Genomic DNA, 288,358 nt, shown 5'->3' on the forward strand with positions numbered 1-288,358 from the left:
TTAGATACATTAACTGTCTATACAACAAAATATGTTTGGCTTGTATATTTATAAAAATTAAACTAGCTAAACTTTGTGTGGACCATAAATAAAAGTTGTTGGCACAGTGAGTCCTGACGAATTCAGGCCTGCTAACGCTTTTTGTCTCCAAAATGTTGATCTGATCTAGTGACAATTTACTGTTTTTATGTCACACACACACGGGCTTTACATATAAGTGGTCTAATAGAGATACATATATAAATATACACAGAAAACTATAGAAAAGGGCAAGTACACATTCTTTAGTATTTTCATACAAGCCCATGCCTGCAGGTGATTTTTTTTTACAATTTTAATTTTTAATTTTAATATGCGTCTTTCCGGCATTACAAAGTGCACACAGAGTTGCATAAAAGTTTACATTGTCACTATCTGCTTGTGTAACAGTGTAAATGATTTTGGGATGGCTGAAGACACTACTGAGTTTTAAATCAATTTCTTGATAATAAATACAGTTCATACGCACATACAGTTTGTGTGGGTACACTGTAGTCTGCGACATGTAGGTAGTTTTCTTGAACATTTGGTGGATAACAATACAATGAGTGCAATGTATCAGGGGCCCCCAAACATGTCTCCATCAAGCATGGAAGAGGTAATGTTATTGTTGCATTTATGCTGTTGTAAGGGTTCAGCCCTCTTCTAAAGTTACTCAATATATATATGAGATGGCCAGATGGTATAAACCATAAAAAAGTGATGTTTAACTATTAAATGTGCCCTCTCCTATTTTAGGACAGATTTGCTGTGTAGCCATGGACACCATAAAGTATATTCACTATTTTACAGCATACTTTTATGTTAGGCTGTGTTTTTGTATTAATATTGTTTACATCTCATTTGGGCTGTATTTTTTCCCCTTGCATTGCACATAAATATAATAAAAATGAATGTCTGTCTATCCTCTATAGACTCCCACACGCCTGAACCATTTGACCCCAATTTGGCACACAGATACATTGGTTGCCTGGACAGGTTACATCGAAGGTCCTGTCCTTGCCAAATGTACAGGAGAGGAGAGGGATGGGAAAGAGCGTCCCATAAAAATTATTGGGGGACTCTCCACACTGCACACACAGGTGACATAATTAGAGTTGCATTAGCCTCAGCCAGAGCTACAGAGACATGAATGTGCAGATCCAAAGAATCACAGTCACAGATATGACAGCCAGGCCTGCTGGGAGCTCACGAGGAGCGGGTTGGGGAAGAACACACCCATAAAAATAAATGGTAGAATGTTCTGGAGATCAGATTTTATCTCACAAAGATGATGTCAGTGTCTGACCAAACCCGACTCCCCCCCCCCCCCCCCCCCCACACACACACACAATAATGGTAGTTGGGAAGGTATACTGAACCCTTAGCAACCAAGCAAGCAATAGGCTTACTACTTTCATTTTCAAAGGAAGCTGGAATCTGATTGGTTGCTAGAGGCGGCTGCCTCAAACCAGATCCATGTAAATAAATGGTAGATTGTTCTGGAGATCAGATTTTACCTCACAAAGATTATGTCAGTATCTGACCACACCGCCCTCCTCACACACACACACACACACACACACACAATAATGGTAATTGGGAAGGTATACTGAAGCAATCAATATGATCACTACTTCTATGTACATAAGTTAATTTACATAAAAAGTGCAGAATGATCGGTGTATATAGGACTCCTGGCGATTTCCCCATAAACAAAAAAAAAACAAAAAAAACTAGGGCATAGATTCGCCTCCTTGGCACCCTTGAAACAAATCTAATTAACACATTGACACATTATATCCGGTCAGAGCTAGGTATATTTTCTAGTAGTTGTATATTTTAGGGATATTAGGCCCCGATATTAGGCAGTGATTCTGGGCGCAACTCCCCCGTGCAGATTTGGCGATGAATCCTGCCTTCTATTGGATACAATGGGAAGGCACGCGCCTCCGCTCTCTGCGCCTCTCTGCTCAAAGAATGGACATGTCAATGCTGTAAAGTAAAGAAGGGATAGGCATAGACTAATGATGCTCAGTGGTTAACTATGGGACCAAATATTTAGAGTTTAATATCCCAAAAATGTATCCTCACATGTGTCCCTAAGTTGTGGCTTTATGTTTTACAGCAGCTCTCAGAAAGGTCCTATTACACCAACAGATTTATGACAAATTTCTTAAGCCAAACCCAGGAATAGATTTGAAAAGAGGAGAAATCGCAATCTTTCCTTTATGGCCAGTTCTCTGTTTATAGTCTGTTCCTGGTTTTGGTTGCAAAAATCTGTCAGATAAATCTGTTGGTGTAATAGGGCCTTAATTCAATCTGATAATGTGGTTCTTTGATCAGAGAGGACTGTGCACCAATGTCTTATAGATTTGTATACATTGCATGCAGGAAGTTTTACAAGGAAAACCCCCATCTCCTGCACCTACGTCATCAAACAGGTTCATATGTACTAACTGATCGCTCATTCGTAATAAAGTTTGTACTAAAGGAATTTGTACTAAAATCTCAAATATTTCTGACTAGTCTCACTTTTTATACTAATAGCGTTGTAATTAGAGATGAGCTAACGGGTTTGGGTTCGAGTTGATCCGAACCCGAACGTTCGGTATTTGATTAGCTGGGGCTTCTGAACTTGGATAAAGCTCTAAGGTTGTCTGGAAAACATGGATACAGCCAATGACTATATCCATGATTTCCACATAGCCTTAGGGATTTATCCAAGTTCAGCAGCCGGTCCCCGCTGCCCGGCTGCTTCCTGGTGTCTGACGCAGGCTTCAGACGTGACGTTTCAAATCCGCTCAGCCAGTCAGTGACGGAGGTGGGCCGCCATTGCCCTCAGCCACCTCCTAACTCTTACAATGCTATGGCACTCCATTTTTGCAGGAGAATGGAGTACGTAACCAACATTACCAAAATTGTGGATCACCATAAAGGGGTAGTTCCAGGGGCGTAACTACCACTGTAGCAGCCATGGCCTTCTCCAACGATACACTGGAGAAACTGTTATCATTGACTGCAGCACAAGTTGGCTGAGCAGGCCTCCCAGAATCTGCAAATGTCCCTTTAACTGAAAGCACTGCAGTTATGGCTACACTTCAGAGCTTAGTGGTCAGTCGGGAGGGGGCCCAATCACAAGTTAGGGGCCCAGCCATTTCTAGTTACACCACTGGGTAGTTCACAAAAAAAAGTAATCAATTGGTGCCAGAAAGGGCCAGATTTTTACTTATGAACTACTGTATGTCCTGCATGAAGTGGTGTATTCTGTCCAGTCTGACACAGTGCTCTCTTCTGCCAACTCTGTCTGTTGTCAGAACAGCAGCAAATTCCCATAGAAAAGCTCTCCTGCTCTCCATACTGTAAAGAATACAACTTCCTGTAGGACATACAGCAGCTTATAAGTACTTGAAGAGTTGAGATTTTTTTATAAGTAAAATACAAATGTCTGCCACCAGCTGATCTGAAAGAAATTTTCTTTTGGGTGTACCACCCCTTTAACTATGACCTGTAATGTGGATCCACAAATTATTGGTGGACTGCGAGCGTCAATTGTGAACAAAAAATACCAAAAAACTACTGAACATGTGAATAAAGCCTTAGCCTCACAGGCTTCTGTAGATGGTGAACCCAGGGGCCATGAGGCCTCTGGCTGCCACGGCAACTGGTATGTATGTCAAGGGTTTAAATCGAAGGTACAGTCCCTTTAAGTATTGCCTATTTATAGAACGGTGCTGGTGCGGGGAAGCCGATGCCGCGGTCCTTGTTTTGAACCGCGGCCCGGTTCCAGTGTAAAATCGATGGAATCACAGAGGGCCTGGGGATTTCCTCCCACTGCCGTGTGCAACCCATAGATGTACATATATTACCACAAGGTGGATTTGGAGACAAGAGGGATGAAAACAGCAGCTAACGGCTCCTCTTCCTCATACAGTACAGCCACACACAGTCTGTATAGTAGCCTGCACCACATTAGGCAGATTATATATAAATTACTAAACGAGATGGAAGAGAGCTGGGATCTCCTTGTGTATTTTTTTTCATACAAGACACCTACATGAGGTGTAAAGCCTTGCCTGCCAGATATACACAGCACCATGTGCACACGGGGAGCTCTGGGACAGGAGGGGCTCGGAGGAAACACGGCACTCGGCGGCTCCTCCTCTCTGTTTACATCAGGGCTGAATTTTATCTGCGCAACATGAGCTGGAATGCGGACATAGAGCCGTGCTCTGCACTGCGAGTGTCAGCGTGTGGCAGCTCTCCTCACGGCACACACAGGACCGAACCCACAGCTCTCCTCACACCACACAGGACCGAACCCACAGCTCTCCTCACACCACACAGGACCGAACCCACAGCTCTCCTCACACCACACAGGACCGAACCCACAGCTCTCCTCACGGCACACAGGACCGAACCCACAGCTCTCCTCACACCACACAGGACCGAACCCACAGCTCTCCTCACACCACACAGGACCGAACCCACAGCTCTCCTCACACCACACAGGACCGAACCCACAGCTCTCCTCACACCACACAGGACCGAACCCACAGCTCTCCTCACACCACACAGGACCGAACCCACAGCTCTCCTCACACCACACACAGGACCGAACCCACAGCTCTCCTCACGGCACACAGGACCGAACCCACAGCTCTCCTCACACCACACAGGACCGAACCCACAGCTCTCCTCACACCACACAGGACCGAACCCACAGCTCTCCTCACACCACACAGGACCGAACCCACAGCTCTCCTCACGGCACACACACACAGGACCGAACCCACAGCTCTCCTCACACCAAACAGGACCGAACCCACAGCTCTCCTCACACCACACACACAGGACCGAACCCACAGCTCTCCTCACACCACACACAGGACAGAACCCACAGCTCTCCTCACACCACATATAGGACCGGAGCCACAGCTCTCCTCACATTACACACTGCCCCGAGCCAACAGCTCCCACATCACACACAGGACCGAGCCCACTGCTCCCACATCACACGGAACGGCTGTAAACACAGACTGACGTCAGAGGCTCCATTCTACATGCGTATAGCGGGGAGCACCAGCACACGCCTCCCCAGCAGCCTGTAGTCCCCAGCACCATACACCATTCCTCCCGCTGCAGCCTGTAGTCCCCAGCACCATACACCATTCCTCCCGCTGCACCCTGTAGTCCCCAGCACCATACACCATTCATCCCGCTGCACCCTGTAGTCCCCAGCACCATACACCATACCTCCTGCTGGCTACAGCGCTGACCTTGGTGTAGAGGGAAGCCATGAGTTAAGGGGCGTGTGCCCTGTGTGTAAACATCAAGTGGAAAGTTGCGCAAAGCTGCCTCAGGAGCGGCCAGCAGTGCGCCAGGACTTTCCCTGCATGTCACCCTATGTCCTCTGGGTGTAGGAGCGGTGGGGATACGTATCTGCTCTCCTCAGGAGGATACAGCACAGCTACGCAGTATCACGGCACCGAGGCACAGACCACGGCATGGCTCTATGGATAGGTGTCCCTGTTATATCACGCTATATCCCCTCCGTCACAGATATACACAGCTATATACCGTACACATCATACAGCTCAGCTAACTCGTGGACAACAAAAGGGGGGCGTGGTCGCACGCCCAGGGCTCAGTCTGCATTGTGCGACAGCAAACAAATGACGCGTCCTAATAATTGTATCCGACTATGTATTATTATTACCATCATCATCATCATCAGTCCCTCAGCCCACTGCCCAGCAGCCTGCCATAGTCACAGAGAAAAGCCCAGGCAGGTGGCCATGACTCACCATGAAGGATGAGGGGAGCCGCAGCCTCTTCTCCAGGGCTCCCGTCTCCATAGTGCCCTGCTGCCATGGGTGTGCCAGGGAATGTGACCAGAGCAGTTGGTGGCAGAGGTGAGCACTGCAGGTGGCTGCTGCTGCTGCTGCTTCCTCCTCCATGTGTTGTGCTTGGAGTGGCTGCTCCTCCCTCCTGTGTTGCTCTCCTTGCTGGATGTGGATCGTGCTGCTTCTCCCTCTGCCGTCCAATAGCGCGCGGCGCTGCCCCGCTCCCTCCATCACAGCGGCCGGGAGAGCGCTGCCCCGCTCCCTCCATCACAGCGGCCGGGAGAGCGCTGCCCCGCTCCCTCCATCACAGCGGCCGGGAGAGCGCTGCCCCGCTCCCTCCATCACAGCGGCCGGGAGAGCGCTGCCCCGCTCCCTCCATCACAGCGGCCGGGAGAGCGCTGCACAGCTGGGACTGACTGGGCGCTGACTGCTGTCACTTCTGCTTTTCAGCGTAGAGAAAGTTCTGCTTCCACGCCAGCCCCCTCATAGTGAAGTTGTATGTACGCAGTGTAGTCAGTGCCGAGCTGCGCCATGTCCTGCCCTCCGAACCCTCCTCACATCCAGACCCTGGGGAGGACGTGCCAGGGCTGGGACTGCTGCAGAGCTCGCTCCTCTTCCCTCTGTAGCCCAGGTCTCCTCTCTGCCTCCCTCTCTGATGTGGTTACATTATATCATGTCCATCATGTGACGCCACAAGCAGCTCTCAATGGAAACTTAAAGGGGCCCCACGTGACTGCAGAAACAGCAAACAGGATACGCAGCAAACCCTGCCAGCATCAGCACCCTCCTCATCATCATCACCAGGAACAGTCATCCCTGCATCATCATCACCACCATCATCATCACCATCCCATATCAGGAAACCTGCTCAGCATCATAAAGCGGCCGCTGCTGCTATAACCTACAGGATGACCATGCAGTAACTTGTTAGCCTGCAATCACACCTATTTTGTATCTTTCCATGCAGTTATTAGGCTGTGTACTAGAACAGCATGGTCAGGATCATGACTCAGCATTAGGTTTGGACTAGGAATAGCTTGGTTTCAGGCTCCGCTTGTAGATGTTAGTTTGTCCTTTAACATACAACCACACTAAAAGGAATTTAAAAGCAATGTCTTAGTGAAATTATAGTTTTTACTTTTTAATAAATTAGCAAATTTTTTTTTAGAATTCTGTTCTCACATTCTCATTATATCATTTTATGGTATTGGGTGCAGAAAAAAGGCCATAAACATATCAACATATGTAAAAAAAAAATAAAAAAATGTATGAGGAATTTCCAATACATTCTTTATATATGTACACAGCAGCCTGACAATGACGGGTGAGGAGATCTGGTGGAGACAGGCGCTGATGGACAAATGCAAATCCGCACATGCTACTTTTGCAATATGGACTAATACCGGAATGCGACATAAATGTTATATAATGTAACATTTAACTCTTTGAGGACCAGGCATAAAATGACCCAGTGGACCGCGCAAATTTTGATCTTCGTGTTTTTGTTTTTCCCTCTTCCCCTTCTATGAGCTCTAGCACTTTCAGTTTTCTATCTACAGGGCCATGTAAGAGATTGTTTTTTACAGGAATAGTTGTACTTTCATTTTACCATAACATGTATGACGGAATTCCAAAATTATTATTTATGAAGATTAGAGATGAGCGAACTGGGTTCGGGTTCGAGTCAATCCGAACCCGAACTTTCGGTATTTGATTAGCGGGGGCTGCTGAAGTTGGATAAAGCTCTAAGGTTGTCTGAAAAACATGGATACAGCCAATGACTATATCCATGTTTTCCACATAGCCTTAGGGCTTTATCCAAGTTCAGCAGCCACCGCTAATCAAATGCCGAAAGTTCGGGTTTGGATTGACTCGAGCATGCTCCAGGTTCACTCATCTCTAATGAAGATATAAATAGGTGAAATTGTAAAAAAGAATGCAATATGGTAACGTTTGGGGGGTTCCTGTGTCTACGTAATGCACTATATGGTAAAAGTGACATGATACCATTAGTCTATAGGTCAGCCCGAACACAACCATATGCAGGTTTACACAGATTGTCTAATGTTATATATATATATTTTTTAATGAAATCCCTTTTTTTGGCAATTAGTTATTAATAAAATGGGCCTATTGTTACGGTTATAACGGTTTTATTTTTTCACCTAAGGGGCTGTATGGGGCGTCATTTTTTCCACCATGATCTCTAGTTTTAAAAAATACCGTATGTGTGAAGATCGGACGTTTTGATCACTTTTTAATAATTTTTTTTATATATAATGTAACATAAAATCGGTAATCCGCGCACTTTTTCCCCTCTTTTTGTGTACGCCGTTCGCAATGACCCTTGTTATATTTTAATAGATCGGACAATTACGCACGCTATGGTATATTATATGTTTATTTATTTTTATATGTTTTATTTATATAATGGGAAAGGGGGGTGATTTAAAATTTTATTGGGGGAGGGGCTTTGGGGTAGTGTATTGGTGTTTTTACCTTTTTTTTTTTTACACATTTGAAGTCCCTTTGGGGGACTTCTACATACACTAGTGTGATTATTCACACTGATCACTGCTATGCCATAGGCATTGCATTGATCAGTGTGATAGGCGATCTGCTCATTGAGCCTGCCTGTGCAGGCTCAGTGAGCAGATCGCCGATCGGACCGCACGGAGGAAGGTAAGAGACCTCCAGCGGTCCGATACAGCGATCGGGACCCCCGCTGTCACACTGCGGGGGTTCCGATTGGTAAGTGACAGGGGACTCCCCCTGTCACACTTAAACACCGCGCCGCAATCGCAGCATTTAAGGAGTTAATGACATGCTGCAGCGTGATCGCTGCAGCCTGTCATTAGCGGTGAGGTGCCGGCTGCTCACTGCAGCCGGCCCCCACCTCCTATGAAGCGCGCTCCGCTCCGGAGTGCGCTTCATAGCAGGGGAAACATCCAGGACGTACAGTTAAGTCCAGGGTCGTCTGGTGACAGACTTTCATGACATAACTGTACGTCCAGGGTCGTCTAGGGGTTAATAAATTCCTGCTATTGGCAACATTTATATCACATTCCAATATTGATCCACTTTGTAGCAGTACTGCATATAGACACATATAGTCGCCAATTTTACCAATTTTTTCCATAATTATTCAGAAGGAATAATTAAAGGGGTATTCTCGGCTGCCAAAATGATCTCTCTTCACGCTCCTGGTCAGTTTGTACTTCCTGCTTTGGCTGGAGGGCGGGCACCTCCACAATCATTGGTTGTTGTAGCCAGCAGCACCGTGCTCCTCTGCTCTGCTATTCTGTGTTCAGCTCTGCTATGCTAAAGTCCTTTCCATGGGGCTTGGATGTGTGGAGATTAATTACTGTAAATAAGGTGCCCTGGCAGGAAAGCTGTTCTCACTTTAGAGCAGTGAGGCAGCAAGACATCAGCCCGGCTGATAACACAGAGGGGTGCTCAGGGACCTAGACAGCAGCTGTAAACATATCAGACAGTTTGGAGTGCCTAGCACAGCTAGAAGGTAACTAGAGCCAATTGCAAAGTTTCATAATTTTTAATGACCTACTGTTTTACAGAAATACAGAAAAAGAGTATAGCACAATGAGTTCATGGTGAACCCAAGTACTTATGTAAAAAGACATGTTAGTAAGGTAGCATGACCCATGGATGCAGATTGCTGCTAAATGGCAAGTGCCAAAGCTGAGTGCTGACACCTGAGCTAGGTTAGTATGTCAGTATTCTTTTATATTACAAATAGATACTTGCAGGGGGCAGGGATGCCTACTAGAGATGACCGAGTACAAAAATGCTCGGGTGCTCGATACTCGAGACAAATATTTTCCGATGCTCTGGTGCTCGTTTCGAGTAACGAACCCCTTTGAAGTCAGTGGAAAACTCGAGAATTTTTGCAGGGGACCAAAGCTCTGCGTGAAGGTTGCGTGAAAACCTGGAAACCTCAGAAAATGATGGAAACAACACAGAAATGGACAGGAAACAGCAGGGGCAGCATGCACAGTGAGGATAGGTATAGCTGAACTACAGATCCCAGCCTTGGCCGTATTTACCACTAGGCACCCGTGGTCCGGTGCCTAGGGCAGCACCTTGCAGGGGGACAGCGCCAGGGAGCAGGGGGAAGGAAACAACTTTTTTTTTGTTTATAATTTTTGAGTCTCCCACTTCCCGTTCAAACTTGCCAGTAAATCTGGTGTCTTTTGGAGGGGGGTGGGTGGGGGTTATGGTGGAATAGTTCAGGTCGTGAGCTATTACCTACCAATCTACCAATCCTGTGGTGATAATTTCTTCACGCAATATGCAGACAACTCTAATCATTTATTCACACACACATTTCAGACAATGTTTCTGCATTTAGAGAAATGCATGTGGCCAAAACCACGCTCCTCCATGCTTCTCAAATGGGGTGTCCTCAGGTTTAGTGCTTAGGGCAGCAGAAGCTGTTAATACAGCTCTGATCCCAGCCAGCCAAGAGAATGTCAGCAACAGGAAAAATTGACTACTGAAATCAGATTTGAGGGTAGTTGTATAGAGTATGTCTGTAACTGGTGCTGTTTTTTTTTTTTAAGGCACCCGTTGCACAGGACACTGCAAAGTGAGGATAGGTATAGCTGAACTACAGATTCCAGCCAGCCAAGAGAATGTCAGCAACAGGATAAATTGACTACTGACAGCTGCACTACAAGTCCAAGCCAGCAGCCAGGAGTATAAAAAAAAATATGTTTTAAAAATATTAAGCTAGAAAGACTGTTGGGTTCTGTCGGATTCCTGGCTAGCCACACACTTATTCCCTGCCTAACACTCTTCCTGACAGACAGCAGCTCTCTCCCTATGCTCATCCTGCCTGCGTCTGAAGCGAGCATTGCGGGACCTGATTCTTATATGCCCAGGTCATCAGATCTGGCCAGCTAATCACTGCTATCGACATGTAGGGTTCCCACATGATGCGAAAGACTCTCCTGCATGATGATTGGCTGAAAAAAAAGCAAAACATGCAGGAAGAGGAAGATGCCATTGTCTCGAGTATCGCGAGATGCTCGTCTGAGTAACAAGCACCATTGAGTACCCTAATGCTCGAACGAGTACCAAGCTTGTATCAATAATGCATCCATGAAGGGGAATACACACAGGGGTAGCAGGGTGGGGGTGGATTACTACAGGGATTCATATATGGGGAAGGATTACCTACAGAAAGAATACCAATTTACCGGGGGGAGGGCTACCTACAGGAGGCTGCACAGAGGGGGCCTACCTTCTACATGGGGGACATAGAGGCACCTAACTTCTTTATGGGACATAGCGAGAATGCACAGAGAGGGCCTAACTACTATATGGGGGGCATAGAGGGGCCTATATTACATGGGTGCACAGAGATTATCTGTTTTATATGGAAGCACAGAGGGTCATTATACTATATGAAGGTACAGAGGGGCCTTGTCTACTATTTGAAAGCACATATTGAGCATAATTGCTTATTTGGGAACACAGAGGGGCACTGATACTGTGTGAAGCAATACAGCAATACACATAGGAAGTTTGTGTAGAGATGAAGATAACGCTGGAGCAAAGGAGCCTAAAATGTTTATTTGGCAGATCCTGTGAAGACGAGTCATGAAAGTAAAGAACTTCAATTAGAAAAAACATCACCAGCATAGAAGACACCCCCTGTAAGTTACTGGATATAACTGTACTATAATCACTTCCAAGGTCTGCAGAACCTGTGTACAGCTGCATCTACTTCTATATTGTCACTGCTGGGGGGGACTCCCCGCCTGGCCGCCACTCTCCCCCCACACATACCGGCTCCCGATGCATCCTGGTGTCCGCACTAACCGTCCTCTCCCGCACGTGCTGGCCAGAAAGCATCGGGAGCCGGTGTGTGTGTGTGGGGAGAGCGGTGGCCAGGCGGGGAGTCAGCCCTGGGATAGAGGGGAGGTTCCCTGGATCCCGAAAGGAGGAGGAGGGAGGAGCGCTCCTGTGTGATGAGCGGCTCCCCCCTGCGCCCGGCGACAGGCAAGTGATAGCCATAACCCAGCTACTACTCCCATCACCTGCTCATACTATGAGCAGATGATGGGAGCAGTAGTTCAGTGTATATAGTCATAATTAATGTACATTAGAAATTTGTATAACTTTCCATAAGTAATAACATATCAAAAATTTATTTTGGCCGGACTTCTCCTTTAATTAAACATTGGTGTAGACATGTACATTCCTTCATTGCAATAGTGTTCTGTAATAACAAAGTCCTAACACAGAACAATTGCCCCCCAATTGTTGGTGAGGCACAGCTGGGTAGACAGTTTTCACAATAGTGATTATAAGCTTCACAGTCCTTTCCCTGGCTGCAATATTCATTGCAATTCATTGAATTGTTGTTGTGGTACACCATATTTTCAGTGCAACAGTACTCCAGTAAAACTGCAATATGTGTGAGCACAGTCTTAGCAACTCAGTTAGTACTTATTTAATGTTATGCAGAGTTTAGGAAACAAAGGAAAGGTGAACTGTGCAAAGTTGCATGGATGCCGTTCATAGACGGTGAAGCCCAAGTAGCATCTTGGTCTATTGGGTGAGGCTCCAGTAGAGGAAGATTTAGAAGACCTACTTTAGAGGTCTTGTTTAGATATGGAGTCAGATCTGTTTTGGTAGCTTAGGTTTAGTGGTGGTTGTGGGGATACAAAATTAATTAGGCAGTTGGTTTTAATGTTCTGGTTTGTAACGAAGCAGCCGTGTGGCGCTGTCATTACAGTGTGACGCATATGCATACAGTTCCTCCACTCCGTCCATTACAGGCATTCCACTGTGCAGAACACGGAACATGTGAATGCAGCCTTATTGGTGTATTTTTTGTACAATTTGCCTGTCCTTTAATTTAATCCATATTTTTATTTTGATACTAACATGTCAAGAACAGAGTTAAAGGTCCAAACTGCAACTTCATGTGGCTTTTACATATTGAGTTAAAGGGAACCTGTCACCCCCCGTGCCGGGGTGACAGGCTTCCGACCCCCCGGTAGAGCCCCATATACTCACCTAATCCCGCCGGGTCCCGCTTCTGTAGGTGGTCGGGTGACGGAGATCTCAGCCGCTGCAGCCCGGCGCGCGCGCTGAGAGATGAATCCAACGCTCATAGAGAATGACGGAGCGCTGGACTCTCCTGTCATTCTCTATGGGTGTTGGACTCATCTCTCAGCGCGCGCGCCGGGCTGCAGCAGCTGAGATCTCCGTCACCCGACCACCTACAGAAGCGGGACCCGGCGGGATTAGGTAAGTATGTGGGGCTCTAACGGGGGGTCAGGAGCCTGTCACCCCGGCACGGGGGGTGACAGGTTCCCTTTAAACATATTAAATAAATGTCTTAAAGGGGTACTCCGGCAAAAATCTTTTTCTTTTAAATGAACTGGTTTCAGAAAGTTATATAGATTTGTAATTTACTCCTATTTAAGTCTCCCCATATTTATCAGCTGCCAGGGGCGTAGCTAATGTCTCTTGGGCCCTGGTGCAAGAGGTCAACTTGGGGCCCCCCCTTCCTCGATGCTATTGGTATATATATCTCAAGACCAATATTACCAATAATACCTGTATATAGGAAATATCACCATACATATTACCGCCATACTGTTACTAACCAAATCCTGTATACTGAGATCAATATTGCCAATAATATCATTATACAAGGGGCAAATATTATATAGTCATATAGAGGTAGCCCCAGCTCTACACAGGCTCTATACACTATATACATTACCGTGCAGTTATATCAAGTGACTCACAGAGGACGTCTTCTCTGATTGGAGTTCTTTCCTTTTCATCTTCTTCATCTGCCCTGGGCCGTTATGAGAACTTCTCCGAGCCACGAATCCACAGAATCTGCCAGACAGACATATTAGGCTCCTCACTCTGGCACCATCCTCATCTCTCTACAAACTGCACATCTGTATTGGCCCCTTTACACCTTCATTAAGTGGGTAGGCTGACTCTATGTGACCCCCCTTATAGTATATGCCCCCCCCTCTGTGTGGTCCACTATAGTACATGCCCTATTGTATACACCCCCGTGTAATCCCCCTTATAGATGCCCCCCCCCCCCCGTGTTATACTGCTACCCCTTTTATCCCCCTGCCCCTCATCATCATACTACAACCACCTCCATCATAATACTACTACCCCTTCATCCTCCTGCCCCTCCATCATCATACTACCCATTTCATCCTCCTGCTCCTCCATCTTTATATTACTACCCCCTTCATCCTCCTCCATCATCATACTAATACCCCTTCATCATCCTCCTGCCCTTTCATCATCATACCACTACACCCTTCATCATCCTCTTGTTCCTTCATCATCATACCACTACACCACTCATTATCCTCTTGTTCCTTCATCATCATACCACTACACCCCTCATCATCCTCTTGTTCCTTCATCATACCACTACACCCCTCATCATCCTCTTGTTCCTTCATCATCACATCACTACACCCTTCGCCATCCTCTTGTTCCTTCATCATACCACTACACCCTTTGTCATCCTCTTGTTCCTTCATCATACCACTACACCCTTTGTCATCCTCTTGTTCCTTCATCATACCACTACACCCTTTGTCAGCCTCTTGTTCCTTCATCATCATACCACTACACCCTTTGTCATCCTCTTGTTCCTTCATCATCATACCACTACACCCTTCATCATCTTGTTCCTTCATCATCATACCACTACACCCTTCGTCATCCTCTTGTTCCTTCATCATCATACCACTACACCCTTTGTCATCCTCTTGTTCCTTCAGCATCATACCACTACACCCTTCATCATCCTCTTGTTCCTTCAGCATCATACTACTACATCCTTCATCATCCTCTTGTTCCTTCAGCATCATACCACTACACCCCTCATCATCCTTTTGTTCCTTCAGCATCATACCACTACACCCCTCATCATCCTCTTGTTCCTTTATCATCATACCATTACACCCTTCATCATCCTTCATCATACCACTACACCCCTCATCATCCTCTTGTTCCTTAATACCACTACACCCCTCATCATCCTCTTGTTCCTTCATCATACCACTACACCCATCATCTGTATTCAAAACAAAAAACGCTATATTCACCTGTATGGTTTCCCAGCACTCCTGTCCCTGCTTGCATGAACAATGCCACCCATGCTGGCGGGGGCGGGGCCTCCCGGAACATGGTTTTGCCGGGGCTGTCTCTTCTTAAGCGGGACAGTCATGGCAAAACTATGCAGCACACACACCAGTGAGACGCTCCCTGCTCCGGAAGTACTTCCCCGGCGCACACAGACCTCACTGGTGTGTGTGCTGCCGGGGACAGAGCCAGGGAGCTGCAAGTCAGCCGGGGCCCGTCCCAGCCTCCCTCTTGTGATCGCAAGCAAAACATTGCTTGCGGTCACAAGAGGGAGTGGGAGGACGGCAGTGCAGTGGCAAGGGGGGGCCTCGCGGGCCCCCCCTTTGTAGCGGCCCGGTCGCCACTGTTAGCTGCTGTATGTCCTGCAGGCAGTGGTGTTTTGTTTTCAGTCTACCACATTGCTCTCTGCTGATATCTCTGTCCGAGACAGGAACTGTCCAGAGCAGAAGAGGTTTTCTGTGGAAATTTCCTACTTCTCTGGACAGTAACTGTCTTGTACAGGGGTGGCAGCAGAGAGCACTGTGTCAGACTGAGAAGAAGTCAACACTTCCTGTAGGACATACACCAGCTGATAAGTCCAAGACTTGAGATTTTTAACCCCTTAACGACATGGGGCGTACATTTATGTCCCTGCAGCCTGGGCCTTGGCGCAAGAGGGCGTAAATATACTCCCCGCCGGGGTACCAAGCTATGGAGCGAGCTCAGGAGCTAAGTTTGCTTCATAGTGGGTGAGGACCAGCTGCTATCAGCAGCCAGGCTCTTATCCTCAATGGCGGGCCACCATTAACCCCTTAAATGCCACAGCAATTAAGTGTAAGTGACAGGAGCATCTCCTGTCAATTACCGTTTGAAGCCCCGCAGCCAGCGTGACTGGGGGGGTCCCAATCGCACTGCCTGACTGCCGGAGGTATACTGCTTACTTCCATGCAGTCTGATTTTCTGATCTGCCACGGGCTACAGGCAGGCTCTATCAGAAGATCGCAGATAACACTGATCCCTGCTATGCTATGGCATAGCAGGGATCCGTGTTAGCAATTAGAGATGAGCGAACCTGGAGCATGCTCGAGTCGATCCGAACCCGAACTTTCGGCATTTGATTAGCGGTGGCTGCTGAACTTGGTTCACTCATCTCTATTTAGCAATCTAATGTAGTAATGTAAAAGTCCACTAAGGGGACTTAAAAAGTGTAAAAAAAAATAAAAAATCAATAAAAGTTTTAAAAAACATCCCAAAGCCCCTCCCCCAAAAAGTGAAAATCACCCCCCCTTCCCATTTTATACATAAAACACATAAATTTATAAAGTTAATTAAAATATTATATACCGTAGAGTGTGTAATTGTCCGATCTATTAAAATAAAGCATGGGGTATGGGGTAGTGATTTCTGACAGCCTTAAAATGAGTCAAAAGTGCAACCAGGCGGTGGGGAAAGCAAATCATATGCTGGGCTGTATAGCTAGAGGTATAACCAGTAGGAAGAGTGAGTATGTGATCCCGCTGTTTAGAGCTCTAGCGAGACCACATCTGGAATACTGTGTCCAGTTCTGGAGACCTCACCTACAAAAGGATATTGATATAATAGAACGGGTCCAAAGTCGGGCTACAAAAATGGTGGAGGGTGTCAGGCATAAAACAAATCAGGAAAGACTTAAGGATTGGAATCTGTATAGTCTGGAGGAAAGAAGGGAAAGGGGGGACATGATTGAAACCTTTAAGTATGTTAAAGGGCTAAATAAGATTCAGGAGAAATGTTTTTAGTAAAAAAAAAAAAAAAACTGAACTCAAGAACAAGAGTACACAGTGAGAGGTTAGTTGGGGGAAAGGTCAGAAGCAACGTGAGAAAAGAGTAGTAGATACTTGGAACAAACTTCCAGCAAATGTTCCATGCCTGGGATAAACATATATCCAAGATAATAAGAAGGGGAATACTAAAAGGGCAGACTAGATGGACCCAGCGGTCTTTTTCTGCCGACATTCTTCTATGTTTCCAATAAAATGGCCGCCATTTTAACGTAGTGAGAACATAGCAAAAAGATTAATAGAGGCTGTCCAGAACAACTTACTCTGCACTAAATGGGCCTAACTCCACTGAATACAATCTGTTTTGATTGTAAATTCCCACATTGTTTTGGAGAGGAAAAGTTCAGTGTATTTTGGAAATTTCCCTAGTACATCTTATTGTTATAGTCTATAAGTTTTTATTGCTGTACAGAAATGTAGAGCAAAGTTGGAAGGATTAATAATTCTTTAAATACCTTAGAAGCATTACATGACAAAGATCTGACAGTGTACGGGTATGTTCACACAACATACCCGTACAAAAAAATACATCTGTAAAAGTGTTGAATGAACGTACCCTAGAGCATTTTGTAAATGCATTAAAGATAATGCAAGCCACTAAGCTTTTTTGGGCTATGTTCACACACCAAAAAAATGACACCTGTTTTTATTGGACAGCAGTGATTTTATGGCAAATAGCATCTGTTATTTGGTAACAACGGCCATTATTTGCTGTTAAATGATGGATGTCTAAAAAAAAAGGCTGCCATTTTGTTGGCGTGTGAACATAACCAAGTCTATGTTCAGGACAGCTGTCATTTTATCACCTAAAGACCAATAACAATTGGCAGCCACAAATAATGGTCATGAACATTATTTGCAGTTGTCATTACCAATAGACAGCCATCTTTTGGTGCTACAATGACTGCCATCCAGAAAGACAGCCATCATTTTCTAGTTGTGTCAACATAGCCCTAAGGTATTGCCCAATGTGATAAAATTATTTTAGGGTGGGTTCACACAGGGCGACTCCCAGTGGAAATCTCGATGCGAGTTTTACAGCGAGATCCACTACGAGGTAAGGTCCTGGCAGGTCCCTGTGAATACATACTAGCAGCGGCCTGAAAGACCGATGCGAGTAAGTAATTCACCCGCCCCCTTAACCCCGACTGCCGCTGTCTGTATACATTATCTTTCTCCTCACTGCATGGGGTCCCGGCTTCCTGCTCCTTTGCCCAGCCAATCAGTGTGTTGCCCAGCTGCAGCCACTAATTGGCTGGGCAGGAGAGCAGGAAGCCGGTACCCCGTGCAGTGAGGAGACAGGTAGTGTAGACAGCGGCAGCAGATTAAGGGCTCCATTTGTCCCTTGTGCCGGACCCCCTCTGCCGCGTCATAAGCTGGTCAGCCGCGATTGGCTGAGCATAACTGTGCTCAGCCAATCGCGGCTGAGCACAGTTATGACGCGGCAGAGGGGGGCCGGCACGAGAGACAGATGGAGCGGTTTGGCCGGCCGCCCGAAGATGACATCATTGTCCCAAGATGGCGGATGGGGGTCGACACGAATCAGGTGAGTATAGTGTATCACACTTCCGGGTCTGGCGTGGGTGGGGGGGGGACACGGGGAAGGGGGCCATTCACTAACATAACATACATTACAAAGTTGTATAACTTTGTAATGTGTGTTTTTTTGTGAATAATTGTTTAGCGCTGCACTAGCCCTTTAAGAGGCGGGTGAATTATATACTCGCAGCGGTCTTTCAGACTACAACGTATTCAGACTACTATGTATTCACAGGGACCTGCCAGGACCTCACCTCGTAGCGGATCTCCCTACAAAATTTGCAGTGAGATTTTCGCTGCAAGTCACCCTGTGTGAACCCACCCTAAATCACCTGATGATCTAAAAATGACGGATAATGTGCCACTTTTTTCTAACACAAAACCTCAATATAATGGGGGCTAGAAACACAAACACAACTGGTGTAAAGTAGAAATGTCATAGTTGCCCCTAGCAACCAGATTCCACTTTTCATTCCTCACAGATTCTTTGAAATATGAAAGGTGGAATCTGATTGGTTGCTAGGGGCAACTGAGACAATTCTACTTTACACCTGTTTGATAAATCTCCCCAAAATGTGCAGCGATAACTAATCAGCAATTTTCATTGATTAAAGGGGTGTAATGCTGTTTGTGGCCATTTGAAGTCTATGCTGTGGCATCCATTTCATATTTTGACCAAACTTTCACTGTTGCATTAACTTATATATCAAGTTACACATTATACTAAAACTTTGTTATTTTGTTAAAAGACTGAGCTATATTCTTATAGATTAGTATGGCCTTTCTTATCTAGTTATTTGACAAACCTTCTGGTATTAATTGAAATCTGGAATCAACTTTTTGAAGGTTGTTCCTTGTCGCAAGTTGGAACTTAGTTATCATGTTAATTGCTTGTCTACTTCATCTGAATTCTTGGAGCTGACCACTCTACAGCAGAAGATGCAATAGACTAATAATATCTGTATACTAAGTTTATACAACATAAGTATAATGTCCCTTTGGTGTTGTGTTGTGTGATATGCTGAGGGGTTGTATTGCTGGGTGGCGTAGTGCAACCTTAGGGCTCACCTTCTGAAACTTTCCTGTCACGGTGGGGTCCGAGGGTGCTGGGGCCCCTGTCCTCTTCAGCATACACACAGGGACATATAATTTTTAATAAGATTCTTCACACAATAGCAGTGAAAGTATATTAAGACTTTACTTGAAGGATAACCATGTACAATCCAATACAGGGGCATCTGATGATGGCAAACTGTTGGCTTGATCAGAGTCCTTTGCTTCAGGGGGAGGGATACCTGGGTTACTATAGCTTAGACTTAGACTGGATAAATAGGGTTTCAAGTAGACAGACCTGTTCCAGGGACTTTGCGGTTTTCCAGCCTTTATAAGGTACACTACCGTTCAAAAGTTTGGGATCACATTGAAATGTCCTTATTTTTGGAGGAAAAGCACTGTACTTTTCAATGAAGATAACTTTAAACTAGTCCTAACTTTAAACAAATACACTCTATACATTTCTAATGTGGTAAATGATTATTCTATCTGCAAATGTCTGGTTTTTGGTGCAATATCTACATAGGTGTATAGAGGCCCATTTCCAGCAACTACCACTCCAGTGTTCTAATGGTACAATGTGTTTTCTCATTGGCTCAGAAGGCTAATTGATGATTAGAAAACCCTTGTGCAATCATGTTCACACACCTGAAAACAGTCTAGCTCGTTACAGAAGCTACAAAACTGACCTTCCTTTGAGCAGATTGTGTTTCTGGAGCATCACATTTGTGGGGTCAATTAAACGCTCAAAATGGCCAGAAAAAGAGAACTTTCATCTGAAACTCGACAGTCTATACTTGTTCTTAGAAATGAAGGCTATTCCATGCAGGAAATTGCTAAGAAATTGAAGATTTCCTACAACGGTGTGTACTACTCCCTTCAGAGGGCAGCACAAACAGGCTCTAACCAGAGTAGAAAAATAGGTTGCACAACTAAGCAAGAAGATAAGCACATTAGAGTCTCTAGTTTGAGAAACAGACGCCTCACAGGTCCCCAACTGGCATCTTCATTAAATAGTACCCACAAAACACCAGTGTCAACATCTACAGTGAAGAGGCGGCTGTGGGATTTGGGCTTCAGGACAGAGTGGCAAAGAAAAAGCCATATCTGAGACTGGCCAATAAAAGAAAAAGATTAAGATGGGCAAAAGAACACAGACATTGGACAGAGGAAGACTGTAAAAAAGTGTTGTGGACGGATGAATACAAGTTTGAGGTGTTTGGATCACAAAGAAGAACGTTTGTGAGACGCAGAACAAATGAAAAGATGCTGGAAGATTGCCTGACGCCATCTGTTAAGCATGGTGGAGGTAATGTGATGGTCTGGGGTTGCTTTGGTGCTGGTAAGGTGGGAGATTTGTACAGGGTAAAAGGGATTCTGAATAAGGAAGGCTATCACTCAATTTTGCAACGCCATGCCATACCCAGTGGACAGCACTTGATTGGAGCCAATTTCATCCAACAACAGGACAATAACCCTAAACACACCTCCAAATTGTGCAAGAACTATTTACAGCAGAAGCAGGCAGCTGGTATTCTATCGGTAATGGAGTGGCCAGCGCAGTCACCAGATCTGAACCCCATTGAGCTGTTGTGGGAGCAGCTTGACCGTATGGTACGCCAGAAGTGCCCATCCAACCAATCCAACTTGTGGGAGCTGCTTCTAGAAGCGTGGGTGCAATTTCTCCAGCTTACCTCAACAGATTAATAGCTAGAATGCCAAAGGTGTGCAGTGCTGTAATTGCTGGAAAAGACGGATTATTTGACGAAAGCAAAGTTTGATGTAAAAACAATGTTATTTCAAATACAAATCATTATTTCTAACCTTGTCAATGTCTTGACTCTATTTTCGATTCATTTCATAACGTATGGTGGTGAATAAGTGTGACTTTTCATGGAAAACACAAAATTGTGTGGGTGACCCTAAACTTTTGAACGGTAGTGTACGTGTGAATAGGTACTTGAAGTTACTGAAGAGACTTGACGCTGTCAATGCTCGCTATTAGGGATAGTCCGAACCCGAACCTTCGGTAATGATTCCCGCTGTCTGCCCGCTCCGTGGAGCGGGCAGATCCAGCGGGAGGACCGCATGGAAAAATGGGATACAGCCATAGCCATAGGCTGTATCCAAGTTTTCCAGGCGTTACTAGCGCTGTATCCACCCGCTCCATGGAGCGGGCAGACAGCGGGAATCTGCTGCCGAGCGTTCGGGTTCATACGAACCCCAACCTTGGCAGGTTCGGACCATTCCTACTCGCTATCATGTAGGAGGAAGACGCATGGACACACTGACTTGGAAGTCAGGAAGATGTGGATGGTAAATGGGAGACCCTCTACCACTTCATCAATCTGACAGCAGGCACTAATAAATACAGAGGATGTCCTGCTGAGACTTAGAAGACACGTATTAGTCCTTATGGCTGACTGGAAACAGGTTAGGGGGTTGAAGATGGAGTCTGACAGGATTACTGAGGTGACGTAGGGTGGTTAGATGTGACTCTGGCAATGCCAAACTAACAACTGTCACTGATAAGACCGCACAGCCCTTCTGGGTAAAAGGTGGGCGGAGTTAGCTTTCCCCTGGCCAATCACTGTGTGATATTGTGATAGGTTGTAGGGGAGGAGCACTGATCAAGCTCAACACTTGTCTGATTAGAGATTAATACATAACAACATATTGAATAAATATATGACAGAAAACACTATCTGTATAAGAGAGTTAGGAAAAAGCAGCAAATACATAGGTCCCAATACAGACTGTCTAAGGTTGCCAATAGCAACAATACATCTCCAGACGCCTGACAATAAATACCTTTCTGGGCCATTACATAAGGGTGTTCAAGCCATTTTTTTTAGGTATAAAAAGTTGGAGCAGATCAGTGGAAGACAAAAGCATTCTGTACCTGTGTACAGGGATGCTCACGAGGTGTTGGTTGCCAGGGGTGCTCCGTTTTGCGCCAAATATGCTTCCACTAGTGATGATGATGTTTGGACAGATGATGGTTACGCTCCTAGTGATGGTATTCTATGTAGCTATGCAAAAGTGTTCGCAGTATCAGTCCATGTTAACATGGCGTAAAACACCGGCCGTTCTGTGACCCAGCCAGTGTTACAGAAGATAATCCTGGCCAATACCGCATTACTGGCCGGATGATCTTCCTTTCTGCTGACTTCGGATTCACTGCTGCACACAATGGAGTATGCTGCCGGAGCCACTGCTACAGTGAAAGGAGCCAACTGTTTCCGTCCCTTTCACTGTATGCTGAGGGTGCTAGGGTGCTGAACAGCTGATTTTGGGGGGGAGCTAGGTGTTGCCCCCTTTCCCATTTTATTTATAAAACACCTAAAAATAAAAAAACATATTATATATTGCAGTGTGCATAACTGTCTGATTTAATAAAATATAACAATGGTGTTACCGTACGGTGAACGGCATAAATGAAAAAAGCGGCAGAATTGCAGATTTTTTGTTACATTATATATCATTAAAAATAATAAAAAGAGATCAAAACATCCCACAAATATGGTATCAATGCAAATTAAAGATCAAGGCACAAAACAAACAGCTATGTTGGTTGAAAAATAAAAGTACTATGGCTTGTAAAAGGCGAGGAGGGAAGAACAAAATAGCAAAAAAAAAAAATATATAAAAAATGGTGCCGTCCTTAACCCCTTAAGGACCGGGCCTGAAATGGCCTTAAAGACCGGAGCAAATTTTATGAATTTGACCAGTGTCACTTTATTCATTAATAACTTCGGGATGCTTTTACCTATCCGGCTGATTCTGAGATTGTTTTCTCGTGACATATTGTACTTCACATTTCTTGTAAATTGGAGTCGATACTTATAACGAATCTTTATGAAAAAACCCAAAATAGCGTGAAAAATTGTGAAAAAATGCATTTTTCCAACTTTAAAACTTTTCTGCTTATACAGAAAATGGTTATACCACATAAATTATATATTAAATAGCATTAGCAACATGTCTACTTTATGTTGGCGGCATTTATTAAACTATATTTCATTATTTTTAGACAATAGGAAGCTTAAAACATTAGCAGCAAATTTCCAAATTTTCAGTAAATTTCAAAATCAGATATTTTTAGGGAACTGTTCAGGTATAAGAAAGTGTATTTGAGGGGACTGTGTGTTAGAAAGCCTCACGAAGCACCCCATTTCAGAAACTGCACCCCCTAAACTCTGCAAAAGCACATCCAGAAAGTTTTTTAACCCTTTAGGGGAGTCACAGAAATAAAAGCTAAGTGTGTAAGAAATTTGAAAATTTTAATTTTCTGTGCAGAGATTTTATTGTAATCCAATATTTTTCATAATTATAAACCTATTACCAGAGAAATGCACCCCAATATTGATTGCCCCGTTTCTGCAGTTTATAGAAATACCCCATATGTGGCCCTATTGCGCTATTTGACGCAACCACAAGCCTCAGATATAAGGGAGCGCCTAGTGAATTTCAATGGCTCCGTTATTTTTGGTCATTTTTGACTGTACCACTTCAGGTTGGCAGAGGCTCTGGGGTGCCAAAACCTAAAAAACACCCCTAAAGGGACACCATTTAGAAAACTACACCCCTCAAGGAATGTAACAAGGGGTGCGGTGAGCATCTGGACCCCACAGGTGCTTCACAGATTTTCCAAACAATATGGCTTGAAAAAAGACTAAAGTATTTTTTACACTAAAATGTTGTTCTAGTCTTCAATTTTTCATTTTCACAAAGGGATAAAAGGAAAAAAAAAACACAAAACATGTAGCGCAGTTTCTCCCGAGTACGGAAATACCCCACATGTGGACATAAAGTGCCAAGCGGGCGCAGGACGAGCCTCCAAAGGGAAGGAGCGCCAATTGGCTTTTGGAAGCTGGATTTCACTGGAATGGATTTCAAGGGCCATGTCGCATTTACAGAGCCCTCGTGCTGCCAAGACACTGGAAACCCCCCACAAGTGACCCCATTCTGGAAACTACACCCCTCAAGGAATCTTACAAGGGGTGCAGTGAGCATATGGACCCCACTGGTGACGGGCACAAATGTGGAAAAATGTGACGTGAAAGTGAAAATTTTCATTTTTTCACTTTCATGGCACAAATTTGTGCCCGTCATCCAGGGGTCCATATCCTCACTGCACCCCTTGTTAGATTCCTTGAGGGGTGTAGTTTCCAGAATGGGGTCACTTGTGGGGGGTTTACAGTGTTTTGGCAGCACAAGGGCTCTGTAAATGCGACATGGCGTTCATCATCCATTCTAGCCAAATCCAACCTCTAAAATCCAAATGGCGCTCCTTCCCTTCGGAGGCTTGCCCTGCACCCACATGGCGCTATATGTCCAGATGTGGGGTATTTACGGACTCGGGGGAAATTGCTCTACACATTTTGTGTTTTTTTTTCTCTTTTAACCCCTTGTGTGAATGATAAATTCAAGGCTAGACCAACATTATAGTGTAAAAAATTTAATATTTCATTTTCACGCCACATTGTTCCACATTTGTGCCCGTCACCAGTGGGGTCCATATGCTGACTACACCCCTTGTTACATTCCTTGAGGGGTGTAGTTTCCATAATAGGGTCACTTGTGGGGGGTTTAACTGTCTTGGCAACACAGGGGCCTTTTGAATGCAACATGGCCCCTCGAAATCCATTCCATCCAAATCCAGCCTTCAAAAACCAAATGGCGCACCTTCCCTTTGGAGGCTTACCCTGCACCCGCATGGCGCTTTATGTCCACATGTGGGGTATTTCCGTACTCAGGGGAAATTGCTCTACACATTGTGTTTTTTTTTATCTTTTAACCCCTTGTGAAAATGAAAAAATCAAGACAAGATCAATGATTTAGAGTAAAAATTAAAAAAAAATTACACTAAATGTTGGTCTAGCCTTGATTTTTTTCCATTTCCACAAGGGGTTAAAAAAGAAAATGAACACAAAACGTGTAGGGTAGTTTCCCCTGAGTACGAAAATACCCCACATGTGGACATAATTTGCCATATGGGCACAGGGCAAGTCACCAAAAGGACAGAGCGCCATTTAGAGGCTGGAATGGGGGATGGAGGCCATGTCGCAATTACAAAGCTCCTGTGCTGCCAGAACAGTAGAAACCCCCGACAAGTGACCCCATTCTGGAAACTACACCCCATAAGGAATCTAACAAGGGGTGCAGTGAGCATATGGACCCCACTAGTGATGGGCACATGTGTAGAACATGTGCCGTGAAAATAAAAAATACCATTTTTTTCATTTTCACGTCCCAAATGTGGCCGTCACCAGGGGGCCATATACCCGCTGCCCCCCTTGTTAGATTCCTTATGGGGTGTAGTTTCCAGAATGGGGTCACTTGTGGGGGGTTTCTACTGTCCTGGCCGCACAGAGGCTTTGTAATTGCATCATGGCATCCTCTAATGGGAATGGCGGCCATACCTATTTAGCTGGGGAAAAGGGACAATTCTAATTTATTTGGGGGTATTAGGCCAATTATTAGTTTATAAGGTTGAAAATGACAGGTGTCCATCAAATTCAACCTGTGTTGATCCAGAGGAAGGCAAAAACCCCTCGTGAGGCAGACGACAGTAGCCTCATCACAGGGGAAAAATTCCTTCCCGACTCCATAATGGCGATCAGAATAATCCCTGGATCAACGTGATCCCTGAAATAGGAATAAGGGACAGAATTTAGATAATGTAGAACCCCAGTGACGTGTGGTACGCCTTGGAGCGATCCAGTATACAGAGGCCGGGGTGATCAGGACAGGTGGCACACTGGTAAATGGCGTCCTTCCTGATCCCCCTGTTACACCACACTCTGCACTTCTTCTGGGGTCTCCCTTTCTCCAGTGTGGGGGACGTCGCCTGGAAAATGTTGTCCTGGTGCGATACGGGGTCCTTCATATCCAGAAGCGCTGGGTCCGCTCCATGGCTGCTAAATATTAGGGCTTTATTACTACTTCTGATATGTTCGGATCGTGCCGCAAGCTACAGTAGCTCGGGCAGCGAGGGACCGGAAGAGGGGGTGCTGGTATAAAAGTTATCCCCGTACAGGTGGTGACCTTTATCCAGCAGTGGGAAGATCAGTTCCCGGACGATGTCCCCACTAACTCCGAGGATGGGGGGGGGGGAGTGGGCATCTGGGGGCTGGATTCGGGTGTCCCTTCCTTCATACACTCTAAGGGTACGTGCACACTGCGGAATCGCGAAGGATAACCCTTTGTGCATTCCGCAGTTGGCACCCGCCGGCGGACTGATGCAGGCGCACGTCTCCGTCCGTGTCGTAGACTCCATTCTATGCACGGGCGGATTCCGCTCTGCGTCCAACGTGTTGATGGAATGACGGATAATGGAATCCGCCCATGCATAGGATAGAGTCTATGACACGGGTGGAGACACGCGCCCGCATCAGTCCGCCGGCGGGTGCCAGCTGCGGAATGCACGAAGGGTTATCCTTTGCCATTCCGCAGTGTGCACGTACCCTGGATCTGTAAGTGTACCCTGAGGTACTCTCACAGAGTTTGTAGAATTTCACGCCATACCGTCATCTCTTATTGGGACGGTACTGGCGGAAAAGACGTGTCTGGGGGGCAGCGTACGCTACGCTACTCCCAGACACGTCACTGGATGATGAGGAGGATGAGGATGAATGGAGGAACAAAGGACCCCCCATTCATCCTCACTGGCTGTTTCGGTGTCGGAGGCAATAATAATGTATGCGTCCGATACCGAAAACTCCCTGGGGGCCATCTTTATATGGGGATTGGTATATGGGGTATGTAGTGGTGTAGTGTAAAACTTTATTCAATGTAGTGTGGTGTAATGTAGTGTTTTTTTACGTGTTTTTTACAGTAAGTATACAAAAAAAACCTACGCCAAAAATGGTGTTGCTGATGAATGCCGCACTTATGTTCGGCACTTATCAGCAGACCGTGGCAGTAGGATATAAAAAAAAACCACCCTACGCCAAAAAGGAGGAGTTGCTGATTAGCAGCGCACTTTCGTGCGATGCTGATCAACACTCAGCGGCGATAGGGTGCGGAAAATAGGAAAAAAAAAAATTGGGAAAAAATTTTTTTTTTTTACTACATTCTGAACATCCCTGTAGTGGCTGATACGTGTATTACACTTAGCAGCCGCTAGGGGGCAGCAGAGCGCAAGATCCGAAAATAGACGACGCTGGAGCCGGAAAAATACGAAAAAAGACGACGCTGGAGCCGGAAACAGACGATCGGGACTCACGGAAGAAGCCGAAGTCCCGACAAGATGAAGAGGACGCTGGGAACCCGGAAGACGCCGATCAGGACCCCGGGACAGGTGAGTAATGTACAAATACCTGCTCCGGACCCCTCAGCTACCTAGCTGAGGGGTCCGGAGCAGGTATTTATTACTTGTGGGGACTTTGATCGCCGTTCACGGCGATCGGGACGGTGGTACCGTGACCACCATTACTTTTTACAGTAATGGCGGTCGGTGCCGTCCTCGGACAGCACCGACCGCCATTTTTTTCCGGGTCATCGGGCCACCGATGGCCCGGAAAGGTTCCGATCGCCGCTATGGGCTTATCAGCCAATAGCGGCGATCGTCGGCATGGGGGGGGTTAACAACCCTCCATGCCGACAGGGAGAGATGGCCTGCTATGTATTATAGCAGGCTATCTCCCCCAATCGGGACCCGGCCGGCCGCGGCGCCCGTTTAAAGGGCTGACGTACCGGTACGTCATGGGTCCTTAAGTGACAGTGATCCATGACGTGCCGGTACGTCATGGGTCCTTAAGAGGTTAAAGCGTAACTGTCATTTCAGGGTAATTTTTTTTAAAACATTAAATATCAATAGTACAAGCGATTTTAAGAAACTTTGTAATAGGTTTTATAAACCAAAAGAGTTTTCTTCTGTAGTGAAAAAGCAATCTCCCAGCCTCCCCCCTCACATCAAATGAAGCAGGATTTCTGTCTCCATTATGTGGCTATGGAGAGGGGAGGGGCTGTTAGGAGTGACTGAGCACGGAGGATTTCTGCAAAGCACAACACCCTGCAATCTTCTCTCAGTAAGTTCATAGATAAGCACTGACCTTTCTGACACCTGAATTTAGCGTTTTAGGTGCCCAGAGAGTCTACAAACAGCTGACCTTCATGTCACCTCTTCCTGCTCCCTCATCTCCCTCGGCCCCTCCCCCCTTCATAGGCTTACAATGGAGACAGCAGAACCCGTCTTCACTGGCTTCTCTGTAATGAAGACGTGTTTGCCTGATAATGCACAGATAAGAAGTCAGGGGGGGGGAGGCTGGGAGATTGCTTCTTGAGTACAGAAGGAGGCTTTTTTGGCTGATGAAACCTATTACAGAGTTTCTTAAAATCGCTTATACTACTGATTTCTGCAATAAAAAAAAATATGACAGTTACGCTTTAAGGCCAAGATCCAATGTGTCCTTAAAGGGTTAAAAAAAAAACCAAGCAGATATACAGCATGGAAAATAGGGCGAGGGGACTGCTCCCCTAATGAACACAGCAGAAAATAACTAGTCCACAGTATTTTTTTTATTTTTTTCTATTAGCCAAATGGAAAAACAACGGCCGTTCTTACAGCCAGAATTTATGAACATGCTCATTATTTTGAGCCGTTAGAACCAATTAACAACGGCCGTTCACATAGTTGTTGTTACAGCCTGGAAACATAGTCTCACAGACGAAAAGGCACCACCGTTGGTCTAATACCATTAAAATAACTTTTATTAAATACCATCTAAAAGAGGGATACACCTCACAACAATTACACATATATTCATAACTGTAGTATAAGTATGAAAAGTGCTATACATATAGAGCAGGGAGGTGGTATTGAGATCTAAGACAGATGTTGGTAGGTGGAAGGGAGGACACAGGTAAAGTGGGCCCTGTTCTCCTGAATATAGTCTCTCCCTACCTTTTGGGGTACCCACCTCCTTAACAGGGTGGCCCCAACCACGGTGACAGTCCCTGCTCTGTTAACGTGCCCAGGAAAACAAAATAAACGGACAAACACAGAATGATAATGTGTTGTGACACATGTAATGTGTAACATAAATATATACAAATATACCAAGACGTGTGGATATCACATCTACTATACCACAATTACGCTTTTAAATAGAATATAAACAATTCCTTATATAAACTTGTTCCTATACAAAGACGTGTGGATATCACATCTACTATACCACAATTACGCTTTTAAATAGAATATAAACAATTCCTTATATAAACTTGTTCCTATACAAAGACGTGTGGATATCACATCTACTATACCACAATTATGCTTTTAAATAGAATACAAACAATTCCTTATATAAACTTGTTCCAACGCGTTTCCCCTGAGAGATACCCCAGGTTCATCAGGGAACATATCTTAAATCGTGCTATGGTAAAGCATTGGCAGCGTACTCGGTATACACACGCTTTAAGTTGAAAGCGAAACCTCAACAAGGTGCAGATACACTGATATAGTGATAAATACGTCAGCCCTTATAGCAGTATAACGCGCCACATCAAGTCCCTATCAACCATGTATAAGAGCCATACTAGATGGGGCCCCCTTACGTTGCAATCCAAAATAGCTGCAACCTTAACTAGAAACTGCATGTAGACAATAGACCAATATTAATAGATATATGTCTATAACGATAAACAGATAACTTAGCTGTAGCAGTTATTTGGAGTATCTGGATAGGTGTCCAGTAGTCAACTCCAAGGGTCATAGATGAGACCTGTGGCGGCTGACTATGTTGGTACACATGTTGACCACATGTACCAACATAGTCAGCCGCCAAAGGTCTCATCTATGACCCTTGGAGTTGACTACTGGACACCTATCCAGATACTCCAAATAACTGCTACAGCTAAGTTATCTGTTTATCGTTATAGACATATATCTATTAATATTGGTCTATTGTCTACATGCAGTTTCTAGTTAAGGTTGCAGCTATTTTGGATTGCAACGTAAGGGGGCCCCATCTAGTATGGCTCTTATACATGGTTGATAGGGACTTGATGTGGCGCGTTATACTGCTATAAGGGCTGACGTATTTATCACTATATCAGTGTATCTGCACCTTGTTGAGGTTTCGCTTTCAACTTAAAGCGTGTGTATACCGAGTACGCTGCCAATGCTTTACCATAGCACGATTTAAGATATGTTCCCTGATGAACCTGGGGTATCTCTCAGGGGAAACGCGTTGGAACAAGTTTATATAAGGAATTGTTTGTATTCTATTTAAAAGCATAATAGTGGTATAGTAGATGTGATATCCACACGTCTTTGTATAGGAACAAGTTTATATAAGGAATTGTTTATATTCTATTTAAAAGCGTAATTGTGGTATAGTAGATGTGATATCCACACGTCTTGGTATATTTGTATATATTTATGTTACACATTACATGTGTCACAACACATTATCATTCTGTGTTTGTCCGTTTATTTTGTTTTCCTGGGCACGTTAACAGAGCAGGGACTGTCACCGTGGTTGGGGCCACCCTGTTAAGGAGGTGGGTACCCCAAAAGGTAGGGAGAGACTATATTCAGGAGAACAGGGCCCACTTTACCTGTGTCCTCCCTTCCACCTACCAACATCTGTCTTAGATCTCAATACCACCTCCCTGCTCTATATGTATAGCACTTTTCATACTTATACTACAGTTATGAATATATGTGTAATTGTTGTGAGGCGTATCCCTCTTTTAGATGGTATTTAATAAAAGTTATTTTAATGGTATTAGACCAACGGTGGTGCCTTTTCGTCTGTGAGACTATAATAGTACATACCACTGGGTCGACCCTACCGTAGGTAACAGACCTATAGATTCTTCTGTGTTTTGGAATATTCTTCAGCCTGGAAACATAGCCTGAGGCTATGTTCACACACCGTACTTTTCAATTAAACCTCTTAAGGACACATGACGTACCGGCACGTCATGTGTCCACAAGAGGTGTTCAGAGCGGGGCCGCGCTCTGAACCGCCGCGATCCCAGGTGCCGCGTGTAGCCTGGGGTCGCGGCTATTAGTGGGCACGGTCTGATCGCCATGCCCGCTAATTAAGTAATCGGAGGCAGCTGTCAAATCAAAGTTGACAGCTGCATCCGATCACTTGTATGCAGCCGTCCCTGGTGTCTAGTGGCGGAGATCGCCCCCCCCCCCCCGGACGTTGTCCCGGAGGAGCGATCTCCGTGTCTTTTACCTGCCGGGGTCCGCTCCAAGATAGCACTGACCCCGGCTCGGCACTTGGTTGTTTTCGGCTGCAGCAGCCGAAAGCAATCAAGTGCCTATCTAATCGATCTATGCTGTATAAATATATACAGCATAGATCAATGAGAGATCTGAGTGCATATACTAGAAGTCCCCCAGGGGGACTAACCCCAGGGGGGCTTCTAGTATATGTGTAAAAAAAAAAAAAAAAAAGAAGTGTTGTTGTTAATAAAAAGCCCCCTCCCCTAATAAAAGTTGAAATCACCCCCCTTTCCCCATGTTATAAATAAAAAATAAATAAATAAACAAACAAACATGTTTGGTATCGCTGTGTGCGTAATCGCCCAAACTATTAATCACATTCCTGATCTCGCATGGTAAACGGCGTAAGCGCAAAAAAATCCCAAAATGCAAAATTGCGCATTTTTGGTCACATCAAATCCAGAAAAAATGTAATTAAAAGCGATCAAAAAGTCGTATATGCCCAATCAAGGTACCGATAGAAAGTAAACATCATTGCGCAAAAAATGACACCTAAAACAGCCTCATAGACCAAAGGATAAAAGTGCTATAAGCCTGGGAATGGAGCGATTTTAAGGAACGTATATTTGTTAATAATGGTTTGAATTTTTTACAGGCCATCAGATAAAAAAAAAGTTATACATGTTATATATCGTTTTAATCGTAACGACTTGATGAACATAAATAACAAGTCAGTTTTACCCCAGGGCGAATATTTATGCAAAAATTCAGCCTGTCATTGCAAAGTACAATTAGTGATGCAAAAAATAAGGGCTCATGTGGGTCTCTAGGTGGAAAAATGCAAGTGCTATGGCCTTTTAAACACAAGGAGGAAAAAACGAAAACGCAAAATTTAAAATTGGCTCCGTCCTTAAGAGGTTAAAAAACTCTGTTGCTTTCGATTTACACAAAGGCCATTCTTTTCATAAAGAAATTAATTCCATTAAAGTCAATGCAAACAACCGCAGTTGTTTTATACAATGTATTGAACAACGTCCATTGTTTGCTATGGCCATCGAAATAATGATCATATCAATTATGCAATTTGCGCTTAAAACAACAGCCGTTGTTTCATACTCAAAACAACTGACATTTCTTTAAGTACCAAATAACAGCCGTTGTTAACAGCGTGTGAACATAGCCTAAAAGTAAATAAAGTGGTATTTACATCAGTGGGTTGACAGCTCTCGAACGTCTGTATGCCATATACTATTTGTGTCCTTAGTTGAAACCAGGATGAGAACAGGGGTGAGTCACTGCAGAATCTGAATCACAATGATCTATTTTAGTAAATGTGTTCATATTAATATTACAAGTGATAGCAATAGAACATACTGTATATAAGGGAAAGGATGACATTTGATCTTTTGCTGACATCACTGCAGGATTTAGAGGAAATAATAGTTACATTAGCTGTATGAATACAGGCAGTAGGGACATAAAAAGGATGAGAACATCACACAGCCAGTGTAGTAAAGTTTTATTCTTTATTCTCCAATATTACATGTTTCATGGAGTAAGAGCTCCTTCATTTAACCACTTATCAGCTTTCCGCGAGTCCTTTACAGTTTTACCCAACCCGCACTCAGGCTGATCACAGGGGGCTCTGCACTGAAACCCCCTGCAATCAATCAACAGTCTGGTCCCAACTGTTTATCCCTTTATATATGCTGCGGTCTCTATAGAGACATGTAAAGAGTAATGTAAGGAGAGAATGACACAGGGAGGGAACTCTGTCTGTCATTCTTTGGCGCTGCAGCAGCAGGATCCCAGCTATAATACACAGCCGGGATCTTGCTATGACTTGTATGCAATGTTTTATTTAGTCCACACAAAAAGAAAAGGTTACGTTTTGGTGGGTGCAACCACCTTACTTGATAAAGGTGGTTGTACCAACTAAATGTCACTTTTTCATTTTGTGTGGACTAAATATAATACTACAAAAAACTTTCCTAAATGTGCAAGGTAATGTGAGCAAGTAAGGGGGCATTCACATTATCCATGATTCCAGTCCGGAATCACGGAACTTCCAACATCATGGTTTATTATTATGGCGAGAGTGCCTAACCAATTTAGATCTTCAGAGTACAGTACTGAAACAGCCATAAATATTTTTGGTTTTACATCATATTTTATGGAAAATGAAGTGCTTCCTTACAAAGTATAATTGGTGTTGCAAAAAATAAGACCTCAAATGGGCCTAAAGGTGAAAAAAGTTAAAGCAGTATGGCCTTTTAAACATGACGAAGAAAAAAGTGCAACAGCAAAAAGTGACTCCGTCAATAAGGGGTTAAAACGGTTAAGCCATGTTCACACAGCGTATCTTTTAAATAAATCACATGTCAATTCTTTGAGCGGATCGTAGATTGTGCTTGAGAAATCACATTGAATCAATGGGACAGGTGAAACTTCAATTCGCATCTGCAGCTTTGCAACAATCTTGCCTTTCTTTTGCAACAATTTAAGTGAAAAAAACTATTGGGGTAATAAATTTTCTAAATGGAAAATAAATTAAATACCTTGAGAGGTGCATTTTTTTAAAATGGGGTGATTAATGGGGTGTCTAGCATAAAGGCCCCTGAAATTCACTTTAGTATTTATCTGGTCCCTAAAAAATCTTGACATTTTTAAATTATAGTGGTGGGCTTGGAAGCAGGGTGGCATATGCCCCCCAGGCCAGTTCCCCAAGTGCATTTAATGGCAGCCATTATCAGGGCTGTCTCTATAACTGGGAGGCGCTGCTGGACCTCACTGCTCAGGGGGCACAATTATTTACTCTGCTTAGCAGATGATATTTCCCTCCCCCCCCCCCAAGGTCAGTAGAGAGACAGAAGAGAGGGACCTGCTCCATGCCCAAATTAGGTATGAGTATGAGGTTTTGTTTTCTTTTCATGTTGGAGCACAGCAGGGGACATTTAGTTTGGGGGCACAGCACAGATGACATTATTACTCTGTGGGCACATGGGCACAGCAGTGCAGGTGGCATTATTACTATGGGGGCACGGCAGGGGACATTACTACTATGGGGCACAGCAGTGCAGGGGGCATTATTACTATGGGGTGGACATTATTACTATGGGGCACAGCAGTGCAGGGGACAGAATTACTATGGGGGGCACAGCAGTGCAGGGGACATTATTACTATGCTGGCACAGCACAGGGGGCATTATTCCTATGGGGCAAATCAGTACAGGGGGCATAATTACTATAGGGGCACAGCAGTGCAGCAGGGAACATTATTACTTTGGGGGCACAGCAGTGTAGGGGACATTATTGTTATGGGGGGCACAGAAGGGGGCATTATTACTATATGGGGCACAGGGAACATTATTACTATATGGAGGGCACATCACACAATATTATAACTATATGGTACACAGCAGGGGGCTTTATTACTATATGGGGGCACAGCAGGAGGAATTATTACTATATGGATAAGCACAGCATGGGATCCTACATACAGTGGGCAACCCACTTACTTACTCATTTTACTGCGCATGACACCCAAAAGTGGAATTACTACTGTTTGGGACCTTATGGATAGAGTGTGGAAAGCGTGGAGCCTAAGATGTTTGTCTGGTAGGCTCTCTAGACATAAAATGTAGCTAAAAGAAATCATCATGCAGAGGAAAATGGAAAGAGAACATCTCAGATCAAAGAAGACATCACCTGTGTGTCACTGAATAACTTTTTTTTTTGTTAAAGGGGTAGTGCGGCGCTAAAAAATTTTTCACAGAATAACACACATTACAAAGTTATACAACTTTGTAATGTATGTTATGTCTGTGAATCGCCCCCTTCCCCGTGTCCCACCACCCCCGCCCGTGTACCCGGAAGTGTGTGGTGCATTATACATTACCTGATCCGTTGTATAACTTTGTAATGTGTGTTATTCTGTGAATAATTTTTTAGCGCCGCACTACCTCTTTAAGTGTAGAACATTATTTGTCAGGGATGCCTAAGGTAAAAAAAAAAATAGGAAACATGTCAAAAGTTATTGATCAATGCAAGCCTCACTGCTCATCAGATGATATAGCTGTGTCATCCACTCACTATCTGGCAGCTCTAAACTCAACATTTCCCATAGACTTCTATAGAGACTATTGACAGACTGCGCTGCTGGCCAGGAAGGGATCATACTGTCTTTATCTCTCCCTGGCTATATATTCTGATAAGCAGTGAGACCTGTTCTTACCTGCACTGATTAATAACTTTTGACATGTTTGCTGACATGACTGCAGTGTCCTGCTTCTGTACGAGACATTGGAGGACCGGAAGCTGCAAGAGGCAAGTCTGGGAGCAGTGATGCTATGCTATGAGGGCACAGGGACAGGTAAGTATAGATTCTTCTTTATGCCCCCCCTACCGGCTCAGAAATGTTAGGTCGGCCAGAGTTCTCCTTTCAGTACATGTGAACATACCCTGACGTTTGGCAGCGACTCATGGGCCATTGCTGTGTGCTTGCCCCTCAGGCTAAGATTTGCCAGCCTGCCCCTGTGAAATTATCCTGAAAATATTAAAAATTGCTGCTAAATTTCTAAAATCTGTGACATTCTAACAAAGTGAAAGAATGTTAAATAAATGATGCTAAAGTACACATACTGTAAATGTAAATTAATACCTAATTTATGAGGCACAAACATCTTTCTTACAAGTGGATAATTTTAAACTTAGAAAATTGTTCATTTATTTTTACAAAAAAACGTTGAACATATCAACCAAAATTTACCACTAACATAAAATCACAAAATAATTGATCAATGAAGTTCTTGTGCCAGTAAAAACTGTCCCTGTTCTGAAAGGGTTAAAGATGTCCTAACATGTCATCTTATTACTGGCGTTATGACATCCTCTAATTCTGTAATGTCTTGAGCTGAGAGAGATGACATAATTGCTGACCAGAAATGCTAGAGAATAATTTAGCTTGTTATATCTTCCAGGAACACAATTAGTTTGTATTTTTGTATTTGAAGGCTATTTTTATATGCTTTATTTAGTTTAATCACACAAATAAATATTTGAATGGTCCATTTGGCATTGATATTCAAGAAATTCTGTAATAAAGTAACTATATATATATATATATATATATTTTTTTTTTTTTTTTTTTTTCACTGCCTCTTGTTCTGCTTCGTATTCATTAATACAACGGCAGGGCTATCTAAGCCCTGCAGTTCCTGCACTTTGCTCAGATCAAGTGCTGCTGCACAGCGCAATACAGAGCTCTCTGGAGTACTCCTTTAACATGGTTACCTGATAGGAGACCCCATCATACCCCTGAGGCTAGAGATTCCATGAAAGTACCCTCTGCTGAGGACAGAGTGCCAAGGGTCCAGAATGTGATTCTATCACTATAAAGTTTAAATAGCTAAACTTTCAATAGTTTTCGTTCAATAACAGTGAACAGAAACTTTGTTTCCAAGTTAATGTGGTTCATGTGTGTGCAGCAAGCTTCATACAATCCAAGCTCAAAGACATTTAATAATGGAAAGTATTTCCTATTTAAATGTAAAACTTTTTCCAATCAGTTTTTCTATAGTTATGCAGTATAAGTTATAAGCAATTTTGGTTTTACTTCTGTAAAATTAAGTTTTACTGTTAGTTTCAGTTTATTTTAATGAGGTAAAAGACTATACTGGTCTATTATTAAGTCCAAAAGTATTATACTCAACTAAATAGTTAACTATTCGTTTTAACCATTATTGGGACCTTGAAATATAATCTGGATATCAAGATCATTTCTATTATTACGTTTTAAAGTATTACTAATGATTATAATAAAAAGATGGAAAGATGACTGAATGGCTCAATTTACAATTCATAAAAAACACCATCAAACCTTGTTATTCATAACTATAAGGCTGGGTTCACACTACCTTTTTGAAATCCGTTTTTTTTTTTTTGTGCATCCGTTTTGATCCGTTTTTTTCCATTGACTTCCATTGTATAAAAATCTGATATTACTGTCGCTCTTTATATTCCTGGTGGGCTTAGCAAATGATGCTCCGGTGTTCCCCTGAGTGATGTGTAGCTGCAGGGCCAGTGAACGCACTAAAACATCATCATGTCATTTCTGAAGTACCTATAAAAATATCCACCAGAAAATTACATGTTGGTGGCCCAATGGACATCACTAAACAAGTGTTAGGGATGCCTTCTCCTTCTCATCCATAGCAAGGATACAAGAGCCTCCATGGCCTACATTATAGTTCAAATGTAAATTATCACTATAAATATATATTATAAATCTATATAAATGCATATTGATATACAACCAGAAATGTTTTCTAATTCTCATGCTTGGGGAGCTGAAAGAACTGCTGTTGCATCAACTCTATCCGCTAGATTGTTAGGAAAGCATACCTCCAAACTTTTTGGACGGCCAAAGAGGGACACTTGTAGTTCACTCTAGAAAAATATTACAGACATTTTCCTGTAGTAACATAACAGGGCCTCCCATGTGCTACTTAATAACCCTTTAATGATGGAGCCAGTTTTCAGTTTTGCGCTTTAGTTTTTTCCTCCTCGTGTTTAAAAGGCCATAGCGCTTGCATATTTTCACCTACAGACCTGCAGGAGCCCTTATTTTTTGCAACACCAATTATACTTTGCAATTACAGACTTCATTCTTTCATAAAATATGCTGCAAAATCAGAAAAAAATGTGCAGTGAAATTGAAAAAAAGGTGCAATTCTTTTTATTTTAAGGGGTTTCGTGTTTACATCATTTGCCCTATGGTAAAACTTGTTATCTATGTTCCTCAAGTCAGTACGATTACAACGATATGTAACTTCTATAACTTTTATTTTATGGCTTTTAAAAAATTAAAACCTTTTTAAAAAAAAACTAAATGTTTTTAAAATTGCTCTATTCCCATCCTTATAACGCTTTTATTGTTTGGCCTATGGGGCTATATGAGGTCTAATTTTTTGCGCCATGATCTGTTCTTTCTTTCGGTACCTTGTTTGCATCTATGCGACTTTTTGATCACTTTTTATAAAATTTTTTCTGGATTTCATGTAAACAAAAATGCACAATTTTGCACTTTGGCGGGTTTGTGCACTTATGCCGTTTACCGTGAAAGATTAGGAATGTAATAATTTAATACTTAAGGCGATTACGCACGCAGCGATACAAAATATGTTAATTTATTTATATATTTATATTTTATTTATAAAGCGGGAAAAGGGGGTTATTTAAACTTATAAGGGGAAGGGATTTTTTTTTTATTAATAAAAACACTTTTATTTTCACATACAGTAATAAGAAGCCCATAATAACACTTTTATTTTCACATACAGTAATAAGAAGCCCAGTAATATACACAGCCCATGAGATCAATGCTGTGTATATAGTAGCGCAATGATCCATCAGATCAGTGCTCTTTTACTCTGGTCTGCAGCAGACCAGATACACTGATTGCAGAGCCGAGATCAGAGTCATTCAGACGCTAAGCCCGACCGGCTCAGTAGAAGGGATCTCCCCTCTGCGATCGCATTGCGGGGGGGCGGGAGATCCCCCCACTAGACACCAGGGATAGGGGAGCAAAAACTATTTAAATGCAGCTGTCAGCCTTGACAGCTGCATTTTAATAGTTAATTAGCTGGAAGCGTCAATCGGCCACGCTGGCTAATTCCTGCGGTTCTTGGGTTGCACATAGCAAGCCGGGACCGCGGTCTGCAGAGAGGGCTCACACCAGGAGCGCTCTCTGTTTACCCTTAACGGCGCATGACAGGTATACTCCTCATGCATGATTAAGAGAATAATGACAAAAATATAACACTAGGTAAATATTTACCTTTTTTTAACCCCGCTCAATCATGTGAGATAGCAACTAAACTATTGTAACACACAGCAAGTAAAAGATGATTAGGAGAAACTATTGGCCTAAATTTATCCAATCTGTCAAGGAACTCGGTGACTGGCCCAACATCATTCATGCAGTTATCAAGCTCCTGCATAAACAACACAGGCCTAATTTCATCTTTGTGCACAACAATGCCCCAGCTCTTCGAGATTGCATCATTAGACAATGGCTGCTGGAGACTAGGGTACCTCAAATGGAGTGGCCTGCACTCCAGACCTGAATCCAGCCTAAGTAGAGACTTGGAACTCTTTATCCTAGAACCTCAATGACCTGAGGGCCGCCCTTCAAGAAGAGTGAAATGCCATGCCCCAGCAGACAGTAAATCAACTTGTGAAAAGCATGAGACGCTGATGTCAAGCTGTCACTGTTGTTGGCTTTTGTTTTAATAGTTTGAGATGAGGCAATCTCATTGCATTCTTCTACATAAATGCCCTATTTTCATGATATAATATCACTTCAGCATTAATGTTTTACATTTTCTATAAATTTCACCCACAAAATGATAGTTGGATAGTTGATTGTTTACTGGGGAAAACTTATTTACCCCTTCAAGACAGAACCCTTTGATGCACAAAAGTCCGGGTCAAATTAATGCAATGTTTCTCCGCCTTCTAAGAGCCATAACGCTTTTATTTTTCCACCTACAGGGCTGGTTGTGGTGTAATTTTTTGCGCCATGATCTCTAGTTTTTATTAATATCATATTGGTGTAACAAAAAATTTGGATCCCTTTTTATTAATTTTTTTCTGATATATAATTTATTAAAATCAGCATTCCTGGTGTGTGTGTGTTTTTTTTTTCCATTTACGCCGTTCACCGTACGGGAACAATAATGTTATATTTTAACCCCTTCAAGACCGAGCCTATTTGCACCTAAAAGACCAGGCTCATTTTTCAAAATCTGACCTGTCTCACTTTATGCGCTTATAGCTCAGTGATGCTTTAACGTATGCTAGCGATTCTGAGATTGTTTTTTCGTCACATATGGCACTTTATATTAGTGGCAAAATTTGGTCACTACTTTGTGTGTTTTTTGTGAAAAACATCAAAATATCATGAAAAATTGAAAAAATAAGCATTTTATGAACTTTGAAATTCTCTGCTTCTAAAAAAAGAAAGTTGTATTAAATAAATTAGTAACTAAGTCACATTACCAATATGTCCTCTTTATTCTGGCTTCATTTCATAAACATATTTTACTTTTTTAGGGTGTTACGGGGGTTAGAAATGTATCAGCAAATTACCACATTTTCGTGAAAGTTTCCAAAACTGATTTTTTTTAGGGACCAGTTCTTATTTTAAGTTGATTTAGGAGGTTTGTATACTGGAAACCCCCATAAGTGACCCCATTTTGGAAACTAGACACCTTAAAGAATTAATCTAGGGGTATAATGAGCATTTTAACCCTACAGGGGCTGGAGGAAAGTATTCACCATTAGGCTGTAAAAAAATGAAAAATTAAAATTTTCCAATAATATATACATTTAGATTAAAGTTTCTCATTTTCAAAAGGAACATGAGAGAAAAAGCACCCCAAAATTTGTAACACATGTTCTCTTGAGTACTACGGTACCCCATATGTGGGCGTAAACCACTGCATGGGCACACAGCGGGGCTCAGAAGGGAAGGAGCGCCAATTAGCTTTTCCATTGCAGATTTTGCTGAAGAAGTTTCCGAGCGCCAGGTGCATTTGCAGTGCCCCTGTAGTGTCAGCAGAGAGAAAAAAACCCATAAGTCACCCCATTTTGGAAAGTACACCCCTCAAAGAATTCATCTTGGGGTAGGATGAGCAATTTGACCCCACAGGTGTTAGAGGAAAGTATTCAAAATTAGACAGTAAAAATGAAAAACTCAAATTTTTTCCAATAATATGTTCCTTTAGTTTGAAATTTTTCAATTTCACGAGGAACAAGAGAAAAAAAGTACCCCAAAATTTGTAACGCAGGTTCTCATGAAAACAACGGTACCTCATATGTGAGCATAAACCACTGCATGGGCACACAGCGGGGCTCAGAAGGGAAGGAGCGCCAATTAGCTTTTTCAATGCAGATTTTGCTGAAGAAGTTTCTGAGCGCCAGGTGTGTTTGCAGAGCCCCTGTAGTGCCAGCGGAGTAAAATCTCGCCATAAGTCACCCCATTTTGGAAAGTGCACCCCTCAAAGAATTCATTTTGGGGTGTGGTGAGCATTTTGACCCCACAGGTATTAGAGGAAAGTATTCAAAAGTAGACAGTAAAAATGAAAAACTCGAATTTTTCCAATAATATGTTCCTTTAGTTGGAAATTTCTCAATTTCACGAGGAACAGTAGAGAAAATCCACCCCAAAATCTGTAACGCAGGTTCTCCTGAGTAGAACGGTACCCCATATGTGGGCATAAACCACTGTATGGGCACACAGCCAGGCTCAGAAGGGAAGGAGCGCCAATTAGCATTTTCTCTGCAGATTTTTCTGAAGAAATTTCTGAGCACCAGGTGCATTTGCAGCGCCCCTGTAGTGTCTACAGAATAGAATCCCCCCAAAAATCACCCCATTTCGGAAAGTACACCCCTCAAAGAATTCATATTGGGGTAGGATGAGCATTTTGGCCCCACAGGTATTAGAGGAAAGTATTCAAAATTGGCCAGTAAAAATGAAAAACTTGAATTTTTCCAATAATATGTTGGTTTAGTTTGAAATTTCTAAATTTCACAAGGAACAGGATAAAAAATGTACCCCAAAATCTGTAACGCAGGTTCTCCTGAGTACAACGGTACCCCATATGTGGGCATAAACCACTGTATGGGCACACAGCAGGGCTCAGAAGGGAAGGAGCGCCAATTTGCTGGAGCAAAACCGCAGCTAGTAACAGTTATTAGAATAGCGCAGTTACTAAAATACAATAAAAAAAATTAGATTACAGGTAATGTGGGGTGGTTACGGACAGTCTGGGGTGGTTCCGGGTAATCTAGAGGTGGTTACGGGCAGTTTGAGGTGGTTACGGGCAGTCTGAGGTGGTTACGGGCAGTCTGAGGTGGTTACGGGCAGTCTGGGGTGGTTACGGGTAATCTGGGGTGGTTACGGGTAATCTAGAGGTGGTTTCGGGCAGTCTGAGGTGGTTACGGGCAGTCTGGGGTGGTTACGGGCAGTCTGAGGTGGTTACGGGTAATCTGGGGTGGTTATGGATAATCTGGGGTGGATACGGTCAACATGGGGTGGTCACAGGCAACCTGCTGTGGTTACGGCAACCTGGGGTGGTTACAGGCAACCTGGTGTGGTTAGAGGCAACCTGGTGTGGTTAGAGGCAACCTGGGGTGGTTAGAGGCAACCTGGGGTGGTTATGGGCAACGTGGGGTGAATACGGACAACCTGCTGTGGTTACAGACAATCTGGTATGGTTACAGGCAACCTGCTGTGGTTACGGACAATCTGGGGTGGTTGCGGACAATCTGGGGTGGTTACAGGCAACCTGCTGTGGTTACAGGCAACCTGCTGTGGTTACGGATAAACTGAAGTGCTAATAGGTAATCTGAGGTGGGTACCTGTAATCTGGCGTGGTTACGGGCAATCAGGAGGGGGTCACTGGCAATTTGGGGTGGTTAGAGGCAAGGTGCATTGTTCAGAGGCAAGGTGCGGTGGTCAGATGCAAGGTGCGGTGGTCATAGGCGATGTGCGGTGGTCATAGGCGACGTGCAGTGGTCAGAGGCAAGGTGCGGTGGTCATAGGCGACGTGCGGTGGTCATAGGCGACATGCGGTGGTCAGAGGCGACGTGCGGTGGTCAGAGGCGACGTGCGGTGGTCAGAGGCGACGTACGGTGGTCAGAGGCGACGTGCGGTGGTTGCGTGCAATCTGGGGGGTTACATGTAATCTGGCATGATTACAGGCAATCTGGGGTGGTTATGCCCAACCTGCGGTGGTTATGCCCAACCTGCGGTGGTTAGGGGCAACCTGGAGGGGTTACAGACAATCTAGAATTGTTACGGATAGAGTGAAGTGCTTATAGCTAATCTGGGGTGGTTACATGTAATTTGGGGTGGTTACAGGCAATCTGGGGTGATTACGGACAATCTGGAGGGGGTCACTGGCAACGTGTGGTGGTTACGGGCAACGTGCGGTGGTTACGGGCAACGTGCGGTGGTTATGGGCAACGTGCGGTGGTTATGGGCAACGTGCGGTGGTTACGGGTAATCTGGGGGGTTACGTGCAATCTGACGTGATTACGGACAACCTGGGGTGGTTACGGGCAACGTGCGGTGGTTACGGGCAACCTGCGGTGGTTACGGGTAATCTGGGGGGGGGTTAGGGGTAATTTGGGAGTAAACTGTAATTATTACTATAATAAAAAGTGTGTGTTTTATTTTTTTGTATGTTTGTCACTTTTTGTACTTTGCACATTCATTTTCACTGTATTACTATGATTACTGTGATATTTTCTATCACAGTAATCATAGTTCAGTGACAGAGACCAAATTGGTCTCTGTCACTTTAAATTTTCAGAGCTGGCTGCTTCTGGCGCGCATGCGCACATCAGAAGCAGTCAGGACGTCGAGGAGGAAGGAGCTCCGTCGGTTCCGGTGAGTATATGGGGAAGGGGGGGTGACTGGGGGACGGGGGTGACAGGGGGGGTGACAGGGGGGGTGGGGGGCGACTTGGGGGGTGGGGGGACATCACTTTTTATCCCCTGTCACCAATCATTCATGGTGACAGGGGATAAAAAGTGCCGGCGGCACATGGCACAAGCGATCAGCGGTATATAGTATATACCGCTGATCGCTTGTACCAGGACCCCACAGGGGGGGTCCCGATGACTGCCCCATGCTCTCCGCTACCTCCGGTGGCGGAGAGCATGGGGCTTTCATTCATTTTTCTTGCTTGATCACTGTGAACAGACATTAGTCTGTTCACAGTGATCGCGGCGGCCATCTTGGATCCGATGGCCGCTGCGGGAGGGGGGGTTAGTGACTGGGGCACTAGGGGGCTGATCTGGGGTCTGATTTTTACTTATTTCATCTCCCCCCACCGTGGATTCACGGTGGGGGGAGATGAAATACAGCGGCGGCACCGGCCCATTAGTGATCGCCGTTTCGGCGGTCACTAAGGGGTTAATGGGGGTCAGCTGCGGAATCGCAGCTGATCCTCATTATCTCCGGTGCTGTACACAGATGAGAGCGGGATCGCTGTCCCTGCAGCGATCCCGTTCTCATCACAAAGCCCCTGTCAGTCAGGAACGTATATGTACATTCCTACTGCACGGGGCATGTGCAATAGGAACGTATATATACAGATGGCTGACGTGAAGGGGTTAATAGATCGGATAATTCCGCATGCTACAATATGTAATATGTTTATTTTTTAATATTTTTATTTTTAATAATGGACAATGGGGTATTTTAAAATTTTATTGGGAGGGGGTTTATAAGGGTTTTTTAATACTTTGAAAAACGTTTTTATTACACTTTTTTAACACTTTTTATCACTGTAAAACATGCAATCAATTGATTGCATGTACTGATCTATGCTATGCCATAGCCTGTGGGCACACGCGATCAGGACCCCGCGGCATGGCTGCAGGGGTCCCGATCACTCAGTGACAGAAGCTATAGATTGCAGTGTTTAAGGGGTTAATGAGACGCAGCTGCGGGATCGCATCTGCCTCTCATTACTTACGGCCCAGGACACATTGATGTGTGCGGGACCGCTCTCACTGCAGCGGTCCCTCAAACATCAGAAGCCCCTCAGTCAGGAACGTATATATACATTCCTACTGCATGGGGTATGTGCAGTAGGAACGTATATATACATGTTACTGACGGGAAGGGATAAAGGATTCAGTAACAGTTCATTAATGGTCACAGACAAATCTATGTTATCCCCAAGGACTGTCAAACCTTTTCTTGACCTGGGTCTAATGATGTTTCAGAATCTTTGAAAGGACCCCTATAAAAGGCCCATATATCCCAAATGCAGCATACAGCAAGCACATTAACAAAACTCCCTTGTGCACATGAGCTTTTAAAATGCAGAAAGCGGTTTATGACCTTTTGCTCTTGTCTGCTCTTCTAAATTGTAAAATGGTTATCATAATTTTAGTTTTACTATATAACTTGCTATTGGGCGTGTACCTAAAAATAAATTAGCAAAAAAAATTGATAAGTTTAAATAAAACTGTGAATATATAGGGACTTAACTCCTGAACCTCTGAGGTGGAAAGATTCCATTACTGAATTTAGTTTGCTAAAGTGATATGAATAAAGGAAGAGACCAGGAAAAGGGATTTATGAGAAGTGAATAAATGTGTCCTTTGCTGAAAGCATAGCTATAAAAAAGGAAATCACTTGGGAACAATTCTTTCCCACCTCTTTGACACCTTGTGCTTGAGAGAAGTAGCTGCCAGTAGTGATGCTGAGAGACAAAGCAAAGAGAACAGCACAGTATTTGTAGATGCAGAAAACAGAAAACAAGACCAGAAAACAAGGCAAGCATCTCACAGATATAGGTGTAATGAGGCAGAGGACCACAACAAAACTACAGGACTTCAGTGTAAAAAATTTACCTACCACAAAACTGCTCATTAGCTTTATACCGCTGTCAAATAAAAACTAGAACTATAAACTATAAGAAGTTAAAATATAATTTTCTTATTAATTTAGATCCTATACATGGGGGTTGGCAGAGCTTTACTTTCTAGCATCTAGCACCTCTTAATAAGTCCAGGAAACCTAAAGCCATCAGGCTGTTACTGAAGACCAGCATGTGAAACACTGTTACTAAATTGACCCTGTAGATGTTATGCCCATGCCTGTTTGGACCTCGGCTCCTGGTATACACTCGAGACTGCACTCCTAGTCATGAGTTTGTATACTATATCTTATTTGTTAGTTGTGATAGTATTATTTGTATCATGAATCATTCTTCTTGGTCACTAGACCGAAATTGAACTGCCGTTTACTTATTTTCTGTAAGCATAATTCCTTTGTTATATATATATATATATATATATATATATATTAATACCTCGGTTTTCGAACGCTTTGGAATTCGAACTGCTTGGTATTCGAACTAAAATTTACCCAGAAGTAGTGTTTGGAATTCGAACTTTGCTCGGTTTTCGAACGTTTTTGCGAGCATGGATGGTGGGTTGTACCTGGCAAGTTAAGCAGTGGTGAGGCTTCACATATAGTACAGTGCTGTATAAGACTGCTGGAGTGCATATACAGTGCAGTACTATCACAGGCAGTGCACCACCATCTCCCATACATTACAGTGCTTGGATGGGGGGGGGGACGCTATACAGTAAAGGATGGGTGAGGAGTTGATGACCACTGTACTATAATTGCTGGTTCTGATGAACATTTCTTATGTTTAATGTCCTGTACAGTATAGTGGTGTTCTGTACTGTAGTGATTATACTGAGCACTTATCAGTGTAATAAATGAGTGTTGTAGGTAATTATTGGAGGCTGCTGGAACCAATTAATCACATTTACATTATTTCCTATGGGAAGACATTGCTTGGTTTTAAAACTGCTTGGTTCTCAAACTGCCTTCCGGAACCAATTAAGTTCGAGAACCGAGGTACCACTGTGTGTGTATGTATGTATATATATATATATATATATATATATATATATATATACACTCACCGGCCACTTTATTAGGTACACCTGTCCAAATGCACGTTACCACTTAATTTATAATCAGCCATCCACATGGCGGCAACTCAGTGCATTTAGGCATGTAGACATGGTCAAGACAATCTCCTACAGTTCAAACCGAGCATCAGTATGGGGAAGAAAGGTGATTTGAGTGCCTTTGAACGTGACATGGTTGTTGGTGCCAGAAGGGCTGGTCTGAGTATTTCAGAAACTGCTGATCTACTGTGATTTTCACGCACAACCATCTCTAGGGTTTACAGAGAATGGTCCGAAAAAGAAAAAACATCCAGTGAGCGGCAGTCCTGTGGGCGGAAATGCCTTGTTGATGCCAGAGGTCAGAGGAGAATGGGCAGACTGGTTCGAGCTGATAGAAAGGCAACAGTGACTCAAATAGCCAACCGTTACAACCAAGGTAGGCAGAAGAGCATCTCTGAACGCACAGTACGTCGAACTTTGAGGCAGATGGGCTACAGCAGCAGAAGACCACACCGGGTGCCACTCCTTTCAGCTAAGAACAGGAAACTGAGGCTACAATTTGCACAAGCTCATCGAAATTGGACATTAGAAGATTGGAAAAACGTTGCCTGGTCTGATGAGTCTCGATTTCTGCTGCGACATTCGGATGGTAGGGTCAGAATTTGGCGTCAACAACATGAAAGCATGGGTCCATCCTGCCTTGTATCAACGGTTCAGGCTGGTGGTTGTGGTGTCATGGTGTGGGGAATATTTTCTTGGCACTCTTTGGGGCCCTTGGTACCAATTGAGCATCGTTGCAACGCCACAGCCTACCTGAGTATTGTTGCTGACCATGTCCATCCCTTTATGACCACAATGTACCCAACATCTGATGGCTACTTTCAGCAGGATAATGCGCCATGTCATAAAGCTAGAATCATCTCAGACTGGTTTCTTAAACATGACAATGAGTTCACTATACTCAAATGGCCTCCACAGTCACCAGATCTCAATCCAATAGAGCATCTTTGGGATGTGGTGGAACGGGAGATTCGCATCATGGATGTGCAGCCGACAAATCTGCGGCAACTGTGTGATGCCATCATGTCAATATGGACCAAAATCTCTGAGGAATGCTTCCAGCACCTTGTTGAATCTATGCCACGAAGAATTGAGGCAGTTCTGAAGGCAAAAGGGGGTCCAACCCGTTACTAGCATGGTGTACCTAATAAAGTGGCCGGTGAGTGTATATATATATATATATATATATATATATATATATATATATATATATATATATAGTATGTAATACCATTTACTTTATGTGGGATTAATAAAATTTAGTATTTTTAGCAATATTTGTTGACTCCAGTTTTTGGTGTGAATAGGACTTTACAGGTACCTAACACTAAATATTTCAGTTTAGTCTTCTGTTTCTGCTTTGGAAACTCTACATTGCCCTGATGTGCTGGAAACAAATGTCATGGCATTTTGATAATGCAACTGCCTAGATTAAGATCACTGCTGAGACCCTGACCGATCAAAACTTGGGTGACCATTCAAAAGAACTGTGTGTAAGTTGATACGTTGCATTGCTTTGTACTGGATTATGTGAATAAAAACTTTATTGATTAATGCAATTGCTGCAGAACCACTTTGTATTGTATGTCTAGTGCTCACATCGGAGATTGTGAGCCTTCCAGCATGTATCCACCCTATACTTTAGTTATTGTGAATCAAGTTTCAGGTGCTGTTAGATCACCTTTTGTTATGACCCTGTGACATGTCAAAAGTATTTTTGTATGACAAGACTCATTTACAGCTAAGACATCATAAAAAAAAAACACAAGCAAAAAAGTTTTCTTGTTTGATCCATAGATTAAAAGTATCACCAAAAGTACCACATTAAAAGTAGTGTGCTTTCTGGGGAAGAACGTGAAGCATGCATTGGGGTGTAGAGTGCACTGCTTTATGACATGCATAAGGGTATTGCTTCATAATAGTGGGTTTAGGTTTTAATATTATAGGGTCCTTAGATATGTTGCACTGTTGCTCCAACATATTTATTGCAGGCTTGCAACTATATTAAAGGGACTAATGCTGTGTTTACACAGAACGATTATCGTTCGAATTTTTGCAATAATGATTGCATTTGAGTAAACACAGCAAACGATCAAGCGATGAGCGAGAAATCATTCATTTTGATCTTTCAACATGTTGTCAAATCGTCGTTCGTCGTTCGCTAAAAATTTGCAGATGGCTTAGTGGAAACAGTCTTTCAAAGATTCACTCTATGTGAAAGATGGGCTTTTCTAACAATTTACATGCTGATCGTTACTAAAACAAAACTGTTGCTTCAAAATCGTGAAACGATCAATTGGGCGAATTATCGCTTTGTGTAAACGCAGCATAAATAAAATTCATTGTTCTGTGCAGCTGTTTGGAGATATATTCCAGAATAACGAGGACTCTGAGAACCACACACTAGTCCTCTCCACTATGCGACTTTGCTATTCACAGGTTAAGGGATAAGTACTTGACCGAAGGTGGTCTGCCACTCCATTCTGATGGGAGACTTGGATCAGTCTTTATATAGGAATATATCTGCATTGCATCTTCATTTTACTGCTATTTCATAAAGATACTTGGTCTCCTTGGAGAATGCCAGTTTCTTCTTGCTATATACCTGGCCTGCTGCAGTTTCCCCATCTTCACCTACAATTTCAGACAGCATAGTGCTGGCGGGTACCCAGTACACCTCAAGATCAGTGTATGCCCTCATTGTACACAACATCAGGGATGAGCAAGGGAAGAGGATGAATGGGAGGTCATTAGAAGACATTGACATCGCATCACTTATGACATCATTGTGTAATTCATGCAGGTTTAAAAGTTTTTGTAAATTGAAACTTAATTTTGCTGGAATAAATAAGTGTATCATCCCAGACATCATTTTTATAGCACTGAGGCCCCAACCATTGCCTATGTACACAGGCAGATTAATAAACTTGCATATATAATGCCGCATGTTATATAGTCTGTGGTCAACTGGCAAACTTAGAAAGCTAAGCTGCTCTTTGACCTGCTCAGCATCATTATAAAATATAAATGAACCTTGTCCATGGGGGAAACATTTGTAATTGCATGCATGACTTTTAAACTTTACTTCCACTAGCTGAAGGAGATTTATATGCAATGTACAGTCTGCAAATGGCATTTCAGTAGAAAACAATCAGTGCCCATAATTCCATGAATTTTATTTCTAGTAAATGTTAAACCAGAACATAGTGTTCTCAATTATTATACTTCAGGATACTAATTATAGTACTTAGCAGGTCAACATAAATTCTTTGTCAATACCTGTAAAATTAGCATTTTTATGTTGCATTTAGAGAAATGTATTAGTTGACAGAAATTTACCTAAATTTAACCATTTGTGAATTTTAAGCTAATCACTTCTAAAATCATAGGCAGACAATGATGTTTGCATTTTTTTTTAACTGCTAATCTCAGAAGTCAATGCTGGTTAGGATACATAGGAAGACTGTCATTAGGACTGGCATACTTGTATGCCAGTCATAAGTAAAGCCCTGCCCCCTTTTTCCTGGCTGGATTTACTAAGAGGCATACTCGTCTTAGCAAAGCTGGCCGGCCCTGCACCCAGAACAAGCTGTGCACAATAAATCTACACATGCTTCCAGGGGATGTAGCTTCGTATCATGATTTATGCCTAATAAGGCATGGGAGGAAACCACATCTCATCCCTGCCTTACCCTTGTCGAGCCGCCCCTGCCCGCCCATCAGGAAAGCGAGGGATACGTCAGGCATACGGCAGGGAGAAGGGGTGAATCTGTACCTTCTCCATTGCGTATGCCAGTGACGCAACAATAGTAAATGTCCCCCATAGAGTGTGCCAATTGTTTTTTTTTAATATCCAGATTTTCTAATTGCAGCCCATAGTTACCAGTCGGGTTACTATAATGCTCATGTTTCCTATTCAACAAGCAAAAAAAATTTTTAGAAAAAAAAACAAAAAAACATGAAATAGTACTTCTTATGTTACACAATTTTACAAAACTAAAGAAACCCAACATTTGAAATTATGTGCTGTGTCTCATATCACATACAAACATACAGTCAACACAATTTTTCATGGGATGGGATAAAAAATGGGGGAAAAAAGTCCTCATTTTTTCTTTAGGGTCCACTAATGGTTTTGGCTTAAAACAAGCATCAGAAACTGCACCAAACTGTACTGTGTGAACAAGACCTCAAAGAGTTTCCCTTTAAGGCTATGCTCACACAATGTACGAACAATGGATGGTGTAGTGAGTACCAAAAAATGGTAATTATTGCACTGAAAATTGCATTGAATTCAATGCAGAACGTCTGGACATGTCAATTATTTCCACTGCCGTACCAAACAACGGCAGATGTTCAATGCATTGTGAGAAAAATGGCCGGCACAGACAATATTTAGACATATTTAGACTATGTTCACACTACGTATCTTTCCGGCCGTAGTGCGAACCGCGAATATACGCACGTAGTTTTGAGGTTGATGCGTTCGCTTGAAAGTATACGATATACGGCCGCCCAATGCAAACTACGTATGAGCTTACTGCCGGATACAGTGCTGTAAAAAATGAACAAGACCATTGTTTGAGGACGGAAATGTTCCAACTCACGGCCGTGGATTTCCTTGCGGTCCCGTACGGAGTACTTATTTCAGCCAAATTGAACGTGATTTTTAGATCCAAAAGGTTCTGTGTGTTTTATTGGGCTGGACGAAGATTTCCAAGTAAATGACCTGTTTCAGATCGCTTCGAAACAAACTAGGGAAGCATAACTCTACTACGGGCGTATGTTCGCGGTTTCGCCGCATGTTCGTAATCCGGCCGCATGTCTATTTTTTCCACGGCCGTACTTTCAGCCGCACATGTACGGCTGCATACGAACTATGGCCGGACTCATACGTAGTGTAAAGATAGCCTTAAAGTGTCACTGTCGTTATAGCTTTCAAAATCTAAATCAACAGTATATGTGATATAAAGCAAGTTTGCAATTTACATTTATTATTTTTATTTTTCGTTATCATGCTGTAAAACAAAGCTGAACTTGGTATCCAGGTCTAGTCTCCTAAAGGCAGATTTTAGTCTTGTGCTGGTTGAAAAAAAAGAGACTAAACTTGCTTTATATCACATCTACTGTTCATTTAGATATTAAAAGTTATAACGTCAGTGACACTTCAACCCTTTGAGGACCAGGCCCAAAATGACCCAGTGGACCGCGCAAATTTAGATTTTTGTGTTTTCATTTTTTCCTCCTCCCCTTTCCTCCTCCCCTTTCAGTTTTCTATCTACAAGGCCATGTAAGTGCTTGTTTGTACTTTGTAATGGCATCTTTTATTCTACCATAACATGTATGATGGAACCCCAAAAATATTATTTATGAAGATATAAATTGGTGAAATCGTAAAAAAGAATGCAATATGGTAACTTTTGGGGGGTTCCTGTTAGAGATGAGCGAACCGGGTTCGGGTTCGAGTCGATCCGAACCCGAACTTTCGGTATTTGATTAGTGGGGGCTGCTGAACTTGGATAAAGCCCTAAGGTTGTCTGGAAAACATGGATACAGCCAATGACTATATCCATGATTTCCACATAGCCTTAGGGCTTTATCCAAGTTCAGCAGCCACCGCTAATCAAATGCCAAAAGTTCGGGTTCGGATCAACTCGAGCATGCTCGAGGTTTGCTCATCTCTAGTTCCTGTGTCTACGTAATGCACTATACGGTAAAAGCGACATGATACCATTATTCTATAGGTCAGCCCGAACACAACCATATGCAGGTTTACACAGATTTTCTAATGTTATATATATTTTTTTTTAATAAAATTCTTTTTTTTGGCAATTAACTATTAATAAAATGGGCCTATTGTGACGCTTATAATGGTTTTATTTTTCCACCTACAGGGCTGTATGGGGTGTCATTTTTTCAGCCATGATTTTTAGTAGGGATGGTCCGAACCCTCCGAGGTTCGGGTTCGTATGAGCCCGAACGCTCGGCATCAGATTCCCGCTGTCTGCCCGCTCCGTGGAGCGGGTGGATACAGTGGGAGGACCGCCTGGAAAACTGGGATACAGCCTATGGCTATGGCTGTAACCCAGTTTTCCAGGCAGTCCTCCTGCTGGATCCGCCCGCTGCATGGAGCGGGCAGACAGCGGGAATCGTTACCGAGAATCGTACGAACCCGAACCGAACTCTGTTTGGACCATCCCTAATTTTTAGTTTTTATTAATACCATATTTGTGAAGCTCGGACGTTTTGATCACTTTTTATTAATTTTTTTTTTATATATAATGTAACATAAAATCAGTAATCCTGTAACTTTTTCCCCTCTTTTCGTGTACGCCGTTTGCGATGGCACTTGTTTTATTTTAATAGATTGGACAATTATGCACACTACGGTATATTATATGTTTATTTATTTATTTTTATATGTTTTATTTATACAATGGGAAGGGGGGGGGTGATTTAAACTTTTGTTGGGGGAGGGGCTTTGGGGTAGTGTAATAATGATTTAAACTTTTTTTTTTGTTTTACACATTTTAAGTCCCCCTGGGGGACTTTTACATATATTACTTTGATTTCATACACTGATCATTGCTGTGCCATAGGCGATCGGACTGCACGGAGGCAGGTGAGAGACCTCTGGCGGTCCGATACAATGATCGGTACGTGACAGGGGACTGCCCCTGTCACTTACACTTAGACGATGCGGTCGCTCTGCGATTTAAGGGTTTAATGGCACGCTGCAGCGCGATCGCTGCAGTCTGTCATTAATGGTGAGGTGCCGGCTACTCACTGCAGCCGGCCCCCACCTCCTACGAAAAGCACTCTGCTCCTGAGCGTGCTTCATAGAAAAGGGCGTACCAATATGCCCAGGGTCGTCTGGGCACATAGTATACACTCCGGCCAGGATCCCTAGCGGCACCGCAAGAAACTGATGCGCATGGATACGCCCGCATCAGAACTCAGCAAGGCTAAAGACCGGTCCGGTCTGCTGCGAATCCAGTATGTGTGAAGGTTCCCTTACAAGATGTTTTTGCCCATATTAATCCTAATTAATTTGACGTATATTACGTCATGGCGCCACTAGGGTACTTCAGAGAGGGGCCACGCCACGACCCTGCTCTGAACTGCAGCGCTCCCGGTTGCTTTTAGTAGCCAGGGGCCGCGGCTATTAGTGGGTCCGAGCCAGGACAGTTAAATGCAGCTGTCAAACATGGCATGAAATTGAAGCAACATTATTCCCTGCCTTGTAAGAGCCATAGGGGTTTTACTTTTCCACCTACAGGGCTAGTTGGGGTGTCATTTTTTGTACCATGATCTCTAGTTTTTATTAATATCATATTGGTGTAAGAGAAAAATTTTAAATTTTATTTTTTAAATATAATTTTAAAAAAATCAGTAATCCTAGTGTTTTTTTTTTGCTTTTCATTTATGCCGTTCGCCGTGCCTAAACAATATTGTTACATTTTAATAGATTGGACATTTCCGCACGCTATATTTTGTAATAGGTTTATTTTTTTATATATTATTATTTGTATAATGGAAACAGGGGTAATAAATGTTTATTGGGGCATTTTTATTAGTGTTTTTTTTAACCCTTTCATGCCAACAATATGTATATTTAAGTCAGCTGACATGAAGGGGTGAATTGAGCATGCTCAGTAGCTGAGTCCATTCCACGGACATCGAGAGTTGGTTACTATGTTAAGGAGACCCCCGGAGCTAATGACTGACATTGGCGATCCCACCAGTAGCAGTGATTTAACCCTTTTAGTGCTGCCTTGTAATCAGTGGCGTAACTACCGTGGTCGCGGGGGTCGCCGCCGCGACCGGGCCCGCCACAAAGGGGGCCCTCCCGATCAATCACTCTTGTGACCGCAAGCATTGTTTTGCTTGCGGTCACAAGAGTCCGACTCCGTCTTCCCCCGGCTGCTGCACGGCTGCCGGGGGTGTCGCGTCTTATCCCCGGCAGCGCATGCATCCCAGAGCTCCCTGCGCGCCTTGGGCCCTGACTTCCGGTTCCGGCGCGCATCTGGGGATGCGCGCGCTGCCGGGGATAAGACGCGACATCCCCGGCAGCTGCGCAGCAGCCGGGGACAGACCGAAGGAGTGAGGATCAACGTGGGAGCGCGTTGTCAGGTGAGTTAAGTTTTGTTTTGTTTTTTATCAGGGTGGGGGGAAAGAGGGGGGCATCTATGAGGGTGGGGGGAAAGGGGACCATCTATAAGGGAGGAGGGGGGGTGAAGGGGACCATCTATAACGGAGGAGGGGGGGGGGGTGAAGGGGACCATCTATAAGGGAGGGGGGTGAAGGGGACCATCTATAAGGGAGGGGGGGGGAAGGAGACCATCTATAAGGGAGGGGGGAGAGGGGGCCATCTATAAGGGAGGGGGGGGAGAGGGGGCCATCTATAAGGGAGGGGGGGAGAGGGGGCCATCTATAAGGGAGGGGGGGAGAGGGTGCCATCTATAAGGGAGGGGGGGAGAGGGGGCCATCTATAAGGGAGGGGGGAGAGGGGGCCATCTATAAGGGAGGGTGAGGGGAGAGGGGGCCATCTATCAAGGAGGGGGGAGAGGGGGCCATCCATAAGGGAGGGTGAGGAGAGAGGGGGCCATCTATAAGGGAGGTTGGGGGGTGAAGGGGACCATCTATAAGGGAGGGGGGGTGAAGGGGACCATCTATAAGGGAGGGGGGGGAAGGGGACCATCTATAAGGGAGGGGGGAGAGGGGGCCATTTATCAAGGAGGGGGGAGAGGGGGCCATCCATAAGGGAGGGTGAGGAGAGAGGGGGCCATCCATAAGGGAGGGTGAGGAGAGAGGGGGCCATCTATAAGGGAGGGGGTAGAGGGGGCCATCTATATGGAGGGGGGAGAGGAGGCCATCTATAAGGGAGGGTGGGGGGAGAGGGGGCCATCTATAAGGAGGGCAACATGGGGGGAGAGGGGCCATCTATTTGGGGGGGGGGCAACATAGGGGGAGAGGGAATACACAGAGGGGGGCATATATTATTAGGGGGTCACACTAAATGAGGGTGTAAAGGGGCCAATACAAATGTGCAGTATGTATATAGATGAGGATGGTGCCAGACTGAGGAGACTAATATGTCTGTCTGGCAGATTCTGTGGATTCGTGGCTCGGAGAAGTTCTCATAACGGCCCAGGGCAGATGGAGAAGAAGATGAAAAGGGAAGAACTCCGATCAGAAAAGACGTCTCCTGTGAGTCACCTGATATAACTGAACTGTAATGTATATGGTGTATAGAGCCTGTGTAGAGCTGGGGCCACCTCTATATGACTGGATGAGGTGATTTAGTATACTGGATTTGGACAGTAACAATATGGTGGTGATGGTAGTGGTTGTGGTGTGGCAGTAATGTTTCCTTCCTATATACTGGTATTACTGGTAATATTGGTCTCAGTATACAGGATTTGGTCAGTAACAGTATGGCGGTAATATGTACGGTGATAATACTCTTCTTCCAATATGCTGGTGTTATTGGTAATATCTGTCTTGGTGTGTGTGTATGTATATATATATATATATATATATATATATATATATATATACACCAATAGCATCACTTGGTCGTGAAAGGAGGGGGGGGGGGGGCCCCAAGTTGGCCTCTCGCACCAGGGCCCAGGAGACATTAGCTACGCCCCTGCTTGTAATGCAATCATAGCATTGAATGAATTAAATGACAGGTGCCACACCTGTCAGATGTCTGTTCTGCACCCCTGCAACATGATTGTGGGGTGCTGATGGGTTACTTAGCAAGCAGAGTGTCTATACTTACCTTCCAATGCTGCCAAAGAGTTCCTCCTGGTTGAAGCACTCAGCTTCAACCTGTTAAATTTAGCCAATTAATGTATATTGCAAAAATTCTTATCATGATCTAAGCAAACTAACACTAAATTGTCCAAATATGTTATAGTTGCGCTTTAAATACATAGAATATAGACTGACATGAGGTGAAGTAGCATCTCTCCTCTCCATATTACAGAGAGCAGCAGCACTGCCTCGCCACTGTAGATCTTTACAATACAATAATAACAACAACATTGTTCCTTTATTTATATAGCTCCAACTTATTCTGCAGTGCTGTACACAAATTGTAGTCACCCATATTAGTCTGTGTCCCCAATGCTTTTGAGTGTCACCCACAACATGGCTATTAGCTCCTGCTATCCTCATGTCATGCTGCCGCTGTTGCACACAAGCAGAGTGGTCAGGTGACTGAGCCTGAGAACACAATAAAACAATAAAAAAACAAAATGTGTGTACACAACAGACAACACCCATTGAAGTCAATGCATTGCTAGTTTATTAAAAAATCCTGGAAAACCCCTTAAGGGGAAAAAAAAAATAACCTGTGTAATGAACATTAATAGAAGGACACTGTTAAGACATAGAGGTTCTCAAAGTCAGGGGGCATTTACATGTTCTGTGAAAATGGTCTGAGCACGGCACATGTGCTACGGGCTTGAATCACACACCTCCTGGCATCATGTATCATTATGATGCCTGGAGCTCTGAAACTGTATAAATGTTCACGCTACTGTACAGATACAGTTGCACAGCTATGTCAGTACAGTAGGGGACATTTAAACTGTTTCGGAGTTCCCGGCTTCATAATGATCCATGTTGCCGGGAGGTCAGTGATTCTGGTGTATAGCACATCTTCTGTGCGTGGACCATATACACTGAACATGTAAATTGTTTTGGTTAGTACTTACATAGAAATATCTATACTTGTTGCAAAATGTATACAAAAACATTGGTACATACTATGGGAAGGATATAAAAAGAACCCTGAATTTCAAATGCATCCTATTGTGTAATTTCACAGACTTCCCAATCTAAAGGTCCCAATACACCTTATACTTTTGTTGGCCGAACCCACTGCTTGTGGCTAAGGTCTATAGGGCTCTCCCAAATTACCACTGACAGTGGTTCAGGGGGTTTACAGGGCATGTTGCACCCAGACCTTCAACCTAATTCTACAGCAGGATGTTGGGTTCTCTAAGATGTTGAAAGATGGAGGGCATTTTGTAGCTAGGAAACCTCCCACCTTAGCCACCTTCCTGTTACCCTGCCTGTTTATCAGTACAGTAGCCAGAAAACCTCTGTGGTTGGCACAAACTGGGTCAGGTTAGGGCTTTGTACATGTGCTTGTAATATTTTGTCACCCAGCTACAGCTTTATCTCTAAAGCCGTGGGTGGTGTGTTTCGAATGAAACAAAACATACTTTGCCCCATGTAGTGTATCTTGTGACCTGTAAAGCTCCTTTCACACTGCTTTCTTGTGGTCTGTTTGACTGATCTGTTTAATGGAAAAAACGGATGTCTTTGTGTGCATCTATTTGGATTAGTTTTTCAGATAAAAACACATTTTGTTTAGCAGACACAAAAACATGGTCAACTGACCCGTTTTGATCAATGGACAAACGCATACGTTTTTGTAATTTTCAGTATGCTACATGCACATCCTGCTTGCTGAAGGTGAGCATCCGGATTTTAGCTTAGCCTTGCGTGGCTCCTAGAATGTTTCTGCAGTATCTTCTTTTTGCTATAGTCCACCAGGGGGCATCATTAGCAATGTCAGTTCAAGGTATAGAGAAAGTGGCACCTTCTCCTAGGGGCGTCGATCTTGTGAAAAGATTCTTACAAGAGAAGCTTTTTAGATTTGCCAGTTAGAAACCACAGTGCCAAAAGGATTAAATAGGAGATGGGATCCTATACTTCATTAATAAATCTACAATCTGTTACCCTGTCTACTGCATTCTGTTCAGAGTTATTCTGCTACCTACCTTTGTTTTCAACAATCCAGTTTACATGTTATTATGGGGATGTAATGTTTGCTTTAGTAATTATGTTTATCTTTTTATATGGAGCTATACATTGTCATGACTGGAGATCAGCTGACTAGTCTCTTACCAGCTGACTGGTCGATCATACCTTTTTATATCTTGATGTTACCAACTGACTATAGCCATGACTAAGGACTGGAATGGTCTGAAAGGTGTATGTGTCAGCAGGGCCGTATTTACCACTAGGAACCCGTGGTCAGGTGCCTAGGGCAGCACCTTGCAGGGGGGCAGCACCAGGGAGCAGGAAACTTTTTTTTTTTTCTTTTTTTTTTATGGTCAGGTCTGGTATGGCTGTGTGATGACTGGCTCTAATCATTGATTCAATGTGGAAATTTGTTTGTGTTTTAAGCAGTTGAAAAACATGAAAAACGCGATTCAGGCAATGTAGAGAAATGCATGTGGCCGAAATCACTCCCCAAGATGGGGCATCTTCAGGTTTAATGCCTAGGGCAGCAGCTGTTAATATGGCCCTGGGTGTCAGGGGTCTAACGTAGTCTGTTTTTATTCTCTGCTCTTATGGGTCATCAATGAACTGTGCTGATTTTATTTGGATTGGAGAGAGACGCTGGACTTCTCACCTTAATCACTCACCCTACACAATTAGAAAGAAATGCACGGACCTTCCTTTGTCCATGTTTCTTATGCTGAGACTAGTCACATGGAGCGTGATTTGTGATCACATGGATCACATTCAAATTAAATGACTTTTTGTGATGAATGTAAATTTTCTCTTTTAATTCTGTGTTGCGGAAATGTTGGTATATATATGAGAATATTAAATTAATTTTACCGTTTTTCTTAGACATAACTCATTATAACACTTACGGATACGTTTGGACAAATGTAAACATTTAAGCAACGGGTTTTAGCCTACAGAGTGGAGCACCAGCTTTTTACCTTATAAAACCTTACTTTCATAGAGTTTATACTTAGATACTCTCCTGTTCCCATGCCAACACAGAAAAGACTATTGAGAACAGTGAAAAGAAACATGCATTTTTATTGGTCACAGAGAAGAAAGCAAATAAGGACAATAAGGCATAAAGGGCTTCACCAACATTATTTTTCACATATTTAGAGAGTAATCCTTCTTTCTGACGAGAGGCAACTGGCAGGAAATACAAGTAGCAGAACTGAAGCTGTAGTATGTAGTTGGGGGTTAAAAGACATTTGGTAAACTAGCCAGCGTCATTTCAACGTCAGACTTCTATTTCAGTGCAGTTACATTAATCTGTTACTCATTTGTCTATCACCCAGATGACACTCACACTACTTCCAGTAACCTGAGATTGTGATTTGTAAGAACAGTGTTGCTCATAGCTCCTTATGAATTATGGGAACTCACAAGTATATTGTCTGACTCAGTGTGTGTTTAGCAGGTTAACAGTTGCTTCAGACTTAGAACAGCCTTGTTCTGAGCTTTTATTTCCACTGAACTTCATTCCATTGCCAAATAGATGTAAAAACTCAGCTCTTCTCATTTCCATTCCCTTGATGTTTACTGTAGTTTTTATATTATTTTCATTTCCACAGAATTTAAGTAGGATTAATTTAGCACTTGTAATCAGACTCTCCTGCCGGTGTCTTGACTCAGACTGTATAACTTATTGCTATACTTTGTTGCCAGAAGCTAGGATAATATTGCAGTGATTTACGGTCAATGGACAAAGCTTACAATCATGTACGTCATTTGCTTCATTCCTATGGGAAAAGAAAATCACAAATAAGATGCTACTTCCTGTAAAAAGTTGTAATCAGAAACAGTGTATGGCTATTTACATCTCTATGAAAATATATGTGGTCCTGATTTTATAACAATTCTGACATACAGTATGAAAGAAATTAACTACTGAAGCAAAACAGGAGACATAAATAATAATACGTAAGGATTGAAAAACTATCACTGATCCCGGTCGCTATTCACCATGTGTCCTTCCTCTCATTGGTCAAAAATATGGACTCTTTTTTGCATGCAAAAATAATAAACTTTCGTTTTTTTTCTTTTTGAAACAAATCTTGCAATCTAGTTTACTATTTCACTGGCAGGAGAGTTATTTGAATTTTATTCCCATATTTGTGGTTACAAATGCACCCCAAAAAACCCTGAAATGGTCACCAACAGCTTAGCAGATAATGTAGGGAACATTGGGCAGCTTTTGGTGGAGAAAATAGGGGCAGGTGGAAACCCAGCCAAGGACATACATAATACTGTGATGGCAAATAGCTACACCTGACTAATGGTCCTAAAGTAACCTATGTTGTTTTGCAGTATCACTCAAATTTTTCAAAAATGATTGGGTTGACTTTATAGTAAAATTGTTCAGTGTACAGTATTAGTAACTGTACTCACAGCACTTACTGACAGCAGCTCCCTGTGTACGTCATAGAGCTATTATCAGACTCCCCTCCTCCAGGCTGGGCTGTCCTCTATAGGAATATAGATGGTCAGGGGTGGACACCGGGGGAGGGGCATGGTCACGTAATCCTCCATGTCGGCCATCTTATGGACAGACTCACCACAGAGCAGGACAGCACAGCCTGGAGGAAGGGAACCTTTTTTTAGCTCTATGAGACACACAGGGAGCTGCTGTCAGTAAGTGCAGTGAGTACACTTACTGTACTAATACTGTACACTGAACTTTATTATAAAGTGACCAACCCCTTTAACAAATTCTGTCTGCAGTATGTAAAACCATAAGTACTAACCAATTCATACAAGGAACACTCCACACCTATCCTTTTGGAAATGCTCTGACCCCTCTTAATTGAGCCTTTGTAACACCTCCCCCTTCTGACAAAACATAAATTTTAAGAACTGACTGTATATATCCCATCTAATGACAGGGGCCATTGTCATGGGATAATCAATGTTAAATGTTATTCACTTTACCTGTCACTGGTTTTAATGATATGGCTGATAAGTGTATATACATTTATGTGTGTACACTATATAGACAAAAGTATTTAGACACATACCCATTACAAGAGCTTTTAGGACATGCCATTCTAAATCCATAGGCATTAATATGTCACTAGCCTCCCTTTTCATTTATAACAGCTTCCATTCTTCTGGGAAGACTGTCTTTAAGTTCCCGCTACAAGACCACCAGGTGAGGGTTTTTTCTGCCATTTAAATGCCGCTGTTAGGGTCTATTTACACAGAAAGATTATCTGCCAAAGATTTGAAGCCAAAGCCAGAAACAGACTATAAACAGAGATCAGGTCATAAAGGAAAGCCTGAGATTTTTCCTCTTTTCAAACCCATTCCTGGCTTTGGCTTCAAATCTTTGGCAGATAATCTTTCTGTGTAAAAGGACCCTTATGCTGCATTTACACAGGCAGATTTATCTTACAGATTTTGGAACCCAAAGCCAGGAATGGATTTAAAAAGAGGGGAAATCTCAGTCTTTCCTATATGACCCGTTCCCTGTTTATAGTCTGTTCCTAGCTTTGGCTTCAAAAATCTGTCAGATAAATCTGCCTGTGTAAACGCACCATTAGTTTTGACAGCACCATTTAAATGGTTAATTAGCCAGGTGTGCCAGCTAATGTGGTGTGACAAAACAAAGGAATTCTGGTATTTAGTATTTGTTCTTTGTTTATGACATTCCCATAAAGGATTGATAACATATTTTAATAGTAAAGATGATTTTGCACACAGCAATACAAAATAAGTAGAAAAATTTGACCTTTTATCAAAGAAGGGTTTATTTAAATATTCTTAAACACATTTTATTGTTTGTTTTTTTAAATAATAAATTACATTTTATTTTGACTTTTTAAGTCCCCCTAGGGAACATTCATAAACAATCATTAGATCTCTAACGGTGCGTTTACACAGACAGATTTATCTGACAGATTCTTGAAGCCAAAGCCAGGAACAGATTATAACCAGGGAACAAATAATAAAGAAAAGGCTGACATTTCTCCTCTTCTCAAATCCATTCCTGACTTTGGCTTTAAAAATCTGTCAGATAAATCTGTCTCTGTAAACGCACCATAAGGGTCCATTTACACAGAAATATTATCTGACAGCTAATCTACCAAAGATTTGAAGCCAAAGCCAGGAATGGATTTTAAAAGAGGAGAAATCTCAGGCTTTCCTTTATGACCTCATCTCTGTTTATAGTCTCTTTCAGGCTTTGGCTTCAAATCTTTGGCAGATAATCTGTCAGATAATCTTTCTGTGTAAATAGACCCTAATGCTGGGTTTATACGGAACGATTATCGTTCGAATTTGCACGATAACGATCGAATTCGAACGATAATCGTACGTGTAAACGCAGCGAACGACGAGCGAGAAATCGTTAATTTTGATCTTTTATCTTTTTATCGACGATCGTTCCGTGTAAACAGTTGTCGCACGAAAGTCCAGCCGCTCGCAGCCTGGCCCCCCGCTCATCCGCAGCAGCCTGCGCCGGGTCGATTGCCACCCCCGCCACCCAGATCGCCACCCCCGCTCTGATGCCCCCCCGCCGCCCCGATCACCCCCCGCACCACTACGATCGCGCCCGCCTCCCCGGACACGAGCATACGTTACCTGCTCCGAGTAGCAGGTCTTCGAAATCCCTGTCTCCCCTCTTCAGCGCATTGATTGGCTGAAGAGATGAGCCGGGAATTTCAAGCCCGCCCCCCCGCTCATCCGCAGCCACCTGCACCGGGTCGATCGCCACCCCCGCCGCCGCTCTGATCGTCACCCCCGCCGCCACGGCCACAAGCATACGTTACCTGCTCCGCGTAGCAGGTCTTCAAAATCCCCGGCTCCCCTCTTCAGCGCATTGATTGGCTGAAGAGATGAGCCGGGAATTTCAAACGGCTCCTCTTCAGCCAATCAGTGCTCCTCTTCAGCACTGATTGGCCTTTTGAAATTCCCGGCTCCCCTCTTCAGCCAATCAGTGCTGCCATGCATTGATTGGCTGAAGAGGAGAGCCGGGAATTTCAAACGGCTCCTCTTCAGCCAATCAGTGCTGCCGTGCATTGATTGGCTGAAGAGGGGAGTCGGGAATTTCAAACGGCTCCTCTTCAGTCAATCAGTGCTGAAGAGGAGCACTGATTGGCTGAAGAGGAGCCGTTTGAAATTCCCGGCTCTCCTCTTCAGCCAATCAATGCGCTGAAGAGGGGAGCCGGGAATTTCAAACGGCACCTCTTCAGCCAATCAGTGCTGAAGAGGAGCACTGATTGGCTGAAGAGAAGCCGTTTGAAATTCCCGCCTCTCCTCTTCAGCCAATCAATGTGCTGAAGAGGGGAGTCGGGGATTTCGAAGACCTCGGAGCGGCAGTGGGGCAATGGCGGCGGCGGCAATCGGAGCCGCGGGGGTGGCGACTGGGGCGGCGCAGGGGGCTGCGGTTGAGCGGGGGGTTGGTTAGGCTGCGGGCGGGCGGGCCGGGCTGGCCGAGCTGCGGGCGGGCGGGTCGGGCATGCGGGCGCGCAATCGCAAAACGATTTTTCCGCACGATATATCGTACCGTCTAAACGCTGATCGTTATGAAAAAAAAATTCGTTACTCCGACATCGTTAATCGTACGATCGGGCCAATTAGCGTTTCGTGTAAACCCAGCATTACACTGATCCATGAAATGTTATGGCAGAGTGGTGGTTGCTAACCTAGACAATGATAGGTGAACAACAGGAGGGAAAGATCAGCATGTCTGTTGAAGGAGGCAAGTTTGCGAAATGAATGTATTTGCAAACATATTTAAAGAAGAAGTTCGGTGAAAATTTTTATTAAAGTATTGCCCCCCAAAAGTTAAACAAATGACCAATATACACTCATTACGGGAAATGCACATGAAGTGTTTTTTCCCTGCACTTACTACTGCATCACGGCTTCACTTCCTGGATAAAAGGATGATGTCACGACCCAACTCCCAGAGCTGTGCGGGCTGTGGCTGCAGGAGAGGATGATGGCTGGGGGACACTGAGGGACACAGGGCACTGTAGGGACACTGAGCATCCCTCTGCCATCATCCTCTCCAGCAGCCACAGCCCATACAGCTGTGGGAGTCGGGTCGAGACATCACCATTTTATCCAGGAGGTGAAGCCTTGATGCAGTAGTAAGTGCAGGGAAAAAAAGCACTTTATAAGCATTTCCCGTAATAAGTGTATATTGGTGATTTGTATAAGTTTTGGGGGGGGCAATTTTTATTAAAAATTTTTATCAGACTTCTCCTTTAACTTGATGTGTCCGAAAGTTTAACTAAGGTACTTGAGATGGAAATACCCATTTAACTTGATGAACCCTACTGAAGTGATAGTGTACCCAAATGCCCTCCCCCTCAAACCGCTGGTACTGTCTATTTGATGAGTAAGGGTCCTATTACACAGAGCGATTTTTGACGATTAACGATTAACGATAAACGATCGCAAACGAGATTGTTTATCGTTAACCTGAAATCGTTCACCATATTACACAGAACAATAATCGTTAGTCACGATCATTACTACGATCATTATTGCGATCGTTTACTCCTCCTGATCCCAGCAAAACAATGGGCAATGTGCAATTACACTGAATGATAAGTGAAAATATGCGGAACTTGAGCGAACAAATGTGGAATTACAGCGAACGATTAACGAAAATTTTAGGTTCAACGATCGACGACATATGAACTATTTTACGATCGTTGCAAGCAATTACACAGAACGATTATCGTTTAAGTACTAACGATTTTTCTCACAATAATCGTCCCATGTAATAGGGCCCTAAGACCTTCCCGTTCATGTCTGTTGTCCACCCAAAGAATTGACATGTCGGCAGATTGAGCTTGAGAATATCTTTGTCAATGGGACAGGCTGAACTTCAAGAAGAGTCCGTCGCCTGGCTTCCGCTTGAAATTAGAGTGTATTCTATAGCGTAAACATAAAAGATAATTTTTACCCTAACCAAGGAATTGGGACATTTTATAAGACATGGCCTGGAAGGACTTACTTTTATCAAACATACAGTACCAGTGGTGGGGGAGGCATAGGGCTTGGTGGATGCAGTACCGCTTTAATTTTATTACTTGAAATAGGAATACAGTTCTCCAGCCGCCGTACGTTCACTCACCGTCGCTAGTCCTTTAGGCCTAGCCTCATGGAGTAGCTTGTGTCTTCTCTGCATGTAGTATGGATCCGGCCACTCGAGGGGGTGCGCGCGCATCAGGAGTATCTTAAGAAGACACTCCCCTTAGGGATATACGGCATGTGACACAGTGGAGTCATGTGCACTGTTTCTGACAAGTGGATTAGGCATAATCTAGGGTCTCCTACTGTAATGAAGGGTCAATGATGAGTTGTGCCTCAGCGTTTGTACCTCACTCTTGCACTCCTCACCACTCTTCCCTCCTCTTCATGAATAATCCTGAATAATAATGAGCCTCCTGCTCGCTCAGCTGTCAGCCAGTGTTTCTGATTGCAGGTCAGTCCTCTGTAGGCAGTTTATGTTCTTAAGGATGTGATATTTTATATGTTTATTGCAGCCATTACAATATGGCGCTGACCTTCTAAACAAGTAGAGATATTTACATTCCTTACAGCTTACGTTAGTAACACGAGTGCTACGTAACTAACTCCTTTTGTACCACAGCGAATAAAGTACTGACACGGGCCTTAGTAGAAGTACACCCCCCCCCAGGGTATATAAACTGGCTACCATCTTTGAATAAAGGAGATCCACCTTAACCATCAATGTGTCAGGGTGTTTGATTCTCAATGGGCACTATAAACTTATAACTTGTAATTTAGAGCAGACAGTCAATATGACAGCACTCTTTATGTGCATCCATAACAATGTCTGAAAGAAACACTCAGATATAATCAAATCTCTGAGCCCAAATGCCAAATTGATAGGTGTGCGCGCAAAATGATCGTCGCCCGCTAGTCCACATCCCAGCACCGGCATGAAATAAAGTTGTTTCTATTTTTGCATGAATGTATGGTGAGTGTCACACTTTTCTACTTTGAGGGTACCTTCACACCTACCGGATCCACAGCGGATGTCACTTCTGCGGATTCGAAGCGAGAACCGCTGCGGATCCGGTATCAAATCACCCCTATGATAGCACATATTCGCAGCGGGATTGACATCCCGCTGTGAATATGTGCTCTGACTCCCTGGTGCCCGCAGCCCCGCCGTCGCATCCCTGGCGCATCCCCCCCATCCCGGCCACATCCCCCCATCAGCCCACCCCCAGCCCGCCGACGCCCGCATCCCGCCGCCAAGAGCATACAGTACCTGCTCGGTGGCGTGGCTGCAGTGAGGCTGCCGGCTCAGATCAGCTGAGCGGGACCGGAGCCGGGAGCCTCACTGCAGCCGTTCCACCGAGCAGGTAATGTATGCTCTCGGCGGCGGGCCGGAGATGGGCTGATGGGGGGATGTGGCCGGGATGGGGGTGATGTGCCGCCGCCGGGGATGGGGGATGCGACGGCGGGGCTGCGGGCACCAGTGAGTTAAAGCACATATTTACAGCGGGATGTCAATCCCGCTGCGAATATGTGCTATCATAGCGAATATGTGCTATATATGTTTTTTTATTTTCCCATTATTGTATTAAAAAAAACTAAACAAATTTGGCCCTGATTGGGAATTCTTTGGACTTTTAAGAATGATAAAATAATAAAAATAAATAAATACCATATTTTCCGGCGTATAAGACGACCCCTAACTTTTCCAGTTAAAATAGAGAGTTTGGCATATACTAGACGTATAAGACTACCCCTCCTCCAACACAAACCCAATTAATAAAAAACAACAGACAGCAGTGAGATCTGAGAGGCAGAGAAGGAGGTACAGTAATACCAGTAGGATACAAGGGCAGGCCAGACAGGTGAAAGAGGTGTGTTTTTCTGGGCACAGCGCCACTCTACCATATCTCTTTTTTCCATACCCTGGACACCTGCAGCTTGCTCTGCCCTTCATACGGTCGCAACATACGGCGGGGATGCAGCCGTTTTTTAGCTCTTTCCGCGTACACGGGGACCATAGAGTCTCCAGTCCGGTTCCAACGTTTGTCAGCACCTACCCTATAAAACGACACCCGGCGTATAAGACGACCCCTTACTTTTGAGAAGATTTTCCTGGGTTAAAAAGTAGTGTTATACGCAGGAAAATACTGTATTTATATTTTATTTCCATGAGGAGAATCGAACCAAAGAAAGAACTGCTGGTGGTCTCTAGACAGGAGAGTTACCCCTAAACCACAGCTCCAACACAGGCTTCACCCTTTCTAACTAAATGCATGTGAGAAATAGTTTTTCAGTTGTTTGTTTTTTTCTTATAAATAAGGTCCTTAAATTGATAGAACAGAAAATATATTGATGAGTAACATTTTTAAAAATGACTAAGGGAAAACTGACTGACTTAAAAATTCTAATATATCCTTTTCTTAAAAGGATATTCCAAACTTTGTTTAAGATTAAGGGCTCGTTCACACAGAGCAAAAGCAGCAGAATTTCTGCGCTGAATCAGCGCTGAAATTTCAGTCGTTAAAATAGGTGCAGAGCTAATTTCCACTGTGTTGAATGGAAATTCTGCTCTGCAGTTCACACGGTGGAATTTCCGCACTGAACTAATCCGCTTTCCGCCAGAAGAATGAACATGTTCATTCTTCCGCTAGCGGAAGCCGATATAAATCAATGGGGCTCTGATTTTCTGTTTCAGCGCTGAATACGGGCGTATTCAGCGCGGAATACAAGCGTAATACAAGCGGAAATTCCGCGCTGAATCAGCACGGAAATGGGGAGAAAAGGGGGGGAGGAGGAATCTAGTATATATTCTGGTATAGTCTAGTTTACTCGACAAATACTCGCTGAATTTCAGCGCTGAATGCATGCCTCGAGTATTCCGCGCTGAATTTTTCAAGAGCTGATTACGAGCTGAACACTTTCCTAGCGGAATACGCAGGGATTCTGCTTACATTCTGCTCGGAATTCAGCGTCAGTTGATTTCAGGCGGAAATATTTCCTTGCGTAATCCGCCCCTTTTGCTCTGTGTGAGCGTAGCCTAAAAAAAAGGATGCTACAAGGGCGGAGGAAATAATAAAAATATATACTTTCCTATCCTTGGTCCCTGATCACTGGCCAAGATGGGCCATTGCTTGACTGAGGTATCATTGTAAGTGCAGGGGTTCTGCCACTAAGTGAAAAAGTCAGTGATCCTTTCTCCTCTTTCACTTCTAATAACTTGGCCACGCTTTGCTTGGAACCCTCAAATTTAGGCATAGACATTCAAAACACTTCAGCAGTAAGTGCCTGTGTTGAGAAATAGTAGAACAGAGAGGACTTTTGAAACTATTAATAATATTGAAGTTATATGACATGAAGCCCTTACAAAACGTAAGGTGAACTATCTGAGGGTACAACACTATGTGGTCACACATCTGTATATTGATGTTGAGAAAAATTATTTCTTAAACCCTGTTCAACCGTTAGTGCTTGACGCATACAGTGCACTGAACAGCTAAGTCATAATCTTTTACCTCTTGCCAGCCTCTAAAAGCTACTTACAGAACTGAAATTATAGACCACACTTAATATACAGTATATTGAGCTCAGAGAGCATGTGAGTTTGCATCACTTAGGTTTCTTGGAACTAACAGCAGGAAAAATATATAAAATAGGAAGTTCATTTAGGGATATGACACACGAACACTGTGTAAAGTACAGATCCAAACTATGAAACAAAGCATTTTGCGTTCAAGTGTAAAGGGAGCCACAGGGCAACAAACCTATCAGTAGTGGACATAGGGCTGGGTGATTAATCAAATTAATTCGATTAATTCGCCCAGAATTTGAGAATCGATTAGATTTTTTGGGAAAATCAAAAATCGATTTTCTAAAAAAAATCATTAGATGCGGGCGCGCGGGCTGCTCGCATCCTCCAGCTACTGAAACAGCCTGAGGAGCGAGAGCGCCCAGCAGCCTATGCAGAGCGCCCAGCAGCGTCCTATGTCACCGCCGCTGACCCGCCCCCATAGCCGGACGTATACGCGCGTTCGCTCCCGGCCGCACATGGAGGTCCCCGGAGGAGGCTGCAGATACTGAAGCATCGGGTGATAGTGTCGCTGCGGTTACTGGAGCTGTACAGCAGCGACACTATCACCCGATGCTTCAGTATCTGCAGCCTCCTCCGGGGACCTCCATGTGCGGCCGGGAGGTGATATTCATCCCGCTATGGAAGCGGGTCCGCTGCGGGGAATATGTGCGGGCGGGAGGAGAGCGCAAGTGCCGGTGGTGTGCGCCAGTGCAGAGCGGGTACACCAGGTATGTTCCCTCCTGCCCCGATCAGCCCCATGCTCCCGCCGATCTGCCCTGTGCTCCCCCAGGTCTGCCCTATTCTCCCCCCGATCTGCCCCATTCATGCTCCCCCCAGTGCGCCCCATGCATGCTCCCCCCTCAGTGCCCCATGCATGCTCCCCCCTCCCCCCAGTGTGCCCCATTCCCCCCCCCCCCAGTCTGCCCCATGCTCCCCCCAGTCACCAAGGTTTTATGGGGCCCCATGTTCTTAGCTATGTCCCTGACCCTCATCTGTTTCTGTACTACTACTACTACTACACCCCTCATCTTTACCTGTACTACTACTACTACTACAACACCCCTCATCTTTACCTGTATTACTACTACTACTACACCCCTCATCTTTACCTGTACTACTACTACTACTACTGCACCCCTCATCTGTTCCTGTACTACTACTACACTCCTCATCTATACCTGTACTACTACACCCCTTATCCACTATACCTCCACTACTACTCCCTACCTAGATGGAGGAACAAAGAACATGTCTTATACTATATAAGGGGCACAGAGTACATAGGACACATATTTGGGAAACTACTTATATGGGGCACAGAGGGGGATTGTCTACTACATAGGGGCACAGGAGGAGTGCTGTTACAGTGGAAAGCAATATAGTTGTCTCAAACATCATTAAAATAGTATCTGACGCTTCAGGGAGAAAAATGTTCTGTTTATTAGCAAAAAGAAAAAAAATCGAGATTTAAATCGAGAATCGTCGAAAATGTAAAAACAAACAAACAAACAAAAAAAAAAACGAGATTTTTTTTTTTTTTTTTGCCATATCACCCAGCCCTAAGTGGACAAATACAAAAAAAAAATTCTATTATGTCTCTTCATTTACTGCAGATGGACACAGAAGTGTAATCTTTAGGAGCCCATGAGGAGGTCACCTGACTTGATATTTGCCTGACCTCCAGTGGCGTAGCTACCATGAAGGCAGGGAAGGCAGTTGCTATGGGGCCCTGCACTGCAGGGGGCCCGCCTGGCCTGTCTCCCCTGTCTTCAAGGTAGCTACGCTACTGATGGTTAAGCACCCTGCCAGAGACGCAGAAGGGAGCGTCTGCAATCCCCTCTGAAACACCTCCGCACCTCCCCCTGACACAGGCTCAGAGCGTCCTGCACCAGTGTCCCCCTCTCCACAAGTGGAACAGTCCCGGCATGTTCCGCTAAGCCCCGCCCCCGTTGCGGCAAGCCCCGCCCCCAGCGCCCACCGCGGGTGGGATATTCGCTCATCGCACATGGCCTGAGGAGGAGACACAGCGGGAAGATGGTAACTATCACTGCCAGCTGGAAGTCACCAGCTTCCCTGGCATCCTGTATAATGGGGGTCACTCAGGCTCAGCTTCCCTGGCATCCTGTATAATGGGGGTCACTCAGGCTCAGCTTCCCTGGCATCCTGTATAATGGGGGACACTCAGGCTCAGCTTCCCTGGCATCCTGTATAATGGGGGTCACTCAGGCTCAGCTTCCCTGGCATCCTGTATAATGGGGGACACTCAGGCTCAGCTTCCCTGGCATCCTGTATAATGGGGGTCACTCAGGCTCAGCTTCCCTGGCATCCTGTATAATGGGGGTCACTCAGGCTCAGCTTCCCTGGCATCCTGTATAATGGGGGACACTCAGGCTCAGCTTCCCTGGCATCCTGTATAATGGGGGTCACTCAGGCTCAGCTTTCCTGGCATCCTGTATAATGGGGGTCACTCAGGCTCAGCTTCCCTGGCATCCTGTATAATGGGGGTCACTCAGGCTCAGCTTCCCTGGCATCCTGTATAATGGGGGTCACTCAGGCTCAGCTTTCCTGGCATCCTGTATAATGGGGGTCACTCAAGCTCAGCTTCCCTGGCATCCTGTATAATGGGGGTCACTCAGGCTCAGCTTCCCTGGCATCCTGTATAATGGGGGTCACTCAGGCTCAGCTTCCCTGGCATCCTGTATAATGGGGGTCACTCAGGCTCAGCTTCCCTGGCATCCTGTATAATGAGGTCACTCAGGCTCAGCTTCCCTGGCATCCTGTATAATGGGGGTCACTCAGGCTCAGCTTCCCTGGCATCCTGTATAATGGGGGTCACTCAGGCTCAGCTTCCCTGGCATCCTGTATAATGAGGTCACTCAGGCTCAGCTTCCCTGGCATCCTGTATAATGGGGGTCACTCAGGCTCAGCTTCCCTGGCATCCTGTATAATTGGGGTCACTCAGGCTCAGCTTCCCTGGCATCCTGTATAATTGGGGTCACTCAGGCTCAGCTTCCCTGGCATCCTGTATAATTGGGGTCACTCAGGCTCAGCTTCCCTGGCATCCTGTATAATGGGGGTCACTCAGTCTCAGCTTCCCTGGCATCCTGTATAATGGGGGTCACTCAGGCTCAGCTTCCCTGGCATCCTGTAAAATGGGGTCACCTGCTTCCCTTGCATCCTGTATAATGGGGTCACTCAGCTTCCCTGGCATCCTGTATAATGGGGTCAGTCAGTCTCCCTGCTATCCTGTATAATGGGGTCAGTCAGCCTCCCTGGTATCCGGTATAATGGGGTCATCCCGCTTCCCTAGCATCTTGTATAGTAGTCAGTATAATGGAGGTCACCCCCTGGACTCAGAGCTGCCCCAACCAGCAAGGACTCCAAACGGCCTGCTACCACTCACCCCCCCCCCCCACCCCACCCCAGGGCACAGCGTCTCAGAGATGCCAAATGCAGGGGGACAGCTCCATATCGCTGGTATAGGTAATATGTTGGGGGGCCCCATACACTTTTTTGCTATGGGGCCCCATGAATTCTAGTTACGCCCCTGCTGACCTCTATAGTCAAGAGGCAATTACACGTTCTCTGCACGGTCCGTAAATACAGACAATATGCTAAGGACTGGAATTTAGAGCTCCCGGCATCATATTTCATGATGATGTCAGGAGCTCAGAAACAGTTTAAATCTTTGCTTCTGCACAGACATAGCTGCGTAGCTGTATCAGCAGAGTAGCGCAAATATTTTCAAACAGTTTCAAAGCTCCTGACATCATTACGGATCATGATGCTGAAAGCTCAGAACCTCATTCCGCAGCACATTGTCCGTATTTATGGAAAGTGTGAATGCCCCTTTATCAGGGCCGTATTTACCACTAGGCACCCGTGGTCCAGTGCCTAGGGCAGCACCTTGCAGGCGGGCAGTGGAAAGGAAAACATAAATTACTAACCAGTAATTGCTTCTCCTCGAAGCCCATGACGGCACCCATGGAGAGGTCCACCTCCCGCTCCTCTGGACAGGAAACAGTTCACTGGATCCATAAAAAAAAGAGACCGCCCCTTCATCGCCAGTTCGTCATCAAGGAATCTTAGGAGCATATCTAAATCTTCTTTTAGAAAATAAAGTATATATATATATATATATATATATATATATATATATATATATATATATATATATATAAGCCAGCAAAATTACCGCAGCACTCCGTAGGTCGTTTTCAAACCGTGAACTTTATTGCTCCCACAAAGTGCATTTAGCAACGTTTCAGCTCAATCGGTATGAGCCTTTCTCAAGCTGTGCAGACCCCCGGTCCGCAAGGGTATCTACTGCAGGCACCAACCACATAGGATTTCTGGAGTGCTGCGTCCACTCTACGCTCTTTATATATATATATATATATATATATATATATATATATATATTCTTTTTTTTTCTATATAGAAGTGCTCTTTTTTTTTTTTTTTAATTAACAAAAATACTGCTTAATATCATATAATACATCTTATAAGAATATGTTAATACAAGGTCTCACTAGCCAGTGTAAGACCATTATATCCAATATATTAGGGAGGGTGTTAGGCGGGTGTCGTCATGGGCTTCGAGGAAAAGCAATTACCGGTTAGTAATTTATGTTTTCCCTCTCGCCCTATGACAACACCCATGGAGACTAGAATAGGAATTACGCCTAGGGTGGGACCACTGCTTGCAATACCCTTTTCCCAAAGATTAAGTCCTCTTGAGAGGATAGTTGGAGCCTATAGTGCTTAAAAAAGGTATGGGGGAGCTCCATGTAGCGGCTCTGCATATCTGCTCAATAGATACTGAGGCTCTCTCCGCCCAGGATGTGGCTACTGATCGGGTGGAGTGAGCCCTGAACCCTGGCGGGACTTCGATACCTGCGGCTAAGCTAGATAGGCAGAAGAAATGGTGTTCTTAATCCACTTAGCTATCACCTGGGCAGATGCAGCCTTCCCTCTATTCTTTCCCTGAAAGAGTATTAAAAGATTATTGGAAAGTCTCCACTGTTCTGTACTCTGTAAATAGTGGATAAAACATCTCCTGACATCTAAACAGTGAAACCTAGACTCCCCCTCATTAGAGGGGTTGGGACAGAATGAGGGGAGTACCACTTCCTGGGATCTGTGGAAATTAGAAACCACCTTGGGAAGGAAGGCTGGGTCTGGAGATAGTATCACCCTATCCTCTCTAATGGACATATAGGGTTGCTGAATGGAGAAGGCTGATATTTCTCCTACCCTCCTGGCAGAGGTAATAGCTAGAAGGAAGGCTAACGTCTGAGAGATAGTCTTAATGGAGAGATCTGATAAGGGTTCGAATAGAGGTTCTGTTAACTGGGAAGAGAACTAGATTCAAATCCCACGGTGGGAGTTTAGGCTTGATGGAAGGGAAGATTCTATCTGCCGCCTTCATGAACCTCCTAACCCAGGGATGTTCCACCAGCTTAAAGTCAAAGAGAGAGCTGAGAGCTGAAATCTGGACCCTAATAGTACTAAGCCTTAACCTCTTATTTAGACCTTCCTGTAGGAAATCTAGTACTACTGGGATATCTGGTGGAACTAATACCTTAATGGGTTTATTAACAAACCTACAAAATGATCTCCAAGTTCTAAGATATATTTCTGATGTGACTCTCTTTTTACTGGCTAGGAGGGTGGTGATGACCTGTTCTGAAAGCCCCCTATCTATGAGGATCTGCCTCTCAATAATCATGCTGTCAGGTGGAGGTTCTTGACTTCCGGATGGTAAATCGGACCCTGACTGAGTAGATCAGTTGTCTCTGGCAGTACCCAGGGATCTGTAACGGACATGACCCTTAACCAAGAGAACCACACCCTCCTGGGCCAGAATGACGCTATCATGATAACCAGAGCTTTGTCCTGCCTGACCTTCCTGAGAACTCTGGGGATCATCCTGAACGGAGGGAAGGCATACAGGAGTCCCTGATTCCAAGGATGAGCTAGCGCATCTATCCCTATTGGGTTGTCTGATGGACTCAGGGAGAAGAACCTCTCTACCTTCTTGTTCGCTTTGGAAGCGAAGAGATCTATTACTGGATGACCCCATCTGGCACAGATCTGTTGAAACACCTCTACTGACAAGCTGCACTACCCCTGGTTTAGCTGGTGTCTGCTCAGGTAGTCTGCCTTTATATTCTCTGAACCCTTTAGATGTAGTGCTGTAAGGGAGTAAAGATGAGGTTCTACCAGTCTGAAGATGAAGTGAGCGACTCTCATAAGTTCTCTCGATCTTGTGCCCCCTTGGTGATTTATGTACGCTACTACCGATGAGTTGTCTGACTGTATTTTTACATGTCTGTCTCTTAGGAGGGATAGGGCCTGGGATAGGGACATGAAGACTGCTCTTAGCTCTCTGAGGTTCTGAGACAAGGCAGCTTCCTCTGGCTTCCATAACCCCTGGAGTATGATGTTGTTGTGTGGGCTCCCCAGCCCCGAGGGCTGGCATTGGTAGTTAGGATGACTTCGTCTGAGCGTATCCAGAGAACCCCCTTTTCCAGATTTTCTCTCTGGGTCCACCAACTTAGGGAACATACTGTCTGTGGAGAGAGAACACATGCCCCTATTCCACGGGTCGTTTAGAGGAGCAAACGAGCGCTCTCAGCGCTCGTTTGTTCCTCGTTCCCCGCTCGCTGCCGCCGCTATTCAACGCGGCTGCAGCGAGCGGGTGAGTGCGGGAGGGGGCGGCTGGGAGCTGCAGGGGGGCTGCCCGGGGGATCGCTGATCGTCCAGGCAGCCCATAGGATATAGCAGCGTCTGCTGCCGATGCTCGTATTCAACGGAGCGACGGCAGCAGATCGCTGCTATATCAGTCGCTTGTTTTTCAACATGTTGAAAAACAAGCGACTGCAACGATCAGCCGACATGAACGATGTCGGCTGATCGTTGCACTCTATTCCACCGGATGATTATCGTCCGTAGCGGCTGATATCGGCCGAATACGAACGATAATCGTTCCATGGAATAGGGCCTTAAGGAGTCTGTAGATCTATCCCACTGAGAAAGGATCTGTGTCTGCAGTGCTCGGGAATGATACTGGGCTCAGGGGACTGCGGGAATGCAGGAGGTCATCAGACCTAGAATCGACATAGCCTCTCTGAGTGTAGTGCTCTGACTGTACATGAGGTGTTCTATTCTAGTCAGTAACTGAGTCACTTTACTAGGAAGTAGGAAACATTTCTGAACCCGAGAGTCTAGGAGAATACCTAAGAATTGGCAGGTGTGAGAAGGAGTCTTGACTGATTTATCCTCATTTATCTCCCATCCTAGCTTTTTAAAGCTGATTTCCACCTGTGCGACTTGAGTTTGTAAGATCTCAGGAAAATCAGCCACCAGGAGAAAATCATCTAAGTATGGAACAATGATGATATCCTGTTCCCTTACATGTGCCATCACCTCTGCTATAACCTTTGTGAAGATTCTGGGGGCCTGTGAAATACCGAAAGGCATGGCTCTGAACTGTAAGTGGAGGAAGGAGCCCTTGAACCAAACCGCAACCCTGAGGAATCTCTGGTGTTCTGGGTGAACTGGGATGTGATAGTACAGGGTCACCATGGAGCAATCTCTAGAAAGATTCAGAATGGCTGAGGATATGGATTCCATTCTGAATCTTTCATAGGTAAGGGATTTGTTGAGAGGTTTTTAATTAATTATGGTACGAAAAGTACCATTTGGTTTCCTGACCAGGAAGAGAGTGCAGTAAAAGCCTGCTACCTTCTCCTCCGCCGGTACAGCGACCAATACCTGCTTATCCAAGAGAGATTGCACTTCAAGTTCCATGGCCTGTTGACGCTCTGGATCCCGGAATTGAGTGGTGACAAATCTATTGCCTGGAGGGGACACAAAAGAAATTTTCAAACCATAAACTTTATTGTATTCAAAATATTCTTGCTGGCCGATATCTTATCCCACTCCTGACTATATAGAGAAAGGCGACCACCCACCGGGGCCTGGCGTCATTGGGGATTGGGCTTCTTGGCAGAATCAGCAGTGTTGAACAAAAGACCTTTACTTTTTCTAGAGGTCCTCCATTCCCTTCTACCTGAAGAGCCTCCCCACTGACCACCCCTACCTCTGCCCCTATAATTACTTTTGGGAGGTTGGGGTACAACTGGAAACCCTTTCTATCGGAAGCCTTTTCAAGGACTGCATCAAGGGTGGAACCGAAGAGAAATTCACCCTCCCAGGGTACGGCACATAGCTTTGCCTTAGAGGTAATGTCCCCTTTCCAGTCCCTGAGCCAAACTGTATGCCTTGCAGAGTTGGATAAGGCAGCAAATTTGGCATTTAGTTTTAGGGTATCTGCTGAGGCCTCCGATAGGAATTTAGCTCCCTGACTAATATTGAAGATAGTAGCCAATAAGTCTTCCTTAGGGGCATCGTCTTTAATCTTTGTGGTCAGTTCATCGATCCAAATGTCCATAGACCTGGCTACAGATGTGGCCACAACAAGAGGCAGCCGCTGCTTCCCAAGCTTTTTTAAGGTAGACCTCTGCTCTTTTGTCCATAGGATCCTTTAGAGTAGCAGAGTCATCAAACGGTAATACCCCTCTCTTAGAAATTTTCGCTAAGGGTGCATCAACTTTAGGGGCTCTATCCCAGACAGCTATCTCCCCCTCACTGAAGGGATATCTACGTTTCATTGCCCTCGGCACAAAAAACTTTTTGTCTGGGTTACTCCATTCTCGTTTGATTAGGTCTTTAATAGTATGGTGAATAGGGAATACCTTTTTCGATCTTGTACGGTCCTGGACACAGGACTATCCTCTAACTCCATAGTGCGTCTAACTGCACTAACTAGTGGATCAACCTCATCTATATTGGAAGCAGAAGGTTCAGATTGCTGGGATTCAATATCAACTTCAGCTACTTCACCAAAGTCCTCTGTCTCGGGCATCGGATCCTCCTCATTCGCCTCATTACTAGGGCCAGGTAGAGGTTCAGACCTGGACGATTCTCCTGTCTCCACGGGGACTGTGAGGGAAGGGATGATTTGATTTCTCCCCTAATAAGCTCCTTAATGTCCTTCATAAAAGATGGTGTTTCTTCTTCAAGAAATCTATTGCGACAGGAGCTACATAATGTCTTATTGTGACTACTGAGCTTCCTGTCACACACCAGACACTCTCTGGTCTTAGTACGGGAAGTCCTAGGTGCCAGGTTAGTCTCAGAAGGGGCTTCAGGGTTATCTGCGCGCTCCTCCATTGGAAGTGGGTATATCTGCAGAGTATCAGCCAAAGTGTGCTGTATGCAGAGATTGGCAGCTGGAGAACGTGCTGAGAAATGCAGAGTGCACAGCAATAAGCCTGCTGGAATACCTGCTCAGCGTGGACGCCATCCTCGATGAACTGCTGGGCCCTTTTAAATCCGGCGCCAAGGAATGGCTGGCTCCTCCCCCTCCGCCGCGCGCACAGCACACCCTCTGCGAGACCGGAAGCTCCTGGGAGCGCTCACCTAACAGGCCTAGGCCTGTGGTCCGGAAGGGCACGGCCCCACCGGAACCCCTCCCCGGAAATGGCCGAAGCATCCGCCTGATGTTAGACGCATGTGACGTCACTACGTACACGCGGACGCACGCGTCCCACAACCCGGAAGTTACTTGCACCGGGGACCACATGCCTGCGGGAGGACGCCGCCAGCAATCCGGGGAGCCAGGGAAGGTCTGGAGTAACACCGGTTGCCCCATTCCCTTCTTCTTATGTTGGATCCTTTGGAGAGGTGGGAGAACCACCTCCTGCTCCAAAGGACAGGAAACAGAACTGGCGATGAAGGTGCGGTCTCTTCTTTTATGGATCCAGTGAACTGTTTCCTGTCCAGAGAAGCGGGAGGTGGACCTCTCCATGGGTGCCGTCATAGGGCGAGAGGGAAACAACTTTTTTGTTTTTGATTTTTTTTTTAGTCTTCCACCACCCATTCAGACTTGCCAGTAAATGTGGTGTCTCTTTGAAGGAAGGGTGGGGGGGGGGGGGGGGGGGGGGGGAGTATGGTTGTTAAAGATCAGGCCTGGTACGGCAGTGTTATCTGGTATGGCATAGCGATATTATTAAGTCACATTATGGCGGTATTGGTCAGGTCTGGTATGATGGTGTTATCCAATCAAATTATGGCGGTGTTGGTCAGGTCTGGTGTGCTGGTGGTAAACGTGATGCTTGGAGCTATTACCTACCAATCCTGTGGTAAGAATTCCTTCAGACAATATGCAGACGGCTCTAATCACTGATTAAATGTAGAAATTTGTTTATGTCTTAAAGGGGTTATCCAGTGCTACAAAAACATGGCCACTTTTCCCCCTACTGTTGTCTCCAGGTCAGGTGCGGTTTGCAATTAAGTTCCATTTACTTCAATGGAACCGAGTTTCAAAACCCCACCCAAGCTGGAGACACACTTAGCAGCATGTGACGTGGATGCCACTGCAAGGGGTTAATCTATTTCCACTCACTCAATCTTGCACTCCCCTACCCTTCAGGTGGCAAATTGAGCATAAATAACACCCCAACACAGTCCCAGCACCTTAAAACACACAACATTTGCAATCCAGGCTGCAGGGCTCCTCTTGCGGTCTTCCTCTCCCCGGGCCCTGCATGCTCCAGCTTAAGAGCAGCCTGTCTCAGCTGACAGGCCACTCAGCCAATCACTGGCCGCGGCGGTCCTGGCCAGTGATTGGCTGAGTGGCCTGTCAGCAAGAGGAGCCTTGCAGCCTGGATAGGTAATGTTAATCGTCAGTCGCTGGCCGTGCATTGCTATTACACGTATTACAATTATAGGTGCAAGCCTATATCAACGATCAGCTGATGATCGTTGTCATCGGCTGATCGTTGTATTTATTCCACGGAGCGATAATCAGCCGAATCGGGCCGATTCGGCTGATTATCACTCCGTGGAATAGGCCCCTAAGACTGATCAGATATCAATATGATGTTCAGAAACTAAAAAATCCTAATGCTAATTGCAGTGTGAAGATGGTGCATCTTCAGGTATAGAGCCTAGTGCTCATCGGTTGGTAATACGGCCCTGCCCTTTATAGAGAGCAATACAAGTTATATCTGCATTAATGGTCCTCTATGTAGGTAATACAATAAACATTAAAGAACAGTCATTTCAACAGACAATCCTTTGATAACTGCTGGCACTGTAAAAGGATTTATTAATGGACCTTAAAGGGATAGTGTCAGTTTTTATTTTTTCTTTAAATGTAATTATAAAAAATAAGTGGTTTGGTATTTTTTATTTTTCCTGTACTATCAATGTTTTAAAACACTGTAATGCTGGCCACAGGGGGCTGCCATGTTGAATAGCATCTGTGTATAGTGTCTTTGCACAACACTTACACAGATGCTGTACGGCACACACAAATCATTGAAGTGAACGGGACGGAGTCCGTCCCGTTCACCTACAATGTGTTTCATTAGCCGCTGCTGCCTCCCTCCTGTATGGCGCTTCTCTCTGTCTGTATGCCGCTTCTCTCCCCATCTGTATGCTGCTTCTCCCTCCTGTATGTATGCCGCTTCTCCCATCTGTATGTATGCAGCTTCTCCCTCCTGTATGTATGCCGCTTCTCTCCCCCATCTGTATGCCGCTTCTCCCTCCTGTATACCGCTGCTGCCTCCCTCCTGTATGTATGCCGCTTCTCTCCCCCATCTGTATGCTGCCTCTCTCCTCCCTCCTGTATGTCGCTTCTCTCCACCATCTGTATGCCGCTTCTCCCTCCTGTATGTATGCCGCTTCTCTCCCCCATCTGTATGCTGCCTCTCTCCTCCCTCCTGTATGTCGCTTCTCTCCACCATCTGTATGCCGCTTCTCCCTCCTGTATGTATGCCGCTTCTCTCCCCCATCTGTATGCCGCTTCTCTCCTGTCTGTATGCCACTTCTCTCTCCTGTCTGTATGCCGCTTCTCCCTCCCTCCTGTATGCCCCTTCTCCCTCCTGAATGTATGCCTCTTCTCCCTCCTGTATGTATGCCGCTTCTCCCTCGTGTATGTATGCCGCTTCTCCCTCGTGTATGTATGCCGCTTCTCCCTCGTGTATGTATGCCGCTTCTCCCTCGTGTATGTATGCCGCTTCTCCCTCGTGTATGTATGCCGCTTCTCCTTCCTGTCTGTATGCCGCTTCTCTCTCCTCTCTGTAGGCCGCTTCTCCCTCCCTCCTGTATGCATGCCGCTTCTCTCCCCCATCTGTATACCGCTTCTCCCTCCTGTATGTGCGATGCCCTGGCCCCTGGGGGCCACTTCCGCAGTACTGATGTTATGAGCGGGCAATGACCGGGGCAGCTGCAGGGGTTATACTTGTCACGGTATAGGCCTGAGGGTGGCACAGCTGTAGGGCCGGTCTGTGGAATCTGTGGGTGATGATGGGCATGCGATTCTTCGCTGCACTTAGTCAGGGGACACCAATGCCAGGGTTCAGTAACAGCGGTTTTATTATAGATGAGGTAACTAGTAGCAACAGTTCTGTCCGGATGCAACCGGGTATATAGCAGGCTTTGACAAATAAAGCAGGAGTGGTGCTGCATAGGCTGTGAGAATACGTGCCGGATGATGGGAGTAGGAGTATGAGAGAAATAGCGTTGCTGGGTGGATTAGCTTGAGAATAATACTTGCTGTGAATCCTTGTAGCGATGATGAGAGATAACAGAATGACACCCAGATGAGAGAGAAAACTCCGGACACTTGAGCAGGCAGATACAGCCGAAGACTTGAACACAGCAGAGCACTCGATCCACACTTCTAGTGGTGAAGTGGGAGCTGCAAAGAAGAAGTCCAACTCCTTTGAGGTAGGAGAGGGACGACACACACCCTCCTTGCTCGGGAGCAGGGGGAAGACTAACTTGTTAGGAGGAAGTGGGAGGTCGCATGGTTGCTCCTGGCCAGAGCTAGTCGGCCATTGGAGGAACCATGGTTACAGGGCACTGGCATGGTCACGTGATCAACAGCCTTGCATACCACTGTACAATGTAATAATACACAGGAATACATGAGAATGCACATTACCAGAGAATACTAGGGGAAAACCAGCAGCAGTTGCAGTGCAAACACTCACCAGAACAGGCATGGACACAGCAATAGAAATGGCCATAATAGGAGTAGTAGTCCTTGCTTTCTGGGACACTGCATACCTCCCTAGCAAGTTTGAGCCGACCTCGGCGAATCTAGAAGGCAGCAGACATGAATAGACTGGACAATCAAACAACAGGAATGAATGATGAGAGTGAGTGTGATGAGGTGTGTGTTTCCCACACCCAAAGCACAGGTGAGAAGAGAGAGAGAATGAGAAACCCTAGTGGCAGGACTTCACCTAGGGGTGCCTAACGTACTCTGGCGACCAGGTAGCTAGTGCGTGAACCATCTGACGTGTAAGCCAGGACAACTTAACTGCTGGAGGGTGACCCTCCATATTCCAGGCAGTTAGACAGTAGGTTTTCTGTTAAATGTGTTACCCTACTGGAGGAGAACGTGAAGACCTGTGTAGTGCCTTGGCGTGTCTGTGTGAAGTGACTTGGACACCTGAAAGAGAAAAGAACAAAATAATAAAAGCAAACATACATTATCCAATAGGCCAAACACACAAAAAGATATCCAAGGTGCAATATGTATGGACCAGTGTGAATGTTAAGTATGACTATGTGTAGCAACTACTATGTTGGGACAAGACGGAGGTGAACAGACACTGGAAACAAAAAGGAAGGGAAACACAAAAGACAACAAATACTGCGAGGTCTTGAGGAGAACTGGCTCACATGAATCTGAATGAAACCTGAGAGAAATCTGAATGGAAATCTGAGAAAAATCTGCATACAGACTGGCTCAACAAAATCTTTCCAGCTATAGATATGATAATAATACACAATAATGAGACTGGATGAGAAAATACACTCCTACATAAACTGAACTTTCTCTGAGGTATATATGAACGGACTTCTCTTACTCAGAGGAGGAGCTATCTGTCTTAGACACTGGAAAATATACTGTTTTACAAAAGAGGCGCTCTACTCTGAGGCAATCTATGTAACCTTGTGCTTACTCAGAGGAGGAAATACAAAGACTTCGATAACACTGGAATGTAATAGTATAAAAAGTGCAATAATGAAATAAGTGCAATAATACCCTGTGTGGAACACACAATCACAGGAAAGTGCATTAGGAAGGAATGGGTTAAGTGTCTCTGTTAGGTAGAGTCTCTTTTAGGCAATTGGAACATCGTCCATTTAAAAGGCTCTGGGACAGGCACTAGAGAACCTTTTGTTATTGTAAGTGTCCATCAGCTCATGGCTGGTTAGTACAGGGAACTTGATCAGGAGGACCAGGCACGAACCTTAAACGTTGCAGGAACTGAAACAAAACAGTTAAACAACAAAACAGTTTAAGGGCTCTGGTCTCTGTTATTGGGAAGAGGCAGGAGGAACCTCATTAGGCCCCTTCTTTTTCTCCTGCTTCTTCTTCTCCCATGGGTAGTAGAAGCGTGGAGGGCCTGGAGCAGCAGCATCGCTGGGTGCAGTAGTGACCACAACACTAGGGGTTACCGTGGTGACAGGAGAAATGATGGGGGCCACATGATAGGTAACCGTAGTGGCGGAGCAGGCAGCTTTAGCCACAGCAGCAGGAGCAGAAGAGCAGGCTGCAGTGGTAGTGGATCCACCAGCTCCGTAGGCAGCTTTTAGGGAGCCTAGGGGCTTAAAGTCTTGCCAGTCCTCGTCTCAGTCTTCCGAAGGAGTTGGCAGAAAGGGCCTCTGTACAGCCTTTTTAGGCCTGGTCACAGCTGCAGCCCAGGGACCTTTTTGACCCCCACCAGGGAATATTCCACAATTTCCCCAGGGGTAAGGTTATTCATGTAGCCCGACTGGTACTCCCTCATAACAGCCCGGCGATTGACTAATACCAGGAGGCCGGTGTAGGAGTCCATTACTAAGCCATAACCCCGCTTCTTATCGAACTTAGTGACGGTGCCCCTCCTTCTCTCCAGGGGGGCCTCATCCGGCCGGGGTTGCTCCAGCTTGCGAATGAAGAGCCGCTCAGATGCAGCATCCGACTCCACGTAAGGAGTGTAAGGGTGATCCCACAGAGGAGCATATACGGGATAGGGCACCCGCTGCGGTGGTGGCCTTGCAGGCCGGCTTGGTTGGAGTGGGTGTTGCTGGCCACGGCGGCGGTAGCTGTAGCGGCAGTCGCCCTGGTGTCGGCAGCTTCAGTCGCCGGAGGCAGTGCGGCAAGAGCCTGGCGAATCTCCTCGACTAACTTCACTATCCTGGGCTCGTCCCGGAATACCCAGGGGTGGCGAGCCGCACTCTGGGGGTCGCCATAGGCCGGGAACTTTGGAGGCCCTAGCCGGATTCCCCTCTTTAGGGCTGGGGGCCGAGGCTACTGGAGCCGGGTCACTCACATGCTGGATGCTCTCAGGTAACACGGATCCGCCGGTGGAGAAGGCCAGGTCGGACTCGCTGGAACGGCCGGGCTCCGGGGAAGGACTGGTGTCGGGTGATGGTCCTCCGTCCGGGTCAGCACAGAGTGGAGTGGAAGCCCAGGTGGAACCTATGTCGTCCGACGCAACGGAGCCCCAGCTGGAGTCGCTGTCTGGAGGTAGCGGAACTAGCAGACACACTGGATCGATCGCTGGCAGAGATACGGAGGGCTCCAGCGGCACCGGTGCGGCAGGTACACAATCCTTGTAGGACGCCATCTTGCCACGCTCTGGCCGGAACTTGTAGCAGGAAGGGGAGGAGCGCCAGGCTGGAGGATCAGGTTCCAGAATGTGCCCAGCAACAGTGACTTCATCCAGCCCAGGCAGCCAATCAGGAGCAGTCAATGGAAAGTCTATGGCACCGGGCGATTCCCGCGCTTTGGCAGCATGGCTGTTAACCCCCTCCTCACCGGGGTATGGGGCAGCCAGAAATTGAAGAAGACGGCGGCCATCTTGTGTACAGTTCAGGGCCCGAAACACTTCAATCAACCCCATAGCAATCAGCAAAGTCTCTAGGGGGTTTCAGTACAGTTCTGGGGGCGCTGACAGTTGGCACAACAGTTTGTATCCTGTTCGTGACGCCAAAAATGCGATGCCCTGGCCCCTGGGGGCCACTTCCGCAGTGCTGATGTTATGAGCGGGCAATGACCGGGGCAGCTGCAGGGGTTATACACGGTATAGGCCTGAGGGCGGCACAGCTGTAGGGCCGGTCTGTGGAATCTGCAGGTGATGATGGGCATGCGATTCTTCGCTGCACTTAGTCAGGGCACCAGTAAGTGGACACCAATGCCAGGGTTCAGTAACAGCGGTTTTATTATAGATGAGGTAACTAGTAGCAACAGTTCTGTCCGGATGCAACCGGGTATATAGCAGGCTTTGACAAATAAAGCAGGAGTGGTGCTGCATAGGCTGTGAGAATACGTGCCGGATGATGGGAGAAGGAGTATGAGAGAAATAGCGTTGCTGGGTGGATTAGCTTGAGAATAAGACTTGCTGTGAATCCTTGTAGCGATGATGAGAGATAACAGAATGACACCCAGATGAGAGAGAAGACTCCGGACACTTGAGCAGGCAGATACAGCCGAAGACTTGAACACAGCAGAGCACTCGATCCACACTTCTAGTGGTGAAGTGGGAGCTGCAAAGAAGAAGTTCAACTTCTCTGAGGTAGGAGAGGGACGACACACACCCTCCTTGCTCGGGAGCAGGGGGAAGACTAACTTGTTAGGAGGAAGTGGGAGGTCGCTTGGTTGCTCCTGGCCAGAGCTAGTCGGCCATTGGAGGAACCATGGTTACAGGGCACTGGCACGGTCACGTGATCAACAGCCTTGCATACCACTGTACAATGTAATAATACACAGGAATACATGAGAATACACATGAGAATGCACATTACCAGAGAATACTAGGGGAAAACCAGCAGCAGTTGAAGTGCAAACACTCACCAGAACAGGCATGCACACAGCAATAGAAATGGCCATAATAGGAGTAGTAGTCCTTGCGTTCTGGGACACTGCATATGTATGCCGCTTCTCCCATCTGTATGTATGCCGCTTCTCTCCCCCATCTGTATGCCGCCTCTCTCCTCCATCTGTATGGCGCTTCTCCCTCCTTCCTGTATACCGCTGCTGCCTCTCTTCTTTCTGTATGCCGCTTCTCCCACCCTCCTGTATGCCGCTTCTCTCCCCCATCTGTATGCCGCTTCTCTCCTCCATCTGTATGCCGCTTCTCCCTCCCTCCTGTATGTCTCTTCTCTCCCCCATCTGTATGCCGCTTCTCCCTCCCTACTGTATGCCGCTTCTCCCTCCCTCCTGTATGTCGCTTCTCTCCCCCATCTGTATGCCGCTTCTCCCTCCAGTATGTATGCCGCTTCTCTCTCCCATCTGTATGCCGCCTCTCTCCCCCATCTGTATGCCGCTTCTCTCTCCTGTCTGTATGCTGCTTCTCCCTCCTTCCTGTATGCCGCTTCTCCCATCTGTATGTATGCCGCTTCTCCCTCCCTCCTGTATGCCGCTTCTCCCTCCTGTATGTATGCTGCTTCTCCCTCCTGTCTGTATGCCGCTTCTCTTCCCCATCTGTATGCCGCTTCTCCCTCCCTCCGGCATGCCACTTCTCCCTCTCTCTCCCCCATCTGTATGCCGCTTCTCCCTCCTGTATAACGCTGCTGCCTCCCTTCTGTATGTATGCCGCTTCTCTCCCCCATCTGTATGCCGCTTCTCCCATCTGTATGTATGCTGCTTCTCCCTCCTGTATACCGCTGCTGCCTCCCTCCTGTATGTATGCCGCTTCTCTCCCCCATCTGTATGCTGCCTCTCTCCTCCCTCCTGTATGTCGCTTCTCTCCACCATCTGTATGCCGCTTCTCCCTCCTGTATGCCGCTTCTCTCCCCCATCTGTATGCGGCCTCTCTCCCCCATCTGTATGCCGCTTCTCCCTCCCTCCTGTATGCCGCTTCTCTCCCCCATCTGTATGCCGCTTCTCCCTCCCTCCTGTATGCCGCTTCTCCCTCCTGTCTGTATGCCGCTTCTCCCTCCTGTCTGTATGTCGCTTCTCCCTCCCTCTCCCCCATCTGTATGCGGCTTCTCCCTCCCTCCTGTATGCCGCTTCTCCTTCCTGTCTGTATGCCGCTTCTCCCTCTCTCTCCCCATCTGTATGCCACTTCTCCCTCCTGTATGCCGCTTCTCTCCCCCATCTGTATGCCGCTTCTCGCTCCTGTCTGTATGCCGCTTCTCCCTCTCTCTCCCCCATCTGTATGCCGCTTCTCCCTCCCTCCTGTATGCCGCTTCTCCCTCCTGTATGCCGCTTCTCCTTCCTGTATGCCGCTTCTCCTTCCTGTATGTATGCCGCTTCACCTTCCTGTATGTATGCCGCTTCTCCCTCTCTCTCCTCCATCTGTATGCCGCTTCTCCCTCCTGTATGCCGCTTCTCTCCCCCATCTATATGCCGCTTCTCCCTCCTTCCTGTATGCTGCTTCTCCCTCCTGTATGTATGCTGCTTCTCCCTCCCTCCTGTATGCCGCTTCTCGCTCCTGTCTGTATGCCGCTTCTCCCTCCCTCCTGTATGCCGCTTCTCCCTCCTGTATGTCGCTTCTCTCCCCCATCTGTATGCCGCCTCTTTCCCCCATCTGTATGCCGCTTCTCCCTCCCTCCTGTATGCCGCTTCTCTCCCCCATCTGTATGCCGCTTCTCCCTCCCTCCTGTATGCCGCTTCTCCCTCCTGTATGTATGCCGCTTCTCTCCCCCATCTGTATGCCGCCTCTCTCCTTCTGTATGCCGCTTCTCTCTCCTGTCTGTATGCCGCTTCTCCCATCTGTATGTATGCCGCTTCTCCCTCCCTCCTGTATACCGCTTCTCCCTCCTGTATGTATGCCGCTTCTCCCTCCTGTATGTATGCCGCTTCTCCCTCCTGTCGGTATGCCGCTTCTCTCCCCCATCTGTATGCCGCTTCTCCCTCCCGTATCCCGCTTCTTCCTCTCTCTCCCCCATCTGTATGCCGCTTCTCCCATCTTTATGTATGCTGCTTCTCCCTCCTGTATACCGCTGCTGCCTCCCTCCTGTATGTATGCCGCTTCTCTCCCCCATCTGTATGCCGCCTCTCTCCTCCCTCCTGTATGTCGCTTCTCTCCACCATCTGTATGCCGCTTCTCCCTCCTGTATGCAGCTTCTCTCCCCCATCTGTATGCCGCTTCTCCCTCCCTCCTTTATGCCGCTTCTCCCTCCTGTCTGTATGCCACTTCTCCCTCCCTCCTATATGCCGCTTCTTCCTCTCTCTCCCCCATCTGTATGCCGCTTCTCCCATCTGTATGTATGCCACTTCTGCCTCCTGTATACCGCTGCTGCCTCCCTCCTGTATGTCGCTTCTCTCCCCATCTGTATGCCGCCTCTCTCCTCCATCTGTATCCCATTTCTCCCTCTTTCCTGTATGTCGCTTCTCTCCCCCATCTGTATGCCGCTTCTCTCCCCCATCTGTATGCCGCTTCTCCCTCCTGTATGCCGCTTCTTTTCCCGTCTGTATGCCGCTTCTCTCCCCGTCTGTATGCCGCTTCTCTCCCCGTCTGTATGCCGCTTCTCTCCCCCTGTCTGTATTCCGCTTCTCTCATCCTGTATGTATGCCGCTTCTCTCCTCCTGTATGTATGCCGCTTCTCCCTCCTGTATGTATGCCACTTCTCCCTCCTGTATGTATGCCACTTCTCCCTCCTGTATGTATGCCGCTTCTCTCCCCCATCTGTATGCCGCTTCTCTCTCCTGTCTGTATGCCGCTTCTCCCTCCCTCCTGTATGCCGCTTCTTCCATCTGTATGTATGCCGCTTCTCCCTCCTGTATGTATACCACTTCTCCCTCCTGTATGTATGCCGCTTCTCCCTCCTGTATGTATGCCGCTTCTCCCTCCTGTATGTATGCCGCTTCTCCCTCCTGTCTGTATGTCGCTTCTCCCTCCCTCTCCCCCATCTGTATGCGGCTTCTCCCTCCCTCCTGTATGCCGCTTCTCCTTCCTGTCTGTATGCCGCTTCTCCCTCTCTCTCCCCATCTGTATGCCACTTCTCCCTCCTGTATGCCGCTTCTCTCCCCCATCTGTATGCCGCTTCTCGCTCCTGTCTGTATGCCGCTTCTCCCTCTCTCTCCCCCATCTGTATGCCGCTTCTCCCTCCCTCCTGTATGCCGCTTCTCCCTCCTGTATGCCGCTTCTCCTTCCTGTATGCCGCTTCTCCTTCCTGTATGTATGCCGCTTCACCTTCCTGTATGTATGCCGCTTCTCCCTCTCTCTCCTCCATCTGTATGCCGCTTCTCCCTCCTGTATGCCGCTTCTCTCCCCCATCTATATGCCGCTTCTCCCTCCTTCCTGTATGCTGCTTCTCCCTCCTGTATGTATGCTGCTTCTCCCTCCCTCCTGTATGCCGCTTCTCGCTCCTGTCTGTATGCCGCTTCTCCCTCCCTCCTGTATGCCGCTTCTCCCTCCTGTATGTCGCTTCTCTCCCCCATCTGTATGCCGCCTCTTTCCCCCATCTGTATGCCGCTTCTCCCTCCCTCCTGTATGCCGCTTCTCTCCCCCATCTGTATGCCGCTTCTCCCTCCCTCCTGTATGCCGCTTCTCCCTCCTGTATGTATGCCGCTTCTCTCCCCCATCTGTATGCCGCCTCTCTCCTTCTGTATGCCGCTTCTCTCTCCTGTCTGTATGCCGCTTCTCCCATCTGTATGTATGCCGCTTCTCCCTCCCTCCTGTATACCGCTTCTCCCTCCTGTATGTATGCCGCTTCTCCCTCCTGTATGTATGCCGCTTCTCCCTCCTGTCGGTATGCCGCTTCTCTCCCCCATCTGTATGCCGCTTCTCCCTCCCGTATCCCGCTTCTTCCTCTCTCTCCCCCATCTGTATGCCGCTTCTCCCATCTTTATGTATGCTGCTTCTCCCTCCTGTATACCGCTGCTGCCTCCCTCCTGTATGTATGCCGCTTCTCTCCCCCATCTGTATGCCGCCTCTCTCCTCCCTCCTGTATGTCGCTTCTCTCCACCATCTGTATGCCGCTTCTCCCTCCTGTATGCAGCTTCTCTCCCCCATCTGTATGCCGCTTCTCCCTCCCTCCTTTATGCCGCTTCTCCCTCCTGTCTGTATGCCACTTCTCCCTCCCTCCTATATGCCGCTTCTTCCTCTCTCTCCCCCATCTGTATGCCGCTTCTCCCATCTGTATGTATGCCACTTCTGCCTCCTGTATACCGCTGCTGCCTCCCTCCTGTATGTCGCTTCTCTCCCCATCTGTATGCCGCCTCTCTCCTCCATCTGTATCCCATTTCTCCCTCTTTCCTGTATGTCGCTTCTCTCCCCCATCTGTATGCCGCTTCTCTCCCCCATCTGTATGCCGCTTCTCCCTCCTGTATGCCGCTTCTTTTCCCGTCTGTATGCCGCTTCTCTCCCCGTCTGTATGCCGCTTCTCTCCCCGTCTGTATGCCGCTTCTCTCCCCCTGTCTGTATTCCGCTTCTCTCATCCTGTATGTATGCCGCTTCTCTCCTCCTGTATGTATGCCGCTTCTCCCTCCTGTATGTATGCCACTTCTCCCTCCTGTATGTATGCCACTTCTCCCTCCTGTATGTATGCCGCTTCTCTCCCCCATCTGTATGCCGCTTCTCTCTCCTGTCTGTATGCCGCTTCTCCCTCCCTCCTGTATGCCGCTTCTTCCATCTGTATGTATGCCGCTTCTCCCTCCTGTATGTATACCACTTCTCCCTCCTGTATGTATGCCGCTTCTCCCTCCTGTATGTATGCCGCTTCTCCCTCCTGTATGTATGCCGCTTCTCCCTCCTGTATGTATGCCGCTTCTCCCTCCTGTATGTATGCCGCTTCTCCCTCCTGTATGTATGCCGCTTCTCCCTCCTGTATGTATGCCGCTTCTCCCTCCTGTATGTATGCCGCTTCTCCCTCCTGTCTGTATGCAGCTTCTCCCTTCTGTCTGTATGCCGCTTCTCCCTCACTCTCCCCCATCTGTATGCTGCTTCTCCCATCTGTATGTATGCCACTTCTCCCTCCTGTATACCGCTGCTGCCTCCCTCCTCTGTATGCCGCCTCTCTCCTGTATGTCGCTTCTCTCCACCATCTGTATGCCGCTTCTCCCTCCTGTATTTATGCCGCTTCTCCCTCCCATCTGTATGCCGCGTCTCTCCCCCATCTGTATGCCGCTTCTCCCTCCCTCCTGTATGCCGCTTCTCTCCCCCATCTGTATGCCGCTTTTCCCTCCCTCCTGTATGCCGCGTCTCTCCCCCATCTGTATGCCGCTTTTCCCTCCCTCCTGTATGCCGCTTCTTCCATCTGTATGTATGCCGCTTCTCCCTCCTGTATGTATACCACTTCTCCCTCCTGTATGTATGCCGCTTCTCCCTCCTGTATGTATGCCGCTTCTCCCTCCTGTATGTATGCCGCTTCTCCCTCCTGTCTGTATGCAGCTTCTCCCTCACTCTCCCCCATCTGTATGCTGCTTCTCCCATCTGTATGTATGCCACTTCTCCCTCCTGTATACCGCTGCTGCCTCCCTCCTGTATGTATGCCGCTTCTCTCCCCCATCTGTATGCCGCCTCTCTCCTCCCTCCTGTATGCCGCGTCTCTCCCCCATCTGTATGCCGCTTCTCCCTCCCTCCTGTATGCCGCTTCTCTCCCCCATCTGTATGCCGCTTCTCCCTCCCTCCTGTATGCCGCTTCTCCCTCCTGTCTGTATGCCGCTTCTCCCTCTCCCCCATCTGTATGTATGCCACTTCTCCCTCCTGTATACCGCTACTGCATGTATGCCTCTTCTCTCCATCTGTATGCCGCCTCTCTCCTCCATCTGTATGCCACTTCTCCCTCTCTCCTGTATGTAGGCCGCTTTTCCTTCCCTCCTGTATGTATGCAGCTTCTCCCTCCCTCCTGTATGCCGCTTCTCCCTCCCTCCTGTATGCCACTTCTTCCTCCCGTCTGTATGCCGCTTCTTCCTCCCGTCTGTATGCCGCTTCTCTCCTCCTGTGTGTATGCCGCTTCTCTCCTACTGTCTGTATTCCGCTTCTCTCCTCCTGTCTGTATTCCGCTTCTCTCTCTCTCTCCCCCATCTGTATGTATGCCACTTCTCCCTCCTGTATACCGCTGCTGCATGTATGCCGCTTCTCTCCCCCATCTGTATGCCGCCTCTCTCCTCCATCTGTATGCCACTTCTCCCTCTTTCCTGTATGCCGCTTCTCTCCCCATCTGTATGCCGCCTCTTTCCCCCATCTGTATGCCGCTTCTCCCTCTCTCCTGTATGTAGGCCGCTTTTCCTTCCCTCCTGTATGTATGCCGCTTCTCCCTCTCTCTCCCCCATCTGTATGTATGCCACTTCTCTCCCCCATCTGTATGCCGCCTCTCTCCTCCATCTGTATGCCACTTCTCCCTCTTTCCTGTATGCCGCTTCTCTCCCCATCTGTATGCCGCCTCTTTCCCCCATCTGTATGCCGCTTCTCCCTCTCTCCTGTATGTAGGCCGCTTTTCCTTCCCTCCTGTATGTATGCCGCTTCCCCCTTCCTCCTGTATGCCGCTTCTCTCCCCCATCTGTATGCCGCTTCTCCCTCCCTCCTGTATTCAGCTTCTCCCTCGCTCCTGTATTCCGCTTCTCTCCCCCCATCTGTATGCCGCTTCTCCCTCCCTCCTGTATGCCGCTTCTCCCTCCCTCCTGTATGCCGCTTCTTCCTCCCGTCTGTATGCCGCTTCTCTCCCTGTCTGTATGCCGCTTCTCTCCCTGTCTGTATGCCGCTTCTCTCCTCCTGTCTGTATGCCGCTTCTCTCCTCCTGTCTGTATGCCGCTTCTCTCCTCCTGTCTGTATGCCGCTTCTCTCCTCCTGTCTGTATGCCGCTTCTCTCCTCCTGTCTGTATTCCGCTTCTCTCTCCTTTCTGTATGCCGCTTCTCCCTCCTGTCTGTATGCAGCTTCTCCCTCCTGTCTGTATACTGCTGCTGTACCCTGCCTATGTGCCCCTGCCCCCTCCCTTGCTCTGTGCTCCTGCTGTCCCCCACCTATGTCCCTGCTCTCCCCTGTCTATGTGCCCCTGCCCCCTCCTACTTGCTATGTGCTCCTGCTGTCCCCCACCTATGTCCCTGCTATCCCCTGTCTATGTGCCCCTGCCCCCTCCCCCCTTGCTATGTGCTCCTGCTGTCCCCCACCTGTGTCCCTGCTGCCCCCTGCCTATGTGCCCCTGCCCCCTTCCCCCCCTGGCTATGTGCTCCTGCCCCCCTCTCCCCCCCTTGCTATGTGCTCCTGCCCCCCTCTCCCCCCCTTGCTATGTGCTCCTACCCCCCCCCCTTGCTATGTGCTCCTGCCCCCCCCTCCCCCCCTTGCTATGTGCTCCTGCCCCCCCTCCCCCCCTTGCTATGTGCTCCTGCCCCCCCTCCCCCCATGTGCTCCTGCCCCCCCTCCCCCCCTTGCTATGTGCTCCTGCCCCCCCTCGCTATGTGCTCCTACCCCCCTTGCTATGTGCTCCTACCCCCCTCCTCCCCTTGCTATGTGCTCCTGCCACCCTCCCCCCCTTGCTATGTGCTCCTGCCCCCCTTGCTATGTGCTCCTGCCCCCTCCCCCCTCTTGCTATGTGCTCCTGCCCCCCCCTTGCTATGTGCTCCTGCTGTCCCCCACCTATATGTCCCTGCTCCCCCCTGTCTATGTGCCGCTGCTCCCTCAGTGGGAGTCTTAAGGCCCTATTCCACGGAACGAATGTTGTTCGTATTCGGACGATATCGGCCGCTACGAACGATAATCGTCCCGTGGAATAGAGTGCAACGATCAGCCGACATCGTTCATGTCGGCTGATCGTTGCAGTCGCTTGTTTTTCAACATGTTGAAAAACAAGCGACTGATACAGCAACGATCTGCTGCTGTCGCTCCGTTGAATAGGAGCATCGGCAGCAGACGCTGCTGTATCCTATGGGCTGCCCGGGCTATCAGCGATCCTCCAAGCAGCCCCCCCCCCCCCCCCGCAGCTCGTCGCCGCCCCTCCCGCACTCACCCGATCGCTGCAGCCGCACTGAATAGCAGCAGCAAGCGGGGAACGAGGAGCAAACGAGCGCTGAGAGCGCTCGTTTGCTCCTCTTAACGACCGGTGGAATAGGGGCATTATACAGTGCAGGATACAGGGGATCTGTGTTATCACCTGAGCTCCTGCAGCTGTAAATCATCAGATACCAGTGCAGCAGCTGCCCGATCAGAGCACTCAGTTTGGTCCTAGTTCTCTGCCCTGTACTCAGTTATTTTGGGGTCACAGTCACATGAGCCGAGTACAGGGCAGGGAACTAAGCCAGACTGTGAGTGTTCTGATCGTGCAGCTGCTGCACTGGTATCTGACGATTTACAGCTGCAGGAGGAGCTAAGGTAATAACACAGATCCCTTATATCCATCGTAAAGCAACTGCTGATGGTTTGTTTGGTGTATTCCCCTATAGTTATATAATCACTGTGAAGTATATTGCATGTGTATGCTGGGAGTTTTTGTCAGGTCCCAGACAGATAAGGTACCAGTACATACATGTATTATCCTCCACAGTGATTATATAACTATAGAGGAATACACCAAACTATCAGCTCCCAGGACAGGAGTTACTGCTATCCAGAACTATTGGCAACTATTTGTTTCACTGTAATTGATACATCTGTACAGGCAGCAAATATTGTAACCAGTCACTGACTGCAGCAAACTACAGTCACTTATTACAGTCAGCAGCTCTTGTTTCACTGAGGTGGCTGCATATAGGAGAGCAAAGGGTCTCTCCTACTCCTATCTCCTATTTATTATCTATCTCTCTATCTCGTTCAGATAATACTCCACGGCAACTCCGATACGTGTCAAACGTGATTCAAATTTATTCCCTCTTGTGATACATCAAATAAATAGTGCAGCACAGCAAATACAGGATGCGACATTTCAACCGTCTTTTTCAAGCCTGGGAGACCGTTGAAACGACGCATCCTGTATTTGCTGTGCTGCACTATTTATTTGATGTATCACAAGATGGAATAAATTTGAATCACGTTTGACACGTATTGGAGTTGCCGTGGAGTATTATCCGAACTGTATTAGTTTGGTCCATGGTCGGGACCTATCTACTGGCACCCACACATCTTGAAAGTAGTGCTGCTTTTCGATATAGTGAAGCTATCTATCTATCTATCTATCTATCTATCTATCTATCCTCTACCTGTGTAATGTGTGACACTGCTGATACCAGAGAGCAATAGCCTGTACTCTCCTGTATATATATTTACTCCTACCTGTGTAATGTGTGACACTGCTGATGCCAGAGAGCAATAGCCTGTACTCTCCTGTATGTGTATATATATATATATATATATATATATATATATATATATATATATATATATATATATATGTATATATCCCCTACCTGTGTAATGTGTGACACCAGAGAGCAATAGCCTGTACTCTCCTGTATGTGTGTATATACCTCCTCTACCCGTGTAATGTGTGACACTGAGGTGTAGTATGAAGGGCTAGGGAGACTTGTTGTAGGTGTACTTCTATGCAGACAACAACAAAATGGCGCTGCCCAGCAGTACACATATCACCTTTCCACTCTTTGTTCCCTTGTGAAGAGAGGAGGGAGGTGATGATGTCACAGCAGTTGAGCAGAGTCTGCCTTTTTTTTCAGCACAGCCGTATTTCAGGTTACTTTTACCAGCAGTTTTTCTAGGGGCCATCACTGGGAAATATGAAAAATTAGATAATGAATTTTTCCTATTTCTTTACATGTAAAAAAAATAAAATAAAAACACACTTATAAATTAACAAAAAAAATAAATTAAATTTTATCATTTTCAATTTTTTTTTTAACTTTGTGACACATTCCCTTTAAGGGCTGATGGTTGCAACCCACGCAGCTTTGTTGGTACTGTAGCACTAAGATTTAAACTGATGCATATAATTGGATCTGAGCGGATTGATATATATGTTTAAGGGAAAAGGTTCTGTATAACTTGTAATTTATTGATTAATATCTCTTATCTTTCCATACTAAAGAGCCCAGTCCATTGAGTGACACTGTCCACTGGACTCCTTAGAGGGGTTAACCAGCGCTACAAAAACATGGCCACTTTCTTTCAGAGACAGACCCACTCTTGGGCGGGGTTTTGCTGCTCAGTTCCATTGAAGTGAATGGAGCTTAATTGCAAACTGCACCTGCACTGGAAACAAGAGGTCATGTTTTTGTAGCACTGGATAACCCCTTTAACGCAAATGTACCATTAGAATTAGTGATGTACCTAATGTACCATTAGGAGTTTTTTCACTACCTTGTTGGCGCAGTCGAGTGCACCGGACCCTTTTCTGTACCGGAGGCCTGGCGCCCCCAGTGTAACAATATCCCCTCCCCTTGGTGGTGCGGCCATGCTTGATTCTAATGGAGGTACATTACGGAGGGAAGAGGATATTGTTACACTGGGGTGCCTGGCCTGCCTCAGTGCTTAAAGAGGATGTACCACCTGGTGCATCCTTTTTAACCTGAACCGACAGATCGATCGGCGCCGGCACGCGGCTCCATTCATTCTAAGCGAGCCGCGTCATACAGGGGAGGGAATTCCCTCCCACTGGCGGCGGCCCGGCCGACCTCCAGTGCTTCAGCACCGGCCGGTACTGCTGGATGGAACGGCGCCGTACACGGGAACCAGACGGCGGTCCGAAAAACAGACCACGGCACCGGCTTCCCCGTGCCGGCGCCGATCGATCCGTCGGTTCAGGTTAAAGAGGATGTACCGGGTGGTACATCCTCTTTAAAGCGAACCGCTGCACAAAATAAATGGTGCCGATTGCGGGAAGAGTTTTGAAAAAAAGGACTGCACCGCTGGGATCCCCACGCCACCAAAATTTTTTTCTACTGCTTCTAATGGTACATTTGCTTTAACCCCTTAGTGACCGCCATGCTGCCTTTTAACGGCGATCACTAATGGTCTTTATTCCGATGCGAACGCCTTTTAACGGTGTACGCATCGGAATGAATTGCCGCCCGGAATGAATTGCCCCATCCCCCCCCCCCGGTAACTGCCTGGAGCAGAAGTTTCTCCGCTCCGGGCAGTTTGACCCGTTAAATGCCGCTGTCAAAGCATGACAGCGGCACCTAACAAGTCGGACGGCGCCGTGGGTCACTTACGCAATCGCGATGTCCTACGGTGCCATCCGGTGTCCTGGTGGTCTCCATGGTGATCCGGGGTCCTAATGAAGGCCCCCGGGGTCACCATGGAGATGCCTCATCCTGACAGGGGTGGCCGTGGCTATTGCTTGTCAGCATGAGGCATGATACAATACATTGCAGAACATTAGGTACTGCAATGTATTGTATCAGTGATCAAAGTATTTTACACTAGTGTACAGTAATGTACACTAGTGTAAAAGTAAAAAAGTGAAAAAAAGTGTGCACCAAACACAACACAGCCCCCCCAATAATAAAAATGCATTACATTCCCTATACCCAATAAAACATCACATAAAAGTGATCAAAAACACAAATCCTATACATATTTGTTATCCTTACGTCCGTAACGACCCAATCTATAAAACTATATCAACAATTATACCGCACAACACACGCTGTAAAAAAATAAAAAAAAACAGTACAAGAATAGCTGTATTTTATCAATTCACATTAGAAAATACGTCATAAAAGAGATCAAAAAGTCATATACTTATAAAACTTGGTACAATAGAAACTACAGATCTTCCCGCAAAAAATAAGCCCAAAACCAGCTCTGTCACGCAAAAGATAAGAACGCTATGGATCTTGCAATGTGGCGACAGTTTTTGTGGGTTTTTGCTAGGAAGATGGTTTCTATTGCGCCAAAGTGGTAATTGTTAAAAAAAAACTACACAAATGTGGTATCGCCGTAACCCTAGTGACCCAGAGAATACATGTATTATGTTATTAGTGACCGCCGATACGGATTTTTACGTCGATCACTAATGGGCTCTATTCTGCTGCCATCAGCTCTTTATGGCGATGGCAGAATAGTGCAGCGGCGCCGGTAATGCCCGCAGCCCCCTCCTCTCAGCTACCGGAGCTGAGGGGTTGGGGCAGAGTGTGGGCTCAGTCCCGGCCAGTCCCCTCACCGGCGATCGCTGTTATTACCAGTATAGCGGCGGCCACCGGTAACTGACATTGACAGTGCAGCTGAACGCTTTCATCTCTTCTCACCGTGAATCCACGGTGAGAGGAGATGAAAACATGTCCCCCCCCCCCTGTCCACAGAATTAACCCTAGTGACCTGGTCACTGACCCTCCCCTCCCTGGGCAGCCATCTGATCCAAGATAGCCACCGCCATCACTGTGAACAGACTCTGTTCACAGTGATGGATTCCTAAAAATGATCAAAGCTCCATTCTCTCCACCACCCACAGAGAGCATGGAGCAATAATCGGTGACCACCCGGTGTGGTCCCAGTACAAGTGATCAGCGGTATATACTATATACCGCTGATCGCTTGTTCCAAATGGTGCCGGCACTTTTTTACCCGTCACCAAAGTCAAGTGCCCCGGATTAGCTGTAACCACCCCAGATTACCCGTAACCACCCCAGATTACCTGTAACCACCCCAGATTGCCCCTCACCCCCCCAGATTGCCCGTAACCATCGCAGACAGCCCGTAACCACAGATGATTGCCCGTAACCACCACAGATTGCCACAGACTGCCCGTAGCTACCCCAAATTGCCTATAACCACCCCAGATTGCTCGCAACCTCCCCAGATTGCACGTCGCCTGCCCAGATTGCCCGTAACCACCACAGATTGCCTGTAACCACCCCAGATTGCCCGTCGCCTCCCCAGATTGCCCGTAACCACCACAGATTGTCCGTAACGACCACAGATTGCTCGCAGCCACCACAGATTGCCCGTCGCCACCACAGATTGCCCATTGCCACCACAGATTGCCCGTCGCCACCACAGATAGCCAGTGAATACCACCAGATTGCCCGTCACCACCTCCAGATAGCCAGTGAACACCCCCAGATAGACAGTAAACACCTCCAGATTGCCCGTAACCACCCCAGATTGCCCGTAACCACCCCAGATTGAGAAATTTCAAACTAAACGAACAAATTATTGGAAAAATTCTTTTGAATACTTTCCTCTAATACCTGTGGGGTCAAAATGGTCACCACACCCCAAGATGTATTCTTTGAAGGCTGCACTTTCCTAAATGGGGTGACTTTTGGGGGGGGGGGGTTATTCTGATGACACTACAGGGGCGCTGCAAATGCACCTGGCGCTCAGAAACTTCTTCAGCAAAATCTGAACTGGAAATGCTAATAGGCACTCCTTCCCTTCAGTCCCGCTGTGTGCCCATACAGTGGTTTACGCCCACATATGGGGTACCATTGTACTCAGGAGAACCTGCGTTACAAAATTTGGGGTGCATTTTCTCTCATGTTGCTTATGAAAATGAGATACTTTAATCTTAACAAATATATTATTGGAAAATTTCTATTTTCCATTTTTTTCTGGCCTAATTGTGAATACTTTCCTCCAGCCCCTGTAGGGTTAAAATGCTCATTATACCCCTAGATAAATTCTTTATGGTGTCTAGTTTCCAAAATGGGGTCACTTATGGGGGTTTACAATATACAAGCCTCCTAAATCAACTTAAACAAAGAACTGGTGCCTAAAAAAAAAATCAGTTTTGGAAATTTCATGAAAATTTCATAATTTGCTGATACATTTCTAAGCCCCGTAACACCCTAAAAAAGTGAAATATGTTTACGAAATGAAGCCAGAATAAAGAGGACATATTGATAATGTGACTTACTAACTAATTTTCGTCATGTGACTTTCTTTTTTTAGAAGCAAAGAATTTCAAAATTCGTAAAGTGCAAATTTTTCATGATATTTTGATGTCTTTCACACAAAAACACACAAGACAGTGACCAAATTTTGCCCCTAACATAAAGTACCATATGTTCCGAAAAAACAATCTCAGAATCACTAGCATATGTTAAAGCATCACTGAGCTATAAGCGCATAAAGTGAGACAGGTCAGATTTTGAAAAATGAGCCTGGTCATTAAAGAGGTAGTGCGGCGCTAATAAAATATTCACAGAATAACACACATTACAAAGTTATACAACTTTGTAATGTATGTTATGTCTGTGAATCGCCCCCTTCCCCGTGTCCCCCCCCCCCCCGCCCGTGTACGTGGAAGTGTGTGGTGCATTATACATTACCTGATTCTTGTCAATGCCGTCCGCCATCTTGTGCCAAACGTCATCTTCGGACGGACGAATCGCTGCCACTGTCCCCCCTCCACCACGTCACAACTGTGCTCAGCCGCGATTGGAAGAGCACAGTTATGCTCAGCCAATCGCAGCTGAGCGGCTGATGACGCGGCCGCGTAACTTTGTAATGTGTGTTATTCTGTGAATAATTTTTTAGCACCGCACTACCCCTTTAAGGTCCAACTAGGCTTGGTCTCTAAGGGGTTAATGCAGAATGATCCATGATTTCAAGCAGTGTGTTACAAGTTGTACTGAAACTTTCCCACAAAGATATACTGTATATCAATCTGCTCAGCTCCTTCTTCTCTATAACATGATGCTGATAGCTTAGTTACTATTTTTATGGTGACAGGTTTCCTTTAACTCTTTGAGGACCAGGCCCAAAATGACCCAGTGGACCGCGCAAATTTTGATCTTAGTGTTTCCGTTTTTCCCTCCTCCCCTTCTAAGAGCTCTAGCACTTTCAGTTTTTTATCTACAGGCCATGTAAGGGCTTATTTGTTACAGGAATAGTTGTACTTTGTAATGGCGTCTTTCATTTTACCATAACATGTATGATGGAATTCCAAATATATTATTTATGAAGATATAAATTGGTGAAATCGCAAAAAAGAATGCAATATGGTAACGTTTGGGGGGTTCCTGTGTCTACGTTATGCACTATATGGTAACAGCGACATGATACAATTATTCTATAGGTCAGTCCGAACACAACCATATGCAGGTTACACAGATTCTCTAATGTTATATATGTATTTTTTAATGAAATCCTTTTTTTTGGCAATTAATTATAAATAAAATGGGACTATTGTGACGCTTATAACGGTTTTATTTTTTCACCTACGGGGCTGGATGGGGTGTCATTTTTTCCGCCATGATCTCTAGTTTTTATTAATACCATATTTGTGAAGATCGGACGTTTTGATCACTTTTTATTAATTTTTTTATATATATAATGTAACATAAAATCGGTAATCCGCGCACTTTTTCCCCTCTTTTCGTGTACGCCGTTTACCGTTCGCAATGACACTTGTTATATTTTAATAGATCGGACAATTACGCACGCTACGGTATATTATATGTTTATCTATTTATTTATTTTTATATGTTTTATTTATATAATAGGATAGGGGGGTGATTTCAACTTTTATTGGGGGAGGGGTTTTGGGGTAGTGTGTTAGTGTTTTTAACTTTTTTTTTTTACACTTTTGAAGCCCCTTTGGGGGACTTTTACATACATTACTTGGATTTCTACACTGATGAATGCTATGCCTATGGCATATCAGTGATCAGTGTTATCGGCGCTCTGCTCATTGAGCCTGCCTGTGCAGGCTTAGAGTAGCAGAGCGCCGATCGGACCGCATGGAGGCAGGTAAGAGACCTCCAGCAGTCCGTTTTACCGATCGGGACCCCCGCAGTCACACTGCGGGGGTCCCGATCGGTAAGTGACAGGGGACTCCCCCTGTCACTTACACTTAAACGCCGCGGTCGCGCCGCGATCGCGGCGTTTAAGGGGTTAATGACACGCGGCAGCGCGATCGCGGCAGCGTGTCATTGCCGGTGAGGTCCCGGCTGCTCACTGCAGCCGGCCCCCACCTCCTATGAAGCGCGCTCCGCTCCGGAGCGCGCTTCATAGCGGGAATAACACCCAGGGCGTACAGTTACGCCCTAGGTCGTCTGGGGACAGACTTCCATGGCGTAACTATACGCCCTGGGTCGTCTAAGGGTTAAAGGGGTTGGCCACTTTATAGCAAAATAGGTCAGTACAAAGTATTAGTAAGTGTGCTCACTGTATATACTGACAGCAGCTCCCTGTGTACCTCATGGAGCTAATATCAGACTCCCCTCCTCCAGACTTGGCTGCCCTGCTCTGTTTTTTTTTTATAGTCCATAAAATGGCTGGCATGGAGGAGCATGTGACATGCCTTGTCCCCTGTCACCTCCATAGACATATGGTGGACAGTGGTGGACAGTGGGGGGAGGGGCAAGGTCACATGCTCCTCCATGTCAGCCATTTTATGGACTAAAAAAAACAGAGCAGGGCAGCCCAGCCTGGAGGGGAGTCTGATATTAGCTCTATGAAGTACACAGGGAGCTGCTGTCAGTAAGTACAGTGAGTACAGGTACTAATACTGTACACTGAGAAATTTTACTATAAAGTGGCCAACCCCTTTAAGTATTCCTTACTCACTGTACTGTAATTCATTTTAAAAGTTTGAACTGCCACAGCCGCATGGCTGCATCAGGACAGGGCCATTCAAATGAATGGATCCACAGTCTGTCTGCAATTGCTGACAGAAATTACAGACATGTGACTATATCCTTAGGATATGTTCCCACAACTACTGTCTATTGTCCGTCTTTTTGGACAGCCATCATTTTGAGACGAAAATATGTCAGTAATAAGCATAATATGGACATATTTCTCAAAATGATGGATGTCCAAAAAGATGGCCGTAGGGCACCCAGAAAAAGACATTGTGGGAACACAGCCTAAAGGCCCTATTCCACGGAACAATTCTCGTCCGTTATGGCCAATAATCGTTCCGTGGAATAGAAGGCAACGATCAGTCGACATTGTTTATGTCGGCTGATCGTTTCCTCGTTTGTCTTTTAAACATTTTGAAGACAAACGACTGTGATAGCAGCAATCTGCTGCCGTCGCTCCGTGGAATATGAGCCGCAGCGGCAGACAGCCACTATCTTCTATGGGCTGCCCGGACGATGTAGCGACCACCCTGGCAGCCCCCCTGCAGCTCCTCCCGCACTCACGGTAACGAGGAGCAAATGAGCGCTTGTAAGCCCCTATAACACGGGGCGATGCTGACAGCGCTTGCTTGCTCCTCGTTGCCCGCTCGCTGTCACCGCTATTTCACGCGGCAGCAGCAAGCAGGGAGTATGGGGGGGGGGGGTGTTAGGGTGCGGGGAGGCTGCCCAGATGATTGCTAGATCGTTCGGGCAGCCCATAGCATATGACAGCGGTCTGCTGCTGCCGCTCCTATTCCACGGAGTGACGGCAGCGGATCATTGCTGTATGAGTTGTTTGTCTTTCAACATGTTGAAAGACAAATGACTGCAACCATTAGCCGACATCGTTCATGTCGGCTGATCGTTGCCTTCTATTACACGGAACAATTATCGGCCAATAATCGTTCCATGTAATAGGGCCTTAACTTGCAGGGGGAGCAGTGGCGCTCAGGGCCCGGCGGCCTCCAGCTCAAAAACGGAGTGTGAGTGGGCCTGGAGCTGCAAGCTGCTCCTCCTGCAGGTCAGAGTGCCCCCTGCTACATCCACACAACACAAGGTCCTGTGGTGTGTACAGGGGTGTATCGGTATTGCTATCACACACACAAATGAATATCACTACAACTACTACTCCATTTATCTACTTCTGCCCCCTTCATCTACTATACCTCTATTACTACACCTCTACTACTACACACATTATTAATACTAAAAAAAAATAATAATTGAGAATTAAATAGAGATAATTATGGCCATATCGCCCATCCCTACCTTCCCCTTAGATTTCATATGTTACACAGTGAAGTACATAAAATAAATACACAGGATGGGGTCATATAACTAGTAATAATAGTTAACTAAAACAATTTTAATAAATAATGTAAAAGGGTTTTATTTGTGCTGAATCAGAACGAGGCTTGGCATACCTGGTAGTGGAGCAATTTACAGTCATAGCGAGGATTGGAACACATGCATTAGTAGTATAGTCATAGTGAGGCTTGGAATACATGAAGAGTAGCAATGGAGGCGGTGCCCGAACACAGCATGTTCATATGTTGATCTGGTTACTATCCATATAGGAACAATGTAGTATAATAGGAATATGAGTACAAGAATACAAAATTAAATACATTGCAGTGGTAATAAATTGGGTCCACTACATATGTACTTAGTAGAAAAAAGTATAATATATGGAGTAGAAGCAATGCAAAAAGAGAGAAAACTAACAAATTTAGCAGAAATATGAACAGATGAAACATATAATAGCTAATCCCTTTCTAACCACATATAGTAAGTGGTGCACTGACATAGACAGGGTTTAGGCATGCCACAATATGTAACAAGATATTGCTGGAGGAGAAACTGTAATGGTTAACCCCTTAATTCCACTTTTGACGTTAAAGAGGATGTACCACCAGGTACATCCTCTTTAACCTGAACCCACGGATCGAACGGCGCCGGCACGGGGAAGCAGATGCCGCGGTCCGTTTTCAGTACCGAGGCCCGGTTCCCGTGCACGGCGCCATTCTATGCACCAGAACCAGCCGGTGCTCAAGCACTGGAGGTAGGCCGGCCCGCCCCCAGTGGGAGGGAATTCTCTCCCCTCCATGACGCGGCTCCCTTAGAATGAATGGAGCCGCGTCATACAGGGGAGGGAATTCCCTCCTACTGGGGCGGGCGGTCCTACCTCCAGTGCTTGAGCACCGGCCGGTTCTGGTGCATAGAACGGTGCCGTGCACGGGAACCGGGCCTCGGTCCGGAAAACGGACCGTGGCACCGCCTTTCCCGTGTCGGCGCCACGTAACTTATCCAAGTCCTCCTATGAATGTTTTCTCCTGACAAAATATACCTCATGTTAGTGGTAAATTTTGCTTGATACATTAACCCTTTCTTCGCTAAAAAATCTGAAGTATCATAAAGTTGAACAATCTGCTGCATTGTTCTAGTGTTAACATTTTCTGCATGTAACTAAAATAGCCGCACAACACAAATGAAATAAACATTCACATTTACAATAGGTCTACTGAATTTAGGCATAATTTGGTAAAGGTCCTTTTACATTTTAGGATCTTATAGGTACAGATGAGCAGAATTACAGTAAGTGCTGAGTGCCTTACACTTGGCATTTGACTCCGGTGGCAGAAGATGATACAAGCTACAGCCCTAGGACTGCATGGAAAGTGTGGTAAGAGCTGCACAGCAGTATTTTCACGTACATGTATGTGGGATTGCACTAGTGTGTAGCAACATCAGATGTACACGTATGTGAATTTGGGTCAAGGTTAAAAGACCTTCCCTATAAGACTCGAAGGGGATGGGTGTTTGGAGCTAACTAATCCAATATCCATGATATGAAAGCCGGTTGTCTTGAAACACTGTGGAGGAATCCATAAGAAACCCTGTCATAGTCCTCATTGATTCTGTTCTTGAGTGTCTGGATTGTGCAGCCTACAGGTAGATCACACATTCAGATTCAAAGTTAATATATAATGTGATGCAGAAAACATCATTAGTGGTGTTATATATAAAATTTGTATAATAGTGAGGCAACACAAGAGTTTTGGCTGCATTTGAAGCTTTCAAGTTTGCTTGGCACAAGAATATTCTGTTGAGATATTTAAGGGGGGGTTATAGTGCTGTGGTTGGTTGTAATGGGCAACAACAGACCATATTCCTCCACATTACAGGACCAGCAATGTGGATGAGAATTGTGAAATATCTACACAATGAACATTTTTCTGACTGAAATCCACCTGTGGTGCACATATTATAGTCCTGTCAAACTGCAGACCTATCAAACTGTGAAGGTTCGGCAACCTTCTCTGAACCCGAACACTTGGCTACTGATTCCCTGTGGCTGAAGAAGTTGGATGCCACCTTAGGGCTGCCAGGAAAACATGGATACAGCCTATATCCCCTATTAAACTGGGCCATCAGAGGGAACAAGTGAGCATCGACCTGTCAGGTCAGCATTCGCTTGCTCCTCGCTCCCAGCGCTATTACACGCACCAACAGCGAGCGGGTAAGTGCGGAGGGGCTCCATAGGTGATAGCGGCAGCAGATCATTGTCTTTCGTTTTTCAGCATGATGAAAGATGTTAAAAGACAATAATCAGCTGACACTATGCATGTTTGCTGATCGTTGCCTTTTATTACACAAAGAGATTATCGGCTGTAATGGCCGATAATCCGCCAAATACTTCCGATAATCACTTTGTGTAATAGGGCCTTATGACTCCCAGAAAATTAAACCAAACAGTTTGACAGGTCCACTCAACACTAGACATGTCAAGAATTTACATTTAAGAGCCAGTTCGCATGGAGTAAATTCGTCGAAATCCCACCTGCTTCAATGTGACACTTTCCCTATGGGAGCGCCGCGGCTGTCTGCTCAAAGAATTGACATGACAGCAGATTTGACATCAATGTAACTAAGTAACTGAACACAGCATCAAATCTGATGTGGATCCTCTACGTGTGAACGCACCCTAAGGCTATGTTCCCACACAGTATATTTGGTCAGTATTTTTCAACCAAAACCAGGAGCGGATTGAAAAACACAGAAAGGCTATGTTCACACACTGTTGGAATTGAGTGGATGGCTGCCATTTAAAGAGGTACTCCGGGCAGGGGTTATTTTTAGGGTATGGCCGGGGAAGGGGTGGAAATAGAGGCCGCCGGTCACTTACCTCCCCGGTTCCAGCGCCAGGTACCGGATTGCATGACGTCTCAAGGCAGCTCAGCAATTCAGCGCTCGTAGCGGGGTCCCGCCTCAGCTGCTGAATGGCTGAGCTGCCTTGAGACGTCATGCAATCCGGTACCTGGCGCTGGAACCGGGGAGGTAAGTGACCGGCGGCCTCTATTTCCACCCCTTCCCCGGCCATACCCTAAAAATAACCCCTGCCCGGAGTACCTCTTTAATGACAAGTAATTACCGTTATTTTAAAACAATGGCCGTTCTTTACCATTATATGACGCCCATCCACTAAATTTCAACAGTATGTGAACAGAGACTTTCTGTGTTTTCAATCCACTCCTGGTTTTGGTTAAAAAATACTGAGCACAAATCCTGTGTGGGAACATAGCCTCACAAAGTGTTTTCTTCTGCAAGTAATCGGTGGATTTACTCTAAAGTCAATGGAAAGTATCCCCAATGGATCTGCTCTGCAGGACAATTTCCCTGCAGATTTCGTGTGGATTTTCCACCAGAGGGAAAGCAGTGTATCCAGCAGACGTGAAGATGTAGTACCCGCCGGGATGAGCTGAAGCCTGACCAGCGCCACCTAGCTCACCTTGTTGATGGACAGGGCAGATGCCACCCAATGTGCCCACCTCAGGTGCCTGGCAGGAATCTGTAGTGAGATGGTGGTCAGTCACGTCATGCTCCCTGTGTAGATGATGAGCGCCGGTCACCGTGCCTGAGCCCCGTACACACACGGGGTAATATCGCTACCTTACCTACAGCCACCGTGTACCGGCGGGACTGGGAGCTGCTGCCGCCACCTCACGTACTGTCCGGTACGGGGCAGTGTCAACATCTCCCCTCATGCTCACCTCGTGTGTCATCTGTCACGCAGCCCGCCCACCGGTGTCTGTGTCTTTAAGAGCCGAGCCCCGCCCCCTGTCTTCCTGCTGACAAGATGGCGGCGGAGAGCAGAGTGCTGTCTTATACCGTGTACAAGTGGAGCTCCTTCTCCTCCAGTTATCTTCCGGAGTGAGTAGTCAGGGCTCTGGGCACGGCGCTTCCCTGCCGGCTGGGTGGCAGTGTGTTGCCGGCGGCCGTTTCTCTTTCCCGGAGTGGCGTGCGGAGGCCTGCTGCTGGATGTGGGACTGACACTTGTGACACCCGGGCTGCTCGGCCACCGCGCTCCCCGCCTGCTGCGCTCTATGTGGCGGGCAGGAGGAGGAGAGCGCACTGGCTTCTGGTGCAGTTATATGCGCGGGACGTGTCCTCTGTAGGTCAGAGCCTCTGCAGTACTGCCCCGGCCACTGGGGGCGCTAGAGGGGAGTGTCATGTATCATCAGCCCTGCTCGGCGTGCTAAAGGGCTGAGTACTGGGCACAATGGCGGCCGTGTAATATACTGGCTTGCTGGCGGCTTCACTACTTCTACTGACTTTGTGTCCCGTTCTTAGGACCGATTATTGGAGTTTATTAGCTGGTAATGCTGTGAGCTGCTTATATCAGGTGTGAGTGGAGGCAGTCAGCAGCAGCATAACCCACTGTGCTTGGCCAGCTCAGCTGCTTACCTAGGCTCCTATTACACACACACATACCTGACAGAAGCCAGGAATAGATTTGAAAAGAGGAGATATCTCAGTCTTCCTTTATGACTTGTTCTCTGGCTTTGGCTTCAATGATCTGTCAGATTGCTGTCAGAAAAATCTGTGTGTGTAATAGGGCCTTGAGGATGTATGCCATCATTGTGTGTTCAAGCACTTCAGGTTACCTTTAGGGTATGTTCACTAGGGTACTATTACACGAAACAATAATCGGCCCTATACGGCCAATTATCGCTCAGTGTAATAAACACAACGGTCAGCCAATGACCACGATCATCATTGATATAGGTTGAACCTATAATTGTTGGGTGCTGGCCGTGCATTGCTATGTGTAATAGCGGTGCGCGGCTGACTATATGTAAAGTGCATACATTACCTGTCTAGGCTACTCTGCTCCGCTTCTCCCTGGGTCCCGCGTGCTCCAGCTTCAGAGCAGCCTGTCTGAGCTGAAATGCCGCTCAGCCAATCACAGGCCGGGACCACCGCTGCCATTGATTGGCTGAGCGCAAGAGGAACCCTGCAGCATGGACAGGTAATGTATACACTTTAAGCAAGGTCTGCAAGGACATCGGTAACAATGTCCATGCAGCCCTTGTTAAACGATTATTGGGCCGTGTAATAGGCCCAGTAAACGAGCGCCGATTTAGCAGATCAGCACTCGTTTACAGTTATTATCGGGCCCCCATCAGGCCATGTAATAACACCCTTAGGGGTGTCAGAGCTGAAAATCTAATGGCAGTAAATTTTCTGGAAAAACTGTGGACTCCCGCCATCGCTCCCTGCACTGGCTCTGATACAGGAGTGCTCAGTAGTAGTCATTGTGTAACATTTGCTGCTGCTAGTTGTATTCATAACTCCAAGAAAATCTGCTTATGGTACATTTATGTTGTGACAATTTTTTTAAATATCTGAGTGTACACCAACAGAATGACGTTATAGAAAATTGATTGAATCATCCAGCAGCGTACAAGTAATGTAACATACAGTAAATGTTAACATTGGAAATAATATAGAGACCCCTTCCCCTTTAATAAAGCCAGACAGTCCCCAGAACAGGTTGACATTTATGTCCCTGTAGTTTCCCTAAGTGCCACATTAGTAAGTAGCATTGCATCTCTGGGAAGACTATAGCTGAACTTGTATCCACAGGTGGACATTGGCAGCTGGGCATACTTTAGTGACTGGAAATCATTGGTTTTGAATGTGGATTAGGTCATTCTTCCTTTTAAATCTATATGTTCAAATGTACCATTATTGCTTCATATTTTACATGTGAATTTGTACAGGGAAATTCCATGTATTGCCGTACAATATGTATGGTCAAGATTTAGGAAAAAAGAACTTTCTGCATGGAAATCGATTTTCATTTTTTTTTTTTTTTTTACCCATTGAATTCAGTAGGAAAGAGAAGAACACTCGCCAAGCCTAGTGCATCCACAGCAAAATCTACAAGTCCAGATAAAAGTTTATGCTTAGTTCTATCTATAATAAATGCTGTACATACCTGATCTCCTGTGCCCTTGTGGTGAAACTTTTCTGGTCCCCTCACACACTCTGTACACTTGCGATGACGTGTTTATGTATGGCCACATCATTGCTGGAACCCAGGTATACAGAGACTGGCAGGGAACCAGGGAAGTGTTGCCACAGGGTTTTTTTATTTTTTTTATTTGACAGTTCAGGTACTCAAAGCAGGATTTTTCTCACCAAACATGATTTAGGGTGCGTTCACGCCTACAGAATCCGCAGCAGATTTTTCTCACCAAACATGATTTAGGGTACGTTCACACTTACCGGATCCGCAGCTGATTTTCTGCTGCGGATCCGCAGCTGATTTCATTTAAATAACTGAACACAGCATCAAATCTGCACCATCAAATCTGCTGCAGATCTGCTGCGAATCCTGTAGGTGTGAACGCACCTTTAGGGTGCCTTCACACCTACCGACTCGCAGCGTTAATAATAGGCTAGGTCCTGGCAGATCACTGTCAGTACATACACGCAGCGGTCTGAATGACCGCTTCGTGTATGTAAATCTGCCGGACGCTTGACCCCTTCTTATGCCGGCCGCCTCCCGCTCCGCTTTGTATACATACCTCCTCGCTTCACGGGGTCCCGGCGTCCTGCTCTCGCGCCCGGCCAATCAGTGTGATGCCCTGGTAAGGAAACGTGCTGGTAGATCAGCCAGCACGCTTCCTAACCATCCCCTAACCTGTCCCCTCCGTCCCCTGTACATAGAGCCTGCAAAGTTAGTTTATTAGTCTCCCGGGCTCTATACAAATTACCATGTAAGTAGTCACGGTAGGCGGGTGGCTTCTTCAAGTAGTCACCGTGGGCGGGTGTCTTCTTCAAGTAGTCCGTGTCCTGGGCCGGCTCCGGCGCTGTAATCACGCCCCTCTGGGCGTGTGTAGAAAGCGCCGCATGGTGACGTGATTAGGGGGGGCCGGCATTGCACGTCGGCCTGGCCGACGTCTTTACTAAGCTGCGCATGCACAGTGCAGCCGGAGAAGACGCCGCGGCCCTGCGCGGCGTAGTACAGCAGCGGCTTCACCCACAGTACTGCGCATGCGCAGCTTAGTAAAGACGTCGGCCAGGCCGACGTGCAATGCCGCCCCCCCCCCCTAATGACGTCACCATGGGGCGCTTTCTACACACGCCCAGAGGGGTGTGATTACAGCGCCGGAGCCGGCCCAGGACACGGACTACTTGAAGAAGCCGCCCGCCCACCGTGACTACTTACATGGTAATTTGCATAGAGCCCGGGAGACTAATAAACTAACTTTGCGGGCTTTATGTACAGGGGACGGAGGGGACAGGGGGATGGTTAGGAAGTGTGCTGGCTGATCTACCAGCACGTTTCCTTAACTTTATAGCCAATTTTTGTGTGATTGGTTCCCTTTAAGCGGCCGGCAGATTTACATACACGCAGCGGTCGTTCAGACCGCTGCATGTATGTACTGACAGTGATCTGCCAGGACCTAGCCGACTCGCTGCGAGTCGGTAGGTGTGAAGGCACCCTTAGGGTACAAACCCACTTGACGTATTTGCTGCGTGAATCAGTCTTAAAAATAAGCAGGCAAAACTCAGGTTGGCTTTATACAATTGCTCTGCGTTAAAATACGCAATTGCGTATTTTTGAAGCGTGAAGCTACATGCGTTTTTTGCACAGGTTGTTAACAACTGATGCTTTGCTAACAACAAGCTTCACGCTTCAAAAATACGCAATTGCGTATTTTAACGCAGAACAATCGTATAAAGCCAACCTGCGTTTTGCCTGCTTATTTTTAAGACTGATTCACGCAGCAAATACGTCAAGTGGGTTTGTACCCTTATGGTGCGTTCACACCTACAGGATCTGCAGCTGATTTTCTGCAGCAGATTTCATTTAAATAACTGAACACAGCATCAAATCTGCTGCAGATCTGCTGCAGATCCTGTAGGTGTGAACGCACCCTTAATGTGGATTTGTTGTGCAGATTTTCTGCTGAAATTTTGTGGTAAATCCATTTGTTGATATGCAAAACAAGAGTCCGTGGAGCCTCAGTTACGAGTCTCAAAACACGGGATAGCCAGATATCTCTAGCCTGTTGCCAACGGGGTGCCTCCATGATGGGGAGAGCACCACACCACCCTGATAAATAACCCCTTAAGTCCCACTCGGTTGCGAGTATTGGAACATAGACAGGGAAACAACAGGGTGGCCCCTTTTGTCAATGTCTAACTCAAGGTGCGAGTATTGCGATCATGACAAGGGCTTGCAAAGGCAGGCTTCCACCCACAGACAGCCGTTTCGGGGTTTTTGCCCCTCGTCAGTGTGGGGTAGGATTCTGGCTAGTTGGGGCAATAAAAATCAACCAACAAAACACAGTAATCACTGAACTCAAGGAGAACAGTGAAAAAAAATTCCAATGAAGTACTCAATCAAGAGTCTCCACTGATGCCCCCAAAAATTTAAATATGCAAAACAAGAGTCCGTGGAGCCTCAGTTACGAGTCTCAAAACACGGGATAGCCAGATATCTCTAGCCTGTTGCCAACGGGGTGCCTCCATGATGGGGAGAGCACCACACCACCCTGATAAATAACCCCTTAAGTCCCACTCGGTTGCGAGTATTTTTCACTGTTCTCCTTGAGTTCAGTGATTACTGTGTTTTGTTGGTTGATTTTTATTGCCCCAACTAGCCAGAATCCTACCCCACACTGACGAGGGGCAAAAACCCCGAAACGGCTGTCTGTGGGTGGAAGCCTGCCTTTGCAAGCCCTTGTCATGATCGCAATACTCGCACCTTGAGTTAGACATTGACAAAAGGGGCCACCCTGTTGTTTCCCTGTCTATGTTCCAATACTCGCAACCGAGTGGGACTTAAGGGGTTATTTATCAGGGTGGTGTGGTGCTCTCCCCATCATGGAGGCACCCCGTTGGCAACAGGCTAGAGATATCTGGCTATCCCGTGTTTTGAGACTCGTAACTGAGGCTCCACGGACTCTTGTTTTGCATATTTAAATTTTGGGGGGCATCAGTGGAGACTCTTGATTGAGTACTTCATTGGAATTTTTTTTCACTGTTCTCCTTGAGTTCAGTGATTACTGTGTTTTGTTGGTTAAATCCATTTGTTGAACTCAATGAAAAATGGCTGGCAATTTACATTCAGTAAAATCTTACAATTTTATTTTCCATTCATTTTTACAAAAACTTTTTTGTAACTTTTTCCACTTTGTTTGACTGTTTTCATTGCAAAAATACCCCACTAGTATCCAAATTGCATAAAAGCATTTGCTGTAGTAAAACTGAAAGAGATCACTAGAGGAAAAAGAAAACACAGGTTTATTTCATGTACCCAGGTACCCTGGTCATTAGGTCAGCAGAGAACAGGGCTTGGGGTCTTTAAAGGGCAACTCCAGCCAGTACTTACAGTAGCTGCTGTATGTCATAGACATAAATATGTAGGACATACAGCTGCTGAGGTTGCCCTTTAAGGCTATGTTCACAATGTGTCCTGCTGTGACTGTCTAAGGTATTTTGATGGCCTTCTCCAATGTAAGATTTTGTTGTATATCAATAATGGATGCAGCTAAGGGTGCGTTTACACAGAAAGATTTATCTGACAGAATTTGGAAGCCAAAGCCAGGAATGGATTTGAAAAGAGGATAGATCCCAGTCTTTCCTTTATGACCTGATCCCTGTTTATAGTCTGTACCTGGTTTTGGCTTCAAAGATCTGTCAGATAAATCTGTCTGTGTAAACGCACCATTAGTGATGTCCATAGATACATTCAGTGCATGCACCAGGAAAGCTCTTACTTCAAGAACTTATTGGAGATAAGCTATTAAAAACTGCAGTGTTCCCGTGCACAGCAAATATTCTATAAACCCTTTGAACTCTTTTGCTGTCAGGACAATGTTTGGCCAACAGCTACTTTGGATGCACCAAATCTACTAAAATAACTGCACTAGATGATCAAGTGTGAAACTTGTCAGTCTGCATGCTTCTTTCTTCACAAAATGATTAGAACTGGAGAGACTAAAAGGATTCTATGATCTAAATGCAATTGAGTCAGTGAAAAAAACATAAGGTAATGATAACATGATAAATGTTTGTGAGACACCTTGGGTTCAATGGGGCTGGGTGACACTGTACTGCTGCACTAGTCCATGTTTTTAGAAGTAGCCTTGTCCCTTTCCTTTGGGCTTCTTAATATTTTCAGAGTACACCAATGTTTCTTAGTATAACGCTCTGTGCATGCAGTGTTCAAGCCTTTACAGTAGCATACTTTTGCATTGGGCCCAACTGTTTATAAAATATATATATATATTAAGGTGGCCCTTTATATAGGAAAGTGTAGTCCTGTGTTTTCATATGCAGTTAAATAATAAGACTGGCTTTTGGTATGTGAATAAAATTACCATTACCATTAAAAAGAAGCAGCAAAGTGGCTGAGATTTCCAAAATCTCAAGCTCACACTTGAAAAAATCCACAAAAATATTCTATTAAGCGGGTAAGTTTAAATCCATAGGTATTATGGAACCTGTTGTGGATTTGAAATACTTTGGGCATCTACTAAAACTGTCTAATCTTTAGAGGAACACTCTACAAATGGGCGGTTTAATAAATCTTGTGCATATGTTGACTTTCAGGTTTCCTTTAGGGTATAAACCCACACACCGTATAAGCAGCGTATTTACTGCTGCGATACGCAGCAAATACGCAGCAAACACGCAGCAGATTAGATCTAAATAACTGAACACAGCATCAAATCTGCCCCATCAAATCTGCTGCGTATTTGCTGCGTATCTGCTGTGTATACGGTGTGTGGGTTTGTACCCTAAAAGATTAAAATCAATCATTAGTTTCATGCTGCTTGAATGAGGGGCAGCAAGCACAGGGGTAGGCTCCCTTATCACAGTGATTTACCCACCGCTGCTGTTATAACTTTGTTCGGTAAAGGGGCTTTGAGCCTTTGAGAAGGTTTCTCCACCCTTGCTGGCCCTATTGATCTGTGTCTCCCTATACACAGATAGGAAGAGATCTATTAGTCAAGCCACCAGCGACTGTCCTGAAGCCCCATTTCCTCTGAAGTTATAGCTCTGATTATTCTGAAATGGCACAGCTGTTCAAAGCAAATCATATATGATTGTAGTAAGGGAGCCTGACCTCCTTTAACACCTTACTGCTCTGTGCCCTACATGCACAGCACATGAGTGGTGGGGCGTTGCGACACAACCCGAGCTAGTCATACCTGGGGAGTACTGGCTGCTATTGGCCAGCACTCACCGTTAATGACCGATGGTGGTCGTTTACCCACTTAAATGCTGTGATTAATAGCTTCACTGAAAAATCACAGTCCTGTACTCAGTCGACACCTCTGCAACACTATTATGGGATGGTGTTCTGTAGAGGTGCCTTTACACAGAGAGGTTTATCTGCCAAAGCCAGGAATGGAATTAAGAAAAAGGAGAAATCTCAATCTTTCCTTTATGACCTGTTTATTGTCTTTTCCTTGGCTTCACAAATCTGTCTGATAAATCTGTGTAAAGGCGCCCTTAATGTGGCAGTATGTATATGCGCTCCAAAATCCAAGTAAAGAGGAACACAGTAGAGAGCATGCTACATTTATACAAAGCATGTGCATGCTTACTTTAAGGGTAACGTCACGCGTACCAGATTCGCAGCGGATTTCACGCTGCGAGTTTGCCGTGAAATCCGCTGCAAATCATGGTAGTGTGAAGTTCAACGGGGTTACATACCCGCAGTGGAATTAACATTCCGCTGCAAGTATTTAACCTGGCCCCTTTAACCCCGCAGCCCTGGCCCGGATCATACATTACCTGCTCGGCACCACGGCTGTGTGTGAGGCTCCTTGCTCCCTTTGGTCCCGCTCAGCCATTCAGTGCTGCCGTGCACTGATTGGCTGAACAGGACAGACGGGAGCTAGGAGTCTCACATGCAGCCCTGATGATGAGCAGGTAATGTATGCTGCGGGGGGTTAAAGGGGCCGGGTTACATAATTTTCATTCCGCTGTGGGTATGTAACCATATTGACTTTCACTATACCAGGATTCACAGCGGATTTCGCTGCAAACTCACATGAAATCCACAGCGAATATGGTATGTGTGAAGCTACCCTAAATTGCTACTCCTATTTTAACACAGTTAGGCCGTGTTCCCACAGAGTAAGACACCGGCCGTTCTGTGACCCGGACGGGTCACTGAACGTCCGGTATCAGAGAAGATCATCCCAAATTCAGTGGCAGTGAAGATCATCCGGCCGGTACTACAGTACCAGACGGATGATCTTCACTGCCACTGAATTCGGATGCGGGCACATCCGTGCACACCCGCATCTGAATTCCCTGTTGCACACAATGTGTGCAATGATAGGTTTTCTGCAGCCGCTATTCAGTGGATAGCAGCCGCAGAAAACTGACATGTCTGTTTCTTGTGGCGCTCCTAGGAATCCTGGCCGAAGTGTATAGCGGCAGCACTACGTAAGTTCCATAGTAATCACAGCCGTTGTTACAATGGCAGTGATTATTACAAAACTTACGTAGTGTGAACATAGCCTTATACTTTAACCCCTTAAGGTCAAAGCCAATTTTCGTTTCAGCGCTTTTGCTTTTTCCATTTTATGTTTAAAAGTCCATAGCGCTTGCATTTTTTCACCTAGAGACTTATATGAGCGCTTATTTTTTGCGAAACCAATTGTACTTTGCAATTACAGGCATAATTTTTCCATAAAATATGTTGTGAAACCGGAAAAAAATCATTTGCGCTGTCAAATTGAAAAAAACGAATTTGTTTTGATTTCGGGGAGTTTTGTATTTACGCCGTTCGCCCTATGGTAAAACTGACTTGTTATGCATGTTCCTCAAGTCGTTACGATTACAACGATATATAACATGTATAACTTATATTGTATCTGATGGCCTGTAAAAAATTCAAACCATTGTTAACAAATATATGTCACTTAAAATCGCTCCATTCCCAGGCTTATAGCGATTTTATCCTTTGGTCTATGGGGCTGTGTGAGGTGTCAGTTTTTGTGCCATGATGTGTTCTTTCTATCGGTACCTTGATTGCGCATATACGACTTTTTGATCGCTTTTTATTACATTTTTTCTGGATTTGATGCGACCAAAAATGCGCAATTTTGCACTTTGGGATTTTTTTGCGCTTACGCCGTTTACCGTGCGAGATCAGGAATGTGATTAATTAATAGTTCGGGTGATTACGTGTGCGGTGATACTAAATATGTTTATTAATTTATTTATTTATTAATTTATATTTATAAAATGGGAAAAGGGGGGTGATTTGGACTTTTATTAGGGGAGGGGATTTTTTATTAATAAACACTTTTTTACTTTTTTTTTTTTTACATACACTAGAAGCCCCCCTGGGGGGCTTGTATATACATAGCACTGATCTCTCATAGAGATCAATGCTGTGTATATACACAGCAAAGATCCATTAGATCGGTCATAGATTGCTATGCTATGCCACAGCAACCTATTGCCGAGCCGGGATCAGCGTCATTCCGACGCTGAGGCCCGGAACGGGCAGAAGAACGGATCTCCCCCCCGCGATCGCATCGCGGGGGGGGGGGAGATCCGTGCCACTAGACACCAGGGATGCACGGAGGGAAGCACTTCAATGCAGCTGTCAGGTTTGACAGCTGCATTGAAGGGCTTAATTAGCCGGCGCGGCAACGGGACCCGCGCCGGCTAATAGAGGCACTGCCCGGCTGCAGATTGCAGCCGGGATCGGTGCCGTTCAGAGCGGGGTCCCGGCGGGACCCCGCTCTGAACACGCCCTGCGGCACCATGACGTATCAGATCCATCAAAGCAAATACATTAATTTAGCAAACTTGCCTCCTTCTGATATGCTGCTTTTTACGTGCTGTTGTTGACACCTTGTTACCTATTTTACAGACCACCACTCCACTCTAAAAACAGTAGTCTGTTTGGTATACATATAGCTATAGTATATATATAATTATGAAACACGAACTGGAGAGAGTGGAACGGCTGCACATCCCATCTATGGCTGATACTAATGCCGCTAGGCCTATATTAAAAATCAACACCAGAGTGTCTGTATATGAATTGATCAAGCCATATTGCCCCGTGTACCACCGCGCAGGTCCTCTGGTCCGCACGGGTCCCTACGCTAACTCCACACCGTGTCGGTCAGCGACCGCCAACCCCGCAAAGCGTGCACATGCAGGGAAGGGAGGCCATGGAACGGCCCTGCAACCCCAATGTCACAGGACCAGACCCAAAAAGCCCCACCAAAACCCAGCCAGCACCACCGGCGGGGAAGGCTGCCCCCAAACGACACAAGTATGGATATGGTACTACACTTACCATTGCTGCTCTCACAGAATGGGGAAGACATAGGGTCTAGACATGTGAGCACAGACATATCCTGCTAATTTTGGTCATGTGGGTCTTATAAAGGAGTGCTAGCTGTTCAGAGAGGGAGAACTGTGAAACACGAACTGGAGAGAGTGGAACGGCTGCACATCCCATCTATGGCTGATACTAATGCCGCTAGGCCTATATTAAAAATCAACACCAGAGTGTCTGTATATGAATTGATCAAGCCATATTGCCCCGTGTGCACGCCTGCGGGGTTGGTGGCCACTGACTGGCACGGTGTGGACTTAGTGTAGGGACCCATGTGTATCAGATACCGGCACGAGGTACATGGGGCAGTATGGCTTGATCAATTCATACACAAAATTCTGATGTGTTTTTTATTTTAGCCTAGCGGCACTAGTATCATCCATAGGTGTGAGGTGCAGCACTCTGTTTCTTCCCTGAACCGCATATATATAATTATATTATACAGTGTATATATCTATACGCTTACTTTATAGCTATATATACTCCAGCCAGACTACTGTTTTTAGAGCAGAGTGGTGGTCTGTAACCTAGACAACGTGCTGTGAACAATGGGAGGAAAGGAGGTGCATATTGGGATAAGGAAGCAAGTTTGCTTAAAAAAAAGCAATAAAATTACAGAAATCCTTAAAGGACAACTCAAACAGGACCTGCCAAAAAAAAAAAAAAAGACACACACACTCACTCCATACTCGCCATCCCTCCGCTGACGATCGCCACTCAAATTGCCCGCTGTTCGTGTCTTATCACCTCCAGACGCCGTCCTGCTATCTCCCATATTTCTGGGTTCACAGGAGAGAAGAGGCTGCCGGGTGGGGGTGGGAGGGGGGACGGAAAGTGAGGGAAGGGGGCCAGACCGCTTATTTACACATTACAAAGTTATATAACTTTGTAATGTGTGTTAAATAAGCTTAAAAAAAAATTGTGGGAGTTGTCCTTTAACTCGACAAGTCCTGCTAGCATAACTGTTAGTTGAGATGAGAATACCCCTGTTAATTAGGGGTTCTTTATGGTTTTACTGCCTGGATCTACCATGGAATCTTCTGGTTGTGTAGTCGACCAGTATGACCCTGAATGTCGTGCTGAGTCTGAACACGAGCCCTTTACAATGCAGTGTTCCAAAGCACATAAACATCTGAAATGTCGTGTGTTTTTTTTAAGTCTTCCTTTGTGTAAAAGGCAAAAAAAAGCAGGCCATGCATTTTCAAAAACCTTCCCCAAGTAATATGTATTCTTTTATATAAATGTGACATTTTCCTGACAAATTCCCTTTACCAGAACTGGCAGTAACCCAGACTTGACCTTGTCTGAAAGAACAAGCGTTAGATGAACTGCTTTGCCTTTACAGGTAAATAGGCTTTGCAAACAGGAAAGATTCCAAAGTTTATTTGCAGGTGGTGCTTACTTTTGTCACTTGTCACTGTGATGATAAAACTAGCCTACTGGAAATAACTGGAGTCCATATATTGTAGTGATGCTTTGTACAGTCTATATTATGATGTAGCTTCCAGCTTGTACTGTACTTTGAATGAAAGCGATATAATAGCCTAATGCAATCACTTACATCTAGTTACATAGTTAATACGGTTGAAAAAAGACACATGTCCATCAAGTTCAACCAAGGAGGGGATGGATACAGGGAAGGGGGAGGGGTGATAGGTTCTATCCATATGCATTTATATTATTTTGCTCTAAGAACTTGTCTAGCCCCGTTTTGAAGCCATCTACTGTATTTGCTGTGACCAGATCCTGTGGTAGACTGTTCCACAGATTCACAGTTCTCATGGTAAAGAAGGCTTGTCGCCTCCGGAGATTGAACCTTTTTTTCTCCAGGCGGAGGCAGTGCCCTCTTGTACTTTGAGGGGGTTTTACCTGGAACATCTTTTCCCCATATTTCTTGTAGGGGCCATTTATATATTTAAATAAATTAATCATATCTCCCCTTAAACGTCTCTTCTCCAGACTAAACAAATGTAATTCTTTTAATCTCTTCTCATAACTAAGATGCTCCATTCCCCTTATTAGTTTAGTTGCCCGTCTTTGTACCCTCTCCAGCTCTAGAACATCCTTTTTATGAATTTGTGCCAGTAACAAATGCATAGTAACTTTTAGTGCAGTTTAAAATAGAAATGCAATGATTTTAAAAATGTCTTTTATAGAATTGTTTAGATATTTAGAGAAGATCTTTGACAAATTTTTTTAAACTTGTATAGCGTAGGATAGAGAGAGTAATTTAGACTCTAGTTTGAGTTTTTGTATCACACTTTGTTAGAATTGATGGTTTTCTGTCAGCCAATAGCAGAGAGGCAGTGTTCATTCTTTGAGGGCAGAGCAGACGCACAAGACAAACCTGATTGAAGCAATAGGATAGGCAGAATGACAGGTGGAGTCCGCTGCGTATACTCTGCTTGTAAATTCCGCCACTTTTACTCAGTGTGCACGGGCCCTTAGCTGGGAGGTTTAATCACTGCAGCCAATCATTCTTTGGATTCATTCTCACTTCTGGACTCTGGGGAATAAATGATCTATTCAACAGAAACATAGAAGATTGTTGGCATAAAAAGACCACTGGTTCTGTCTAGTCTGCCCGTTTAGTATTTCCCTTCTTATTATGCTAGGATAGATGTATTTGTCTCAGGCAGGTTTACATTCTGCCTGAGACAAATGAAGTTTAGATATCAGAAAATGACAGCATTTTTTGAGGCATGGGGTACATACAAGGGAACAGGAAGGTCAGAATTTAGTGGAGAGGGGTCTCATAACTGCCAGGAGGAATCTGATAGGTCCTGATGTAACCTTTATATTTCACAGGAAGATCTTCTTCTCGAACAGACTGATATCCTTGCTACAAATCGCTCTTAAAGGAGTATTCCAGCCCCCCAAAATAGAAAGGTTTTATAAGCAGCAGATACTTGCCTCTCTGATGTTCTATATGTTTTTTCTTACCTTTTCCAGTCCAGTCTTACCCGTCTTTTTGCCCTTTCGTCTTCACTCTCCACTGTCAGACTACATTTCCCTGCAGTCTTTGCGGTGTGCATTCCATGTGCGCATCACACATGGGTCATTGCTTAGTGAAGGGACGGTTCCTAGACCATGCCCCTTATGCTGTGGGTATAGCGAAGGATGTTGCTAAACCACGCCCCTCACTATACCCTCAGCATAAGGGGCATGGTCTAGGAACCGTCCCTTTACTATGCAAGGCCCCTTGTGTGATGCAGACATGGAATGCACACCGCAAAGACTGCAGGAAAATGTAGCCTTCTGTTCACAAAGCCAGGCACGGTGGAGGGCATGTGACCTCCGTCTCCTGCAAAGGGGAGTGGAGGTGCAACGGAGGGAGTAGGAGACTAGGAGGGTCACTTCCCAGTCATTTTCCTCCTCTCCTATTGATAAGTTTATTACCATCTCGGAGGAACACAGCCGGACTGGTAATAACTCTGTCACAAAGTAATGTAACTTGTCATTTACTTTGTAATTGTATTACAATTGTATTATCTTATTTGACCGGAATACCCCTCTAACTGGTGGTGTGACCGGATCACATGAAACAGTAACAATAAAAGACTCAAAATGTATGGATGCAGCAAAGCTGGGATAAAAAAAAAATATGCTGCTAGAATATTACTCATGTGTTGGCATTATTCCGAAAGAATTTGCTAATCACATTATGCAAAAACAAGTTTGTATACATTGGCATACTGAAAGGTGAAAAGGTATGCTGATGCATGATGCAGCTGACTGTAGCCTGCCAGTGTAGTTTGGGCCATTTGAGGTTTTGTTTTGACTGTTTGTTGTGATTGGTTGGGTCGTCTCTATTTTAATGGTATATGAAGAGGACCTGTCACTAGGTTAACAGAAGGGAATCAGGAGTCTAACCTCACTTCCTCCTGTCTTGCATAAAAACCTTTTGTGCCTTTAACAGATATCTCAGTAAAGCGCCTTTCCCTGAAAATTGTTTTCTTAGTCTCATTCACAGGGGTGGTGCTAATTTTGCTCTAAAGTAGCGTTGCTTTTTCTAATCTTGGATAACCCCTTTAAGATAGAATTATGACTTACTGATAATTTTGTGTTCACCATGCCCACCATGACAGCATTTATTTCCGTTTTACTTACTGAGGTGGTTCCTGGAGAGGTGTTACTGTTTCTCTCTAGGGTGAATCTTCGCTGTTGTCTTTTGGTGGGCTTAAGAAAACGAAATTCTTTTTAGCCAAACTTGGAATCAATGCAAAGAAAAACTGTAATGTTTGTTGTTTTTTCTTTCTTAACCTTGAACACGCTAGAATTTTTCCGAACAGTGTGGCATTTGATTACTGGTGGCTAAAGGGTTGAATGCATCCCTAAGGCTGTAAACACTGATCCAAAAGCCTTTCAGGAGTTTCCTGGCTATAAAAACGGAAAAGTAAAAAATAAAAAGGGGGGGGGGGGGGAGGAAACTCACCTGCTGCAGGTCGCAGCATTGTCCTCCTCAGGCTTACTCCTCAGTCTTGACACTGACACTGCCCAATTAACGTCACTTGTGCTCTGCAATGCTGGAGGGAAGGTAGCGGCCTCTTGTGTCCAGATGTTACATAGTTAATACGGTTGAAAAAAGACACATGTCCATCAAGTTCAACCAAGGAGGGGATGGATACAGGGAAAGGGGGAGGGGTGATAGGTTCTATACATATGCATTTATATTATTTTGGTCTAAGAACTTGTCTAGGCCGGTTTTGAAGCCCTCTACTGTATTTGCTGTGACCAGATCCTGCGGTAGACTGTTCCACAGATTCACAGTTCTCATGGTAAAGAAGGTTTGTCGCCTCCGGAGATTGAACAGTTTTGTCTTGAGGCGGAGGCAGTGCCCTCTTGTCCTTTGAGGGGGATTTACCTGGAACATCTTTCCCCGTATTTCTTGTAGGGGCCATTTATATATTTAAATTAATCATATCTCCCCTTCAATGTCTCTTCTCCAGACTAAACAAATGTAATTCTTTTAATCTCTCCTCATAACTAAGATGCTCCATTCACCTATTAGTTTAGTTGCCCGTCTTTGTACCCTCTCCAGCTCTAGAACATCCTTTTTATGAATCGGGTTCCAAAACTGGACGGCATACTCCAGATGAGGCCGCACCAAAGCTTTATAAAGCGGTAATATTATATCTCTGTCCCGTGAGTCCATGCCTGTTTTAATGCATGGCAATATCCTGCTGGCTTTAGAAGCAGCTGACTGACATTGTGTACTGTTCTGTAGTCTATTATCTACAAGTACACCCAGATCCTTCTCCATCAGCGACTCCCAGAGTAATTCCCCCCAGGACATATGATGCATGCGGGTTATTAGTACCCAGGTGCATAACTTTACATTTATCCACATTGAACCTCATTTGCCAAGTGGACGCCCAAACACTGTGTGTCTAAGTCATCCTGTAACATCTGCATATCCTCCATAGACTGTACTGTACTACAAAGCTTGGTGTCATCTGCAAAGATAGAAACATTGCTGTTAATTCCATTCTCAATATCATTAATAAACAAGTTAAACAGAAGAGGGCCCAGTACTGACCCTTGGGGTACACCACTTATTACCGGGGACCATTCGGAGTAGGAATCATTGACCACCACTCTCTGGGTACGATTATTAAGCCAGTTTTCAATCCAGTTACACATTAAATTTTTCAAACCAATAGACTTTAACTTACCCATCAGACGTCCATGAGGAACTGTGTTAAACGCTTTTGCAAAATCCAGGTACACGATACCCACAGCCGCGCCACCATCCAGGCTTCTACTCACCTCTTCATAGAAACATATTAGGTTGGTTTGACAGCTTCTGTCCTTTGTAAAACCATTCTGGTTATCACTTATAATACTATTAGCCACTACATATTCCTGGATGTAGTCCCTTATAAGACCCTCAAATAGTTTCCCCACAATGGACGTTAAGCTTACAGGTCTATAGTTACCTGGGGAAGTTTCAGAGCCCTTTTTGAAGATCGGCATTACATTTGCCTTATGCCAGTCCCTCAGCACAATACCAGTAAGCAAGGAATCACGGAATATTTCATACAAGGGTAGTGAAATTACAGAACTGAATTCCCTAAGAACTCTGGGGTGTAATCCATCGGGCCCTGGAGCTTTGGTTACATTGAGTTTATTTAATTTATCTTGGACCATATCTATAGTAAACTAGTTCAGTACATTACATGTGTTAGCAGCACTGGCCCCACCCACCTCAGTACTGGCCCCACCCACAACAGCTCCATCCTCTTCTTTTGTATATACAGAACTGAAGAACCCATTAAGTAACTCAGCTTTCTCCTGATCCCCAGTTATTAACTCCCCGTCACCATTATTTAGGGGTCCTACATGCTCTGACCTTGGTTTTTTTTGCATTAATGTATTTTGAGAATTTTTTGGGGTTTCTTTTGCTGTCTATAGCTACCTGCCTTTCATTGTGAATTTTTGCTGCTTTTATTAAATTTTTACAGGTTTTGTTGACTTATTTGTAATGTTTAAATGCTACAGCTGACCCCTCTGATTTGTATTTTTTGAATGCCCCTTTTTTCTCATTTATAGCCCCTCTAACCTCGGTTGTAAGCCATGTAGGATTGGATTTTAACCGTTTATATTTGTTACCCATAGGAATATATTTGGCAGTACAGTTATTTAATGTGGATTTGAAGATTTCCCATTTATTAGCTGCATCAGTATGTGACAGCAGCCGCTCCCAGTCTATGCCCTGAAGTTCAGCCCTTAACCCAGGAAAATTGGCCCTTTTAAAATTAAGAGTTTTTGCCCTCCCAACATGTTTTTCTGTTCTACACTTTAAGCTAAAAGTCACTATATTGTGGTCACTATTACCCAGGTGTTCATGGACAGTGACATCCCCAACCAGCTCAGCGTTGTTAGAAATAACCAGATCCAACAAGGCATCACTTCTAGTTGGCTCCTCCACAAACTGGCCCAGAAAATTATTCTGCAGGAGGTTAAGAAATTCCCTCCCCTTTGTGGTTTTAGCTGAACCGTGACCCCAATCTATATCTGGGTAGTTGAAGTCACCTATTACCACTACTGTCCCCTCCCGGGCAGCCCACTCTATTTGTCTATTCAACTGACCATCTATCCCCTCAGTAATGTTGGGGGGTCTATAGATTACACCAAGAATAGTTTTTTCACTCTTTACCTCCTTCTGTAGTTCTACCCACAATGCTTCCACATCATCAGTCATCGGCCACTATTGCATCTTTTACACTCACTTTAATTTCATTTCTGACATACAGACATACTCCTCCTCCCCTTCTGCTCACCCTGTCCCTTCTGAACAACACAAATCTCTGAATATTGATAGCCCAGTCATGTGAGGAGTCCAGCCATGTCTGTCACACCAACCACATCAATGGACTCCTCCAGAACCAAGGCCTCCAGCTCCCCCATCTTGCTGGCTAGACTCCTGGCATTAGTAACCATACACTTTATATTACCATCGAGTTTAACCGCTTCATTATAAGAAATAGGATTTATTACTGTGCTGTGGCTACAATCATCCTCACAATCAGATGGATCTCCCTATCCACTGCTCTTATTCTCCCCCTACAGGACCCTTCTCCTCCCTCCTCAATGTTCTGTCCCTCCTCTAACCTATCCGCAATAGGTATAATGCTCTCTGACCACAAGATTGACTGACTGGTCAATCACAGCACCGCATATAATTATGCACTCCTGATTAGGAGCATGTACAGTTAAAGGGCCAGTACTCAGTGGCACATGCCCGGCTGTTAGTACTGCCCATTCTATGCATCTGGAATTTCAGACAGATTCTAGATGTGCATCTGGAGCTGTCCAGAAATTCTGGATGTCCCCATAGGGTTCTATAGAGTGTCCGCCCCAGAAAATATAGAACTTCTTATTTGTCCAGAATTCTGGCATGGACCATTTAGGAAAAATCCTGTAAGGGTATTCATGACCAATAGAACCCTATGGGTCTGGATATCTGCCTGGATTTCCTGATAAGTGAGCTTGAGGTTTGTACTTTAATTTCTGGCATTTTTCCAGTAAAAAGGCCATGTGTGATACTACACTGAGAAAGATATACCTTGTGTTTGTAGAAACAGACCGAAGAGTCTGCAAGCCTTGGTTAAGAAATATGAAAATTTTACCTACCAAGCATTACAGTGCTTGGGGTCAGAGTAGAGGTAACCCATTTTCTGCCACTTTATGACAAGTTATGTAAGCTATGGTAGAAAATGTAAGGGTTCACACAGAGTAAATACGGCGGAATTCCGCGGCGGAGGAACCCACCGAGCTCCGTGTCCTGCAGTGAGTGAGTGAGAGGGCAGCAGAGGAGGAGTGCACGGTCTCCCATAGACAGGCAATGACAAACTTGAGACAGACTGGATTCTGTGGCTGAAAGTTCCGCCGCAGAATTTCGCCTGTTACTCATTGTGAACATACTCTTAGTAAATAAGTCTGGACCCATGTTCACGGGGTGCTCCATAAATTTGCCAGTTGTGGGCATAAAAACCCCAATTGATCAGGTCATCACTGTCTGTCATATGAGTGTGTATATACTGGCCTTCCCATTCTCCCTTGAAGGCAGATATTGGAGAAGAGAAGGATCGAGTTGTTGGATTTTTAAGGAGAAGTCTGGTGATTGCTAAAATTCTGAGCGGCCACCTGATGGACTGCCCGCTCAGCCATTCAGTGACTGGAGTGGCCTCCCGCCCCAGTCACTGACTGGTTTAGTGGCCAGTCCATCAGCCGAGAGAGACATTTTTCCCCCCAGTCGTGACGTCATCACAACTTTGGGTAAAATCATTTCCATCGGGGGCCCCGCAGCCCCTTCCGCCGCTCACCACGGGCACGAAGAGAGAGGTAAGTGCCTACTTGCAACCAGTTTCCCCCTACCGAATGCAGAATTTTTGCAATCGACAGACTTCTCCTTTTAATATCAACAGTTCTTTTGACCTGTAGGGACATAAGCTGCTGCCATAGGTGTCTAACAGAATTGTTAACCACTCTCCCCCTTGGCCAAGCATCAGAAGAGACCTAGTTCATCTGACTGTGATCTTATGTGTTTGGCCAGCTCATTGTAATATTGCCTGTGATGTGTAAAGATCATATATTGAATGTATACTGTATGTTGAGCATAGAATTTTGTCTATTAGAATTAACCAATAACCATAAGGGTGTGAGAACAGTGTGTTGTACTTTTTCTGCCTGTAACATTGAGATGAATACAGAAAAGTGAACTCTGAGTGGGAGCTGTCTTGAGTGGGAGTTTCAGAATCTCATATATATATATATATATATATATATATATATATATATATATATATATATATATATATAGTGTGTGTGTTTATTATTATTATTATTATTTCTTTTTAATATGGATCATTGGAGTCCAACCTATGATCTTCCAGCTGTTGCAAAACTACAATTACCATCAAGTCTTGATGTCTGGACAGCCAAAGCTTTGACAGCAACAGCTAAAGGGTAGCAGGTTGGGCACCACTGATAGTGTCAGAAAAAGACGTTCAGGGTTATTGGTCAGACCCTGTAGAATGATTGGGGGGGAGAGGACTGTGTTGTCATGTGCTCCTCCCCCTGCTATCTATCTGTGGGAGCAGATGTGTCCCATAGACTTTCATTATGGTGTTGTCTCCTTACGCGACTAAGAACTGGGAGAGAATGCACTGAGCCTGACTTCTCCTGCCTCTTTCCCCAGATCTGTTGTGATCTGAGCACTCAGACCCTGACCGACATGTCAACACTTTTCTGGTCACAGTGCCTCTTCAAAGTATTTTAACAATAGGTATTCTTCTAATGACACATTCCCTTTAACGTAATTCTGTTTTTATTTTATAGAAACATTTTAGTAGACAAACCGAATGATCAGTCTTCACGGTGGTCTTCAGAGAGCAACTACCCTCCTCAGGTAAGTCTTTACAGAGCAAAAATGCACAGAGATTATTTTGTCCTTATTATTGTAACAGTCTCTCCTGGCATTAGACTCCTTAAGCTGTGGATTCAGTTTTGACTTTTATGTCGTCATGTGGTAATGCATCAATAAGCATGTTGTAAACGTTGAAGGGGTAGTTCACAAAAAAAACTTCAAATTAACTGGTACCACAAAGTGTCAGAGACTTGTAATTTACTTCTTTTAAAAGAAAATCTCAAGGCTTCCAGTATGTCCTGCAGGGAGTGGTATGTTCTTTCCATTCTGGAAAGCAGGAGAGGTTTTCTATGGGCATTTGCTGCTGTTCTGGACAGTTCCTGACTTAGGCAGAGGTGGCAGCAGAGAGCATTTTGTCAGACTGGACATTCTACCTGTTTGGCATTCACTTGTGGTCGTGGACAGCCAAAGATTGTTAGGTCTAAAAGGACCAGAAGCCTAAACCTGTGCAAGAAGCAAAATTGTCTGTATTGCAGACTCAAATCAAAGTAGACATAGTCATGTTTTTATTTCTTCTCCTTACAGTTTTTGATTTTGAAAGTTGAAAGGCCAGCTATTGTACAAAGCATCACATTTGGAAAATATGAGAAGACTCATGTCTGTAATTTAAAGAAGTTTAAAGTCTTTGGTGGAATGAATGAAGAAAATATGACAGAGCTTCTGTCCAGGTAAGGAAGATGACAAATAATGCCATGTATTCAAGATTCCCAACGCTTGCAAGGTAGAATATTTGCTATTTATTCAGTGAAGCATTTCATCTACTGCAAACAAAAACTTGTTTCAGCCAAGTAACCTCCATCCATAGATGAAGGCCACTTAGCCAAAAAGCCAAAAATATAATCGAGTGTTAAGCCCCTATTACACAGGGCGACGAGAGGGAGCAAGCAATTGCCGACCTGTTAGGTCAGCGCTTGCTGCCAGAGCTATTAGACGCCGACAGCGAGTGGGTACGAGCGGAGGGCTACCCAGGTGATCGCTAAATCGTCCTGGCAGCCCATAGAAGATATTGGCTCCTATTCCACGGAGCAATGCCAGCATATGGCTGCTATCCTGATCGTTGATTTTTCAATGTCTTGAGAGACAACGATCAGCCGACATCGTGCATGTTGGCTGATCGTTGTCTTCTATTACACAAAGCGATTATCGACCATACCGGTTGGTATTGGCCGATAATTGCTTCATTGCCTTTAGTCTCCTGTTAAGGCCCCTATACTCCTTCAATAACTAACGGCTGAACAAAGTAGCAGCTGGAAAGCTCTTTTCGTGTACAAGGGGGTTGGGCGGTGATTTTTCTATCATGCCCAACCCTTATTAACTCCAACATAATCTGATCTGATGGTCAGTCGGGAGAGCCCCATACACCTTACATCGAAGATGGAACCCGCCACGACAAAAGTTTAAGATATATGGGGACTTTTAGTGAAGTAAAGTGTTTTTCTCAAAGGAACCAAAGGTTGACAGTGAGCCATATCTGCATGTATATTGTCATCATTCTGTCTTATCAATGCCTCAACCAGGAAAAAAGAACTTTTATTAGCTTGGCCACCTTCTAATAATGAATCTGATTTAAAACCTAATAAAAATGTAAAATAACATGTTCTAATGATACATCCTTTTAAAATTCTTCCTCTTGGATAACAGTGGTTAACTACTACCCTGCCAGGGTTATCTTTGTATAAGAAATGGGGATGTCCGTTCATTAGCGCCATATTTCTTTTATAGCATTAGCCCATGCACCTGTATTTCGAGGTTGCATGTTAAAATGTGATGGAAATGCAGAATTTCTGTAATTTTGTTCTTAAATTATTTTCATTACATGCTTTCCTTGTAACTTCTAGCAATGTAGATCGAACATAGCGGCAATGTTAAAGTGAATCTGACAGATGCAATTCATGTTCTAAACTGCTAACTATATGAATAAAGAATACACATGATACCTATAATATATCCATTCCTGCTTCCAAACATAGTAAAACGGTTTGATTCTCCAGTAAATACTTTCCTAAGCTCCTGATCTGCTGCAAACTGGAATACCTGCTAACTGTCCCTCCCATACCTGCCCTGCTTGATTGACAGTCAGTTCTGTGCTGTAATCTAAGCAGGATAAAAGAAGGGGAGGAGGAGTCTTCCTAAAAGAAGGGGAGGAGGAGCCTTCCTAATACCAGGACTCTGACGCTTTTCACTGGACGCACATTCTGGATAGATGAAAGGTGCCATGTATTTTCTTCACCTAACAGCTATCTAACATTGTCAGCATTTTGGAACCTGAATTCATGTTCCAAACTGCTGAGTCAAGGAGATACACATTACCTTTTATCTATCCATCTGCACTTTCAGAATGTAGAACAATGCTTTTATTCTACTGGACTGCTAAAGGCGGAAATGCTGCCTCCTTGCTCTCCTCCCATTCCCACCCCTGATTGTCAGTGAATGAAGTAGGGATAGGGGATGTGAGGTAGGGATTAGGAGGAATTTTTGCTTGCAGCTGTACAGGGGTTTAAGGAAGGTAAATGAAAAGTACAAATTGTCTCCTTGACACTAACGGCTATCTTACAGTGTCAGTGGTTTGGAGCCTGAATTGTGCTGACAGATTTGTTTTAGGGACAGGGAAAGTGTTCCAACCTGGGGAACTTTGGGGCTGGGGAACACCTCTACACTTGCCAGCAGCAGATAATTGCTGTTAACCCCTTCCCGCCGTTGCACTGTAAATTAACGTTGTTGCAGCCTATGCCTGCTTCTGCAGCAATGTTAATTTACAAAGCGGGATGACACAGGCGCAGAAGCTGTGCTTGTGTCATCCCTAGGGGTCCCAGCTATCAGTGATAGCTGGGCACCCACCGCAACTCTCAGCACCACCGCAGCATCTATAGGGCTACAGAGGGAGAATTCTCTGTCCAGTAACCATCAAGGCTCTGCTATAAGCTGATGTCCACAAACGACCTGGGCATTGATGCATCAATGACCCATGGTCCTGAAAAGGTTAATTATTTTAGCATTTTTAGAACCACATGAAAACAAAAGGTACTATGTGTTTCCTAGTAATACTAAGGCTAACACTGTCAGCAGTGTTCACACCTTTTCAGCTGACAAATTTATTTTAAGGGTATGTTTAAAGCGAATGTACCATTAGGTACATTGTTTTTTTTTTTTTTTTACAGTAGCAAAGCGGTGCCGTTTTTTGGTGGTGCACCGGCCCATCTTTTTGCACAGAGGGAGGGGAATAAGGTCCCTTTGGGGGGCAGTGGGCCCACCACCAGTGCATAGAGCCTGGCCGGTGCACAGTCAAAGAATGTCACTGAGTGTGGGATCTGGGCAGCGTTTCAAAAAAAGGACTGCGCCAACGAGATCCCGATGCCGTCACGATTTGCTGCTGTTAAAAAAAAAGAAAAAAAAAAAGTAGTAAATGAAAGTGATATACCTAATGGTACATTTCATGCATCAAATTTCATGCTGCAAGTTTTTCGTTGTGTAATCTGCTTTGATTCTGTTTAGCATTAAAGTTTATGGCACTTCTTTTTTGCAGCTGATTTTCATTCCAATGCGAGAATGGAGTCTAGAGCATTGTATAGCGCTGCTGCTATGTTAAAAATAGTAGAGACCATGCTTACCTGTCCATGCTACCCCATGAGTCCCCTGCTCTGCCAGTCACTGAAAAAGGACATCTCCGTCTGATCAGGCTGTTACTAAGCAGGGACCCAGAGGTGCAAATAATTTTTAACATAAAAGCAACACCATATATTCAATTGCTATTGTTTTAAAACATCCTTTAAATGAGGGACATCCACTCAATTTTAACAGTGTGTGAGCATAGCCTTTCTGTGCTTTCAATACACCCCTGGTTTTGTTTGTAAAATACTGAGCAAAAATACTCTGGGTCAATTCATGCTGTGTTCATTCATTTAGTTACATTGATATCTGCAGCTTCAAATCGGTGACACAGCAAATACTGCAGCTGATACTCTACGTATGAATAAACCCTAATTTTGCATTTACACAGACAGATTATTTGACAGATTATCAAAGCCAAAGCCAGGAATGGGTTTGAGAAGAGGAGAAATCCCAGTTTTTCCTTTATGACCTGTTCCCTGTTTATAGTCTGTTCCTGGCTTTGGCTTCAATAATCTGTCAGATAAATATCTCTGCGTAAACACACCCTAAGGCATTAATAATTGTTCAGTACCCTAGTAGCTTAACATGAATACTTGTAAGATATGTAAATAAATACAATACAACATTGAGCCATCTCTAAACTTGTGTTCTTTTTTACTAACCCATAGTATACAAAACTTTCCTCTTTCAGTGGCCTGAAGAATGATTACAACAAGGAGACATTCACCTTAAAGCATAAAATTGATGAACAGATGTTTCCTTGTCGTTTCATTAAAATAGGTATGTTTCGTCACTGATTACTTCCATCAGATATTTATTTTAAAATTTGCATTACTCCATAGGCGTGGGAAGGATTTGCTGGCAGTAATTGCAAACATTTTTTTGAAAGCTGTGTATTTACATATGTATGTATATGTGACTGTGTGTAATGTAGGTCATGGGTGCCAGGTCGCCATGGCGACTAGAAAATCATGGCTGAGGACTGGTGCACATATCCTTTGAATGATAAAATTTGGCTGAGTACTGCTGCCACTAGGGGAAACATGCTGCATATGTTTTTATATTTGCTCACTGTTAATTCAGTGACAGCTGTATAAATGTGTATGCAATGAGGTCCTCTCTCGTGGGCGAAGATTGTTACCTGTCTTTTAGACTGTAGTGATTCAGTTGAACATGCCAGAATTAATATTTATTTATTATTTGTATTGTTCTAGTGCCTCTGTTGTCATGGGGTCCAAGTTTTAACTTTAGTATTTGGTATGTTGAAATCAATGGAATTGACGATCCGGATGTTGTACAACCCTGTCTTCATTGGTACAGTAAGGTAGGTGTGCATTTGAGCATTTGCTTGTATGGTTGTGTATATGGCAGGGCTTACTTCGTCTACGTTATTAGGCAAAGCTTAGGCATTAAATTGGCCTGTCTGACAATGATGTGGATAGTACACCTCTTCATATGAAGACCCCTACTAAAACATAGCTTTTATTATAATATAAGAATAAAATGAAAGGATCCTTTAATTTTAATATAATAAAAGGTACATTTGAAGGGGGGAGTGTCTTCATATGAAAAGGGGTATTGTACCACAGCCTTGTGCCTGAGGGTTGCAAGTATTTTATTAGTTGTGGAACCCAGGACGCACCTGTGAGAGGGATGTATGTCGGTTAGTTGTGCATAGTTCACAGCACGCGTCAAATTTAGTGTTCTGGTCACACCAAAAAACAGGAAAATATGCTATGAAAGAATAAATACATTAGGCTTTGTGTGACCCCTATTCTTCTTGATACAGTATTCTTCTGAACACTGTTTAGCAGATTAGGTCTGTAAAGCTGGAATTCTATGCAGCTTATTTAAGTCTAGTAAGCTAATTTAATACAAACCTAGCTAAAAACAGTTTACAGTGCTATAGATATGAGTGGGGTTTTCAAAATCTCAGTCACAAGTCGCAGGAAAATCCATGTGGACATTGGGCCTGTGCTGTTGCAGACGTACTGAAGGGGGTTTTGAGACATAGCCAGCAATGGAATTAAAAGTAAACTAACATAAATCAAGGACCTCATCTTTTCTGCTGAAACCACGTCTGTCCTTTTCTCAAAACACAGCGACACAAAGCTGTGTGTGAGCCCCCCTTTAGAGGTCCCCCCCCCCCCTTCCTGATGTGCTAGGAATGCCTCACCTCCATGATCACACACTACTAGAGATTGATCACGAACTGTGAACCGTTTTTCTCATGCATAAATTAAGAATGTTTGCGTAGCACTATAATCTGCTCTTATGACACTGAGAAATCTGCCGCTCTGCATGCAGTTGTTTATCTTCCATTTTGAGAACTGGTCATTGATGTAAGTTAGCTTTTATTATAAACTAGAAAATGTACCCAGCGTTGCCCGGGTATAAAATGTCAGTGTGTTAATTAGATTTGTTCCAAGGTCACCCAGGAGTCAAATCTATGCCCTTTGTTTTTTTTTTTTTTTGGTTTAGGCCCCATTCACACGTCCGTGTCAGTTTTTACTGTCAGGAAATCCTGATCAGGAGGCCTTAAATGTCATCAGGAAAGTATCAGGATTTCCTGACAGTAATTGTTTTTACCATCAGGAAACCATCAGGAAAAACCTTCAGGATTTCCTGATGAGAAGAAAAATAGGACATGTATTTCTGCAAACTGGATGGTCACAGCTTGCAGAATTACAACTCCCATCATGCTTGGCTGACAGGTCATGATGGAAGTTGTACTTCTGCAGTCTGTGGTCACCCAGGTTGCAGTACGTGATGGGAGTTGTACTTCTGCAACCTGGATGGCCACAGGCTGCAGAAGTACAACTTCCATCATGACCTGTCAGCCAAGCATGATGGGAGTTGTACTTCTGCAACCTGGATGGCCACAGGCTGCAGAACTACAACTCACATCATGGCCTGTCAGCAAGGCATGGTGGGAGTTGTACTTCTGCAACCTGGATGGCCACAGGCTGCAGAACTACAACTCCCATCATGGCCTGTCAGCAGGGCATGATGGGAGTTTTAATCTCACCTGTCCTGGTCTCCTGGCCGCTGGGGGGTGCGGGGGTGCCGCGATTGGCCTGGGGGGGGGGGGGTGCGGGGGTGCCGCGAGTGGCCGCGGGGGTGGTGCCTGGGTGACGCGAGTGGCCGCCGGGGGTACCTGCAGACAAGGATGCGGAAGAGGCAGCAGGAGGCCGGGGCAGAGGCGGAAGGTGAGTGGAACTCCGGACGCTTTCCTGATGTGCATCAGGAAAGCGTCCGGGGCCCGGGCGCTCCCATAGACTCCTATGGGGACGTCCGGGCCGGATTTCCGGACGAAAATAGGACCGGTTCTAAAAAATCCGGTCCTATTTTCCGGAACGGACACCCTTCCGGAAAATTCCGGAAGGGTGTCCGTGTCCAATGAAAGTCTATGCGTCCGGAAATCCATCCGGATTTCCTGATAGGAAATCCGGGTGGTTTTTCCGGACGTGTGAAGGGGGCCTTAAGGGGGAATCGCCAGGAGCCCTATATACTTCTTTATACACTATATACCCCGACAGTTCAGCACTGTTTATGTAAATTGTATCTTACGCACATTAGAAATAAACTAAAAACTTTAAACATCCTAAATACCTAATAGCCAAACTGAGATGTCATGTGATCAGACTGTATACAGAGCCTGGTTATATACAACATTGGCAGTGTTATATACAGAGCCTGGTTATATACAACATTGGCAGTGTAATATACAGCCTGGTTATATGCAATATTGGCAGTGTTATATACAGCCTGGTTATGTATAACATTGGTAGTGTTATGCTGAGCCTCGTTATATACAACATTGACAGTGTTAGTGGAGGTCCTGTATACCTGTAGTATATAGTTGGTGGAGGTCCTGTATACCTGTAGTGTAAAGTTTGCCCCCCCCCATTGACTGCAGACCATAAGTGTGTGTATGTGTGTGTGTGTGTAGAAAACCTGCAGCTTATAATAAGTGCATTCACAATCCTGCATCATCATAATTTGTCCCTCTGAAGGCCCTATTCCACCAACAGATCTGACGACAGATTATCAGCCAAAGATTCAAAGCCAAACCCAGGAATGGATTTGAAAAGAGGAGAAATCCAGTCTTTCCTTTATGACCTGATCTGTGATGATAGTCTGTTCCTGGGTTTGGCTTCAAATCTTTGGCAGATAATCTGTCGTCAGACCTGCTGGTGGAATAGGACCTTTAGGCACTACCTTTAGTCCTTGGTGAGGACAACACAGAAAAGGTTTCTAATACTGTATAACCCCCCCCCCCCCCCCCCCCCCCCCCCCCGCAGGTACTCCTATACTGTATACAGCTCCTCCCTGAAGGTAGCCCACATATTGTATACCCTTCCCCTACAGGTAGCCCCCATACTGTATACACCCCCACCCCTGCGGGTAGCCCCCATACTATATACACTCCCCTCCCACTTGCAGGTAGCCCCCATATTCTATAAATCAACACCCCCCCCACCCCCGCAGGTAGTCCCTATACTGCCGCTGCGAGTTTGCAGCCTGCCGCGAGTTTGTCTGCCCATAGAGTGCACAGGGCAGGGATCCACAGCGAGAAATCCACATCGGATACGCCCAGTGTGCTTGTATCCTTAGAGCCAGTTCACACTGAGGAAACACGGCGCAAGAGGAGCGGAGAGGAAAGGGAGTGGACGAGCGCGTGCTCTTCCATTCACTCAAAGCAGGACACTGAGCTCTTGGAATTGCACCGTGTTTGCTCAGTGTGAACTGGCCCTTACTGTATTTTTTTCTGTGGATCTGTTGTGAGGCAGCTGGCCCTATCAACCAATCAAATTCTAGCTCCCTGTGAAAATGAAAGTAGTAATCCTATTGGTTACTAAGGCCTCCAACTGACGTTTCTACTGGGCAGCTGCAGCACTAATATCACCTGTGTGTGCAGTGTGGAGATTTTCCCATTTATCTCTATGGGGTGTTCTTCCCCCTCCCCTCCTGTACAACTGGCGGGGACAGGACCTTCGCTCTAACCTTCCCGGGCACTCAATGTATCTGTGGGCCAAATTTGGGGTCAAACTGTTCAGGTGTTTGGAAGTCTATAGAGGACACAGACAGACTTTAATTTTTATGATATAGATTCACTAAACAAAAAATAACCAGGATTACATTCTTGCTAGTATACGCATTTTGATCTTTCTTGAACAATCGTAAATCACGTTGGGTCTGTATTCAGTTATATCTATTTTGCACTGTTATACTGTTGCCATTCCGTACAGATCATTCTGTGGAACAGTTTCTCCAAAGGCATATGTAATGGATAGCTAACACAGACATCACTACTTATTTACTTAGCCATGACCTTTTCCCCATTTTTGACATGGTCTAGTTGCAGTTCCATTTCACACTAGTGTCAAAGGTTCCTTTTACAATCATGAAATGACAGCAAGGTCACATGCCCTTTAATAAGGGATATTGCTCAAATCCCAATCCTTTAAATGGGTTTCTTTAGGGTTTAGAACTTTAGGGTTCTAGGATTATTTATGGTTGAAACCGAGCAGCAGACATTTGTTTTTTTCTGAAGATTGGCTGAAATCCAGGTGGAGTCTATGAATGTACATGTGAACAGACCCTCGCAAAAAGATGACTTGTCTGCAATCAGTCTGCTTGTTTTTTAACTTATTTATATAGATTTTCCTGTACAGTTTCTTGACCTTGAATATAGGGTTTATTGTATTTTTTGTTATAGTAAATATGCTCATTCTTTTCCTTGTTCTAGTAGTACCGTGAACAGGAAGCCATTCGCCTTTGTCTGAAGCACTTCCGTCAGCATAACTACACAGAAGCTTTTGAATCCTTACAGAAGAAGACAAAAATAGCTTTAGAGCATCCAATGCTAACAGAGTTGCATGACAAACTAGTACTGAAAGGAGACTTTGATGGCAGTGAGGAGCTGATTGAAAAAGCTGTAAATGGTAATACTGCATTTGTTTGCCATTTTATTTATACTCTGCTAGATTCCTTGTTTTAACCCTTTCCAGCACGAGGACGTAACTGTACATCCTCGCGCGGGTGTGGGCGTTCAGAGCGGGGCCGCGCAGCGACCCCGCTCTGAACCGCGGCGGTCCCGGGTGCCGTTTGTAGCCCGGGACCGCCGGTATTAACGGGCACGGTCCAATTGCCGTGCCCGCTAATACGGTAATCAGATACAGCTGTCAAACATGACAGCTGCATCCGATTACCAGATACAGCATTTCCCTGGTGTCTAGTGGCGGAGATCGCTCCTCCGGGACGTTGTCCCGAAGGAGCGATCTCCCTGTCTGATGGTGCCGTCCCCGGCTCGGCACTCGTTTGTATTCGGCTGCCGAAAGCAAACGAGTGCCGATCTCATTGATCTTTGCTGTATATCTATACAGCAAAGATCTCAATGAGAGATCAAAGTATATATACTAGAAGTCCCCTAGGGGGGCTTCTAGTATATGTGTTAAAAAAAAAAAAAAAAAAAAAGTGTTGTCATTAGTAAAAAGCCCCCTCCCCCAATAAAAGTCTGAATCACCCCCCTTTTCCCAGGTTATAAATAAAAGTTAATAAATAAATAAACATGTTTGCTATCGCCGCGTACGTAATCGCCCGAACTATTAATTAATCACATTCCTGATCTCGCACGGTAAACTGCATCAGCGCAAAAAAATCCCAAAGTGCATTTTTGGTCGCATCAAATCCAGAAAAATTTAATAAAAAGCGATCAAAAAGTCATATATGCGCAATCAAGGTATCGATAGAAAGTAAACATCATGGCGCAAAAAATGACCTCATACAGCCTCATAGACCAAAGGATAAAAGCGTTATAAGCCTGGGAATAGAGCGATTTTAAGGAATGTATATTTGTTAACAATGGTTTGAATTTTTTTACAAGCCATCAGATACAATATAAGTTATACATGTTTTAATCGTAACGACTTGAGGAACATGCATAACAAGTCAGTTTTACCCCAGGACGAATGGCGTAAAAACACATTCCCCCCCAAATAAAAGAAATGCGTTTTTTTTTTTCAATTTCACCACACTTGGGCTCATGTGGGTCTGTAGGTGTAAAAATGCAAGTGCTATGGCCTTTTAAAGGGGTAGTGTGGCGGTAAAAAATTATTCACAGACTAACACACATTACAAAGTTATACAACTTTGTAATGTATGTTATGTCTGTGAATGGCCCCCTTTCCCGTGTCCCACCACCCCCACCTGTGTACCCGGAAGTGTGGTGCGCTATACTCACCTGTCACGTGCCGACACCAGTCTTCTATCTTCATTCAGCGACGTCTTCGTCGGGCAGACGGCGAACAGCTCCGACTGTTCCGAATGCCGGCCGCCCTCTGCAGCGTCATCCGATGCTCAGCCGCTATTGTCGAAGCATAACTGTGCTCATCCAATCGCGGCTGAGCACAGTTGTGACGCGGCGGAGGGAGGACGGGCGGCAGCGACTCGGCCGTCCGAAGATGACGTTTGGCACAAGATGGCGGACAGCCCTTGACACGGATCAGGTAATGTATAATGCACCACACTTCCGGGTACACGGATGGGGGGGACACAGGGAACAGGGGGATTCACAGACATAACATACATTACAAAGTTGTATGACTTTGTAATGTGTGTTATTCTGTGAGTAATTTCTGAGCGCCGCACTACCCCTTTAACCCCTTAAGGACAGAGCCAATTTCGATTTTTTGCGTTTTAGTTTTTTCCTCCTTGTGCTTAAAAGGCCATAGCACTTGCATTTTTCCACCTAGAAACCCACATGAGCCCTTATTTTTTGCGTCACTAATTGTACTTTGCAATGACAGGCTGAATTTTTGCATAAAGTACACTGCGAAACCAGAAAAAAATTCAAAGTGTGGTGAAATTGAAAAAAAAAAAAGCATTTTGTTTATTTGGGGGAAATGTGTTTTTACGCCATTCGCCCTGGGGTAAAACTGACTTGTTATATATGTTCCTCAAGTCGTTACGATTAAAACAATATGTAACATGTATAACTTATATTGTATCTGATGGCCTGTAAAAAATTTAAACCATTGTCAACAAATATACGTCACTTAAAATCGCTCCATTCCCAGGCTTATAGCGCTTTTATCCTTTGGTCTATGGGGCTGTGTGAGGTGTCATTTTTTGCGCCATGATGTGTTCTTTCTATTGGTACCTTGATTGCGCATATAGGACTTTTTGATTGCTTTTTATTACAATTTTTCTGGATTTGATGCGACCAAAAATGCGCAATTTTGCACTTTGGAATTTTTTTGCGCTGACGCCGTTTACCGTGCGAGATCAGGAATGTGATTAATAGTTTGGGCGATAACGCACGTGGCGATAGCAAACATGTTTGTTTATTTATTTACTTTTATTTATAACCTGGAAAAAGGGGGGTGATTCAGACTTTTATTAGGGGAGGGGGATTTTTACTATTAACAACACTTTTTTTTTTTTTTACTTTTACTTTTTTACTAGAAGCCCCCCTGGGGGACTTCTAGTATAAGAGATCTGATCTCTCATAGAGATCTCTGCAGCATAGATATGCTGCAGAGATCCTTGAGATAGGCACTCGTTCACTTCCGGCTGCTGCAGCCGGAAGTAAACGAGTGCCGAGGCGGGGACGGCGCCATCTTGGAGCGGTCCCCAGCCGGCTTCAGAAACTGAGATCGCTCCTCCGGGATAACATTCCGGAGGAGCGATCTCCGCCACTAGACACCAGGGAACGGCTGAATCCGGTAATCGGATGCAGCTGTCATGTTTGACAGCTGCATCTGATTACTGTATTAGCGGGCACGGCGATCGGACCGTGCCCGCTAATACCTACGGTCCGGGGCTACAAGCGGCACCCGGGACCGCCGTGGTTCAGAGCAGGGTCGCCGCGCGGCCCCGCTCTGAACGTCCTTACCGGCATCAGGGCGTAAATTTATGCCCGATGTCGTTAAGGGGTTAAGCACAAGGAGGAAAAAACTAAAACGCAAAAACGAAAATTATCCTGGTCCCGAAGGGGTTAAGAAGACATATATTCTATGTACACTTGTTTCTGTGCTTCACCTGTTCAAGCCACATGTCCAAAACTGTGGCAAATTTTTGTAAAACCACTTGCTTTTTTGTTGCACGGTCCTTGGCTGTATGGCACAGACGCTTGAGGTCTGTCAGGACTATGCAAATAAAGAAATAAGACATAAAAGCAAAACACTACAACCTTTTTTGCCTCCCCTCATGAGAATGTTTCTGATCAGACAAGGAAATGATGCCAAGAACGTTTGTTTCTTTTCCTGACCTAGTTTTTCCAGTCTTATCTGTCAAAGTAACTAAATGCTTCAGATCATTTTCATGACCTTTTTATGTTTTAAGCAAAAACAGCCACATAATATTAGCTTAAGGAAACCAGTAATTTTAAGTCTTAAAGTGTCACTATTAGAGATGAGCGAACCTCGAGCATGCTCGAGTCGATCCGAACCCGAGCGTTTGGCATTTGATTAGTGGTGGCTGCTGAACTCGGATAAAGCTCTAAGGTTGTCTGGAAAACATGGGTACAGCCAATGACTATATCCATGATTTCCACATAGCTTTATCCAACTTTAGCAGCCACCGCTAATCAAGTGCCGAACAATCGGGCTCGGATGGACTCGAGCATGCTTGAGGTTCGCTCCTCTCTAGTCACTATCGTTATAACTTTCTAAATCAGTAGATCATTTCTAAAACAGTAGACGTGAAATAAAGCATGTTTAGTTATCATGCTTTAAATCAAAGCTATACTTATCTGAAATCCAGGTCCAGTGTCCTGAAGGCAGCTTTTTAGTCTTATGCTGGTTGAAAAGAGACCAAATGCAGGAAATCCTGTTTTTTTTCTTTTTCAATCAGCACAAGACTAAAAAGATGCCTTCAGAAGACTAGACCTGGATAAGTATAGCTGGATAAGTATAGCTTTGTTAAAGAACAATAACTAGAAACAAAATTAATGGAAATTGCAAACTTGCTTTACTTCCCATACGTTGCTTTAGATGCTTATAACTTCAGTGCCCATTTAAGTTCAGAAAATTGGATTAGATATGTCCTGTAAGCAGATGTTGAGGAGTAAAGAATGATCGCAAGTCCAGTATGCCTGATCCTGTGTTCTGAGTTATGCACATGCACATGGAGTTAACATTTATGTATGGCAGCTGAAGACTGTTTTTATTGTTCTCTTTTATCTTTTAATGATACAATGCTGATTTCTTTTTTTTCTCCACTCAGATGGGCTTTTCAGTCAGTACATCAGTCAGCAAGAATACAAACCTCAATGGAACCAAATAATTCCTAAAAGCATTAAAGGTAACAATGAGTGGGTTGTGTACATAGTCAGGGAAAGAAATACCCCCTCCCCCCACACAGGCACTTACCCTATAGGTGTCCTTTAATAAAGAGATGTGCTTTTTGTCTCAGCTTTATTTGTTCTTATTATGCAGTGTAGCAATAAAAGGGGTGAAAAAGCTATAAGTTAACAGAAAACACCACAAACATTGTTTAAGCGTCTGCAGATTTTGAAGCTAAACTAAGGTTTTGCTTTTGCTGCCTGTTTTTACCCCATAGTCAGATTAAGTGGCAGGAGGTAAAGGACTTTGAAAACATTGAGTGTGAACTTGGCCTAAAGCATGTCCCTTCACGTTGTCAGGACCAGATATTTAAAAACAATGGTGCCAGGTCAATTACATTGAGTGACAATTGCGCTTGATAAACCCTCTTAACTATAATGGGCTAGTTTTTGTTTCTGTTATGGTTTCTGTCATCTTACTGGAAGAAATAGCGCTGTACCACTTTTTAAAAACTTTTTTTGCAATGGAAGTTCTTAAGGTTGAATTCAAATGTAGCATTTTATTTTTTGATCAGTATTTTTAGCCAAAACAAGGAATGGAACTGACATAGTGAATAACTATAATCAAAAGATTTGCACCTTTCTTGTGTTGGATTGAATCCCAGTTGCAGATAGATGTCTCAAACATTTTGTACTGAAGCAATTTACCTGCTATCCAAGGAGGAAATACCACTGTGTAGGGATGGGGGACTAAATGTTTTTAGAGAACTATATGAAAGTTGATTATATACGCAACTGTAGACCATGATTCTGTGGGAAGTGCAACTTATGACATTCTCTGATAAGCAAAAAAACTAATGTAGAATTTAGCAATGTGCTCTGTTTGAAAAGGGTTATCTTGGTCTAACAAATAGTTTGTTGAAGTGAGTACACTATGTGCTCATACTTTTTTATGCCATTTAATTAATTGATTTGCTCCCTAAGGAGAGACCCCCCCCCCCATAGTAAGTAAAACTTTTCAATTACAAAAAATGTCCATACAACAGTATAAGAGGGGACACAAAACGAATGTAAGTTCATGCTAGTGACTAGTCATTTATCAGTCTTTATTTTCCTATTTTTTATTTTTTTTTTGTACAAACTTCAAATCCTTTGTTTTAAATGACAAAACTCTGTCCAGAATCTGGGGAAAAAACTAAAGTCTAATAAAATGTATGATCTTTATTTCTTTATGTGCAGCCAACTTATTCTGCATTGCTTTTTAATTTAGATGTTACATTTACAGTATAACAGACCAACAGTCTCCCCCCCCCCCCCCCTTGCTAAACTTTCTTTGCACCTTTAATTTAGGAGATGCAGATGACAGTCGTCCAGGAATGAGAGGAGGACATCAGATGGTCATTGATGTTCAGTCTGGTTAGTAGAAATTAGTATTACATATTAGTTCTGTCTCAGGATAACTCAGGGAGCATTTGTTGCATAATAAAAGATGACTCCTTAATCGCTTTTTGGTGGGGTCCATAGAAAAAAATATGCCTTATTGACTGCATCCAAGATACATGTGTATGGAGGAGTTGGGGCTTTTAAGTGTCTTCTGTTCTTAGACTATGGAATGCTTGATCAGATTTCTAAAAGTAAAATGCCTTAGAAATTCTTACTGTTTACACTTTACATGCAAATACATTTTTCTTTTCTTATCTTACAGTATACATTTATAATGAGACATCTCAAATAAATTATGGTAACTTAGTGAGTTGTAGGTTAATGCTCTTGCATACACACTGACAGTCCTGAAAGATGACCTCTGATTCTCCACCCCGATTTCTCTTGTCTCAGAAACCCTTTGACAGGGTACATTAAAACAGTGTAGCTGTGTTTTGGTGGGGGATTATTAACTGTTTAGGTGATGACAAAGTATATATAATGTATGTTTATCTAAACGCAGGAGTATTGGGGCTCATAAGATGTTTTTCCTGTCTAATAGAAGCTTAGTGGACATGATCTGTCCCGATATGTTAACCCCTTTAGGTCAGCTTTAACCCCTCATAAACATAATTATTTTATTATATGTACTGCCACTAGTATATGTAGGTTCATGTCATATCTTTAACTAGTAATTTGCTGTTGCATAATGTACTTTATATAAAATAGATCATCACCTTATCCCCTTTTTTGTATGGGATTTGTGCCCATTCTTCTATTGTAGAATTGTGGTCTAACAAAACCCTTGGCATAACTTCTACTGGTATTTTGGCTGACAGCCCATCGGAAGCGCTTTCTGTTCCAGATTCCCCTCATTTGAATGAAGCTGTTGTGATGGTCAGAGGTTTTGAGCTGTGAGAATTATGTTCACAATGGGGCCTTCTCACTGAAGAAAAAGGCTAGAGTTGAACCCATCAGAAAACATAATTAGTTATTGAGCCAGAGTAACCATGTAAGTGCAGAACACCTCTCTCCCATTCTGTCACTATTTGTTGACTCATCAATCATGTGCTGACTTACTCATAAAGTTCATATACCTTCTGTATAAGTGTGTGAAGCTCCAAACAGAAGGTGTAAACACTTCTCCATACGCTTTGATGGGGTTCAACAGGAACAGTATCCCACAGAGTAAACATTGGCTACCTGTATAAGTAAAATGTGAGGACTGCTTCATTGTGCATATTTCTCAGTGCTGCACTGGAGGGTCTTGAATTCCTGGATTTAATGTAAACAAAAATGCGCTTACGCAAGATTAAGAATGTGATAATTTAATAGTTCGGGTGATTACACACACGGCGATACCAAATATCTTTATTTTTTTATTTATTTAATGTAAAGGGGGGGGGGTGGTTTAAACTTTTATCAGGGGAGGGGATTTTTTATTTATTAATAAAAACACTTTATTTTATTTTTTTTTACATACAGCAATTAGAAGTCGCCTGGGGGACTTTTGTATACACAGCACTGATCTCCCATTGAGATCAATGCTGTGTATATAATAGAGCAATCACCCGTCAGATCAGTGCTCTATTATACCGGTCTGCAACAGACCAGATGCACTGATTGCCGAGCCGGGATCAGCGTCATTCCAATGCTGAGCCACAGCCGGCTCAGTACAAGGGATCTCGGAGGGGGCATCCCCCCCCCCCCTAGACACCAGGGAGAGGGGCACAGATACTATTTAAATGCAGCTGTCAGCTTTGACAGCTGCATTTAAATAGTTAATTAGCCGGGAGCAGCGACCGGCCGCGCCGGCTAATACCCGCAGCCCCCAGCTGCTGAGAGGGCTCGCGCTGGGAGCCCTCTCTGTTTACCCTTAATGGCCGCATGACTAGTATACTCGTCATGTGTCGTTAAGAGGTTAAGGTTCTTTATTTCATCATGCAATTTGCATACAAAGATAAGTGATGTTTCAACCTAATAGGTCTTTCTTAAGCTTGAAGTCTGCGGAGAAGTTCTTGCACAGTACGTTCTCTCCTGTTATGTGACCTGGATGGCTGCATAATGTAGATCTATAGGCTTATCCAGGAGGGACAGAAACAGACCAGGGAGAGTGACTTTGGAACCTGAGGGGCCATTCACACTGAGTAAAAGTAGCAGAATTCTTGGGGCGGAGAGCAGAGGTGGGCGAGAAATCCTATTGAATCAAGCCGACAAATGGAATTTCAAGCGGCGCCTGTTACGCAGGCTCTGTCACTTTGGCTCAGTGTGAACGGGCTCTGATAGATCAGAAAAAACTGGGCGAAGACGAATTTAAACTTTTGACTTGTCTCTGTGACAGAGCTCAACAGCATCCAATGGAAAATATAGTCTTCAAACTTTTATTGCATGAAACAATACAGAAATCACAGCGACGTTTTGACTGCTTGAAAAAGACCTTAATGGTCAAAATGTCATTTCTGTACTTAAACAATAAAAGCTTGAAGACTACATTTTCTATTGGATGCCGTTGGACTCCTTCAACTCTTATGTACTAGTAGTTGGCATTTGGTTTTGCTGACAACCAAGCGCTCATCCATCCAGTCTTCTTGCCCACACGGACCTGGTTCCAAGATGCTGTTGGACTTTCACTTTTTCGTATTTGTTTGTGACTTGTCAAGCTGTCTCTGCGCTGTAGGAAATAAGAAGGATGGACAGCTGAGGTGATCACCCCCACCATGTGGGAGGTTTCTGCTCATTTATATATTACAAAACATAACATGCTTGGCTCATAAGATTAAGTACACCCCTCTAAAGGCAATACTGTAATAGTGCTTTTAAAACTCTTTCTGGCACAGAGATTAGTTACATTATGTGAGAGATCATCTTACACATTACCTTTGAAGGTGTGTTCCAGTGAGATGGAATTAAAAGCTTAAAGATATTTAAAAATTCAGTATACTTGTATTTGAAGAACTCAGTGTTTCTGTGATTCCAATGGGAGGGTGAGTATACTATGGAAACAAAAAACCCATTGTGTTCTTCAAATACAAGTATATTACACTATTAAATAACTTTGGCATGGGACTTATTTGTTTCATTCCCTCTTTGTTTATTATTGACATTAATTTTACAAATATAGTAAGGTCTGCTAGGAACTGTAGAGAAGCTTAGCAAACTATATCATGCAACATGTTGAAAGAAATTGTTACATTTTAGTACAATAAATACTCATATGAAAAACAATTTCCATTGCTTATAGGCAATCAATCAATAGTAGAGTCAACATTCTGTAGACCAAACCGAACGTATTATCCAATTTTTGATTGTCTAATGATAAAATTAAATGCCAAGTTTGTGCCAACATTTGCACTGGATAATTCAATGATGCCTTTTAGCCTTTTCTATAGCATTTTACTAATCTGTTTTTAACAATTTGTATCTTGTCGAGTAGAAACAGTATACTTATTCGGAGGTTGGGACGGCACGCAGGATCTAGCAGACTTTTGGGCGTACAGTGTGAGAGAAAATCAGTGGATTTGTATATCCAGAGACACAGAGAAAGAGGCAAGTGACCATTTTTTTACTGTGGGTTTTTGTTGTGTTTGCAGGAGGTTAAATACTGTCTAAGGGTGCCTTCACACATACCGACTCGCAGCAAAAAACTCGCTGCGAGTTTCTGCTATGAGCCGAGGTCCTGGAAGGCCCCTATCACTACATACAAGCGGTGGTGCAGCCAGAGCCAGGTAATGTATGGAGACAGCGGGACCGTTGCGGGAGCCGAAGGGGTTAAGGGGGCGGCTGCATTACAGACCACTGCTTGTATGTAGTGATAGGGGCCTTCCAGGACCTCGGCTATCACTACATACAAGCAGTGGTCTGTAATGCAGCCGCCCCCTTAACCCCTTCGGCTCCCGCAACGGTCCCGCTGTCTCCATACATTACCTGGCTCTGGCTGCACCACCGCTTGTATGTAGTGATAGGGGCCTTCCAGGACCTCGGCTCATAGCAGAAACTCGCAGCGAGTTTTATGCTGCAAGTCGGTATGTGTGAAGGCACCCTAACAGAGTAACAACACATGCTAGGCCAGCTTTATGGCAGTATCAGGTGAACTGGTCACCCCTCTTAGGAACTGTAGGAATTCCTGCAGTCTAAGGGTCCCTACAACGGCGGAATTTCAAGCTGAGCGGACACCAATTGAAATTCAGCCTGTCACATTGATTCAACGGGATGCCTCTTGTGCCTCTGCTGTACGCTGCTCTCTGCCCAAAGAATTGACATGCCAATTCTTCGAGGAGGCATGGCAATAAATCAATGTGACAGGCTGAATTTCAAGCGGCGTCCGCTCCGCTTGAAATTCCGCCACTTTTACTCTAGGCCATGAATGGGCCCTTACCCTCTAAGAAGATGTCACGTAAAAAGGACATGTGTAAATATTGTAAAAACTTATTAGAAAGCATTTCCTATTCTCACATTTGCCGCTGACATGCGGCAAATGAGACATGTCAAAAGTTTTTATCTTGACTGGTACACTTAAAGGGGCTGTCCATGGAGCACAGCACTGGAACCTTCTGCTCCTTGACGCTGAAACTTTTTGGGCCATCCCTATTAGATTGGGTTCAACTGTTGGCTCCCCTGTTGATTATCCAGGAGTGCATCCCCTTTAGTGTTTTACTGCTGCATCTGCTTGCATCTCTGTACTGTTACTAATTGCAATGCAAGGTACCACAGCGTTGTGCCGTTCAAGTAATCAGCTTTGTAACAAGCCACAGTAAAGACAGCGGCCCCTTCAAACAGATGATTGTTGAGTTTTGTTGTTTGGACCTATGACAGTTCTCCTGCCTGAGGATAGGCAGTCAGTTTTAAAGGCCCTGGCTAACACCTTTAAGCCCACTATTGCATATGGAAGTTAGTCTTGAAAGTCTCAGCTTGTGTAAACTGATAAACTATGACAAGGTTCATATCTGAAACTAATTTTTTTTTCTTGTGGTATATGTACAACTGGTATGCCAGTGAATACCACAGTAATCCCCCACTTGATCCACTGATGTCAATATACTGAATGTGGTTTAATAGTGACTATATTTGATACAATTGCAAGTGTATACAGGTTTTTTTTGTGGGTGTTAAAATTGCAGATGGCAATGCTTTTAAGGCCTGCATATGTGTTGATCATAGTCACTTCCAGACAGTCATGTTCAGTCCATTAAAGTCAATAGATCCAGTGGGTGTACATTGTAGTATTTGTTGGCATATCATTCGGCTGGTATACCAGACGAGCTGGGCTAGTAGCTTTGGATATGATTGTAGCTTTATTGGTGTAATCCTCAAACTCCTCCTTGAACAACTTAGCAGATGACTTCACTAAATGTGTTTTTCATTGAGTAACATTGCTTGTGTGTTCTTGTTTTTTGACACTGAGAATTCTATATGGAGTACGTCCTGTTTCTGTGTTCAGCTCATTCACAACATGATATACACTCCTTATAAATTTACAGACGTCAAAGAGTTTGGCAGACAAATTTATATGAAGCAAAAAAATAGAAACTCTATTTGTGCATGACTTTGTGATTCGTTCTCCTAGAATGGTCCAAGTGCGAGATCTTGTCACAAGATGTGTATTGACACTCAGCGGAGGCAGATCTATACTTTGGGCAGATATTTAGACTCCTCTGTGCGGAACAGCAAGTCTTTGAAAAGTGACTTTTATCGATATGACATTGACACCAACACCTGGTCTTTACTAAGTGAGGATACTGCTGCTGATGGCGGCCCAAAGCTGGTATTTGATCACCAGGTAAGTATAGAATAAAATATGAAAGTTGATTGGTATCTATGTACACTTATTTAACCCTTTAACGACTGAGGATAATAGTTTTATTTATATAGTGCTAATGTATTCTGCAGCTTACTACATGGAGAGAAAGGAGCTGTTGCACATCACGCCTATGGCTGACACTAATGCCACTCGGCTATATTTAAAAACCAACGCCAGGATGTTGGTACATAATTTGATCAAACTATATTGCCCCATGTACCACGTGCCGGTCTCCTGGTTCACATGGGTCCCTACACTAACTCCACACTGTATCAGTCAACGACCGCCAACCCCGCAAAGCATGCACAGACAGGAAAGGGAGGCCATGGAATGGCCCTGCAACCCCAATTTCACAGGACCAAACCCAAAGTGCCCCAACAAACCCAGAAGGCACCACTGGTGGAGAAAGCTGCCACCAAACACAAGTGTGAATATGGTATTGTAGTCACCATTACTGCTGCAGGTAGAATGTGAAGGATAGGAGGTACTAGACATGTGAGCACAGGTGTATCCTGCTAATTTGGGTCATGTGGGTCTTACAAAGGGGAGTGCCAACTGCTCAGAAAAGGAAGAAAAATAAAATACGACATGGAGAGAAAGGAGCTGCTGCACATCACACCTATGGCTGACACTAATGCCATCGGCTATATTTAAAAACCAACGCCAGGATGTTGGTATATAATTTGATCAAACCATATTGCCTCATTGCCCTATTACAATTCTGGGGGTACATATATTGACAAAATCAGACATTTATAGGGGTTATAGACATGTAGCCATCAAGTCAGACATGAGTAGTGAGTGTCCTGCTTGCAAAAGCTTACAATCTTGAAGTAGAGGAGGTGACCAATTTAGATTTACTTAGAAATCAGGCATGTCCAAACTTTTTTCGAAGAGTGCCAAATTTGATGAAGTGAACATGTGCGAGGGCCGACCATTTTACATGCTACATGCTATATGCTTTATAACACAGGCAGATAATAGCAAGCTGGATACCTGGGGGGCCGTAAAAGTTCGGAACGCGGGCCGCAAATGGCCCTCCGGCCGGACTTTGGACATGCCTGACTTAGATGGACTCAGATAGCTTGCAGTTGCTCAGCCAATGGGAGCTGAGCAAGCAGAGTCAGCTGACAAGGCAGGGGAGGGGGAGGCTGGTGTAACAGGAACTAGACCAGCCCTCCTGCTGATGACTCATTGTCACAAGAAGGAGCTGAGAGAAGAAACTGATGAGGACAGTAATTAGGTATGTGTGAGTTTCCTGCACTTCCTGGTGGAGGGGGAAAAAGACAGGGAAGGGAGGCAGATAGGTGATTAAAGCACATTACAGAGTTATATAACTTTGTAATGTGCTTCAATTACTGGGAAAAAGTTTTTCATGGGAGTTGTCCTTTAAGGCACATTGACCTAATGATGCCAACATAAAGTAGACATATTGTAAATGCATAGGGCATCTCTTTAAGCTGTGTCGCCTTCCTCTTTAGAGACTGTGCTGGGCTGATGTCACAGCACAGAATGGCGGAGCTAGAACGCAGCAGTAACGTCAGACTTTCAGCGGCTAAGCTCCATTCAAAGTAAGCTTGCCCAGAGTACCCCTTTAACAGCTCCCAGAGGCCACTGCTGTCAGAGTGGTCGGGGATCTAGGCAATGAGCTGTCTGCTCTATCGGGAGAGAAAGGGATTTGCTAATGCTTTCTTTTGCATTCTGTATGAACAAACGTTTAGTAAATAACCATTTAAGAAACATACAGACCTAGTTAGCCTGGTCACTAAGAGGTTAATACATGTACCTACATTGATGGTGTGTTTCCCCAGGTATATCTTCCTTGACAATAGCTGTAACCTCAGTATCTTCTATTTCTTTAGATGTGTATGGATTCAGAAAAGCATATGATCTATACCTTTGGAGGACGAATACTTACCTGCAATGGTAATGTTGATGATAGTCGGGCCAGTGAACCCCAGTTCAGTGGGCTTTTTGCTTTTGACTGTCATACTCAAATCTGGAAACTTCTACGAGAAGACTCTTGCAATGCTGGACCTGAAGATATACAGTCCCGGATAGGGCACTGCATGCTTTTCCATTCTGTAAGTTTTTTTTCCAGGTAACTGGCAAATTGTGCTGTATATGAACTTCTAGAATAGAATTGCAGACTTTAGCAGTGAGAATTGGAAAGGGAGGTTTAAAGTGTACCACTCAATGTCAGCAACTTTGCTTAAATAAATAGTACAAGTGAATAAAAGAAACTATGATATTTGTTAGAGAAAAATCTCTACTACAGTTTTTCCTTAAAGCCCTTTTACAGGGGCCAATTATCATTGAGTGTTCCTAGGAACCTTCATTCACTCAATTGGCCTGTGTAAAAGGGCCAGCGATTAGCTGATGAGTAAGCAAGTGCCCATTTATCGGCTGATTTGATCTTTTGTGCAGCTGATAAAATCATTATTGGCCACACATCTATGTAAAGGTGTAACTGATAATAATGTATTTAAATGGCTGCATGAGTGACACAACAATTGTTTGTGTAGCTTGGTGACCCTATTAATTGAGCTTTGTAAAAACACTGCAAGCGAGCAATGATCTCGCTGGGGGTTTGAGATTTTACACGGCTGCATATTGGCCCTTCTAGAAAGGCTTTTAGGCTGCATTCGCATGCTCCGTGTTCCGCACGGAACACGGATGTGGAATGCCTGTAACAGACTTCTCCCCCCGCCCCGCCAGCATCTGTAATAAGATGCTGGGAGCAGGGGAACTGTACAGATATGCGCCGTGCTGTAGTGACTGTCCATTACAGGGCTGCGCATATCTGTACAGTTCCCCCGCTCCCAGCATCTGATCACAGATGCTGCCGGGGCGGGGGGGAGGGGGGAGAAGTTTGTTACAGGCATTCTACGTCCGTGTTCCGTGCGGCACATGGAACGTGCGAGTGTGAGTGGTATGTAAGGTGCTACAAAAAAGGCAAACGCTTTCATCCATGCTGCTGTAGGTTTGCTACAGAGAGAGGAAGAAGAGCATAAGCCCTTGTTTTCTGTGAGCCCGTTTAGTGGAAAAATCCTAGTATCTAGTCACTCACTGTTTGGCTGGCACTACATGGCGATTTCTGGTTGTACACACAGAAACTAATGTGTCCCAATGCCCAATCATGCTACTCAATCACTCATGCAAGTGCAAAGTCCATTTCTGATATAGAGCTTGCAGAGGGGTAAAGTTGGTAAAAATGCCAGATACAAGGCATATAATGGCCAGAAAAAATGTTTATTTCTCAGGGACACACATTGTAGCTTATGTAATACTACTACTACTTCATTTTAGTGAACTACTTAATAACTTTTACCACCTTTAAATTTTTTTGGTAGAAAAACCGCTGCCTGTATGTGTTTGGAGGGCAAAGATCAAAGACCTATTTGAATGACTTCTTTAGCTATGATGTAGACAGTGACCATGTGGATATTATATCAGATGGCACTAAGAAAGATTCTGGCATGGGTAAGTGAATCCACTGTTGACCAAAAAGATGTAAAGTATTTGGCAAGCTTAATGCATTCTTTCAAGGCACTGTTGTCAGTATTTGTCAGTATTTGTCAGTATTTGTCAGTATTTGTCAGTATTTATCGCCATCTGCTGTTCAAAGAGTAATAAACAGGGAATTTATTTTTTTTTTTTAAATATTTTTAGGCTCCCTGTAGTAGTGAGGGCAAATGGGTCCCTAGAATGCTAAAAAGTTGTTTCACTTGTGTCCCCTGCTCTCAACCATTAAACAGAATTAACATGATTTATGGTGCTTTTGTGTCTACAAATGTAGTTTTTATTGGACTTTGAATGTAAAACAAGCTTTGTTTGGGGTAGTCTTATCAGTTTTCATTGGAATTGTGCTCATGCTGTATCTATTACAATATGACATATAATTTGGTGTACAGCATGTATCAGTGCCTAGTGTCAAAAGCACAAAGCCCCTTAAAATATATAGAAATCCCATGAAATAATGGGCTTTCATGTGGCTTTAACATAAGTACCTGATTTAAACAATAGATCATTTTCTGATGACACATTTCCTTTAAATTTTACACATTTTCTATTTTTTGATTGTACTATCTAAATTTTAACATAATACTGAAATCTTGCAGTTTCCATTCTGGTCACTAGGCCTAAAACTAAGCTAAGGCTTCTGGATCTGTACAGATCATTTCCCAGCAGTGCCCTCCTTAGAAACCTAGAGTTTCTATGTTCTCTCCGTGTTTGCGTGGGTTTCCTCCGGGTACTCCGGTTTCCTCCCACACCCAAAAACAACCATTAAATATATAAAAAAAAAGAAACCTAGAAAGGAGTACAGTGAAAGGTGACACCAGTATATACTTAATAGGGGTAAACAATAGCTGTTGCCCACAAATCACCCCTCTTCCATATAGAGACCTCTACATAGGTCATTGAGCATGCCCAGAAGCCTTTATTGCTCATTGCTTCATTGGGAAAAAGAAAATTCACTGTCCCCTTCATTTGGAGGGCACAACTCTTGTACCAACATATACATGTGACCAGCCAAACCCCTCCGGGGAACTTTTTTTTACCATGGAATTTCAAACCACTTAGCCAGCATGATGTCAATCAAGAGGACACTTAAAGGGGTTGGCCACTTTATAGTAAAATTGCTCAATGTACAGTATTAGTAGGTTTACTCACTGTATATACTGACAGTAGCTCCCTTGTATACCTCATAAAACTCAAATCAGACTGCCCTCCTCCAGGCTGGGCTGCCCTGCTCTGTGGTGTTTTGGTCCATAAGATTGCTAACATGGAGGAGCATGTGACCAGGCCCCGCCCCCCAATGTCCACCACTGAGCCTGTATATGTCTATGGAGGACACAGTGGACAGGGCATGGTCGCAGGCTCCTCCATGTCGGCCATTTTATGGACAGAAACAAAACAGAACAGAGCAGCCCAGCCTGGAAGAGGGGAGCCTGATGTTAGCTCTATGAGGTACACAGGGAGCTGCTGTCAGTATATACAGTGAGCACACTTACTAATACTTTGTACTGACCTATTTTACTATAAAGTGGCCAACCCCTTTAATTGACAGCTCTTGGGTCAGCCTGCACACATCCCTGTATTTATTACAGATGAGCGAAACCCCAGCGCCCCGTGGCATTTGATTGTGGGTGGCTACATTGTAGCATGTTAAAAATGCAACACCAACACGCTTTAAAGTTAAAAACTTCTTAATCATGGCCTTATGCTGTGATTAAGTTTTTATTTTTAAAACGTGTTGGTGTTGCATTTTTAAAGTGCTACAATAAAAAGCTTGAAGTTTTATTTACATGTGGGCTGGAACTATTGCTAATTATGTTCTTTGGATACACACTGTGTCATCCCGGCTTCTTTCATGCTCCATACCATAGGACCCAGTTCGCTGATGCATCATCTGATGGGAAGGGTTAGCTGACATACTTTGATTTATGAATGCCCTAGAAAACATGGATTCAGCCAGTGGCTGTATCCATGTTTTTCAGCCAGCCTTAGGGATGCATCCATCTTCTGCAGCCGCTGGTAATCAAATGCATACATACCAAAATACTCAGTTAGAGGGACTCAAAGGCCGAGTTAAGTTTGTCAGTAAGAGTACAGCTTTGAATCTTTTAAAGTAATTTTCCTTTTGATCCATAGGAAGTCATATTGTAACACATTGTTCATCTTTCTGCCTTTACAGTGCCAATGACAGGCTTTACTCAGAGAGCTACCATTGACCCAGAATTAAATGAAATCCATGTTTTGTCAGGACTTAGTAAAGATAAAGAAAAGCGTGAAGAGAATGTTAGAAATTCCTTCTGGATTTATGATATTGTACGAAACAGCTGGTAGGTAACACCTCCATGTTTATGTCCTTTTTCTCAAATTACAAATAATGAGATATTAATGAGGTGTTCCCATCTCAACTAACATTTTTAAACTTGTAGGGCACATCGGGTTTAAATACTTTTGCAAATACATTTTATTACCTAACTGTGTGTGTGTAAATGCCAAAATGTATTAACCACTGTATGCATGTTTTCTTGAACTCCCTAGGGCTGCATCCAACTTCAGCCTCAAAAACGCATATATAGCTTTTTAAATGTGCTGTTAGAGCACACAGCACACTTTCCATACATGTTTTTATATACTCCCTGCCTCCTCCGTGTAATCCATAAAGTAACTTTATAAAACTGGCGCCCGGTATGCAAATTACCTCAGGTAGTCACCTGGGCGGTGTTCAGCTAGATGGTAGTCACTGTCAGTCCGGGTCCCCTGGGCGTTCCTCGGCGGTAATCACGCCCCTCTGGCCGTGATTCGAATCACCCAGTAGCTCTGACATAACTTGTGAGTGCGCCTACGTTCTTACACCGCCGCGCATGCGCAGTACACTCGCTTCCATTCAGGCTGTACTGCGCCTGTGCAGAATAGCCTCGAACTCTGTGTGAGCCGGAGTTCGAGGCTATTCTGCACAGGCGCAGTACAGCCAGAATGGAAGCGGGTGTACTGCGCATGTGCGGCGGCATAAGAACGTAGGCGCGCCAACGTCGTGCACGGCGCGCTACTGGATGATTTGAATCACGCCCAGAGGGGCGTGTTTACCGCCGAGGAACGTCCAGGGGACCCGGACTGACCGTGACTACTATCTAGCCGAACACCGCCCAGGTGACTACCTGATGTAATTGGCATAATGGGCGCCAGTTTTATAAAGTTACTTTATGGATTACACGGGGGAGGCAGGGAGTATATAAAAACATGTATGGAAAGGGTCCTGTGTGCTCTAACAGCACATTTAAAAAGCTATATATGCATTTTTGAGGTGATTGGTTCCCTTTAAACACATTCTGTTCTGTAGGGCTGTTTGAGAACCAAGCAGTGTTTTCTCATATGAAATTATGTAAATTCCAGAGTCCACCACTGTTTAAAGCTATAACTTCATGCTGGTGGCACTGAATTCTTGTAATGGCGCAGTTGACTGTATACACTTACAATGCAGTCAACATAAGAATTCTGTCTCCTGTGCGCCCCTGAACAGTCAGCGTACCTGCAGGATAAAAATTAATAAAAAATGATCAAAAAGTCAAACCTATACCACAGTGAAAAAATACTGATCGTGGCACAAAGAAATGCCACCGAATCCGTTCTGTAGACCTAAAATAAAAAAAATTATAGGGCTAGAATATGACTAAGAATATGGCAATATTAAAACAATGTAGAAAATATAAAACATTTTAGTTAAAAAAAAAAAAAAAGTAAAATATCGTCCTGGTACCATAGCTTTACCACACAGTAATTGGTGATGTTTTTGCGTTATACTTTATGGTAAAAGTTGGGGTGTCATTACAAAGTATAGTTGGTACCAGAAAAAAACAAGCCCTTATATGGCTCTGTAGATTGGACATTATGGCTCTTAGAATGTGAGGAGATAAAAATGAAAATACAAAATGAAAATATCAGGTCTTGAAGGGGTTAATAAATGCCCGGAAATAGGGCTGACTGAATTTACAGTAGTAGTGAAGTGCTAGGCTTGGTGATTGGCCAGCTGACTCCATGCCGCTTCAGGTGCTTGGAAAAGCTGCATCCAGTCCTGGGCAACTAGGAGAAGTTTTCCAGGACTGGGTCCAGATTTTCCAGGCACCCGGAGCGGAGCAGCATGGAGTGCAAAGGAAGCAGTCTGACAAGTGGACTGCCAAGCCTAGCGAATTGCTTCAACACTACTGAAAATTCAGTCTTCCCTACCTATAACATTTTCCCTCATTTAGTTTAATACAATTTACTAGAAAAGATATTTTAACTCGTCATAGAGAACTTTTAGCAAATTGTTGCAACCATATTTGTTTTCTGTGTTTTTAGGTCTTGTGTGTATAAGAATGATCAAGCATCAAAAGAAAATCCAAACAAAAGCCTTCAAGAGGAGGAGCCTTGCCCAAGATTTGCACACCAGTTGGTTTACGATGAGCTGCATAAGGTATGACTCCTTTATGAATGCATTTTTTTTCTTGAAGGCAATCAGTATTTACCAGTGAAGCAATGCTGCCATTTTTGAAAAAGTTTTCACTATTGCCACTGCGATCAGGAGCAAAGTAGCGGTTGTGTTAAACTGCCTAACTTCAATCAGCTCTTTAACCATTGAATGTCAAAGCTGTTAGAACACAAGCTAACGCCAAATGCCAAACAGTGTTGATAAACTATCACAGTTTGTGATTTATTCTTCATTTTATATTGTAGGTTCATTATCTTTTTGGAGGAAATCCAGGAAAATCATGCTCTCCCAAGATGCGATTAGATGACTTCTGGTCTTTGAAGTTATGTCGCCCTTCCAAAGAGTACTTGTTGAGACACTGTAAATACCTCATTAGAAAACACAGGTAAAAAAAAAAAAGCTTTTAAGATTCTTGTCCTTACTAAATCAGATATGCAAAAAAAAAAATGTTCCCATGCATAATAACATGATCATGTTGAATGCGTCTGCCTGTTAATATCACAGCAATAGGAGCAAAGTGTTCCTAATGTACCTTTTGGACATTTCACATGTCAGTACCTTGATAGATTTATAAAACATCGACAAGTCTGTTCTAATGAAATGATAATTGTTACAGGTTTGAAGAACGTGCTCAGACAGAGCCTATTAGTGCATTGAAATATTTGCAGAATGATTTATTTGTCACCGTGGATCATTCGGACCCTGAAGAGACAAAAGAGGTGGGAAAGCTTTGTTTATTAGGCTATATTGTTTTCTGGTAGAACAGCATGAAGAATAAAATCAGAAAATGTCTTACATGGTTTGACCAGGCAGTGTGTGTGTGTATATGTATATATATATATATATATATATATATATATATATATATATATATTACACACACTTTTTTTTTTTTTTTACTATATACATACACACATGCTCAGGGAGAATGTAGGAGAAACAAACACATTTACCTGTATGACAGGGCTCCTGTTCCTGCTGTCCAGTGCTCCTGGGTTCGGGAACATGACGTCACAGGTGTGCTTAGCCAATCAGTGGCTGCATCGGTTTCCATGCTGAGCCGCTTAAATATGTATATAAAAATAAAAAAACAAGCTGCCTAGATAACCCCTTTAATTGTCCATAGCAACCAGTCAGAGTTCAGCTTTTATTAAGCTATGAATTACTAAACTTTGAATTGCCAACTGAGACAGACAGTGGGAAGAAGTGCAACGCCGGAGAGCAGAAAAGGTAGGACCCTTTCTGCTCTACGGATAACCCCTATAAATGCTACATAAAATAAGTACATTTCTAAATATTTGCTTTATCTTTAGCAGCTTCCTTTATGGATTCTGTATATGCAGACATTCCTATAATGTCAAAGCTTATCTCTGTATAATAGTCCATTCATCTCCTACAGGGCATCATCTGGTGGTGGGAATCCTACAGTTCTGAAATTAGGGCTATGTGTTAAAGAGCATTCAATAGCTTGTAACTTAAAAATCAGAACCAGAGAAGTAAAGTATGTTAAAAAAAAAAACAGTTGTTAAAGTGTCAGTGTCACTAGAAATAATTTTTGACACGTCATCAGACAAGTTACTGATCACTGCCTAGACCTTCTTTGTTTAGATCATCTAGCTGGAGAGTGTGTGCAGCAGCAGTGTGATCCGCTTCTTGTCCCCTCCGTAAGGGTATGTGCACACTACGGAATCGCGACGGAAAACACACATTTCCACCTGTGCCATAGACTCCATTCTATGCGCGGACGGATTCCAACTTCCGTCCAAAGAATGAACGGAATCCGCTCATGCATAGAATGGAGACCCACACGGCCACCAGAGTCCGCAAGCGGGTGCCAGCTGCGAAATCCACAATGGGTATTCAGTAATGATTCCGTAGTGGGCATGTACCCTAAATCAATCTATGTAGCCTAAGACACTTACCTGGCATAAATGAGCCGTAACGGAGATATACAGTTGGGGTGTTGACAAAGCTTCTGCCATGCACTAATGAGCTATATCTTCTGATCACAGCGGGTCTCAGCAGTGATGATTGATATGTCAAAAGTTTATTTCTAGTGTCCGTGACACTTTAAATTATATAAATATGCAAAAAAGAGCCTGTGGAGTCTCATTTAAGAGTCTCAAAACACAGGAATAGCCAGATATACCTCTGGGAAGGACCCAGCCAAGGGGGTGGGGGGGAGATACCTGTAGGGAACCACCATATTAAGTGGCCCTATATGTCAATGTAATGACAAGGGAAAAAACAAGGCTAGGTATCCATCCACAGACAGCTGTTTCAGGATGTTGCCCCTCATCAGTGTGGAGCAGGTTTCTGGCTAGGTGGGAGCAATGCCTAGTAGAGCCATAAGAGAAACAGATCACTGATCTCAGGGAGACCAGCCAAAGAAAACACTGATGGCTGCTTTTTAAAGCGCTCAATACAGTGAATTCCTAGGTGCATTGTTCCCTGGGAAATACAAATATGTAAAAAAAGAGCCTGTTAAACCTCATTTAAGACTTTTAAAACACAGGACTAGCCAGATATCCCTCCGTGAAGGGCCCAGCCAATGTGTGGCTCCTGTAGTTTTAAACTCTGTAATAATGTAAATGTATGACCTGTCTGCTGTTCATTTACATGTTTACGGTGAATAATACTTTTGTGTGTTCAGTTTCAGCTTCTTCCATCTGCACTTTTTAAATCCAACAAAGATTTTACCCCTTTGGGTAAGTTAAATAAATGTCAGTATAAACTAAAACTTGATACATAATATAGTAAATTTATGAGATCAGCTGCAACATTACTTTATAAAGGTATGTTCACACTGAGTAAATCAGGCAGATTTCTGTGGCGGAATCCATCCTGCCTCAGTGTGTCATAGCCTGTCTATGGGAGAGCACCTGCTCCTCCGCTGCCACCACTCTTCGCTCAATGTAGTGGCATTACTCTAGTATAAAAGTGGTGGTCATAGGATGGCTACCTATCTATTATGTATCTAGTCACAGGTCTAGCTTCTGCAGTCGCTGAGAAAAGCTGTGTCTGGCTAAACATTTCTATTACAGAGGCATTTTAAAGGGGTTGTACAGCAAAAATCTTCTCTTTCAAATCAACTGGTGTCAGAAAAGTATATAGATTTGTAATTTACTTCTATTAAAAAAAAAAAATCTTAATTCTTGCCATACTTATCAACTGCTATATGTCCTTCAGGAAATGTTGTTTTATTTTTTAGTCTGACAGTGCTCTCTGCTGTCATCTCTGGCCGAGGCAGGAACTGTCCAGAGCAGTAGCAAATCCCCATAGAAAACCTCTCCTGCTCTGGACAGTTCCTGTCTCAGTTAGAGATGTCATCAGAGAGCACTGTGTCAGACTGAAAATAAAACCTTTCCTGCATGACATACAGCAGCTAATAAGTATGGGAACACTTTAGATTTAGTAAAGTAAATTACAAATCTATATAACTTTCTGAAACCAGTTGATTTGAAAGAAAAAGATTTTCGCTGGACAACCCCTTTAAGTAAATCTATGTGCGTGTAATGCTTGATATGCCTCTGAAGTCTGTTTGCCCCAACAGAGCATACTAGCAAGGGTAATACACGTACATAAGTACATTCTTGATGCATTTTTGTTTTTGAAATATAAAGCTAAGCTTTCTTTTGCGCCACTAAATTGTACACTACTTTAATATTTTTAAGCTATTGCTTGTTATATAATGAATTATAATTCAATAGCAGATCATTTGGTAATTTAGTTAAACTGTGTGAAATCAATGCTAATTTTGCTAGAAAGAATAGAGATTATTACAGTCTTTAAAGTTTGTCTGTACAGTAATTGATTCCTGTGCCTTTTACTTGCTGAAATGTTTTCTTTTCTTTTTATTTTTATATAATACCCAGGATTCTCAGATGTTGATCACACATACGCTCAGAGGACACAGCTCTTTGATACACTTGTCAACTTCTTCCCAGACAGTATGACGCCACCTAAAGGCAATCTGGTTGATCTTATTACACTGTGAAGAACTTCTCTGAAAAAGGAGATGAACACAATACTGTTAATTGTTAAATATAAGTGGAACTGAAGTTAAAATGCAACATGTGCACATCAGAGTGAACGTTGTGTAATGGAAAATGCTCATTTCTATAGGGTTAGGGTTGTCTTGCTGCTTAAGGTGTAATTTAAGCAGTGGTTGCAATTTGATTTCACCCCGCCCTGTTTTTGAGATGCCTAAATATAAGGTAGTAGCTTACTTTCTTCCCCTTTTTATCTAAGTTTTCCTTTCTCTAAAAGATTCTCTTATTCATGGTGAAGTTTTCGTTTTTTTTTTTTGTTTTTTTTTTAACAATAAGAGGATAGGTCCATGTTATAGTTTTTCCTATCTTTACTAAGGTAACACATAGAAATGAAGCAAAAACGTTAAAGATGATTACAAGAAGGAAGACCTCTGTACAGCTACTGTATTATCTGTATAAAGAATGTGAATATAAATATACTTTTCTTTTTTATTTTGAGTTTTTACAGCCTTTACTTTGAATATAAAATTGTAGGTTGTACGAAACTGAGTTCTAAGCCAAATGTAACAATAGTTATTGTGTAATATTTTGAGTTGCAGATCATAGTGCTTATTTATTCATAGTCTATGTATATTGAGCACATAACCCTTCCAATACGTTATTTGGGACAAGAAGTGGAGGGGCAAGCTGTTACCGCCAGTACAGGGCTTGTAGTCTGCACCATTTACTCAGAACTCCCTAAACTCTAAATGCATGAAGAGTTTTAAAGTCAAAGTACTGCTGTGGCATGTTCCATATTACCAAAACTTGGCCTATGAATGTGTAATAACAGTGACAACGCTTTCTAATGAACTAGGGTTAGATGGATGTTGTTTATCACTGTTGAAAATGCAGTGTTTAAAACTTTTGTAAGGCTGCTTCCCAGAACTCAAATGGAAATACTGAGACTCACATCTCTGACTTGACTAGTGACTTCACTTAGAATTTCAAGAGGTATATGTTAAATCTTAAAGGGGTACTTCAGGCAGGGGTGGATGAAGGCCGTGACATCCACGCGGCTTGGGACATGACGTTTCCAGCCCTCTCAGCCATTCAGCAGCTGTAGCAGAAACCTGCCTCTGCCGCTAAATGGCTGAGCGGGCTGGAAACATCACGTATAAAACCACATCACAGACCAGGAAGCGACTGGGCACCACAGTCCTGAGCAGCACAATGCGGGACTCTTGCTGGATAGGGGATGTAAGTGGACGTCGTTCCCTTTATCCAATTCCCTGGCCATAGTAAAAAAAGCCCTCCCGGAGTACCCCTATAACAGGAACACGTTTTGCAGGCAGTCTGTCAGCTCTGTCATACTCATACTCATTGCAAGGTATAGTCCTGGAAGCTGAGCACTGAGCTCTGAGCATGACAAAGAACTGACAGTATGATTTTAAATGCAAATCCTGATGTATCAGAAATGTCTTTTAGAAATCCTAGCCTTATGGGCCATAGTGGCTAATCACAAGTCATCACTCATATGTATTATGCTCTTAACTGTTAGTTTAAAAGCTATTGCTGCTGATCTAAAGAAAAGTAACAAACCTCTGAATTGGTTTTCTTTTTGTCACTAGACTTTTATTTTTTATTTTTTTTATTTGCAGTTTGATAGTTCTGTGCCCAACTTACATGATGGCCATTGACAAGTGAATGCAGTGAACTTTAGCAATTTAAAGTAGTCAAGAGGTTCATTTCTATTTCTTAGACCATTGTTTTTCATCTCAGTATTACTTTCACACACCAGTATTTTCTTCAGTATTTAATTTCAGCATTTGTTAGCCAGAATAAGGAGTGGAACATATACAGAGAAGCCATAATGGTAAGACTTGTACGCCCTCCTTACTTTGGATTTGTTTTACAAATACTTGTACAAAATACTGACCAAAATACATCTGTATACAATTGCCATTCTATTGTAGAGCACAGGTGTCAAAGTTCGTCCCTCCAGCTGTTGCAAAATAGCAATTCCCATCATGCCTGGACAGCTGAAGCTTTGGCTGTCCGGGCATCATGAGAATTGTAGTTTTGCAACAGCTGGAGGGCTGCGACTGGTGTAATAGATAAAGTGCAGAATATGTGCCTAAGAGTAGCTGGAGTCTCCTTATACATCAATATTTTGAGGCTCTGCTGACCTCGGGCAGTGTTTAGGCTATGTTCTTACTACGTAAAAGTACGGCTGTTGTTGCCATCGGCAACAACGGCTGTACTTTGTGCGGGGTGGAACAATGCCTCTACTTCATATACACATCGTATACGCTCTGGCCGGGATCCCATGCGGACCCAGAAATAACTGACATATCAGTTTTCTGTGGCCGCAATTCAATGAATTACGGCCGCAGAAAGACCTGTCAGTTCACACAAGGAAGCGAGCGGCTCCGGACGCTTGCTTTGCGTGCTATGTGAAGTTCTAATGCTGGCGCGCTGATGCACCCACATCAGAACCGTGCAGCCGGAAAGATCTTCCGGCCGGTCGTTTACAGCGTGTGAATATAGCCTTAATCTGTACTTAGATCTGCAATGTATAAGATAAAATAATAGATGGGAGCACACATATTGACAAGACAGTACATACAGTACATACATACAGTAACATATGGACTAAATGACTTATTTTCAACAGTTGTGGGACTTGGGTCTTAATAGCCGGAAATGTCTACATTTTGTAGCAGAGGGCTGTGTCTGATAGAAGCTGGCATGTTTTCATTCACCAGTTAGTTTCCCCTTGTATGCAGGTCATGACTATGCTTTGTAATATTTTGTTATTGTGTACCGATATGATTACTTTTGTAGAATACAATTTGTAAATATTTCCATACATTTTCCATGTTTCTAAAGTGTACCTAGACAACAAGCTGTCAGCAATGGGAGTCAAGTCTGCATTGGATATGCACTAGAGCCCTACAAGTTTCTGCTAGTTAAACTGGGAATACATTTTTAAGCCAAATGAGTCAATATTAAATGTGTGACTTACATAAGACCTGTATAGAGCAGGCTTGTATTGTCATAGTGAATTTTGTGGACTAATTGCTGGGAAATAACGCATACACACAAATCAGAGGTGCTGCTATTCTGTCATCCTCATGTCCTGCTCATCCTATACCTTGTTAGGCTAGGTATGTCAGGGTGTATCTAGAGTAAATGTACACAAAAAAACAGTAAATAGAACACTATAATTCTAGGTTGAAAAAGTACAGTATAACCCTAGTTATGGAGTTTGCATTAATATCCCAATAGAATCTAGAAGTACTGAACTACATATTCAGTATGTCTACAGAAGGCCTGGAGACTGAGATTAATAATTGTAGACAGATGTTAACAGATGTAACAGAGCTAAAGTTATATAGGACAGAAAAAGAACGGCACCATTATGTGGGATTTTTATATGGTAAAACCACAAATAGAATATTGTTATGGCAAGACTGCAAAGAGTACATAATACAATAATACACTAAACCACTTTTGGTGCAGTTATGAGCATGTAATAGATGGTGGCTTCTGTGTTTTTTTTTTTTTGTTTGTTTGTTTTTTTTATAAAACATGGGTATTTCCTTGTTTTCTTTAATAGCACTAAGATGTCAAAAATTTGGATTTTCGGTTTAATAGAAAATATTTTAGGAAAAATTGTTAAACGGAAGTTTATAGAGCATTTTTCTTTATTGGGATTATCTTTCACTCTCATAAACAGAATTTTAAGCCAGCACTGGAGTACACTCTTGCAAACCACCATGAAAGTGGGATTCCCTCTAAACATCACTAATATATGTATATCTTGTTTAATACCTATTTTGCTTTAGCACTGCCTGATCTTTTTGACAGTCTCCTTTATAAATCAAGCGTACTTGATACTGTACACTCACACCTTTTCGGAAGAACTGAGTGATGTTACTTATATGCACAAGTAAGCTTGTATAGATTGCTGAATGTTTGGAGTACCTTACCACCCAGTACGCAGAAATGGAGCCACTGTAATGTTCAATCTGTATATAGCCTAATTTCGGGATTATTCTTATGATGATCTATCGCCCACTAGGTTTGTAAAGCCTTTCAAAGTTAGTGACCTGTGTTCAAAATTAAGTGAGCTGCTTTTAACCACCGTTGCCCACGTCACATAGATTCAATCTACGGCAATACTTATCTTGAACTAACCCTGACTTTATTTTTTTTTTGCAATGCAGGTGTTGCTCTGTATAAAAGGAGAAAAAAAAAACTTGTCTAGCCCTCAGGTTGCAGCTCTGTCTGATTCCCTGCTGCTCAATCATTCTCCCTGCTTCTAAATTGAAGAATCTGCAACAGGAGCTGTGGGTAGTTTTGTGCAGAGCCGTCGATTTTGTTCAGGGTCGGAAACGTTCTCTGAACCCAAAAACTTAGTATTTGATTTCCTGTGGCTGCAGAAATTGGATGCTGCCCTAGAAAGAAATGGGAAAACATGAATACAGACATAGGCTGTATCCATGTTGTCCTGGAAGGCTTAGGACTGCATCCAACTTCAGCAGTCACAGGGAATCAAATGCCAACGGTTCAGAGGATGTTGCTAAATGTGAACCGTTTGACTGGTCCTCCCAACACACTCTGCGGGTAACCAGGGTATGACTTTTTTTTTTTTCTATTTTACAGCAGCCCTATCATTACATAAAAAGTACCAGAACACCTCTTAAAGCTGTTAAGAATATGGGCCTGGCAAATGTTTCTGATTACTACTAAGTAGAAGTACAAATGCTGTACTGTAATGCAGATTGCAATGCTTATTTTGCCCAGATTTTTAGATATGATGTAATTTTAACTCTCTCTATAAAGAACATTTACATATACTAAATTTCTACAAGCCTTAAGGTGCAGGTGTCTTCAACATCCAGTGGGTTGGTGTGTTCATGAACTTTTGCAGTCAGACTAGAAGCTGGCAACATCAGTTAGTGCCACATGTTTCAGTGCGAATGATATCAATCATGCTAATTATTACTTATCTGGCTGCCCGAGGACAGTACATTTTATAAGTATACCTTACTTGAAATTACAGAGGTGAGGCAGCTTTTAAGAAAGTAAAGTGCCAGTTCATGAGGCTTCTGATTCTGTTACAGGATGAACTGGTGCTGATTGCCGATTATATAAATCATGCTGTTCCAGCTTCCATCAATCCTGACGCTTCTGCGCTTAAATCATATACATCTACTGTGTTTCACCATTTTGTCAAACTGCTCTTGTACCTGGAACAAATTCATAAATCACCCTATTATTTCCTTCCAGCGTGTACCAAACCTGTGTGAAAAATAAATGATGTACATAATTTTCAGAATTTCTCCTGTGTATTCCTGTTTATATAAAAAAAATCTCCTTACTGTTTAACATTTTTCTCTTCTCTGACTTTATTATGAGAATGCGTATGAGTATTCAATTACTTTATAATGCAGGATAATGTAATCAGGGTTTTTGGCATATAGGCTTTTTTGTTTGGCAGTTTCTGCAATCTCTCTGATGCTGGTCATATACTATTAAATCTTATTATACCCACTGATTACCAATTAACATTGGAGAAAACGCATTTGGGCATGTACCTAGGCATATGATTTGGCTAAACTGTAGTGGACAGTCTGCAGGGTCACCCTTATAAGGGTGAGTGCTCCACTAGTGAAAGAGGCAGGGAGAACTGTAGGGATATAATTTTATCCGGAGAGGAGTATCCTTTTATCATAGAATTTCGGCCAGTTTTTGGTTGGAGGTACTCTATAAAAGAATTCTGCTGCCCTGGCAGTTCCACAGCGAAGGACCAGAGGAAAGGAAAAATGTTGAGGTGGTGGGTTGTAATTACCAACACCTCCATATATATTTATAAAAAATTACACTTTCTTGGCATACGGGTTATTATGCTTAATTATTTACATAATAGCACTTTATGGCACAAGGGTTATTGTGCAATATGATGGGCTGATACTTGATATCATTGTATGATGGTCCAATCACAATCTTCAGCTAAGAGCTTCCTCTGCACTACCACCACTCTCCCTGATCGACCCAATCCATCAATGTGAATGCTGATTTCAGAGTATGCTACAGGTAGTGCTCTACTATGAAAGACAGAGTCAGTAGTAAACAAAAATGGCACTCACCGCTCGTAGCAAAAACACTTTGATTTCTTTATTCCATTACCAGCAAGTTACATGGAGCGAATAAGACACAAGGCGACAGCTGTTTTTGCACGTAATGTGCTTTATCACAGCCCTCAGATAAGCGACGACTACACACTCGCTGGAGTTCCCCCGATGACTACCTGACCGTCTTTGCCTGCTGCGCGCCTGAGCATTATAACTTCATTTTCACTTTGTCCAATCATAACAGCACACCTGGAGATTGGACCCCTGGTCCTAATGGGAACAGGAAACACAGAGAGGTGAAAAAGCAGCCCCTACCCTCAGCCCCTCTGCGCACTGTTCCGAATGGGAACAGGAAAACACTGAGGGTTATTACCTTCTGATCAGGGGGTCTGGCAGGTGGCCGGAAGTCAGTTCTTCTGTGTCCCCTCTCCCTGAGGCCGCGCGATTCTGTGCCTCCTGGTTCCTCCGGCTGCAGCACTCCACGGGGGTTTATGCGGCCGGAGAGACCAGCGTGGTGGTTCTATGCCAGGCCGCAGTTGTGCTTATGCTGTTCCCTCGGTCACTTCTGGGTCCCGGGTGGCGGCGGCGTGCGCCGCTCGTTGAGAGATGCCGCCGAGCGGGGATAGCGTGGAAGCCGGGACACCGGTGCCGTGATTTGGCGCCAAATTCAAACGGCTGGTCTGAGGTCTGCTATAAAGGTAAGAGGAGGCTGTGCTCCTACCCTCTCCTGTGCTACCATGGATGGACGGTCTGCATCCCGCCCAGACTCTGCAGAGCTCAGCTCTTCCCCCAGCCCAGTGAGTAACGGTCCCTTAAGGGTTCACTTACTTTTTTAATACAGGCATCTAATTGGTTTCCCCTCTCTCCTTAGAGAGACCAGGAAGCCAAGAAGAGCCTCAAATGTCAGAAAACTTGTGCCATCTGTGGCGAACATCTTCCTGAGAATTAAGCCAAATTGTTGTGTGATGCCTGTACCACAAAAGTAGTCAAACAGGAGACTCCTTCTTTAACCCCTAGACGACCTAGGACGTACCGGTACATCCTGGAAGTCTGTCCCCAGACAACCCTGGACGTACCGGTACGTCCTGAGCTATGAAGCACGCTCCGGAGTGGTGCGCGCTTCATAGCAGGTGGGGGCTGGCTGCAATCAGCAGCCGCCACCTCACCATTATGACACGCTGCAGCGTGATATTAACCCCTGTAACTGCGGGGGTCCTGATCGTTAAAATTGACTGCCGGAGGTCTCTCACCTTCCTCCGTGCGGTCCGATCGGCGCTCTGGTCACGGCCTGCAAAGGCAGACTCAATGAGCAGAGCGCCGATAACGCTGAACAATGCTATGTCTATGGCATAGCAATGATCGGTGTGAATAATGAATGTACAAGTCCCCCCCAAAAAAGTTAAAATCACTAACACACTACCCCAAAACCCCTCCCCCAATAAAAGTTGAAATTACCCCCATTTCCCATTATATAAATAAAACATATAAAAATAAATAAACATATAATATACCGTAGTGTGCGTAATTGTCCGATCTATTAAAATATAATGAGTCATTGCGAACGGTGAACGGCGTGCACTAAAAGAGGGAAAAAAGTGCATGGATTACAGATTTTGTTACATTTATATATTAAAAAAAATTAATAAAAAGTGATCAAAACGTCCAATCTTCACAAATATGGTATTAATAAAAACTAGAGATCATGGCGAAAAAAATTACACCCCATACAGCCCCATAGGTGAAAAAATAAAACTGTTACAAGCGTCACAATAGGCCCATTTTATTATTTAATACATGTTATGGTAAAATGAAAGACGCCATTACAAAGTACAACTATTCCTGTAACAAACAAGCCATTACATGGCCTTGTAGATAGAAAACTGAAAGTGCTAGAGCTCTTACAAGGGGAGGAGGGAAAAACGAAAGCGCAAAGATCAAAATTTTTGCGGTCCACTGGGTCATTTTGGGCCTGGTCCTCAAAGGGTTAATCGATCAACTGAGGGATGTAATTACAAACCAGGTTCAAGCCTCAGTCTCTGCTGCCTTGTCTAAAGAGTGCTCCCATTTTCCTGAACTCCCTCCTAAAAGGGCCAGAAGGATTATCTCTGATTCTGACTCAGATGAGAATATTCTATCATCTGCTAAGGAGTCTGGCGCAGAGGAATCTGAAAAAAGTGCAGTAGATGCTCTTCAGCCACCCTGGGATCAAAGCCTGCTATACGTGTTTCCTCCGCTTCCATTAATATCGAGAGCTCTACAAAAGATCCAGGCGGAGCATGCTTGAGTCATATTCATAGCTCCACTGTGGCCCAAAAGAGGTTGGTTCTCCCTCCTAAAAGACCTTTGTGTAGAGAGGCCAATTCTACTTCCTCAAGAGAAGAATCTGCTGTCCCAGGGACCTCTAAATCATCCAGATATAAGCCATCTGCCTGGCTTCTGAGAGGTCATACTTATTGAAAAAAGGTCTGTCCCCGAAAGTCTCTACCATGCTAAAGAGAAAAAAAGTTGTTACCTCATCAATCTACCTAAAATATTGGAGAAGGTTCTTTAGCTGGTGTAAAGACTCTCCTCCAGATCCACTCAATCCGAACATCCCACAGATATTGGATTTTCTCCAAGATGGTCTTGATAAGGGATTAGCCCTTAGCACCTTAAGGGTTTAGACGGCAGCTTTGGGATGTTTCTTTGACTCCTCTATAGCCAAGCATAGGTGGGTCAAGAGATTCTTCAAAGCTGTAGCTGTAGGAAGATCTCAAATCTCTTCCCTCCTTGGGATCTTAACCTTGTCCTCTCGGCTCTCACAAAGCCTCCGTTTGAGCCAATATCTGAACTATCATTAAAATGACTTACTTTGAAAACAACCTTCCTCACAGCCATCACCACAGTGAGAAGGGTTTCTGAACTTCAGGCACTATCTATTGAAGAACCATATCTAACAGTGCTCAAAGACAGAATAATCTGCTTTCCTACCCAAGGTAGTGACTAATTTCCACAGGTCACAGGATATTGTACTTCCTACATTCTGCAACAATCCTAGGAACGAGAAGGAGGCACTCTTCCACAAACTGGATGTGCGAAGGACAGTATTGACCTACTTGAAAGTGACAAAGGACTGGAGAAAAGACCAAAACCTACTACTACTCCAGTTTCAGAGCCCTAACAAGGGTAAAAAGCCTCCAAGGCCTCTATTGCCAGGTGGTTGAAACTTTCCATAGGCGAAAGCGATAAAGCCTCAGGAAAGGACATCCCGGAAGGATTAAAAGCCCACTCTACAAGAGCCATGTCTGTCTCCTGGGCGGAAAAATCATCAGCCTCTATAGAGCAGATCTGTAAGGGGCCACCAGGGCTACTCCATATACTTTCTAACGGCACTACAAGCTTGATGAAGCATTCTCCCAAGATCTATCTTTCGGGCAAAAGTTGCTGCAGGCGGTGGTCCCTCCCTAACGTGTATTATCTAGTATGTCTCCAGGTGTGCTGTCATGATTGGACGAAGTGAAAAGTCAGGATAATGACTTACCGATAATACGGTTTTCATGAGTCCATCATGACAGCACCCGTTATTACCCCCCCCCCCCCCCTATATGTAGTGTTGCTATGTTCTAAGTAATTGGTAAACACTGAGGGGCTGAGGGGAGGGGCTGTTTTCTGTGTTTCCTGTTCCCATTAGGACCTGGGGTCCAATCTCCAGGTGTGCTGTCATGATGGACTCATGAAAACCGTATTATCGGTAAGTCATAATCCTGACTTTTCTCCTGTATAAAGTTGCCGGTACATGCCTGCAAGCTGCACAGCAACTTTATACAGTGATGCAGGGAACCAAATCGGGCGGATTGGTTCCCTTTAAGGTGTCCATACACTTTAAATAGCTGTAAGGGACTGTTGTCTCTCTAGTTCACTCCACACACGAATGTTTGGCACAGCCAAGCATTCCTGTTTTCTGAATGTGGAGAGGGGAGGTAAGCTGTTGCCCGAAAGCCCTGCTGACAGCTTATTGTATCTCCTCAAAATTTAAAGGTTCTGCTGTTAAAATCCAGCATGTCCAATCCTTCTGTTCTGATATTCTCTTTCTTGTTGGGAGGCTTCCTTATACATTAGGTGGTTAGTTGAGAGAACTGCTCTCCCTTCCTCCTTTGACAAGTACTGTTTAGTAGCTTGAGCAGTGATGTCAATGAAAGAAGGTAAAGAGGCTAAGGGTCATTTTATACAGGCTAATTATCAGCAAAGAGCTTTGCTAGCAAGGCTCATCTGGCTAATATAATCGGCATATGTAAAAGTGTCAGTGATTAGCTATGGAGCAGGAAAATGCCTGTTTGTCATCTGATCGCATCTTTGGAGCAAGCCTGTGAAATGATTGTTTATCAGCCACATATCTCCCTGTGTAAACAGGGGATGTGAGGCCAATAATAATGGCTACACAAATGATACAGGGTTCATTTGTGCAGAATGGCCGCTAGATTTCTTTTGTGCTGTATAAAGGCACTGCAAGTGAGCACCAATCTCGCTGACTGCTGCTTATTTGCACCATGGACAGCAGAAGATCAGCACTGGATTTAGGTAACAGTTGATGTATGTTTTTGTGGATTTATGTGCGAGAAATTTGCAGCGATAAATACACAGCGATACGATACATGTGAAGGCACCCTTATACAATTTGTCCATCTACTTTAATGTAATTATTTCTGTTTTGTATCACTGTCCACCTTTCATACTATGTCCAGTAAAAGGTATTCCTACTTCTGCTGGTTTCCCTTGTACAGAATCTTAAATGCTTCAGGTGGCTGCTTGGCAACTCTATTGACTGAGCAGCTGCATTTACAAGCATTGTGTTTATACTGTGCATGTAATCTGCCCATTTATAGATTTAGGCTTTGTTCACAAAGTACAGTTTAATTGTATTGTTGCAGCAGTACTGCAATGAAACAGCCTTATGTGTGCTGCTACATGATTTTAACATGTATCATTACAAAAAGAAAACACAACACATTCCTCTGAATCAGATGTTTATTATACATATTCATACATTTCAGTATATAACTAGTATAACAATCCAGTTCTGTCATTTCCAGTGTGTAACAGACCCCTGTTCCTATTATAAAACATTCAATAACTAACAAAAATGAAATAAAAAAAAACAAAGTTGCCATCAATATTCTAATCATGGGGCAATTCTTCCCTTTGACCACATTTTGTATTGGTAATGCTGACAGTGCAAAGTGAATTTTCTTCACAAAGATATTACTATGCCTTCTTATAGCTACAATTTTTAGCATCCTGTTAAATATTTGGTAAAAGTTTTGTACAAAAAAAAATGTGCCATAGGGAAGATTTTCACGTTTTCTCATTTACATATAAAACTCATTCTTCACATGAGCCTCATCTACAGTGATCAACTGTCCTAAAGGAATGCCTCTATATTTGCAATTACCCAAGCATATCCTCCACACTGTCCCTGTCAGTCAGAGGGGAAAATTCAGTGCATTCTTAGAATGTCTATTTCAGCTTAAAGTGACACTGTACCCACAATCTCCCCCCCCCCCCAAACCGCTAGTATTGTCGGATAGCTGCTTTTAATACAACATCTGTCCTGGTGTCCGTTCGGCAGATGATTCAGTTATTGACCTAAAAAAAAAAACTTTTAAACCTGCAGCCATGTGTCAAATTGTCATGCCCTAGGGTCCATTTACACAGAAAGATTATCTGACAGATTATCTGCCAAAGATTTGAAGCTAAAGCCAGAAATGGATTTGAAAAGAGGGGAAATGTCAGGCTTTCCTTTATGACCTGTTCTGTTTATAGTCTTTTTCTGGTTTTGGCTTGAAATCTTTGGCAGATAATCTGTCAGATATCTTTCTGTTTAAATGAACCCCTAGAGTGTGTGTAAGCCCAAGCCTTGCACCGCCTCTCCGTTTCGTCTCCTCAACCTCCTCATCATTAGAAATGCCCTGGGCAGGATTCACCTGCCTGAACACTGCGAATGTGCTGGATCGTTAAGGCCCATGTGCAGTGTTCACACAAATGATGAATAGGAGAAATACTGCCCAGGGCATTCCGAATGGGGAGAAGGGACAGAGAGGTGCTGCAAGGCTTGGGCACACACACTCTAGGCCATGCCAATTTGACGCAGGGCTGAAAGTTTAAGTGTTATTTTTTAGGACAATAACTGCATCACCTGCCAAACGGACCCCAGGAAAGATCTTGGATTAAAACCAGCTATATGACAATACTAGCGGTTTGGGGGGATCAGATTGTGGGTACAGAGTCTCTTTAATGCCCCTCCCTTTTTCTTAAAAATATGGTCTTGTGTGACCTCCTGTTGTGTAGGGAAGGGAGTGCAGTGAATCCTTAATGGTTTCTCACCTCTAGTAAACAGAAGTAATGAGGAGCTCCAGAACAAAGTTGTGGAGAAATCAAATTCCCTATGGGTTGCCCTTGGCACTATAGTCTGCCTATGGAGTGCAGCAGGGTACTGGAAATCTCCGTGGCTGTGCTGCTTTAGCTTCTAATCACTCTTGCCTTGCTTTTAGCAGGAGCAATCATGCTGTTAGGAGTACATTATAGGTGAGCAGATAACTGCTTCTTCATGCTCCATCGAAATAATAAAAAAGTATACCATATACTCATATTAAAAAAAAAAGTAAAAAAAGTAATTATTTACAGTGCTTATCCAGTAGGTCAGGTCCTAACAACCGAGACCCACTGCTCTCTCTGGTAAAGTTTGGCCTTAAAAGATAAAATATCCCATAAGAAGCAGGTTGCGTTAAAATGGCCCAATAACCTAAGCTCCGCAAGCTGATATCATCTGCATGTATCATTGTCAACTTGTTACCAAGTTTTAAAGATGAAGCAAGAAGTTATTACAAAAAGAAAATTACAGTAATGTCACGTGCCCACCTGAGACTAATGAAATTTTCTGTAAAATAAATTCTATAATGTAAGATTTTTTTTTCTTTTTTGTGAACTGTGCTAGCTAAAATTAATGAATAGTTGCCAACACACTGTTTAGTGAAGAGGAAGCATGTGTGGTCTATGGTTACAGTCCTAGAGAAATGTCATTGCTATATACTATGAGACTCTCAGAGGACAATAAGTAACAATAATGCATTAAGTAGTATGGACATGTTACTGAGAAAACAAATGCACAACATTATTGCCCTGGGTTAGTTACGTGTTTCTAGAATAGAACAAACTTTTTGTTTTGGATGTTTACTGCTGGTGTGATTCTGCAGGATGTATGGGTTAAAGGAAATATCTGCAGCTATAATATTGACTAGATTCAGATAAGATATTGATTTAGACTACATAGATGCACAAGAAGTATCATGACCCATATAACTGGAACCTTATTGTAGTGGACGGTATTATTTGGAGATTCTAGATGTATTCTGATTGTATGGACTACGCTGCATTTTTATCCACATCCAGTGCAACAAAACATATAAAGCATGTCCCTTTAAGCCTCCTTTTATCACAGGTTCTGCAAACTTATTTCCCTCCTCTTGGAGGGATGGAATGTGTATCCACCACTATGCTGCCCCCTGCGTAGAGGCTACCTTAGGTGACGTTCTCACCCATAGTGCACCACTGCCTATCATAGAAAAAAATAAATCTGTACATGCCACATTAGTTTTATTGTGGCTAGGTCATATTCTGCCTATATCATTTCTACCCAATTGACAACTGAGGATATCCTGAACAGATGGCACAATACACATTCTCTAGTTAACATTTCTTTTCCTTTACGTTTGAATAGACCTTAAACAAAGAGGCAGCTCTTTGTACATAGGGTGCTTGTAAGATGAAGTAAGGCTCTTAAGGCAGATTATGCCTTCTTACAATCTTCACTCATTAGCCATTTCTATAAGAAATAAGCTAGTAATGTATTTCAGTTATTAAAATACTCAACCTCTGTAGTCTGTTGTGGATGACTGGTTTACCTAGCTAAGTGTGGTTAGTAATGCATTGTTGGCTGATTGCCTGGAGACTATATCTATTACTGTTCTGGTGGATAATACATGTGTATACAGTAAAACAGTATGAAGTAGTTTTATAAAGTTATATATACACCCATATTCACATTTCATTAACTTTCCTTAAATACTTGATGCTCTAATGAAAACTGGGACAATTCACTGAGAAATGTGGATTCATTCAAATGAATCTTTGTGAAAGTAGTTTATGAAATCCAATAACCTATTTACCCCTGTTTATGAATGCATTAAATAAATGTCATCTTATTGCTTAAAGAATACCATGGTAGAGTCCAAACTTTAGTTCATATCCGAATATATTTCCAAACAGATAACATTGCTGTCATCAGTATCATGGAACAGCTGTTCTCTTCTGTAGTCTGTGACAAGGCATCAAAGGCAGCAATTAAATTCATACCAATTTCAATGAATGACATTCTCCCAGCCATTGCCATGTGTGGGACAGGGGAAGAGGCAGAAATAGCTGGTCTGTGTGGAGCCTCCATTACATGTGGGGTTTTCTTTCTCTTTTTTTCCAATGATTTAATGCACTTTGTATTGGTATTTTTTCAATTAGTTTTATTGGTGTTCACTTGCTTTATAAGTGGGTATCCTCCTCTTCATCAAAATCTTCTCTTGTAAGGTTGTCAAGGGGAACAATCCAGCTGTCCCCAAGTTCTCCATTAGGGCCACCTTTTTTTTCCTGCATCTCAGGGGAGGTCTCCATGACTTCAAGGGTTGGGTTGTCATGATAACCGTTTTCCATGGTCTGTTCTTCAGTGAGTCTCTAGCAAAAAAAAAGGTTAAAAAGGTTATCCAACTTTCTAAAACTAAAGGCTAATGCTGCGTTTACACGAAACGATAACTGGCCCGATCGTACGTTTAACGATGTCGGAGTACCGATTTTTTTTTTCATAACGATCAGCGTTTAGACGGTACGATATCGTACGGAAAATTCGTTTTGCGATTGCTTAAAGCCTATCTCACACATTGGTTAACGACTGTTCACACTGAATGATCTGCAAATTTTTTGCGAACGATCAACGACGATTTGAGAACATCAAATATCTCAATCAAAAAGATCAAAATGAACGATTTCTCGCTCGTCGTTTGATCGTTCGCTGCGTTTACACGTACGATTATCGTTCGAAATCGATCGTTATTGTGCGAATTCGCACGATAATCGTTCCGTGTAAACGCAGTGAAATACTAATCAGGATCTGTATAAAATTGGCAAGGGTCTTGCTCCCAGCACCGTCTGTTTTTCATATGGAGGAGGTGCTGCACTTAAAGGGGTTATCCAGCATTAGAAAAACATGGCCACTTCTAGAGACAGTATGACTCTCTTGTCTCCAGTTTGGGTGGGGTTTTGTGAGGGTATGTGCACACTACACAATCCTGACTGAACAACCGTTGCAGATTTCGCAGCTTGCTCCTGCTCGCAGACTCTGGCGGCTGCGCATCTCCGCTACTACCATAGGCTTCATTCTATGGTTTGCCGGGTTCATTCTTTGGGTGGACGGTGAAATCTGGCAAACCACAGAATGGAGTCTATGGCAGCAGCAGAGATGTGGAATCCGCGGCAGGTGTTCAGTCGGGATTCTGTAGTGTGCACATACCCTAACTCTGTTTTATTGACGTGAATGGCGCAAACCACACCTAAACTAAAGACAAGAGTGGTGGCGTCTCTGGAAGAAAGTGGTCATGTTTTTCTAATGCTGGATAACCCTTTTAACTGCATCACCACACTTTTTTTGTAGCAGAAGTCCAAGGTAGTGCAGTGAGTGGGACACCTCTACTAAAAGTATAGTGATGCAGGTAAAGAATGCTAATAAACACTGAAGGCATTGCAATGCTAGCAGGAGCTCCAGCTGATCAGGAGGGTTGCTAGGAATTGGACTAAGGATATGTCCATACTATGGAATCCCGGCAGATCACCACCCTCTGATTCCGCAGCTGGCAGCCACACACATCTCCACTGGGCCCATAGGCCTCATTCTATGGTTTGGCAGATTCCGCCGTCGGCCCAATGAGTGGATTCATTCTTCAGGTAGACGACAGAATCTGCCAAACCATAGAAAAAAGCCTTTGGGTCCAGCGGAGATGCGCGCAGGGGCGAGCTGTGGAATCCGTGGCAGGTGATCTGCCGGGATTCAGTAGTGTGGACATACCCTTACACTGATCTAATGTTAATGGCCTGTCCTAAGGGTACACCATTATTATTATTATTATTATTATTACAAGGTTGGCTAACCCCTCAAATGGACACTACATATCATACTGCCAGAATGTTCCCCAAATAATGTTGGTGAATCACACAAACCACAAAATTTGTAGGAGTTTAAAAAAATGCTTTTAAAAAACCCCACAACAATCACCTGGTTATAGGGGTTATCCGGGATCAGAAAAAGCACAGCTCCTTTCTTGCAAAAACTGCACCAAACCTGTCCCCAGGTTGTATGTGGTATTACAATTCAGCTGTTTCTGGAAAAGGAACCATGGTATTTCTAGACCTGAATAGGTCAATATTACCCAGTGTAATTTGGCCAGCTTTCTTTTGACTTGCTATAAAGCATTGTTTGTCGACAACAGATTTCCTCGTGTAATAGGGGTTGTGTGGCCGAAAAAGATGGAAGTACAACAGGGTAGTGGAGGGGAGAAAATTATTTCAAATTAAACTAATTTGGGGAAGTGTTTTATGTCTCAGGGTCCTTTTACACACACTGATATCTGACAGATAATGGATTGACAGAACTGGATTTGAAAAGCGGAGAAATCGGTCTTTCCTTTATGACTTGTTCTGTTTATAGTCTTTTCCTGGCTTTGGCTTCAAAAATCTGTCAGATATCTGTGTGTGTGTGTGTGTATGTAAAAGGACCCTCATACCTGTATTTTAGAAGCAATCAAACAGCTGTTTGGAACCTGAACTGCAGTTGACAGATTCACTTTAACAACAATGATTATCGAGGCCAAAACTGATGACTCCCCTCGGCAACCTAGTGCATCTCCAACCCAGCGGGACTATGACAACAGATTACCTGGCCCAACATCTACTGGAGAAGCCGACTGGAGTGTCGCACCCAGAGAGCAACGTTCCCGTTGACGGTTTTGCTACAGTCCGGACCAAGAGGACTGATGTGTTTTTGGTTTGAGGGGCTTACACCAAAGTGTGAGGGCTTGATAGCTCTCCCATCTAAAAAAGAGTTCTAAGTGTTTTTTGGTCTACCTGTCTGGTTGCACTATAAGTGAACTGTAATGCCGTTCTCAATGTTGAAGTTTGCTGGTTAAGATTACCACGTACTGCTATGCAGGAGATATGGAGTAGTGGGCAGCGGTACCTGATATCCTTTTGTGCTAGAGAGGAAATTCTTCACTAACTGTGTGGAAAAAAGAGAAGTCCATAGCCTTAAGCTCTCTGGATACTACTGTTCAGTGGGGTTCCAGTGTAGTTGGTGTTTATGTTTAAGGGGGGGGGGGGGGAACCAGGCTCGCGGAGGGGGTCATATGGATAAGTTGGCTAAGGTTCAGTTTAAGTTATATGTATAGGTTTTTTGTAAGATGTTGCGGGTGATCTCGTGGAATATTAAAGGGCTCAGATCGCCACAGAAAAGAGTAATGATGTTGCGTCACTTAAAACGTCTTAGACCAGATCTTGTTCTACTGCAGGAGACCCATTTGGTACAGGAGGATTTCTTCCGTCTGAGGAAAATGTGGGTGAAGGAGGTCTATGGCTCCCCTGCAGTGGACCGCTGATTCTGGTGGGTCGTTCCTTTAATGGGGAAATAGTACAGATAACTCATGATAATATGGGCAGATGGTGCAAATTACATATTTGACTGATCTCGGAAGATATAGTTATATACAATGTCTATGGCCCTAATGCTAACAATTCTTCTTTCTTTTCTGACTTAACTAGCCAATTACTCGCAGATCCTATTCCTAACAAGTTGGTAGCAGGGGACTTCAATGAAGTTATGATTCCACCTGAGGACTGAACACGCACACGCAATTCACAAACTGGTAACACACCTCTATTTAATTTATCACAAACGGTGCCCCTGACCAATGTCTGGAGACGCCTTAACCTGGACTCTAGAGAATACACCTTTTACTCTGCCCACCACGATTCGTGGTCACAAATTGACTATATGCTAGCTTCCTCTTCCCTCTTGCCTAAAATAAGTGATATCTCTATAGAGGAGATGATAATCTCAGACCATACACCCCTACTGTGCACACTCACTACTCAACTACCCAGAGGCACTGACTTCATCTGGAGGTTTCCTTCGTCCCTAGCCAAAGACGATGAATTCAAAACCCTATTGAAGGGTTGGTGGTTAGAATATTCATCAGAACATACCTCTCAGCCACAGTTATTCTGGGATGCCGCTAAAGCGGTCCTGAGAGGGAGAATCATGGCATACAAGGCAACACTCCAGAGGAAGATAGCCGCAAGTCTGTCTGAATACAGTGCCTCCTTACAGCAGGCCTATATGGCTTTTCTCACTAATCCTTCTGATACCACTAGGGTCGAATGGCAGAGGGCGAGGGAACTTTATGAGCAATGGCTCAGGCGGAAGGAACATATACACCACTCCTACTATGAGGCACTGTTCCGACATGGCAATAAGGCAGGCCGAATTTTAGCGAGATTTGCCAAAGGCCCACACACCAATCACACTATCACCCAAATGACAGATGACCTGGGGACCCCCACAGACACCCCAAGAAAATAAATGAAATCTTACAAGTGTTTTATAAAAAGCTATATGCACAGGAGGCCCTGGGAGGAGTGGGAAGGGTGGGGGGGGGGGGGGAGGGGGGGGAGGGGGGGGATTGGTTAAGGGGTCTGCCGACATTATCGGACGAGGACAGGGAACTCCTGAATAGACCCATCTCAATAGAAGAGATACAAGGTATTATTTCCCACCTGAAGCCATTAAAAGCACCTGGTCCTGATGGCTTGTCAGGGAATTTTTTATAAAATATTGGGTCCAGAGATATCCCCAACTTTGCAATCACTGTATACGTCCTATCTAGGTGACTCATTTATCCCGGCGCCCTCCAACACGGCCTATATCAAGGTCTTATTGAAGCCAGGGAAAGATCCTACCAACTCTAATTCTTATAGGCCGATTTCCTTGCTCAACTTAGATATAAAAATTGTTTCCAAAATCTTGGCAGATTGATTAGCCCTGATCCTGCCGTCTCTGATTTCACCAGCCCAGGTCGGGTTCATTAAGGGCAGATCTGCGGTAATGAACATTCGCAAAGTCATGGCCGTGTTGGACGAGGTCAAAATGCGCCCGGGACAGCATCCATCCCCAGCTCTGCTCTCTATTGATGCCGAAAAAGCATTTGACAACGTGAGCTGGGGATGGATGTTCTGAGTGCTGGGGACAATGGGCTTTTCTGGGGCTTTCCTTTCCTATGTACAAAACCTTTATCACTCACCCCATGCACGCATTCACACTCCGGGCTTTCTATCCTCCTCCTTTCCTCTGTTCAAGGGCACTCGCCAGGGGTGCCCGTTATCACCCTTACTCTTCGACCTGGCAATTGAGCCCTTGTCACGGAAGCTTCAAGGGGCCACGGATTGGACGGGGATTCGGGTAAGGGGAGAGGAGCTCCGAGTTACCTTGTTTGCAGATGATCTTCTGATATTTTTAAGTAACCCTATTAGAGATGTGGGAATGGTGTTCCATCAGCTGGAGGAATTTGGGAAATTAGCGTGTTTTAAGGTTAATATGGATAAGAGCGACCTCTTACACTTAACCACGACAAATCTCCATACAAATTTGCCGGTTAGATGTGCCTCTGAGTTCCTCTCCTACTTAGGCATCAAAATAGGGAGGGTCCCCAGCTCTATCTACACGTTAAATTATCCACCTATAATCCACAAAATACAATTCGAACTCCGAAAATGGACATCCCTGCCCCTGCCCCTGATGGCGAGGGTGGCCCTCCTTAAAATGATAGGGTTTGCCCAGTTGCTTTACCCCCTCCAAACAATTCCAGTTCTCCTTAAACACCAAGATGTTAACTTATTGACCTCAGATTTCTCTAAATTCGTGTGGGCCTCTAAACGCCCTCGCATAGCGAGGAAAAAACTACTACTCTCTAAGGAAAAAGGCGGACTAAATCTCTTTTGGTCCGCGCGGTCTCGGTCCGTCTGTGTTCAGTATGGGTTACTTACCAACTTCTATGATACCAGTGTAGAATGGAGGATCTTATATATTTGCCTGCATTGTTCATGAGTTATTCATTTCTTCTGATGCCAAATTTTCCTTTTTCTGCTCTATTCTTCTTTCCTTTTCTTCTTTCTCCACTTTCATAGTATCTTATTTTCATACAGATATTTTTTCTTCATACAGATATACATATGATTTGTATTTGTTTTGCACTAGCACTTTTGCGCACATTTGGCACTTTCACAGAGCACTTGCACTTTATTTTTGGCTTGCTCACCTCACCTCCTAATCAATTGTTATGTATATACATATAATATTACTTATATCCCAGCACTTTGTCACTTTAATTGATATTTTACTGGTCATCTTTTGTCTTCATGCTGTTCTTGTGTACTTGTTATAGCAGCCCACACTGTTTGCCCTCAATCCAAGATGGCGTCCGCATCGGGCGCGGCCCAATGCGCATGTCCGGCCGGCTGGCGGGTCACGTGACCAGGACCGGATCTGGCGTAGGGCGCATGCGCCTCGCGTCACTTCCGGTTCGTCGCGCGGCCCGCGGCTGATACTGGCGTCCGCACGAGTGGCCGCCATATAATACGATGCAGGTGATTTTATTACAGCCATCCAATGGGGCATCGGGGCACACTATATAACATCCTCTTGGTCTCCCCCTCATCACTCCCTGAAGAAGCGAATAGCGAAACGACGTTGGAGGAGTGTGAGGTGGGAGTCCTGAGGCTTTGGGAACTATATCCCTGGGTAATGTTGTTTATGTGCACTTGCCTATACTTTGTTGTATTGAGCTATGCAGCCTGTGTTTTGGGCTATGTCTGAGCACTTGCACTTTATAACATGCTTATAACCAGGCTGTATACGGCTAATTCACTAGTACCTTAGATATGCACTTGCACTTTATTTTGTAAACATATACCTCTCCTCATGTTTGGTCTCCCACCTCCCAGGTCTTTGTTTGTTTTTATTTTTTCTTGTCCTTGTTATTGTTGCGATATTTCTTAATAAAGTTTTCTTGCATTAATTCATTTGATTTTTTTTTTTGCTCATTTGCATGTCGGATGGGTTTATAGGTGTTTAAATCTCCCTGACGTTCGCTGCTATAATCTAGCCTGCCTTCTTAGACATAGTATTGACTGGCTCAAAGGGACAAGTAACTACTCTAATTACATCCTTGAGTCCCACTTAGTACACCCTTGGTCCCACAACAGTCTACTGCACACTAAATTTTCAGCCCTACCTCCGGACATAAAACATAGCCTCTTACTAAGGGACACAATTAAGGCATGGCAGCAGAGCAGGAAGCTAATGGGTCTACATAGCCAGATTAGTCAACATATGGATCTCTGGCATCACCCGGAGTTCCATCAGGGACGCCAAACGGCAGCTTTCACACACTGGAAGGAGGTTGGTATAGTGATAGCGAAAGATATGATGCAGCTTTCTTCCCAGAGATATATGACATTCCCTGATATGCAAACTCATTACGGGCTGGGACAGGGCCACTTCCTGGCATATCACCAGGTTCATAACTTTTTGTTTTCCAGGCTGAGGAACTTAACCGGGGAACTAACCTCCAATCCCATAACAACATATGTAACAACACCTAGTCCCATACACACGCTCTCATTTCTTTATCTTACACTACGTGATGCCCTTACAAGTGACGTACCACATACCATGTTTAAATATTGGAGAGAGAAACTCCCCCTTCCTGAGCTTCAGGAGTTGATCCTAAAGGGTTGGGGCGTTATCAGGAAGGCCATAGTAAATGAGCAATGGAGAGAGACACAATTCTGCATAATACATCATGCCACATATGGTTTTACACTTCCTAAAACTGAGTTACGCCCGGACAGGATAGATGCATGTCCGAACTGTTTAGAGTATGGTACTGACCTGTATCATGGCCTATTTACGTGTCTAAGGGTTTTCACCTTTTGGCAAACCCTTATATCCTTCATGAACGATAGGTTAGATGCCTCCATGCCGGTGGACCCCCACCTGTTGGTATTGCACATACCTCCAGATGAGATGCAAATTACCCATTTACAGCATGTCTTTATACTAGTCACAAAAAGGTGCTTGCTTTCGAGATGGTTGGTCTCGGAAATGCCCACGGTGGAACAGGTCCTCCAGCAGGTTAAAAGGTACCTGCACATGGACCAACTAGAGGCGGAACCCGCTAGGGAGAAAAAAGCCTCATCCTTCTTTAAAAAAATGGAAAAGGTTTCTGGTTAGTTTCTTGGAACCGTCTGAAATTCATGAGGTGGTGAGGCCCTTCAAAGGTACGAAATGGTACATGGAAAAAGAAGTAGCGTGCACCTTAGGCCCTTTACAGATCCTGACTACGCCTAGATGAGCGGGTGAGACGCCCAGCAGTAAACTGTGTGTATTATTGTTTGCTGAACTGTTTTTGCTAGGCAGTTCTAGTTCCGCGAGCCTGGAGGGGAGGGGTGGGAGGGGGTGTTGGGTTAGGGAGGGTGGGGGAGTTTGGTCGGGGGGAGGGGGGTTTATAGTACTGTATACTTACCTTCTATGCTTGAGCAGCCTCATCAAACCGTGTTTGATATACAGAGACTGAGGGTCTGTGTACCCTACTGAGGCGTACTGTGCCAGTTGAGTGAGGTTGAATGTATCATTATTATGGAAAACGAATAAAAACTAAGTTTGAAAAAAAACAACAATGATTATAAATCATCTAGACTTACCTGTTCTCTTTTACGGGTTTGCCTTTGATGCCAACACCCGTATATAGCTGCAATAATCAGTAGAACCACTGCCAAGGAGACTATAGCACTGATAAGGGGGATGCTCACCAAATCTTCTTCTTCATATTTTGCTGCATCATATTTAAACAAATCGTTACCATCCTAACATTACAAAAATAAAAACCTTAATTAATATGATTACAAAGGTGTGTGAAGTATTCAATCAGAAATTATAAGCTGCACTACTATAGTACAAACTCATAATGCATTATCTATGCATGCATTTGATACTATTTATTTGCTTCTTATTAAATCCTATTTTGTACACACATACAGGGCTGTATTTACCACTAGGCACCCGTGGTCCGGTGCCTAGGGCAGCACCAGGGAGCAGGGGGACAGAAAAAACTCATTTTTTTGTTTTTATTTTTTTAGTTTCCCTCCTCCCAATCAGACTTGCCAGTAAATCTGGTGTCTTTTCCAGGGGGGTGGGGGGTATGGTGGTATTGGTCAGGTCTGGTATCGCCAATAGGTGTGTGAAGATGGGGCGTCTTCAGGTTTAGTGCCTAGGGCAGCAGCAGCTGTTAATATAGCACACATAGCAGTTAATTGGCTTCCCATGAAAAATAACCCTATGTTTTTGAAATGTAGGTGAGAATTAAAAAAAAAAAACAAAAAACAGGCAAACAGATTGCGTTACCATTAGGGTTCACAATCTAAACTCAATCTGTATGTTTTGGAAACAAACAGGCAAACACAGGGAAGAACATATAAACTCCTTGCTAAAGATGAACGCACTTCAAGCACGCTCGAGTCTGATCGTCAGGCATTTGAATACCGGTAGCGGGCCTTTTTCTGCCATGATGTAATGACGTTCCACTAGGTCTTACTTTTTTGTGTATCACTTTTCTTCCGGGCTATTTAACCTAGATGCTGGCGTCATGATGCTATCAGAGGATAGCATCCAAATCAGAGGAAGAAAACAAATGTCTCTCAGTAGAACCTCACAGCCCTCAAAAGATCAGGAAATTTGGAATGCCTCTCCGTGAACAATGTATTTCCTTGACCTAACATCTATCTCACAGTGTCAGCAGTTTGAAATGTGAATTGCAGCTGACAGATTCCCTTTAAGGGTTCGTTCACACAGGATCCGCAGCAGATTTGATGGCGCAAATTTGAAGTTGCCGATTCAAAGCGAATCAAATCTGGGTAATCAAATCTGCTGCAGATCCTGTACGTGTGAATGCATCCTTAATAAGATTTGATGTGTAGGTGATCACCTAATCGGCACCTCAGTAAGGGTCCATTTACACAGAAAGATTATCTGACAGATTATCTGCAAAAGATTTGGAGCCAAAGCCAGGAATGGATTTGAAAAAAAGGAGAAATCTCAGGCTTTCCTTTATGACCAGATCTCTATTTATAGTCTGATTCGGGCTTTGGCTTCAAATCTTTGGCAGATAATCTGTCAGATAATCTTTCTGTGTAAATTAACCCTAATGGTGCGTTTACACAAGCAGATTTATCTGACAGATTTTGGAAGCCAAAACCAGGAATGGATTTGAAAAAAAGAAAAATCTCAGTCTTTCCTTTATGACCTGTTCCCTGTTTATAGTCCATTCCTGGCTTTGGCTGCAAAAATCTGTCAGATATCTGTCAGATAATCTGTGTGTGTAAACCGACCCTAAGTAGAATGAGGTGTGCCTGTGATGGAATTCAATTACAAACAAGTCTTTACAGGGCCGGGACAAAGGGTAGGCAGGGGTAGGCGATGGCCTAGGGCACCATCTGATGGTGAATTACAGGGGGCGCTATTCTATCCACCACGTAGGGGCCTCCACAAGCCTGAACCCGGTAGCAGGGTTTGTGGTAAAAAAGCAAACATTAGAGAATGCACAACATGCAGAAGTCTGCACAGCGTCATCATCAGGAAGGCCTCTGCAGAGCTGTCTCCTGATAAGGCTGTCTTAATCTAAGGTCCTGACATTGCACAGCCAGGATGTCTGCAAGTGAGGAGACCAGTATCAAGAAGGTTAGTGTATAACATGTGTATGTGTGAGTGAGTGCGTGAGTGAGTGAGTGAGTGAGGGTGCATGTATCTATGTATGTATGTATGTATGAGTGAGTAAGGGTGCATGTATGTATGTATTTATGTGTGTGAGTGAGGGTGTATGTATGAGTGAGTGAGTATGTATGTGTGAGTGAGGGTACATGTATGTGTGAGTGAGGGTACATGTATGTGTGAGTGAGGGTACATGTATGTATGTGTGAGTGAGGGTACATGTATGTATGTGTGATGGTGCATGTATGTATGAGTTAGTGAGGGTGTATGTGTGTGTGTGTGTGAGTGAGGGTGCATGTATGTATGTATGAGTGAGTGAGGGTGCATGTATGTATGTGTGAATGAGTGTGCATGTATGTATGAGTGAGGGTGCATGTATGTAAGTGTGTATGTATGTAAATGTTTTATTTTTTTAATTTATTTTTCCGGGGAAGGGAGGGGGCGAGCAATTTGCCTTCTTCGCCTAGGGCACAAGAACTCCTTGTCCCGACCCTGAGTCTTTAAATAATAATACTAATACAAGAGATTCCAGTTTTTTTTTACTGACTGCAAGTTTTAATAAATACCCCCCCCCCTCCCTCATTTACAAACAAGCATTTATACTTTCACAACCAAGTCTGGGCAATGGTTTACCTTTTTTATGTGTTTTAGTGATGCGTACAACTCATCAGGACTCAGGGAACCTTAAAAAGACATACAAGTTGGAAGTTACAAACACGTAACATCACGGTACATTATGCTAACTTTTACTTAGACGCTGGCTAAATGGTGTCACTTTTGATACGTGCAGTCTTATATGTTTTCTTATTAATACCTATAAAATCTGAGTATACTGTCTTATGTAGTGCATGAATAAAACATTTATCAGCGTGAAACAGACAAAATGTAGTCACCCACTATGACTATGTTTGGTTTATTAAAATGTGACCACACCACAAGAACAGAATTGTTATTCCAATATATATCTGAGAATGTACAAAAAAACATGTGAATATCCCCTAACATATATTTTTATTGCTCTTTTGTCAATGTTATAATGTTGTACTTTGTCATAGCTGTTGATGGGCAATCACATAGAGACTTAGCTCTAAGATTTCTTATTTTGTAAATTGGAATCAAATACTCTGTGAATGAATGCTTATTTTTATTTACTGTACCTTGTTTTAATCAAAAGTAAGTGATCAATGACTCATTCCACAGCATCAAAGTTGCTACCATTAAATAGCTTAAGATGCCTTCATTACATGGTTTTCTACCATATCTTGTTACACTCCCCCCCCCCCCATTCCTCAGATATGTGGGCTTATTTTTGGTCTGAAAATTCAGTTAAAAGGGTCACTCTAGAGAAAAAAAATAAATAAATGAATTGGTGTTAGAAAGTTATGCAGATTTGAAAATATCTTCTATTTAAAAACTTAGGCTTAGGCTGATGTCTGCCCTTCAGGAAGTCATATATTCTTTCCAGTCTCTGCTGACACCCACCCCTGTCCATCACATGAACTGTGCAGAGCAGTAGCAAATCCCGACAGAAAACCTTTCCTGCTCTGGACAGTTGCTGTCACAGACAGAGAGCACAATGTCAGACTGGAAAGAATATACCACTTCCTGCTGAACATACAGCAGCAGATAAGTACTGGAGGCCTGAGTTAAAAGTCATTTACAAATCTGTAAAACTTTCTAAAACCAACTTATTTTAAAACCTCCATCCTCTCCAGCAGCCGCAGCCCGCACAGCTCTAGGAGTCTGGTCGTGACATCACCATGTTATCCAGGAAGTGAAGCCTTGATGCAGTAGTAAGGGCAGGGAAAAAAGGACTTTATAAGCATTTCCCGTAATAAGTGTATATTGGTCATTTGTATAACTTTTGGGGGGCAATACAATACTGTAATAAAAATTTTCACTGGACTTCTCCTTTAAAACAAAAAAGTTAAAATAAAATATTTAGAAAACTGTGAGGGGTGTACTTACTTTTGTGATATACTATGTAACACAATTCTAGCTTCTAGCTTTTAATGTGAACTGCAAGAAACGTCATTACATTGTGGTACTCACTTTGCACATAAGCATTTATTATCACCAGTTCATTAGCAAGTCCACTGCCAAGATCTATATGGCATTTCTCTTTGTTTGGCTGGTATCCAGGCTTTAGAGCTGTGCAGATGTGCTTCAATATTTCCTTTGTATCATTTTCAGACTTACTAGTAGATTCTCCCTAAAAAAACAAACAACAAACTGTGTGTATTACTTCCAGCAATCCTATAAAGTTGATACTTGGTAATATTTTACTTGTATGTCTATTACTATTAGGTTGGTTTTACATGTTATCACAACAAAGGGGCCACATTGCAGGTGATACCTTAGCTATAGTTGTAAGCAGTTAGATTATAAATGACCACATGTTAAAGCGACTCTGTACCCACAATCTGACCCCCCAAACCGCTTGTACCTTCGGATAGCTGCTTTTAATCTAATCCAAGATCTGTCCTGCGGTCTGTTTGGCAGGTGATGCAGTTATTGTTATAAAAAATTAATTTTAAAATTGCAGCCCCGTGCCCTATGGGCATATCTGTGCCCTAACTTTGCACCACCCCCTCCGTCCCTCCTCCCCTCCCTCTTCATCATTAGGAATGCCATTGAAACATTTACTTCTGTTTGAACATTGCACAGGTGTCTTAATGATCCAGCCCATGTGCTGTGGTAACACAGGTGGGGAATAGGAAGCAATCTGCCTGGAGCATTCCTAATGATGAAGAGGGTGGGGAGGAGGGACGGAGGGGGTTGTGCAAAGTTAGGGCACAGATACTCCCGTAGGGCACGGAGCTGCAATTTTAAAAGTAATGTTTTATCACAATAACAGCATCACCTGCCAAACGGACCCCAGGACAGATCTTGGATTAAAAGCAGCTATCCGAAGGTACAAGTGGTTTGGGGGATGAGATTGTGGGTGCAGAGTCACTTTAATGTACTCTTTAGTTGCAAAACTGTGTATCTGTTAACACTCCAACTGCTGCTAGCTGAAATCAGTCTGAGAACCCTTATACTTACTGCAATCAGGTCATCTGGTATTTTACCAATTGGCATACATTTTATTTTATTGATCCAAAATTATAAACTATGATGCAATTATTTATTCTTTATATAAGAGGCTCTGTCAGCAGGATAGTACTGTGTAGCTTAGTCAAAGATATCTTCCTGAATAACATGGATAATAAATAGCCCTCTCCATTACTGTATGTGCATGTGCTCAGTATATTCACAAGCACCAGCAAACTCTGCCATCTGCTGATTGGCGGTTATCTATCCATACTGTGTATAGGCAGTCACCTGTCAATTAGCAGCTGGAGGGTCGGGCATGAATCCAATTCTTCTGCATATTGGGAGAACAGCTGAAGAGAATGATGTAAGTAATACACCCATATGTTCAGCATATCTGTCACCCTCATTTAAGACAGCATAAACCTAATAACAGATTCCCTTTAAGGAATGAGTAAAATTATGCAGGTTTTCGTAAAATATGTTTCATTGTCAATAGAAAATTAGCTGTTATCTCACACAAATTTTGCACCACTTTTTTGGGCTGAAAAAACAGCCTTTAAAGGAATCCATACATGGCTGGTTCACGATCTGACCTCTGGCTACCATGACAAAAAATGGCAATGCCGTGTTTGCATCAGTTCAGTTTTAGAAAATTTGGCAGGTGTGCTGCTGTGATTGACAGCCGGCTCCTCCTAGCGATTGGGTGGGCAAAAGCAGGTCGTAAATAATGAGAATGTTTAATATTTTGACAGTCATGATGAATTACACTACACTGCTGGTCCCATTGACTTTAACAGAGTGCATAATTACATTTAAAATACAATGTATTTTAACCTTAAAACCTTAAAAATATGGCAGTGTTTTGCTGTGTGTGAACATAGCCATATTCCTCAGAAAGCCTGCAGATATGCCAATAATCTCTGGATTCACAAAAATAGAAAATGATAAAGATATTTCAAAACCCAAAGAAATGTAATTATTAAAATACCCTGCAGATGGCAGTGTTGGGATGCATGTGGATAATACCAACTATTTGTCCAAAATAGTTATTTCCAGCAATGACCGAAATTAACAGATTTGATTTAAATATTACCTAATTTATATACAGTACATTTGTTCGAAAAAATTTTGTTTTATTGATGTTATGGTGACCTTTCCTTTAATGGAGAAATCTTTATAGAGTACCTGTTAGTGGACTAAACTCTTTTTTGCAATTTATGACAACCACTCTCAAAGGATTACATCAGGCATGTAGCAAATAATTTTTACCTGACAATAAATACTATAAATGGCATTAAATGTATATATTGTTTTAAAGGTTGACATACATACACTGAGCTACAGGCAAGTTAGTAGGACAGCACGTGAAAACTTGCTGTTGGTAACTAAGCGTAATCTTGCATGCAGTGTTCGCAGCTGTGGGTTGCGATGTGCCGCTAATTGCTGCTCCTGGACTTGCAACTTTAAGCAATGGCAAGTTCAAGTGCAGCCCAAAATTAATTCATGGCTAATGCTTATATTAGGCTGGGTTCACACTGCGTTTTCAGCATACGTTTAACGGATCCGTTTTTTTTAACGGACAAAAAAAGTGTCAGCAATGTTTTTGCGTCCGTAAAAAAAAAACAAAAAACGATCCGTTTTAAACCGTTTTTTTTTTTTTAATACTGGAAGTCAATGGAAAAACGGATCAAAACGGATGCACACGGATGAAAAACAGATTGCAAAAAACAGATTGAAAAAAACCGACTGCAAAAACACAGTGTGAACCCAGCCTAAGAGCATCCTTAATTTTTTTAAAATATTTGTTATTGCTTTAAACAAATGACATTAATAAGAGATTATGGCATTATTACAATATCTCTTTAATTCAACACCTTAATTTCTCTAGTATAATTTACTTTATTTTAATAATTGTAATCCTAAATCGTATTTAACTAGCCAGATGACGACCCTTAGCCAAGCGGTAAGCTTGGCCCCACGCGGCCGGTTCCACAGACCTTCTCTTAATGAGGACCTGTCACCCCCCGTGCCGGGGCAGAGCCCGATCCACTCCCCGCTAGAGACCCTTATACTTACCCCATGCATGAAGTCCCGCTCCTGGACCCGCTTCTGTTGCCGAGATATCACCGTCGGAAGCCCGGCACGCATCAGAGATGAGTCCAACGCTCATAGACAATGAATGGAGCTGTCATTCTCTATGAACCAAAGGAGCAAAAAGGGGATATAGTCTCCGCGCAGACCATAGATGTAAGGCTAGTATTTATTGGTATATATCCACAGGTAACGCGTTTCGAGAGCTCTATGCTCTCTTTTTTAAACCTCCAGGATAATTAAAACAAGATGCATATCATGATCTATATATACACACACACACACATATGTAGGACCTGCCCACCCACGTACCAAACGGAAGGGCGGTACTGGTCTATTATATGATCGCTATTTCGAGCTGTACTGTAGTCACAGACCATCAGATAACATTAATAAACAGCATAAGTCACAAAGCAGGGTCAATAGGTTCACACATAATCGTAAAACAACTTAGTATCACAGCACTTACATGACGGCGTCTCTCAGGATCTCCACGCCGGTACAGGACCTTTGCGCATGCGCACTCCGATCGGCTCCATAGCAACCGGAGACGCTGCAGGTCCTTCGCGTAGAAAGAACCGGAGGAAAAAAAAAAGAGAGGATATATTAACCCTTATCAACCCTACTCCTAGAAAAAAACTATGTCTGGTATTATAAACGTACAAACGTACTTCCTTCAGATCAATATGTAGCTAGAATATGGAATAATATAATCATTATAACTATTTAATTCAATAGTCTTATAAATATAGGTATATATATATATATATATCCCAATCTTTTATAGAATAATAAATAGAAGATAGAAAGCTCTAAAACACGCTAATATGGAGGTGACTGGAAGTTTACAGTCACTTCCATATTAGTGTGTTTTAGAGCTTTCTATCTTCTATTTATTATTCTCTAATAGGTTGGGATATATATAATTACATATATATAATTATATATATCCCAACCTATTAGAGAATAATAAATAGATAGAAGGCTCTAAAACACGCTAATATGGAAGTGACTGTCACTTCCAGTCACCTCCATATTAGCGTGTTTTAGAGCTTTCTATCGATTTATTATTCTATAAAAGATTGGGATATATATATATATATATATATATATGTATTTTTATATACCTATATTTATAAGACTATTGAATTAAATAGTTATAATGATTATATTATTCCATATTCTAGATACATATTGATCTGAAGGAAGTACGTTTGTACGTTTATAATACCAGACATAGTTTTTTTCTAGGAGTAGGGTTGATAAGGGTTAATATATCCTCTCTCCTTTCTTCTTACGGTTCTTTCTACACGAAGGACCTGCAGCATCTCCGGTTGCTATGGAGCTGATCGGAGTGCGCATGCGCAAAGGTCCTGTACCGGCGTGGAGATCCGGAGAGACGCCGTCATGTAAGTGCTGTGATACGTTGTTTGACGATTATGTGTGAACCTATTGACCCTGCTTTGTGACTTATGTTGTATATTAATGTTATCTGATGGTCTGTGACTACAGTACAGCTCGAAATAGCGATCATATAATAGACCAGTACCGCACTTCCGTTTGGTACGTGGGTGGGCAGGTCCTGTGTGTGTGTATATATACTGTATATATAGATCGTGATATGCATCTTGTTTTTAATTATCCTGGAGGTTTGAAAAAGAGAGCATAGAGCTCTCGAAACGCGTTACCTGTGGATATACACCAATAAATACTAGCCTTTGCATCTATAGTCTGCACGGAGACTATATCTCCTTTTTGCTCCTTTGGATTCTATATACGATTACGCATACCCTGGGGGTTCTGCTGCTGAGTCTCCAGCAGGGGCCATTACATATGATACTATTTACATGCTATATAGTGGTTGTGGCTTCTCACAACCACACCAGGTGAGCCTAAATCTATGTGTTTCCCTATCGCTTTATTGCCTTTTTTGTATACAGTGTCACGCTATGAGGCGCTCTGCCCTGTGTTTTTTTCTGTTTCCCTATTCTCTTTGAGCGTCAGACTCATCTCTGACGGTGATATCTCGGTGGCGGGAGCGGGACTTCGTGCACGGGGTAAGTATAAGGGTCTCTAAGGGATTAGCTGGGCTCTGCCCCGGCACATGGGGGGTGTGTGTTTGTGACAGGTTCCCTTTAAGGCCCTATGCAACGGATGCTGTTAAACGCTGTGTGAACATAGCCTTTAGCTGACGTCTTGAAGCACTCAAATGTAATCATACTATCCAGGTGGATAAAAAATCTAAATGTGAGTCAGGCAGTGAAAGCCTATCCCTGGAGTCTGCCACCTATACTGTCAGTGGAGTGGTATGACAGCTAGTGTTCAGCTGGGAATCCAAAGACACCACAGGAGGGAGCGTAGCGAGGTAAGAAAGGCAGCTTTTGTTCTCTGCAAGGGCAGCAACATATAAAAAATATTAAAGGGACGGAGTATCCCTTTAATGGAACACACAATTCTATCTTTCAGTATAAAACTTACACAAATACTTGAGGGTTTTATATTAATCTTCACCAAAGATTCTCCACGTACTTCTGTGCAATTGACCTACAGGAGAAAAAAGAAAATTAGACTTACAACTGTAAAGCTGAGTTCATCCTGCGTTTTTTGCAGACTTCCATAATAAAAATTTATTTTTTATAATTGAAGTCAGTGGAAAATGAATGCACACAGATACATCCATTTTTGCATAAAACGGATGAGAAAAATGGACTGCAAAAACGCAGTGTGAACCCAGTCTCATGTAGCAGAAATAATAATCTGTGCAATTAGATGAAAATGTTCCACAAGAGGTTGTGGTGCTATCTTCGCTCATTACTGCATCACCCTAATAAATATCATAAAAATGGTGTTTGGTCCCTGCAGGCCTACTACTGCTCTTGGCAGGCAAGGCTATCGGCCAGATTTGGATTAAAGTTGGTGAAGGCTCCAGGCAAAAATTCTGCTGGGGCCTATAGAGTTATAATGTAGCGACGTGTTCTGGGGAGACACCGTTCTACCTACTGGGGTCATATATTTAAAAGGGGTACATGTGAAGCTGTTGGAGGGCAGCTATATACCTACTGGGGAGCAGAGACATAAAAGAGGCAGCTACCAAGGGGGCAATATTACCACTTTGGGTACATTTAGTGGGGTTAAAGGACAACTCTGGCCAAAAGTATTTTTTTTTTATATGTTATTACTTATGAAAAGTTAGACAGATTCCTAATGTACATTAATTATGGGAAATGCACATATACTGCTATTTCCTTAATTTAGTAGATCAAGGAGTCTTCAAATTCTCTCATAAACTGTGACATCACGAATCAGGTGTAATTCCTATGGAGTGTCCAGCAGGGGGCACACTATGTAAAAGCCTATGGAACTGTATTGTCTATGAAGCTGTATGTAATGGAGTGTTAGATGGGGTTAAAGTACACTATGCTTTAATGATTGAATATGTTTATGCAATACTTTGGGGAGCAAGTGTCCAGTAGTACCAGTGCCGATCCCCATCACCAGCATCCCCAGCCCCACCGCCGCCACCGCTGCACCGCCATTCCCATCACCAGCAACCCCCTTTCCCAGCCCCCCACCTCTCCCCCCGGTTGACGCGCTGGGCCAGCCTCCTGCCGACTCGTTCCCTGTGACATTAGGGAATGAGTCGGCAGGAGGCTGGGCCGGCAGTAAGCTCGCTAGTCAGCCCAGCAGGGGATGTGAACGACTGTGCAGTAGCACCGGCATCTGGTGATGTGAATGGTGGTGCAGCGGTGGGGCTGGGGGGGATGCTGGTAATTGGCCCTGGTACTACTCCCCCGTCATGTGCTTATACTATGAGCACATGATGGGAGGAGTAGTACAGTGTGTATGTGCCCACAGCACCAAGCAGTGAGGGAGGGGGGAGATAGTTAGATGCACCAACACCTCTCTCCCTCCCTGCTCAGTGCCATCCATGTTTATGGAATACCGTGGGGAGCAAGGACACATGCTCCCAAAAGTATTCCATAAACGTATTCAGTCAATAAAGCATAGGGTACTGTAACCCCATCTAACACTCCATTATATAAAACTTCATAGACAGTACAGTTCAATAGGCTTTTACATATAGTGCGCCCCCTGCTGGACACTCCATAGGAATTACACCTGATTTGTGACGTCACGGTCTTTGAGAGAATTTGACAACTCCTTGATCTACTAAATTAAGAGAAATAGCAGTATATGAGCATTTTCCATAATTAATGTACATTAGGAATTTGTCTAACTTTCCATAAGTAATAACCTATTAAAAAATACTTTTGGCCGGACTTCTCCTTTAAGGGGAAGATGAAGTTTGAAACAGAGTGATAGATGGGATAAGTCATGTAGAAGAGAAAAGGATAGAGAATGTTTACAGTCAGAGAAGATGCCTCCTGTGAATCACTAGATGTAACTGAATGTAATCACATATATAGTTTGAAGAGCCTGTTTATCACTTTATCGTAACTCTATAGGGTGGCAATGGTCTGTGTGTGTATGTATACACATAAATATATATCGATTTGTTAAGTAGCAGTATGGAGATAATCAGACACTGTTGTTAAACTGTGTGGTCATTGTCTGGTGGTAATATTGATAATGTCGGTCTTGATATACTGATTTTTATTACATAACAGTGGTTTTATTCAGTCATTGTGTGATGGTTATGATATGGTGGGATTATAGAGGAAATTTATCAAGGACTTTGCACCTGTTTTTAGATTTTTGGTCTAAGGGTCCATTTACACAGAAAGATTATCTGAAAGAAAATCTGCCAAAGATTTTAAGCCAAAGCCATAAAATAAAGCCTGAGATTTCTCCTCTTTTCAAATCCTTTCCTGGTTTTGGCTTCAAATCTTTGGCAGATAATCTGTCAGATAATCTTTCTGTGTAAATGGACCCTTAGTTCTATTTATGAACCAGTATTCAGCAAATTTTTCTTAAGTGCAACTTTTTTTTAATTATTGAGTATTCACCCAAAAGTTCGCATAATCCGGGATTAGCGCCCAATTTATAATTTGCCACTTTTTAAAATCAGGCACAAGATATTGGAAAAAAAATATACACCAATCCTCATTAGAAGAGTCACACACATTAGACTCCTTAGTAAATGTCCCCCCAAAGTGCCTGTCCTTCATTGCACTAGTATTATTTACAATGCTGATAGCAGCAAAATGATAAAAATGTAAGGTAATAATATTTGTCTGTTGTATGCTGGTGTTATTTATTGGCTGTATGATTATTATTTATACGTACAGTGGTACCTTGGTTTAAGAGTAACTTGGATTAAGAGCGTTTTGCAAGAAGAGCTCACAGTTTTTCAAAATTCTAACTTGGTTTAAGAGCATTGCTTTGGTTTAAGAGCTCCTTGTACTGGGTGGGAGGGGGAGCGAAGGAGGGGAATGGTCTGCATAGCGGGGGTCTACAGCACTGTATTCTGACCCAGGAAGTCTCCCTCACCCTCCAAATCATGGCAGATCCATCAGGGGACAGGACTGTGGAGGTAATCTCTTCATAGCTGTAACCCCTCTCTCCCCGGACAGAGAGTGCTGCATTTATGTGCCCACATATGCCCTGCTCATTCCTTTATGCTCCCTGCAGTCTCTGTCAGCCCTTGTGTTTCCCATGGTCTCCATTCCTGCTATAATGTGCCTGCACTCACACTCAGCTATACACACTGCTGTTATAATGTGCTTGCACTCACACTCAGCTATACACGCTGCAGCTATAATGTGCCTGCTCTCACACTCAGCTATACACACTGCTGCTATAATGTGCCTGCACTTACACTCAGCCACTCACAGCTGCTGTATATAAAGTTTCTGTCTCTGTCCTCCTGTGATTCTCACTTCCTAGTTGGTCCATGCTGAAGACACACACCTTCCCCATTGCTGTCATGTGACCACACAGACCTCTGACAGCAGCCCTGCTACTATATTCTAGCCTGCTGTACTATGCTACTGCATTATGGGGATCTGCAGCTCCATCCAGGGCTGTATTAACAGCTGCTCCTGCCCTAGGCACTAAACCTGAGGACGCACCATCTCGGGGAGTGTGGTTTGGGCCACAAGCATTTCTCTATATGTATAAGCATTGCCTAAAATGCGTTTTTCATGTTTTTTTAACTGCTTAAAACATAAACATACTGTGACTGGTTAACACCTCCACACCAGACCTGAACAATTCCACCATACCCCCCCCCCTTCGAAAAGACACCAGATTTCCTGGCAAGTCTGAACAGGAGCTGGGAGACTAAAGGTCCTTTTCCATAGAACGATTATCGGCCATATTCGGCCGCTATCGGCCGCTACGGATGATAATCGTCCCGTGGAATAGAGTGCAACGATCAGCCGATATCGTTCAACATGTTGAAAAACAAGCGACTGATACAGCAACGATCTGCCGTCGCTCCGTTGAATAGGACCGTCAGCAGCAGACACTGCTGTATCCTATGGGCTGCCCAGATGATCAGCGATTTTTTCAGGTTTATGCACTTACTATACATTATATTCTACATGCTGATTGCTATACTCTACAGTAACTGATAATATTACATATTCAGCTGTTTCTAAATGCTTGTTTCATCTGTTCTACATGTTACTTAGAATAAAAAAAACATTATTTTTGGGGTGTGGAACCAATTGTCTGCATATCAGTGATTTCTTATGGGAAAATTTGTGTTTGTTTCAGAGTGGATTTGGATTACAAGCACAGTCCCGGAACGAATTATGCTCGTAATCCATGCCACCACTGTATATGGTATTATCATACCTAAGAAATCTGCTATATCTGCTGTGTTGTCCCAAAGTTGGGGTAATTTGCATTATATGCCTAGAGCACAAAAAATACTGTGGCATACCTGCCATTGTTCAGAACCAATGCACTGAAATTGCTGAATAAGGGTATGTTCCCGCTACGGAATATGTGGTGGAATTTCAAGCAGAGGCCGTGTGGCGGACTCTCCTTGAAGCTTAGCCTGTCCCATAGACTCAATGATATTTGAAAACAAATTCTCCATCCGATATCAGCCCAAAGAGTTGACATTGAAATTAGAGGACAGGTAGGACTTCAATCGGAGTCCGCCACTTATTCTGTAGTGGGAACATACCCTGACTGTGATCACACCTGGGATAAATAAACATGAGTGAAATGACCATATATTAAAACTTTAAAACTATCTCAAGATAAAAAAAATAGAGGAGAGGACAGGATATATATATTATATATAGTTTTCAAATCCAAAACTATATTTACCTCAATATTCTCTAAATTCATTTGTTTAGGGATCACATGTTGTGTTGTCACTGGTATAGTCTCTTTTGCCAAACTTGTGGTAGAATATTCTGCAGTCGTTTTTGGAATTGTCACAGACGGTGACTGTGATACTGTTGAGCTGGACGTCTTTGTGGTACTGGAGTTTGTAACACCTGATTCTTTGCTTGGCTCTGATGTTCTTGAGAAGGTAGGTGATGTTGTAGCAAGTTGTGTTGTAGGATTTTTTTTATTTTCTGCGGTGGTTGGTGGCTGTGATGATGTTGCTGAGGAACGCCAAAAAGAAATATACTGTAGCTGTGTTCTTTTGTTTTACAAATATTCAGCAAGCATCTAATTTTATAATATCAGTTAATACCATGGCTACTTAGAAACCTAAAAAAATAATTTTTGTTTGCTAATTTGTTGGCTGATTGTTGGACCTAATATCCCCATGTAATAGGACACTTAAAGTGAATGAATCACTATGGATTAGACCCATATATTGAAACATATATATATTTTTCTAAATTGTTTCTGTTTCATGTTTTTTTTTTATTTAGTCCAAGTTATTATGACCTCAGGTTACAATATTTTCAACACACAATAGTGTTTTCAAATGCAAAATTTACAAATATTGCTTTCATTTTCAAAACTCAGTATAACGCACCTCTATTAAAACAATGTATTAACACACACAAACAAAAACCTTTACTCTGAGGTACCCTTTTAATCTTGATTCCCCCCCCCCCCCCAATTCACTTTAAAGGGGTAGACCGGCATGGGAAAACCGTTGATATAGTGTTGCAATGGCACAGAAAATAATATCCTTCTGCAGTTTCTGGGTTACCCACTGAATGATCCCACCCCCACTTCCAAGACTCATCTAGGCAGTGACAGCCCCCACAGCCAATCACTGTTTTCCTTCTGTCCTGTCTCAGCAAGTGATTGGCTGAGCAAGCTGTCAGTGCCAAGATGAGTCCCCCTTTAATGTCTAATGTGGTCTTGTCAAGTATGGGGTAATTCTTATAATAGATGCACTTATAGTCCAAATTTAGGGCCCTATTCCACCGGACGATTATCGTTCAGATTATCGTTAAATCGTTCGAATCTAAACGATAATCGTTCGGTTGAAATGCAGTTAACGATTAACGACCGAAAGAGAAATCGTTGATCGCTTTATAAGACCTGGACCTAATTTTATCGTTGCTCGTTCGCAAAACGTTCGCATTGAATAAGACATCGTTCGGCCGTTCGCAATAGATACGAACGCAATAGCGAATAAATAGCAAAGAAAAAACAATCGCAATTACGATCATAAGTAACGATTATCGTTCCATGGAAATGAGTGAACGTTTTCAGGTCTTTCGCAATAGCGGTCGTTTGAGATCGTTAATAGTTAACGATTATGCAAACTATAATCGTCTGGTGGAATAGGGCCCTTAGTGTGTCTGATTATGTGTGTGTGGAGGGTGGGGTGTTGTGGTGTCTGACCTCTGGAACCCCTTGAGATCTCCAGAATGGAGTCCTGACTCCCCCTGCTCCATGAGGTGCTGGTTCAGCACCCAACCCCCTAAGACCCCCCCCCCCCCCCCACCCGTTCACACACTTTTCACCTATGCTAGGGCTATGTTTTTTAGGAGATAGGATAACCCTTTAATATTCCATTCAATTGTGTTCTTTTCTTTTTATTACCCCTTTATTAAAAGTATGGGGGTAATAATGTTTTACTGTTTTTTTAGAATGTAGAAATATATTTCTTACCTACAGTACTGCTACCTAGGGCTGCAGTAGAACTTTTTGGCAGGCCTGATGGTTGGGGGGCATTGTCAGCAGGACTTGTTGTGGTTGGATTATTGACATTTGTGGTTCCATGATGGGCTCCACTACTTGTTGTTCCACCTTGTTCAGTGGTCAACTTGACAGTTGTTTTTCTTGTGTTACTTCGTGGACTGCTTCTTACTGTGGTAGACGGCTTACTAGTTGTTGCAGACGCTGTGGTTATTTGAGGAGTTGCTGCTTTAGCTGTTGTATGAGTAGCAGCTGTATTAGCTGGAGTAACTGCTGGAGTAGATAGTTTGTCAGTAGGTTTGGCTGTGGTTACAGTTGCAGTTGGTATAGTAGGTATACCTGTAGTTGGCACATCTGCTCCAAAGCCTAAAAAAAAAAAATGGAAAAAAAACAGTTTAACATTAAAAGGCTCGTTAAAGGAAAGATTTATAATGCACACTATGTATCTGCCTGATAATGACTGTTCCTACTTGTTTGTAATAAAGTGTTGTGAATAGACTAGTGCAAAAAGTACCTCTTCAGACATCAGCAAGGGTCTGTGTATAGGCGTTGTTCTCTAATCCCACACAAATGCTAAATGTTGTGAAAAGCGCTTACCACACTTTACAATTTATGATTCTGTCCATTCCGACTATTTACATTGGACTGCATGATGACATATCCAAGTGGTATCTAACTTTGCGCTGGGTAAACCATTATAGTTTATACATCAGCGTCTTTTCATATATGTCTTGAAACTTTTTGTTGCCACATTGAGTCATTTGTATAAGTCAAGTCTATAAATAGTGGAAGGGGAAATGAGAATAATAATGTAGGAAATTCTATGAACACACCCCATTCAGACAGGCAGGCAGACACGTTTTCATGCACAATGCTGGCAAACATTTCACTTACTCCTAGGTTTCGACTTGGGAAAATCACAAATGGTGAGGCTTGGCTTCCACTGAAATCAATACAGCTGTGTACTGACAATAGACTTCTCTGTAAAGAAGGTACTGATATTTATATAGAACAATGAAATTGTGAAAGCATTTAGATCTTCTTAACGAATATCAATGACAAGACTAAATATAGGCTTATATGCAATATATTTGGATTGTCCCTGACCATCTTATCTCATCTTATTGAGTCTTGATTAAAACAGTAGCAAATTAGGTTTAAATGGACATTGTGGTTTGAAAGATATTTTCTCTATGTGATAACCTATGTACGTAATGTCTACTAGGTGTCTCACTTCCTTGCAAAGTGCTATTGGCTGTTAGAGGATTTCTTTTTTCTGCAGCAAATAGACCAGGGCAGGGCTTTACTAGTCCATGCTCTCTAATGTGCCAATCACTGTATGCATGAAAAGTGAGCCTGTTTTCTTTCAGAGGATCCAAGCTGTGCCTGAAAGGTAAATCAAGGCTTCTTTCACCACCCATATTGTGCTATGTAACTGCCTCTTGTGAAAATACTACTGTTCATTCTACCTTTAATCTGGCAGCTTGTTTTCCTCATCCTCATCATCATCATCATCATCATCATCAGTTTTTGTAATGTAATTTTTTGATACAGTGTCCGTAAATCTGCTAGTGCCCACCCCACTTTCCGACCACTTCTCCATCACCAGGCCACCGCTAACTCCTCACAGAAAGATTGACAGCTGGCTCATCAGCTGAAGATGAGAGGACTGTCAATCTTTTTGTGAGGAAACAGCTGCGGCCTTGAGGGCAGTGGGCGGATAACAGAGGCGGATACTAGCAGTGTCACAGATGCCTATGTGACATCGTTCCTAAAAAATAAGACTTTTTTTTTTCCAAAAAGGACAGAATGGAGGATCAATATAAAGGTACTAACAGACTGCTTGTTAACTAATAACTGTTAGCACTTTTCAGCTCCTGTTACACAAAGGTCACGTTTGAGAAAGGTCCTACTGGGCCAAAACGTCATGATTGCCCTACCATTTACTACAGTACTATATGTGGCTTGGATGTATTATGACTTTATACTTTCATATATTTACAATTCTGCATATAAAAAAGTAAAAAACAAAATAGTTTCTAAACTTTAAGTGCCATGAATCTATATTTCGGCATGGGTAGACACTCTATTGTTCAGTGTACTAACTGGAGCACTACATGTTAATAATTGCTCCCCTTGTCCCAACTATTGTACCTCTGCAGTATGAGAGGAGTACACCACAGTACTGACAAGGGAAAAAGGCTGGCTGAAGAGTTCTAACAAGCTTGTAGACACATGTAGCGCAAACAGCTGAGCATTAGAGGAAAAACACAAACATTGTAATGATGATTGAATGGGCTTGCTAGATAGAAAGTACACTACAGATCTATTGACCTGTTCATACCTAGAAATGTAACCTTGATAAAGGAACATCTCCTGCATGTATAGGAAAGAAGCGTTGCTAAAAACACTCCTTCAGCCGATAATCGTAATTAACTGAGGAGCCGGAAAGCGCATAATCCTTGGCTGACCGTATCTTTCGAGCTGGCCTTAAATAAATGTTTTACCTGTGTAAAAGAATTTACCTGTGTAAAAGAATTTGTATTTAAATGGCCACACAAATGGTACAGTGATCGTTCATGTGGTCTGGCCACTTGACTAGTTGTATCTTCTAAAGGCACTAGAAATGAGTACCGATCTTACTGATTGGCCGTTTGCAGCCGCGAACGGCTAACAATTGTTACATCTAAAAGGCCCCTAAACTATGAAACTCTCTGCCAGAAGATGTTGTGAAAACTGATTTTTCGGCTGTACAAGAGGTATGAATCCTTTATTTTTTCTCTCTAAATATGAGGCAACTTAGGACTGCACCGTAGTTTTGTCTTTCTTTGGGTTTACACTGTAGACTAATGTGTAGAGCTTGGTGGACTTTTTCAACCTTGCAAATTGTTTTCCAATGCATATATCTAACTATGGGTAATCCTTTGTGAGGAGGATCCACAAAGATCCTGTACAATCTGTTATAAGTGATTCAATCCTGAACTGGAATAAGGTCAGTGTTAAAGGGATATTCCAACTATCATAGTTAATCTTTTAAGGCTCATCAAGTTTTATAGTTTTGCGATACTTATGTACTGTATGTACTGTAATAGTGATACTATATCTATGTATCTATCTTAGCTTATCTATGTATCCATCTATACCTATGTATCTATCAGTGCATCTTATAAAGCTAATGATTTCAGCTACCACGGTGCAAAGATACACCAACCACCCCACCATTTTTCTGCCATTGCCCCAGCCTTCAGCGATGTTGAGGATGTACCACTTAGTGTATTAGGCACTTCCGGTCAGCGAGAGGACACAGATCAGCAGTGCACAGATACAGGAGAAGACAAGTTAGCTGAAGCAGCAGCCATTGACAGATCTCCGCAGCTACAGGAGTGGGTGAGTGGATGTCCTGCAGCCATCGATGACCTGTTTGCGGCTGCTACTTCAGCTAACTTGTTTTATCCTGTATCTGTGTACAACGACTCTCACCAGCCGGTGGTGGCAAAGCACTGTGGTTTCCCTCCTCCCTTCCTACCTCCTGTTTCCAGTGGCCCTCTGTATCAGTTTGACAGGTTTTTTCTGGGAGCGCTGGTGCCAGAGACTTAACCTCAATGATTTGGAGCCTCCTACAGCTCATTAAGGGTTAACTCTCTGGCACCACTGCTCTCAGAACAACCTGACTGGCTGAACAGGCCTGGAACATCATGTCCAAAGTCCTACACCAGGAAAGTCAAATTCCTCTCTACACCAGGAAGCAACTATCGATCGAAGCCGCAGACAGTTGGGACCAGTGCTGCAGCTGGGGAGGTAAATGCACATAATTTTTTTTCACCCACCCCCTCCCTGCCTAGACTACTTCTTTAAATTATACATGAAATGTAGTTGTACTCTGGAACTTGTCTTTGCAATCAGGTCTAAATATAAAGAACAAAGAAATACACCGGTACCTGTCAGCATACAGACCAGACATAAAGTCAACATGTTACAGTTTCCTATAAAGATAGCTGTCACTTGTTGAATGGGTCTACCTTATCATCCTAGCACACATTTACTAAGAGACACTGCTCTGTTGTCTTTAACATCCATAAAAATAACAGATCCACTGCTTTGTGTGAATTTAACAAGATCAATGTATCTTCATGCAGAATGTCAAACATGACTGGTGAGGAGAGATGTACACAGGCTCGCTACCTTTTCTTTTACTGCAAATTAATGCTTTAATAGAAAAACAAGTGTGTATTTTTAAACCTAAAATACATAGATGAATCTAACCTGCTGATAGCCCCTTATAGTGGCAGGGACACTGAGGAGGAAGCTATGTGTGTTACCTTCCTCCTCGGCACTGTTAGCCAGGGTAAACTCCACTCCAAAGCACTGTTAGGAACACTGCCGTGTCATCCAGCCTGTCCCTTCCAATGATAATCAATTGAGGGGATGGGCCAGATGACATAGCAGTGCTCCTAACGGTGCTCCAGAGCGGAGTTTACCCCAACCAACAGTGCGGGACTGGCGCCGAGGAGGAAGGTAACCCACATACCTTCCTCGTCAGCCCCTTATAGCACCAGGGACACTATCAGCAGGTTATATTCGTCTAGAATGTTCATTTAGCAGAGACTTAGAAAACAGTATTTCTTAAGTATATGTTTATCGCAAAGGGATTCAGGTGGCTGCAGGGGTAGGGAACCTTGGCTCTCCAGCTGTTGCAAAACTACAACTCCCATCATGCCTAGACAGACAAAACAGCTTTGGCTTTCCAGGCATGATGGGAGTTGTAGTTTTGCAACAGCTGGAGGGCCAAGGTTCCCTACCCCTGCATTAAAGGAGAAGTCCGGCAATTTTTTTTATTAAAGTATTGTATTGCCCCCGAAAAGTTAAACAAATCCCCAATATACACTTATTACGGGAAATGCACATAAAGAGCTTTTTTCCTTGCACTTACTACTGCATCAAGGCTTCACTTCCTGGATAAAATGGTGATGTCACGACCCTACTCCCAGAGCTGTGGCGGCTCTGGCTGCTGGAAAGGATGACGGCAGAGGGATGCTCAGTGTCCCTCCAGTGCCCTGTTTCCCTAAGTGTCCCCCTGCCATTATCCTCTCCAGCAGCCACAGCCCGCACACCTCTGGGAGTCAGGTCGTGACATCACCATGTTATCCAGGAAGTGAAGCCTTGATGCAGTAGTAAGTGCAGGGAAAAAAGGCACTTTATAAGCATTTCTGGTAATAAGTGTATATTGGTGATTTGTATAACTTTTGGGGGGCAGAAACGAGTTGGGAGAACGGGTGTGGTACTGGAACACTTCATGTGGTTTATATGACCTAGTGTGCTCTAGTATATGATTGAATTGTACTGTGGAATTTTAGTCAGACAGATGGTTTTACCATATGCACGCCAATCACTGACTGAATATATTTGACCAGGTCCACTCTTTGTGACCTTGGTTATTTTACCTGGTGTAGGAATCACCTTTGCTGTTTTTTAGACATAATATAATAAAAGTTATGTTTAAATAGCTACTTTCACTTATTATTTGTAATATGGATACAGCAAGTCCATACATATAACAGTCAGAAAGAGCTACAAGAGTAAATTGCTGTAAATTTCTTTCTATGTAGAGGACTGGAGCGTTTTCAGGTTCCTGTACAATCATACAGGCTCCCAGAAATATAAAATGAAGCCGCCCTTACCTGATGCCCAAAGGCGCAACTCATTTTGGCACAGATAAAGAGCAGTGCATGACATGTAGTATCACACTATACCAGCGATTTTCAACCTTTTTTGAGCCGCGGCACACTTTTTATACTTAAAAAATCCTGGGGCACACCACCAACCAAAATGGCACAAAATGACACTAAACAGTACATATTATACAAATAGTTAATAATATAGATTCTAAATGTATTTATACTCACTCAGTGTGAAACCTGGGCCTGTTTTCTTCTCCCACCTGTGCTTCTCTCCACCATACTTCTCCCCCCTACTTCTCTCCTGTGCTTCTCTCCTCCATACTTCTCCCCCCTACTTCTCTCCTGTGCTTCTCTCCTCCATACTTCTCCCCCCTGCTTCTCTTCACCATACTTCTCCCCCCTGCTTCTCTCCTGTGCTTCTCTCCCCCATACTTCTCCCCCCTGCTTCTCTCCTGTGCTTCTCTCCCCCATGCTTCTCTCCTGTGCTTCTCTCCACCATACTTCTCCCCCCTGCTTCTCTCCACTATGCTTCTCTCCACCATACTTCTCCCCCTGCTTCTCTCCTGTGCTTCCCTCCACCATACTTCTCCCCTGTGCCTCTCTCCCCCATGCTTCTCTCCACCATACTTCTCCCTCCTGCTTCTCTCCTGTGCTTCTCTCCCCCATGCTTCTCTCCACCATACTTCTCCCCCCTGCTTCTCTCCACCATACTTCTCCCCCTGCTTCTCTCCTGTGCTTCTCTCCACCATACTTCTCCCCCCTGCTTCTCTCCTGTGCTTCTCTCCCCCATGCTTCTCTCCTGTGCTTCTCTCCACCATACTTCTTCCCCCTGCTTCTCTCCCCCATGCTTCTCTCCTGTGCTTCTCTCCACCATACTTCTCCCCCCTGCTTCTCTCCTGTGCTTCTATCCACCATACTTCTCCCCCCGCTTCTCTCCTGTGCTTCTCTCCACCATACTTCTCCCCCTGCTTCTCTCCTGTGCTTCTCTCCACCATACTTCTCTCCCCCCTGCTTCTCTCCACCAAACTTCTCTCCCCCCTGCTTCTCTCCGCTGTTTCTCTCCCCCATCCCCAGGTTTTTTTCCACCCCCTTCCTCCTCACCTCCTCTGAGATGGTCGCCTCTGCTGTCCGCCTCACCTACTGGCCACCCGTAGGGCCCGGACGTGCTCCTCCAATCAGCGGAGACCGTGAGCGTGGTGCACTGCTGCACCACCAGCTGGGCCGTAGCGCACACGTTGATTGGATGCGTGCATCACGGCCCGCCGCAGCACACCACACAACCGCCCACATTATAATCCGCCACTGATCGCTGCGCATTGCCGGGGAACAAAACACAGGGGCACCATAGTTTGAGGAAATTTCCCTGCGGCACATCCGACCATGTGTCGCGGCACACTAGTGTGCCACGGCACACTGGTTGAAAATCACTGCACTATACTGTAGAGAGGAAATACCAGACAGCCAACCAGTGCTTGCACTTCACTAATACTGGGATTTTACCAGTAAAATGGCCACTTTCATTAGTCGATCAGCTATTCTTTTTTTACATGTCCTGCAGATCTGGACTGACTATAGCATTGTATGTTGAGTCTGGTCTCAAGTTACAATGGTCCAAAAAGGAACATTGTATGTTCATATATGGTGAAAATATTGTATCCTGAGACCATTGTAAGTTGAGGGATTACTGTACCATGATGCCTGCCTGCTGGTACAGAGGGCTCTCTCCTCTCTTTGTTCCTGTGCTGCAGGATCTGTGAGGAGGCTTGAGGTCTCCCTCAAAGCTCCATCCTCCTCCTCCTCCTCCAGCCACTCTAAGATGTGTCGCCATTGTTCCCTTATCCTGCCTCTGTTTGGTGCAGCGGAAGGACTGCAACCCATCCCCGACCTGGTGCTACCAACAGCCCTGCTTTTTTCACATATTAAACTAATAATTCATGGTACAAATCACTTTAAAAGCAAGTTTCATTTTAGAAAGTTCCATGACTCTCACAGATGTGTCTTTAAGTGAGGATATCCGCATCCCTCTAAACAAACTGGCAAAAGCCCAGATCTCAAGAAAAATGTATTGTGACTGAGACTCCAAATATTTATACAAGCCATTCACAGATTCCATGTTGATGATTTTGCTACCGTCAAAAAAAAAAAAAAAAAGACATGTCATTTTTAGCTCTTGCAGATATTCTAAGGCTGCATTCACACGTTCCGTGTTCCTCAGGACGTGGAATACCTGTAACAGACTCTACCCCCCGGGCAGCATCTGTAATTTGATGCTGGGAGCGGGGAAACTGTACTGATCTGCGCCACGCTGTAATTACAGCGCCACGCGGTTGATTCATTAAAGCGTGGCGCATATCTGTACAGTTCCCCCGCTCCCAGCATCTTATCACAGATGCTGCCCGGGGGGGAAAGTCCGTTACAGGCATTCCACGTCCGTGCTCTGTGAGGAACACGGAACGAGTGAATGCAGCCTTAGGCTATGTTCACACAACGTATATTTTCGTAAAACCAAGGTCATTATAAAACTATACTCTACGTCCGGGATCCCTTGCGGCACTGCAAACAACTGACACATCAGTTTTCTGCGCCCGCTGTTCATTAAATAGCGGCCGCAGAAAACCATGTCAGTGCACACTGTGGAGCAATTGGATGCGGCTGCTCGCTCCATAGCATGCAGTGTAAAGTTCTGATGCGGGCGCGCACAGATGCGCTCGCATCAGAACACTGAGGCCCAAAAGATAATCCGGCCAGTATTGCAATACCGTCCGGGATGATCTTTTTAGAGATCGGTTGGTCACGGAACGGCCGGTCTCTTACGCTATGTCAACATAGCCTTAATGTAGAAATCCATATTCATGATTCCTCAGACATTTATTTTTATGTGACATTAAAAATAATCCAAGGACATTTCAAAAGTCTGGTCGAAGAAGTCCTGTGAAATTCAAAACAGGCAGGTTGGCAGAGGGGTGGGGGAACTTAATAAACAAGGTATACTTACCCATCCCTGTGCCTTTGTACTTTGCTTCTGGGTCTTGCTGATGGCTGCCAGCTGTAATTTTTGGCTGGAATTCAGGTATGTCACATAGCCGGCTCTTCCAGATGGCCCGACTAATCAGTTGCCCGCTCAATCAGTCAGTGACTGGGGCAGTGTCCAGTCACTGATTGGCTGAGCAGCCAGTCACTCTGCATGCAGCTGGAGGAGCTGCTGGACATTGGCAGTTGGACCCGGGAGTGGCAATAAGGGGCAGGAGGATAGAAAAGTATATGCTGTTAATTATATTCCCGCATCCCCCTGCCCTTTTTTTTCCATTTGACAGGACATGTTTCCTAACAAGCACAAACACTGAATGGCAAAGTTTAAGTGGCAGCGAATGCAAAGTGTCTGTAGATGTGCCCTGTTTTCATTACTTTTCCATCCCATTTACAGTTTATAAGATGCTTGGTCATGCACTATAGTCATGATTGTGTTTTATTTAGTGCTATTTATTATATTGTCATCTTTATTTTCACAATTTTGCTGGCTGAATTAGGCAGACCCTATATATGAAGACACCACTTCAACAAGTTATTTTTCTCACTAGTTTAGGGGGATGGGGACAATTTCTGAGGATTATCCTTGGAACTGACCTGAGATTATCTAATCTGCAGCGCATTTATATCTAGTTGAAAAACATGTACAAAATAAGGCAAGAGTTGTTCTTGTTTGGGCTGGGTTCACACTACGTATATTTTAGTCAGTATTGTGGTCCTCATATTGCAACCAAAACCAGGAGTGGATTAAAAACACAGAAAGGCTCTGTTCACACAATGTTGAAATTGAGTGGATGGCCGCCATTTAATGGCAAATATTTGCTGTTATTTTAGAACAACGGCTGTTATATTGAAATAATGGCAGTTATTTACTGTTAGGGTATATTCACACGGGCGGGCTCGCAGCGAGATTCTCGCTGCGAGCCTGGCAGTTCCCATACACTACATACTTGCTGCGGTCTAAACGACCGCAGCGAGTATGTAATTATACCGCCCTTAACCCCTTCTGCTCCCGCCCGGCTCCCCCGCTGTAAGCATACTTTACCTGTCCTTGCTGCACGGGTCCGGCGTCCTGCTCTCCTGTCCGGCCAATCAGTGGCTGCGGCTGGGCGACACACTAATTGGCCGGACGGGAGAGCAGGACGCCGGACCCGTGCAGCAAGGACACGTAATGTATGCTTACAGCGGGGGAGCCGGGCGGGAGCAGAAGGGGTTAAGGGCGGTATAATTACATACTCGCTGCGGTCGTTTAGACCGCAGCAAGTATGTAGTGTATGGGAACTGCCAGGACCTGCTGGGCTCGCAGCGAGAATCTCGCTGCGAGCCCGCCCGTGTGAATATACCCTTATATGGCAGCCATCCACTCAATTTCAACATTGTGTGAACAGATCCTTTCTGTGTTTTTAATCCACTCCTGGTTTTGGTTGCAATATGAGGACCACAATACTGACTGAAATATACTGTGTGTGAACCCAGCCTTGTAGTGTACACTTGACGTATGCTCCTAATAAACATGCTATGGAGTTTAATAGACAAATGCATGTAAAACAGGTGTTCCTTTGGCATATATTTAGCAGCGATATCTCAACACTCCTTTTTATTAAAACTGTACACAAAAAAGTTTCAGTTTTTATTGTAGTCATTGGCAACTGTCTGGTTATACAACGAACAAGGTGCGAACCTAGGTTTACAACTCTATTTTGGACTGCCACATTGATGGAAGAAACCACACACCAGAGTCTACTACAACATACTTGCATATGTGCAGACATATTTTTCCATTAAAATACAGATAACTATAGTAATACATTCACTCAATTCTCCAGTGATAAAGCTAGTGATTGATAACGTTGGCTGCTGCCAAAAGAAGACAATTGAGTTCCCTGTGAATTAGAATGCATCATATCCTGCTTCAGTCTAAAAACATGGGAAATTCTGATTAATACATTACCTATTTTTATTGTCCCTAGACCTAAAGCATTTTTGTGTAGGGAAAATATGTAACAATCCTCAGTGTCTTTAAAATGTTCCCAGTTCGGTTGGTTTCACAAGTAGCATTTTGGTCAGTATGTTTGGCCAAAACCAGAAATACTAACCAAAACACTATAAGGGAACCTAGCCTAGGGATGGCTTATGGCAGATTAATGTCAATGTCAATGCAAGAATAATGCATGTTAATTCAGAATTTGAAGACAGTAGTAATTAGAGATGAGCAAACCTCTAGCCGCCTTGATTCCTGGTGCCTAAAGAAGTTGGGTGCAGCCTAGTTAGATGCTGTATCTATGTTTTCCAGGCAGCCCTTGGGCTGCATCCACCTTCTCCAGACAGGGAGATTTAAATGATCATCAATTGGGGTTATGCGAACCCCGAACTTACGGCAAGTTTGCTAATTTTTAGAAGTAGTTAAACAATTCACTGAACTATAATTATATATTGTTGCATTCTGCCAAATTTAAATCTATTTACTGAAATGTTTGATCACTCCATACACCTTATATCTTTGTCATCTGTACTCCATGCTTACAGCAGGTTCGGCTATCAGTATAAGGTGTGTGGGGCTCTCCTGACTGTCGACTCACAGAAGACGTCAGTGGAGATAGTGGTCAGACGTGATGGAAAATCAGTACTCTACCACTTTGCTCTGGGAGAGACAAGCCGCAGTCAGATTCATTAACATGAATCCCCACTCACTTTACCAGAGAAAGCTACATATATTAATACAGTGGTGCCTTGGATTACGAGCATAATTAATTCTGGGACTGTGCTTCATTGAAATCATTGAAATGCAGACAATTGGTTCCACACCCCATAAACAATAATTTTTTATTCTGAATAAAATGTAAAACAAATGAAACAAACATTTAGATACAGCTGAATATGTGATATTATAAGTTACTGTATAGTATAACAATCAGCATGTGGAGTATAATGTATAGTAAGTGCATAAACATGAAAAAACAGACGCAGATTGTCGATACCAGGAAGTGACAATCACAGCTGTGCAGGAGGACAATGACAGAAACTTTTTTATACAGCAGTGTGAATGGCTGAGTGTAAGTGCAGGCACATTATAGGAGCAGTGTGTATAGCTGAGCGTAAGTGCAAGCACATTATAGCAGGAATGGAGAGGATGGGAAACACAAGGGCTGAAAAAGACTGCAGGGAGTATGAAGGAAAGAGTAGGGTATATGTGGGCTTATAAATAAAGCACTCTGTCTGGAAAGAGAGGGGTTGCAGCTATGAAGGGATTACCCCACAGTCCTGTCCCCTGATGTGAGCCCCAGCCTGAAGTGGATCTTCTATGATTTGGAAGGTGAGGGAGACTTCCTGGGTCAGAGTACAGTGCTGTAGACCACGCTATGCACACCATTCCACTCCCCCTCCCACCCAGTACAGGGAGCTCTTAAACCAAAGCAATGCTCTTAAACAAAGTGTCAATTTTGAAAAACTGTGAGCTCTTAAACCAAAACGCTCTTAATCCAAGTTACTCTTAAACCAAGGTACCACTGTATTTTGTTTGCCCCAAAACTGATATTTTATAATGTAAATAAATTGATGTAAGTACATTGTTAAATCTACCCCACTGTTTGTCAATTATTGTTATCAATTTAGTAAAAATAACAAAATCTCCCTCCTTCCTGACTAAACTCATATAGGTGGCCAGTTAATAGTCTACCTAGTCTACAGAAATACCACGGTTATATTGTTACAAATATTTGAGCTTACATTTATCATGCTGGTGATCTTGTTCTAAGGTAAAACAAGCAAAGCTTTATTCCTCACAGTGGCTAATGAGCTTTGGGATGATTTGGTCTTGTCCCCTTTATGCAGTATATACGCAGAGGTTCATAAATCCTAAAGATGAAAAATCCCCTTACCCAGAAATGGTGCTAGTCGCTAAATCCCTTCATTCTCCATATGACTCACAATTAAGCTGTGACAGCACTGTAGCGGTGAACAGAAGCGTAAAACCCACTGATAATCATATAGAAAGAGAAGATTGGGAGAGGGGTCTGAATGTAAAAACAAAACTATTGTGCAAATCAATAAACTTGTTTTTCCACCTATAAGTCTATAACGTACTGCTCTTAATAAAGAAGAGGGTGACCCCATATACCATACTGTCTTGCTTGATGTTTTTCATGAGACAAAATTCAGAAAATTGTAACACAGAACTAAATTTATGAAATATCTTTTTAATCATGGCTTCAATAAAGAAAAATCTCTATAAAACAATATAAAGTCAGAGCTTACTAGTGTGAAAGGAAAAACAGCAAGCCTAAAACACAAAAATAAATAGTGAATGAGATTGTTTACAAATTTTATTCACATTTACACAATACCTGAAAGCCGCAACTTTCCACTACGACACATCACAGTGCAAAGGGTTAATGTCACCATAACGCTTTATGTATCAGCAGAGTATGTTGTATCTACTCCATGTACCAATTTGTAAGGGTGTATAGTGTTAATACTGTACATGAACTAAAAATATACAGCTTTTTATCTATGCCCCATTGTTTCACAGGAAAAGTTACCCTTCCACGCTGGATGGTCAGTGATGTCAGGACAGAAACATCTATAACTGAGTTATACTAATGGGAAGCTGGGTGTGTATTATCTGAAAGGATATTGTTTCACTAAAAAAGGTAACATGTCCCATAGAAATCAACTCCCTGAAGTTACCAAACCGCTTCCTGACTCTGAGAGCAGAGAGGAAGGGAATTCCAATCAGCAGAACAAAAGCTATTCCACTAGTACAAAAATATCAGGCTTATCAGAAGAACTGTTCAGACAAGTCAGTCTGATAAATGGAAGTTTAAGGACTGTGGCTATGTTTACACACTATTAAAATGACGGGCGTCATTTGGTGTCAAATAACGGCAGTTATTCATTTAATAATGCCCACTCTTATGTAATAACATTAGTTATTTGCTGTTAAATGACAGCCGTCCGAAAAACAAGAGTCATTTTGATGGTGCGAGAACATAGCCTTACAATAAACCCATCTCCGTGCCTTTGCAGCCTTTCCGATATCTGCCAGAGGGGCCAATCCATCAGCAGGTCTGTGACATTATTATTATTTATAAATGCCCTCAATTTCAGAGCACTACACAATAGATAGGGGTAACAAACAGGAACTATACAAGATCAAGAACACATTACATGAAGGCAAATGGCAGACTTTTACATGGGGAAGGAGGATACTGCCTGCGAGGGCTTACAATCTATAAGCTACATTACAGCCCAAGGAGCTGGGGATGTGACGTATGTAAAAGCCAGCCAAAAATGGTGTCTGGCGGCTGGCAGAGAGAGGTGAGAGCGGCGATATGGGGTCACGTGGACAGGTAAGTATTCTTTCTTTATTATGTTCATGCACCCCTCTGCCTGTCTGGTGCATTTGAAGTCTGACTTCTCTTTGTACATAGATGATTTTAATAAACCAGGGCCATAGTTTTAGATACAATTAATTCACATTACCCTTTATGTACTATATTGTATCTTTAGTTATGCCTTCTATCTTATCAGAGGAAAATGGCAGAAATCCTGAGGGTCCTATTGCATGGGTTGATTTTTTGCCCAATCAGGCAGAATCGAGGAGATATCTCTCCATTTAATAAAGACAATGATCAGCACAGCACCACAGCCATCCCTGACACTTCTAAACCATCTCTGATCAAGGTGGGACAGCGCCAGTGATTGGCTGAAGGGCCTGTGACTTCAGCGACTTGGAAGTGTCAGCGGCGCCTGTAGTGAGCTGGGAACAGGCAGTAGCACACCAGGGAACTGTGGACAGGCAAGTATAGATAATCTTTCATTATTTTGCTATTTTAAAGCAAGGGCTGCATAGATGTACGATCGCTAATGATGTCTGTGCAGCCCTGACTGCACAATTATTGAGCCGTCTAATAGGCTCAACTACAGTAAATGTTGACCCATTTAATACAGCACTTTAGGTGGGGATAAACCTTCAATACACCCTTATCTCTCCTGTCCTCCCCATACACATAAACGTTTTTCATAGGGAGGAGAGGGTTAAGCCATAGCCAAAGTGCTCTGGCTTCAGCTTATCTCTCAAAGAATAAAGGTGCCAGGCAGTGATTTTCCATTATGCCTGACCCTTATCTCTACTGACATCTTGTCAACGGAGTGTCAGGAGAGCCCTATACACTTTATACTGACTTGATGGTGGGTTCAATCAACAGAAGTATAAAGTGTATGGGGACCATCAAGCCGCTAGGTTTATTGCACCAAACAATAGAGCATCATGCAGACCTCATTTTTGCAGTTTCTGTTTATTTATTTGTTTTTTTTAAGTATTGCTAAAGGCATCTCTTAAAAACAACCCTCATCTTTCATTTACCACGTGCAGCTGCAGATTCCTATGTTTTTAATCCTAATGGTCCTTTTACATGGACAAATTTCCGTTTTAAATTTACATGATAGTGGCTGCATTTAAGCAATTATCTGCTTGTGTAAATACAGCAATAGTGAAGAGAAAATGTATAGCCTATTACCAAGGCTGTATCCCTGTTTTCCAGGCGGTGTCTCCAATTTCCAACAGAACGGGAAGGCATCGGAAATCAAATGACGAAGGTTCGAGTTCGATCGAAGCTGAAAATTCCTGATGTTCGATGATCTCTATCCATGAAGAAGTATTTATTAAGGCAAATATACATACAACTAGCATGTACACAATGTGCCTGTGGTCCACCAGTGATGAATACATGAATTTCTACAATGTTCAGCACAAGACTGACAATCTGAATGGGTGAAGCTGGCCATAGAAGGAACAATTATCATTAAAATTGTCTATCCACGGTAATGGATATTGTATGAGATATTAACATTATTTATTTGATCTTAAAAGGAACCTGTCAGTCGGGATGCCGTGGCGGAGCCCCGGCGGAGCCCGGCATAGGTAACCATCCCTCGGAGTCCCCCTGCTGGATCCGGTCCCTGGGCGGAGAAATCACGGCCCGAAGCAGAGCGCACGCCTTATGCAAAGCAGGTGAGATGACTCCGATGTCCATAGAAAATGACTGGAGCAGTCATCCCTTTAACTGTCACTGTATAGTATATCATATAGTATAGCATGCTCGAGTCCATCCGAACCCAATCGTTCAGGATTTGATTAGCTGGGGCTGCTGAAGTTGGATAAAGCCCTAAGGCTATGTGGAAAACATGGATATAGTCATTGGCTGTATCCATGTTTTCCAGACAACCTTAGAGCTTTATCCAAGTTCAGCAGCCACCGCTAATCAAATGCCGAACGATCGGGTTCGGATGGACTCGAGCATGCTCAAGGTTCGCTCATCTCTAATGTTTACCAATCCACACCTTATAGTTCACTAGTGTTCATATCCCACATTTTGATTTGTTTACATTGTTCCTGTACTTTTTAAGTGATGGTGAAATTTTCCCTTTTGCTTGTAGACGACTAATGAGGTTAAAAGGTGCCGTCCAGGATAGAGGGATCTGTTTGTTCATGGTAGGAAGGTCCTTGGTCTTATTTTGTGCATGGCTGACCCTTTGTACAATTGAAGAGAGTCTGCCAAAGGGAGGTAACTGACTGAATTCATTTCCTGAATGTGTTGTAAAAATAATCTTTTAAAAAGGGATGGGGCAAAAGGTGAATAAAGGCACAGGAGTAACTGGAATGTACAGTGGAACTCACTGGAGTCTACACTTTACTAAAGAAACAAGTAACCAGTAATCCTAATATGGAGCACGGACCCATTACAGCTGGAATGTAGAAACACAAAAGAAGCAAAGTCAGTAGAACTGTTTTTTGAGCAAATACTCTCTACAAAAGATTTACTTCAGATGTCTGAACTACCTACAATGTGTCCCAAAACACAGACAGACTCTATAGCAGGGATATGTCAGGAAAGAGCCAGGATGAAGAAAATAGATAGACATACACTATTGGGGTACAGTATACAAGACACTCATGGATATAACACAATCATAATATATGGACAGTATATCAGAAAAGATTTTACCCTTACCCTAGGAAACCTGCATGCTGTCCTTCCCATCAAATTCTACTACTTATAGTGTAACTTTAAGGGTATGTGCACACTGAGGAAAAGGCAAGGAATTCAGCTTGAAATTCAGCTTGAAATTCCTCCCGTAAAATATGTACAGAGCAAAGTCCCATTGTGTTCAATGGGTTTTCTGCTCTGTTGTTCACACTGCAGAATTTCCGAGCAGAATTTTCTGCTGTAGATCTGCTAGAGGAATCCTATAGAAGTCAATGGGGGGCTTAAATTCTGCTTGAATTCTGCCTGAAAACTTTCTGCTTCAATTCCTCGAGAATTCCTCAGTGTGCACATACCCTAAGGGCCCTTGCACACGGAGCAATTCTCGAGGAATTGTAGCTGAAAGATTTCTGCTTGAAATTCCTCGCCTATTCTGCTCTGGCAGAATTTGAGCGGAATTCGGGCGGAATTTGAGCCGTATCCGCGCGGAAATCAAGCGGAATGCAAGCGGAATTACCAGCAGAATTCAAACCCGATTGACTTCTATAGGATTCCTCTAGCGGAATCCGCCCAAAGAATTGACATGTACATTCTTTGGGCGGAATGCGGATTCTGCGCGGAATCCGCGCGGAATTCCGGACGGAAATTTACTCTGTGTGCACGGGCAGTCGGAAATCCCATTGTTCTCTATGGAAAGAGCAATGTTGCATTTACACGGGCGGAATTCCACGCGGATTCCGCCCGCTTTTTATGGCGGAATTCGGGCGGAATTCCGCGAGAATTGCTCCGTGTGCACATACCCTAACAGAGGGTATATTGTGGAATATGCTATGTTTAAAATGAAACATATACCATGTAGCTTTTGTAGGATGCCACTGCATTTTATAAGGTTAAGAAAAGATACAACAAAGTTTACCAGCCCAATTGTCACCAAAGGAGTACTCTTTAGACTTCCATCGGCTGAGCCTTTTGTTATGTTTGGTAAAAAAAAGGTTGTAGTCCTTATAAAAACAGCACACATTGTCCACAGATACACAGCACTTATTTATTTATTGCACAGGCTATTATTATTGAATAATGTAGAAGTCTGTGTGTATGACCTGTGCATGTGTGTCTTTAATTGCTAGGCTTGTTTTCCAGCCATACAGAGGTACATTCCATCACAGAAGTGTTGCCTACATTTCCCATACATCAACTGGCTTTGCAGAGAAGGGGTGGAGCCTAATCACTGCAGTTCACCTAATTAGGCTGCATGTGCTGGGATCCCGCCAGGTGAACTGATTAGACTTATTAGTGCGTTGAGGTCAGTTCACATTGTGTGCCGTTTTTATGTGTTTTTTTTTTAAGAGAAATATTGCTATAAGGCAAACATGATTTGACACACACACACACACACATACTGTGTATATATATATATATATATATATATATATATATATATATATACCATATGACAAAAATTATTAGTGTAAACTACTTAGTTTTATGACAAAATGGAAGTCATACACACCAACAAAAAATGTAGCTGTTTCCTTCCATAGCTGAGCTGCAACAACACCTACAAACCAGAGCAATGCTGTTTCTGGAAGTAATAGGATTTTTTTTTTTTTACTCCTGAGTAACCCCTTTGAAACAACTGACATGAATAGCTCTTTTATCTTGTTACAATAGGAAATCCCAGAAAGTGGTAAAGTAAATTACATTATTATAAAAAAGATAAAATTGTGTTAAATGTATGGTTTTTCATGGGGTTTGTATTTTCTTCCCATCAGTACTCTGGTCTATCCCACACTCTAGTACATAATGATCGGATATCAATTCAGAAGCACAGAACATGAGAAAATATTATTTATTTGCTTGAAAAAAAAACTTCCAACAAATGTGGTTGGTAAATCTACAGTAATTGAATTTAAACATGTCTGGGATACACATATATCTAACTTAAAGGGGTTTTCTACTTAAAACTTGTCCCCACAGGATAAGGGACAGGTAAGAGAATGAATGGAGCTGCCAGAAAGAGACCCGAGTACAGCTCTTTCCGTCAGTTCCATAGAGAATGAATAAAGTTGTAGGTCATGTGCCAACCCATGGCTCTATTGAAAACAAAGGCGCTGGTGGCTGATCTGGAGATCGCCAGGGGTACGGAGGTCGGACCCCCCCACAATCTCTTACTTGTCCCCTATGCTGTGGATAGGGGACAAGTTCATTTCAAGAGGAAATCCCCACTAAGATAACAAGAAAGGAAATACAAAAAATGCAGATGTACCCAGTGGTCTTTTCCTGCTGACAATCCTCTGTTTTTATATCCCTAGTGTGTGTCTGAGAAATTTGGTAAAGAATTTCCTTTCATCAACAACAACTGATGTGTAGGCCAATCAGATATTGGTGATGTGTAGAGAAAATGTTTCGGATAGTATGGGCTACAGTAGATAATGGTATGTGGTTGTGTCTGTTTGCTTGCTATCGGCTCCTAGACAACGCAGCTACACTAGCACACACTTACACTGAAATCCGAGCCAAAACACTTTAACTGGAGTCAGGCTGTACCAGGAAAGATATGGCAATATATTACTTGAGATCACCGCCTTCATACCCATAAAAACCTGTGAACTCATAAAATTTGGTTTCATTTTTTTCTTTATTTTCAGAAACATTTAATTTGTCAAACTGGACATATCTGTGTCTGACAGTGCACCAGACGTATCTGTGATAGCACAGGCATGTTTTTTTATTATTATTCCCACCATTATTCATAGATAATGAGTTACATTTTCCAGTCTCTATTTCCAAAGTGCTCTAGTTCAAAAGGCTATGGGGATTATCCAGAGCAAAATGCTTAATGTGTGCCAGTCTCACTTGTTTACATATTGACCCTTTCTTTGCAGCACTGATAAGAGCCATTATTGTTTTAATTGATGAAGACAAGCAATGTGGTTCTTCACACGATCACAAAATCACCTGCACATTTAAAGGGGTTATCCATTAGAAAAACATGCCTACTTTCTTCATGGCTAAGGACTAGGCAAACACCTATCCTTGGCGGATGAGGTCTGCTACAACGTTTATTGTCATCAGCCACACATTGGTATATATCTGTGCTGTCAGTTTCCTGATCACAAGCAGTGCATACTTACCATCCACGCTGCTTGTGATTCGGCATGTCTCTCCTGTCTTCAGACGCTGCTGTATATTCAGGCCCCCCTCCTCCAGAATTATTGACAGCTGGACGAGATGGGACCTGAAGATACAGCCGACACCCAGAGGACAGGAGAGACATGCTGGATCACAGCAGCATGGTAAACATACGCTGCTTGTCATCTGGAAACTGAGAGCACAGATATACACAATGCGTGCGCCACATTTATCATTTTTCAGATGGGCTCCGTGTGATCGGGATTTATGTAGAGGCAATGCGCCTATACATAAGTCCCCTGAGCTCCGGAGCTGCGGGGACATTTGTAAGCCCGGCGTAAAAAATGCCGGACTTCATAAACGTCCCCCATAGTTTCTAAGGCTGCGTGAATACAACAATTCTTTGTGCAGCCTGGCAGCTCAATTTCTTGTGCCATGTAAAGGCACCAATCTCGCTGATCGGTCGTTTGTTTGTGGCCGCCCCCAGTCGAGAAACCTATTGAACTTTAGTGTTTGTTTGTTTTTTAACACATCTCCATAACACAGCAAATGTTTTTCCTTGTATTGAGGATAACTCTCTTTTTTTACTAGACAGCAGAATCCTCGCTCAAAAGTTTTGGTGACAATTTTTATAATTTTCCATTTTATTAACTATAGTGTAAAAGAATCCTGATATCTTGTAGTTTTCATACTCACCACTGGGGCTAAAACTAAGCTGACACTTGTTCTGTCTGTAGTGATAAGAGGAGGCTGCTGTAAAGTAACCTATTTGTCACTGGTAGATATTGAAGCCCGAGTACTGCCTGGAAAACAGGGATACAGCCTATTACCTAGGCTGTATCCCTGTTTTCCAGGCGGTACTCAGGCTGTCTCCACTTTCCCCATGATCGAACCTGAAAAATCCTGATGTTAGATCATCTCTACTCTCAAGCACCTCAGCAAGCACAAAAAGGTTAAGCACTAAACTATGTGTATGTATATTTTGTGAAACATGTACTGTTATACTGAGAAGCCTTACAATAAAATTGTTCTATTTTTATATAGCCGTGACTCTGTCGTCTTCTGTACGCACCAGCACCTATACACACAGCACCGTACACCTTGGGTTATTTTTCCCCTTTCTGTGGGTGGCGGTGCCGACAGTCCTGGTGGGTCAGTTGCCACTCAGGACTACAAGAGCCCAAGGGACCCGCAACAACCCAACAGGTTACTGACCATCTTGGGGACACAAACCGGCCATCTACAAAACAGGTACCAACATCCCACCTGTGTGCTGGATTAGCACTGGTGATACAGAAAAAATAGATTAATGTGTTCACTTTGCCTCCAACCATCTTAGATTTCAATCTGATCAAGCATTTGTGTGATGTGTGGGAGAAATCAGTCAGATCCATGAAGGCTCCAATTGTGCTGGAAAATAATTTCTAATCTGAGGATACTGCTTAGTTACTAGCTCCTGAGTATAGTGGTATAACTGTTTCCTGCATCAGTACCTTGTGCTGGCGATTGTGAGTACAAGCCTAATGTATTAATGACTCCTGCATCCCATCACCCCTACCTGTAACTGACAGGTCTCTGCATCAGCTCTATATGGGGAAACAGAAAGCTGCTACACATGATCGCCAGCACAAAACTCAGTGTGCCATTGCAAACTAATAAAACTGTGCTCTGATGTCAGATGATCATGTTTATATCTTTACATTCAGCATTTCTAGAGTTACTAAATAGTGTCCTTGAATCATGCGTCATTTTCCTGCTGATAGCTTACCTTTAATAAATCTGTCACATGACCTCAAGACACCTTCAGTGGTAGATATTAGGCAAGCCGTTCAAATGAAATGGCAAATTGGTTTATACATGGCCTTGTATTAAAGGGAAATTTGTAGGAGGTTGCTGTTATGTTCCCATAGCGTATGGGACGCTGAAGAAAACGCCACACCCTCAGGCTGGGTTCACACTATGTATAACACTGGCCGTTCTGCGCCTGCATCAAAATGGAGTGTGTGTCCGGAGCCGCACGCTCCATTGTGTGAACTGACATGTGATATTCAATGAATAGCAGCTGCAGAAAACTGACATGTCAGTTTTTGGTGTGGCCGTATGGAGTCCTGGCCGAAGCATATACTATGTGTATACGCTACGGCCGGGATTCTATTCATTCACATACAAATTGCAACAACGGCCGTGATTTATACAAAACATACATGTGAACATAGCCTCATGCTGCGTTTTAAAAACAACAAAACACAGAGTCTCAAAAAAGCCTGAGAGGAAAGAAAAATGTCACACCAAAACAAAAAACGCTGTGTGTAATCATAAAATTTCATTGACTCCCACCTAACATTTGGCTGCTGGCTTTCTTGCAAAAAATAAATAAAAAATAATTCCATAGTGTTTTTTTTTTTTTTTGCCAAGTTTTGAGGCAGTGTGAAGCCAGCCTTAGGCTGGGTTCACACACAGTATATTTGAGTCAGTATTGTGGTCCTCATATTGCAACCAAAACCAGGAGTGGATTGAAAACACAGAAAGGCTCTGTTCACACAATGTTGAAATTGAGTGGATGGCCGCCATTTAATGGCAAATATTTGCTGGTATCTTAAAACAACGTCTGTTTTCAATCCACTCCTAGTTGAGGTTGCAAAATCCTGACAAAAATATACTGTGTGTGAACCCAGCCTAAGGCTGGGTTAACACTACATTTTTCCTATGCGTTTTTTTTTAATCCACCAACCCCCCCCCCCCAAAAAAAAACAAAAAACAAAAAAAAACTGATGCATTTGTGTACATCCATTTTGATGTTTTTCCATTGACTTCCACTATAGAAAAAAAAACTAAACAAAAGAGATCTGTTTCTTTTTAATGGACACAAAAATGAAGTCGACTATGTTTTTGTGTCCGTTAAAAAAAAGAAAGAAAGAAAAGAAACCGTTTTTAGTCGTTTTTTTTTGTTTTGTTTTTTATAATAGAAGTCAATAGAATAATGGATCAAAACAGATGCACACAAATACATTAATTTTTTTTTCAAAAACGTACACTTCCCATCATGCCTGGACAGCCAAAGGCGAAGCTTTAGTCCATATTTTTTGTAATAAAATGGGAACCTTGGAGGATTTATTACTATTATTACCAAGGCAGCTATTATTCGTTAAAGAAGTGTCTTTAGTCTGGAGGAAGATAGGACATGTCAGAAAAGTGTGACTAGTGGGGATCTGACCTTCCTTCATTTCATAAATGTGCTGGTTTTCCTTCTTGGCAAGCGATCCAGTTGTGTATGTGAGGTCACTTTCCATTAAAATGAATAATAGTTGCAAATAGTGACAGCAAATGCCATTAAGAAACACATCTGGGAAGATTGAGGTAAGATGCGCACATGGCTGTGTTCTATTTCTTTATAGGCATTTACAGGCCCAGTGGAGGACACGGAGGGAGGGACATGTCACATGCTTCTCCATGTTCAGCCATCTTATGGACAGGATTGCCATTCAGCGTACAGACCAGGATGGCACAGTCTCGAGAAGGGGGGCCTGATATCCGAGCTGGGAGGTACTGTACACAGAGAGGTCTGCTGTCAGTAAGTGCTGGGAGTACACTTACTCATACTGTACACTGAACTATTTTACTATAAAGTGGCCAACCCCTTTAATACCATGTAACCTCAATATGCCCTCATATCACCAGTTCTTCACTAACTTCTAGAATCTATACTAATATTCAATGGCATATCATGTTTGCGGCTGGATGAATCTAGTTACAATACACATGGTAGAATAATGACTATTACATAGCACTAAGCATTGTGGCAAAGGCAGTATGATAAACATAGCACAAGACAATGGGAAAGGAAATCCCTGCCCTTAATTTTTTAAAACACACATGGGAAATAGGGACACGTAGACATAGCAGGTGAAAGAATACAACGTTTACATATAAAGCTTGAGAACATCTGTGTCTCAACTCACAGATCTTTACAGAAATGAATGTAACATTTGTCATCTAATTCACATTATGCTATTACTCAATATCTCCCCCGTTATAGATACTTGCTGATGAAAAGAGATAATGTACAATTAAACTGTTTTTTTTTATAGAATACGTAGTAAAAAAGGGAAGAATCTGTGTAAAAGGGTGTGCGGATTGTTCTACTTTTCTCATGTAAAAGGAGTGAGGGTGCACATATAGACATAATACACAGAATGTTAGCAGCATGAAAATGATTCCTATAGTAGACGCCACACAAAGAAAACCATTTAGCACTAGGCTTACAAGTTCTTTGATGTTGTCTGATACAGCAAGTACTTTACAGCTTTGCAGTTGTTGGGCTAGGGCTATATGACAGACTTTATTGTTAACGCTGTAATGGTATGTAGAGTCATTCACCAATGTTTTCTGTGAAAAGCATTAAACAAATCAGACCTGACACCACACAGTTGTAAGGTTGGGCAAACCTTCTGGAAAAGTGGCCAGCGGTAAAGCTGTTCTATGCACTAGGTTCATGTCATCATCAAATGATTAGGCTATTAACATTGGAAACATGGGGGGAGGGGGTTAACAGCAACCCACTAAGGGTGGTATTAGACGGGCCGAGCAGGGCCCGATAATACCTGTAAACGAGCAGCGATCTGCTAGATTGTTGCTCATTTACTGGGCCTATTACACGGCCCGATAATCGTTTGACAAGAGCTGCAAGGACATCGTTACCGATGTCCTTGCAGCCCTTGCTAAACTGGCATACATTACCTATCCACGTTCCAGGGCTGCTCCTACCATCCGCTTCTCCTGCCGTCCGCTTCTCCCGGGGTCCTGTGCGCGCTCTAGCTTCACAGCGGCCTGTCAGCTGGTAGGCCGCTCAGCCAATCACAGGCCGGGACCTACGCGGCCTGTGATTGGCTGAGCGGCCTATCAGCTGACAGGCCTCTGTGAAGCTAGAGCGCGCGCGGGACCCCGGGAGAAGCGGACGGCAGGAGCAGCCCTGGAACGTGGATGGGTAATGTATATCGTTAGTCGCCGGCCACACACCGCTATTACACGCAGCGGTGCGCGGTCGGCGCCCGACGAAAATAGGGTCTAACCTATATCAACGATCAGCCGATGATCCTTGTCATCGGCTGATCGTTGAATTTATTACACGGAGTGATAACACAGGTCAACAAAAATAAATAAATTTACTGGTGTCCAAAATATTTTAATGATGTTGGGGTATTTTTGGGGTGCTGATTCTGAATATGCTATCAGTTTTGCAAGATTGGCTCAAGTTTTTTTTCATGTCTTGTTCATTTTTGAAGATTACTTTCTAAAACTAGTTAAAATAAACTAAAATCAACATTTACTTTGTAAAATTTATAGTATTCATGACAATAGCAATAAAGTTAATGCGCGTGTAGCAAATTATGTCTTTTTTTTTTACACATTTCACGAAAATTCTCAAAAACTTGAGCCAATCTGGCAAAACTGATGACATATTCAGAATCAGCACCCCAAAATTACCCTAAATTCGTTGAAATATCTTTGGCCCCAAAAATGCTGTTGACCTGTGTAATCGGCCGAATCGGGCCAATTCGGCCGATTATCGTTCTGTGTAATAGTACCCTAGGACTGAAGGCCCTATTCCACCAACAGATCTGACGACAGATTATCTGCCAAAGATTTGAAGCCAAACCCAGGAACACACTATAAACAGAGATCAGGTCATAAAGGAAAGACTGGATTTCTCCTCTTTTCAAATCCACTCCTGGTTTTGGCTTCAAATCTTTGGCAGATAATCTGTCGTCAGATCTGTTGGTGGAATAGGGCCTTGAAGTAACAGAGCAATTGATATTTCAGCACTTTCTGAAGACCAAGGTGATTAGAGTAATGAGAAATAAATTTTACATGGTGATAGCTAGTGGTTACAAAAATACCCCAAAACACAGCCCCATTTAGGTGTGTACTACACACAGCCCTGAAAACCATCTTATGTTATGGGGGTACAGAGAATATGTGGTATTTGAAATAGACGAAAGAAAAAGTAATGTACTGATAAGAGATTAGAAAAAACAAAACACATAACATGACGAACATAAAGGCTATGTTCACACACAGTATTTTTGCTCAGTATTTTGGTCAGTGTTTTTGAACAAAACCAGGAGTGGATTGAAAACACAGAAAGGCGATGTTCACACACTGTTTACACTGAGTGGATGTCTGTCATCTAAGGGCAGATAACAGCCGTTATTTGCTGTTAAATGGCGGCCATCCACTCAATTACAACGGTGTGTGAATATAGCCTTTCTGTGTTTTCAATCCACTCCCGATTTTGCTTGTAAAATACTGACCAAAATACTGGGCGAAAATACTGTGTGGGAACATGTGTGTGAACATTACGACGTTGGTGTAATGCTTTAAATACACATTTAGACCATGTTCCCACAACATCTTTTATGGTAAAATAACGGCCATTATTTTATATCGGCAGCTGTAAATAATAATCATGATCATTACTAATGGCCATCATAATCAACCAACAAACTTTTTTTTTACCTGAAAAAGATGTTGTGGAAACATAGCCAAAGGCCCCATTCACACCATGTTTTGGGACTTTGTTGCTGTACTATGTCAGAATAGCCTCGAAAAGGTATTCTAATGCACACTACAGTGCACCTGCAGACATCCAAACACGTTGATAGATCAAATGTAGTCTATTGACTAGAGATAAGCGAATTTACAGTATTATTGAAGCGAATCGCTTTGTTAGCTCGGCAGTCCGCTTATCAGCCTGCTGCCCATTAACTCTGTGCTGCTCCACTTAGTGTGCCTGGAAAAGCTGGATCCAGCCTGGGAACCTTCTTCCAGGCACACAGAGTGGAGCGGCATAGAGTTCAAAGACAGCCATGTTTTGTTTGTGGGGCACAAAGGCAAAGTTGGCTACACTTTTGTTTCCTGCAAAAAAAATGTATGTTTTGATGGGGCCTAACCTTACACATTGCATCCCAAAGAAGATATAGAGCTGTTTCCAAATAAAACAATCAGGTCTTTTTTCCCTCAACTCAACTGTATGTCTATACAGTGTAAGATGATGATGATGTTACTCTTTGTTCCTGTAGCTTCACCAGGTTACTCAGAACACCTGCTACTACAAATACAATGACATCGGAATAAAACTGCAAAGAAGCAATACTAACAGCTATTCCACCTTACCAAAAAGATACCCACAAAACGGCAATAATCTGTCGTTTTTATTTATTCCAGCTCTTATTCTATACTGTGTGTGTACTGCCTTCCAATTTTCGGTTTACTTTAATGGAGAACGTTAATATATTGGGAATACAGCTGTATTTTAATCTAGAAATCACTGTGATACTTTCCCTCTATTTTATGGTCTTTGAACATAGCCTTAGGCTGCGTTCACACTACGTATATTTCAGTCAGTATTGCAACCAAAACCAGGAGTGGATTAAAAACACAGAAAGGCTCTGTTCACACAATGGTGAAATTGAGTGGATGGCCGCCATATAACAGTAAATAACTGCCATTATTTCAATATAACAGACGTTGTTCTAAAATAACAGCAAATATTTGCCATTAAATGGCGGCCATCCACTCAATTTCAACATTGTGTGAACAGAGCCTTTCTGTGTTTTTAATCCACTCCTGGTTTTGGTTGCAATACTGACTGAAATATACTGACTGAAATATACATATACTGACTAAAATATACGTAATGTGAACCCAGCCCTAAAGTGTAACATGCCAAGCTTTTATATAATCATTTGGTTGTGTTCATCTCAAATTCCTCCACCCCCTTTAAACATTCCTTTAAGTGACATTAAATTATTAAGTGATATTAAGATGTCTGGTTAAAATGATTTAAAGAGCAGGTTTGGGGCAATTTTTGGATTGAGGCAATCTATCACTCTTAAGTAGAGATGAGCGAGTTTACAGTAATAACGAAGTGAAGCGCTTCATTATCTCTGCAATCCGCTCATCAGCTGCTGCCTTATAACTCTGTGCCGATCTGTGCCGATCCTCCCTAGGTGCTAGGAAATGCTGGATCCAATCCTGGGAAACTGGGAGAAGTTTTCTAGGGCATGATCCATCTTTTCTCAGCACCTGGGATTGGCACAGAGTTTAATGCCAGCAGGCTGATGACTGGATTAAAGAGATAATGAAGCGCTTCACTTCATTATTACTATAAACTCGCTCATCTCTACTCTTAGACTGGTATTCCAGGAAAGATTTACTTTTCCCCAATTTACAGGATAGGGGAAAAGTAGGAGATTGCAGGGGGTCCGACCTCTGTACCCCCCACCAATCTCCGTATCGGGCCCCACCGGCTCTGTTATGATTACACCAGAAGAGCAATGTACTCTGCTATTTCCACCTGTCCTCTCTTTGCCCTTTGATGTTGTGCACTAAATATAGAGCCTGAAGCCTGATTCTTCGGTAAGCGCCCCGTTCTCTTAATTCTAAAGTTTTTACATTTTGTCTCTTTGCTTACACCGGGAGCACCTCCAGTACAGACGCTTAGGTGCAGTCCACTTTATTGACTTTGTTGTACTCTACATTCTCCCCACATACAGTAACAATACTGTATACTGCATTGTTCATTCCCTATAACTCACAATGGTTACTAGTGCAGTTGACATATAACCACAAAGTTCAGCTATATGACGTATTGATTACAGTACCACTACAGCATCCTTACATTCATAGAGCTATATTTATTTAAGTATCAATATCTGTACAACAGAAAATGTAACATAGCAAATACGTCCATTATATTTACTAATACATTGCTTAATTTTCCCCAAAGTATCAGCAACTCCACAATCTAAGCCTGGGTTTACATATGCAGTATTTTCCATAGTATTTTGGTCCATATCTGTCCAAAATACAGAAAAAGTGCAAATCTTTACATTGTCGTTTTTCTGTGTTGTTACACTCCTGGTTTTGACCCAAAATCTTGACCATATAAGTATGCGTGATGCTAGCTAGTCGAGGGTGACTGCCACAATTGGGGCCCTCCCCCATTCACTAGCCAGAGCAGAGCCCCCCTCCCCCTTGTGGATCCAGTAATGTCAATTGGCTAATGTTTTACTAGCAAAACAACTGACTATCAGCTCATCATTAGCGAACATTTTTCTGGGCAACTCCTTAAGAGGGCTTGCTTAAAAATGGACATCTTCCACAAATGACACTATGAGAGGGCTCACAACAGAACAGAATGGCTGAACACTAAGGTCAATGCCCAACCATCTAATGGTAATGTATTTATTCTTTAGTGGCTTGAATAATTGCATCCCTTAAGGAACTACAAATTCCCATGAACAGTTGGACAACAGAACTAAGTTTTGAAACCCCACCCAAACTGGAGACAATAATGGTGCTGTCTCTGGCCATGTTTTTGTAGTGCTGGATAACCCCTTTAAATTTAGACTTCTAGAACATCTGTGATACACTGGGCACAGATATCATAGAATTGACCTGTAGCATGTTTAATGCTCAGCGTACATAAAGATATGAAAGAATTCACCTGTAGAGGTGGAAACAATAAAGTGTTACTGTCATTTAAATTAACTTTTGCCATTTGGCACAGACGTCAAAGGTTAAGATTGGTCGGTGTCTCAGGAGTGTCAGTGCTGAGACCCCCTCTGATTGCTAGATATAACTAGGTCGAGTGGGCGGCAGCCGGCCTCCCCCAATTCATCCAAATCACTGATCAACTTCAGTGTAAGTCTATGGAGCATGTCTCCAACTTCGATTTTAAGTTTTTACATGTCTGAGTGACACACAAGGGGTTATTTTAAATAACAATAACACTTTAAATGAAGTAATAAATGTTGTTATTACAGGAAATTTCTGCTGTTATACTCAACTCAACATGTGTTTATATATATATATATATATATATATATATATATACACACGCACACAGTATATATACTAGGAGAAGACGATTAAAGTCCAGCACATCAGCTGTATGGTAGTGCAGTATCCCCTCGCAGGTGCATGTATACATGAATGGGGCAGCACATGTACCTGATTGAATAGAAAAATGTAATAAAATAATCTTAAACTATTTTTAAAAAGTAGTAATTTTTAAAGTATCACCAGAATCTGTTCCGTATTACAATAGTAAAGTCTCATGCTGGATACTCCTATATTGGAAACCCCCAAAGCTGTGCTGCCCCAGTTGTATAATGTACCTGGTGGATCCCTCTGACTTACAATCAGGGTCTAATGGAGTTCTGTCCAGGTCTCCATCGCTCTGGTGACAGGAATAGAGACACATGCAGCTCTGTCCACAAGTGATGAAACGTCTGACAGCGGATCTGATCAGATGTGAACAAAGTTGTAACAGCATAGTCTGACTGTATAATATAATATAAATATATATATATATATATATATATATATATATATATATATATATATATATATATAGTATGTATATATAACACATATGTAGTACAATCAGGAGTCCCCCTCCCCACTCCCATTGTCAGCCAGTGCCTCCCAGCACCGTGTGACTGATCTGCCTCATCAGGAGGGGAGGGGAAGGCTCCATCCAAGCGGGAAGTTTTAATGAATTGAAGGGACCTGAGTGCACTTACCCAGCGCCCAGAGGAATGGCAGCAGATAGCTCAGCCTGGTCATGTCTGCTGCCGGCCGCTTCTCGTCTGTCACACTGTCCAGAGCCTGCGGCTGCCCCCTCGTCCCAGCACTTCTCCCTCTCTCTGGCAGGGTGCCCCGGGATTCCTGTACGTCCAGTGATGCTCCGGCACTTGCTGCTACTGATCTAACCCCCCACTGACTGACTGACTGACTGGGGAGGTATGAGGGGGGACCTGACAAGTACAAATCCACTCTGCTCTCTCCAATAGGAAAGTTGGGTGGACCTACCCCCAAAAAACAATAACATAGGAAACTCCTCCTTCTACAGAACACACCAAGATATGTGCAGGATGCTAGTTCAATGGGAATGACTCCATGAAAGGAATGGCTGAGGAAGTCCTGTGCTAAAACAATCATTAGACTCTGCTGCCTGCCTGCAAACACTGCAGGGTGGAGAACAATAAGGAGCCTTCTCTGCCCCCTGTTACCATGGCGTCTAGGAGGGATGGCTACCCTTCCTAATCTGCACCAGACAGCTGGATCCTCCTAGTACTAGGGACAGGGATTAGCTACAGCCCCACTAATTCCTCTAGTGCAGCCACTACTGACATCACACAGCCCCCCTGCATCACCCCTGCATCACCCCTGCTCTGTCTGACACATAGATAGAAGGCATCTGACATCATACACATCAACACTGTTTGCTGTCTGTGAATTGTCACCTTCCTGTTAGCATGCAGACAGTGAGGAAGCAGTAGCTAGCTATTCCTGCTCTGGGCTCAGCAGTGATGATCCCATTGGGATCAGTCTAGCCAGTTCTAGAAGCTAAAAGCCTGATACACTGAAGTCTCCCTCACATACAGACTTATCAAAGAAATGCCATGGTTATTAATCAGCATTTGTAGTGACCAGATAGAATAGCATGGATCTCCATGCTAATTTATTGATCTAGAGAAAGTATATATATAAATATATATATATATATATATATATATATATATATATATATACTTTTTTTTTTAATGGGACTCTATGTATGAAGAATGCCACTACATGACATTTATCATAAGTGTACACAGGATTTATCTGACAGGCACTGCAAATGCAGCGTGAGATCACCTCACAAAAATTTAGCTGACCTTATTTTTGTATACGTTAAAAAACGCATGCCTTTTGATCCCCCCCTTTTTTTAATAAATGAAAGTCAATGGAAAAACAGATTAAAACAGATGCACACAAATGCATACATTTTTCTGTTTTTTCTTCTTTTTTTTTTACAAAAACGGATTAAAAAAACAAACAAACAAAAAAAAAAAAGGATTGCAAAAACATAGTGTGAACCCAGCCTAATACAGTATAGGTGCAATATTGCAACCATATTACATTACTATTTTTAGCAGGCTCTTTAATAATTATTCTGGTTTCAGCAAATACTGTACATTATACTTTATATGATAACAGGTGGTGTCATTTGTCAATATACCATACTTTCTGTATCATTTCCTTATAGCTTTCAAAATCTCTGCTTGCAGTCATTCAATAGAAATCATAATAACAAACTTGGTAACAGAAGTGTTTTTTTTGGTAATGTGTCTTGTCACTTTTTTTTTTAAGCCCAATAAAAATATATTCATTTAATTGCTTGAATGAAAATCACAATAAATGCTTGAATAAAGTAAGGAATATTTTCCCATTTTTATTTTAGTTGCCCTTTACTATGGCAGAAATGTGTTGCGGGGCAAACTGCAGCATGATCTAGAAATAACTCTGTTCCAGTTTGTGCAAAGTATTAAAACTACACTATGAACTGAATGGAGAATAAACACCTGAAGTTTTTGAACATATATTAAATTTCTTCTAGCTGCACATATATGAAATCCATAAAGCTATCATTGCTTTGTTGTTCCTCCTCTGTTTGCCTCTTGGGTAACCTCTGTGCTGTTTTTCAGGGTGTATTTTGCCATCTTGTTGGTATACTAAGAGCCTGATTTGAAAATAATCCCACCAAATGCAAATGACGGAAGACAAAGGACACTTGCCCTCTTGAATCCAGCCTCCAGCCCATCCAGAACTTGTCTAGAACGGCTTTCTCATTGCCATGGCAACCGTTTAAATCCTCCCCAAGTGGATCATTGTTTAATTGTTTAATTCCTGCAGCAGTCCTGAGGAATTCTCTATTTGTTTTAAGGATAAAAGCCGTAAGCGTCCACGCATTCTTCTCCAATTTCACTCTCTATTAACTGCCTTGCCACGCCGTGACAGAATGTATTGCTGTGCTCTTTAATAGAAAGAAAGTATACATTTTATGACTGTTTTATTGCACTCATCTTCCCCAATGCAGGGGTCACAAATACTGTGCTGCTACCTTCCCCTACAATGGCAAAAACCAGCACTGCTGTGAATTTAGGTGGTAACTCTCTTATTCAGAATCTATATTTCTTATTATTAGCTAATCTGCCACATTTATACTTCACTGTCTTGAATCACTTAGAATGTTGTAAATTACATAAATTGTGTAATACGTATTGCAAACTTTTTCTGTTTAATTTTGCTTGAGAGGCTTTGGCTGCCTGTTTTCTTTTGTTAAAGATAAGATTTGCAGCCTTAGGATGCACAACATGAAGATCACAATGTTGCATTGTTGCATAACCAAAGGTGACTGCGATGCGGCAGTGGTACTTCACAAGTTGCATATGACATGCAATAGTTTTAGATCTTTGAAGGCTAATGGAGGCACTGCATGACTCTAAGGGTACAAACACACACGGCTTATACGCTGCGTATTTACTGCTGCGATACGCAGCAGATAAGATCTAAATAACTGAACACAGTATCAAATCTGCTGCGTATCTGCTGCGTATCTGCTGTGTGTGTTTGTACCATAAAGAAGTATATGGACGCCATATTAGGATTCCGTATAGCCTGAAGACAATGGAGGACATTTATCAAGATGGCATACAAGTACACCAGTATTATACAAAGCCCCACCCCCTTTTCCCTGGCAGGACTTACTAAGAGCCGTATGCTCTGCCCTGCTCTTGCCACGGGCATTGTGGAACAAATATACACCTGCTCGGTAGCAAGTGTGGATTTATATCATGATATCTGTCTGATCATGATTAATCTGACGTGGGAGGAGGCAAAGCCTCATTCCTGTCTTGCTGGTCCTCCAGCTGGTGTGCACCAGGGAGAAGGCAAGAATCTGTGCCTTCTCCTTGGCGTACGCCTTCTCCCTGTTGTACACCAGGGTGTATCTTTGATAAATCTCCGCCATGGAATATGAGAATTGAAAAAAGTGATCTGGTCTAAAAAAAAAATTAAAACAGAGCATTTTCTATATTTACAGTTTAATACAAAACCCAGTTTGGAGCTGCTCTAAAGGACAGGACAGCGTGGCGGCCAGTGACTGATTGATCAGGCTGTCACTCTTGTCTCAGTCAGGAAGTGGAGGCAGCTGTGATCAGCGAGGGACACCGGGACAGATAAGTATTGATGACTGAGCTTGCTAAACTGCACTAAAACAGCTCAACACCTGCCATCATTTAGATGTTATAGTGCAGTTCGTTTAAGGTTCGGTTTGGATGAACCCAAACTGTGTTTCAAATTTCTGTGAGCCTTAACCGAACCTTTAAACAGTGCGCCCATCTCTACTTGTAGGTTATCAAATCACCTCTAAATTAAAGGATTTATCCAGGATAAGAAAAAACACAACTACTTTAATGCAAAAACACCACCACCCCTGCTCTCAGTGTGTGGAATTACAGTTCAGCTTCATTTACTTCAATAGAACTGAGCTGCAAAAACCTTACCCAAACTGGGGACAGGAGAGGGGTTACTTCTGGCATGTAAAAGTTGTACAATATCTTTGTGTGCACAGAGCCTTTTTGTAGAACAGCAAATTCCATGGTGCTATATGAAGAAAAAATATTATTAATTATAAATAATATATGATGTAGGTATATTGTACCTATTATACCATGTATTATGGAGTTCTATGTTAAATTGCTAAATTAATATAATTTACATGATAAATTAATTATCATGAAATGTCCAACAGGAAGCTGTTCTTTCAGATGCCATTTATAGAAAGGACCAGTGCGTCAACCTTCTTACTGTTACTGGAAGAGTAACATTGTTGTAAATAAGCTTGAAGAGGGCACAGGTCAGATGCCCCATTAGTTCTTCGACACTCAAGCATCTGTTTTCTTTTCCCACCAGTCACTTAAAATATCTTTCAGGTTAAATTGAACAGAGACAGCCTATCACTCTATATTCCATAGACCAGGAATGACAAAACAGACTTTTTTTCATAGATAAGTTTTGAACGGTGTGAATACGTCACTCTTTTAAGCATTTCTGGGCATTGGGCCCAGTTTGCTTAGGTTAAGTTTAAACTGCATTTGTCAGCCTACGTCAAAGATTCATGTCAAGAGAATTCCCGACGTATACCTCCAATGTGAGCCTATGCCACATTCCACTGTACAGGCATACAGTGACATGTCCCCCTCCCCTGACCTGCTGTGAGAGGACAAGAAGAAGAGTCCTGCACATCCTCCACAACTTGTTCTAAACACGTAGCTACACACAGACATAGTAGGAGGACAGTCTAACTTCTATATGCCCTGCCATCTTTAATCAGCAATGCTACAAACCTCTCCATAATAATCATTTTATTCATATAGCGCCAACATATTCCACGGCACTTTACAATTTTGGGTACATTGAGTAAACACAAGAAGCCATACAGTAATGTACAGTAATTGGTGTTGCTCTTTGACCTTGTCATGGTAAGAGTGTCTGCTTATTCTAAAAGTGCACCCACACACAGCCTCTTGCAGAATTTGGGACTTCATTTACAAAGGCCCTTTAAATCAGCCAGACTCCCTGTACAGAGTATATAATAAACACTATACTAGGACCACATTTTAACTCCACAATGTAATTTGATAGTGCCCTCTTAGTGTCCTCCACAGAATGTGCCGCCTAAGTACCCCCCCCCCCCCCCACACACACACACACACTAATGCTGGTATCACACATAGCAGTTTTTGTGCCAAATCCAGAAGTAGATTCAGATGGGATGGGAAATATAAAGGGAATACCTGTACATTTCTTTCCTGTTGGATCCACTTCTGGTTTTGGGACAGCTGCATTTTTGGTAAAGTTTTTTTTTTTTCAAATTTTCCCTTTTTTTTATCTATATTTTAAAATAATCCAGAAATCTTACAGTCTTCATTCTCACCACTGGGGCTAAAACTTAGCTTAGATAGACACATAAATAGACACCATCAATACAAGACAATAGCAGCTCACTGTGAAATGACCTCTTCAAGGTCACAGAGTACTCTCAGTAATGTTTCACATTAATTTCAAGGGAACAGACTCTGTCTATTGTCATCTATATCCATGAGTCTTGCTATAAAGCATGTCACTAAATGCTGTTAAGTACAGCCCAAGCAGGATAGCAGCCCCCCAAACAATGTAAAAATTGTGAAAAAAAATTACAGTCAGAAAATAGAAAGAGATTAGAATAAAAGACTCTATTGAGTAAAAGAAAATCTAGGCAACATATTCCCTTTAAATATACAGTACTGGACAAAAGTATTGGCACCCCTGCAATGCTGTCAGATAATGCTCAATTTCTTCCAGAAAATGATTGCAATTACAAATGCTTTGGTAATAATATCTTCATTTATTTTGCTTGCAATGAAAAAACACACAAGAGAATGAAAAAAAAAAAGTCAAATCAGGACGCCTTCTCCAAACTGCCATCTTGAGATCTCTCCACAGGTGTTCTATGGGATTCAGGTTTGGACTCATTGCTGGCCACTTTAGAAGTCTCCAGTGCTTTCTCTCAAATCATTTTCTAGTGCTTTTTGTGTTTTGGGTCATTGTCCTTCCGGAAGACCCATGACCTCTGAGGGAGACCCAGCTTTCTCACACTGGGCCCTACATTATGCTGCAAAATCTGATGGTAGTCTTCAGACTTTATAATGCCATGCACACAGTCAAGCAGTCCAGTGCCAGAGGCAGCAAAGCAACCCCAAAACATCAGGGAACCTCTGCCATGTTTTACTGTAGGGACTGTGTTCTTTTCTTTTAAGGCCTCATTTTTTTCCTGTAAACTCTATGTTGATGCCTTTTCCCAAAAAGCTCTACTTTTGTCTCATCTGATCAGAGAACAGTCTTCCAAAAGGTTTTTGGCTTTCTCAGGTAAGTTTTGGCAAACTCCAGCCTGGCTTTTTTATGTCTCTGGGTCAGAAGTGGGGTCTTCCTGGGTATCCTACCATAGAGTCCCTTTTCGGGTTGACACTGTTGTGCCCTTGGACTGCAGGGCTGCTAGAACTTGTTCGGATGTTAGTCGAGGTTTTTTAGCCACCATCCGCACAAACGTTCGTTGAAATCTCTTGTCAATTGTTCTTTTCGGTCCACATCTAGGGAAGTTAGCCACAGTGCCATGGGCTTTAAGCCTCCTGATGACACACTGCGCACGATAAACACAGGAACATTCAGGTCTTTGGAGATGGCTTCTCAAGTTCTTTGGTCTTCTTTCTTTTCTCCATGCTCTATGTGGTACACACAAGGACACAGGACAAAGGTTGAGTCAACTTTAATCCATTTCAACTGGCTGCAAGTGTGATTTAGTTGTTGCCACCACCTGTTATGTGCCACAGGTAAGTAACAGGTGCTGTTAATTACACAAATTAGAGAAGCATCACATGATTTTTCTAAGGGTGCCAATACTTTTGTCCACCCCCTTTTTATGGTTGGTGTGGAAATATATCCAATTTGGCTTTTTGACAATTCTGTTTGTGGTTTTCTATTGAAGACAAATTAAATGAAGCGATTAATACCAAAGCATTTGTGATTGCAATCATTTTCTGGAAGAAATTAAGTATTGTATGACAGAATTGCAGGGGTGCCAATACTTTTGGCCAGCACTGTATTGCCTGTGCTATTACAGTGCTTCATATTATACTACAATCATTAATAATGGTCTAGATAGTGAAAATTTAATAATGAATTTCTAATGACCTCTCATGAGAAACAACAAAGGATACCACTCTAAACACAAATATTTGTGGAATTCTTAAAGTGTTTTCCTGATTGCTTCATTTTCTGTGACCAGGAATACTAATATGGAAATCACTTTGTCCTAATTCCAGGCTGCAGACATGGCCCTGCTGTTAATGAAGTAAAGACAAATGTAAAAATGCTTGCACAACTTTCCCAGTTATCCTCTCAAGTCTTGTATAGAAACGTACCTTCTATTTCTATCCATAATTTATCTACCCTCTTTTCAGCTCCTCTTTACAGAAATGTTTAGGCCTTATACATTTAAAATTTAAGCACTACAGCCAGTAACCCCTCTGTGTATTTCAGCTTTCTGGCCCCAAAATTTGCATGCTATAAAGAAATTAAATTGTGACCTTCACTGGAATAGGAATTGATACAAGCAAATAAGATGCGTATAATTCACCCAGAAATCCTACTCTTTTGATGGGACCCTCACATTAAACTATGTGAGTTTAGCTCACTTATAGTAAAAGCAGCATAAGTGAGTGTGTGCACTGCAATATGCATTCTTCATGTAGTGCAACTCACCAAAATCACTTATGGTGGGTTCACACTGTGATTATGATCTACATCACAGCTATCCATTGGCATTATGCCAAAAATGAGATGCTGATGTATGCAGTGGCGTAGTGCAGCAGGACCCATTCATGTTAATGGCTTAAACATTGTAAATTAGTGTCTACGTTCAGACTGCTTCTTATTAGTATTAATTTAACAGGACTCAATAAAGTGGTCTAATATGATATACTGATGGGCAGCAGCCCAAACTTCTAGCTAACTATTTCTAGGCCATTCAAAATACCTGGTCATATATATATATATATAAATATATATATATATATATATTTTTTTTTAAACTTAAACTTTATGCAACTATGCTGCTATATGAAACCTAGCAGAGAAGATCCCAACACCAAGCTGTCTCTCAAGTGTTGGGCCAGCTTTAAGCCTGTGTCACTAATAGTAGCATATACACTAAAAAAAAATTAGAGTTATTTTCTAGTACTATTTCAAAAATATCCCCTGATACCAGTTATTGGTGTGGAGGTATAGGAATACAAGGTACAGTATTGTATTGTGAATTTGATACAATTTACTTACAGGGTAAATAACTAGCATAATATTATTCTAAAGGTTAGCAATTAAAAAAATAAAATACTCCACAGCAGAACTACATCCAGTGACTCATAAAGAGTGTATACTTGGAGTTCTCTTTCCTTTTTTTTCTATCTAGCTCACACTACCATAAAGACTTCCAGCCATGACTCATGGGATGAGGCAGGTGGGCTGAACAGTGCTGTAGAGGGCAGATTCTTATCCACAAACCTGCTGATTGTTTTCCTTTAATTAGGTAGATGTCCCCAGTAGGTAGATAATCCACCTCTATGTTTAAGTAGATGGCTAATTAGGTAGGTAACCCCCTATTAAGTAGATGCCACCAGTAGGTAGTTAACCCTCCAACTAAGTAGATGCCCCCAGTAAGTTTCTTCCACCCTCCCAGCATGCCCCTAGGAGGTCCTCAACAAAAAAAATAAAATAAAAGTGTTCAGCAAGATCTAAAATGCTCACCAAACTCCATTAAATCAATGGGAGACTAAAGCATTTAACCAGGTGCCCCCTGCTTGGCAAAGCGGAGGGTACCTGGTTTATCCGTAATGTGTCTTGAAGTAATTTATTGCATTTTTACATTCAAATTTTGGTATATTTCATTCCTTGAACGGATGTGTAAACAAAATATACAAAAATTTGAATTAACAAATGCATCAGGTTACTGCAAGACACATTAGAACTCTGGCATTATGTCATTCATTGATGGCATACCCCTGGATTTCTAATGTGTCTTGCAGTAGCCTATTGCATTTTTTCATTCAAAATTTTGCATATTCTGTCCCTTGAGGGGATGTGTAAACAAAATATACAAAGATTAGAATTAGTATTAAACATAATGAATGATGATGCTACACACTCTGTCCTTACAGTAGCACAAATGTTCAAACAGCACCCGAGCACCACAAGGTGCTCAGTTGACAATTCTTGCTCAACACTATAAAATAATAATAAAAATCCCCCTCACCTTACTGGCACTCTGTGCCCAGGTCTTCTCCTGTAGGCAGTGCACAAAGTCATTGTGGTGTCATCACGAATAGCCGGCTGAAGGAGACCTACACCACTCCTGTACATACATTACTTTGCAGACTAAGCAATTGGCGTACCATACTACAAAATATATGTACAGGAGCATGGATTTCTGTTTACTGCCAGACTCCCTGCTCCTATACAATAGTGAGTGGTGGAGAACACGCATCACAACTTACTTTATAAGAAATTTCACATGAAGCATAGCTTCTGGTCCTAGCTGGCCATGATTAGAGTTCCTGCCATCACTAGCATTTCTTAGATCATTTAGATCTTACCCCTACTTGACTTCCTGACCCCTGCTTGAAGATTTTGTTTTGTACCTCACGTAACCTCCCAGTCTGACCCGGCTTGATCTTTGGTACGGTTTTGGATTGTGAGGTTGTTCTGACATTCCCCTCTGGTTCTTACCCTGTGGCTTCATTTGGGTCATCCGAGGAGGTGGGGACAGTGGTTGGGGTGAGCGCAGGGCTGCACTGTTCTATACTTTGCAAAACCACTAACTGTTCTAGGACTGAAGTGGTTGCAGCTCTTGGGAGCATAGTTGAGGACTGTTGACAGTTCCTCCTGACAGTTTCAATTCTTTCAGTAGAATGCATTATTATTTATACATAGATCATGGTGGTGGTGCATGAAGGTTCATACTTACACATACAGAAAGATGTCTTTTCATCTCTCCCTCACAATTGGGACACAGATGAATTTCTGAATTCTTTTTTCAGTACACTCCTTTCCTGTCTCTTTTCTATATCTTACTTTAGGCTAAACTCAAGTGCAGCATCAAAGTTGTTTGCAATGGTAACATCTTTAGAGTAAAAGGAAATTCAAGCCCCTTTTGATCTCCTTTTCCTTAGAAATCTAGGCATACGTCTAATAAATCGAGAACACTAGATAAAAGAGGCTTTTAAAGTGAGGCACTTCTTAGTGCTAAAATGAGTAAAACTAGGTTCACTCTGCGTTTTTGCGATTTCTGTTTAACGTGTAGGTTAAAAAATAGTAAAAATAGATGGAAGACGGGTGGTAAGGTTGCCTTTACATGCACAGTATCGCAGCAGATTTCACTCTGCGAAATCCGCTGCAATGCTCTGTAGTTTCATTACCTATGGCTATACATTCTTTTAGCAGATTTTCATTGTGCTGTGAGAATGTATTCCCTGCCCACCTAACCCACCAGCTGCTGGGCTAACACATTACCTGTCCACGCTCCTGTCTGCTTCTCCGGCTCCTGGCTCCCTGACATCCTGCTCAGCCAATCAGTGGCTGCGGTGAGACAGTGCACTGATTGGCTGATGTCAGGGAGCCAGGGAAGCAGAAGAGAGCATGGACAGGTAATGTGTTACGTTTCAATCCACCCTAAAAGTCGATGCTGCTGTATGCCATACTGCAGAATTTATTCTCCAGTGACTGACATACTAAAAAAACGGATTAAAGTGGGTTCATTTTTTTTCACCATCTTTAATTTGGTTTAGATTTTGGCAAATTTTTGGCTCATTTATTTGCAACTATGTGGCTATTGTTTAAGGCTATGCAGCTTCATGCACTACAACCTTTCTATCAAAGCAAGCATTAACTTTTTAAGCAATTTGTATTATAGAAGCTCTTCTGTAGAAAGTGACCAGATGGGCTAGTCTTTGCTCCTTACATGCATAAAGAAACTTGTAGTGGGTTTCCCTTCCTTTGGCCACTTTTAGGTAGGTGCTATCCACCTACTTAGGGCTGGCGTCAGAACTCGGGCAAGGGCTGGAGCCCACAACACCTGTAGGGGCCCAGTTCCCCAGTCCTCAGTTGCTCACTCAGCAATGATTGATTATCGATCATTGCTGAGTAAGGTCTGGAGGGCCCCAACGGATATGCTGCTGTCCAGCATCATCCTACGAATTCAGGACACAGTTGGTGCCGGAAGAGAGAGGAGACGGCTCGCGGGGAGAGCTTCAGCAATGGGGAAATGAGTTGTTTGGTGAGTGTTTTTTTATTTTTTATTTTATTTGGATTACATAATGGCATCTGTAGGGGGGCAACTTACTAGCGTGTGTTGATAGTAGGAACAAAAACAAAAAATAAATCAACTACTACTATATAGCTAAAAACAGCAGCTTCAGATATATTTCCTACTTGGGCAGACTTTCCTATTTGCTACTAGACAGCACTTCATTTCAAAACACGTTGTAATAAAACCACTTCTTTAATGTAAGTTTTTTTCTGGTTAATATTCAGAACACCAGTTATTTTCCATTGTATTTGGGTAACCTTACCATTGATGTTTTTTTAGATTTTTTCTGTCAACTTAGCAATCACCGGATGCCTGCTTGTGGGATTGTCTCTATACTCCCTGCTACTAGTGAGGGTCGTGGGAGTCATTCTTAGCATTCTTGAAGGCTAGCACAGGATGTCTCTCTTCTGATTTTTCACTAATGACTTTGCATACAATATGTTCAAAAGAGAATGAGTACATGACAAAAAAATAGCAAATTATATTTTTATAGGTGTTACTTGGGTTCCAGTACATACAGTATATTGTGGAATAGTTAAAGGGGTTTCTGGGCTAATGAACTTTTAAACTTATAGTCACCCTTCTACCTGCTCTAGGTCTAGCGACGCTGCTCTAGACTCCCAAGCAGAAGTTCCCTGTACAAGGTGCATGGGTGCTGCAGCTAATCACTGGCCTCAGTGTTCAAGTCTTTCTTTATCAATTACTTACAGACATTAACTTGTTTATTCTTTTTTCAGAGCAATATTTTCAGGACCTGTCACCAATACTTAATGAGTGCTCCTATTAAGAATGCATTAAAGTCACTCTGTACCCACAATCTGACCCCCCCCCCCCCCCCTCCCCAAACCACTTGTACCTTCGGATAGCTGCTTTTAATCCAAGATCTGTCCTGCGGTCCGTTTGGCAGGTGATGCAGTTATTGTCCAAAAGACAACTTTTATACTTACAGCCCCGTGCCCTACGAGCGTGGCTTAGAATATCTGTGCCCTAACTTTGCAACACCCCTCCGTCCCTCCTCCCCACCCTCTTCATCATTAGGAATGCCACTGGAACATTTTCTCCATGCTGAACATTTGCACAGGTCCTTAACGATCCAGCCCATGTGCTGGGCTTACACAGCTGACGAATAGGAGGCAATCTGCCTGGAGCATTCCTAATGATGAGGAGGGACAGAGAGGTTGTGCCAGCATAATGCATACACAAGCTAGGCCACTCCCGTTGGGCACAGGGCTGCCAGTTTAAAAGTATTTTTTTAGGAGTCGCTTTAAATCAGGCTTGTCAAACTCAGGCCCTCCAGCTGTTTCACAACTACAATTCCCATCATGCCTGGACAGCTAAAGCTAAAGCTTTGGCTGTCCAGGCATGATGGGAATTGTAGTTTTGTAATAGCTGGAGGGCCAGAGTTGACACTTGTGCATTAAATGGTTATTCCCATCTCATAAAGTGAGGAAACACACTACTAGGCTAAGGGCCCTATTCCATCGGACAATTATCGTTCAGATTATTGTTAAATCGTTTGAATCTAAAGGATAATCATTCGGTTGAAATGCAGTTAACGATTAACAACCGAACGAGAAATGGTTGTTCGCTTTATAAGACCTGGACTTATTTTTATCATTGCTCTTTCGCAAAACGTTCGCAAATCGTTCGCATTGAATAAGACGTTGTTCGGTAGTTGGCAGTAGATACAAACGCAATAGCGAAGAAATAGCAAAGAAAAAACTATCGCAAATACGATCATAAGTAACAATTATCGTTCCATGGAAATGAGTGAACGTTTTTAGGTCTTTTGCATAAGTATGAGATCGTTAATCGTTAACGATTATGCGAACGATAATCGTCCGGTGAAATAGGGCCCTAACTTTCTGATTGTTAGGGGCTCAATCTCAGGACTCTCAAGCTAGTTTATTTTTAGGATCTGTGGGAGTGCTCAAGGCCAGACCCCACAGATCAGAGAGGGATGACATATACGAGTGATATGGCCCCACTTTATAAGAAAGGAATAACCTTTTAACACCAGATATATTTATGACAGTTTTTCCAGCCCAATTCCTTCTCTATTATTATTAAAGATAAATAAACTATGGATTTTCTACACCCATTTCAATGTGAAAGGAGCTTTAAGGGGGGGAGTTTGCCAGGTTCACCTCTTTCTGCATCAGAACCAATCAATGCAAAGCTACATCCCTCTTTTCCCAAAGGAATGGAACATTCTAGGTTACTTCTGGCTTGAGCAGGGTAGTGAAAACACCTATCTTCTGTCTCTTCCAGTTTTAGTGCTAGGCCTCACACCAGTTCCTGTGAGAGAGAATCAAGCCACAGAAAGAGATTAGAACTTTATGTTTTCATCAATATTCCTTTATAACTCCTTTTAAAGCTGCCAAAACATATAAGACTGGTTGGCCAGATAATGGCCAACCAGTTTTCCCTAAAATTGTTCATATAAATGATTGCTTACATATAATTGACGTTTAGATACAATTTTAAAAATTGGCCATTTCAGTTAACCTTTATGTGTATGGATTAGGGTGGGTTCACACTACGGAACCTGCGCAGAGAAGTTTTGTCGGATTCTGTTGCTCATACCCGCTTGTGGAGGCACGCATCCCATACATTCTATGGCCGACTGATTCCGCCGTCTGCCGAAAGAATTGCGGGATTGCACGGATTCTGTAGTGTGAACCCACCCTAATACACATAAGGATTGAATAAAATGGACAATCTTGGAAATTGGTCTGCCTAGTCTTTCTCTCAGCAATTACTTTTGAATCCCACCTACATCATAACATACACATGAACTCCTGTGCTCTCTCCTTCCTCTAACGCTCCTCCCTCCTTTTTTCAGTCTAAAAAAATATCCTGTTTTTTGTGTCTGTTCGCACAATGAAACTTGGGAACACCCACAAGACTACCCACATTCTTTCCTGAAGCTGGAAATGTAAAGGCCCCTAATATTTTCATGCATTTTAATGGAGGCCAAAACTTTGGAGACGTCTGTAAATATGATTAGTTTAAAATTTCAATGCAGTGGATTTTGGTGTGCCTCAGAGCATTATTTTTTTAGCTACAGTCTGACCCTAAGGGGGACTGTGAAGAGACAAACCACGTTGACTTAGATATGTATAAATCATTCTGTTCTATTTTACACTACAGCTTATATGAAGAGTTAGTATTTCACGTCAGCTTTCCCATAACTGCTGTTATTGTTATTCCCAATCGGTTAGACATACATTGAGAGCAAAACACAGTCTAAGACTCTGGGTTTTCTGCCAAATTACATGAGCTCAGTTCAATGTGTTTCCTCACTAAGTAGATAAAGCAGCTCTAGCTACTCAGTAGTGATATTCCTATTTGAGGAATTCTTGAGGCTCAGTGTATAGCCTCTTAAAATTGTAAAGTGGAGAAAGGGGAAATGTTTTCATTCCAGTAAACACAATTCTAAAAAATGATATGTAATAAATTGTATTATTGTTATGTCTCTCTACTCTCTATGTAAGTTAAGGGTACGTTCAGATGTACGTTCAGACATAACTCCTATACAACGGACAACAGTATAATCAATAATAGTCTTTATTTAAATTCACATAAAAATTATTTCAGACAAACAATATTAAAAGAGCCATAATAGCCATACACATGGGGCGAATAGTACACAGGAAATATTTGAACAGTATTGCACAAGATCCAGTAAACCAGTTATGTTACAATCTATTAGTATTGGTTCATTGCACAATTCCCTTCAAAGAGTGAATATAATTTATATTGCACAAAACCCAGTGGCAGCACAAAAGAATTAATAGAGAAGGGTGAGATTACATAAAGTATCCAGTACCTGTGGTCAGGGTGTATGCACGCTCCCCTCCAACGCACGTTTCGCGCAAAGCTTTCTCTAGGAGGTCCTCCTAGAGAAAGCTTTGCGCGAAACGTGCGTTGGAGGGGAGCGTGCATACACCCTGACCACAGGTACTGGATACTTTATGTAATCTCACCCTTCTCTATTAATTCTTTTGTGCTGCCACTGGGTTTTGTGCAATATAAATTATATTCACTCTTTGAAGGGAATTGTGCAATGAACCAATACTAATAGATTGTAACATAACTGGTTTACTGGATCTTGTGCAATACTGTTCAAATATTTCCTGTGTACTATTCGCCCCATGTGTATGGCTATTATGGCTCTTTTAATATTGTTTGTCTGAAATAATTTTTATGTGAATTTAAATAAAGACTATTATTGATTATACTGTTGTCCGTTGTATAGGAGTTGTGTAGTGGGCTAGAGGACAGGCCGTTTTTTGGTCTATATATGAGTGTACGTTCAGACATGCTGTACAGCAAGCCTCACGGACATAGACAACATAGAATCTGTCCTCTTGAGATGAATGTGAAACATTACTGAGTCAGGGTATGACTAATCAGCAAAAAGCTGCTGACAGGTCCTCTTTAAGTTAGGGCTGAGGCTTACAGTAATGTACAATACAGTACAGCCCATTGTCCTTGTCTACTCGGACAATCTGCCTTAAGTGGCAGCCCCCAACTGGGTGCTGACAAGGTGCAAGGCCTTTCAGGAGGTAAAATAGCCCACAGTTCAAGTCAGTAACCAGCCAGGTACAGATGAGCTACTTAACAAAAAAACTACCAGAAAAACACGCCAGGGGTCAAAAACCAAGAAGGCTACTTTAGGAACCAAATCAGAGCCATAGTAAAAACTAATAAATAAGTTAGAGTCAGAATACGAGGATGTAGTAGGCAAAAGGTTAAGAACCAACAAGAAAAAAGGTTTTTGCCAGCACACCTCTCCTGTAATAGTCAAGCCGCTTGCACGGACCAACTCCAATGTGAGTGTTGAGGAATCAATGAAGGAAAAAAACAGATGATCCAGCAGGCTCTGATGTAAGTTCAAAATTGCTTCCCTTTATTCACACAAAATCACCATGTGGTACATAAAGACACAAGCCCCTAGCACAAAAATGCATTTTTTGGCGTTTTTGTGCTAGGGGCTTCTGTCTTTATGTACCACATGGTGATTTTGTGTGAATAAAGGGAAGCAATTTTGAACTTACATCAGAGCCTGCTGGATCATCTGTTTTTTCCTTCAAAAGGTTAAGAACACAGAAGAAAATGCAGAGTATAAATGCTGGTGATGCAGAAAGATTGAACATTCACAGTCTTAGACCGGTTCACACTATGTGACGGCCAGATGATCTTCATTTGTGCAGAATTGGGATATGGGTACATCCGTGTCATGACATGTCAGTTTTTTGTACGGCTGCTAGTGATCACAGCCGGAGTGTACGCCAGTGGCGTATGCCAGGGGGAAGGTGCAGATTCGCCCCTTTTCCATGGCGTATGCCTCCCGTAAGCCCCGCTCGCCCAATGGGCGTTGCCTCCTTCCGCGCCTCATTTATCATGATTTACACCCGCAATTTAATGGAATAGTCTTTTCCCCCAATTTCACCCTATAAATAATATTGTGGGGCAACTGAAAATTGGCCTGGTCCTTAACCCCTTCAAGATTTAGCCTATTTGGGCCTTAATGACCAGGCTCATTTTTCAAAATCTGACCTGTCTCACTTTATGCACTTATAGCTCAGTGATGCTTGCGATATGCTAGCGATTCTGAGATAGTTTTTTCGTATTATATGGTACTTTATGTCGTATCACATAAATTTGTTACTAAGTCACATTTTCAATATGTCTTCTTTAACCCCTTAAGGACAGAGCCAATTTTGATTTTTGCGTTTTAGTTTTTTCCTCCTTGTTCTTAAAAGGCCATAGCACTTGCATTTTTCCACCTAGAAACCCACATGAGCCCTTATTTTTTGCGTCACTAATTGTACTTTGCAATGACAGGCTGAATTTTTGAATAAAGTACACTGCGAAACCAGAAAAAAATTCAAAGTGTGGTGAAATTGAAAAAAAAAAAAGCATTTTGTTTATTTGGGGGAAATGTGTTTTTACGCCATTCGCCCTGGGGTAAAACTGACTTGTTATATATGTTCCTCAAGTCGTTACGATTAAAAACGATATGTAACATGTATAACTTATATTGTATCTGATGGCCTGTAAAAAATTTAAACCATTGTCAACAAATATACGTCACTTAAATTCGCTCCATTCCCAAGCTTATAGCGCTTTTATCCTTTGGTCTATGGGGCTGTGTGAGGTGTCATTTTTTGCGCCATGATGTGTTCTTTCTATCGGTACCTTGATTGCGCATATATGACTTTTTGATCGCTTTTTATTACAATTTTTCTGGATTTGATGCGACCAAAAATGCGCAATTTTGCACTTTGGGATTTTTTTGCGCTGACGCCATTTACCGTGCGAGATCAGGAATGTGATTAATTATTAGTTCGGGCGATTACGCACACGGCGATAGCAAACATGTTTGTTTATTTATTTATTTACTTTTATTTATAACCTGGGAAAAGGGGGGTGATTCAGACTTTTATTAGTGGAGGGGGCTTTTTACTATTAACAACACTTTTTTTTTTACTTTAACACTTATACTAGAAGCCCCCCTAGGGGACTTCTAGTATAAGTGCTTTGATCTCTCATAGAGATCTCTGCAGCATAGATATGCTGCAGAGATCCATAAGATAGGCACTCGTTTACTTCCGGCTGCTGCAGCCGGAAGTAAACGAGTGCTGAGTCGGGGACGGCGCCATCTTGGAGCGGTCCCCGGCCGGCTTCAGAAACGGAGATCGCTCCTCCGGGATAACATCCCGGGGGAGCGATCTCCGCCACTAGACACCAGGGAACAGCTGAATCCGGTAATCGGATGCAGCTGTCATGTTTGACAGCTGCATCTGATTACTGTATTAGCGGGCACGGCGATCGGACCGTGCCCGCTAATACCTACGGTCCCGGGCTACAAGCGGCATCCGGGACCGCCGCGGTTCAGAGCGGGGTCGCCGCGCGGCCATGCTCTGAACGTCCTTACCGGCATCAGGGCGTAAATATACGCCCGATGTCGTTAAGGGGTTAATTATGGCTTCATTTCATAAACATTTTTTAGGGTGTTACAGGGCTTAGAAATGTGTCAGCAAATTATCAAATTTTCCTGAAATTTCCAAAACCTTTTTTAAAGTGGATTCAGGAGGCTTGTATACTGGAAACCCCCATAAGTGGCCCCATTTTAGAAACTACACACCCTAAAGAATTAATCTAGGGGTATAATGAGCATTTTGACCTTACAGGGGCTGGAGGAAAGTATTCACAAGTAGGCCGTAAAAACTGGAAAATAGAAATTTTCCAATAATATATTTGTTTACATTAAATTATCTCATTTTCACAAGCAACATGAGAGAAAACGCACCCTAAAATCTGTAACGCAGGTTCTCCTGAGAAGAACGGTACCCCATATGTGGGCCTAAACCACTGTATGGGCACACAGCTGGGCTCAGGAGGAAGGGAAGGAGCGCCAATTAGCATTTTCAGTGCAGATTTTTCTGAAGAAGTTTCTGAGCGCCAGGTGCGTTTACAGTGCCCCTGTAGTGTCAACAGAATAGAACCCCCCAATATGTCACCTCATTTTGGAAAGTTCACCCCTCCAAAAAATTCATCTTGGTGTGTAGTGAGCATTTTGACCCCACAGGTATAAGAGGAAAGTATTCAAAAATACACAGTAAGAATGAAAAAATTAAATTTTTCCAATAATATGTTTGTTTAGTTTGAAATTTCTCAATTTCATGAGGAACAGGAGAGAAAAAGCACCCCAACATTTGTAACGCAGGTTCTCCTGAGTACAATGCTACCCCATATGTGGGCATAAACCACTTAATGGGCACACAGCAGGGCTCAGAAGGGGAGAGTGTAATTTTTCTGGAGCAAAACTGCAGCTAGTATCGGTTATTAGAATAGCAAAGTTGCTAAAAAAACCAAATTGAGATTACAGGTAATCTGGAGGTGTTTACGGGCAATCTGGGGATGTTCACTGGCAATCTGGGGTGGTTACGGGCAATCTGGGGTGGTTACGGGCAATCTGGGGTAGTGATGGGCAATCTGGGGTGGTGACTGGCAGTCTGTTGCAATCTGGGGTGATTACAGGCAAATTTAGGGTGTTTACTGGCTATCTGGGGTGGTTACGGGTAATCTGGAGTGGTTACAGGTAATGCGGGGTGGTTACAGGTAATCCAGGGTGGTTACAGGTAATGCAGGGTATATACCGCTGATTGCTTGTACCAGGACCACACGGGGTGGATTTAGTTTTATAGATTGGGTTGTTACGGACGTGGCGATACCAAACATGTATAGGTTTTGTGGTTTTGATCTGTTTTATGTAACGGTTTATAGTGTATAGGGAATATAATGCATTTTTATTATAGGGGGGGTGTTTTGTGTTTTGGTGCACTTTTTTTTACTTTTACACTAACGTACATTACTGTACACTAGTGTAATACTGTAAAGTGATCTGTGATCACTGATACAATACATTGCACTACTACTGTAGTGCAGTGTATTGTAATATGCATCATGCTGACATGCTGACAATCTGCATAGCCATGCCTGTCAGCCTGATAGCATATCCATGGTAATCCTGGAGGGCCTTCATTAGGCCCCTGGGATTACCATGGAGACCATCGATGGACCGGACGGCACCGCAGGACTTCTGATCACGTGAGTATACCCGCGGCAGCCAAGGTAATTTTGGGTTCTGTCCTTAAGGGGTTAAATGTAGGAAGGAATGCAAGGACACCTACAGGAAATTTTATAGAAGTCTTTTTACCTTTCTTACCCTTTAACTACACTTTAAAACAAAGTGGATATCATGGTTTAGTGGTTCTTTCCGAACTATTTACGTTTACCCGGGGTGCTGTTGACTACCACACATCTCTCATAAGGATTGTCCTGATGGAAAATTCCATAAGGTTCTTTCCAGTCCAATCATTCAAAATACTGATGACTCATAAGGTTCTTTCCAGTCCAATCATTCAAAATACTGATGACTCAAAGGTGATTTGAAAAGTTATAGTATGTAAAGGTACCTTAGCTGAGAAAAATTATTGGACCAACAAGAATATTTGCTGCTTACACATACTTTTTCTCAGTAGTAGTCATTTACTTGTTAAGGACCTCAACCCATTTATTTTGCACTCTTGAAATACTGGCTATAGTTTTTGTAGGGAGATCAAAGCACTGAAATGAGTTCCTTAGATCTACCGAGCTTTAGATGTTTGATCCAAAATATTTCCTGCAAACCCTGATAAAGGAAGATTTATTCAACTTTATTCAATTAATCAAAAGAGTAGAATAAACTTTCTCTGTAGTTCCACTGCTGTGGCTTTATTTGTTCCTTTAAATAATGTCACACACTGTTCACCCCAGATGTAGTCATCCAAAGCTTTGAATGAATTTTTTACTTCAGCTAATAGAATGTATTGGGTGCCAAGGATATGACAAATAATGACACATTTTCCCCCTGATGATGTTTCTGGACATCCTAGAGTGAATTTGTACACTCATAACTACACAATTGCGACTGTGCCCACAGCTGGATTTTTGGTCATGAGTTGCAAGTTACATGGGACTTTGCCTCCATTGATCTATGTTATCAGTGGTGATTTACAGGTTCCATTGCCACTCATCTCTCTTCTTTTCCAGTCTGTGTTTTATGTGGTCTGGATGTTACAGTGTTGGTCCAATCATGCGCTTGCTTGATTTGCTTGCTTGCTGGCATTTCATATTGGATTGCTTGGAATTCTGACCTCTTTGCCTGTACTTCCTACCTCCGTTTTGCCTGCTGTTCTTGTACTATTCTGTTATCTCCAATTTTACCTATACCTGCCTGATTATTCTCTATTGTGTTTTGCCTGTTTTGTTTCATTCTATGTTTAACTTACCTAGTAAAGGGAACATCGCCCAGTTGTCGTTGACCACCTAGGGTTGGTCTGGGAGGTATACAGGGTCAGTCTTGGGGGGGCCTTTCACTAGGGCCCGCACTGTCTGTGTCTATCAATGTCTTCCACCCAGGTTCCGGGTTCCTTCACAACCCTACTGCAACTTGCTTGTGACTTCTTTGGGACTTTTGTTAATAGCCAATTTGCGACTGCAATAAAGTGGTGCGACAGTTTTAAATTTTGAGGGGCTTTTTTGTCTTAACACTATTCACCATGTGGTGAAACTGACAATATATCTATCCCTCAAGTCAGCAAAATTACAATACCCAATTTATATTTTACTACTTTTAAAAAATGTATGTGTTTAAATTTGCTCTATTTTGACCCTTATTACATATTTATTTTTTGGTCTGTGGGGCTGTATGAGGACTCATTTTTTTCACCACAATTTGTATTTTTTTTATTTTTTATTAATACCACATTTGCAACTTTTTAACTTTATATAAAAAATTTTCTGGGACCAAAAATCAACAATTTAAAACTTTTTTTTGCATTTACACCATTTAGGCTATGTTCACATTACGTATGAGACCGGCCGTTCCGTGACCCCGGCCTGGTCACGGAACGGCCGGTCTCTGGCCGGATAATCTCGGCCGGTAATCTTTCAGCGCTTCCCATAGCCCACAGTGAAGCGAGGGGCCGGAGCCACTCGCTTCACTGTGTGAACTGACAGGTCTTTCTGCGGCCCGAATTCACTGAATTCTGGCCGCACATGTGTACGCTCCGGCCGGGATCCCATTGCACATAAGGCTTTGTTACACACCGCAAAACTCCGGCCGTAGTTCTGCGGTGAGAACTAGGGCCGTAGTTTTACGTTGTGTGAACATAGCCTTACAGTGTATATCCATGTACAGCTGCATATCGGGAGGCCCCCCCTTGCCACTGCACTGCCCCCTTCCCACTCCCTCTTGTGACCGCAAGCAATGTTTTGCTTGCGATCACAAGAGGCAGGCTGGGATGGGCCCCGGCTGACTTGCTGCTCCCCGGCTCTGTCCGGTACCGTCCCCAGCAGCACACACACCAGGGAGCTGTGTGTGCACTAGGGAACTACTTCGGGGGCCAGGAGCATCGCGTTGTCGCCATAAACCATGTCCTGGGAAGCCCCGCCCCTTGCTGCGGGAAGCCCCGCCCCCTGCCGCGGGAAGCCCCGCCAGCGCCACTAGAGGACTACAGAAACCATATAGGTGAGTATAGATTTTTTTTGTTTTAAAGAGCATGATGAGGGGTGTAGTGGTATGATGATGAGGGGTGTAGTGGTACGATGATGGAACAAGAGGATGATGAGGGGTTTAGTGGTATGATGATGATGATGATGAAACAAGAGGATGATGATGGAACAAGAGGATGATGAGGGGTGTAATGGTATGATGATGATGATGGAACAAGAGGATGATGAGGGGCGTAATGGTATGATGAATGAAGGAACAAGAGGATGATGAGGGGTGTAGTGGTATGATGATGATGGAACAAGAGGATGATGAGGGGAGTTGTGGTATAATGATGAAGTAACAAGAGGATGATGAGGGGTGTAGTGGTGTGATAATGAAGGAAAAAGAGGATGATGAGGGGTGTAGTGGTATAATGATGGAACAAGAGGATGATGAGGGATGTAGTGGTATAATGATGGGACAAGAGGATGATGAGGGGTGTAGTAGTATGATGATGAAGTAACAAGAGGATGATGAGGGGTGTAGTGGTATGATGAAGGAACAAGAGGATGATGAGGGGTGTAGTGGTGTGATGATGAAGGAAAAAGAGGATGATGAGGGGTGTAGTGGTATAATGATGGAACAAGAGGATGATGAGGGATGTAGTGGTATAATGATGGGACAAGAGGATGATGAGGGGTGTAGTAGTATGATAATGAAGTAACAAGAGGATGATGAGGGGTGTAGTGGTATGATGAAGGAACAAGAGGATGATGAGGGGTGTAGTGGTATGATGATGATGGAACAAGAGGATGATGAGGGGTGTAGTGGTATGATGATGGAACAAGAGGATGATGAGGGGTGTAGTGGTATGATGATGGAACAAGAGGATGATGAGGGGTGTAGTGGTATGATGATGAAGGAACAAGAGGACAATGAAGGGTGTAGTGGTATGATGATGAAAGGGCAGGAGGATGAAGGGGGTGGTAGAATTATGATGGAGGTGGTTGTAGTATGATGATGGAGAGGCAGGAGCATGAAAGGGGTAGTAGTATGATGATGGAGGGGCAGGAGGATGAAAGGGGTAGTAGTATGGTGATGGAGGGGCAGGAGGAGGGGACAACATGGGAGGCATCTGTAACGGGGATAAAATGGGGGGGGGGATCTATATGGGGGATAACATGGGGGGGCATCTATATGGGGGATAACATGGGGGGCATTTATAAGAGGGACAACACAGGGGGGCCATCTATAAGGGTTAAAAATTGGGGGGCCATCTATAAGGTGGACTACACGGGGGGTGTATACAATAGGGCATGCACAAAGGGGGCATGTACTATAAGGGGGGTCACATAGTGTCAGGGCTACCCCCTAAATGAGGGTGTAAAGGGGCCAGTACAGATGTGCAGTTTGTAGAGAGATGAGGATGGTGTCGGAGTGAGGGGCCTAATATGTTTCTCTGGCAGATTCTGTGGATTCGTGGCTCTTAGAAGTTCTCATAATGGCCCAGGACAGATGGAGAAGATGAAAAGGGAAGAACTCCGATCAGAGAAGACGTCTCCTGTGAGTCACTTGATATAACTGTACTGTAATGTATATGGTGTATAGAGCCTGTGTACAGTGCGTCCACCTCTATATGACTGTATGAAGTGATATTGGTCTATGTACAGAGGATTTTATTCAGTAGCAGCGGTGGTGTTAGTCAGTATGTGGTGGTGTTAGTCTGTATGTGGTGGTATTAGTCAGTAGCAGTGGGGTGTTAGTTAGTATGTGGTGGTATTAGTCAGTATGTGGTGGAATTATTTGGTACTTGTTATCCGGTACTGTGTTTTATTGGATTTAGTATACTGGATTTGGTCAGTAACATGTAATATGGTGGTGATGGTTGTGGTGTGGCGGTAATATTTCCCCTTGTGTACTGGTAATATTGGCAATATTGGTCTCAGTAAACAGGATTTGGTTAGAAACAGTATGGCGTTAATATGTATGGTGATAATATTTCCTATATACTGGTATTATTGGTAATATCAGTCTTGAGATATATATCTACCAATAGCATCGAGAAAGGGGGGCCCAAGTTGACCTCTTGCACCAGGGCCCAAGAGACATTAGCTACACCCCTGGCTATGCTGTTTACGTAACTTCTGGAGTTAGTGTAGCTGTTCATCTAGCTGTAAAAGCTATCCCCTATCCATAGAATAGAGGGCAACAAGAAGATTGGTGTGGGTCAGACTATATCTATAATAATAATAATAATTTTTAATTATATAGCGCCAACAGATTCCGCAGCACTTTACAATTCTGGGGGTACATACATGGACAAAAAATCGACATTACAGAAATACATATAATTATCCATACATGAGGAGTGAGATCCCTGCTCGCATGCATGAGCTTACATACTATCAGGAGGGGGTGCAAGACAAAATGGCAGAGGGGCAAAGTGCATTGTTGTTCTTATGGTCCAGCCATCTTTATAAATAAGGCAGTGCGGGTAAGGGGGGGTGAACCTGTCACCAGCCAATGCCTGCATGCACAGGTCTAAGTGCTTAAATGCTTGGCGTGTGTGTGTATGTATGTGTCTGTGTGTGTGTGTGTGTGTGTGTGTGCGTGGTGGAGGTGTCTGTCTGTGTGTGTGTGTGTGTGTGTGTGTGTGTGTGGAGGGGGGGTTGAGGGTTGAGTCAAAATTAGGGAACCTGGTAAGCCTGTTTAAACAGATGTGTTTTGAGGGCATGTTTGAAGCTTTGTGTATTGGAGGTGAGTCTGACAGTCTTGGGTAATGCATTCCATAGAACTGGTGCAGCTCGGGTGAAGTCATGGAGACGGGAGTGAGAGGTGCGGATCAAGGTGGATGTTATCTATAGATGGTAATACCCCTTTAAATCATTTAAAAAAAATAACACAATTGAATATATTAAGGACTTAGGGTGTGTTTACACAGAAAGATTTATCTGAAAGATTTTGGAAGCCAAAGCCAGGAATGGATGTAAAAAGAGGACAGATCCCAGTCTTTCCTTTATGACCTGATCCCTGTTTATACTCTGTTCCTGGCTTTGGCTTCAAAAATCTGTCAGATAAATCTGTCTGTGTAAACGCACCACTAGGGTCCTACTACATGGAGCGATTATCTGCTGAATCAGGCCAATTTGGGCAGATATTGCTCCATTAAATTAAGACGATTGTTATCTTTTAACATGTTTAATAATCATTAGCCGCCGGATACATATTGCTACATGTAATAGTGATGCGCAACTAATGGCTGATGCAAAGGTAAAGATAATAATAAAGAGGTATGCTTGTAATATGGCACTTAAATTATTAGTGAGGGAAAGGAGACTTCCGGGTAAGAAGATTTATTGATGTAAACTCAAGTTTTGTCTAGCCTGATATGGCTGATAACATATAACAATATAAATGAATACATTTCACTGCCTAGTAATGTTAAACATTCTGTGAAAGTATTTAAACCTTTATTAGGAAATAAGAAAACCAAAAATATGTTCAGCTCTTGAGAAGTTGTGAAGTGTCCAGAAAAAGCTAGCAAAAGTGGCTGGCAACAGGTCATGTCAGGCACCAAAGGTATACTTCTGGTGTCTTCTGACTGTGAGGAGTTAATACAAGGACCATGCTGCCCTTCCTTCCTTTTTCTTTAATAAAAGCTGAGGCTGACCCCCACTTCTAACAAAACTGCTCATTTTTTTATGAGAATTCATAAAATTATAAATACTCTAGGTTTTACAAGACCTACGTTTTCATTTTTTAAAGTGAATCTGTCAAGACCTAAAAGATTTGGAGATGCATATCCTGACAGATAGGTGCTAGGGGAATAAAATTGGCCACACGTTTAGTTGTGCTGATTGTAAAGTTATGAAGACGCTTCTTTTTTTTTTCGTTAGCAGTTGAATAGTTAAACTGGTGGTGCTGAGTTTCAAAATTATTCCCCCCCCCACACACACACACTTTACTCTGCCCTGCATGACTGATGAAAAGGCAAAACTTACAGCCCTGTGTGTCAATCAATAAAAGAAGGACATCATAAAGACCACATGGTTCATCTCATCTGCCATTACACTATTTGCTTTCTATAATTATCTTAGGATAGATATATGTATAATCCAAGCAGGTTTACATTCACTTACTGTGGATATACCAGTTACATCTGCCAGAGGTTTGTTCAAAGCATCTACTACTTTTTCAGTTAAAAAACATTTTCTCATGTTGCTTCTGATCTTTCTCCAACTAACCTCAGAATGTGTTCCCTTGTACTTGTGTTTAGCTTCTTCTTAAAACACATACCAGGTACAGTATAGATGAACTTTAGGTGAGTACTTTTGTATGGACTTATTTATGTATGTGACTTTTTTTTACATGGTGTATCTAGGAATGAGCAAATATACAATACTAGCAAAGCTTGGCTGTCGGTTTGTCAGCCTGCTGCCATTCAAATCTGTGCCGCTCCGCTAGTACTGTAAATTCGCTTACCCCTAGTGGTATTATTTGGGTCATGCACAGCATTGTTATATGGACATGCATGTTGAAATCATTTGGGCAATCTCTGATGGTATTACATGGAAACTTTATTTAAAAATGGTTGTTATTCCTTACTAAAGTCACATTCACAGCCACATATTTGACAGGATTTTATTTTTACTTTCGGTAGTTATACATGAGAAAAGTCAGTGTAGTTAGAAGCGTTACCTTATGTGAATTTATGTTATATAAATCTTTATCTTTTTTGCATTTAGAAAAGTTGCTAAACCCCATAAGGACAAAACTCTATTTTGCCTTCAGTTATGGTGAGTTGTTTTCACAGAGGACCAGTCAAAATACCAACCATCTCCACTTGTATACCCAATAAAAGAACACTTCTGAAGCTTTTTTTTATACTTAGAGCTTTACCGTGTGCCTTTCCTCTGTTATTCCTCTGACATGAAAAAATTGACAACTGGCTGTTACCATTTGAAGCTGGGTTCACACTATGTATATTTGAGGCTGTATTTGTGAGGCTGTATAGCAACCAAAACAAGGAGTGGATTGAAAACACAGAAAGGCTCTGTTCACATAATGTTGTAATTGAGTGGATGGCCATCATTTAATGGCAAATATTTGCTGTTATTTTAAAACAACGGCTGTGGTATTGAAATAATGGCCGTTATTTACTGTTATATGGCGGCCATCCACTCAATTTCAACATTGTGTGAACAGATCCTTTCTGTGTTTTCAATCCACTCCTGGTTTTGGTTGCTATGAGGACCTGCCATGAGGACCAAATACAGCCTCAAATATACATAGTGTGAACCCAGCCGGGGCCAGGTGTATTCTTGCTCAGTCTGATACTGCTAAATCAGAACTAACAGAGAAACAACATAATGCAAAGATGATCCAGAATTATTATTTTATAAGGCATACAAGTATTTATTAAAAGTTGAAAGATCTGATGGGTCCTAATTTTTGCAAGCAGAAATTAAGCAGAGCCTTTCTGAATGCGTATTCATGGCAGGCACACAAGTTCTGAATAGGGTGCAGAACTGAAGCTGTCAAAATGCTACTCTGCATAATGAGAAGATCCCATGGCAGCGGCCATTGCAACCAATAACCCCCTTTGTTGGCTGTTCTCAACACAAAAGAAGGCAGCTTGGTGAGATAAGGGCACAAAGCTAGATTTGGGGTTGTGGGTCTGAGGGTAAGAAAGTGTCTATATTAGTTGTTCTTCAACGTATGAGTGGTTGTGGTCAATCCACAGAGGGTAGGTGTAGCGGGTTGGGGTTAGGCAAAGTCCCAGTTAAATTTTTGGTATTATGTGTTGTATACAGATGGATTATGCATCAAATTATTTGTAAAATTATGTAATTTTATGTTGTAAGGAAAAAAATGTGATTATATTCTAAAGGAAACAACAAGATGATAAGCCATAGGTTGTGGCAGCAGTTTGTCTTGCTTTGTAGAATTCCAAGGAGAGCCAGTGACAGCGAACTAGTGACAATAACAAATCTAATTGTACCAGCCAGTTGTGAGATAAGATTATAGTGTTAGAGGGAAGAATTCAACTTAGCAGATGGATACTCAGCTGACACTTGAAGATACAAAGACTAGGTGTCTGCAAAGCAGTGATAGGGTAATTGCTAGTTGTTCCATAAATAGATGTCTCAGATAGAGATGTAGTTATTCTTCGGCCCTTCATTTTGAGAAAGTAGAACTGTTACTTTTGATGTTATAGGTAGTCATGTTTATGTGCGGTAATGAAATGATTCTCTGGAAATCAAGATAGTGATGACACTATTGTGATTAGAACCTTTATCACTGTGAATAATACACATGCTAACACGCATCAGTAACATCACGGTTATGACAGTCAAAGGGGCTGTCAACCTGTTGCTATGCACAGTGGAGGCACCCAAGTAACCATCTCCTGCTCAAGGGAAGCAGGACATATGAGCCAGCAATTTTGTTAAACCAAAGATTATTGCAGCAAAGAAATGATTGCATTATTGTAACAAACTTACCAGGATGGCTACGATGGCCGCCTGTCCTGCTGAGGTCCACAGCTGGGCAGCCAGTATGTAGATAGAAGCATGTGTCCCCACAAGGCCCCAGTAATGTGCAGTTTGCTCAGCCTATCAGGGGAGCAGTAGCACCTGGCCAATAGTCAGGGCCCCTTGCTGGCAGCAGGCACCTGTCATCGTGTACTTGTTACTATCCCTCATGCTCTTCTGGATTCCTGATCTTCTGATGACTCTGTTATTGCATTTCTCATTTGTTCTATCTGTAACTGACAGGTTTTGACCTGGACTAAAGATCTTGTTTTTCCCACCTTGCCAACAATTATTAGCGTGCCTGGCTAATATGTTACCTGGACTCCTTCCTGATTGCCTCTCAGTCTCCCGGCTATCTGGTGTCCCGCTCAGCCAATCAAGTGGCAAGGGGCTTTACATACTTGCATCGGAATGAAAAATCTGCAGCAAGTATGTAAACCCATAGAAAATGACAGTATCGGCAATCACAGCAGATTTCGCTGCAGAACTCGCATCATGAAATCCGCTGCAATCCGGTATGTGTGAAGATACCTGAGCAGACTAAATTTTACCATTAAGTAGGGATCACACAATTTAGTGTTTTCACATTGTTAGACTATGTTTAGCATCAAAATAACAACCGATATTTTAAAACAATGGCCGCTATTATATGAAATACCGACCTCTACTTGCTGTTAAATGACAACTGTCCAAGAAAAACGGCCATCATTTTGCCAATTTTCGCTCTGTGTAATAGAGACAACGATTAGCTGATGACAAAGATCATCGGCTGATCGTGGGTTTAGGTTTAGACCTAAAAGCGGCAGGTGCCGACCGCGCATCACTATTACACTGAGGCAAAGGGTTGCCCAAACACCTGACACCTTACCTCTCCCCGCTCCTGGTCTTCTCACTTGTTCTCTGCAGCTTCCTGGTCCCGGTGGCTGCAGTGTCTGAGCGGCCTGTCAGCTGACAGGCCGCTTAGGCACTGCTGCCACCAGGACTGGGAAGCTGCAGCGCACAGAACAGAAGACCAGTAGTAGGAAGAGGTAAGGTGCCAGGTGTTTGGGCAACGATGTCCATGTGGCCCTTATTGCCAGATTATTGGGCAATTTGCCCAATTATTGGTGTAATAAGTCCAGAAAACAAGTGCCGATCTAGCAGATCAGCTCTTGTTTACTAAAACTATTGGGCCTTAGTCGCCAGTATAATAGGACCCTTAGTCTGTTTTTAGGATCAGTAAATTCCAGAATTTAAGACCTCAATTTCACATACTGTGTGGTCCATATATATGGATGATATGCTATGGAACAGACTTCAGGTTTCCAAGCATCATCATTCATTATCATGCTGTGATCCTCCAAATATTTAATATTTGTGATTACATGTGTCAGTACAGTAGAGCAGAGCTCACAGCAATCATAATGAATGATGATGCCAGAAGTTCCAAAGTCCATTCCATAGCACACCATCCGTATTTACGGACTGTGCACAGCATGTGAAAATGAGGCCTAAGTTATTTCTCACATACAAAAGATGCTCCCACCCACATAGTCTTTGAGTAGAGATGGAATTTCCTTTATTTCCATTGTAGAATAAGAATCTGAAGTAGACAATTTTAACTTATGAATTGCATTCTACTGCAGCAAAGTTTATAGCAGCATGGCTGATTTTCTTCTAGTTTTCTTCTAGCGTGTTTGGTTCATGACTAATTGTTTCATTAAGTGAGGATTTATGAGATCAAGCTAGGTCTTGGAATGTGAATTGTGGGAGTAGTAGTATTACCTGCATACCAGTGAGCTGAAGCAGATGGTAATTGCATCTTATCAGCAAACTAGTACATGATGGAACTTTGTTTAAATCCAATTCTTTTGCTCCGTTTCCACCAGATGATCATAAATAAAGAGAAACTATTTCTAAAATACAGGAAAATGTGGAGAAAAAAATTGACCTTTTCAACTGGACATATTATATTATATCATATGTTATATAGCAAGCACTTGCTACACATGTAAACACCAGAACACTGTTCAGACTACACATCCATTGCATATATAAATCTCTCCAGCCTTTACTTTTATTTCTCAAATAGTCTATATTATAATATACATGGGTGGTGGTTATGTTGGTTAGCGTGAGAAAGGATGTAAATGTAGCTTGTGTATTTCTGTGGGCAGGACAAATTTTAGTGTTGTTTGTGCTATCAGTGGTGGCTCAGAGATCATTACGCTGTGGAGATATGAACAGGATATTTAAATAATTTTTCAACCCAAATGAGAGGGGAACACCTAGCATTGTCGTTCTTCATGAATAACTCCTAATTCATGTACCACTTTCATAATTACTCTTAAAATATCTATAGACTTGTAACATTTTTAATTGACTTCTAGGCTTCTGTCTAACTTTGTACTGTATATTTTATTTTCTTTATTATGATAACTATTGGGCTGTGTAAAAGGGACTTAATATCTGAAGGTCCTCAGTGGGGCATTCCCCTTTTTTAAAGGGAATGTATGACCTAGATTTGTTTTTACAGATGAAGGCTATGTTGACCGGCCGGATGAGGCGTATGAGACCGGCCGTTCCGTGACCCGACCGGGTCACAGAACGGCCGGTCTCTGAAAAGATCTCTGAAAAGATCATCCGGCAGTACCGGCCGGATGATCTTTCCGGCCACAGTGTTCTGATGCTGGCGCATAAGCGTCTGGAGCCGTTTGCTTCATTGTGTGAACTGACAGGTGTTTCTGCGGCCACTATTAGCTGAGTTGCGGCCGCAGAAAAATGACATGTCAGTTCTTTGCGCTGCCGCATGGGATCCCGGACGGAGCGTATACTATGTGTATACACTCCGGCCGGGACCCCCTAGAAGAATAGGCAGTGTTCCACACCGTACAAAGTATGGCCATTGTAGCCGACGGCAACAATGGCCATACTTTTATGCTGTGTGAACATAGCCTAAGGGTATGTCCACACTGAGCAAAAGCGGCGCTCTTGTATCAGGCGCTACACCAGGGAATAAAATAAAACATTTATTGCACTAAATACAACGATTGGGTGGTACGGCCAATATATTGTAATTTACAGGAACATTGTATAAGATAAATTACATATCTGGAATCGCACCTAAGGTAATGCTGAATGGAAAAACACTCTCCAGTGTGACTGGAAGAGAATTGGGTAACATTATTACAGATGGATCTGCAACAAAGGCACCTAGCTTTGTTGCATCTGAACAATCCAGGATTTTTCCCCCTTTTTTCATTATTGTATTTATGCTGTCTGATTTGACTCGGTGCTAACAAGTTCTTAATTATAGGAGCCCTCCGGAAGGTGATTCTACGTCTATCGGGTATTAATTTATTGAGATGAGGATCTTGTTGCAGAATTGGCCAATGACATGGGAGAATGGCTCCAATGTCATTATGTTGTTTACTAAAAGTAGTAAGAAAGTTAGTACCATATGTATTTTGGGTACTATTTGTAGTCTCAGGATGAAGATATTCTTGTTGTGGAGTTCTTAAAACTTTTTGAGTGTTTTGGGCAGTTTTTGTACAATTTTTCTTTACCCTTCTGAACTGGCCATATGGCACATTTTGTAGCCACTTTTTACAATGGCCACTATCAAACTCCAGGTAAATGTTCACATCCACCTTTTTGAAAAAGGTGGATGTTATAATTTGATTATTTTCATGGCTTACAAGTAGGTCAAGAAATTCAATAACACTTGGGTCTGTGTGACCTGTAAATTCTATGCCCCATGAATTGTGATTGAGGAAATTAAGGAAAGAACAAACACCAAGTTCATCACCGTCCCCTATGAAGAACAGGTCATGAATGTAACGTCCATAAAGGATAATACTAGGTGACCATGGGGTAATAAATGAGCTCTTGCTCTACCACACCCATAAATAGATTAGCGACCGAGGGGGCGACCTTAGCCCCCATCGCCACTCCTTTCTGCTGGCGATAAATTTTATCACCATATGTGAAATAATTGTTAGATAAAATGAATTCTAACCCTTTTAAAAGAAATTCGGTGTGTGATATATCAATCGATGTATCAGCATGTAGATATTGGGCCACACATTCCAAACCAAGTTGGTGAGAGATGTTACTATACAAGGCACAAACATCACAGGTAAAAAACCTATAGCTGCTCTTCCACTCTACAAGGGACACTTGTTCAATCAGTTGTTCAGAGTCCCAGAGATAACTGGATAAATTGGTGACAATAGGCTGGAGGAAGAGATTGATGTAGTGGGCTAGATTACTAGTGGCACTATTAGTTCAGGAGACTATAGGCCTACCTGGGGGATTGCAGAGGGATTTGTGGACTTTGGGTAAAAAATAAAAATAGGTTTTGCTAGCTTGAAATGATGAAAAAACTTTTTTCAGCTTTATTGAGGATCTGTTTATGAAAAGCATCTGAAATCATTAAATTGAGGTCACATTTAACATTGGGGAAAGGGTCTAAAGTTATAACTTCATAATAATCCCCATCTGATAAAATACGATTTGCCTCCCTTTCGTAGTCTCAGACCAAACACACAGAATGCACCAACTTGCTTTGGGTTGGGTGTGGTGTGTTAATATTAGGGGAACGCCTCTAATCCCCATTCACATGAAGCTCCAAAAAAAAAATATACTGACACAACTGTTGCAGTTCTTTTGTCTTTTATATTTAGTATTTCATACTTTTACAATAGAAAATTCATGAGAGTAATTCACACCCAAGTGCAAAAAGATACTTAAATGGACCCCGATGTTGCTTCCAGCATGGTAGCTGTTAGAGTCCTCGTATCATTCGTTCAGCAGAAACCTCCATGATGTCCGGGAGGCCAGAAGGTGGCGTGTAGACCCACGCGACGTTTCGGGGAGACCTTCCCCTTTCTCAAGTGAACGTTCGATATTTAAATAGCTGGGGCTGCTGAACTTGAATAAAGCTCTAAGGTTGTCTGGAAAACATGGATACAGCCAATGACTATATCCATGATTTCCACATAGCCTTAGGACTTTATCCATGTTCAGCAGCCATCACTAATCAAATGCCGAAAGTTCGGGTTCGGATCGACTCGAGCATGCTTGAGGTTCGCTCATCTCTAGTTGTTTCCTATCAGGTTGGGATCAGTGGCAGCAATTCCAGGAGATCATCCATTGGTTTTTCCACAAGTGATTCTAGGTGTTGTGCCCTCAGTACAACTCCACTAGGTGAGTGCGTTTTTGCCTTACCTAATACGCAAACATACTCCTGTTATCTGCACATGAGCGCCTGTGTTTCTCTCTTTTCTCAATGTCAATTCTTTGCACAGAGAGCAGCGGGAGTGCAGGTGTGCAAGCCCCTCCATAGAGACACAGTGAGGAACTAAGGCAAGCAGTATTCTGCGGCGGAGAGATTAGCTGCTTTTGCTCAGTGTGAGCATACCCTAAGGTTGCTTAGCAGTGAAATCCGATTTCTATTAAAGTCTATAGCACTCCATTCCCCCAGCGAATTTTAATTCCACTGCAAGAATATTGTGCTAAATACTTGTAAAAGTTAACTACTTAGCTCTTGTCACCATGCTGTCCGTGCCACCACATGCTTCTCGGGGTACCCGCACACCGACAGCCCGCTAAGCCAACCACTGCCTGTACTGCCACAGCCAGTGATTGGCTGAGTGGGCGTAAATGAGCAGGGAGAAGCATGCAGGAGCCCGCTGGTGGAGCACGGACAGGTAAGGGTACTATTACACCAAGCAATTTTCCGACGACTAATGATTAACAATAAACGATCTTAAACGACCGCTAAGGCAAACGACCCGAAATCGTTCGCCCAAGTACACGAAACGATGATCGTTATTTATGATCGTTCTTGCGGTCGTTTAGTCGTCGCTATTGCGTACGTTTCAGCTGTGAATTTTTATTCCACCAAACGATGTGCGAACGATGTGCGAACGATGAGCGAACGATCAAACGATAAAAATAGGTCCGGATCCTATTAAACGATCAACGATTTCTCGTTGGTCGTTTAATCGTTGCCTGCTATTACACGAAATGATTATCGTTCAAATCCGAACGATTTAACGATTTTTCGAACGATAATCGTTCCGTGTAATACCACCCTAAGTCTATGGCACAATATTCTCACAGCGGAAATTTAATCTGCTGCGGGAATGGAGTACAATAGACTTTAATAGAAATCAGTACTGCAGTGGATTTCATTGAGGGAAACTCGGCATGTGTGAAGGCACCCTAAGTTCATACAATGTATTTAACCATTTAATATTGCCTGTTGTTGCAGATTGCAACACTAGACGTTATTAAATGAAAAAATATATTGCACTGATTTCAACGGAATCCCTGCCGGAGTGTATACACTCTGACCGGGATTCCTTGCGGCCACACAAAAAACTGACATGTCAGTTTTGTGCGTCCACTACTAGTCTTCGGCCGCACTTTACATTGTCGGCTATGGTGAATTGGAATGTGGGCACACCTGTATGTGCCCACATTCCAATTCAAAAGAAGTTAAGTTCATCCGGCCGATACTGCAGTACTGGCCGGCATAAAGTTCACTGACAGCAGCCGTTCTGTGAAACGGCCGTGTCACAGAACGGCCGCTGTCATACATAGTGTGAACTGAGCCTAAAGCTAGATACTGGAATTTTTTTTTCTAATCTGTTTCTATTTTCTAATTTTTATTTTTTTTATTTTATTTTAGTACATTACTATGGAGGCATACCATAGTAACAGTGATATACTTTACGGTAAGGACATACATAACAATGGATATCTCTAGACCATATTCTTTGTATGGCACACATTTGTAAGCATGTTTTGTACCCTCAAAATGTGGCAACTATGAGCAACCCTGCAAACACTGATTCCGTAGTGCAAATGGATCCTTAAACGGCAGAGACTGGCACCAGTCTGGTCTCTGCAGTTGCGACAGGAGTACAGCTGTGTTTGACAGCTGGCTCCAACAGATGATTAGTTGTGCTTTGCGCCTGAGCCCACCCAATTGCCAGGACATGGCTGTAGATTCTGGAGGGTGAACTGTATCGCTGCCAGGACATACTGGTATTCCCATAAACGGGAAAGGGTTAAAACTAAATAAGATACCAACATAGTGCTCACTAGTACTGTGTTCAATGTTTTCGTTCCACCCTGCCTTGTTGAATTCTTTTGTATGATAAAATACCCTTAGTAACACAATTTTCAATTAAACATCATGTTATAAGGGGGGCGGGGCCTGGCTATGGAGGAGTGAGGACGTGTGTGCTTTGAGCTCCTGCCCGGTCTCCTCTTAGGCCCGCTATTTCAGCCCGACTGAACGACCACCCGGCTCTTGAAGTGATGAGGGGAAAGCAGAACTGTAAGAGGACTCCCTCCACGGGCCCTGCGACTGCTAACAGGGACATCAGCAGCTTCTTCTCTCCCCAGCCTACGCAGCTGCCTTCCACAGCAATGGCGCCACTGCCCATCCGCACTGACCAGCTGGCCGTTGATGCAACGGTACATACCGATTCCCGGAGCTCGCAGACCCTCTCCGGGACCTCCGGTCCACCCGACACGAGGCTTGGCGCGGCGCAGAGGACGAGATCCGCTCCGGTAGGAGATGCTGCCCCCTCTGCCCCCTCTCCACGTGGCGCGACCGCCATTTTGCCCGCGCACTCCCCTGTGGACCCGATTCTTTCTGCCGCACGGTCAGCGGCTGCGACCTCCATCTCCCCTCTCCGGACCCGGCAGGTGGCTGCTTTGGGAGAGGAAGTACGCAGGGCTTCAGCTGACGATGAGGGCCCTCCACCCAGGCCTGCTCCGCTGACGGCCGCCGCCATGTCATACGCCGGCGTGGTGAAGGCCCAGATACATGCTGCCGAGAGTGAGGGCGCTCTGCTTCACAGCCAGGACTCTATGATCTCCGCTGATGGCCGCATGGAGGAAGGTAACGGGGCCTTGAGTGTCATCTTCCCTGCAGTAATGGGGACCTCTGCACCTCCAGATGGGCCCGTTAACCCCTTCGCCTCCCATGTCCCGGCTGGGTTGTCTTCCCCTGGGTCACAGGCCTTGGACTCCCCTGCCCCATTGCTCCCCTCTTCCTCAGAGGAAAGTATTCTGTCATCCCCCCTTGAGTGCAGCCAGGTGCTCTTCTGTGACCGGGACGACCAGGTCCTTTTGATGGACGTGCAGATGGGTGATGGGGGCCCATCTCTACCTGCCTCACCCTTGCTCCCACTTCCCTCACCCGTTCAGGCGACCATGATGGGGGATAGACGAGCCGGCTCCTCTCAGATGGAGTTATCCTTCCTGGATGTTCTGAAGGAATTAAAGGACCTCCGTGCTCACCTGCATACCATACCAACCAAAAGTGACATGGAGGAGTATGTCACTCGCCTTGAGACGTCTTGCAGGGCCGACATCTCTACTCTGCGGACAGAGGTCCAACATCTCGAGCAACAAGTGGCATCTAATACCAATGTGACTGACACTTTATCCAATAGAATCACTGACCATGATCACCTTCTCTCCGAACACTCTTATCAATTACAATACCTCTCTGATGCGCTAGACGATATTGAGAATAGAGGTCGTCGGAACAATTTACGAATCCGGGGACTGCCTGAGTCGGTGGAGACACGGGAGCTGGACTCTACCTTACAATCTCTCTTTAACTTTGTTCTGAGTGCCCCGCCAGATGCCAGACTGGAACTAGACAGAGCTCATAGATCCCTGGGGCCACGTTCCTCTGACCCGGACAACCCTAGGGATGTCATTTGTAGGGTGCACCGGTACCAGCAGAAAGAGGCTATCCTGTCTAAGCTGCGAGATGCTGGTCCTATCCGGTACGAAGGCCGGAATATACAAATTCTTCCTGACCTATCCCGCCTGACCCTCCAAAAGCGCAGAGCGCTTCGTCCCCTGTTGGAATTGCTTCGCAGCCGCAATATTGCATACTCTTGGGGATTTCCGTTTCGTCTCCAGGTGCGAAGGGACGGTCGGGTCCTGTCACTGAGTCACCCCAGAGACTTGTTCCTGTTTCGTGAGGCACTTGACCTGCCGGAGGTCACTCTAGTGGATTGGCCAGAGCTTCCTTCAGGCCCTCCGGTTGTTCCACCACCGTGGTCGCAGCGGTCCTCGAGGAGACGGCGAGGTGGCAACAGATGGGCCAATCACCCGCAACAGCAGCGGGATCCTGCCACCCCGTTGAGGAGTAGTCCGCCCTCAGCCTAGGAGTTCTCTTGTGAGCCTTTGGCTATCCTGATACCACCCCTCATATACTGTACCCCTGGCTAATTCTTCAGTTGGACTTTATTGCATTTCTGTTGTGGGTTATTTTCTGCTGGGATGGCGTTCCTCTGTCCACCCGCCGACCCTCCCTGCGCTATGCCTTAGGGATACGCCTTCTGGTGCACCTGTGGTCAGAATGGCTTGAATACTGTAACAACATAATATTAGTGCGCTCAGCGGGGGGGTGCGGTGCTTGGACACGGGTGACGCCACCACTTCCATTTTATCATACTGTTCCTGTTCTATGCCGGGGGATATGCCTGCCTTCTCTGCTGCTCGGGGGTGGAATCCTTGTATTCAGTTTGCGTTATGTTGGTCGTTCTCCCATGATGTTACAATGGGCTCCGGGGGACAGGGGGGAGCACTCCTACCTGGTTAGTCTCGCCCTCACCGGGATCCGTGCCCTCAGGGTACACGAGTAGTTTGGTCCCACTCTACCTTCCCCCTCTGTGGAGCCTACCCTTTTCTTTACTTGGGTTTTTCCACTTGTTCTCTTCTATCTCTTTTCTTTCTCTTTTGTCTACTCTTTCTACTCTCCTTCCCCTCTCAGCCCCCTTTCCCTATCGTTCTATCCTTCCCCGCCTGTACCGTCCTCTTGCCCTGACCAAGGATGTCGACCCTAAACATCTGTTCGCTGAATGTCCGGGGATTTAATGTGCCCCAGAAACGGTCGCAAATTCTGTATCACATGCACAAGAAGAAAATACAGGTAGTGTTGTTGCAGGAAACACATTTTAAATGCCAACACGTCCCTAACATTAGAGATAAATATTATACTCAATGGTACCATAGCCCGAACCCGGACGCTAGGGCCCGGGGGGTCTCTGTTGCGCTGCATAAGTCTCTACCGGGTACTGTCTTAGACTCCTGCATAGATGAACAGGGTAGATTTTTGATCCTAAAATTGAAAATAGGCTCCATTACATATACCATTGCTAACTGGTACTCTCCTAATCAGAATCAGACTGTTGCATGTCGATCCTTTCTGAATACTCTTTCTCAATTCACAGAAGGGATTCTGCTCATTGGAGGAGACTTCAACCTTCCTCTGGATCCGATTATGGACACATCGGCGGGTAGGAGCGCTGTCCCCCCACGACGGCTACGCGCTCTTAAGCGCGATCTGCATGGGCTCCAGCTGGTGGATGTCTGGCGCGCATTGCATCCTCAAGGTAGAGATTACACCTACTACTCCCCCTCCCACACGTCCTATAGTCGCATTGATTATTTCCTGATCAGCCAATACGCCCTTACTTGGCAACCATCCGCCTCTGTAGGCGACATATTGTTTTCCGATCATGCCCCCATCTATCTTTCTATTTCTCTTCCCAACTACCTTAACCCCTCCTGGTCATGGAAGCTTAACGACCATCTTCTGAAAGACGTGGCGTGTGTGGCTGATATTGAGAAGACTATTACTTCCTTTATCCACATCCACGCCTCAGACCCCACTCCATTACCCACGCAGTGGGAAGCCATGAAATGCGTCCTTCGTGGCACCTTCATAAAGCACGGCACGCGCCTTAAGCGTGAGAAGGCCTCTAAAATCACTTCTCTCCTGAACCGCATCCACACGCTAGAAACCGCGCATAAACGTACACTCTCTTCCGTTACTTATGCGGAATTGGTCAAATTGAAAGATGACTTGAGAGCGCTTCTTGATCAGACATATACCTCTCAACGCTTGCAATATCGTCGCTTCCTTTATGACCATTCTGATAAGTGTGGACGTCCTTTGGCCCGTCTCATTCATCCTCGGCAGGGGCGGGCTTACATCCTGCGTATAACACAGCCCGATGGTACAGACTCGCAGAACCCCGCTGATATCCTGAATGTTTTTCATACCTATTACTCCCAGCTCTATAACATTCACCCCAATAACACGTCTAACATCACGGCCCCCTCTGACGTCCAGGAATACATTACTGACACGGCCCTGCCCACGCTGAACACGGAGGATGTTGAGATGTTGGAGGATGATATTTCTGAACAGGAAATTAGGTTCACCATTAAACACACCCCGGCCGGTAAATGCCCAGGCCCTGATGGGTTCACCCCTTCCTTCTACAAATCTTTTAGCAGCCTTCTCTCCCCCTTTATGGTGAAGGTGTTTAACTCTGTCTCGGATGGCTCTTGCTGGGTGCCTCAGTCTTTGGAGGCACATATTAGTGTTCTACCTAAACCAGGCAAGGATCACACTCAGGTTACCAACTATAGGCCCATTTCCCTTGTTAATGTGGATATTAAATTGTTCTCCAAAGTACTTGCCACCCGTTTGACGCCGCTCCTGCCTGGGATCACACACCTAGACCAAGTTGGGTTTGTACAGGGGCGGGAGGCGAGGGACAACACCAACAAGACTCTGGCTCTCATATCTGGGGCCAAGGCTCGCGCACTACCGTTTTGCCTTCTTTCGGTTGACGCGGAGAAGGCCTTCGATCGTGTCGACTGGGGCTTTCTCCAGGTTGGTGTTGGTCCTCGCTTCCTCAGCAGAATAATGTCGTTGTACACAGGTCCCACGGCGAGAGTACGGGTCAACGGGGCGCTGTCAGACCCCATTCCCATTTCCAATGGCACACGACAGGGGTGCCCCCTTTCTCCCCTTCTATATGTCCTGGTGATGGAGCATCTGGCGACAGCCATACGAGACAACCCCAATATTCATGGTTTGTCACTGCAGGGGACTGAATATAAAGCCGCTCTTTATGCGGATGATCTTCTCCTGTACGTTACTCAACCCCACATCTCTTTCCCATCTATTATATCTGAGTTTCAGCGCTTTGGTCGGGTATCTAACTTCAAGGTGAATTACACGAAATCTGAAGTACTCAACATCTCTCTTCCCACTGACGATGCCGCCTCCATTGCCCATAATTTCCCCTTTAGATGGCAACGAGATTACCTCACATACCTTGGAATAAATGTCTCTGCCGACCTCACCCGTCTATACTCCCTTAACTACCAACCCCTCTTGGATCGCACACTGAAAGACCTCCAGGCATATCATAAGAAACCTCTGTCCTGGTTTGGCCGCATTAATGTTATAAAAATGGACATTCTCCCCCGGTTCCTGTATATCTTTCAAACTACCCCTATCATGCCCCCCCCCATCTTTTTCCGCAGGTTGCGTACAGCATTCCTGAAGTTCATTTGGAATAGTTCTCGCCCTAGGATTAAATACTCCACGCTTTCCCGACACAAGTCAGATGGGGGCACGGGTTTACCCGATCTGCGCCTGTACCATCGGGCCTCCATTCTCATGCGCCTATTAGACTGGCGGTATAGCGCCGGCTCAAAACACTGGGTTAGGCTTGAACAAATGGAGACACAGCACCCTATATCTAATGTTCCATGGCTCTCCCTGACTGTCGCTCCGCCTTTCTCACCGGACTTCCCCTTACCCAGAGTTGCATTGCAATTATGGCGTCGCCTAGTGCGGGGTAACATTCTTTCCAGACCCTATAGCCCACTCACCCCACTCTTCCATAACCTTGACTTCCCCCCAGCGTACGGGAAAGACACGCTTTTGCTTTGGCAGGCCCAGGATAATCCCTGCTTCCAGACTGTGTTGGGCGACAAACCCCTTCCCTCCCTTGAGGATCTGCGGATGCGCGCTGGCTCCACCATGCTCTCCTGGCTTGAATACTCACAGCTCAGCTCCTACCTTAGCCCTCGTGGGGGTCGCAGCTCCCTGATGTCTACCCCTACCTCCTTTGAATCCCTATTTCTTTTGGACTCTCCCCCTGAGCACTGTATCTCTGTGATATATCGCCTTCTTCAGCAGGATGGGGTGGACGACCCCCCTGGGTTCTGGTCTGCTTGGGAGAGAGACCTAGCTGCTACAATCTCACCTGAGGATAGACAGAAAGCACACATTTTCACCCACAAATTGTCCACGGCCTGCTCTGCACAGGAACGGAACTATAAGGTACTGTCCCGATGGTATCGGGTCCCGACGAAGGTGCACTCTATGTTCCCGTTGGTATCTGATATCTGCTGGCGGTGTAACAGTGAAAGGGGCACCATGCTCCACGTGTGGTGGGGGTGCGACAAGCTGACTCCGTTTTGGTCGGGTGTCTTTGATGCTTATCGGTTAATATCAGGGCGGACAGCGCCCAAGACTCCCCAGGTGGCGCTTTTATCTATTCTCCCTGGCGCTATAGGCCGACAGAAGAAGAGTATTTTACGTTTCTGTCTGTCTGCGGCTCGGACGGTCATCCCCCGTCACTGGCGCTCTACGCAGATCCCCACCATGGCGGAGTGGCAGGCCGAAATGTCGCACCTACACCGCATGGAGGAGCTATCGGCTGAGGCTATGGGGTCCACTAAGCGATATAAGATGGTCTGGACGCCTTGGTTGCTCTTTAGAGAAACTCCTGCCTTCCAAACATTGTTTGTTGAGGGGGTGACCCGATGAGTTTCTCGGATTCACGATTTCCTTTCTTAACCCTATAGGGGGTTGGTCCTCTTGGTCGGGGTAGCTTTTCCCTCCTCCCCCCCCCCCTCCTTTTCCCTCCTGTTATGCCCCGTCCCCTGTCTGTCTGTTTTTCTGCTTCCTTTGCTTTTCTTTTTCCTTTTATCTCTCCTAACCTCCAACCGAGGTTTCTCGTTTATAGAATGTTTTGGTACTGGTTGTCCCGCTGCAGTTTTCTTATATTGGTAGTGGCCCTCTGGGTCCGGTGAGACTTCTGATTATTAAACTATTAATGGTTCTGGGGGGGCGCTTGGTCATCATTGTGCCAGTCGGAGGGAACATTTAGGGGTCTCCGACTCATGGACTACCTGTTGAGTCAGCAGGTTGCGCCCACCCCCAGGCATAATGTTATGTCCTATCACCGAGTGCTCCTATAGGTGCCCTCTTCATTTCACTTCCAGCTCACAGCGGACTTTTGTTTATGATGTGTTATGTGTCCTCTTTTATGTCATTCTTCTGGTCCTACATTTGTTACAATGGACCCTCTGTGTATACTGTTTTGTGTTTTGTTTTTGTCTTCCATTGAAACTAATAAAAATTGATTACACATAAACATCATGTTATAAGGAGAGAGTAGTGTGGGTTTAATTTGAACTGACATTAGTGTGGAATGATATATAGATACAAAACTCTTGAGCTTTTCCACCCTTGAGGGTCCACTTCTGGCTTTGGAAATAAGTAACTGCCAGGCTATGCCGCAGCCAGGCTTACCTCCTTATCCAGACGTTATTCCAGTGTCTCTCGCCTGTGCCAGTCACCACCCTGGTTATCCATTCAGTACAGAGTACAATATAAACTGCTCTTGCTCACCTACAAAGCTCTCCACAGTACTTCACCCCTTACCATCTCCTCCCTCATCTCTGTCTACAACCCTGTCCATGCTCTACACAATCTGCCAATGATTTATGGCTAAAGGACCTATTAATAGCCAGCCCTCGCTTGCTATTTGTTCCCTGCTCGTTGTTGGTTCTATTACATGCACTGACAGCGTGCTGGGTGGGGAGAAGCCACAGGGAGCTGCGGGAGGGGCTGCCTGGACAATCTTTAGACCGCCCGGGTCGCTCATAGAAGGAGCAACCAGAACACCAACGCTATTGGTATTGTTTGCTTTTAATATGTTGAAACACAATGATCAAACAATCTGCTGATCATTGCCTTTTAACATTAGCTATTACCTATAATGATCAATAATGAGCCAAATACAGCTGATAATTACTTGATGTAATAGGGCTTTTTAAAAGGGTCGATTATCAGTAATGAATGAACGCATTAACAGTCATTTATCCAATAATTGACCCATCTAAAAGAGCCAGCAGTCAGCCAATGAATGAGCAAATGCTTGGTTATTGGCTGATTAAATCTTTTGTGTGGCTATATAAATCATATATATATTATGATATAAATAATAATAATAAAAAATTATTATTATTGTTATTGCTATTATTATCGGCTGCACATCTATCTAAACAGTGGATTTAAATGGCTACATAAACGCTTTTCATTCAGCCTTGTTAATGCTGTTACATTATTGGGGAATTGATCATAAGCTGCATTTTATACGCAGATCATATCTAAAATCCTGCCTGTGCCTGCTGAACTTATTAAGAGGCACGTGTCTTTTAATGCAATGGGTTAAAAATTGTCTGCAATTGTGGACAGTTTGTGGATGGTAAATCACGGGTATGTGCAAGGGCCTAAGGCGGAAAAAAGGTTTAAAGTACAGTTTAAAATAAAGACAAAAAAAATAAAAAATACAGTTTGTGAATCTCGCCTAAAGTCAATGGGGTCCATCAGGCGTCAGTGTCCAGTGTAAAGCGCCAATACCTTTTTTCTGATGACAAAGCAGAACTAATGAACAAACAACACAGGGGTAAACCTATCCTATATCTATATGAAAACACCTTCCTTTTTGCCTAGGCCCCATAAAGCACTGAATGACAAAGAGACTTTTACTTCTGCCTGCACTTAATGTACATCTACATATTCACCTCTGTCTGCATAAAAGGGCCTGGAAATAAGAGAGAATCTGTGTGTGGAAAAAAGTTATTCAACTAATGAGAAGAATGTAACCTTTCAGTCTGGTTCCTGGTACTAGCTATAGTTTGTATTGAAAGTACACTATGCTCGGTATTTCTCTGCACCTGATAAGATGTGTAGGGATCATTTCTCAGCCTGCCAGATGTGCTTTCTCTTCACTAAGAAGGCATCAGAATTTTAATATAAATGTTGTAAAAGAAAATGACATATAATTGGCAGTGTAGAACGAAATAGTCCAAGACATTTAGAATAATGTACTTTAATTTATAATTTTTATTAAAGGGGTATTCCAAGCTCAACTAATGTAGTTAAACTAGTAGGATTTATATGATTATTTTAGCAAGTACAGTGGTGCCTTGGATTAGGAGCATAATTCGTTCCGGGCTGTGCTTGTAATCCAAATCCACTCTTAAACCAAAGCAAATTTTCCCATAAGAAATCACAGAAGTGCAGAGAATTTGTTCCACACCCCAAAAACAATGATTTATTATTCTGAATAACATGTAAAACAAATAAAGCAAACAATTAGAAACAGCAGAATATGTCATATTATAAGTTACTGCAGTGGCGTCGCTAGGCAGTTTTATTCGGGGCTCATGCCCCGAATAAAATGCCTGCTGCCCCGGATTTCTTCAGCCCCGGTCTTGCGAGCCAGATGCGGCTCTTTTGATGGCCGCATCTGGCTCGCAGATCGCGGCTGCTGCCCGCCTCGCCAGCTGCTCATCTCATCTACTGCCCACCCGTAGCGCCCGCCGTGCATGCTGCTCCAATCCAATCAGCGGAGACCGGAAGTGCGGGGCCGCTGCGGCGGGCCGTGGCGCACGCGCTGATTGGATGCGTACACCACGGCCCGCCGCAGCGCAGCACATCTGGCGGCCGCTACGAGCGGCCAGTAGGTGAAACTCGGTGGAGGTGAGGTGAGGTGGAGGTGACTGTGGAGGTGAGGAGGCATGGGGGAGAGAAGCATGGGGGAAGAGAGGTATGGGGGAGAGGACCACGGGGGAGAGAAGTATCTGGGGGAGAGGAGCAAGGGGGGAGAAAAGCATGGTGTAGAGAAGCATATGGGGGAGAAAAGCATATGGGGGAGAGAAGCATGGGGGAAGAGAAGCAAGGGGGAAGAAAAGCATGGTGGAGAGAAGCATATGTGGGAGAGAAGCATGGGGGGAGAAAAGCATGGGGGAGAGAAGCATGGGGGGAGAAAAGCATGGTGTAGAGAAGCATATGGGGGAGAAAAGCATATGGGGGAGAGAAGCATGGGGGAAGAGAAGCAAGGGGGAAGAAAAGCATGGTGGAGAGAAGCATATGTGGGAGAGAAGCATGGGGGGAGAAAAGCATGGGGGAGAGAAGCATGGGGGGAGAAAAGCATGGTGTAGAGAAGCATATGGGGGAGAAAAGCATATGGGGGAGAGAAGCATGGGGGAAGAGAAGCAAGGGGGAAGAAAAGCATGGTGGAGAGAAGCATATGTGGGAGAAAAGCATGGGGGAGAGAAGCATATGGGGGAGAGAAGCATGGGGGGAGAAAAGCATGGGGGGAGAAAAGCATGGGGGAGAGAAGCATGGGGGGAGAAAAATATGGGGGAGAGAAGCATGGGGGGGAGAAAAGCATGGGGGAGAGAAGCATGGGGGGAGAAAAGTATGGGGGAGAGAAGCATGGGGGGAGAAAAGCATGGGGGAGAGAAGCATGGGGGGAGAAAAGCATGGGGGAGAGAAGCATGGGGGGAGAAAAGCATATGGGGGAAGAGAAGCAAGGGGGGAGAAAAATATGGGGGAGAGAAGCATGGGGGGAGAAAAGCATGGGGGAGAGAAGCATATGGGGGAGAGAAGCATGGGGGGAAAGAAGCATATGGGGGAAGAGAAGCAAGGGGGGAGAGAAGCATATGGGGGAGAGAAGCATATGGGGGAGAGAAGCATGGGGGGAGAGAAGCATGGGGGAGAGAAGCATGGGGGAGAGAAGCATATGGGGGAGAAAAGCATGGGGGGAGAAAAGCATGGGGGAGAGAAGCATGGGGGGAGAGAAGCAGGGTAGAGAAGCATGGGAGGAAAAGCAGGGGGGAGAGAAGCAGGGAAGAAGTATGGGGGAGAAATATGGGGGGGAGAAGCATGGGAGAGAGAAGTGGGGGGAGAAGTATGGGGGAGAGAAGCAGAGGAGAGAAGCAGGGGGGAGAATTATGGGGGGAAAAACAGGGGAGAGAAGCACAGGGGAGAAGTATGGGGGATAGAAGCAGGGAAGAGAAGCACGGGGAAGAGATGTATGGGGGAGAGAAGCAGGGGTGAGAAGTATGGGGAGAGAAGCAAGGGGAACAAGTATGGGGGAGAAAAGCAGGGGGGGGAAGTATTGGGGAGAGAAGCATAGGGGAGAGAAGCGGGGGGGGGGAGAAGCATGGGGAAAAGAGGGGGCCGGGTGGGGTAGTGTGTGTGGGTGGAGAAGGTGAGGTGGGGTAGTGTGTGTGGGTGGAAGGGGTCAGGTGGGGTAGTGTGTTTGGGGATGGCAGTCGGGTTAATTGCAGGCAGGATGGGAACTTTATTACTATGGTATGTACAGCAGGCGCATTATTACTATATAGGAGGCACAGCAGAGGGGGTATTACTATATGGAGGGTACAGCAGGAGGCATTATTACTACATAGGAGGCACAGCAGAGGGTGCATTATTACTATATGGAGGGTACAGCAGGGGGCATAATAACTATATAGGGCACAGCAGAGGGCATTATTACTATATAAGGGTACACAGCAGGGGGACATTTTACAATGTGGGGTAATACAGCAGGAGGCATTGTTACTATAGGGCACAACACTGGACATTATTACTATTTGGGGGCACAGCAGAGTATCCTACCTACAGGGGGCAACATACTTACCTACCTACTACCTGACACCAGGTAGTGGAATAAATACTGGAATAAATAAATGGGAGCCTATAGGAGGGGAAAAGGGAAGGAAATTGAAGGAAAAGTGCAGAGCCTGAGATGTTTGTCTGGCAGGTTCTGAAGAGATGAATTGCAACTGAAAGAAATCATCATGGTGGTTTGGGCCGGATGGAGAGGAAAAGGGAAAGAGAACAACTCAGATCAAAGAAGACGTCACCTGTGAGTCACTGAATGAGGTTTTTGCATTTTGTAGAACGTTATCTGGTAGGAGTTCCCCGAGGTAGAAAAGGTTGGGAAACACTGGCCTAGAGGATAGGAGCTAGGGCAGACCTCCCAGAGGCTGTGTGTACAGGGGGAGCTGTGAAGGAGCTGTCTGTGCCTGCTTAGCCACAGTTATTAAGAGTGGAGGCAATAGAGCAGGACTAATTGAGCAGTCATTGGGGTTACTAGCTTCTGCATCGGGCTCCTTCGCTAAGCGCTTATGACGGCACTCAGAGGGCCCGGGCCCCGGATGTTTTAGGACCCTAGCAACGCCCCTGAGTTACTGTACAGTATAGAAATCAGCATGTGGTGTATAATTTACAGCAAGTGCATGAACCTTTAAAAACAGTGGTTTGTAGATACAGGATGGAGCTGCAGATTTCCAAAATGCAGCAGCATAGTACAATAGAGAAACAGAGCTGCTGTCAGATGTCTGCGTGGTCACATGACAGCAATGGAGAAGTGTTCAGCATGGACCAATCAGGAAGAAGGAATCAAAGAGCTGTACGGGAGGACAGTGACAGAAACTTTTCCATACCTCCATAGTTCTGTCCCCTGATGCAAGCCCCAGCCTGAAGTAAATCTACTATGATTTGGAAGGTGAGGGAGACTCAGAGAACAGTGCTGTAGACCACCCTGTGCAGGCCATGCTGGTCCCCCACTTCCCCTCCCACCCAGTACTGGGAGCTCTTAAACCAAAGCAATGCTCTTACATCAGGTAACAATTTTGAAAAACTGTGAGCTCTTCTTGAAAAACGCTCTTAGGGTTCAAACCCACTTGCCGGATCTGCAGCAAGTCTCCTTGTTGCGTTTTTGCAGCGAGACTCGCTGCAGATCTCAGCCCTATACTTTCATTAGCAGAGAAACTCGCAGCTTTGGGGCTCCCGGTGTCTTCACGGCCCACCTGGCCAATCAGTGCGCTGCGGCGGGGCAGCGCACTGATTGGCCGGGCGGAACGTGCCGGGAGCCGCCGAAGCAAGCAGGAGCCGGGATCAGGTAATGTATATCCTGCCCGCCCCCCCCCTGCAGCCCCGATCACCCCCAGCCGCACGATCGCCCCCCCGCACTCCCCGGCCGCACAATCGCCTCCCCGCACCCCCCGGCCGCACGATCGCCCCCCGCAGCCCCCGGCCGCACGATCGCCCCCCGCAGCCCCCAGCCGCACGATAGCCCCCCGCAGCCCCCGGCCGCACGATCGCCCTTCGCAGCCCCCGGCCGCACGATCGCCCCCCTCACCCCCCGGCCGCATGATCGACCACCGCACCCCCTGGCCGCACGATAGCCCCTAGCATCCCCTGGCCGCACGATCGCCGCACGATCGCCCCTCGCAGCCCCCGGCCGCACTATCGCCCCTCGTAGCCCCTGGCTGCACGATCGCCCCCCCGCACCCCCCGGCCGCATGATCTCTCCCCGCACCCCCCGGCCGCACGATCGCCCCCCGCAGCCCCCGGCCGCACAATCGCCCCCCTCAGCCCCCGGCCGCACGATCGCCACCTTCCCCCCCCTAGCACTGATTGCTCCCCTGCAGCTCCGATCGCGGGGCCGGGGGCTGCGGGGGGCGATCGTGCGGCCGTGGGCTGCGGTGGGCGATCGTGCGGCCGGGGGCTGCAGGGGGCGATCGTGGGGCCGGGGGCTGCAGGGGGCGATCGTGCGGCCGGGGGCTGCGGGGGGGGGGGGGGGGGGGCGATCGTGCGGCCGGGGGCTGCGGGGGGCGATCGTGCGGCCGGGGGCTGCGGAGGGCGATCATGCGGCCGGGGCTGGGGGCGATCGGGGCTGCAGGGTGGCGGGCAGGATATACATTACCTGATCCCGGCTCCTGCTTGCTTCAGCGGCTCCCGGCACCTTCCGCCCGGCCAATCAGTGCGCTGCCGCAGTGCACTGATTGGCCCGGGTGGGCCGTGAAGACACCGGGAGCCACGAAGCAAGCAGGAACGGGGGACCCGGTAATGTATAATGTCCGGCGGCTAGGGGGTTAATGGGGAGGGCTGCAGACAAAATCGCACAGCAGGGATGTACATGAAATGAAAGTATAGGGCTGTAATCTGCAGCGAGTATGCAGATCCGGCAAGTGGGTTAGAACCCTAAATCCAAGTTACTCTTAAACCAAGGTACCACTGTACATCCATTTAGCAAACTTGCCTCCTTCTTATATGCTTTCCTATTGTTGAAGTTACCAACAGGTTACTGTTGTCTAGGTTAGCGACCACAACTCCCTCATATATAGCTTTAGTATACATATTTATATACAGTATTAGGGTATGTTCAGACGCTGTATGAGACTGGCCGTTCCGTTACCCGGCCGGGTTCCGGAACGGCCGGTCTCATTAAAGATAATACGGGCCCTTACTGGCATATTATACACCTACATTATAACAATATGTGTGCCACCCAGACCAGTACTTTTAGAGTGGGGAGGTGGTCAGTAATAGACAACAAGCTGTCAACAATTTGAGGGAATGGGGGTGACATAGGTGACACGGGGTAAGTGGGAAAGTTTGCTAAATGAATGTATTTGTAAAAATATTTAACTTTATGAGTCCTACAAGTTTATCTATGTAGTATATACCCCTTGTGCGCTACCGCCAGTAATATATACTCCTTGTGTGCTGCCCCCAATAGTATATACCCCTTGTGTCCTGCCCACAGTAGTATATACCCCATGTTTGCTTCCCCCAGTAATATATAGACTCTTGTGTGTTCCCCCAGTTATATATAGCCCCCCTTGTGCTCCCCCAGAAGTATATTGACCTCCTGTGTGCTGCCCCAGTTGTATATAGACTCCCTGTGTGCTGCCCCCAGTTGTATATACCCCCTATATGCTCCCCCACTAGTATATAGGCCCCCTGTGTGCTCCCTCAGGGGTATTTAGCCCTCCTGTGTGCTCCCCCACTTGGATATAGACCTCCTGTGTGCTCCCCCACTTGAATATAGACCACTGTGTGCTCCTCCAGTAGTATATAAACCCCCTGTGTGGTTCCCCCAGTAGTATATAGACCCCTGTGTGCCCCACCAGTATTATATAGACCCCTTGTGTGCTGCCCCAGTTGTATACAGACCCCTGTGTGCTCCCCCAGTTTTATATAGACCACCTGTGTGCCTCACAAGTAGTATATAGACCCCCTGTATGTTCTCCCAGTAGTATATAGACCCCCTGTGTGCCCCGCCAGTAGTTTATAGACCCCTGTCTGCTCCCCCACTAGTGTATAGCCCCTCTGTGTGCTCTCCCACTTGGATATATACCTCCTGTGTGCTCTCCAAGTTGTATATAGACCCCATTCTGCTGCCCCAAGTAGTATATAGACCCCCTTTGTGCTGCCCCCAGTAGTATATAGACCCCTCTGTGAAGCCCCAGTAGTCTATAGCCCCCCTGTGTGCTCCCCCTGTTATATAGCCCCCCTGTGTGCTCCCCCCAACTATATAGACCTCCGATGTCCACTCCCCCAGTTAAACAGACCCCTGTGTGCTCCCCCTCCCATATAGTATATAACACAATAAAACAAACACTTATACTCACCTGGGTCCGGGCGTCTCCTCTTCTCTTCACTCTTGTGGCCGCAGGAAGGGTTTTACCTGCGATCACAAGAGGCCGCACTCCCCTTGTCCTGGCGCCGATGCTCCAGTGATGTCACTGGAGCGCCGGCACCACAAGGACAGAGCTGCCACTTCCTGCGGCCACAAGAGTGACTGACAGGAAGGGAGCCGATGTCTCCCGCCCTGTCACTGCTGCTGCATGTAACTATGAGCGCTCATTACGAGTATTTATAGTTACAGTTCAGAGGGCAGCGAGCGGGGCAGCGGCTCTGTCCAGCGGTCTTGAGCATAAGAGCAGGGCGTGGGGGCCCCCCTGGATGTTGGGGGCCCCAAGCGATCGCTTGGGTTGCTTGGTGCCAAAGACCACCACTGCCTGAGGGTTACAATGGATTCAATAGGCTAAGTAGATGACCAGCGGATATTCTTGTTTAATAAAATGGTCAGCTAGGAGTGTAGGGATGGTTTGTTTTTTTGATCTTTAACTTTGTATTGTCTTTTTTTCTTTACTTTACAGGCTTAGGCTATGTTCACACTACGTATATTTTCGTATAACTACAGACGTCATTTATACGAAAATATCCGTGCCTTTGACGCCTATGGAAACCCGCCTATGGAGCGTATACACATAGTATACGTTCTGGCCGGGATCTCTAGTGGCGCCGCAAACAACTGACATGTCAGTTTTCCGCGGCCGCTATTCATTGAATAGCGGATGCAGAAAACCCTGTCAGTGCACACTATTGAGCAAGTGGCTCCGGCCGCTCGCTCCTTAGTGTGCTGTGGGAGAGTTCTGATGCGGACGTGCACGGATGCGCCCGCATCAGAGCCCTGCGGTCCTAAAGATCTGCAGTACCGGCCGGGATGATCTTTTCAGAGACCGGCCGCTCCGGTCTGTATGAACTGTATGAATATGCGCTGGGCTGAAATGAAGCGTTATTTATTTAACCCCTTCCTTTCTGGCAAGGGTGCGTTCAATGATGAAGTCCATGTTGGGGTCCAAACGTCAACCCTAAAAACGCCAAACACACACAAACACTATAAACAGATAAACAGAAAAACTTCAGAAGAAACGCCATTAGAAAACGCAAATGCATGGCATTTTTGTGGGGGCAAGAAAAACGTCACAAAAAGCTGTGTCTGGGGGTACTCTAAGAGAGTTTATCATTTATGCATTTTTCACTTAATTTTCCCTCCACAGCTGGCATTTCTCTCTTATCCTAATATATAATATGCCACATCATTTATATTGTTGGGCATTGTATGATGAATCTTGTGCATGATGGTAATTGTTAGTGTTTGCCGATCACGAACAATTTGTTATAATGATAATTTTGGAACATATTTGAACGTATGCAACTGCATAATTTACGATTTGCACCTAAAAATCTGTACGCATGTGCGTAACTCTAGACAGAAAAGTATGCAGTCTGTACGCAAATGCGTACGCAACAGCGTAATTTACCCTTTGCACCTGATAATCTGTACACATGTGCATAGACCAAAACATATGCTTCTACTTTATTTTTTTTATTTGTTCGGCGAACACGAACAGATCATGATCATTTTTCTTATGTTTGTGTTCGGGGTCCGAACCATATATCACTATGTTTGCTCATCACTAATTTTAACATCCCCTGGGTTCAAATAAATAATGTGAGGTAGCTCATTTAAGCTAGTTTTTGGTGCAAAATGTGCCAGAATTGTGCCCTTTTGTAAGTACTAGAGAGGAGCGAATAGTGAAATATTTGATAATTCGAATAGCTCCCGATATTTGTATATTTGAACGAATATCGAATCCCACTATAGTCTATGGTAGAAAAATACTTGGGACCTAAAAATCAATATTTGACCACTAGGAGGTGCCAAAGTGCACAATGAAACGTCCAGAAATTATGCCAACACCTCTGGAATGCATATGGGGTGCATCTAACACTAGTGATGAGCAAACATCCCAATGTTCGGTTTGGGTCCCGAACACGAACCAAAAAAAAAAATATATATATGTTAGTAATCGGTTTGTGTTCGCCAAACATTCATGAACAAATTACGAACATATAGTAGAAGCGTATGTTTCGGTCTAGCGGTACGCAATTGCATACGTATCAGGCAACATACCAGGTATTATCCCGCAATCACAGTATACAGCCATATACTGAGTATATAATTGTTTTTTACAATAATAAAATGAAAGAGCTGTTCAACATCTTTACAGGACACAGACTGCGCAAATCAGTAATAGCAAGATAACAGGTATTATCCCGCAATCACAGTATAAAGTCATATACTGGATATATAATTGTTTTTACAATAATAAAATGAAAGAGCTGTTCAACTCCTTTACAAGACGCAGACTGCGCAAATTAGTAAAAGCAAGATAACAGGTATTATCCCACAATCACAGTATACAGCCGTATACTGGATATATGATTGTTTTTTACAATAATATATAAAATGAAAGAGCTGTTCAACTCCTTTACAGGACACAGACTGTGCAAATCAGTAGTAGCAAGATAACAGGTATTATCCCGCAATCACAGTATACAGCCGTATACACTATCAGTAGATGTCTGAACACACTGCCTGTCTCACAACAGCTTCTAAATATATGGTCTTTATACTTACATGGGTTTTTGGGGGCCCCTTCCTACCTAAATTCCCCTAAAAGCTTTCTCTCCCTAGAATACAGACTATCCCTCTTTAGCTCCGACCAGCAAGTAATCCGAATCTGAAATCCACTATTCTTATTTTTAGGAGGTGACATAGTTTAGCCAGCCAATTACAGTTAGAGGTTTTGCCCATTCCTAGTGCCTGTCCTTCGCCCCTGCATGTTTATTGGCTGGAAAAAAGCGCCAGGGAGGTGGGAGGGCATCTTAGGCGAATCAAATTTTTACTGCGATATTGTTCGAATGTTAAAACGGAATCGAATAGCGTGAATATCGAATATCGAAAACTATTCACTTATCATTAGTCTGCCCCATGTGTCTAGGTCTGTGATGGTGAACCGATGGAATGCGCAGCTATATTCGCTGATATGTCACCGCATACAGAGAAGTATGTGGCCCAGTGCGGAGAAGGACTTTGGCACAGCCCCAGCGCCGCCGCAATGACAGCAGCTGCAGCCTATGACAGTGTGCATTTGCCTGGCTTGCACCACGTATACCGCAGCTTGCCGGAGCAGCGCCACAGTCCTGAATGGACTGGACCAGACTGTTCTACAAGTGTATGCTGGTGAAGGGATGGGGACTGGGGTGTGTGTTCTGGTGAAGGTAAGGGGGTAGAGCGAATGGGGGTGTATGCTGGTGAAGCGATGGGGGCAGGGACACTGGGGATGTATTCTGGTGAAGGGTTGGGGACTTAATTACTCTAGCTACCATCCACACCACACTAAGAGAGTGTTACCGTACAGTCAATTTATCAGATTGAGACGCATAAATAACAATGAAATTTTATTCACTAAACAGGCAGAGGAATTGAGCCACCGACTGAGAAAAAGAGGATATCCCCAACAACTAATTAGCGAGAGCCTCCAGAGGGCTTCAAGTGTGAACAGACTCCAATTGCTCACAACAACAAAACAGCGTAATGTACATGTAAATAAAAAACACAAGGCAGATAAAAAAGAGTGGTATTCACATTTGATTATTCACCCCTGGAGAGAAGCATTAAGAACGCTATTTACAAAAACTGGCACATTGTAGAACAGGACGAACACCGAAGAGGACACATTGCTGAGCGCCCCACAGTGACATTTAGACGCACTCAGAACATTAAAGATCTACTAGTCCATGGGAGACTTGACAAACAGAATCCACAAAAAGAAGGGTCATGGCTTACATCCAGGTCAGCCAAGGGTAATTTTAAGTGTGGCCATTGCCACTACTGTAGATCATTAAATAATGGTAGATACATTAAATTAGGTGGCCATGAACATGTGGTTAATGACTTTATGACATGCAAAAGCCAGTATGTGGTATATGCTTTGATTTGTAACTGTGGCAAATATTATATAGGGAAGACCATCCGCCCCATGTGGAGGAGATTCTCAAAGCATGTCAGATCGGTGCAGACAGGGAAAGGTAGCCCCCACATGATCAGACATATTCAGCAGGAACATGATGGGGATTCCTCACAGTTACATTTTGCTGGGTTATGTATTGTCCCTCCCCCAAAAGGTGGGGGTGATAGAAAGCGGTTGCTCCTTCAAAAAGAAACTGAACTTATTATTAAATATGATGCGCTTGGCGCCCTGGGTCTTAATACTCGTAGTGATGTGAATATTGCATGAATCCCTATATCCGAATATGCTAGCCAGTGTAATTTGTACTTTATTTTAATGGATGTTTGTTTGTTGTTTGATAAAGTTGCACACATAAAAGGAAGTGACGTACCAGTCACATGAGGGTTCATCAAAGCGGCACTAAGCCGCGAAACTGCGGTCACCCACCTTGTCTCCCCCGCTCCCCCTGCGCACAGCAATAAAAGCCGGATGGTCTGAATACACTGCTGGTGAGTGCCTCCTTTCATCCTTTATTCATTGTTCATACAGCATGTTTAGTTCGGATTGAGCACCACCACATACCGGACCCAGCCTGAGATAGTGCCATCTAGTGGAGAGCCAGGCAGTGCCATCACTTTTTTCTTTCTTGTTGGATTGTTCAGTGAATATTTTTCACTGATCAGTTGCTTTGGGTTAAAAAGATTTTTTTTTTTTTTTACCAATTTTTTTTTTTCCTTTTTATGCGCCCTAACGCCGCTGACTGCTGATCAGCATCGCACGGAAGTGCGCCGCTGATCAGCAACTCCTCCTTTTTGGCGTAGGGGCGTTTTTCCCCCTATATCCTACCGCCACAGTTTGCTGATAAGTGCCGCACATAAGTGCGGCATTTATCAGCAACTCCTTTCTTGGCGTAGGTATATTTTTTCTTACTGTAAAAAAAAAACTACACTACACATTTACATACCCCATATACCAATCCCCATATAAAGATGGCCCCCAGGGTGTTTTCGGCATCAGACGCATACGCTATTATTGCCTCCGATACCCAAACAGCCAGTGAGGATGAATGGGGGGATCCTTTTTTCCTCCATTCATCCTCATCATCCTCATCATCCAGTGACCTGTCTGGGGGTAGCGTACGCTGCCCCCCAGACACGTCTTTTCCGCCAGTACAGTCCCAATAAGAGATGACGGTATGGGTGAAATTCTCCAAACAGTAATAGCGCCCTAATATTTAGCAGCCATGGAGCGGACCCAGCACTTCTGGATATGAAGGACCCCGTATCGCACCAGGGCAATATTTTCCAGGTGACGTCCCGCACACTGGAAAGCAGGAGACCCCAGAAGAAGTGCAGAGTGTGCCGTAACAGGGGGATCAGGAAGGACACAATTTCCAGTGTGACACCTGTCCTGATCGCCCCAGCCTCTGCATACTGGATCGCTTCAAGGCGCACCACACGTCATTGGGGTTCTACATTATCTAAATTCCTTCCCTTATTCCTATTTCAGGGGTCACGTTGATCCGGGAATTATTCTGATTGCCATTATGGAGTCAGGAAGGAATTTTTTCCCAGTGATGAAGCCACTGTCGTCTGCCTCACGGAGGTTTTTTTTGCCTTCCTCTGGATCAACACAGGTTGAATTTGATGGACACCTGTCATTTTCAACCTTATAAACTAATAATTGGCCTAATACCCCCAAATAAATTAAAAATTGTCCCTTTTCCCTAGCTAAATAGGTATGGCCGCCATTCCCATTAGAGGATGCCATGTTAC

General features: G+C 43.9%; 2 protein-coding genes and 1 long non-coding RNA gene across 4 annotated transcripts; 1 reads left to right on the forward strand and 2 right to left on the reverse strand.

Annotated features, from left to right (window-relative positions):
• Positions 1-60,027: 60,027 nt before the first annotated feature.
• On the reverse strand, positions 60,028-108,425 carry LOC138798560 (uncharacterized). 2 transcript variants are annotated; one of them, XR_011364102.1, is made up of 3 exons: positions 107,833-108,425; positions 104,468-104,608; positions 60,028-60,748 (listed from the first exon to the last, which is right to left on the reverse strand). It is a non-coding gene; the product is annotated as an uncharacterized lncRNA (long non-coding RNA). The 2 variants fall into 2 exon arrangements; XR_011364101.1 differs by lacking the exon at positions 104,468-104,608.
• Positions 107,963-162,065, forward strand: MKLN1 (muskelin 1). Its single transcript, XM_069979059.1, has 18 exons — positions 107,963-108,254; positions 128,569-128,638; positions 129,182-129,324; positions 132,957-133,045; positions 133,480-133,589; positions 138,021-138,213; positions 142,496-142,573; positions 143,904-143,969; positions 147,409-147,521; positions 149,539-149,751; positions 151,635-151,856; positions 153,126-153,255; positions 155,471-155,618; positions 157,624-157,738; positions 157,999-158,138; positions 158,370-158,472; positions 160,407-160,461; positions 161,629-162,065. The coding sequence occupies exons 1-18, from the start codon at positions 108,181-108,183 to the stop codon at positions 161,748-161,750; spliced, it is 2,184 nt and encodes a 727-aa protein (XP_069835160.1). The 5' UTR covers positions 107,963-108,180; the 3' UTR covers positions 161,751-162,065.
• Positions 162,066-172,853: 10,788 nt separating this feature from the next.
• Positions 172,854-231,649, reverse strand: PODXL (podocalyxin like). The gene is made up of 8 exons (XM_069979047.1): positions 231,385-231,649; positions 200,947-201,339; positions 199,186-199,469; positions 194,419-194,484; positions 188,866-189,025; positions 187,447-187,496; positions 184,752-184,913; positions 172,854-176,624 (listed from the first exon to the last, which is right to left on the reverse strand). The coding sequence occupies exons 1-8, from the start codon at positions 231,425-231,427 to the stop codon at positions 176,436-176,438; spliced, it is 1,347 nt and encodes a 448-aa protein (XP_069835148.1). The 5' UTR covers positions 231,428-231,649; the 3' UTR covers positions 172,854-176,435.
• Between the last annotated feature and the right edge of the window lie 56,709 nt (positions 231,650-288,358).

This window comes from Dendropsophus ebraccatus, chromosome 1 (genome assembly GCF_027789765.1).
Source record: "Dendropsophus ebraccatus isolate aDenEbr1 chromosome 1, aDenEbr1.pat, whole genome shotgun sequence".
Taxonomy (NCBI): Eukaryota; Metazoa; Chordata; class Amphibia; order Anura; family Hylidae; genus Dendropsophus; species Dendropsophus ebraccatus.

What these genes read in the sequence shown, in the direction of transcription:
- PODXL (XM_069979047.1), bottom strand. Translation starts at nt 231,427, where the DNA reads ATGACCAGGCTGAGCTATCTGCTGCCATTCCTCTGGGCGCTGG. An exon ending in TGAATTTAGAGAATATTGAG is followed by an intron (nt 194,485 to 199,185) that starts GTAAATATAGTT and finishes TTTCTCCTGTAG; the next exon opens with GTCAATTGCACAGAAGTACG. An exon ending in CACTAAAACACATAAAAAAG is followed by an intron (nt 184,914 to 187,446) that starts GTAAACCATTGC and finishes TTGTAATGTTAG; the next exon opens with GATGGTAACGATTTGTTTAA.
- MKLN1 (XM_069979059.1), top strand. Translation starts at nt 108,181, where the DNA reads ATGGCGGCGGAGAGCAGAGTGCTGTCTTATACCGTGTACAAGTGGAGC. An exon ending in TCCTCCAGTTATCTTCCGGA is followed by an intron (nt 108,255 to 128,568) that starts GTGAGTAGTCAG and finishes TTTATTTTATAG; the next exon opens with AAACATTTTAGTAGACAAAC. An exon ending in GATATTGTACGAAACAGCTG is followed by an intron (nt 155,619 to 157,623) that starts GTAGGTAACACC and finishes CTGTGTTTTTAG; the next exon opens with GTCTTGTGTGTATAAGAATG.